The following is a 288,358-nucleotide window of genomic DNA, read 5'->3' as shown; positions in this document are numbered from 1 at the left end:
TAAGCATAGATTGATCTAGTAACAGCATCATCAGCAAAGAAGAGTTTCCTAACACAAAAACAAAACTATACTCACATCAGCACCTGTATAAACTGACCTCGTAATACAGCATTCACAAAGACTGACTCCTAGAACAGTGTCAAAAGATACATCAGAATCAGCAAGAACTTATTTCCGTCACAGCTTAAAAATATGCAAAATCACCATAGATTAACATCCAAATATAATATTAAAAGATACTTGTAAGTTTGTCAGCAAAGACTAATCTCTTGCAACAGAATTATAAAATGTTGCATATATTTCAGAAAGTGTTATGTTTGCTAATGACAGGTGTTATGAAGGCAATCCAGAAACACAGTGTGCTTAGCGATCAGAGCGCACACAGTGATCTGACAAATACCCAAAAATACAAGAACGAGCTCTGAGACGTGGAAACTCTGTAGACTGCACACCTGATCTTATCCTAAACACAACTAAAAGCGGCTGTGGATTGCGCCTAACAACTACCTAGGCAACTCGGCACAGCCTAAGAAACTAGCTAGCCTGAAGATAGAAAAATAGGCCTGACTTGCCCCAGAGAAATTCCCCAAAGGAAAAGGCAGCCCCCCACATATAATGACTGTGAGTAAGATGAAAAGACAAAACGTAGGGATGAAATAGATTCAGCAAAGTGGGGCCCGATATTCTAGGACAGAGCGAGGACAGTAAAGCGAACTTTGCAGTCTACAAAAAACCCTAAAGCAAAACCACGCAAAGGGGGCAAAAAAAACCCCACCGTGCCGAACTAACGGCACGGCGGTACACCCTTTTTGTCTCAGAGCTTCCAGCAAAACCAAAGACAAGCTGGACAGAAAAAAAGCAACAAAAAAGCAAAAAGCACTTAGCTATACAGAGCAGCAGGTCACAGGAACAATCAGGAGAAGCTCAGATCCAACACTGAAACATTGACAAGGAGCAAGGATAGCAGCATCAGGCGGAGTTAAGTAATGAAGCAGTTAACGAGCTCACCAGAACACCTGAGGGAGGAAGCTCAGAAGCTGCAGTACCACTTGTGACCACAGGAGTGAATTCAGCCACAGAATTCACAACAAGAAAGGTCATATTTATACACATTAACTAAGACGATGAAGTGCCTCCACCACTTTGAGCGCAGTAACCTTGTAATAGTGTATAATAAATTGCAGAAGTTGCTTCTCCCATGTAGTATGCACTATTTGCAGCAGCGTTTAGCGCTGTCAGGATTTTAATGCCATTTATTGCTCTGCTACTATGTTGCATTCATAGCAAATCCCTTTAGCTGAGACGCTAACAAATATTTGTTCACAGGCTGCGTGCTCCAGCAGATATGCGTGAAGCGACACACATGAGTGAACGCAGTAAATCTAAAGCTCAGGCGTCTCCATACAAACTCACTTTATGATACTGTAAATCTGTTCCTAGACGCAGTAACTCTGCAATAATCAGAACCTATTCCGATGGCCGACGAGATATGAAGTAATCACGGCGCTACATGTTCCGCTTACATGAAGACACAAAAAAGCACAGTGAGGTCAAAAATACTCTGTTGTAAAAAAAAAAATCACAGTAAGAAGCAAGTGCTTGACAAAAGATGGAAAAAAAGGGTATTTAGTTGATACGTTTTTTTGCAAAAAAATGTATACTAAGCTGCTCCATCAATCGTCAAGGTATACACATATAGAGCAGTCCTATCTAATGTATATAATCACTATCTGATGTATTTAAAACCTGATCATCTGTATAGTACCTGTATAAGCAGGGCTCAGAGAGTGTGGACATGCTGGATGGAATAGCTTAAATGCCCACAGAGGAGTGATGGACTCCCCAGTCTTGTAAAAACAAGAGAACAATTATAGAACCAGAAACACATGGGCTACTTGCACATTGAACAAGGCTGTAGGAACCTGTTCACACCACCAAAAAACTTGAAGACACAAAAAAGCATAGTGAGGTGTTATGGACCTGGTGGTTAGGAGCACCCGGCACGACCTGATAGTTAAACTCACGCAGGACAAGCTCTGGGATGTGGGAGCTCTGCTGACCGCAGGCCCTAATCCTATCACTTCACAACAACTAGAAATAGCTGTGGAGCGTTCCTGACTCTCCCTAGACGCCTCTTCACAGCCTAAGAGCTAGCTAGCCCTAAAGATAGAAAATAAAGCCTACCTTGCCTCAGAGAAATTCCCCAAAGGAAAAGGCAGCCCCCCCACATATATTGACTGTGAGTAAAGATGAAAGTCACAAACGCAGAAATGAAACAGGTTTCAGCAAAGGGAGGCCAGACTTACTAAACAGACAGAGGATAGGAAAGGTATCTTTGCGGTCAGCACAAAAAACTACAAAAGACCACGCAGAGTGTGCAAAAAGACCTCCGCACGGACTCACGGTGCGGAGGCGCCACTCTGCATCCCAGAGCTTCCAGCTAGCAAGGCAAAATCATGATAACCAGCTGGACAAGGAAACAAAGAACAAATAATAACTATCAGGAACTTAGCTTCTGCTGGAGAAGACAGGTCACCAGAAAGATCCAAGAGCGAACTGAACCAATGCAGGAACATTGACAGCTGGCATGGAGTAACGATCTAAATGGAGTTAAATAGAGCAGCCAACCAAAGGATAAACCACGTCACCTGTGCAAGGAACTTCAGAAGCAGCAGCTTCACTCACAGCCACCAGAGGGAGTCCATGGACAGAACTCGCCGAAGTACCATTCACGACCACAGGAGGGAGTTCGACAACAGAATTCACAACAGTGAGGTCAAAAATACACTGTTGTAAAAAAAATATATACATTAGATAGGACTGCTCTATAAGGGTATACCTTGATGATTGGTGGAGCAGCTTAGTATACATTTTTTTGCAAAAAAAAAACGTATCAACTAAATACCCTGTTTTTTTCCATCTTCTGACAAGCACTTGCTTATTACTGTGATTTTTTTTACAACAGAGTATTTTTTACCTCACTGTGCTTTTTTGTGTCTTCAAGTTATTTGGTGGTGTGAACAGGTTTCTACAGACTTGTTCAATGTGCAAGTAGCCCATGTGTTTCTGGTTCATGTTCCGCTTACATCTAATCGTTACACTGGCAAGATACAATACCTATATAGAATGTTATAATGGTGTCATGCTGATTTATAATGCAGGTATTTTATAATAATACATAAATATAAATCTTATATAATATAAAATCTGACATCTAAAAATCCAATGTATAATTTACATTTTTTTGTAAAAATTTTACAATTTTATTTAACCCCTTAACGACCAGGGATATCTCTGTTTTTGCTTTTTCGTTTTTTTTGCTCCCCTTCTCCCCAGAGGCATAACTTTTTTTTATTTTTCCATCAATATGGCCACGTGAGGGCTTTCATTTTTGAGGCACAAGTTTTACTTTTTATCAACACCTTCGCTTTCATCATATCGTGTACCGGAAAACGGGAAGAAAAATTGTAAGCGCGGTGAAACTGCAAAAAAAGTGCAATTCCACACTTGTTATTAGGGTTTTTTTTCCACATCATCAAATGCTAAAACTGACCTATTGCTATGATTACGCAGGTCGTTACGAGTTTGTAGATACAAAACATGTCTATGTTCTGTTTTATTTAAGTGGTGAAAAGCCAAAGTTTGTAAAAAATAAATAAATAAATTAATGGTGCCATTTTCCAAGACCTGTAGTGTCTCCATTTTTTGGCATGTGGGGTTGGGTGAAGGCTTATTTTTTGTGTGCCGAGCTGACATTTTTATTGATACCATTTTGGGATAGATACGATGTTTTGATCGCCTGTTATTGCATGTTATTGCAATGATGCAGCAACCAAAAAAGCAGATCAGAGCCCATGTTTTGCGACAGCGTGTCAAACAACGGATGTACGGACCCCGCACTCATCTGAATGGGGTCCGGCTTCAGGTACCCGAACCAAACTTTTTTCAGATGTTCGGCAGAACCTTACGGACCCGAACATCCACGGGTTCACTCATCACTATTCGGTTCACCATAGAACCAATATGCTATAAGCACTTCAGTTCCATCCAGTGATGTCAGCTAGAAGCAAAAATAGATACTGTATATACTTGCGTATAAGCCGAGATTTTCAGCCCATTTTTTTTAGGCTGAAAGTGCCCCTCTCGGCTTATACTCGAGTCATTGCCCCAGGGGGTTGGCGGAGGAGGGGGAGCGGCAGGAGTGGTGACTGTCACATCATACTCACCTCCTCCTGGCGCTGTCTCTGCAAGTCCCTGCTTCTCAGATGGTCTCCGGCGCCCGCAGCTCTTCCTGTGTTCAGCGGTCATGTGGTACTGCTCATTAAAGTAATGAATATGGATGCGTCTCCACTCCCGTAGGCGTGGATCACATATTCATTACTTTAATGAGCAGTACCATGTGACGGCTGAACACAGAAACAAGCTGCCAGCGCGAGACAGGGAAGTGCAGACCGGGCCAGGAGGGGGTGAGTATAACGGGGGAGGGTGAGCCATGCGATATTCACCTGTCCCCGTTCCACCGCCGGTCTCTGTCTTCTGCATCCTCCGGCTGTGACGTTCAGGTCAGAGGGCACGATGACGTGTTTAGTGTGCTACCTCTGCCTAAACAGTCACTGTAGAGACCGCAAGACACAGCGGCATGCAGCGGTTAACCCCTTCGCGCCATGCGCCGTACTAGTACTGCGCTGCCGGCACTGCATTAGTGCCAGCAGCAGTACTAGTACGGCGCATCGATCACCGCGGTCTCGCGCTGAGCGCCGCGGTGATCGGGTGCGGGTGTCATCTGTATATGACAGCTGACACCCCGCAGCAATGCCCACGATCGGCGCTATCGCCAATCGCGGGCATTTAACCCCTCTGATGCCGCTGTCAGTAGTGACAGCGGCATAGAGGGGGATCGCGCAGGGACGGGGGCTCCCTGCGCTCTCCCACCGGAGCAACGCAATGAGATCGCGTTGCTCCGGTGACCCGGAAGGAGTCCCCGGATCCAAGATGGCCGCCGGACTCCTTCCGGGTCATGAAGTGACCTGGCTAGCCGGCGCCTGCTGAGAGCAGGCGCCAGAAAGCCACCTAAACTGCCTGTCAGATCGTTGATCTGACAGTGTGCTATGCACAGTGTCAGATCAACGATCTGATCTAATACAGAGATGTCCCACCCTGGGACAATGTTAGAAAGTAAAAAAAAAAAAAAATAGAATGTGTAAAAAAAAATAAAAAAAAATCCCCAAATAAAAAAAAAAAAACATTTCCCAATAAATCCATTTATTTATGTAAAAAAAAAAAAAAACAATAAATGTACACATATTTGGTATCGCCGCGTCCGTAACGACCCGCTCTATAAAACTATCCCACTAGTTAACCCCTTCAGTGAACACCGCAAAAAAAAAAAAAAAAAAAACAAGGCAAAAAACAACGCTTTATTATCATACAGGCGAACAAAAAGTGGAATAACACGCGATCAAAACGACGGATATAAATAACCATGGTACCGCTGAAAACGTCATCTTGTCCTGCAAAAAAAAAGCCACCATACAGCATCATCAGCAGAAAAATAAAAAAGTTATAGCTCTCAGAATAATGCGATGCAAAAAACAATTATTTTTTTATATAAAATAGTTTTTATTGTGTAAAAGCGCCAAAACATAAAAAAAATTACATAAATGAGGTATCGCTGTAATCGTACTGACCCGAAGAATAAAACTGCTTTATCCATTTTACCACACGTGGAACGGTATAAACGCCCCCCCTAAAAGAAATTCAGGAATTGCTGGTTTTTGTTCATTCCGCCTCCCAAAAATCGGAATAAAAAGCGATCAAAAAATGTCATCTGCCTGAAAATGTTACCAATAAAAACGTCAACTCATCCCGCAAAAAACAAGATCTCACATGACTCTGTGGGCCAAAATATGGATAAATTATAGCTCTCAAAATGTGGTGATGCAAAAACTATTTTTTGCAATAAAAAGCGTCTTTTAGTGTGTGACGGCTGCCAATCATAAAAATCCGCCAAAAAAACGCTATAAAAGTAAATCAAACCCCCCTTCATCACCCCCTTAGTTAGGGAAAAATAATAAAATGTAAAAAAATGTATTTATTTCCATTTTCCCATTAGTGCTAGGGTTAGTGCTAGGGTTAGTGCTAGGGTTAGGGCTAGGGTTAGGGTTAGGGCTAGGGTTAGGGCTAGGGTTAGGGCTAGGGTTAGGGCTAGGGCTAGGGTTAGGGTTAGGGTTGGGGTTAGGGTTTCAGTTATAATTGGGGGTTTCCACTGTTTAGGCACATCAGGGGCTCTCCAAACGCGACATGGCGTCCGATCTCAATTCCAGCCAATTCTGCTTTGAAAAAGTAAAACAGGGCTCCTTCCCTTCCGAGTTCTCCTGTGTGCCCAAACAGTGGTTCCCCCCAACATATGGGGTATCAGCGTTCTCAGGACAAGTTGGACAACAACTTTTGGGGTCCAATTTGTCCTGTTACCCTTGGGAAAATAAAAACATAGGGGATAAAATATCATTTTCGTGGAAAAAAAAAATATTTTTTATTTTCACGGCTCTGCGTTATAAACTGTAGTGAAACACTTGTTGGTTCGAAGCTCTCACAACACATCTAGATAAGTTCCTTTGGGGGTCTAGTTTCCAATATGGGGTCACTTGTGGGGGGTTTCTACTGTTTAGGTACATCAGGGGCTCTGCAAATGCAACATGACGCCTGCAGACCAATCCATCTAAGTCTGCATTTCAAATGGCGCTCCTTCCCTTTCGAGCTCTACCGTGCACCCAAACAGTGGTTCCCCCCAACATATGGGGTATCAGCGTTCTCAGGACAAGTTGGACAACAACTTTTGGGGTCCAATTTGTCCTGTTACCCTTGGGAAAATAAAAACATAGGGGATAAAATATCATTTTCGTGGGAAAAAAAATATTTTTTATTTTCACGGCTCTGCGTTATAAACTGTAGTGAAGCACTTGTTGGTTCAAAGCTCTCACAACACATCAAGATAAGTTCCTTGGGGGGTCTAGTTTCCAATATGGGGTTACTTGTGGTGGGTTTCTACTGTTTAGGTACATCAGGGGCTCTGCAAATGCAACATGACACCTGCAGTCCATTCCATCTAAGTCTGCATTTCAAACGGTGCTCCTTCCCTTCCGAGCTCTGCCATGCACTCAAACGGTGGTTCCCCCCCACATGTGGGGTATCATCGTACTCAGGACAAATTGGACAATAACATTTGTGGTCCAATTTCTCCTGTTACCCTTGGGAAAAAAAAATTGCGGGCTAAAACATCATTTTGTGGAAAGAAAAAATGATTTTTTAATTTTCACAATGCTACATTCTAAACTTTAGTGAAACAATTGGGGGTTAAAAGTGCTCACCACACATCTAGATAAGTTCATTAGGGGGTCTTCTTTCCAAAATGGGGTCACTTGTGGGGGGTTTCCACTGTTAAGGCACGTCAGGGGCTCTCCAAATGCGACATGGCGTCCGATCTCAATTCCAGCCAATTTTGCATTGAAAAGTCAAATGGCACTCCTTCCCTTCCGAGCTCTGCCATGCGCTCAAACAGTGGTTTATCCCCATATATGAAGTATCGACATACTCAGGACAAATTGCACAACAACTTTTGGGGTACAATTTATCCTTTTACCCTTGGGAAAATAAAAAATTTTGGGCAAAAAGATCATTTTTTGTGAAAATTAATAAAACATTTTTTTTTACGGCTCTACATTATAAACTTCTGTGAAGCACTTGGAGGTTCAAAGTGCTCACCACACATCTAGATTAGTTCCTTAGGGGGTCTACTTTCCAAAATGGTGTCACCTGTGGGGGTTTCCACTGTTTAGGCACATCAGGGGCTCTCCAATCGTGACATGGGCTCCGATCTCAATTCCAGCAAATCTTGCATTGAAAAGTCAAATAGCGCTCCTTCCCTTCCGAGCTCTGCCATGTGCCCAAACAGTGGTTTACCCCCACATATGGGGTATCGGCGTACTCAGGACAAATTGTACAACGACTTTTGTGGTCCAATTTCTCCTGTTACCCTTGGTAAAATGAAACAAATTGGACCTGAAGTAAAAATTTTGTGAAAAAAAAGTTAAATGTTCAATTTTTTTAAACATTCAAAAAATTCCTGTGAAGCACCTGAAGGGTTAATAAACTTTTTGAATGTGGTTTTGAGTACCTTGAGGGGTGCAGTTTTTAGAATGGTGTCACTTTTGGGCATTTTCTGTCATATAGACCCCTCAAAGTCACTTCAAGTGTGAGGTGGTCCATAAAAAAATGGTTTTGCAAATTTTGTTGCAAAAATGAGAAATCGCTGGTCAACTTTTAACCCTTATAACGTCCTAACAAAAAAAAATTATGTTTCCAAAATTGTGCTGATGTAAAGCAGACATGTGGGAAATGTTGTTTATTAACTATATTATGTGATATAACTCTCTAATTTAAGGGCATAAAAACTAAGAGTTTGAAAATTGCTAAATTTTCATAATTTCCGACAAATTTTTGTTTTTTTCACAAATAAATGCAAGTCATATCGAAGAAATTTTACCACTATCATGAAGTACAATATGTCACGAGAAAACAATGTCAGAATCACCAGGATCCGTTGAAGCGTTTCAGAGTTATAACCTCATAAAGTGACAGTGGTCAGAATTGTAAAAATTGGCCCTGTCACTTAGGTGAAAACAGGCTTTGGGGTGAAGGGGTTAAACGGTGACAGGTGAATATCACAAGTGCCGGGGTTGCCTGAGTCAGCGGCGAATCCGGCACCTTGCCCCCATAGCGCACCAGTGTCCCCGCCTGCTCAGGACACCGGCACCTCTCACCCAGCGATGAGAGGTGAGTATGTCATTTTTTTTTAATCGCATCAACAGCATATGGGGCATATTATTCTATGGATCATCTTATGGGACCATTATTAACCTTTGTGCAGCATTATATGGGGCATATTTTAATATGCAGAATCTTATGGGGCCATCATTAACCTTTGTACAGCATTATATAGGGCATATTTTTTGTATGGAGCATCTTATGGGGCCAATCATGAATTTTATGGAGCAGCATATGGGGCGTATTTTGTATGGAGCATCTTATGGGGCCCATCATGAACTGTATGGAGCATTATATGGGGCTCCTGATTCAATATGGATATTCAAAAACACAACCTACTGATGTCTCAATTAATTTTACTTTTATTGGTATCTATTTTTATTTTTGAAATTTACCGGTAGCTGCTGCATTTCCCACCCTAGGCTTATACTCGAGTCATTACTAGTGTTGAGCATTCCGATACCGCAAGTATCGGGTATCGGCCGATATTTGCGGTATCGGAATTCCGATACTGAATTCCGATACTTCCCGCGTATCGGATACCGGAATCGGAAGTTCCCAGAATTCAAATTGAACGCAGCAGCCAATGAGGAATGAATGAAAGTGTGGGCACATCCTGTTTAGCATGGTGGGCATGTAAGTACTGGCAAGGCTTGGATTGGCTGCTGAAATGATGTCACTCTGCACTATAAAAAAGCGCTGCCGCCATTTTGCGCTCACTCTGCTGTGATTTCAGTTAGGGACAGGACGCTGTGTTCTAACTGAGGGCCAGTTGAGCTTGCTAATTGCTTTATTTTCCTTTCCAAAGGCTAATTTAGCAAAACGCTGTGTGTTCTTCACTGTTCACCTTGCTCTTGCCTTGCAGCGCTGTTTTAACAGCGTTCTGCAAGGTCTCTGTGTGTGTGTGTGTGTGCAGCTCACTCTGTAGTCTGTGTGCAGCCATATACCCGGTTGTATTCAGCTCAGGGGGGGTTCACACTGCCTCACACAGTTGTTCTTTTTTGCTCTTAGTGCAGCCTGCTGCACATTTTTTCTCAAATTTCCTATTAGTGTTTTTCCACCAGTCTCCAGCTCTATTGTGGAAAAACACTACATAGGATAACCTAGAGGGGGGTTTTTGGGCCTTGCAGCGCCGTTTACGGCTGTCTGCACGGTCTCCGTGTGAGCCCAGCTCGCCCTGTAGTCTGTGTGCAGCCATAGCCGGTTGGATTCAGCTCAGGGTTCGTTACTGGCTCATACCTTGAGAAAAATTTTCCTTTTTTTCAAATAGTGCAGCCTGTTTAAAATTTGAAAAAAAAAATTCCTATTAGTGTCTTTCCACTCGTATCCAGCTAAATAGTGGAAAAACACTATATAGGATAACCTAGAGGAGGGTTTTTTGGCCTTGCAGCGCCGTTTACGGCTGTCTGCACGGTCTCCGTGTGAGCCCAGCTCGCCCTGTAGTCTGTGTGCAGCCATAGCCGGTTGGATTCAGCTCAGGGTTCGTTACTGGCTCATACCTTGAGAAAAATTTTCCTTTTTTTCAAATAGTGCAGCCTGTTTAAAATTTGAAAAAAAAAAAATTCCTATTAGTGTCTTTCCACCAGTCTCCAGCTCAATTGTGGAAAAACACTACATAGGATAACCTAGAGGGTTTTTTTGGGGCCTTGCAGCGCCGTTTACGGCTGTCTGCACGGTCTCTGTGTGAGCGCAGCTCGCCCTGTAGTCTGTGTGCAGCCATAGCCGGTTGGATTCAGCTCAGGGTGCGTTACTGCCTCATACCTTGAAAAACAATTTCCTTTTTTTCAAATAGTGCAGCCAGTTTAAAATTTGAAAAAAAAAATTCCTATTAGTGTCTTTCCACTTGTATCCAGCTAAATAGTGGAAAAACACTATATAGGATAACCTAGAGGAGGGTTTTTTGGCCTTGCAGCGCCGTTTACGGCTGTCTGCACGGTCTCCGTGTGATTTAAACTAGCTCTGTAGCCCGATCTGCACCAAAAAAAAGGTTAAGTTCACCAAACACAACTTAACACTTGTGTAGGCCACATTTGAAAAATAATAAAGTTTAGTCCACAATTTACAACATTAGTGTTTCTTACACCTGTTAGGAGGAGCATTACAGGAATAAGCACACTAAGGCCTTAGTACTTTTCTGCTTATCTTTATCTGTCAACCAAGATGAAGAGGGCAGGGAGTAAGGCACGTGGGCGTGGGCGCGGAGCAGGGAGAGGAGCAGGGAGAGGACGTGGTGATTCTGTGCCTGCTGCGGGCGCCGGTGACTCGTCGTCACTCAGTTTCAGCAGGGAACAGTCCTTCATGCGCAGCTTTGTCGGAGAGCGCCGTGCACCGCTGCTGCGTGAAGACCAAATTGAAGCCGTTGTCGGGTGGATGGCAGCTAACGCCTCGGCATCGACTTCAGTTAGTGCCACATCCTCTCAGGCACAGAGCACTGGAGAGCAGCCATCTGTCTCTTCACCACCTGCCAAATTGGCCAGGCAGTCAGAGAGCCCAGGACAGGAGCCGTCTCTACTTCTGTTCTCTGAATCTCTTGGCTTGGAAACAGGGGGCCAGCCAAGCAGCATTGGAGAAATGGAAGAAGAGGCAGTGTGCAGTGATGCCCAACACCTTTTTCTCTCTGACTCTGAAGAGGCAGGTGGGCCAGTGCCTCCGGTGACCACAGCGCAGTACGCATCTGATGATGAAACTCAGGTGCCGCTTTCTCGTGCGTACTGTGCTGCTGAGACTACCCAGGAGGAGCAGTTGGTGGCAGAGGGTAGTGGAGATGATGAGGTCCTTGACCCATCGTGGCGTGAGGAACAGGAAGGTGGTGGGAGCAGCTCAGAGGAAGAGCTTCCTCTTACGGGCCAAAGAGGGAGAGGGAGGGGGAAGACTGCGGAGCCTGTAGCCTCCACTTTGGCACCCGTTAGGAGCCTGTCTCTTTCCAAAGCCAAAAAGGGCGCTCCCAAGACTTGCAGTGCCTGGTCCTTTTTTGACACAGTTGCAGATGACATTTGTTTTGTCAAATGCAAGCTGTGTCATCATAAAGTAAAAAGAGGGAAAAATGTCAGCAACCTCAATACCACAAATATGTGGAAACATGTGCGGACCAGGCACGCGGTGGAGTTACAGAAACACACTGAAGATGTAGGCCAACCAACAGCGGCAGCTACCACCTCTTCAGCTCGTGTTGCCTCTTCCTCCAGCTCACGCACAGCTGGTTTGGCTTCCTCCCAGAGACCTTGTGTAATTCCACCCACAGCACCACCTTCCCAGTCATCCTCACACTCCCAGTCTACTCTACAGCCATCGGTAGTACAGGCATGGGAGAAAAGGCGGGCATTCTCGGCCAACCACCCCCGAGCACAGGCTCTGAATGCAGGCATTGCCAAACTGTTGTCCCTGGAAATGCTCTCGTTCAGGCTGGTGGAGACTGACAGCTTCCGTGACTTGATGGCATTGGCAGTCCCACAGTACAAGGTGCCCAGCCGCTTTTACTTCAGCAGGCAGGCTGTCCCTGCCCTGCACAGGCATGTTGAGGCAAACATAAAACATGCGCTACTGAACGCCGTCAGTAGCAAGGTCCACCTCACCACCGATGCGTGGACCAGTCAGCATGGACAGGGGCGATATGTTTCCCTCACTGCCCATTGGGTTAATGTTGTTGAGCCAGGTACAGATCGTGCGAGTGGCGCAGGACGTGTCCTGCCCACTCCAAGGATTGCAGGAATCCAGTCTGTACGCATCGACTCCTCCTCTTACACCAGTTCCTCTGATTCCTCTCTGCAGGATCCGTCACAGTCCACCCCCACATGGACCCGTGAACGTTTACCTATGACCGACATGAGCACAGCCGTGGCCAAACGTCAGCAGGCCGTCTTGAAACTAGTTTCATTGGGGCATCGAAGCCACACAGCGCAGGAGCTCTGGAATGCCATAAAGCAGGAGAGCGATGTGTGGTTACTGCCAGCGAATCTCCAGCCAGGCATGGTAGTGTGTGACAATGGCCGAAATCTGGTGGCAGCTTTGGCCCTTGGCAACCTCACTCACATCCCATGTCTGGCACATGTGCTCAATTTGGTTGTGCAGAGTTTTCTGAGGGACTATCCGGATCTTGATGCCCTGCTGCACAAGGTCCGCCTAGAGTGTGCTCACTTGCGGCGTTCCAGCTTGGCCAGATCCCGCATTGCTGCTCTGCAGCGCCGATTCCGCCTTCCGGAACACCGCATCATATGTGACCTACCTACCCGGTGGAATTCCACGTTACATATGTTGGAGCGGTTGTGTGAGCAGCAGCAAGCAGTTATGGAGTACCAGCTGCATCAGGCGCAAAGAAGTCGCAGTCAGCGCCGATCAGACTTCACAACCACAGAGTGGGCCACTATGAAGGACGTCTGCCAGGTTTTGCGTCCTTTTGATTATTCCACGCGGATGGCAAGTGCAGATGATGCACTAGTCAGCATGACTGTCCCCCTTATCTGCCTGCTTCAGCAAACTTTGCAAGGGTTAAGGGATGATGTGGTGGAAGAGGTGGAGGATGAGGAGTCACCTTTTCCATCAGCTTCTGGAGAGTCAGCGCCACGTGGTTCCTCACAAAGGGGTACGCAGGGGCCAATTTGTGAGGAGGATGAGGAGGAGTCAATGGAGGAGGAAGAGCTCCGTCCAGAGGAGGGAGCGACACAATTGTCCAGTGGTCAGTGTGTACAGCGAGGGTGGGGTGATGACGAGCGGGCAGAGATCATGTCTCAAGCAGGGGACAGCGTTTCTGGGCCGGTTGGCACTCTGCAGCACATGGTGGATTTCATGCTGCAGTGCCTGAGAAACGACCGCCGCATCGACCACATTCTCAACATGCCTGATTATTGGGTGTTCACCCTCCTCGATCCTCGCTATCGGGACAACGTCCAAAACCTCATCCCTGCGTTGACCCGGGAGCGTAAATTGCGGGAGTACCACGACACACTGGTGAATTCCATCATCTTCTCCTGTCCAACTGAGAGGAGTGCTGCTAGTGCTTTACAAAGCAGCTCAGTGCGTCGAGGCAGTGGGGGAGGCTCTGCCCAAAGAGGGAGCAGAAGCAGTGCCTCTGCCCAAGGCAAGCCCAGTATGGCACAACTCTGGCACACTTTTGTGTGCCCGCCCCAAATGTCTACACCATCACCGGCGGCTCCAGTCAGCAGGAGGCAACGGTTCCGTCAGATGGTGACAGACTACATGGCTTGCCCTCTTACTGTACTCCCAGACGGCTCTTCCCCGTTCAAGTTTTGGGTCTCTAAGCTGGATACATGGCCAGAGCTAAGCCAGTATGCATTGGAGGTGCTGGCTTGCCCTGCGGCTAGTGTCTTATCGGAACGTGTCTTTAGTGCCGCAGGTGGTGTACTAACAGACCGTCGCATGCGACTATCCTCCGATAACGTTGACCGGCTTACTTTCCTGAAAATGAACCAGGCCTGGATCTCGCAGGAATTTGCCACTCCTCTGCCTGATTAAGTAATTGGGTGTCATCCAGGTCTCCTGCTGTGTTCATCTTTCTACCACCTGAACTGCTATTCCTGGGCTCCAACACCGCCAGTTGCGGCTCAGAAGTGCAGGCTGCACAGTAAAAACATACGACCCAGTGTTATTGGGTTTCAGTAACGTCAGCTGATCCCCAGCTGTGTAGCCGGCAATGTGTCCTGCGACCGCCACGCTGGCACAACAACCTAAATGTAAGGGAACCTGTCCCCCCCCCCCCCCCGTCGTTTGTTACTGAAAGAGCCATCTTGTGCAGCAGTAATGCTGCACAAGGAAAAGGTAGCTCTTTTTTTTTAGCTCTTTGCACACGCAGAACTTAACACTTATAAAATGTGTTCACTGATACCGTTATACCGTCCCGGAGCTGGGACTTTCCTTCGTAATGTGACGCAGCACAGCCGTCATTCCTACCCCCTTGGTGCCATGCGCTGCCTCCTCAGCGTTGTTTTAAGCTGTCACGGAGCCTGCGCTGTTCTGTTATCCCTTGGGCATGCCCTATTTGCGCTGCCTGTCTTCTGACATAATTTGGTGTCAGGCTGGCTGCGCCTGTGCGGCCGCGGTGCCCGAGATCCCGCCTCGCAGTGTCTTCTGATTGAGTCACACTGCGGGCCTGGGATCCATGGGCATGCGCAGTGCATATCTTCCCCTCGGGCTCTCGCTCATTTCCCTCCGCCTTCTTTAGACTGTGCGCCGTCAGCTGATCCCTAGCATGCCACGGCCGTGACACCGCACAGTCTGAAGAAGAGGGAAGGAGGGGAGTGAGAGTCGAGGTTATGCACTGTGCATGCCCATGGTTCCAAGGCCCGCAGTCGGATTACGTTAGATGAGACTGCGAGGTGGGATCTGGAGCAGCGTGGACGCACAGGCACTGACAGCCTGACACCAAATTATGTCAGAAGACAGGCAGCGCTAATTGGGCATGGCCAAGGGCTAACAGAACAGCGCAGGCTCCGTGACAGCTTAAAACAACGCTGAGGAGGCAGCGCACGGCATAAAGGGGATAGGAATGACAGCTGTGCTGTGTCCCATTACGAAGGAAATTCGCACCTCCGGAACGGTTTAACGGTATAAAGGGACACATTTTTAGTGTTTACTTCGGTGTTTGCAAGGAGCATAATTAAAAGAGCAACCTTTTCCTTTTGCATCCTTAGTGCTGCACAACATGGCTCTTTCAGCTACAAACGTCTTGGGGGGGGGGGGGTTAAAGGTTTCCTTTCAACTTTCTCCAATCAGGCTTCGGCCTACACTCTGTTCCTCTGCTCCTCCTGCTGTCCCTGGGCTCTAACACCGCCAGTTGGTGCCTGGAAGTGCTGTGTGCACAGTCAACAGTCGCTCCTCTGTTATTGGGGTTCAGTAACGTCAGCTGATCCCCAGCTGTGTGTGCGGCAATACCTCCAATCTGCTCCTCCTGCTGTCCCTGGGCTCTAACACCGCCAGTTGGTGCCTGGAAGTGCTGTGTGCACAGTCAACAGTCGCTCCTCTGTTATTGGGGTTCAGTAACGTCAGCTGATCCCCAGCTGTGTGTGCGGCAATACCTCCAATCTGCTCCTCCTGCTGTCCCTGGGCTCTAACACCGCCAGTTGGTGCCTGGAAGTGCTGTGTGCACAGTCAACAGTCGCTCCTCTGTTATTGGGGTTCAGTAACGTCAGCTGATCCCCAGCTGTGTATCCGGCAACGTGTCATGCGACCGCCACGCTGGCACAACTAAAATGTAAGGGGACCTGTCCCCCCCCCCCTAGGCGTTTGTTACTGAAAGAGCCACCATGTGCAGCACTAATACTGCACAAGGGAAAGGTCGCTCTTGAAATTATGCTCCTTGCAAACGCTGAACTACACACTCATGTAATGTGTCCCCTCACACCGTCCAACCGTCCCGGAGGTGGGACTTTCCTTTGTAATGTGACGCAGCACAGCCGTCATTGCTACCCCCTTGGCACCGTGCGCTGCCTCCTTAGCGTTGTTTGATTCCGTCATGGACCCTGCGCTGTTATGTTATCCCTTGGCCATGCACAGTTTGCGCTGCCCGTCCTCTGACATCATTTGTTGTCGTCCTGGCTGCGCCTGTGCGTACACGCTGCCCGAAATCACACCTCGCAGTGTCGTCTAATGTGATCCCACAGTGGGCCTGGTATCCATGGCCATGCGCAGTGCATATACTAGCCTCTCACTCCCCTTCTTCACGCTTCTTCAGACTAGGCGGCGTCAGCTGATCCCTAATAGCATGCCACGGCCGTGACGCCGCACAGTCTGAAGAAGCAGGAAGGAGGTGAGTGAGAGGCGATGATATGCACTGCGCATGCCCATGGATCCCTGGCCCGCAGTGGGACTACATTAGATGACACTGCAAGGTTGGATCTCGGGCAGCTTGGACGCACAGGCACTGCCAGCCTGACACCTACATGATGTCAGAAGACGGGCACCGCTAACTGTGCATGGCCAAGGGATAACATTACAGTGCGGGCTCCGTGACAGAACCAAACAACGTTGAGGAGGTGGTGCCCGGCACCAAGGGGGTTGGAATGACGGCTGTGCTGTGTCACATTACAAAGGAAAGTCCCACTTCCGGGATGGTTTGACGGTGTGAGGGGACACATTATATGAGTGTGTACTTCAGCGTTTGCAAGGAGCATAATTTTCGGAGCCACCATTTTCCATGTGCAGTATTACTGCTGTACAAGATGGCTCTTTCAGCAACAAATGCCTGGGGGGGGGGGTTAAAGGTTCCCTTTCAACTTGCTCCACTGCAGGCTTCGGCCTACACTCTGCTCCTCTTTGATTCCCTGGGTTTCAACACTGTCAGTTGCCACCTGGAAGTGTTGTCTACACAGAAAAAACACTAGGTGATGTGTCAGTGGGGTTCAGCACCGCCAGCTGTTCCCCTGCTGTGTAGTCGGCAACGTGTCCAGCACAAGCCACGCTGGCACAACAGAACAAAAGCTGCCACCAGTGCAGGCTTCGGCCTACACTCTGCTCCTCTCCTCCTCCTGCTGACCCTGGGCTCAAACACCGCTAGTTTTTGCCCGGAAGTGCTAGCTGCACAGAGAAAAACACCAGCCAATGTGTTAGTGGGGTTCAGCAACGCCAGCTGTTCCCCTGCTGTGTAGCCGGCAACGTGACCTGCAAACGCCATGCAGGCACAGGAACTGAAATTAAAAGGGAACCTGGCCCCACCCCCCCCAGGTGTTTCTATGTATAACAGCCACCTAGTACAGCAGTACTGCTGCATTTGTACAAGGTGGCTGACTTTTTCTCCTTGCCCACGTGTAACTCAACACGTACAAAATGTGTCTCATTGAGACCATTCCACTGTCCCTGAGGTGTGACTTTCCTTTGTAATGATACGCAGCACCCCCCTTGGTAGCGTTTCCCGTCTTTTGTCATCATGGTTAGCTGGCTGCGCCTGTGCATCCGCCCTGCTAGAAACAACGCCCCTCGTTGTCATATTTATTTTGTCAGCGAGGGTGTGGTTTATGGGCACGAGCAGTGCATATGTTCGCCTGTCTTAACTCATCTCCTTCCGCCTTCTTCAGACTGTGCGGCCTCCTGGCCGTGGTAGGCGATAAGGGATCAGCTGAGGCCGCCCAGTCTGGAGCAGGTGTAAGGACATGTGTAAGCGGCAAACCTATTTACTGCACAAGGCCACGAATCCCAGCCACGCAGTGTGATTTTTTGAAAACACACTGTGGGTCTGGGATTCATGTCCATCGCTAACCGCAACGGCCGACATGAAATGAGGTCAGAAGACAGGAAGCGCTCACAGCGCATGGCCAAGGGATCACAATAGCGCAGACTCCTGTACAGCAAATAACAACGCTCAGGAATCTGCGCCCAGTACCTAGCTGCAAATTTTGACACCTGTGCTGCGTCTCGTTAAAAAGACAAGTCACGCCTCCACAACTGTTTGACAGTATAATGGGCTAAATAGTGTACGTGTTTTAGTCAGCGTGTGCAAGGAGCAAAACAAATAGAGCAACCTTTTACTTGTGCAGCATTAATGCTGCACAAGGTGTGGCTCTTGTACCTTGCAACACCTGAGGGGGGGGTTAAAGGTAACCTTTGAAATTGGTTCAACTAGGCTTCGGCCTACACTCTGCTCCTCTACTCCTCCTGCTGACCCTGGGCTCAAACACCGCTAGTTTTTGCCCGGAAATGCTAGCTGCACAGAGAAAAACACCAGCCAATGTGTTAGTGGGGTTCAGCACCGCCAGCTGTTCCCCCGCTGTGTAGCCGGCATCGTGTCCAGCACAAGCCACGCTGGCACAACCGACCAAAAGCTGCCACCAGTGCAGGCTTCGGCCTACACTTTGCTCCTCTCCTCCTCCTCCTGCTGACCCTGGGCTCTAACACCGCTAGTTTTTGCCCGGACATGCAATCTGCACAGAGAAAAACACCAGTCAATGTGTCAGTGGGGTTCAGCAACGCCAGCTGTTCCCCTGCTGTGTAGCTTGCAACGTGACCTGCAAACGCCACGCAGGCACATGAACTGAAATTGAAGGGAGCCTGCCCCCCACCCACAGGTGTTTCTATGTATATCAGCCACCTTGTACAGCAGTACTGCTGCATTTGTACAAGGTGGCTGACTTTTTCTCCTTGCCCACGTGGAACTCAACACGTACAAAATGTGTCTCATTAGAGACCATTACAATGTCCCTGAGGTGTGACTTTCCTTTGTAATGACACGCAGCACCACCCTTGTTAGCGCTGCCCGTCTTTTGACATCATTGGTTAGCTGGCTGCGCCTGTGCATCTCCCCTGCTCGAAACAACGGCCCTCGGTGTCTTATTTTTTTGGACAGCGAGGGTGTGATTGATGGGCATGTGCAGTGCATATGTTTGCCTGTGTTCACTCATCTCCTTCCGCCTTCTTCAGACTGGGTGTCCTCATGGCCGCGGCAGGCGATAAGGGATCAGATGAGGCCGCCCAGTCTGAAGCAGGTGTAAGGACATGTGTGAGCGGCAAACATATTTAGTGCACCAGGGCACGAATCCCAGCACCGCAGTGTGATTTTTTAAAAACACACTGTGGGTCTGGGATTCATGTCCATCGCTAACCGCAACGGCCGACATGAAATGAGGTCAGAAGACAGGAAGCGCTCACAGCGCATGGCCAAGGGATCACAATAGCGCAGACTCCTGTACAGCAAATAACAACGCTCAGGAATCTGCGCCCAGTACCTAGGTGCAAATTTTGACACCTGTGCTGCGTCTCGTTAAAAAGACAAGTCACGCCTCCACAACTGTTTGACAGTATAATGGGCTAAATAGTGTACGTGTTTTAGTCAGCGTGTGCAAGGAGCAAAACAAATAGAGCAACCTTTTACTTGTGCAGCATTAATGCTGCACAAGGTGTGGCTCTTGTACCTTGCAACACCTGAGGGGGGGGTTAAAGGTAACCTTTGAAATTGGTTCAACTAGGCTTCGGCCTACACTCTGCTCCTCTACTCCTCCTGCTGACCCTGGGCTCAAACACCGCTAGTTTTTGCCCGGAAATGCTAGCTGCACAGAGAAAAACACCAGCCAATGTGTTAGTGGGGTTCAGCACCGCCAGCTGTTCCCCTGCTGTGTAGTCGGCAACGTGTCCAGCACAAGCCACGCTGGCACAACAGAACAAAAGCTGCCACCAGTGCAGGCTTCGGCCTACACTTTGCTCCTCTCCTCCTCCTGCTGACCCTGGGCTCAAACAACGCCAGTTTCTGCCCGGACATGCTAGCTGCACAGAGAAAAACACCAGCCAATGTGTTAGTGGGGTTCAGCACCGCCAGCTGTTCCCCCGCTGTGTAGCCGGCATCGTGTCCAGCACAAGCCACGCTGGCACAACCGACCAAAAGCTGCCACCAGTGCAGGCTTCGGCCTACACTTTGCTCCTCTCCTCCTCCTCCTGCTGACCCTGGGCTCTAACACCGCTAGTTTTTGCCCGGACATGCAATCTGCACAGAGAAAAACACCAGTCAATGTGTCAGTGGGGTTCAGCAACGCCAGCTGTTCCCCTGCTGTGTAGCTTGCAACGTGACCTGCAAACGCCACGCAGGCACATGAACTGAAATTGAAGGGAGCCTGCCCCCCACCCACAGGTGTTTCTATGTATATCAGCCACCTTGTACAGCAGTACTGCTGCATTTGTACAAGGTGGCTGACTTTTTCTCCTTGCCCACGTGGAACTCAACACGTACAAAATGTGTCTCATTAGAGACCATTACAATGTCCCTGAGGTGTGACTTTCCTTTGTAATGACACGCAGCACCACCCTTGTTAGCGCTGCCCGTCTTTTGACATCATTGGTTAGCTGGCTGCGCCTGTGCATCTCCCCTGCTCGAAACAACGGCCCTCGGTGTCTTATTTTTTTGGACAGCGAGGGTGTGATTGATGGGCATGTGCAGTGCATATGTTTGCCTGTGTTCACTCATCTCCTTCCGCCTTCTTCAGACTGGGTGTCCTCATGGCCGCGGCAGGCGATAAGGGATCAGATGAGGCCGCCCAGTCTGAAGCAGGTGTAAGGACATGTGTGAGCGGCAAACATATTTAGTGCACCAGGGCACGAATCCCAGCACCGCAGTGTGATTTTTTAAAAACACACTGTGGGTCTGGGATTCATGTCCATCGCTAACCGCAACGGCCAACATGAAATGAGGTCATAAGACAGGAAGCGCTCACAGCGCATGGCCAAAGGATCACAAGAGCGCAGACTCCTGTACAGCAACTAACAACGCTCAGGAAGCTGCGCCCATGCAAAAAGGTGTTGTTTTCGACACCTGTGCTGCTTTTCTTTAAAAAGACAAGTCACGCCTCCACTACTGATTAACAGTATAATGGGCTAAATAGTCTACGTGTTGCATTCAGCTTGTGCAAGTAGAAAAATTAATAGAGCAACCTTTTACTTGTGCAGCATTAATGCTGCAGAAGGAGTGGCTCTTGTACTTTGTAACACCTGAGGGGGGGTTAAAGGTAACCTTTGAAATTGGTTCAACTAGGCTTCGGCCTACACTCTGCTCCTCTCCTCCTCCAGCTGACCCTGGGCTCTAACAACGCTAGTTTTTGCCCAGAAATGCTAGCTGCACAGAGAAAAACACCAGCCAATGTGTTAGTGGTGTTCAGCACCGCCAGCTGTTCCCCCGCTGTGTAGCCGGCATCGTGTCCAGCACAAGCCACGCTGGCACAACAGAACAAAAGCTGCCACCAGTGCAGGCTTCGGCCTACACTTTGCTCCTCTCCTCCTCCTGCTGACCCTGGGCTAAAACAACGCCAGTTTCTGCCCGGACATGCTAGCTGCACAGAGAAAAACACCAGCCAATGTGTTAGTGGGGTTCAGCACCGCCAGCTGTTCCCCTGCTGTGTAGCTTGCAACGTTTCCTGCAAACGCCACGCAGGAACATGAACTGAAATTGAAGGGAGCCTGCCCCCCACCCCCCCAGGTGTTTCTATGTATAACAGCCACCTTGTACAGCAGTACTGCTGCATTTGTACAAGGTGGCTGACTTTTTCTCCTTGCACACGTGGAACTCAACAAGTACAAAATGTGTCTCATTACAGACCATTACAATGTCCCTGAGGTGTGACTTTCCTTTTTAATGACACGCAGCACCCCCATTGTTAGCGCTGCCCGTCTCCTGACATCATTGGTTGGCTGGCTGTGCCTGTGCGTCCCCCCTGCCCGACACAACGCCCCCCGTTGTCTCATATATTTTGACTGCGAGGGTGTGATTGATGGGCACGAGCAGTGCATATGTTCCCCTGTTTTCACTCCCCTCCTTCCGCCTTCTTCTGACTGTGCGGCCTCATGGCCGCGGCATGCGATAAGGGATCAGCTGAGGCCGCCCAGTCTGAAGCAGGTGTAAGGACATGTGTGAGCGGCGAACATATTTACTGCACAAGGCCACGAATCCCAGCACCGCAGTGTGACTTTAGGAAAAGCCACTGTGGGTCTGGGATTTATGGCCATCGTTAACCGCACCGGCCAACATGAAATGAGGTCATGAGACGGCCTGCACTAACAAGGTATTGCCAAGGGATAACACAAGAGCGCAGTTTCCTGTACTGCAAATAACAACGGTAAGGAATCAGCGCACAGCACCTAGGTGTAAATTTGTACACCTGTGCTGCGTCTCCTTAAAAAGACTAGTAGTCACGCCTCCACTACTGTTTGACAGTATAATGGGCTAAATAGTGTACGTGTTTAATTCAGCGTGTGCAAGGAGCAAAATTAAATAGAGCAACCTTTGACTTGTGCATCAATAATGCTGTTCAAGGTGTGGCTCTTGTACCTTGCAACACCTGAGGGGGGGGGTTAAAGGTAACCTTTGAAATTGGTTCAACTAGGCTTTGGCCAACACTCTGCTCCTCTACTCCTCCTGCTGACCCTGGGCTCAAACACCGCTAGTTTTTGCCCGGAAATGCTAGCTGCACAGAGAAAAACACCAGCCAATGTGTTAGTGGGGTTCAGCACCGCCAGCTGTTCCCCTGCTGTGTAGTCGGCAACGTGTCCAGCACAAGCCACGCTGGCACAACAGAACAAAAGCTGCCACCAGTGCAGGCTTCGGCCTACACTTTGCTCCTCTCCTCCTCCTGCTGACCCTGGGCTCAAACACCGCTAGTTTTTGCCCGGAAATGCTAGCTGCACAGAGAAAAACACCAGCCAATGTGTTAGTGGGGTTCAGCAACGCCAGCTGTTCCCCTGCTGTGTAGTCGGCAACGTGTCCAGCACAAGCCACGCTGGCACAAGAGAACAAAAGCTGCCACCAGTGCAGGCTTCGGCCTACACTTTGCTCCTCTCCTCCTCCTGCTGACCCTGGGCTCAAACAACGCCAGTTTCTGCCCGGACATGCTAGCTGCACAGAGAAAAACACCAGCCAATGTGTTAGTGGGGTTCAGCACCGCCAGCTGTTCCCCTGCTGTGCAGCTTGCAACGTGACCTGCAAACGCCACGCAGGCACATGAACTGAAATTGAAGGGAGCCTGGCCCCCACCCCCAGGTGTTTCTATGTATAACAGCCACCTTGTACAGCAGTACTGCTGCATTTGTACAAGGTGGCTGATGTTTTCTCCTTGCCCACGTGGAACTCAACACGTACAAAATGTGTCTCTTTGAGACCATTCCACTGTCCCTGAGGTGTGACTTTCCTTTCTAATGATACGCAGCACCCCCCTTGGTAGCGCTTCCCGTCTTCTGACATCATTGGTTGGCTACTTGCGCCTGTTCGTCCGCCCTGCCTGAATAAAATGCTCCTCGTTGTCTTAATTATTTTGACTGCGAGGGTGTGATTGATGGGCACGAGCAGTGCATATCTTCGCCTGTCTTAACTCATCTCCTTCCGCCTTCTTCAGACTGTGCAGCCTCATGGCCGCGGCATGCGAGAAGGGATCAGCAGAGGCCGCCCAGTCTGAAGCAGGTGTAAGGACGTGTGTGAGCGGCCAAAATATTTACTGCTCAAGGCCACGAATCCCAGCACCGCAGTGTGGCTTTATGAAAAGACACTGTGGGTCTGGGATTTATGGCCATCGTTAACCGCACCGGCCAACATGAAATGATGTCATAAGATGGGCAGCGCTAACAGGGCATTGCCAAGGGATAACACAAGAGCGCAGACTCCTGTACAGCAAATAACAACGCTCAGGAAGCTGCGCCAAGCACCAAGGCGTTATTTTGGACACCTGTGCTGCGTCTCATCAAAAAACCAAGTCACGCATCCACTACAGTTTGACTGTAGAATGGGGTAAATTGTGTATGTCTTTCATTCAGCGTGTGCAAGTAGACAAATTAATAGAGCAACCTTTCACTTGTGCAGCATTAATACTGCACAAGGTGTGTCTCTTGTACTTTGTAACACCTGAGGGGGGGGTTAAAGGTTTCCTTTGAAATTGGTTCAACTAGGCTTCGGCCTACACTCTGCTCCTCTCCTCCTCCTCCTGCTTCAACACGGGCTCTAACATCGCTAGTTTTTGCCCGCAAGTGCTAGCTGCACAGAGAAAAACACACGCCATTGTGTTAGTGGGGTTCAGCAACGCCAGCTGTTCCCCCAGTGTGTAGCCGGCAAAGTGTCCTGCAAACGCAACGCAGACACAAAGCTGCCTCCAGTGCAGGCTTCGGCCTACACTCATCTCCCCCTGCTTACCCTTTGCTCCAACACCGCTAGTTGGGGCTCTAGGAAGACAATCTTTAATAGGCAAGGCAACGCATCTGGGTTCCAGCACCGCCAGCTGGTTCTCGGCAGTGTTCTTGTCACAGGTACTCCCTCGTGCCAAGCCTGGTTTCAGCACCGTCAGCTGTTTCCGGGTTGTGTCAAGCTCACTGAGACACCTATGCTTGCCCCGTCGTGGTGCGGTCGAGTTAGCCAACTCCAGGGTGCCTCCAGTTTAGGAGCTTCCTATGTGGGCTGCGTGAACTGGTAGTCAAGGCTGGTTCTGTAGTGCCAGTAGGCCCAGCTCCCCCTGTAGGACTGTTGGGGTTCGGTAACTGCGGCTGCCTCGCGGCCTAGCTGTTCTCTCCTCTCCTGTGGGCCTTGGGGTCCACCACCTGGTTCCAGCACCGTCAGCTGGTTCCGGGCCGAGCCTTTGGCTTAGGTGCCTCCTCCTGGGTATCCGAGTTCCGCCAACGCCAGGCGGTCCTTGGTAGTGCTTTTAAGCGCGGGCACCTACAGCTTAGTAACCGGGTTCCAGCACCGTCAGCTGGTCCTCGGTCGTGCCATTGGCTCTTGCACACTGGGGCAACGCATCCGGGTTCCAGCACCGCCAGCTGGTTCTCGGCAGTGTTCTTGTCACAGGTACTCCCTCGTGCCAAGCCTGGTTTCAGCACCGTCAGCTGTTTCCGGGTTGTGTCAACTTCACTGAGACGCCTATGCTTGCCCCGTCGTGGTGCGGTCGAGTTAGCCAACTCCAGGGTGCCTCCAGTTTAGGAGCTTCCTATGTGGGCTGCGTGAACTGGTAGTCAAGGCTGGTTCTGTAGTGCCAGTAGGCCCAGCTCCCCCTGTAGGACTGTTGGGGTTCGGTAACTGCGGCTGCCTCGCGGCCTAGCTGTTCTCTCCTCTCCTGTGGGCCTTGGGGTCCACCACCTGGTTCCAGCACCGTCAGCTGGTTCCGGGCCGAGCCTTTGGCTTAGGTGCCTCCTCCTGGGTATCCGAGTTCCGCCAACGCCAGGCGGTCCTTGGTAGTGCTTTTAAGCGCGGGCACCTACAGCTTAGTAACCGGGTTCCAGCACCGTCAGCTGGTCCTCGGTCGTGCCATTGGCTCTTGCACACTGGGGCAACGCATCCGGGTTCCAGCACCGCCAGCTGGTTCTCGGCAGTGTTCTTGTCACAGGTACTCCCTCGTGCCAAGCCTGGTTTCAGCACCGTCAGCTGTTTCCGGGTTGTGTCAACTTCACTGAGACGCCTATGCTTGCCCCGTCGTGGTGCGGTCGAGTTAGCCAACTCCAGGGTGCCTCCAGTTTAGGAGCTTCCTATGTGGGCTGCGTGAACTGGTAGTCAAGGCTGGTTCTGTAGTGCCAGTAGGCCCAGCTCCCCCTGTAGGACTGTTGGGGTTCGGTAACTGCGGCTGCCTCGCGGCCTAGCTGTTCTCTCCTCTCCTGTGGGCCTTGGGGTCCACCACCTGGTTCCAGCACCGTCAGCTGGTTCCGGGCCGAGCCTTTGGCTTAGGTGCCTCCTCCTGGGTATCCGAGTTCCGCCAACGCCAGGCGGTCCTTGGTAGTGCTTTTAAGCGCGGGCACCTACAGCTTAGTAACCGGGTTCCAGCACCGTCAGCTGGTCCTCGGTCGTGCCATTGGCTCTTGCACACTGGGGCAACGCATCCGGATTCCAGCACCGCCAGCTGGTTCTCGGCAGTGTTCTTGTCACAGGTACTCCCTCGTGCCAAGCCTGGTTTCAGCACCGTCAGCTGTTTCCGGGTTGTGTCAACTTCACTGAGACGCCTATGCTTGCCCCGTCGTGGTGCGGTCGAGTTAGCCAACTCCAGGGTGCCTCCAGTTTAGGAGCTTCCTATGTGGGCTGCGTGAACTGGTAGTCAAGGCTGGTTCTGTAGTGCCAGTAGGCCCAGCTCCCCCTGTAGGACTGTTGGGGTTCGGTAACTGCGGCTGCCTCGCGGCCTAGCTGTTCTCTCCTCTCCTGTGGGCCTTGGGGTCCACCACCTGGTTCCAGCACCGTCAGCTGGTTCCGGGCCGAGCCTTTGGCTTAGGTGCCTCCTCCTGGGTATCCGAGTTCCGCCAACGCCAGGCGGTCCTTGGTAGTGCTTTTAAGCGCGGGCACCTACAGCTTAGTAACCGGGTTCCAGCACCGTCAGCTGGTCCTCGGTCGTGCCATTGGCTCTTGCACACTGGGGCAACGCATCCGGGTTCCAGCACCGCCAGCTGGTTCTCGGCAGTGTTCTTGTCACAGGTACTCCCTCGTGCCAAGCCTGGTTTCAGCACCGTCAGCTGTTTCCGGGTTGTGTCAACTTCACTGAGACGCCTATGCTTGCCCCGTCGTGGTGCGGTCGAGTTAGCCAACTCCAGGGTGCCTCCAGTTTAGGAGCTTCCTATGTGGGCTGCGTGAACTGGTAGTCAAGGCTGGTTCTGTAGTGCCAGTAGGCCCAGCTCCCCCTGTAGGACTGTTGGGGTTCGGTAACTGCGGCTGCCTCGCGGCCTAGCTGTTCTCTCCTCTCCTGTGGGCCTTGGGGTCCACCACCTGGTTCCAGCACCGTCAGCTGGTTCCGGGCCGAGCCTTTGGCTTAGGTGCCTCCTCCTGGGTATCCGAGTTCCGCCAACGCCAGGCGGTCCTTGGTAGTGCTTTTAAGCGCGGGCACCTACAGCTTAGTAACCGGGTTCCAGCACCGTCAGCTGGTCCTCGGTCGTGCCATTGGCTCTTGCACACTGGGGCAACGCATCCGGGTTCCAGCACCGCCAGCTGGTTCTCGGCAGTGTTCTTGTCACAGGTACTCCCTCGTGCCAAGCCTGGTTTCAGCACCGTCAGCTGTTTCCGGGTTGTGTCAACTTCACTGAGACGCCTATGCTTGCCCCGTCGTGGTGCGGTCGAGTTAGCCAACTCCAGGGTGCCTCCAGTTTAGGAGCTTCCTATGTGGGCTGCGTGAACTGGTAGTCAAGGCTGGTTCTGTAGTGCCAGTAGGCCCAGCTCCCCCTGTAGGACTGTTGGGGTTCGGTAACTGCGGCTGCCTCGCGGCCTAGCTGTTCTCTCCTCTCCTGTGGGCCTTGGGGTCCACCACCTGGTTCCAGCACCGTCAGCTGGTTCCGGGCCGAGCCTTTGGCTTAGGTGCCTCCTCCTGGGTATCCGAGTTCCGCCAACGCCAGGCGGTCCTTGGTAGTGCTTTTAAGCGCGGGCACCTACAGCTTAGTAACCGGGTTCCAGCACCGTCAGCTGGTCCTCGGTCGTGCCATTGGCTCTTGCACACTGGGGCAACGCATCCGGGTTCCAGCACCGCCAGCTGGTTCTCGGCAGTGTTCTTGTCACAGGTACTCCCTCGTGCCAAGCCTGGTTTCAGCACCGTCAGCTGTTTCCGGGTTGTGTCAACTTCACTGAGACGCCTATGCTTGCCCCGTCGTGGTGCGGTCGAGTTAGCCAACTCCAGGGTGCCTCAAGTTTAGGAGCTTCCTATGTGGGCTGCGTGAACTGGTAGTCAAGGCTGGTTCTGTAGTGCCAGTAGGCCCAGCTCCCCCTGTAGGACTGTTGGGGTTCGGTAACTGCGGCTGCCTCGCGGCCTAGCTGTTCTCTCCTCTCCTGTGGGCCTTGGGGTCCACCACCTGGTTCCAGCACCGTCAGCTGGTTCCGGGCCGAGCCTTTGGCTTACGTGCCTCCTCCTGGGTATCCGAGTTCCGCCAACGCCAGGCGGTCCTTGGTAGTGCTTTTAAGCGCGGGCACCTACAGCTTAGTAACCGGGTTCCAGCACCGTCAGCTGGTCCTCGGTCGTGCCATTGGCTCTTGCACACTGGGGCAACGCATCCGGGTTCCAGCACCGCCAGCTGGTTCTCGGCAGTGTTCTTGTCACAGGTACTCCCTCGTGCCAAGCCTGGTTTCAGCACCGTCAGCTGTTTCCGGGTTGTGTCAACTTCACTGAGACGCCTATGCTTGCCCCGTCGTGGTGCGGTCGAGTTAGCCAACTCCAGGGTGCCTCCAGTTTAGGAGCTTCCTATGTGGGCTGCGTGAACTGGTAGTCAAGGCTGGTTCTGTAGTGCCAGTAGGCCCAGCTCCCCCTGTAGGACTGTTGGGGTTCGGTAACTGCGGCTGCCTCGCGGCCTAGCTGTTCTCTCCTCTCCTGTGGGCCTTGGGGTCCACCACCTGGTTCCAGCACCGTCAGCTGGTTCCGGGCCGAGCCTTTGGCTTAGGTGCCTCCTCCTGGGTATCCGAGTTCCGCCAACGCCAGGCGGTCCTTGGTAGTGCTTTTAAGCGCGGGCACCTACAGCTTAGTAACCGGGTTCCAGCACCGTCAGCTGGTCCTCGGTCGTGCCATTGGCTCTTGCACACTGGGGCAACGCATCCGGGTTCCAGCACCGCCAGCTGGTTCTCGGCAGTGTTCTTGTCACAGGTACTCCCTCGTGCCAAGCCTGGTTTCAGCACCGTCAGCTGTTTCCGGGTTGTGTCAACTTCACTGAGACGCCTATGCTTGCCCCGTCGTGGTGCGGTCGAGTTAGCCAACTCCAGGGTGCCTCCAGTTTAGGAGCTTCCTATGTGGGCTGCGTGAACTGGTAGTCAAGGCTGGTTCTGTAGTGCCAGTAGGCCCAGCTCCCCCTGTAGGACTGTTGGGGTTCGGTAACTGCGGCTGCCTCGCGGCCTAGCTGTTCTCTCCTCTCCTGTGGGCCTTGGGGTCCACCACCTGGTTCCAGCACCGTCAGCTGGTTCCGGGCCGAGCCTTTGGCTTACGTGCCTCCTCCTGGGTATCCGAGTTCCGCCAACGCCAGGCGGTCCTTGGTAGTGCTTTTAAGCGCGGGCACCTACAGCTTAGTAACCGGGTTCCAGCACCGTCAGCTGGTCCTCGGTCGTGCCATTGGCTCTTGCACACTGGGGCAACGCATCCGGGTTCCAGCACCGCCAGCTGGTTCTCGGCAGTGTTCTTGTCACAGGTACTCCCTCGTGCCAAGCCTGGTTTCAGCACCGTCAGCTGTTTCCGGGTTGTGTCAACTTCACTGAGACGCCTATGCTTGCCCCGTCGTGGTGCGGTCGAGTTAGCCAACTCCAGGGTGCCTCCAGTTTAGGAGCTTCCTATGTGGGCTGCGTGAACTGGTAGTCAAGGCTGGTTCTGTAGTGCCAGTAGGCCCAGCTCCCCCTGTAGGACTGTTGGGGTTCGGTAACTGCGGCTGCCTCGCGGCCTAGCTGTTCTCTCCTCTCCTGTGGGCCTTGGGGTCCACCACCTGGTTCCAGCACCGTCAGCTGGTTCCGGGCCGAGCCTTTGGCTTAGGTGCCTCCTCCTGGGTATCCGAGTTCCGCCAACGCCAGGCGGTCCTTGGTAGTGCTTTTAAGCGCGGGCACCTACAGCTTAGTAACCGGGTTCCAGCACCGTCAGCTGGTCCTCGGTTGTGCCATTGGCTCTTGCACACTGGGGCAACGCATCCGGGTTCCAGCACCGCCAGCTGGTTCTCGGCAGTGTTCTTGTCACAGGTACTCCCTCGTGCCAAGCCTGGTTTCAGCACCGTCAGCTGTTTCCGGGTTGTGTCAACTTCACTGAGACGCCTATGCTTGCCCCGTCGTGGTGCGGTCGAGTTAGCCAACTCCAGGGTGCCTCCAGTTTAGGAGCTTCCTATGTGGGCTGCGTGAACTGGTAGTCAAGGCTGGTTCTGTAGTGCCAGTAGGCCCAGCTCCCCCTGTAGGACTGTTGGGGTTCGGTAACTGCGGCTGCCTCGCGGCCTAGCTGTTCTCTCCTCTCCTGTGGGCCTTGGGGTCCACCACCTGGTTCCAGCACCGTCAGCTGGTTCCGGGCCGAGCCTTTGGCTTAGGTGCCTCCTCCTGGGTATCCGAGTTCCGCCAACGCCAGGCGGTCCTTGGTAGTGCTTTTAAGCGCGGGCACCTACAGCTTAGTAACCGGGTTCCAGCACCGTCAGCTGGTCCTCGGTCGTGCCATTGGCTCTTGCACACTGGGGCAACGCATCCGGGTTCCAGCACCGCCAGCTGGTTCTCGGCAGTGTTCTTGTCACAGGTACTCCCTCGTGCCAAGCCTGGTTTCAGCACCGTCAGCTGTTTCCGGGTTGTGTCAACTTCACTGAGACGCCTATGCTTGCCCCGTCGTGGTGCGGTCGAGTTAGCCAACTCCAGGGTGCCTCAAGTTTAGGAGCTTCCTATGTGGGCTGCGTGAACTGGTAGTCAAGGCTGGTTCTGTAGTGCCAGTAGGCCCAGCTCCCCCTGTAGGACTGTTGGGGTTCGGTAACTGCGGCTGCCTCGCGGCCTAGCTGTTCTCTCCTCTCCTGTGGGCCTTGGGGTCCACCACCTGGTTCCAGCACCGTCAGCTGGTTCCGGGCCGAGCCTTTGGCTTACGTGCCTCCTCCTGGGTATCCGAGTTCCGCCAACGCCAGGCGGTCCTTGGTAGTGCTTTTAAGCGCGGGCACCTACAGCTTAGTAACCGGGTTCCAGCACCGTCAGCTGGTCCTCGGTCATGCCATTGGGTCTTGCACACTGGGGCAACGCATCCGGGTTCCAGCACCGCCAGCTGGTTCTCGGCAGTGTTCTTGTCACAGGTACTCCCTCGTGCCAAGCCTGGTTTCAGCACCGTCAGCTGTTTCCGGGTTGTGTCAACTTCACTGAGACGCCTATGCTTGCCCCGTCGTGGTGCGGTCGAGTTAGCCAACTCCAGGGTGCCTCCAGTTTAGGAGCTTCCTATGTGGGCTGCGTGAACTGGTAGTCAAGGCTGGTTCTGTAGTGCCAGTAGGCCCAGCTCCCCCTGTAGGACTGTTGGGGTTCGGTAACTGCGGCTGCCTCGCGGCCTAGCTGTTCTCTCCTCTCCTGTGGGCCTTGGGGTCCACCACCTGGTTCCAGCACCGTCAGCTGGTTCCGGGCCGAGCCTTTGGCTTAGGTGCCTCCTCCTGGGTATCCGAGTTCCGCCAACGCCAGGCGGTCCTTGGTAGTGCTTTTAAGCGCGGGCACCTACAGCTTAGTAACCGGGTTCCAGCACCGTCAGCTGGTCCTCGGTCGTGCCATTGGCTCTTGCACACTGGGGCAACGCATCCGGGTTCCAGCACCGCCAGCTGGTTCTCGGCAGTGTTCTTGTCACAGGTACTCCCTCGTGCCAAGCCTGGTTTCAGCACCGTCAGCTGTTTCCGGGTTGTGTCAACTTCACTGAGACGCCTATGCTTGCCCCGTCGTGGTGCGGTCGAGTTAGCCAACTCCAGGGTGCCTCCAGTTTAGGAGCTTCCTATGTGGGCTGCGTGAACTGGTAGTCAAGGCTGGTTCTGTAGTGCCAGTAGGCCCAGCTCCCCCTGTAGGACTGTTGGGGTTCGGTAACTGCGGCTGCCTCGCGGCCTAGCTGTTCTCTCCTCTCCTGTGGGCCTTGGGGTCCACCACCTGGTTCCAGCACCGTCAGCTGGTTCCGGGCCGAGCCTTTGGCTTACGTGCCTCCTCCTGGGTATCCGAGTTCCGCCAACGCCAGGCGGTCCTTGGTAGTGCTTTTAAGCGCGGGCACCTACAGCTTAGTAACCGGGTTCCAGCACCGTCAGCTGGTCCTCGGTCGTGCCATTGGCTCTTGCACACTGGGGCAACGCATCCGGGTTCCAGCACCGCCAGCTGGTTCTCGGCAGTGTTCTTGTCACAGGTACTCCCTCGTGCCAAGCCTGGTTTCAGCACCGTCAGCTGTTTCCGGGTTGTGTCAACTTCACTGAGACGCCTATGCTTGCCCCGTCGTGGTGCGGTCGAGTTAGCCAACTCCAGGGTGCCTCCAGTTTAGGAGCTTCCTATGTGGGCTGCGTGAACTGGTAGTCAAGGCTGGTTCTGTAGTGCCAGTAGGCCCAGCTCCCCCTGTAGGACTGTTGGGGTTCGGTAACTGCAGCTGCCTCGCGGCCTAGCTGTTGTCTCCTCTCCTGTGGGCCTTGGGGTCCACCACCTGGTTCCAGCACCGTCAGCTGGTTCCGGGCCGAGCCTTTGGCTTAGGTGCCTCCTCCTGGGTATCCGAGTTCCGCCAACGCCAGGCGGTCCTTGGTAGTGCTTTTAAGCGCGGGCACCTACAGCTTAGTAACCGGGTTCCAGCACCGTCAGCTGGTCCTCGGTTGTGCCATTGGCTCTTGCACACTGGGGCAACGCATCCGGGTTCCAGCACCGCCAGCTGGTTCTCGGCAGTGTTCTTGTCACAGGTACTCCCTCGTGCCAAGCCTGGTTTCAGCACCGTCAGCTGTTTCCGGGTTGTGTCAACTTCACTGAGACGCCTATGCTTGCCCCGTCGTGGTGCGGTCGAGTTAGCCAACTCCAGGGTGCCTCCAGTTTAGGAGCTTCCTATGTGGGCTGCGTGAACTGGTAGTCAAGGCTGGTTCTGTAGTGCCAGTAGGCCCAGCTCCCCCTGTAGGACTGTTGGGGTTCGGTAACTGCGGCTGCCTCGCGGCCTAGCTGTTCTCTCCTCTCCTGTGGGCCTTGGGGTCCACCACCTGGTTCCAGCACCGTCAGCTGGTTCCGGGCCGAGCCTTTGGCTTAGGTGCCTCCTCCTGGGTATCCGAGTTCCGCCAACGCCCGGCGGTCCTTGGTAGTGCTTTTAAGCGCGGGCACCTACAGCTTAGTAACCGGGTTCCAGCACCGTCAGCTGGTCCTCGGTCGTGCCATTGGCTCTTGCACACTGGGGCAACGCATCCGGGTTCCAGCACCGCCAGCTGGTTCTCGGCAGTGTTCTTGTCACAGGTACTCCCTCGTGCCAAGCCTGGTTTCAGCACCGTCAGCTGTTTCCGGGTTGTGTCAACTTCACTGAGACGCCTATGCTTGCCCCGTCGTGGTGCGGTCGAGTTAGCCAACTCCAGGGTGCCTCCAGTTTAGGAGCTTCCTATGTGGGCTGCGTGAACTGGTAGTCAAGGCTGGTTCTGTAGTGCCAGTAGGCCCAGCTCCCCCTGTAGGACTGTTGGGGTTCGGTAACTGCGGCTGCCTCGCGGCCTAGCTGTTCTCTCCTCTCCTGTGGGCCTTCGGGTCCACCACCTGGTTCCAGCACCGTCAGCTGGTTCTCGGCAGTGTCTTTTGCTCTTGTACCTTCTGCTCCCCATCCTGGTTCCAGTACCGTCAGCTGGTTCCGGGCAGAGCCTTTGGCTTAGGTGCCTCCTTCTGGGTATCCAAGTTCCACCAATGTCAGGTGGTCCTTGGTAGTGCTTTCAGGCACGGGTACCTCCTGCTTAGTAACCGGGTTCCAGTAACGTCAGCTGGTCCTTGGTAGTTCCATTGGCTCTTGGACATTCGGCTACCCATCCGGGTTCCAGTACCGTCAGCTGGTTCTCGGCAGTGTCTTTTGCTCTTGTACCTTCTGCTCCCCATCCTGGTTCCAGTAACGTCAGCTGGTTCCGGGCAGAGCCTTTGGCTTAGGTGCCTCCTTCTGGGTATCCGAGTTCCGCCAACGTCAGGCGGTCCTTGTTAGTGCTTTTTAGCACGGGTACCTCCTGCTTAGTAACCGGGTTCCAGTAACGTCAGCTGGTCCTCGGTAGTTCCATAGGCTCTTGAACCTTCGGGTAGCCATCCGAGTTCCAGTTCCATCAGCTGGTTCTTGGCATTTTCTCAGCCTTCTTGTACCTTCTGCTACATTTCCAAGTTGAAGACCCTAACGTCGACAACCCGGAAGACCACCCCGATGACGACGACCCGGAAGACCACCCCGATGACGACGACGACGACGGCGGAGACGACGACGGCGGAGACGACGACGGCTGAGACGACGACGGCGGAGATGACGACACTGGAGACGACGACCCTGGAGACGACAACATGGAAGACCGAGAAGCAGAAGAACAAGAGGCTGCAGAACAAAGAGCAGAAGAACATTAAGCATAAGACTTAATATCAGAGCAAAAGATATTATCTAAATTATATGCAGAAGAAGACTAAGCAGTGTATGGGGGTGAGTCCGTTCCTCCTCGTGGTGCCCCTGGATAAAGCCTGATGCTGCAGGCCAAACTGAACGCGGACAAATGTAACTTTTGTGACTGGCAGAACGGAAGGTGTAATCTTCCAACTTTTATAGATAACAACTACGGGAATGCCTGTCACAAATGAGAATATGATGAAGAAGTAGAATAGGAAGAATAATAACAGTGGAATAAAAAGAATATGTAGAATAGGAAGAATAATAATAGTTGAAGAAAATGAATATGAAGAATGTAATAAAAAAAAAAAAATAGGTAGAAGATGAAGAAGAAGATGAACAAGGTGAAGAAGTTGATGTCAAAGATGCTGATGATGATGAAGATGAAAGTGTGGGAAAAGAAAAAAGAAAAAAGAAAAAAAAGAAGGGGAAGGGCGTGGAATAGTGAAACATCAATATCTGACAAAATAAAAAAAATTTACATAGTCAATATCTTTTTCAATCCGAACGTCTTTAAAAAAAAAAAAAAACATGCTATTCTATTTGATTGGACTAATCCTCATTGCCTTTAATGTCTCCGCCACCTCCCCCATACATCCTACATTATTCTTAGTTGTTTTCCTTCATGTAGAATGAACCTACAAGGAAAGAAAGGGTTTATTTTAATTCCGATATTTTGGTCCCATTGACTTGCATTGGGATCGGGTATCGGTATCGGCGATATCCGATATTTTTTGAATATCGGCCGATCCAAACCGATACCGATACTTTCCGATATCGGAAGGTATCGCTCAACACTAGTCATTACGTTTTCCCAGTTTTTTGTGGCAAAATTAAGGATCTCGGCTTATACTCGGGTCGGCTTATACTCGAGTACATACGGGAGTTTGACTCTTTGGAACCAATTTATTTTTTTCATTGTTTTGGTGTTTTCTGTTATTTTTCATTTGCTCCTTCTTCTTATTACTTGCTCTTCTTCAAATTCTATCTAAATGTGTCTTTTTATGTTTATCATTGTGAGCGGGGTTTGGGATTTTTCAGGTATTTTTGGCTGGTTCATCATTTGTGACTTTTTAAAAAGTCGCTAAATGTTTGGAAAATTTTACTCCAAACTCTCCTGGAGTGATTTTCTGTGCATTTAAATTTTGTGCACAAATTTTGAGCCATTTTAGGGAAACAGGTGACTTGTTTTGTGTTTAAAGAGGCACAAAATAGATTGAAGAAAAAAAATAACCTGCACCTAAGACAGGTGGGTACATAGCTTTTGTTCATTTTAAACCCCTTCCCGCCTCTTAAAAGGATCCAGCAAAATAGTGGCCAGCTAGCAGCCATTTTCCTTCATTAATATGAGAACAATTTTAAAAATGGTGGATTTGCCAGAATCTGAGATTTTGGGAAATTATTTACTATTTCTATTAATAGCATTTCAACTTTTATGCAGCAATAATGGCATAGTGGGTGGCAGCCATCGCCCGTAGGCTCTCATATCAATTGAGTACATTCTCCTGCACTATAACAATGAGAGAAGGAGGGAAAGAGCAGATGCCATCAGCTGTAATCCGAAAGCAGTCGGGAACTACAGTAAGGGTGCATTAACACTGGACAATTTTTGAGAATGAAAATCTATTGGATCACCCATTTCCTGATCATTTTGAAATGTAAACAAGTCACTGATAACCCAATGAACCAGCAAAACAATCATCCATTGGGTAAAATGATTTTTTACTTTGCTCAGAAACAATGACACTCTATGTGCACAAAAGGATCTATCGACGATCATTTTGTGCTCATGGGAAGCACAGTATGACTGTCCCAAGAGGATATTAGACAATCTCCAATCTGTAAATAAGTGGCCGATCAGTGGTCTTTTAAAGCCTAAAGTTGGAAAAGGAAGCCTGCCCTAAGAATTTTGAATGTGTCAAAGTCAGCACCACAACCAGCTATATGAAGGAGTTGCACAGACTCTACAGCAAGGAAATGGTAGATAATTAGTGATGAGCGAGTGTGCTCGTTACTCGAGGGTTCCGAGCATGCTTTGGTGTTCTCTGAGTATCTTGGGCGTGCTCGTAGATTATGTTTAAGTTTTCGCAGCTGCATGATTTGCAGCTGCTAGGCAGCCTGAATACATGTGGGGATTCCCTAACATACAGGAAGTCCCTGCATATGTTCGGGTTGTCTAGCAGCCGCAAATCATGCAGCTGCAGAGACACAAACATAATCTACGAGCACGCCCAAGATACTGGGAGAACACCCGAGCATGCTCGGAAAACTCGAGTAACGAGCACACTCGCTCTTCGCTATAGATAATTTTAAGTGGATACATTTTAGAAACAATTTATAATCAATGTTGCATTTAGAAAGCAAAGAACAATAAAAAATAAAAAAAAGTGCAGAGGTGTCCAGAACCTAGGGGAAAACTTTGGATCCCTGGTTTCCAATAGCATCTGGCCCCTAATTCCCATTATTACGGACTCATGAAGGAATACCTGTCATCTTCTCATTTAAGATGCATAATTATAATTACCAACAACGTTCAATAAATATTTATGTACATAAAAAGGTAATTAATAAAAAAAAACTTCCAGCAGCACTATGTAATAATTACTCTTTCTCAGACGTTTCATCAATATAACTGATGCCTAATTATGCTGCAAATTTCCATAGTTCAATTTTTCTTTCTTTTCTTTTTTTTTCTTTTTTTTTTAATTCCCAAGTATGTGTTTAGACCCTATTAAAATAATATACTGCATAGCATAAATCTATATTTAGATTAGCAGTGCTGTGGAGCTCAACATTATATTATGAGAGAAACGTGTAACGAGAATACTTAGCATTAAAAATGTTGCACAATCAATGAAAAGATAATTAAATGGTAAAATTAAAATATTGCTTCTGGGTCACACAAAAAAGTAGAAAAAATTGTTTCTATATCTAAAAAAAATTTGAAAAAAAATATTAAAAATGACTTCTGCTCCAGCATTGATATATGAGCATGATCAACCCCCTTTCCAGGGGGTATGGCTTAAAGTTGGATCCTCCTGTTTGATGGACTGGTGTCTAAGTCCAATTCTGTTAGCGTTGGGTACCATCTGATGGTTTTTTTTGGAATTGGCACACAATTTGATCAAAATGTGCAAAAAAACCTCAATGTTATAGTAAATATAGCAGTAATGCAATTTATTAAAAAAATTGATATATTCAATGTTTACATGAGTCGTCGCGTTTGTTGTGTGCTCATTTATCTTTTCTGTTTGTTTTTCAGATTTTTTTTATATAGTTTGGATGTTCTTGTCTTGTTTTCTTTGCCTGACTCATATTGACTATGGAGACCCGTCCATGTCGAGAATGGAAATGAAAAGCAAGAGACGAGACACCCAAACACAACAAATCTTTTTCCATGGACATTGTAAAACACTCAACTGGTCCTCACCTGTCTTCTTCTGACATCATGACAAGTTACCATGACTTCACGTGGCATCATGATGTCTATTGACCCGTCACGTTAGAGGCGTCAAAAAGTAAGGACTAAAGAAAAGTCAAACCGAGAAGGAAAGAAGGAAACAGCGGTGAACTATAGAGGGAGCTGGGGTGGCCGGATACTTGAGAAGTGACAATGGTATAATATTTTATTAAAATAATGCAACGCTTTCCCAAACCTTAAATAATGACGGAAATAATTTTGCTTGATTCTGACAAATCCAAATTTTTGGTGACTTTTTGAACAAATTTAATCAACTTTGATTCGATTCAATCTTCTCTATTGCAATGGAAGCTTGACATACCAAGTATGATGGTGGCATCATGGATTCATACTAAAGTACTTGAAGCAAGAGATTTTTGAAGCAATATGATCCTGTACTGGCCTTTCCATAAGTCAAACCCGGAGGTGTCAGAGTCACTTGCCGATGAGGTTTCCATCCAGTAGAGTAGACTTGAAAACTTGCCTTAAATTGTGACCACCATCTTCTATAACATATTTGTAATTATTATTTATATAGCACCATTGATTCCATGGTGCTGTACATCTGAAAGGGTTACATGCAAAATACAGATATTGCTTACAGTAAACAAACTAACAATGGTAGACTGGTACATAGGGGAGAGGACCCTGCCCTTGCGGGCTTACATTCTACATTACTATTTGTGATGTAAATTGTCAAACAAGAAGCAGACTGTATTAATATTTACTGCACTTTATCTGAACTGTTGTTAAAGTATAAGAAAAATATTTCAATGAAACTTTTTGGAGGAAAAAAACCTCCCTCCCTGGCATCTAAAAAGCTCCGAATAGAAATCAAATAAAATATGAAACAGTAAAGAATAAAAGTGTTGCCTCCCCATCACCTAAAAAAATAACTAATAAAAAATAGAAATAGAAAAAAAAAATGAAACAGTAGACGATAAAAAGAATAATGAAACAGTAAATAATAAAGGTGTCGCCTTTCCCATTGGCTAGAAAGAATAATGAAAACTAGAAAAAAAGATGAAACGGTAAAGAACAAAAAATGAAAACGTAAAGAATAAAAAGAGAAACGAAACAGTAAAAAATAAAATTGTTGCCTTTTCGTCACCTAAAGAAAAAAATAAATAAATGAACAATATAAATAGAAAAAAAACTGTTTAAAATAAATAAAAAGGAAAAAAGGGGTACTTCCCTATTACATAAAAAAATAAAATAACATATGAAACCGTAAAGAATAAAAGTGTTGCCTTCCTGTTAATAAAAAAATAATAATGGAAAACAGAAGTATTAAAAACAGTAACAGTAAAGAATAAAAAGAAAAATGAAACAAAGAATAAAAATGTTGACTCCCCGTCACCTAAAAAAATTAGAATAAAAGTGTTGCTTCCCAGTCACCGAAAAGACAAAATAGAATATAGAAAAAAAGTGACAGTAAAGAATTGGGATGTTTGGGTTCTCCGGGTTCCACCGAACTTTAGCCCAAAGTTTGATTCGGGTACCAGTACTTGACTTGAAACCGGACCCCATAGAAGCCAATAGTAACCTGTACTTTGGTGCTGTAAAACAGATGTAAAATGGTCATAGTAAGGGCTAGGGGGCTGCAAAAGGAAGCAAAATGGGGGTAAGAACAGTACAATTGCCCTGCAAACAAAAGTGGATAGCAAATTACTTAAAATAACATAGAATAAAAAATAAATAATAATCTTCAACCAAGAGGAGTAGGTCCAAGTTGAGGTGTGGAGCAAAGCCTTGCGCGTGAAGTTTACTATACTTGTTAAATAAATAAATGAAAAAATGATATCAGGACCCACCTATTTTTTATAACCAGCCAAGGGAAAGCAGACAGCTATAAGCTCATCTTATCATGCTGGGAAGTGGCCAATATCCATGGATCTTCCCAGCCTATTAATATCAGCCCCCTGCTCTCTTCTTTTCCTTTGCTGGTTATTAAAAATGGGGGCAGATATTAAAGGGCAAGCTCCATGGATATTTGCCCTTTCCCAGCCTAATAAAACCGGTCCTCACCTGCCCAAGAAATGGCACATCCATTAAATGTTCCAATTCTAGCGCTTAGCTTTGGCTCTTCCCGATTGCGCTTGTGCAGTAGAAATCAGTGTATTTGAAAATAGACTCCACGACACTTTCTCTGGCTCATCCATTTATTAAAAAAGAATCCCTGCAGCTCCATCCTTCTATTGCAACCTATAGAGCATCATTCTAAGAACTATGTTCCATAGGTCACTCCTGGTCATGTCTCACGTGCAATGACATCAGTAACATCATCGGCCCATGAGACATGACGAGGAGTGACATATGGAGCCTCGTTCAGGTTATGTCTACAGACCAATGACGTCAGTGATGTCATCACCCTTGAGACATGACCATGAGTGACCTATGGAGCGTCATTCTCAGAACGGCGCTCCATAGGTTGCAGTAGAGAATATCGTGGGAACCACAAGGGATTAAGTCTGCGCTTCTGAGATTCTTTTTTTAATAATAATAAGTTAACCAGGGAATATGTCAGGGAGTATTTATTCAAATACATTTTTTTCCTGTGTGTTTTTTTATTTTTAAATATGGAGTTAGTAATGGGGGTGTCTGATACGTACCTCTCCATTACTAACCCGTGAGCTTGATGCCAGCTGAAATTATATAGCTGACATCAAATCCAAAAACGATTACACCAAGGCAATCGAGAAGCTAAGAATCGATGTGTCATTTCTGGGGTGGCTGAAGGCTGGTCTTATTAGGCTGAGAAAGGACCAATATCCATGCACATTCCAGCCTATTAATGTAAGCCCCTGCTGTCTGCTTTGCTTTAGCTGGTTACTAAAAATAGCGAGGACCCCACGTCATTTTTTTAGGGTCCCCATTAGTGATGAGCGAGTATACTCGTTGCTCGGGTTTTCCCTAGCATGCTCGGGTGGTCTCCAAGTTTTTGTGAGTGCTTGGAGATTTAGTTTTTGTAAATGCAGCTGCATGATTTACGGCTGCTACACAGCCTGAGTACATGTGGGGATTACCTAGCAACCAGACAACCCCCACATGTACTCAGGCTGGCTGTTTCAACAAAAACTACATCTCCAAGTGCTCACAAATACTCGGAGAACACCCGAGCATGCTCGGGAAACCCGAGCAACGAGTATACTCGCTCATCACTAGTCCCCATCATTTTTAATAACAAAAGCAAAGCAGAAAGCTGGGGGATGATATTAATAGGCTGGGAAGGTCCATGGATATTGGGCCCTTCTCAGTATAATAAGGTCAGATCACAGCTGTCTGCTTTAGCTTAGCAGATTATTAAGAAAAAGGGGGGCCCTACTATTATTTTTGTTATTTATTTCTTTTACACTGTCTCTCGCTCGAACAACGTCCTGTTCCCACTCTAGTCCGAGCAGAATGAAGGAGCCACTCGTGACATAGGTTGATATAGGCCAGGTCCCGGGTTACGCAGGTCAATCATAGCAATGCCAATACTGGGAAAGGCTCCAGAAGTGCCCACAGCCTAAAAGCTTGTTGATTGTCTGCACTGCAGCCTTTCATCAAACTTTATTCTGCAGCGAACTTAACCAGTAAAAAGGACATCCAGGAAAAGTCAAAGTACGGAGTTCAGCACTGCGGTACGAACCCTGAACTTTACAGTTTGGGTTCACTTCTCCCTAATAAAGAATAAAAAGAAATACAAAACAGTAGATAAGAAAAGTGTTGCCTCCCCTTCACCTAAAGAATGTAAAACATTTAATGAAAAATAGAAATAGAAAAAAGAATGTAACAGCAAAAAAAAATTAAAGAAAAAGTAAAGAATAAAAGTGTTGCCTTGCCATCATCTGAAAACATAGGTTAAAATATTAAACAGTAAAGAAGAAAAGTGTTACCTCTGTCAAATAAAAAAAATAGTGAAAAATGGAAATAGAAAAAAATCAAACAGTTAGGCTACGTTCACATTTGCGGCTTTGGACGCAGCGGCGTCGCCGCAAAACAACGCACGCGTCATGCTTCCCTATCTTTAACATTGGGGACGCATGTGCGTTCGTTTTCATGCGTTTCGGTGCGTTTTGCGACGCATGCGTCCTTTCGACGCACCTGGCAGTGCGTTGCAAACGCAACATGTTGCATTTTTTCTGCGTCCAAAATTTAAAAAAAACACTTGCGTCGCACTTGCGTTGTATTTGCATCGTCGAAGCTTCAAAACCTCCATTGAAGTGTATTGGCAACGCAGAAGACGCAAGTACTTGCGTTGTTGTGCGTTGTAGGACGCATGCGTTCTTTACTTTAAAAATAGAGACACTGAAAAGACCCTATATATTAAAAAAGAGTTGAACGCATGCGTCAAAAATGCATGCGTTCTACTTGCGTCTTTCGTGCGTCGTGCGTTGCGTCCACGACACTGCGTCCAAAGCCGCAAATGTGAACGTAGCCTTAATGTTAAAAAAAGAATCAATGAAATTGTTGCCTCATTGTCACCTAAAAAAATAGAAATAGACAAAACAATATAGTAAGTTTTCTCTGCCACATAAAAAAAGAAAATATAAAACAAGAAATAAACCAATAAGCAAGAAAATGTAAATGTTAATAATAAATAACACTGTAGTAAATAAAACTGAAATTTTAATAAGTGAAAAATTGTTGCTTCTGTCTAAAACAAAAAAAAGCAAATGGAAAGACAATGCAGCCACTGTGCAAAAAAATAAAATAAATACATTTTTAATGACATGACCCTCATTATGAAATGATAGCGTTTCTAATTGATTTCCATGTCTTCATATTATATTTTTTCTTGTTATAACTCTACATTTTGTTGCCGAATTAGATTTTTTGGGGAAGGATTGCTTCTTTTCAGTAATAGGATCCTATGGGCTCACACGTCTTTTAATGACAATATTTGTACTAAGTCATTAAATGGCATATTGTGTTACAGTCTGGGACAGCCAAATCACCCCGGTGAATTAAATATGCTTGCTGGTGCAATGCTGTCATAGTATTCAAATAATTACCCATATGTTCAGGAAAGTTTAAAATGCGCCTGTCATTCCCCTGCTAATTCCAGATTGGAGCGCGGCTCGTTTTTCATTTGTCGGATAGTGTCAAACTTCTGGGACTTGATGAGCTGTTTACTCTTTGTTTTCAGAAGTTTTAGATTTGCATTGCTAATGTCGAAAAGGTGGGAAATGTATTGTCTTCATAGCCGCAAAATGCTTCTCGTGTAAAGTGTCATCACCGTAGACTTGCAAGCTAATGTCTAGATTTTTACTGCTAGGAGGTAGCGTTTATCATCCAGTTTCCAAACTGTTATATTAACGCGCTATACATAGCGATAACATTTTCTTTGCCAAAATCACAAAAAAAAAAGGTGTAAAGAGGAAAGTGGTGATAAGAGGAAAGTCGATTTAAACATGTTTAAAGCTTTTTTCATAGATGGTAAATTCTCTTAAAGCAATCCAACTTTTTTATTACTCTTATAAATCGAAAATCGAAAATGGTGCAACTCTGCAAATAAGTTTTGGCAACATCGTGTGAAATGCGTTAGCCGATAGGACTTGATCTGCAACACCCACGATGCAGTTTGTTTGTCTTAGACCCTTTACTTTTAGGGATGAGCAAACCTGAACGTTAAAGTTTGGGGTCCGTACCAGACACCTAGTGTACGGTACTGAACCCTGAACATGGACTTTTTCCTGTGTGTCCGGATTCCTGTTTTGGTTCACCAGACTAATAAGGCATGTTGAAAGGCAAATCAACATGCTTTTAGACTGTGGCCACTTCTGGAGTTATCAAAGCCATGTCATGTATTGGTATGACTGTGATTGGCTGGCACATCACATGTCCCAGACTGTATAAAGGCCGGATCACGAGTGCAGCCACCATTCAGCTGGTCCGAGGGACAGATTGTGACTTCGCACTCTGCCATAAAGCAGCTGTGTCTACCCTGCAATGCATATCCGTGCGAGTACTGTGCCAAAAGCCACTGTGTGTATTTTCTGCAACCTGTTGTAATAGGCAATTCAATATCACAATGGACATAGCGGTCAGAGCACATACAGTGATCTGACAACAACCCAAAATAATAGAACGAGCTCTGAGACGTGGGAACTCTGCAGACCGCAATCCCTAATCCTCTCCAAACAACACTAGAGGCAGCCATGGATTGCGCCTAACTCTACCTATGCAACTCGGCACAGCCTGAGAAACTAGCTAGCCTGAAGATAGAAAATAAGCCTACCTTGCCTCAGAGAAATACCCCAAAGGAAAAGGCAGCCCCCCACATATAATGACTGTGAGTTAAGATGAAAAGACAAACGTAGGGATGAAATAGATTCAGCAAAGTGAGGCCCGACTTTCTTAACAGAGCGAGGATAGGAAAGATAACTTTGCGGTCAACACAAAACCCTAAAGAAAACCACGCAAAGGGGGCAAAAAGACCCTCCGTACCGAACTAACGGCACGGAGGTACACCCTTTGCGTCCCAGAGCTTCCAGCAAAACAATTAGACAAGCTGGACAGAAAAACTAGCAAACAAATAGCAAAGAAGAACTTAGCTATACAGAGCAGCAGGCCACAGGAATGATCCAGGGAAAAACAAGTCCAACACTGGAACATTGACAGGAAGCATGGATCAAAGCATTAGGTGGAGTTAAGTAGAGAAGCACCTAACGACCTCACCAGATCACCTGAGGGAGGAACCTCAGAAGCCGCAGTACCACTTTCCTCCACAAACGGAAGCTCCCAGAGAGAATCAGCCGAAGTACCACTTGTGACCACAGGAGGGAGCTCTGCCACAGAATTCACAACAGCAACCCATATCTGTGGGAGTACTGTGCCAAAAGCCACTGTGTGTATTCTCTGTAACCTATATCTGTGGAAGAACTGTGCCGTTAAGCAGCTGTATGTACTCTGCATCCCCCACCTGTGGAAGTACTGTTCCATTATGGCGCCGTTTACTCTGCAGCCCCCACATGCAGAAGTACTGTGCCTTGTGTGTACTCTGCTCCCCCATCTGTTGTGTGCTTTCTAGTAGTATGAGAAATAAATAACTAGCATCAGCCATCTCATTTCAACTTGCAGGCCAAAGAAATACATTTTCAAGACTTGTGTGTGTTTTCTAGTAATCTGGGAAATACATAATTGACATCAGCCATCTCATTGCAATTTGTAGGCCACAAAAATAAATTTTCTGAACCTGTGTGTTTTCGAGCAGTCTGGGAAATAAATAATTTGCATCAGCGGTCTTGTTGCCATTTGTATGCCAAAGAAACATATTTTCTGAACCAGTATGTGTTTTCCAGTAGTCTGGGAAATAAAAAAAAATTGGCACGAGCTGTCTCATTGCCATTTATAGGCCAAATAAATACATTTTCTGGACCAGTATGTGTTCTCTAGTAATTTTGAAATTAAACAATTGGCATCAGCCATCTTGTTTCCATTTCTACGCCAGAGAAATACATTTTCTGGACCAATGTGTGTTTTCTAGTAGTTTGGGAAATAAGTAATTGGCATTAGCAGTAAAGAATAAAAATAAAAACAAAACAGTAAAAAATAAAAGTGTTGCCTAAAGAAGAAAATTAAATGAAGAATAGCAATAGAAAAAAAAATGAAACAGTAAAGAATAAATAAAAAGGAACAAAAGTGTTGCCTCCCTGTTACATAAAAAATAGAACAACATATGAAACAGTAAAGAATAAAAGTGCTGTCTCCCAGTCAATAAAAAAATAATGAAAAGCAGAAATAGAAAAAAAATGTAGCAGTAAAGAATAAAAAGAAAATTAAACAACAAAAATACCCAAGGAAAACAAATAAATAAATGAATGAAAGATAGAAAAAAATGTAACAGTAAAGAGTAGGGATGTTTGGGTTCTCCGGGTTCTGCGGAACTTTAGCCCAAATTTTGATTCGAGTACCAGAACTTGACCCCAAAACCGGACCCCATAGAAGCCAATGGTAACGTGAGCTTTAGTGCTGTAAAATACCTGTAAAATGGTCATAGTAAGGGTTAGGGGGCTGCAAATGGAATAGGGGTAAGAACAGGACAATTGCCCTGCAAACAAATGTGGGTAGGCAAATTACCTAAAATAACAGAATGAAAAATAAAAAGATAAAAATAATCTTGAACCTGGAAGGGGAGGACCAAGTGGAGGTATGGAGCAGGTATGAAGTTTATTATACTTGTTAAATAAATTAATGAAAAAATGACTTGGGGGTCCCCCCTTTTTTTAATAACCAGCCAATGGAAAGCAGACAGCTGTGAGCTTGTCTTGTCATGCTGGAAAGTGGCCAATATTCCTACATTTTCCCAACCTATTAATATCAACACCAATCTCTCTGCTTGGCCTTTGCTGGTTATTAAAAATGGGGGACCACAAAAAAATGATGTGGGGTCCCCTAGCTGGAGTCAGATGTTAATAGGCAATGTTCATGGATATTTTGTTAGAATCTGTTTAGTTTGTGACTATCCGCCATTTTCTTGTGGTGTTCTGGCTGCTGGTCTTTTCCTCTGGTGCTGGGTTTGTCTTTAGTCAGGTGATTGTATCTCTCTTTATTAACCAGCACCTGCCTCCAAGTCCTTGCTGGACAACAGTGTTAGCCAGCTTTGGTTCTGGCTTGGTGAATTGCTTTGTCTTCTGTGTAGGTAATTTGTGCAGTACTGGGACCTCTGGTTCTGCTAGTCTTAGTTCCCATTTTCAGTTGGTTTCTGCCTTCTCTGTGTTTTCTATTAGAAGGTGAGTCAATTTTTGTACCCAGTTCTTAGATCTTTTAGGGACCCCCTTCCCCCTATCTATAGGTCTTTGCTTGAGATTATCCTAGGATCGTCGGTGGGTCTGTTCGCAAGGAATGGGTCACCCACTCCATCATATGGTATCAGCCTAGTCATAGTGCAGTGTCAGTTATCCCTTTCTACCCTAGTTCTCTGTTGCAGTTCCATACCATATTTGCTCTTTCCCAGCCTAATAAAACCAGCCCTCAGCTGCCCCAGAAATGGCACATCCATTAGATGTTCCATTTCTGGTGCTTAGCCTCAGCATTTTCCGATTGGCCTGACACAGTGGCAATCAGTGTAATAGTATTTTGGGTTGATATCAGCTGTGTAATATCAGGTGGCATCAAGCCCTGTGCTTAGTAATGGAGAGGTGTCTATCAGACACCCTCATTACTAACCCCGTATTTAGAATTATAAAGACACACGCACACAAAAAAAAGTTTATTTGAATAAAGACTCCATAACCCATTCTCTAGCGCATCCATTTATTATTAGTGTTGAGCGATACCGTCCGATACTTGAAAGTATCGGTATCGGATAGTATCGGCCGATACCAGAAAAATATCGGATATCGCTGATACCGATATCCGATACCAATACAAGTCAATGGGACATCAAGTATCGGAAGGTATTCTCATGGTTCCCAGGGTCTGAAGGAGAGGAAACTCTCCTTCAGGCCCTGGGATCCATAGGGATGTGTAAAATAAAGAATTAAAATAAAAAATATTGATATGCTCACCTCTCTGGCGGCCCCTGGACATCACGCTGCTAACCGGGAGGCTTCTTTGTTTAAAATGCGCGCCTTTATGACCTGCGAATGACGTCCCGGCTTCTGATTGGTCGCGTGCCGCCCATGTGACCGGCACACGGCCAATCAGAAGCCGCGACGTCATTCGCAGGTCCTTAATTCCTAGAATTAGGAGTTTTGTGAATGAGAATGACGTCGCGGGTTCTGATTGGTCGCGTGCCGGTCACATGGGTGGCACGCGACCAATCAGAAGCCGGGACATCATTCGCAGGTCCTAAAGGCGCGCATTTTAAACAAAGAAGCCTCCCGGTTAGCAGCGTGATGTCCAGGGGCCGCCGGAGAGGTGAGCATATCAATATTTTTTATTTTAATTCTTTATTTTACACATCCCTATTGATCCGATACCGATACCCGATATCACAAAAGTATCGGATCTCGGTATCGGAATTCCGATACCGCAAGTATCGGCCGATACCCAATACTTGCGGTATCGGAATGCTCAACACTATATTATTAAAAAAGAATCTTTGGAGCTCAAATATTCCCATGGTATGCAACGATTTTCTATTGCAACCTATGGAGCGTCATTCTGAGAACGACACTCCATAGGTCAATCCCGGTCATGTCTCATGAGCAATGACAGTCCCAGACTCTATAAAGGCTGGATCATGAATGCAGCCGCTATTCTGCTCTCATTAGTTTAGGGATAGGATGCAGCTGGACCAAGGGACAGATTGTGATAGCGCACTCTGCAAAAAAAAATGCTGTGTCTACTCTCTGCAACCCATATCTGTTGGAGAACTATGCCAAAAGTCACTATGTGCACCCAGCAATGTATATCTGTGGGAGTACTGTGCCAAAAGCCACTGTGTGTATTCTGCAACCCCGCCTGTGGGAGTACTGTGCCTTTAAGCCGCTATGTGTACTCTGTAACGCATATCTGAGGGAGTAAGGTGCTGTTAAGCAGCTGAATGTACTTTACATCTTCCTCCTGTCGGATGCCTGCTCCATGCATCTCGTTGTCATTTGTAGGAAAAAAATAATCATTTTTCTGGACCGGTGTGTGTGTTTTCTAGTAATTTTGAGATTAAATAATTGGCATCAGCCATCTTGTTGCCATTTCTAGGCCAAAGAAATACATTTTCTGGACCAGTGTGTTTTTTTCTAGTAGTCTGGGAAATAAATAATTGGCATCAGCCATTTCATTGCCATTTGCAGGCAAAATAAATAATTTTTCTGGACCGCGTGTGTTTTTCCTAGTACCATTGCAAATTAATACATTTACTCTGCCACCATCTCTTTGCTAGTAGTGTGCAGAAAAATCACTTTAAAAAATGAAAAAGGGTATCAAATAGGGGATGTGGGCGTCGTGGTGGTGGTGCTGGTGTAGCTGCTCATGGTGGTGGTGATGTTGCTGATGCAGGGAGAGGATGTGGTCATTCTGTACCTCCTACGTACCCAATTATAAAACCTTCCCCTGGTGTACACAGACGATAAGATGCATCCTTTCATAGGCCCGAGTGCCACTGCATGAAGGGTGAGGCCTTAAGATGTTGAAAAGGTGTTAGATTGGATGTCTGAGATTGACTCCAGTTCCTTCACATTATCTTACACCTGGTCCACTGCAGGAAGTGCACAGTTAGTATTTGAGGACCATTGTCATCTGGCTTCCACCTCACCCCCTTGCAAGTCAGCCAAGCAGTCTGAGCTCCAAGTCATTCAGCAGTCTCTTCTGCTTTTTGATGACTCCACTGGCTGAGTGCATTGATGCCCAACCATTTGTTACGTTGGAGAATGAGTACATAGGAGGGCTAGTGCACACGGTCAGGGGACAACCGCAGGACATGTGAGATGATGACGAAACTCAGTTTCCAACTACAGCGTCTTTCTGCAGTGTGAAGACTGCCAGTGTTCAAGAGTCAATGGAAGATAATTTTGAGAGCTGATGAGGTCGTAGACTTGCAGAGGCAATCTTATTGACATGCTTGGTTCAGAGGAAGAGGTGGTGGCCATAATATCCCAGAAGCACAGCAAAAAAGGGAGCAGGGTGCACCTTTAGCAATGTGGGAGTAATTTTTGGTGGGAAGCAACAGCTTATCGTACTCCCTCTTTAGACAGCTGTGAATGGGCATAAAATGTAGTGCAATTTTTTTTAAAAAAGGAAAATAAAGCTTGAGAAACCTTTAGAAATATCAAGACACACAGAAAAAAAAAATACTTTACTGTATTATATGAAAATAAATAAAAAGTAGTTATAATTGGTATAAACACATCCAGCCAATTGGACCATTCCTGTTGTGTGTAGCCAGGGTTTGACACTGGAATCAGAATAGCAGAGTGGTGGAGATGGCAAAGAGCCTCCAGTACCAGAACAGAGCTTCTCAAGAGAGGCCTGGATGTCTTCCTGGAGCAGAACAATATTGTATCATACAATTAGGTTCTGTAGAAGGACGTAGATCTGGGGATTTATTATGATGGAATATAGGCTGAACTGGATGGACAAATGTCTTTTTTCGGCCTTACTAACTATGTTACTATGTTACAAATTCCAGTACCAGAATGAGAGCAGAATCAGTGAGAGGACCTAGACATAATCTTAGTCCACAGTTCAGGTTCAAAATCACATCTGCAAGAAAAGATCCACCACAGAAACATCACGATCACTGAAACCTTTTTTAATTCGCCTGCAGATGAGATCAGAGGAAACCAAAGAAGAGTGGTCAAGCCAGTAAGGCCAAAAAGCTGGGGAAACTGATGACATGACTGACAGTAAAAGCAAACATTCTGTATTTTATCAGTTTTGGGCCATGGATTGTCTCTATGCATTGTTAACACAAGAAATTCTAGTAGTTACATTTTAAGAAACTCCTACCACTTGTACTCTAATTTTTCTAAAATTTGCTTATTTGTTTGTAATTGGCTTCTGTGTGGATTCAGTAAAATGGCGGCCACCATTTTTCTAAACCGTAAAGTGCCATCAAAAGGTCTAGAAAAAAATACTTATATTAACCTTAACACTGGTGGACAGAGACAGAAGACGGACCCTGTGCAAAAACTGTATATGGGCCCTTGTAACTCATCATAGTTCAAAATTCCACCTGATTTGTAAGTAGAAATGGGTCCCCTTATTTTTGGGCCTCTGTGCAGCTGCACAGGTTGCACCACTGATATCTCTGCCCTTGAACCTTAACACTCATCTCTCTGGTCCCTCTGTGCTTCACCCATCTAGTCCTCACTACATCGTTTGGTCTATACTGGGAGCATTGAAATCCATGGGCCTGTCTTTCTAGGTCAGACCATTGTGACTTTTCGTGCACTTGCATAGAACCCTGCTATGCCTCATCAAAGCTAGAAGTCCCGGCTCAATGTAAGAGGTCCGGGATTTTATCACTCGCGACATGGATCAGAAGATGCATCAAGAACCAAATAGGTGACGGTGAGGAGTTGAGAAGCAGTAGAAATGAGTGCTAAAGTGGGTACAAGGGTTTTTTATTTTTTATAATTTATGTTTATTATGCTCTGGGGCCTAACAAGGAACATTATTTTCTGCAAATTGAATTTCCTTTGAAAATCCAGGCGAATTCAAATTTTGTCTGATCCACTCATCTCTGTCGGTTAACATGATTTGTCCAGGCTGCAGTTTTAGGCAAATGCTCATTGGAAGCTAACTGAGCTTTTTCTGGTAAGTACATTAAATAAAAAGTAGAGCATTTTTTGGTTGTTTTCTGGGTGTACATTGTAGGATAGACAGTGGGTCTTGAAATGTCACATGATTTGGATTCGAAATGTCAAAAGTAATGGTTGAAGAAAAACCTTTAAAGAAAGGGGTAGTGTTGTGACAACCTAAATCCAAGAAATCCAGCATTACAGATATGACCACTTTTGAAGGATGCAGTGCTTAAAAAAATGCAAGTAATAATTTAATCAATGTTTTTATATACATCAAAACTCATCAGTAAAGACCTCATAATTGGTGAAGAGTAAGTGATTACATTAAACTCTTGATGCAGCTATAAACAATGCAATAGCCCCATGTTTCATCATAAAAATCTAAAATGTTGATTAATTAAATTAACCACAGAGCAACCCTGTATCTAATTTTTGACCAAATCATCAGAGCAAGTAATTAGTTCTGAAATCCAAACTAATTTCTCTGACAATTAGATACAGTCCACAAGAAACATCTCTGGGCAGTCTGATTCCTTCACTGGAAGCCTGATGTCGTAAGAATATCTAAGTCATTGATAACGTCCTTCTCGAGAACATTGTCCATGCCTGATGTATTGATGGGAAACCGGCATCAATCTGGAAAATTAATTATTATGCTCTTAGCCTTTTCCGAAGCCCTGGACCCTGACATTGGTTTTGCTTTTGGTTCAAATTTCAGAAGCCTTCAGGAACATCGAAGACTTATTGCAGTAGTTACAGAACCAGTGATCAAGGCCATACATAATATACATGCAGTCTAGAACCATAGAAGTAGTTGAAGGAGTTGTAACCTAATGGTATGCCATAACTGACTATTGTACCACCAGCAATTTAAAATTGGCCCCATAACCAGTAATTCACCTAGGCGGTGTTGGCTTTCAGCTGCAGCTGTACATCCGAGCTCAGGCTGGATGAAGAAATGGGGACATATACTGAAGGCCCGCTGCGTTTAAGTCTACAGTATAATTGTTAGGAAAACTCTTTTCTTGACATGCCATAAAAGATCGGAAAACTCCACGCCTCACCCTATGCGTATAATTCAAAGTTAAGAAACTAGAGAATGGCAACTACCACAAGTGTCAAGATACAGCAAACAAATTGCAAATAGAGAAGATGCTAAAATATACTTGATCTTGCACTAGGTCACAGTAGACTGATAGTATGGGTCAGTACCAGAAAAGGACTTAAAGTAGATGCCTACTACTTGGACAACTCCTTGTCATACTACACCCTGTGTCATTGTCCCGATTAAATAAAAAAGCGTATACTCACCTCCCATGCTGGCGCCGTTTCTGCAGTGTTGGCACCATTCCCGTGGTGTTAGCACTTTCTCTCTCTGTTGTTTTCACACATGAGCCCAGCACCCAATCAGCGTTGGCCTCTCTGTCCCCACTCTTTGTTGAACTGAACATGAAGAGGAAGTCAGAGATCAACTGCAGCCTGGACTTCCTGTTCATGTTCAATTCAAGAAAAGGTAGGGACAGTGACGCCAGCGGTGTTTGAGCACCGGGCTCATGTATCATAACAACTGCATGGGAGCCATGGGACTGCAAGTGCCGACACCTGAGCCCTGCGCCCAATTAGTGCTGGTGTCACTGTCCCCGCCTTCAAACGTAAAAGGAATTAACATGAAGTGAAAGCCGTGGCAGGCTGCTCACTTCCTCTTGATTACTCATTAGTCTGAAGGCGGGGACAGTGACACCACCACTAATTGCACACAGGGATCACAGGACACAGCAACCTCACGTGAGCCCTGGGAAGGCGAGTGCCAAGACTGCTGTAACGGTGCCAACATGGAAGGTGAGTATAAGTGTTTTTATTTTAATGGGAGCAAACCTTCAGAGTGAGGAGGGGTTGTCCTAGTTGTGGATAACCCCTGTAATTTGGCTCAAGTGCGGTAGCTAGTGAAGATAGTCTTTTCCTATGCATGCTACCTGGTTAATGACTTGGTGTACATTGGGGCATTAACACAAGTATAGAAAAGACATGTGACCAGTTGACATAATGTCACAGTCAATGAAGGGGATGCCTCAAGTTTGAAAGTTTCTCTATGGATAGGAGATAACTTCGGGTGTCCAATCTCTGGGCCCTTCACTAATCAAGAATTGTGAATAAAGGAGTGGTTGACCCAGTGCTCTGCCATTTATTCTTAATGGGACCACCAGAGATGGCCTGTTGTCTTTGTGGTGTTTCCTGATGAAGAAGTCAGATGACTTATAAACATGTTGAGTATAAACTGCACCATATTTATACTGTCTCCTTCAACCCTTCTTTCGGATCTTCATAAGCAGCGTAGAGGACCCATTTAATCCTTCCTAGCCTGTGGTCTTCAATAGTCCTGTAAGAATGGATGGGGCGGCATTGCACACGATCAACCACCAATTCACTTAGAGCCCTGCTTTATTTTAGATCAGTGGGGCACCAGAGACTATAAAGTCCACTATGCATTGGGGAGAAACTCCAAATTTAAGACTACCCCTTTAATGAAATGCAGGCCTGAACAAGTGACCAAACTGGGGGTCCTGGTGCAGAGATAAATGCTGTATTCCAATACATTTAAAAGTTGCATAAAATATAGTAAAAACCCCATTTTGCCACAAAAAAACAGTCAGGAATGCCCCATTATACAAATCAATGCACTTGGGGGCAGCTTTATATCACATATCTCTAATTCTTAATCAGCTCCTTTTATAGAGATTTTTCCTTTATATATATGTTTTTAAAACTTGCTCGCCATCAAATCATCCCATCTCACTTTCTTACTTGTTAAATTAAAGTATCCTATTTATTCTATTCCGAGACTAAATTGCTAATTTATTCCTTTGCACCAGATGTCAACCACAAAATAAATGTGCTCTCTTACATCGCATACAGTCACATTTAGTGGTGGAAACATAGGTTTTATTGATAGACATAAGGCGATTACGAGACTGAAGAGTAAAAAAAAATAAATAAATAAAAATCAAAAACATTCTGAGTTTTGTAGCCAATCTGCTTCAGCGCTGACTTGGTCCTGATACAGCACATAAGCCGTTATAGGAACCGCTCTTCTGACTATGCTTCTCATGGTTAACTCTCCAGATTGCTTGTCCTGTGCCTGATACACCCAATGAGGGCTACTAAAATTCCTGAGAGTAATCCCTTTGAAATCATATACATGTAATAAATATTTTTGATGAATATTCTCACTTGAGCATCCTGTAATGCTTCCTGCATTCTGAAAAATAGTCCCGGACTGCCAACACTGCCTATATTTGTTCTGACACACCACTCTTCTGTCGCAGCAGGAGAACCCTGCCCATGAGATTCCATGTTTAGCCTTACCTGGTTAGGTGGACCCTCTAAGCCTCAGGTCCAGGTGGGCATACAGATCCAGGACGTTTGTGCAGCCAGCAGGAAGGCTTGTGGAAGGCGAGAACTTGGCACACGCATGAATCTCAGAAGCAAAAGGATGGACAAAGTGGACCCGAGTAGGGATAGAAGCAAGTTGAAGAAGTTGGAGCACATCGAGCAGAATGTCTAAAATCTCAATCATAAGACAAATGTGTACACTGACATATAAAGATTTGGGTACCCCTGGTCAAAATTACTATTATTGTGAACAGTTAAGCAAGTTGAAGATGAAATGATGTCTGAGAGGCCTAAAGTTACAGATGAAACATTTCATTTTTATTTTAGGCAAGAAAATTGTACATTTTCATCTTTTACGTTTTAAAAATTCCGAAAAGGAAAATGGGTCAATGCAAAAGTTTGGACATCCTTGGAGATTTGCATGCTCAGATAACTTTGACCAAGGTTATATAGGAATAACCACTATAATACTGTCCCTATGTACAATAATATAACTACTATAATACTGCTCCTATGTACAAGAATGTAACTACTATAATACTGCCCCTATGTACAAGAATATAACTACTATAATACTGCCCCTATATACAAGAATATAACTACTATAATACTGATCCTATGTACAAGAATATAACTACTATAATACTGCTCCTATGTACAAGAATGTAACTACTATAATACTGCTCCTATGTACAAGAATGTAACTAATAATAATAATAATAATAATAATTTTTATTTATATAGCGCCAACATATTCCGCAGCGCTTTACAAATTATAGAGGGGACTTGTACATACAATAGACATTACAGCATAACAGAAATACAGTTCAAAACAGATACCAGGAGGAGTGAGGGCCCTGCTCGTAAGCTTACAAACTATGAGGAAAAGGGGAGACACGAGAGGTGGATGGTAACAATTGCTATAGTTATTCGGACCAGCCATAGTGTAAGGCTTGGGTGTTCGTGTAAAGCTGCATGAACCAGTTAATTAATTTTTTTTTTTTTTAATATAGGCCACACAGGGATCGTTAGGTTAATGCATTGAGGCGGTATGCCAGTCTGAACAAATGAGTTTTTAGGGCACGCTTAAAACTGTGGGGATTGGGGATTAATCGTATTATCCTAGGTAGTGCATTCCAAAGAATCGGCGCAGCACGTGTAAAGTCTTGGAGACGGGAGTGGGAGGTTCTGATTATTGAGGATGCTAACCTGAGGTCATCAGCGGAGCGGAGGGCACGGGTAGGGTGGTAGACTGAGACCAGAGAGGAGATGTAGGGTGGTGCTGAGCCATGGAGTGCTTTGTGGATGAGGGTAGTAGTTTTGTACTGGATTCTTGAGTGGATGGGTAACCAGTGTAATGACTGGCACAAGGTAGAGGCATCGGTGTAACGGTTGGTGAGGAATATGATCCTGGCAGCAGCATTCAGGACAGATTGGAGTGGGGAGAGTTTGGTAAGAGGGAGGCCGATTAGTAGAGAGTTACAATAGTCCAGACGAGAATGAATAAGTGAAACAGTAAGAGTTTTTGCAGAGTCGAAAGTAAGAAAAGGGCGAATTCTAGAAATGTTTTTGAGATGCAGGTAAGAAGAGCGAGCCAGTGATCGGATGTGGGGGGTGAATGAAAGGTCAGAATCAAGGATGACCCCAAGGCAGCGGGCATGTTGCTTTGGAGTAATGGTGGAACCGCAAACGGAGATGGCAATGTCAGGCAAAGGTAGGTTAGTAGAGGGAGAAAACACGAGGAGTTCAGTTTTTGACAGGTTTAGTTTCAGATAGAGGGAGGACATGATGCTAGAGACAGCGGTAAGACAATCACTGGTGTTTTCTAATAAGGCAGGCGTGAGATCAGGAGAAGAAGTGTATAGTTGGGTGTCGTCAGCATAGAGATGGTACTGGAAGCCAAATCTACTGATTGTTTGTCCAATAGGGGCAGTATACAAAGAGAAGAGGAGGGGGCCTAGGACTGATCCTTGAGGAACCCCAACAGTAAGGGGAAGGTGAGAGGAGGAGGAACCAGCGAAACATACAGTGAAGGATCGGTCAGAGAGATAGGAGGAGAACCAGGAGAGAACGGTGTCCTTGAGGCCAATGGAGCGGAGCATAGTGAGGAGGAGCTGATGATCCACAGTATCAAATGCTGCAGAGAGATCCAAGAGAATTAGCATGGAGTAGTGACCATTAGATTTAGCTGTTAGTAGGTCATTAGAGACTTTAATGAGGGCAGTTTCAGTAGAGTGTAAAGAGCGGAAACCAGATTGAAGAGGGTCGAGAAGAGAGTTATCTGAGAGATAGCGGGTAAGACGGGAGTGGACCAGGCGTTCGAGGAGTTTAGAGATGAAGGGAAGATTAGAGACAGGTCTATAATTAGCGGCACAGTTTTGGTCGAGGGATGGTTTTTTAAGTAATGGATGTATGATGGCATGCTTAAATGAGGAGGGAAAAATACCGGAAGTGAGGGAAAGGTTGAATATTTTTGTTAGGTGAGAGGTGACAGCCGGGGAAAGGAACTGGAGGAAATGTGACGGAATGGGGTCACTGGTGCAAGTGGTCGGGCGAGAAGATGCAAGGAGCCTGCTTACTTCTTCTTCTGTAACTGGTTCAAATGTAACTATGTAACTACTATAATACTGCCCCTATGTACAAGAATATAACTACTATAATACTGCCCCTATGTACAAGAATATAACTACTATAATACTGCTCCTATGTACAAGAATATAACTACTATAATACTGCTTCTATGTACAAGAATATAACTACTATAATAGTGTCCCTATGTACAAGAATATAACTACTATAATACTGCCCCCTATGTACAAGAATATAACTACTATAATACTGCTCCTATGTACAAGAATATAACTACTATAATACTGCCCCTATGTACAAGAATATAACTACTATAATACTGCCCCCTATGTACAGGAATATAGCTACTATAATACTGCCCCGATGTACAAGAATATAACTAGTATAATACTGCTCCTATGTACAAGAATATAACTACTATAATACTGCTCCTATGTACAAGAATATAACTACTATAATACTGCCCCTATGTACAAGAATATAACTACTATAATACTGCCCCCTATGTACAGGAATATAGCTACTATAATACTGCCCCGATGTACAAGAATATAACTAGTATAATACTGCTCCTATGTACAAGAATATAACTACTATAATACTGCTCCTATGTACAAGAATATAACTACTATAATACTGCCCCTATGTACAAGAATTTAACTACTATAATACTGCTCCTATGTACAAGAATATAACTACTATAATACTGCCCCTATGTACAAGAATATAACTACTATAATACTGCCCCCTATGTACAAGAATATAACTACTATAATACTGCTCCTATGTACAAGAATATAACTACTATAATACTGCTCCTATGTACAAGAATATAACTACTATAATACTGCCCCTATATACAAGAATAAAACTACTATAATACTGCTCCTATGTACAAGAATATAACTGCTATAATACTGCTCCTATGTACAAGAATATAACTACTATAATACTGCTCCTATGTACAAGAATATAACTACTATAATACTGCCCCTATATACAAGAATAAAACTACTATAATACTGCTCCTATGTACAAGAATATAACTACTATAATACTGCTCCTATTTACAAGAATATAACTACTATAATACTGCTCCTATGTACGAGAATATAACTACTATAATACTGCCCTTACATACAAGAATATAACTACTATAATACTGCTCCTATGTACAAGAATATAACTACTATAATACTGCTCCTATGTACAAGAATACAACTACTATAATACTGCTCCTATGTACAAGAATATAACTACTATAATACTGCTCCTATGTACAAGAATATAACTACTATAATACTGCCCCTATATACAAGAATAAAACTACTATAATACTGCTCCTATGTACAAGAATATAACTACTATAATACTGCTCCTATGTACAAGAATATAACTACTATAATACTGCCCCTATATACAAGAATAAAACTACTATAATACTGCTCCTATGTACAAGAATATAACTACTATAATACTGCCCCTATATACAAGAATAAAACTACTATAATACTGCTCCTATGTACAAGAATATAACTACTATAATACTGCTCCTATGTACGAGAATATAACTACTATAATACTGCCCTTACATACAAGAATATAACTACTATAATACTGCCCCCTATGTACAATAATATAACTACTATAATACTGTTCCTATGTACAAGAATATAACTACTATAATACTGCTCCTATGTACAGGAATATAACTACTATAATACTGCTCCTATGTACAAGAATATAACTACTATAATACTGCCCTTACATACAAGAATATAACTATTTTACTGGAGAATATTTCAGTAAAGTTAGTTTCTTCCTAGCTTGCTGATGTCGCTGCTGTAGATACGTTTCTCACCCATATAACAAAGAACATATTTCCACTTCTCTTTTCCTACATACACATATGTCACAATGCCTGTGAGAGTTTATAGAAGACACACTCCTTAATAACATTATGCAGAAAGCAGGGAATGTGAGCCAAGAAAGTCTTATCTCTCTGCGTGAGAAGATATCAGAGCCGCTCTCCCTGTATTGATATTCATGCAGAGTGCGACTTAGTAAAGATGTCAAGTGCTCACGTTGGATTCTTTGGATCCTGGGCTCCAATAAACTCTACCACCTTCTGTGTACATTTCCTTGAAATGACAACTTTTTCTGCAGTTTATTTATACCCTGCAGAACTCTGGAAAAATACATTTTAGTGCGTCAGAAACACAAGAGGTCATGGGGAGGAAAGTCTGAAGTTTTGCATTTTATATTTGGCAAGAAAAAAAACTGAAAGTTTATATAATTTCCGAACTTTTGTTTCTTTGTGGTTTTGATTTTCTGTAATTTAAATGTATTAATAATGGAAACCACATCATCACGAACTCGATGTCCCTGCAGCGCTACCACTGCGGCAATGCAGTACTATACTGTTATCACCGAGATCCAATAAAAAGGTGAATTCTTGGTAGCTGTTGGGGAATGATTATTGAAAGCAAACTAGGCAAAGGCCAGAAACTCCACTCACTCTTCCTGAGGAAATAAAACAGCTCAAATACTGCTCTACTGCCTGGTTCATCCTTTCTGTTTAACCAATAAGTTTTGGGATGATAACCTAAGGTAAAATAAAGCTTGATATCCCAACTGTAGCAAAACCTAGGCCAAAATTGAGCCAGAAATTGAGCCCCTCTATCAGAAATAATGCTTTTGGTCACCAAGCAATTTAACAATATGAGAAATAAAAAAAATTGCTAAGCTTTTTGCAGTTGGCAACTTCTGAAGTGGAACCAAATGAACCATTTTACTAAAATGATCCACCAACACGCACAAACACAGTATTTCCATATGAGTTAGGCAAATGAGCGACAATGTCCATGGACAATTTGGCCCAGAGTTGTGAAGGAACATCTTTGGGCAAGAGCCAATCCGCTGGTGCTTGATGAGAGGCTATATCCCTGACACAGACTCTGCATTTGTAGACATGCTCTTCAATATCCTTTTGAGCATTCTGCCACCAACGGACCTAGAAAATGATCTCCAATTGGCAGAAGAGCCCAGATGCAACACCAAGATGGAACCATGTACTTCGTTAAGAATTTCAACTTATAACGAGGGCGGCAGTTATCCTTCCGACACACTTTCCTTAGCACCTTGAATGCGCTGCTTGAGATCTTCACTGTTAGGTGTCGAGTTCCCGCCGCTGCACAGGGGGAATCTCGAACCATGTCCACTGTGGTCTCACATTCTCCTACAGCCACAGTGGAACCTGCTCAGCAGAAACGTCGATCCCAGCGTCTGGCTCAAGCTAATACAGTGCACTTGGGTACTGCTACCTTTCCAGGCTCTGCCTTTGTAGCCAGCACTGTTCATCAGCGAGCAGGCATTTCAGGGACTAAGTCCTGCTTTTCCCACACTGAGCATGCCCACAGGATGACCTACCATTGGAGGTCGGGGGTCACATGCTCAGGTCCTGTTGCGGCTCCTATTGGACCATCAGGAAGGTCCTGGAGTGCTACTGTTAAAAAAGGTCCGCATGGCCGCTCGGCCATGCGCTAGTGTAAACTTATTAACTTGTGTGTGTGTGAATGAATGCATGTCGATGGATGAAAGCTCCGAATCATTCCCATCCCTAGTGCTGTTGCCTGCTCATGAATGGTACAGCTACTTAGTGCCCGACAGTGCTATCCTGCACAATTGCACAAGTTGCTGAATTCAGTTAGCAGCGACCGCCAGAGCGACGCCGTGTGCAGATAGTGCGCTTTCCTGGCCCTGCTTAGGGTGGTTAGTGGTGTCCGCCAGAATGGCGCTGCACGCACTCCTGTGCGGTAAATATTTACTTTAGTTTCCCTGGCACTGCAGTAGTGGTGTCAAGCGCAAGAGATCTAGAGGGTCTCTTACCCTGAGTCTTGGGGCAGAGTTCTGTGTCACCTTGCTTACTCTCTCTGTGCGGTATCGTGGCCCTGTAACGCAACAGGGTTCTCTTCCTTTATACCAGGTGAAGCTAACCTGTGTGTGTACTCACATTATACCACCATATAGTCCGTCATTACCAAGCAGCAGGTGTCTTACCTGCACGGTGGACCCCGGACTGCGAACGCACCTTATATCATCTCCAATTATTATTTGGTGCATTCTTTTAGGACTGGAGGAACGCACAGAGTAAAAAGTGAGATGTTATTAGGTGCGTTCACAGTCCGGGGTCCACCGTGCAGGTGAGAACCTGCTGATAGCAAATGGCAACGCTATATGGCAGTGGAAGCGAACCCTGTTAAGTCACAGGGCCGCGGTACTGCACAAGAGAGCGCAAGCAAGGTGTCACCGAACTCAGTCCCGAGACTCAGGATTTGAGTCCGTCTAGACTACTTGCACACGACACCGCTACTGGGTGTAAGAGACAAACTGAAGTAATAGTTTTGAGTGCAAGAGTGCGAGCTGTGCCGTACTGACGGACGCCACTAACCACCCTGACTTGGGCTAAGGAAGCGCTCTAATGGCACGTGGCGCCGTACTGGCGGTCACAGTAGTAGACGCTGTTCCGTGTGTTATAACACTGAGAGTTCAGTCGGGCGCTAGATAGCAGCCATACACCATATGCGAACGGTAGGTAGGGGATTTTAAAGAACAACTTGCATTCATCAACATATACAAATGTACCCTAGCGCATGGCCATGTGGTCATGCAAACCTTTTATAGCTGCAGCATGTACAGGACCTTCCCAGAAGGACCAATGGGAGGCTGCCACAGAAGTTGAGCACCTTCAGGACCTTCCTGGAGGACCAATGGGATCTGTTGCAGTATCTGAGCATGTGACCCTAGATCTCCAATAGGAGATCTTGCCCTCGGCATGCTCAGAAGGGAAAAAGCAGGACTTAGTCCCAAAAGCATCTGCTCGCCGCTGCCCAGCACTGGCTTCAATGTCAAAAGCTGGAAAAGCAGCAGTAACCCTATGTACAGAGTCAGACTGAGCGAGACACTGGGACCGACATCTCCACTGAGCAGACTCCACTGCAGCAGGAAAAGAATGGGAGACCGCAGCGGAGATGGCCTGAGATTCCCCCTGTGCAGAGGCGGGAAATCGACCCCTAACACATTCCGCCAGTCCTAACACCAACCACCACTCCCTCACTAAGAATCTTGTCTAGATTTTTGTCCCTCAATTCTGGGACAAAGCTATAGGACAAAGCATCAGCTTTGACATTCTTAAATCCGGGGAGATAAATAATGGCAAAATCAAACCGGGCAAAAAAAGGGCATGCCTGGCATTTAAGCACTTAGCAGCGTCAATAGAGGACAGGTTCTTATGATCGATAAAGACAGTCACCTTATGCCTTTTTGCCTCCATCCAATGTCTCCAACTCTCCATTCCTCAAAAGCTCTTTTAACAGCCAGAAGCACTTGGTCACTTATATCACAAATAGACTGAGATTGAGGGAACTTCTGAGAAAAACAGCATAAGGATGTAGAAACCCACTTTTTTGTAAAAGAATAGCTCCTATTCAAATAGAAGAATCACCTACTTGGACAAACAAAGGAAGATCGACCCCAGGTTGGCTGAGAACAGAAGCCTTAGGGTATGTGTCCACCTTCAGGATGGCCGGCGGTTAAGTCGGAGCAGCAAACCCGCTCTGTGTTAAGCTCCGCCCCCTTGTGTGACGTGATGATGGCAGATGTGTTCATAGCACACATCCGGGATCATCGCACCCCACACATAGGGCCCTGTGCTATACCTTGCGGCGGCGCAGCGGCGCCGCAAGGTATACCGACATGCTGCGATCTGAAAAGACGCGCCGCATGTCCGGAGTCGCAGGGCCGCCGGGTGCGTGTTACCACGCATAGTGGAGATGGGATTTCATTAAATCCCCTCCACTATGCTGTAACATCTGGACGCTGCGTATTTGACGCTGTGTCTCTATGCAGCGTCAAACACGCAGCTTTTCCTGCACGTGGAAACATACCCTTAGGGAATGCTGTTGAGAAAGCTAAAAAGCATTTTCTCACCTTGGCTGACCTAGAAAAATCTGTTCCTTTCTTAGTCATGTTGGTTAAAGGCTTAGCTATGACCGAATAGTTCTTAATGAACTTGTGATAAAAATTTGCAAATCCAATCTCTTTGATGTTTTCAGGTTACTCAATTGAACTCAATCAAGGACTGCTTGCACTTTAACACAGTTTATCTGAAACCTTGTTGCAGAAACCAAATGTCCTAAGAACTTGATCTGCTGTACCTCAAATTGACATTTCTACAGTTTAGAAAATAAATGGTTGTGACGTAGAACTTGGAGAACCTGTCTAACATGCTCATGATGCTCCTCTTGAGTACCCGAGTAAATCAATATGTCATCCAAGTAAATTACCACAAATCTACCCACCAGAGAGCAAAAAATGTCATTTATGAAATTTTGAAAGACTGCCAGAGTATTGGTTAACCCGAATGGCATCATCAAATTTTCAAAATGACCTTCAGGCGTATAAAACGCAGTCTTCCATTCGTCACCTTGACGAAAGCATGTAAGGTTATATGCCACTCTCAATTCAAGCTTGAAAAACCATTTAGCTCAAGATAATTGGCTAAAAAGGTCAGATATAAGGGGCAAAGGGTAAGGATTGCAAAACAATTATTTTATTAATGTCTCTAATATACAGACACAGACGCAAGCCTCATCTTTTTTTACCAAAAAAACCTTACAGCGACAGGAGAAGTGGATGGTCAACCCTCAACCAGAGTCTTTGAATTTATTCTTGCCAGGCCTCCCTCTCTGGAAGAGAAAGGCTAAACAAATAAGCCTAAGGCATTTAGCTCCTGGTATGAAGTCAATAACACAATCTTATGACCTGTGAGGCAGGAGAACATCACACTGTGTGTCAGAAAAAAACACCACAAAAGTCCTGAATTAATTCTGGAAAGATGAGTCATCACTGACCCAACGAACTCGACAGACATTTCGAAAAGCACGAGTCACCCCATGACCTGATCTCCTGAGTCTCCCAATTGATTACCTGATTGTGCTTAATCAACCATGGCAGCCTAGAACTAACAGGGCAGGTTGAGAATGAAAAATAATGAATGAGATGGATTCAATCTGTAACACTCTTACTTTCATCACGTACACTCTCAATCTTCATTGCAATGTGACTATGCGAAGGAGAAGAGTTACCAACTGCCGAAATTTAAATAGCGAAATCATGATCACTTAGATTCAAGGCCGAACTTGAATCCACAAATGCATCGCTTAAAAATAAAAACAGATTTAGTCTCTAGGGATACCTGTAAGAAAAAAACAGATGCTTGTACGAGAGACAACCTCAGATTCTTGGAACCTAAAACCTTACATTACATCTCTTCTCTACTCTTCTCAAAGTTTAGAGCAGTAGTCTTCAGTAGTGTTGAGCGATACCTTCCGATATCGGAAAGTATCGGTATCGGTTTGGATCGGCCGATATTCAAAAAATATCGGATATCGCCGATACCGATACCCGATCCCAATGCAAGTCAATGGGACCAAAATATCGGAATTAAAATAAACCCTTTCTTGCCTTGTAGGTTCATTCTACATGAAGGAAAACAACTAAGAATAATGCCGGATGTATTTGGGGAGGTGGCGGAGACATTAAAGGCAATGAGGATTAGTCCAATCAAATAGAATAGCATGATTTTTTTTTTTTTAAAGACGTTCGGATTGAAAAAGATATTGACTATGCAAATTTTTTTTTATTTTGTCAGATATTGATGTTTCACTATTCCACGACCTTCCCCTTCTTTTTTTTCCTTTTCCCACACTTTCATCTTCATCATCATCAGCATCTTTGACATCAACTTCTTCACCTTATTCATCTTCTTCTTCATCTTCTACCTATTTTTTTTTTTTTATTACATTCTTCATATTCATTTTCTTCAACTATTATTATTCTTCCTATTCTACATATTCTTTTTATTCCACTGTTATTATTCTTCCTATTCTACTTCTTCATCATATTCTCATTTGTGACAGGCATTCCCGTAGTTGTTATCTATAAAAGTTGGAAGATTACACCTTCCGTTCTGCCAGTCACAAAAGTTACATTTGTCCGCGTTCAGTTTGGCCTGCAGCATCAGGCTTTATCCAGGGGCACCACGAGGAGGAACGGACTCACCCCCATACACTGCTTAGTCTTCTTCTGCATATAATTTAGATAATATCTTTTGCTCTGATATTAAGTGTTATGCTTAATGTTCTTCTGCTCTTTGTTCTGCAGCCTCTTGTTCTTCTGCTTCTCGGTCTTCCATGTCGTCGTCTCCAGGGTCGTCGTCTTCAGTGTCGTCATCTCCGCCGTCGTCGTCTCCGCCGTCGTCGTCTCCGTCGTCGTCTCCGCCGTCGTCGTCGTCGTCATCGGGGTGGTCTTCCGGGTCGTCGTCGTCGTCGTCATCGGGGTGGTCTTCCGGGTCGTCGACTTTAGGGTCTTAAACTTGGAAATGTAGCAGAAGGTACAAGAAGGCTGAGAAAATGCCAAGAACCAGCTGATGGAACTGGAACTTGGATGGCTACCCGAAGGTTCAAGAGCCTATGGAACTACCGAGGACCAGCTGATTTTAATGGAACCCGGTTACTAAGCAGGAGGTACCCGTGCTAAAAAGCACTACCAAGGACCGCATGACGTTGGCGGAACTCGGATACCCAGAAGGAGGCACCTAAGCCAAAGGCTCTGCCCGGAACCAGCTGACGTTACTGGAACCAGGATGGGGAGCAGAAGGTACAAGAGCAAAAGACACTGCCGAGAACCAGCTGACGGTACTGGAACCCGGATGGGTAGCCGAAGGTCCAAGAGCCAATGGAACTACCGAGGACCAGCTGACGTTACTGGAACCCGGTTACTAAGCAGGAGGTACCCGTGCCTAAAAGCACTACCAAGGACCACCTGACGTTGGTGGAACTTGGATACCCAGAAGGAGGCACCTAAGCCAAAGGCTCTGCCCGGAACCAGCTGACGTTACTGGAACCAGGATGGGGAGCAGAAGGTACAAGAGCAAAAGACACTGCCTAGAACCAGCTGACGGTGCTGGAACCAGGTGGTGGACCCGAAGGCCCACAGGAGAGGAGAGAACAGCTAGGCCGCGAGGCAGCCGCAGTTACCGAACCCCAACAGTCCTACAGGGGGAGCTGGGCCTACTGGCACTACAGAACCAGCCTTGACTACCAGTTCACGCAGCCCACATAGGAAGCTCCTAAACTGGAGGCACCCTGGAGTTGGCTAACTCGACCGCACCACGACGGGGCAAGCATAGGCGTCTCAGTGAAGTTGACACAACCCGGAAACAGCTGACGGTGCTGAAACCAGGCTTGGCACGAGGGAGTACCTGTGACAAGAACACTGCCGAGAACCAGCTGGCGGTGCTGGAACCCAGATGCGTTGCCCCAGTGTGCAAGAGCCAATGGCACGACCGAGGACCAGCTGATGGTGCTGGAACCCGGTTACTAAGCTGTAGGTGCCCGCACTTAAAAGCACTACCAAGGACCGCCTGGCGTTGGCGGAACTCGGATACCCAGGAGGAGGCACCTAAGCCAAAGGCTCGGCCCGGAACCAGCTGACGGTGCTGGAACCAGGTGGTGGACCCGAAGGTCCACAGGAGAGGAGAGAACAGCTAGGCCGCGAGGCAGCCACAGTTACCGAACCCCAACAGTCCTACAGGGGGAGCTGGGCCTACTGGCACTACAGAACCAGCCTTGACTACCAGTTCACGCAGCCCACATAGGAAGCTCCTAAACTGGAGGCACCCTGGAGTTGGCTAACTCGACCGCACCACGACGGGGCAAGCATAGGCGTCTCAGTGAAGTTGACACAACCCGGAAACAGCTGACGGTGCTGAAACTAGGCTTGGCACGAGGGAGTACCTGTGACAAGAACACTGCCGAGAACCAGCTGGCGGTGCTGGAACCCAGATGCGTTGCCCCAGTGTGCAAGAGCCAATGGCACGACCGAGGACCAGCTGACGGTGCTGGAACCCGGTTACTAAGCTGTAGGTGCCCGCGCTTAAAAGCACTACCAAGGACCGCCTGGCGTTGGCGGAACTCGGATACCCAGGAGGAGGCACCTAAGCCAAAGGCTCGGCCCGGAACCAGCTGACGGTGCTGGAACCAGGTGGTGGACCCGAAGGTCCACAGGAGAGGAGAGAACAGCTAGGCCGCGAGGCAGCCGCAGTTACCGAACCCCAACAGTCCTACAGGGGGAGCTGGGCCTACTGGCACTACAGAACCAGCCTTGACTACCAGTTCACGCAGCCCACATAGGAAGCTCCTAAACTGGAGGCACCCTGGAGTTGGCTAACTCGACCGCACCACGACGGGGCAAGCATAGGCGTCTCAGTGAAGTTGACACAACCCGGAAACAGCTGACGGTGCTGAAACCAGGCTTGGCACGAGGGAGTACCTGTGACAAGAACACTGCCGAGAACCAGCTGGCGGTGCTGGAACCCAGATGCGTTGCCCCAGTGTGCAAGAGCCAATGGCACGACCGAGGACCAGCTGATGGTGCTGGAACCCGGTTACTAAGCTGTAGGTGCCCGCACTTAAAAGCACTACCAAGGACCGCCTGGCGTTGGCGGAACTCGGATACCCAGGAGGAGGCACCTAAGCCAAAGGCTCGGCCCGGAACCAGCTGACGGTGCTGGAACCAGGTGGTGGACCCGAAGGTCCACAGGAGAGGAGAGAACAGCTAGGCCGCGAGGCAGCCACAGTTACCGAACCCCAACAGTCCTACAGGGGGAGCTGGGCCTACTGGCACTACAGAACCAGCCTTGACTACCAGTTCACGCAGCCCACATAGGAAGCTCCTAAACTGGAGGCACCCTGGAGTTGGCTAACTCGACCGCACCACGACGGGGCAAGCATAGGCGTCTCAGTGAAGTTGACACAACCCGGAAACAGCTGACGGTGCTGAAACTAGGCTTGGCACGAGGGAGTACCTGTGACAAGAACACTGCCGAGAACCAGCTGGCGGTGCTGGAACCCAGATGCGTTGCCCCAGTGTGCAAGAGCCAATGGCACGACCGAGGACCAGCTGACGGTGCTGGAACCCGGTTACTAAGCTGTAGGTGCCCGCGCTTAAAAGCACTACCAAGGACCGCCTGGCGTTGGCGGAACTCGGATACCCAGGAGGAGGCACCTAAGCCAAAGGCTCGGCCCGGAACCAGCTGACGGTGCTGGAACCAGGTGGTGGACCCGAAGGTCCACAGGAGAGGAGAGAACAGCTAGGCCGCGAGGCAGCCGCAGTTACCGAACCCCAACAGTCCTACAGGGGGAGCTGGGCCTACTGGCACTACAGAACCAGCCTTGACTACCAGTTCACGCAGCCCACATAGGAAGCTCCTAAACTGGAGGCACCCTGGAGTTGGCTAACTCGACCGCACCACGACGGGGCAAGCATAGGCGTCTCAGTGAAGTTGACACAACCCGGAAACAGCTGACGGTGCTGAAACCAGGCTTGGCACGAGGGAGTACCTGTGACAAGAACACTGCCGAGAACCAGCTGGCGGTGCTGGAACCCAGATGCGTTGCCCCAGTGTGCAAGAGCCAATGGCACGACCGAGGACCAGCTGACGGTGCTGGAACCCGGTTACTAAGCTGTAGGTGCCCGTGCTTAAAAGCACTACCAAGGACCGCCTGGCGTTGGCGGAACTCGGATACCCAGGAGGAGGCACCTAAGCCAAAGGCTCGGCCCGGAACCAGCTGACGGTGCTGGAACCAGGTGGTGGACCCGAAGGCCCACAGGAGAGGAGAGAACAGCTAGGCCGCGAGGCAGCCGCAGTTACCGAACCCCAACAGTCCTACAGGGGGAGCTGGGCCTACTGGCACTACAGAACCAGCCTTGACTACCAGTTCACGCAGCCCACATAGGAAGCTCCTAAACTGGAGGCACCCTGGAGTTGGCTAACTCGACCGCACCACGACGGGGCAAGCATAGGCGTCTCAGTGAAGTTGACACAACCCGGAAACAGCTGACGGTGCTGAAACCAGGCTTGGCACGAGGGAGTACCTGTGACAAGAACACTGCCGAGAACCAGCTGGCGGTGCTGGAACCCAGATGCGTTGCCTTGCCTATTAAAGATTGTCTTCCTAGAGCCCCAACTAGCGGTGTTGGAGCAAAGGGTAAGCAGGGGGAGATGAGTGTAGGCCGAAGCCTGCACTGGAGGCAGCTTTGTGTCTGCGTTGCGTTTGCAGGACACTTTGCCGGCTACACACTGGGGGAACAGCTGGCGTAGCTGAACCCCACTAACACAATGGCGTGTGTATTTCTCTGTGCAGCTAGCACTTGCGGGCAAAAACTAGCGATGTTAGAGCCCGTGTTGAAGCAGGAGGAGGAGGAGAGGAGCAGAGTGTAGGCCGAAGCCTAGTTGAACCAATTTCAAAGGAAACCTTTAACCCCCCCCTCAGGTGTTACAAAGTACAAGAGACACACCTTGTGCAGTATTAATGCTGCACAAGTGAAAGGTTGCTCTATTAATTTGTCTACTTGCACACGCTGAATGAAAGACATACACAATTTACCCCATTCTACAGTCAAACTGTAGTGGATGCGTGACTTGGTTTTTTGATGAGACGCAGCACAGGTGTCCAAATTAACGCCTTGGTGCTTGGCGCAGCTTCCCGAGCGTTGTTATTTGCTGTACAGGAGTCTGCGCTCTTGTGTTATCCCTTGGCAATGCCCTGTTAGCGCTGCCCATCTTATGACATCATTTCATGTTGGCCGTTGCGGTTAACGATGGCCATAAATCCCAGACCCACAGTGTCTTTTCATAAAGCCACACTGCGGTGCTGGGATTCGTGGCCTTGAGCTGTAAATATTTTGGCCGCTCACACACGTCCTTACACCTGCTTCAGACTGGGCGGCCTCTGCTGATCCCTTCTCGCATGCCGCAGCCATGAGGCTGCACAGTCTGAAGAAGGCGGAAGGAGATGAGTTAAGACAGGCGAAGATATGCACTGCTCGTGCCCATCAATCACACCCTCGCAGTCAAAATAATTAAGACAACGAGGAGCATTTTATTCAGGCAGGGCGGACGAACAGGCGCAAGTAGCCAACCAATGATGCCAGAAGACGGGAAGCGCTACCAAGGGGGGTGCTGCGTATCATTAGAAAGGAAAGTCACACCTCAGGGACAGTGGATTGGTCTCAAAGAGACACATTTTGTACGTGTTGAGTTCCACGTGGGCAAGGAGAAAACATCAGCCACCTTGTACAAATGCAGCAGTACTGCTGTACAAGGTGGCTGTTATACATAGAAACACCTGGGGGTGGGGGCCAGGCTCCCTTCAATTTCAGTTCATGTGCCTGCGTGGCGTTTGCAGGTCACGTTGCAAGCTACACAGCAGGGGAACAGCTGGCGTTGCTGAACCCCACTAACACATTGGCTGGTGTTTTTCTCTGTGCAGATCGCATGTCCGGGCAAAAACTGGCGGTGTTAGAGCCCAGGGTCAGCAGGAGGAGGAGAGGAGCAAAGTGTAGGCCGAAGCCTGCACTGGTGGCAGCTTTTGGTCGGTTGTGCCAGCGTGGCTTGTGCTGGACACGATGCCGGCTACACAGCGGGGGAACAGCTGGCGGTGCTGAACCCCACTAACACATTGGCTGGTGTTTTTCTCTGTGCAGCTAGCATTTCCGGGCAAAAACTAGCGTTGTTAGAGCCCAGGGTCAGCAGGAGGAGGAGAGGAGCAGAGTGTAGGCCGAAGCCTAGTTGAACCAATTTCAAAGGTTACCTTTAACCCCCCCTCAGGTGTTACAAAGTACAAGAGCCACTCCTTCTGTAGCATTAATGCTGCACAAGTAAAAGGTTGCTCTATTAATTTGTCTACTTGCACAAGCTGAATGCAACACGTACACTATTTAGCCCATTATACTGTTAAACAGTAGTGGAGGCGTGACTTGTCTTTTTAAAGAAAAGCAGCACAGGTGTCGAAAACAACACCTTTTTGCATGGGCGCAGCTTCCTGAGCGTTGTTAGTTGCTGTACAGGAGTCTGCGCTCTTGTGATCCTTTGGCCATGCGCTGTGAGCGCTTCCTGTCTTATGACCTCATTTCATGTTGGCCGTTGCGGTTAGCGGTGGACATGAATCCCAGACCCACAGTGTGTTTTTAAAAAATCACACTGCGGTGCTGGGATTCGTGCCCTGGTGCACTAAATATGTTTGCCGCTCACACATGTCCTTACACCTGCTTCAGACTGGGCGGCCTCATCTGATCCCTTATCGCATGCCGCGGCCATGAGGACACCCAGTCTGAAGAAGGCGGAAGGAGGTGACTTAAAACAGGCGAACATATGCACTGCACATGCCCATCAATAACACCCTCGCATCCAAAATATGAGACAACGAGGGGCGTTGTGTCGGGCAGGGCGGACGCACAGGCACAGGCAGCCAACCAATGATGTCAGAAGACGGGCAGCGCTAACAATGGGGGTGCTGCGTGTCATTAAAAAGGAAAGTCACACCTCAGGGACATTAGCATTGGTCTCTAATGAGACACATTTTGTACGTGTTGAGTTCCACGTGGGCAAGGAGAAAACATCAGCCACCTTGTACAAATGCAGCAGTACTGCTGTACAAGGTGGCTGTTATACATAGAAACACCTGGGGGTGGGGGGCAGGCTCCCTTCAATTTCAGTTCATGTGCCTGCGTGGCGTTTGCAGGTCACGTTGCAAGCTACACAGCAGGGGAACAGCTGGCGTTGCTGAACCCCACTGACACATTGACTGGTGTTTTTCTCTGTGCAGATTGCATGTCCGGGCAAAAACTAGCGGTGTTAGAGCCCAGGGTCAGCAGGAGGAGGAGGAGAGGAGCAAAGTGTAGGCCGAAGCCTGCACTGGTGGCAGCTTTTGGTCGGTTGTGCCAGCGTGGCTTGTGCTGGACACGATGCAAGCTACACAGCAGGGAAACAGCTGGCGTTGCTGAACCCCACTAACACATTGGCTGGTGTTTTTCTCTGTGCAGCTAGCAGTTCCGGGCAAAAACTAGCGGTGTTAGAACCCAGGGTCAGCAGGAGGAGGAGAGGAGCAGAGTGTAGGCCGAAGCCTAGTTGAACCAATTTCAAAGGTTACCTTTAACCCCCCCTCAGGTGTTACAAAGTACAAGAGCCACTCTTTCTGTAGCATTAATGCTGTACAAGTAAAAGGTTGCTCTATTAATTTGTCTACTTGCACACGCTGAATGCAACACGTACACTATTTAGCCCATTATACTGTTAAACAGTAGTGGAGGCGTGACATGTCTTTTTAAAGAAAAGCAGCACAGGTGTCGAAAACAACACCTTTTTGCATGGGCGCAGCTTCCTGAGCGTTGTTAGTTGCTGTACAGGAGTCTGCGCTCTTGTGATCCTTTGGCCATGCGCTGTGAGCGCTTCCTGTCTTATGACCTCATTTCATGTTGGCCGTTGCGGTTAGCGGTGGACATGAATCCCAGACCCACAGTGTGTTTTTAAAAAATCACACTGCGGTGCTGGGATTTGTGCCCTGGTGCACTAAATATGTTTGCCGCTCACACATGTCCTTACACCTGCTTCAGACTGGGCGGCCTCATCTGATCCCTTCTCGCATGCCGCGGCCATGAGGCTGCACAGTCTGAAGAAGGCGGAAGGAGATGAGTTAAGACAGGCGAAGATATGCACTGCTCGTGCCCATCAATCACACCCTCGCAGTCAAAATAATTAAGACAACGAGGAGCATTTTATTCAGGCAGGGCGGACGCACAGGCGCAACTAGCCAACCGATGATGTCAGAAGATGGGAAGCGCTACCAAGGGGGGTGCTGCGTATCATTAGAAAGGAAAGTCACACCTCAGGGACAGTGGAATGGTCTCAAAGAGACACATTTTGTACGTGTTGAGTTCCACGTGGGCAAGGATAAAAAGTCAGCCACCTTGTACAAATGCAGCAGTACTACTGTACAAGGTGGCTGTTATACATAGAAACACCTGGGGGAGAGGGGGCCAGGCTCCCTTCAATTTCAGTTCATGTGCCTGCGTGGCGTTTGCAGGACACGTTGCCAGCTACACAGCAGGGGAACAGCTGGCGTTGCTGAACCCCACTAACACATTGGCTGGTGTTTTTCTCTGTGCAGCTAGCAGTTCCGGGCAAAAACTAGCGGTGTTTGAGCCCAGGGTCAGCAGGAGAAGGAGAGGAGCAAAGTGTAGGCCGAAGCCTGCACTGGTGGAAGCTTTTGGTTGGTTGTGCCAGCGTGGCTTGTGCTGGACACGATGCCGACTACACAGCAGGGGAACAGCTGGCGGTGCTGAACCCCACTGACACATCACCTAGTGTTTTTTCTGTGTAGACAACACTTCCAGGTGTCAACTGACAGTGTTGAAACCCAGGGAATCAAAGAGGAGCAGAGTGTAGGCCGAAGCCTGCAGTGGAGCAAGTTGAAAGGGAACCTTTAACCCCCCCCCCCCCCCCCAGGCATTTGTTGCTGAAAGAGCCATCTTGTACAGCAGTAATACTGCACATGGAAAATGGTGGCTCCGAAAATTATGCTCCTTGCAAACGCTGAAGTACACACTCATATAATGTGTCCCCTCACACCGTCAAACCATCCCGGAAGTGGGACTTTCCTTTGTAATGTGACACAGCACAGCCGTCATTCCAACCCCCTTGGTGCCGTGCGCCACCTCCTCAACGTTGTTTGGTTCTGTCACGGAGCCCGCGCTGTAATGTTATCCCTTGGCCATGCACAGTCAGCGGTGCCCGTCTTCTGACATCATTTAGGTGTCAGGCTGGCAGTGCCTGTGCGTCAAAGCTGCCCGAGATCCAACCTTGCAGTGTCATCAAATGTAATCCCACTGCGGGCCAGGGATCCATGGGCATGCGCAGTGCATATCATCGCCTCTCACTCACCTCCTTCATGCTTCTTCAGACTGTGCGGCGTCACGGCCGTGGCATGCTATTAGGGATCAGCTGACGCCGCCTAGTCTGAAGAAGCATGAAGAAGGGGAATGAGAGGCTAGTATATGCACTGCGCATGGCCATGGATACCAGGCCCACTGTGGGATCACATTAGACGACACTGCGAGGTGGGATTTCGGGCAGCGTGGACGCACAGGCGCAGCCAGGACGACAGCAAATGATGTCAGAGGACGGGCAGCGCAAACTGTGCATGGCCAAGGGATAACATAACAGTGCAGGGTCCATGACGGAATCAAACAACGCTAAGGAGGCAGCGCACGGTGCCAAGGGGGTAGCAATGACGGCTGTGCTGCGTCACATTACAAAGGAAAGTCCCACCTCTGGGACGGTTGGACGGTGTGAGGGGACACATTACATGAGTGTGTAGTTCAGCGTTTCCAAGGAGCATAATTTCAAGAGCGACCTTTCCCTTGTGCAGTATTAGTGCTGCACATGGTGGCTCTTTCAGTAACAAACGCCTAGGGGGGGGGGACAGGTCCCCTTACATTTTAGTTGTGCCAGCGTGGCGGTCGCATGACACGTTGCCGGATACACAGCTGGGGATCAGCTGACGTTACTGAACCCCAATAACAGAGGAGCGACTGTTGACTGTGCACACAGCACTTCCAGGCACCAACTGGCGGTGTTAGAGCCCAGGGACAGCAGGAGGAGCAGATTGGAGGTATTACCGCACACACAGCTGGGGATCAGCTGACGTTACTGAACCCCAATAACAGAGGAGCGACTGTTGACTGTGCACACAGCACTTCCAGGCACCAACTGGCGGTGTTAGAGCCCAGGGACAGCAGGAGGAGCAGAGGAACAGAGTGTAGGCCGAAGCCTGATTGGAGCAAGTTGAAAGGGAACCTTTAACCCCCCCCCAAGACGTTTGTAGCTGAAAGAGCCATCTTGTGCAGCGCTAAGGATGCAAAAGGAAAAGGTTGCTCTTTTAATTATGCTCCTTGCAAACACAGAAGTAAACACTAAAAATGTGTCCCCTTATACCGTTAAACCGTCACGGAGGTGCGAATTTCCTTCGTAATGGGACACAGCACAGCTGTCATTCCTATCCCCTTGGTGCCATGTGCTGCCTCCTCAGCGTTGTTTTAAACTGTCACGGAGCCTGCGCTGTTCTGTTATCCCTTGGCCATGCCCAATTAGCGCTGCCTGTCTTCTGACATAATTTGGTGTCAGGCTGTCAGTGCCTGTGCGTCCACGCTGCTCCAGATCCCACCTCGCAGTCTCGTCTAACGTAATCCCACTGCGGGCCTTGGATCCATGGGCATGCACAGTGCATATCCTCGACTCTCACTCCCCTCCTTCCCTCTTCTTCAGACTGTGCGTTGTCACGGCCGTGGCATGCTATTAGGGATCAGCTGGCGGCGCACAGTCTAAAGAAGGCGGAGGGAAATGAGCGAGAGCCCGAGGGGAAGATATGCACTGCTCAACGTTGTTTGGTTCTGTCACGGAGCCCGCGCTGTAATGTTATCCCTTGGCCATGCACAGTCAGCGGTGCCCGTCTTCTGACATCATTTAGGTGTCAGGCTGGCAGTGCCTGTGCGTCAAAGCTGCCCGAGATCCAACCTTGCAGTGTCATCAAATGTAATCCCACTGCGGGCCAGGGATCCATGGGCATGCGCAGTGCATATCATCGCCTCTCACTCACCTCCTTCATGCTTCTTCAGACTGTGCGGCGTCACGGCCGTGGCATGCTATTAGGGATCAGCTGACGCCGCCTAGTCTGAAGAAGCATGAAGAAGGGGAATGAGAGGCTAGTATATGCACTGCGCATGGCCATGGATACCAGGCCCACTGTGGGATCACATTAGACGACACTGCGAGGTGGGATTTCGGGCAGCGTGGACGCACAGGCGCAGCCAGGACGACAACAAATGATGTCAGAGGACGGGCAGCGTAAACTGTGCATGGCCAAGGGATAACATAACAGTGCAGGGTCCATGACGGAATCAAACAACGCTAAGGAGGCAGCGCACGGTGCCAAGGGGGTAGCAATGACGGCTGTGCTGCGTCACATTACAAAGGAAAGTCCCACCTCTGGGACGGTTGGACGGTGTGAGGGGACACATTACATGAGTGTGTAGTTCAGCGTTTCCAAGGAGCATAATTTCAAGAGCGACCTTTCCCTTGTGCAGTATTAGTGCTGCACATGGTGGCTCTTTCAGTAACAAACGCCTAGGGGGGGGGGGACAGGTCCCCTTACATTTTAGTTGTGCCAGCGTGGCGGTCGCATGACACGTTGCCGGATACACAGCTGGGGATCAGCTGACGTTACTGAACCCCAATAACAGAGGAGCGACTGTTGACTGTGCACACAGCACTTCCAGGCACCAACTGGCGGTGTTAGAGCCCAGGGACAGCAGGAGGAGCAGATTGGAGGTATTACCGCACACACAGCTGGGGATCAGCTGACGTTACTGAACCCCAATAACAGAGGAGCGACTGTTGACTGTGCACACAGCACTTCCAGGCACCAACTGGCGGTGTTAGAGCCCAGGGACAGCAGGAGGAGCAGAGGAACAGAGTGTAGGCCGAAGCCTGATTGGAGCAAGTTGAAAGGGAACCTTTAACCCCCCCCCAAGACGTTTGTAGCTGAAAGAGCCATCTTGTGCAGCGCTAAGGATGCAAAAGGAAAAGGTTGCTCTTTTAATTATGCTCCTTGCAAACACAGAAGTAAACACTAAAAATGTGTCCCCTTATACCGTTAAACCGTCACGGAGGTGCAAATTTCCTTCGTAATGGGACACAGCACAGCTGTCATTCCTATCCCCTTGGTGCCATGTGCTGCCTCCTCAGCGTTGTTTTAAACTGTCACGGAGCCTGCGCTGTTCTGTTATCCCTTGGCCATGCCCAATTAGCGCTGCCTGTCTTCTGACATAATTTGGTGTCAGGCTGTCAGTGCCTGTGCGTCCACGCTGCTCCAGATCCCACCTCGCAGTCTCGTCTAACGTAATCCCACTGCGGGCCTTGGATCCATGGGCATGCACAGTGCATATCCTCGACTCTCACTCCCCTCCTTCCCTCTTCTTCAGACTGTGCGTTGTCACGGCCGTGGCATGCTATTAGGGATCAGCTGACGGCGCACAGTCTAAAGAAGGCGGAGGGAAATGAGCGAGAGCCCGAGGGGAAGATATGCACTGCGCATGCCCATGGATCCCAGGCCCGCAGTGTGACTCAATCAGAAGACACTGCGAGGCGGGATCTATGGCAGCGCGGCCGCACAGGCGCAGCCAGCCTGACACCAAATTATGTCAGAAGACAGGCAGCGCAAATAGGGCATGGCCAAGGGATAACAGAACAGCGCAGGCTCCATGACAGCTTAAAACAACGCTGAGGAGGCAGCGCATGGCACCAAGGGGGTAGGAATGACGGCTGTGCTGCGTCACATTACGAAGGAAAGTCCCAGCTCTGGGACGGTATAACGGTATCAGTGAACACATTTTATAAGTGTTAAGTTCTGCGTGTGCAAGGAGCCCAAAAAAAATAGCTACCTTTTCCTTGTGCAGCATTACTGCTGCACAAGATGGCTCTTTCAGTAACAAACGACGGGGGGGGGGGCAGGTTCCCTTACATTCAGGTTGTTGTGCCAGCGTAGCGGTCGCAGGACACATTGCCGGCTACACAGCTGGGGATCAGCTGACGTTACTGAAACCCAATAACACTGGGTCGTATGTTTTGACTGTGCAGCCTGCACTTCTGAGCCGCAACTGGCGGTGTTGGAGCCCAGGAATAGCATTTCAGGTGGTAGAAAGATGAACACAGCAGAAGACCTGGATGACACCCAATTAATTAATCAGGCAGAGGAGTGGCAAATTCCTGCGAGATCCATGCCTGGTTCATTTTCAGGAAAGTAAGCCGGTCAACGTTATCGGAGGATAGTCGCATGCGACGGTCTGTTAGTACACCACCTGCGGCACTAAAGACACATTCCGATAAGACACTAGCCGCAGGGCAAGCCAGCACCTCCAATGCATAGTGACTTAGCTCTGGCCATGTATCCAGCTTAGAGACCCAAAACTTGAACGGGGAAGAGCCGTCGGGGAGTACAGTAAGAGGGCAAGCCATGTAGTCTGTCACCATCTGACGGAACCGTTGCCTCCTGCTGACTGGAGCCGCCGGTGATGGTGTAGACATTTGGGGCGGGCACACAAAAGTGTGCCAGAGTTGTGCCATACTCGGCTTGCCTTGGGCAGAGGCACTGCTTCTGCTCCCTCTTTGGGCAGAGCCTCCCCCACTGCCTCGACGCACTGAGCTGCTTTGTAAAGCACTAGCAGCACTCCTCTCAGTTGGACAGGAGAAGATGATGGAATTCACCAGTGTGTCGTGGTACTCCCGCAATTTACGCTCCCGGGTCAACGCAGGGATGAGGTTTTGGACGTTGTCCCGGTAGCGAGGATCGAGGAGGGTGAACACCCAATAATCAGGCATGTTGAGAATGTGGTCGATGCGGCGGTCATTTCTCAGGCACTGCAGCATAAAATCCACCATGTGCTGCAGAGTGCCAACCGGCCCAGAAACGCTGTCCCCTGCTTGAGACATGATCTCTGCCCGCTCGTCATCACCCCACCCTCGCTGTACACACTGACCACTGGACAATTGTGTCGCTCCCTCCTCTGGACGGAGCTCTTCCTCGTCCATTGACTCCTCCTCATCCTCCTCACAAATTGGCCCCTGCGTACCCCTTTGTGAGGAACCACGTGGCGCTGACTCTCCAGAAGCTGATGGAAAAGGTGACTCCTCATCCTCCACCTCTTCCACCACATCATCCCTTAACCCTTGCAAAGTTTGCTGAAGCAGGCAGATAAGGGGGACAGTCATGCTGACTAGTGCATCATCTGCACTTGCCATCCGCGTGGAATAATCAAAAGGACGCAAAACCTGGCAGACGTCCTTCAGAGTGGCCCACTCTGTGGTTGTGAAGTCTGATCGGCGCTGACTGCGACTTCTTTGCGCCTGATGCAGCTGGTACTCCATAACTGCTTGCTGCTGCTCACACAACCGCTCCAACATATGTAACGTGGAATTCCACCGGGTAGGTAGGTCACATATGATGCGGTGTTCCGGAAGGCGGAATCTGCGCTGCAGAGCAGCAATGCGGGATCTGGCCAAGCTGGAACGCCGCAAGTGAGCACACTCTAGGCGGACCTTGTGCAGCAGGGCATCAAGATCCGGATAGTCCCTCAGAAAACTCTGCACAACCAAATTGAGCACATGTGCCAGACATGGGATGTGAGTGAGGTTGCCAAGGGCCAAAGCTGCCACCAGATTTCGGCCATTGTCACACACGACCATGCCTGGCTGGAGATTCGCTGGCAGTAACCACACATCGCTCTCCTGCTTGATGGCATTCCAGAGCTCCTGCGCTGTGTGGCTTCGATGCCCCAATGAAACTAGTTTCAAGATGGCCTGCTGACGTTTGGCCACGGCTGTGCTCATGTCGGTCATAGGTAAACGTTCACGGGTCCATGTGGGGGTGGACTGTGACGGATCCTGCAGAGAGGAATCAGAGGAACTGGTGTAAGAGGAGGAGTCGATGCGTACAGACTGGATTCCTGCAATCCTTGGAGTGGGCAGGACACGTCCTGCGCCACTTGCACGATCTGTACCTGGCTCAACAACATTAACCCAATGGGCAGTGAGGGAAACATATCGCCCCTGTCCATGCTGACTGGTCCACGCATCGGTGGTGAGGTGGACCTTGCTACTGACGGCGTTCAGTAGCGCATGTTTTATGTTTGCCTCAACATGCCTGTGCAGGGCAGGGACAGCCTGCCTGCTGAAGTAAAAGCGGCTGGGCACCTTGTACTGTGGGACTGCCAATGCCATCAAGTCACGGAAGCTGTCAGTCTCCACCAGCCTGAACGAGAGCATTTCCAGGGACAACAGTTTGGCAATGCCTGCATTCAGAGCCTGTGCTCGGGGGTGGTTGGCCGAGAATGCCCGCCTTTTCTCCCATGCCTGTACTACCGATGGCTGTAGAGTAGACTGGAAGTGTGAGGATGACTGGGAAGGTGGTGCTGTGGGTGGAATTACACAAGGTCTCTGGGAGGAAGCCAAACCAGCTGTGCGTGAGCTGGAGGAAGAGGCAACACGAGCTGAAGAGGTGGTAGCTGCCGCTGTTGGTTGGCCTACATCTTCAGTGTGTTTCTGTAACTCCACCGCGTGCCTGGTCCGCACATGTTTCCACATATTTGTGGTATTGAGGTTGCTGACATTTTTCCCTCTTTTTACTTTATGATGACACAGCTTGCATTTGACAAAACAAATGTCATCTGCAACTGTGTCAAAAAAGGACCAGGCACTGCAAGTCTTGGGAGCGCCCTTTTTGGCTTTGGAAAGAGACAGGCTCCTAACGGGTGCCAAAGTGGAGGCTACAGGCTCCGCAGTCTTCCCCCTCCCTCTCCCTCTTTGGCCCGTAAGAGGAAGCTCTTCCTCTGAGCTGCTCCCACCACCTTCCTGTTCCTCACGCCACGATGGGTCAAGGACCTCATCATCTCCACTACCCTCTGCCACCAACTGCTCCTCCTGGGTAGTCTCAGCAGCACAGTACGCACGAGAAAGCGGCACCTGAGTTTCATCATCAGATGCGTACTGCGCTGTGGTCACCGGAGGCACTGGCCCACCTGCCTCTTCAGAGTCAGAGAGAAAAAGGTGTTGGGCATCACTGCACACTGCCTCTTCTTCCATTTCTCCAATGCTGCTTGGCTGGCCCCCTGTTTCCAAGCCAAGAGATTCAGAGAACAGAAGTAGAGACGGCTCCTGTCCTGGGCTCTCTGACTGCCTGGCCAATTTGGCAGGTGGTGAAGAGACAGATGGCTGCTCTCCAGTGCTCTGTGCCTGAGAGGATGTGGCACTAACTGAAGTCGATGCCGAGGCGTTAGCTGCCATCCACCCGACAACGGCTTCAATTTGGTCTTCACGCAGCAGCGGTGCACGGCGCTCTCCGACAAAGCTGCGCATGAAGGACTGTTCCCTGCTGAAACTGAGTGACGACGAGTCACCGGCGCCCGCAGCAGGCACAGAATCACCACGTCCTCTCCCTGCTCCTCTCCCTGCTCCGCGCCCACGCCCACGTGCCTTACTCCCTGCCCTCTTCATCTTGGTTGACAGATAAAGATAAGCAGAAAAGTACTAAGGCCTTAGTGTGCTTATTCCTGTAATGCTCCTCCTAACAGGTGTAAGAAACACTAATGTTGTAAATTGTGGACTAAACTTTATTATTTTTTAAATGTGGCCTACACAAGTGTTAAGTTGTGTTTGGTGAACTTAACTTTTTTTTTGGTGCAGATCGGGCTACAGAGCTAGTTTAAATCACACGGAGACCGTGCAGACAGCCGTAAACGGCGCTGCAAGGCCAAAAAACCCTCCTCTCGGTTATCCTATATAGTGTTTTTCCACTATTTAGCTGGATACAAGTGGAAAGACACTAATAGGAATTTTTTTTTCAAATTTTAAACTGGCTGCACTATTTGAAGAAAAGGAAATTGTTTTTCAAGGTATGAGGCAGTAACGCACCCTGAGCTGAATCCAACCGGCTATGGCTGCACACAGACTACAGGGCGAGCTGCGCTCACACAGAGACCATGCAGACAGCCGTAAACGGCGCTGCAAGGCCCAAAAAAAACCCTTTAGGTTATCCTATGTAGTGTTTTTCCACAATTGAGCTGGAGACTGGTGGAAAGACACTAATAGGAATTTTTTTTTTTTCAAATTTTAAACAGGCTGCACTATTTCAAAAAAAGGAAAATTTTTCTCAAGGTATGAGCCAGTAACGAACCCTGAGCTGAATCCAACCGGCTATGGCTGCACACAGACTACAGGGCGAGCTGGGCTCACACGGAGACCGTGCAGACAGCCGTAAACGGCGCTGCAAGGCCAAAAAACCCTCCTCTAGGTTATCCTATATAGTGTTTTTCCACTATTTAGCTGGATACGAGTGGAAAGACACTTATAGGATTTTTTTTTTTTCAAATTTTAAACAGGCTGCACTATTTGAAAAAAAAGGAAAATTTTTCTCAAGGTATGAGCCAGTAACGAACCCTGAGCTGAATCCAACCGGCTATGGCTGCACACAGACTACAGGGCGAGCTGGGCTCACACGGAGACCGTGCAGACAGCCGTAAACGGCGCTGCAAGGCCAAAAAACCCTCCTCTAGGTTATCCTATATAGTGTTTTTCCACTATTTAGCTGGATACGAGTGGAAAGACACTAATAGGAATTTTTTTTTTCAAATTTTAAACAGGCTGCACTATTTGAAAAAAAGGAAAATTTTTCTCAAGGTATGAGCCAGTAACGAACCCTGAGCTGAATCCAACCGGCTATGGCTGCACACAGACTGCAGGGCGAGCTGGGCTCACACGGAGACCGTGCAGACAGCCGTAAACGGCGCTGCAAGGCCCTAAAACCCCCCTCTAGGTTATCCTATGTAGTGTTTTTCCACAATAGAGCTGGAGACTGGTGGAAAAACACTAATAGGAAATTTGAGAAAAAATGTGCAGCAGGCTGCACTAAGAGCAAAAAAGAACAACTGTGTGAGGCAGTGTGAACCCCCCCTGAGCTGAATACAACCGGGTATATGGCTGCACACAGACTACAGAGTTAGCTGCACACACACACACACACACAGAGACCTTGCAGAACGCTGTTAAAACAGCGCTGCAAGGCAAGAGCAAGGTGAACAGTGAAGAACACACAGCGTTTTGCTAAATTAGCCTTTGGAAAGGAAAATAAAGCAATTAGCAAGCTCAACTGGCCCTCAGTTAGAACACAGCGTCCTGTCCCTAACTGAAATCACAGCAGAGTGAGGGCAAAATGGCGGCAGCGCTTTTTTATAGTGCAGAGTGACATCATTTCAGCAGCCAATCCCAGCCTTGCCAGTACTTACATGCCCACCATGCTAAACAGGATGTGCCCACACTTTCATTCATTCCTCATTGGCTGCTGCGTTCAATTTGAATTCTGGGAACTTCCGATTCCGGTATCCGATACGCGGGAAGTATCGGAATTCGGTATCGGAATTCCGATACCGCAAATATCGGCCGATACCCGATACTTGCGGTATCGGAATGCTCAACACTAGTCTTCAGCTTTACGGCCTCCTTGAACAAAACATCTGGATTTTGGATTCAGCCACAGCGACTTTGTCAGGGTTGTCACAAATGAGGCCTAAAGCCAAGAAAAGTGCCTCAACATAAGAAAACACTGAGGAATCATCAGGCATAGAAAATGAACCAGCCTGTGGATCTGAATGGAGCAAAGGAAAAACAATCAACACTTGTTGACTCTCAAATCCCGAGGTAAGAGGACGTAGGCGAAATTATCATTTACACGAGGCAGAAAACAATAGGAAAGGAAAGTGCTAAGAAAAATGTGAGAAGCTAAGACACATTCATATAGTACAGAAGGGGAAAATAAGGACAACCAAAAACAAAAGGAACAAATATAACCTCCCATAAACTTAACACTGGAAAAAGGAAAAGGTGCTGAGAGAAAAAGCAAACAGACTCACTGCAAGAATCCACCTTGAGTTTACCAAGCAAAGGTAACCCCTTATGGTTGGAACAACTGAACACTAGTGATGAGCGAGTGTACTCGTTGCTCGGGTTTTCCCCAGCACGCTCGGGTGAGCTCCGAGTATTTGTTAGTGTTCGGAGATTTAGTTTTCATCCCTGCAGCTGGATGATCTATGGCTGCTAACCAGTCTGAGTACATGTTGGGGTTGCCTGGTTGCTAGGGAATCCCCACATGTAATCAAGCAGGCTAATAGCTGTAAATCATTCAGCTGTGGCAAGAAAAACTAAATCTCCGAACACTAACAAAATACTCGGAGATCACCCGAGCATGCTGGGGAAAACCCGAGCAACGAGTACACTCGCTCATCACAACTGAACACACATGCACCCAGATGTATAGCCAGCAAGGAAGTGCAGTAAAAGGAGAACATATAAAACCCCAAGCGGAATGTGATACCGCAAACCATAACCCGTAAAATGAGAAACACCTGGAGAAAGGAAAACAAAGACAATAGAAACCATCAGCCTTTGGACAGGGAAGAAGTAATAGCTCAGCAGGTCACTGGATCGAATCCCCAATTGAGCAAATAAATAATATAGGTCATTGTAGAGAAGGAGGTGAGCTCTTATATCACCCACAGTATAGTGAATGATGGAATCTGTGTTATTTACTTTATATAAAAGTGTTATCAGTCCTCATGAGGAGGAGGAGGAGAGCTGTGACATCACCTATTGTGAATGATGGATCCTGTGTTACCTACTGTATTTAGAGGTGTTATCAGTCATTGTACAGGAGGAGGAGGTGAGCTGTGACATCACCTATTGTGAATGATGGATCCTTTATTATGTACTGTATATAGAGATGTTATCAGTTATTGTACAGGAGAAGGAGGTGAGCTGTGACATCACCTATTGTGAATGTTAGATTATGTGAAATCTACTGTATATAGAGGTGTTATCAGTCATTGTACAGGAGGAGGAGGAGAGCTGTGACATCACCTATTGTGAATGGTGGATCCTGTGTTATCTACTGTATATAGAGGTGTCATCAGTTATTGCACAGTAGGAGGTGAGCTTTGACATCACCTATTGTGAATGGTGGATTCTTTGTTATTTACTGTATATAGAAGTATCAGTCATTGTACAGGTGGAGGAAGTGAGGTGTGACATCACCTATTGTGAATGGTGGATCCTGTGTTATCTACTGTATATAGAGATGTGATCAGTTATTGTATAGGAGGAGCAGGTGAGCTATGACGCTTCCTTCCTGGCCAGGTTTTCCAAGTAGTCTACAGCAACAGGTTCCTTGTAAAAGTCCTGCAGCAGAGGGTTGGGTGTATCAGTTTGGTTTTGCAAGTGTGCAGAGCAGGAGACTCTACACAGCTCTACCTGTGTGAAGCAACACAGAGCCAAGCGGAGCCAAAAGGCCTGGCACCCCTCAGCATAAATGGCGGTGCAGTTGCTACGGCAGCCGGTCCCAGTTACGGACTATCTTGTTTCCCTGGCTGCGATCCGAAGGATGCCTTTTGAGTTCCAGTGTAAGTCTTTTTTGGACATTAAAAGACTTTGTTTTGAACTTTCCTGGGTCACTGCCTTTCTGTCACACTGCACCAACCCCGCTGCACTACAATAGATTTTCCCTGTTGCTGCAATCGTGTTTTGATGCTGAGAAGACTGTTGACAAGCAATTTCTACAGAACAGAAAGTTTTATTCTATTATCTAGCTGAGTGGTCAGTGAGAAAAGAAATATATTTCAGGACATTTTTTTAATGGATAATAAGTAACAAGTAAAAAGAACTAGATTGTGAAAATAATAAGTGCAAGTTAATACCTTGATTTAAGCCATGGGTTGTTTTCTGAGGACACAGTTTCTTTAAGCAGACTTATCTTTTTATGATTACCACGCACAGGAAAACGTAATCTTGTGCATACTGAAAAACCAATACTGAAACACTTTTAAGACCAAATGAGTAACGGGTAAAATGGCTTTTCCAATACGCCCAGAGACCATGCATTGTTATGGTAGAAGAGCAGCCTCCTCTGCAGAGAAATGTATAGATAAGCAATGGTATGCATTGACATGGTGCACCTGCCATAAGTAGATTTAGGAGTAGGGAATCTGGATTAATACCTCTGCTTTGGGAGGGAACGTTGATCTTTGCCTAAAATAAATTAAAGCATGGCCATAACTCTGGGGAACGTTTCACCAATTGGGGAGTTCATCTACATAATATATGAATCGCATCAATGTTTATCTGCAGAAATTACTTATTCAAGGTGAAGGAAGCAGCAAAATAACTTTTTTTTGCATAGCCCACGCTGTGCCTAGGGAAGGTAATATTGGCACTTTTATACCTGTACATATAAATGAGAAGATTCAACCAAGAAGAAATCACACCACTTCCATCACCATTTAATATTCGCAGAAAGAGCCTATGGCGTGGATAGTTACATCTCTATTTCTTTCCATCCCCCATAGTAAATGTAATGTAAATGTGTCACCGGTTCCACCCCCCCATTGCTATTATTATTATCTAATATTACAGGTTTATTCCTCAGGAAATTAATCTATAAAGGAAATTGTTTATATTTGTGCCCCTGTTACTACTAGAGGGTTAATAGACCTGAGGCATGAACCTATAACTGGTTTATTCAATTCTCCAATTTGCCAATGTGGCAGTGGAAAGGAGGAGTCTTGCATAGCGTTGCTCTTTAGGGGTGGGGCCAACTTAATTTACATTTTTTTCTCACTATTAAAGGGCATTCTGGCAGTAGGATCAATCTTCCTGAGCCATCCATATGGGCACGTAGGTCATAGAAACTTGAATTAAATTACTTGAATTTTGCCATTTTAAGATGCATCGGTCTTATGATGCGGTGGTCTGGGAGCAACATGGAACAAGCTCTGAAGGAAGTGGTAACTGTACTGACCGCAGTCCCTAAGCTCAACACAACACTAGAAGTAGCCGTGGGATGCTCCTAACTCTCCCTATGCACCTCGTCACAGCCTAAGAGTTAACTACCCCTAAAGATAGAAGCAGGAAAGCTATCTTGCCTCAGAGAAAATCCCCAAAGGATAGATTAGCCCCCCACAAATAATGACTGTGAGTGGAGAGGGAAAAGACATACACAGAATGAAACCAGGATGAGCACAGGAGGCCAGTCTAGCTAAATAGATAGGACAGGATGGAATACTGTGCGGTCAGTATAAAACAATGCAAAAAATCCACGCAAAGTTTACAAAAATCTCCACACCTGACTAAAGGTGTGGAGGGTAAATCTGCTTTCCAGAGCTTCCAGCAAGACAGAATTAATTCATACTGATAAGCTGGGCAAACATAGAAAGCACAGAACGGATAAGTCCACAATCTATGGACAGAAAAGAGCAAGCAAAAACTTAGCTTTGCTGAACTGGTCAGGATAACAGGGAAATCCAAAGAGATGTGAATCCAACCAGAAACCATTTACAAGTGGCACTGGCTGAAGGAAAGAGCCAGGCCTAAATAGCAGAGCAGAAGAGACGATAAGTGGAGGCAGCGGATGACAGCTAACTCCAAGGAGCAGCCATACCACTTGAAACCACAAGAGGGAGCCCAAGAGCAGAACTCACAAAAGTGCCACTTACAACCACCGGAGGGAGCCCAAGAGCGGAATTCACAACAGTACCCCCCCTTGAGGAGGGGTCACCGAACCCTCACCAGAGCCCCCAGGCCGATCAGGACGAGCCAAATGAAAAGCACGAACCAAATCAGTGGCATGGACATCAGAAGCAACAACCCAAGAATTATCCTCCTGGCCATAACCCTTCCACTTGAGAAGATACTGAATCCTCCGCCTCGAAAAACGAGAATCCAAAATCTTCTCAACCTCATATTCCAACTCTCCCTCAACCAACACCGGGGCAGGAGGGTCAACAGAGGGAACAACGGGCACCACATATCTCTGCAACAAAGATCTATGGAAAACATTATGAACGGCAAAAGAGGCTGGAAGAGCCAAACGAAAAGACACCGGATTAATAATTTCAGAAATTTTATAAGGGCCAATAAACCGAGGTTTAAACTTAGGGGAAGAAACCTTCATAGGAACATGACGAGAAGACAACCAAACCAAATCCCCCACATGAAGACGGGGACCAACACACCGACGGCGGTTAGCAAAACGTTGAGCCCTTTCCTGAGACAACAACAAATTGTCCACCACATGAGTCCAAATCTGCTGCAGCCTGTCAACCACAGAATCCACACCAGGACAGTCAGAAGGCTCAACCTGCCCAGAAGAAAAACGAGGATGAAAACCAAAATTACAAAAGAAAGGTGAAACCAAAGTAGCCGAACTAACCCTATTATTAAGGGCAAACTCGGCCAACGGCAAAAAAGACACCCAATCATCCTGATCAGCAGACACAAAGCATCTCAAATAGGTCTCCAAGGTCTGATTAGTTCGCTCAGTTTGGCCATTAGTCTGAGGATGAAACGCCGAAGAAAAAGACAAATCAATGCCCATCCTAGCACAAAAGGCCCGCCAAAATCTAGAGACAAACTGAGAACCTCTGTCAGACACAATATTCTCCGGAATGCCATGCAAACGAACCACATGCTGAAAAAATAATGGAACCAGATCTGAGGAGGAAGGCAACTTAGGCAAAGGCACCAGATGGACCATTTTAGAGAACTGGTCACAAACAGCCCAGATAACAGACATCTTCTGGGAAAAAGGAAGATCCGAAATAAAATCCATGGAAATATGCGTCCAGGGCCTCTCAGGGACCGGCAAAGGCAAAAGCAACCCACTAGCGCGGGAACAGCAAGGCTTGGCCTGGGCGCAAGTCCCACAGGACTGCACAAAAGCAAGCACATCGCGCGACAAGGAAGGCCACCAAAAGGACCTAGCAACCAAATCTCTGGTACCAAAAATCCCAGGATGACCAGCCAACACTGAACAATGAACCTCAGAAATTACCTTACTTGTCCATCTATCAGGAACAAACAGCTTCCCCACTGGACAGCGGTCAGGCCTATCAGCCTGAAATTCCTGAAGTACCCGCCGCAAATCAGGGGAGATAGCAGAAAGAATCACCCCCTCCTTACGAATGCCAACCGGCTCAAGGACTCCAGGAGAATCAGGCGAAAAACTCCTAGAGAGGGCATCAGCCTTAACATTCTTAGATCCCGGAAGATACGAGACCACAAAATCAAAACGGGAGAAAAACAGGGACCATCGAGCCTGTCTAGGATTCAGCCGCTTGGCCGACTCAAGGTAAATCAGATTCTTATGATCGGTCAGGACCACAACGCAGTGTTTAGCTCCCTCAAGCCAATGTCGCCACTCCTCAAACGCCCACTTCATAGCCAACAACTCCTGATTGCCGACATCATAATTGCGTTCCGCAGGCGAAAACTTTCTGGAAAAAAAAGCACACGGTTTCATCAAAGAACCATCAGAATCCCTCTGAGACAAGACGGCCCCTGCCCCAATCTCAGAAGCGTCAACCTCAACCTGAAAAGGAAGAGAAACATCCGGCTGACGCAACACAGGGGCAGAAGTAAATCGGCGTTTAAGCTCCCGAAAGGCCTCAACAGCCTCAGAGGACCAATTCGTCACATCAGCGCCTTTCTTCGTTAAATCAGTAAGGGGCTTAACCACACTGGAAAAGTTGGCAATGAAACGGCGATAGAAATTAGCAAAGCCCAAAAATTTTTGAAGGCCTTTCACAGATGTGGGTTGGATCCAGTCATGAATAGCTTGAACCTTAACAGGATCCATTTCTATAGACGAGGGAGAAAAAATAAAACCCAAAAAAGAGACCTTCTGAACTCCGAATAGGCACTTAGACCCCTTCACAAACAAAGCATTATCACGAAGGATCTGGAACACCATCCTGACCTGCTTCACATGAGACTCCCAATCATCGGAAAAAATCAAAATATCATCCAAATATACGACCATGAATTTATCAAGATAATTGCGGAAAATATCATGCATGAAAGACTGGAACACAGATGGAGCATTAGAGAGCCCAAATGGCATCACAAGGTATTCAAAATGGCCTTCAGGCGTATTAAATGCAGTTTTCCATTCGTCACCCTGTTTAATACGAACAAGATTATATGCCCCTCGGAGGTCAATGTTAGTAAACCAACTAGCCCCCTTAATCTGAGCAAACAAATCAGTAAGCAAAGGCACAACATCTGCAAAGAGTTTGTATGTTCTCTCCGTGTTTGCGTGGGTTTCCTCCGGGCACTCCGGTTTCCTCCCACATGCCAAAGACATACTGATAGGAATTCTAGATTGTGAGCCCAATCGGGGACAGTGATGATAATGTGTGCAAACTGTAAAGCGCTGCGGAATATGTTAGCGCTATATAAAAATAAAGATTATTATTATTATTATTATAAGAAGACGATAATCAATACAGGGTCTCAAGGAGCCATCCTTCTTAGCAACAAAAAAGAAACCCGCCCCCAATGGTGACGAAGAGGGCCGAATATGCCCCTTCTCCAAAGACTCCTTAACATAACTCCGCATGGCGGCATGCTCTGGCACAGACAGATTGAAAAGTCGGCCCTTAGGGAACTTGCAACCAGGAATCAAATTAATAGCACAATCACAGTCCCTATGCGGAGGAAGGGAACTGGACTTAGGCTCATCAAATACATCCTGGAAATCCGTCAAAAACTCAGGGACCTCAGAAGAGGGGGAAGAGAAAATTGACATCAAAGGAACGTCACTATGTACCCCTTGACAACCCCAACTAGTCACCGACATAGTTTTCCAATCCAGCACCGGATTATGTTCCCGTAACCATGGAAAACCCAGTACAACAACATCATGCAGGTTATGCAACACCAGAAAACGGCAGTCTTCCTGATGTGCAGGAGCCATGTACATAGTCATCTGTGTCCAGTACTGAGGTGTATCCTTGGCCAATGGTGTAGCATCAATACCCCTCAAAGGAATAGGACTCTGCAAAGGCTGCAAGGAAAAACCACAGCGCCTGGCGAATTCTAAGTCCATTAAGTTCAGGGCAGCGCCTGAATCCACAAATGCCATGACAGAAAAGGACGACAATGAGCAAATCAGGGTCACAGATAAGAGAAATTTAGGCTGTATAGTACTAATGGTAACAGACCTAGCGACTCTCTTAGTACGCTTAGGGCAATCAGAGATAACATGAGCCGAATCACCACAGTAAAAACACAGCCTATTCTGACGTCTGAATTCCTGCCGTTCTGTTCTAGTCAAAATCCAATCACATTGTATAGGTTCAGGACTCTGCTCAGAGGATACTGCCATATGGTGCACAGCTTTGCGCTCGCGCAGACGCCGATCAATCTGAATGGCTAGCGACATAGATTCGCTCAAACCGGCAGGCGTAGGAAAGCCCACCATAACATCTTTAACCCCTTCATGACCCAGCCTATTTTGACCTTAAAGACCTTGCCGTTTTTTGCAATTCTGACCAGTGTCCCTTTATGAGGTAATAACTCAGGAACGCTTCAACGGATCCTAGCGGTTCTGAGATTGTTTTTTCGTGACATATTGGGCTTCATGTTAGTGGTAAATTTAGGTCAATAAATTCTACGTTTATTTGTGATAAAAACGGAAATTTGGCGAAAATTTTAAAAATTTCGCAATTTTCACATTTTGAATTTTTATTCTGTTAAACCAGAGAGATATGTGACACAAAATAGTTAATAAATAACATTTCCCACATGTTTACTTTACATCAGCACAATTTTGGAAACAAAATTTTTTTTTGTTAGGAAGTTATAAGGGTTAAAATTTGACCAGCGATTTGTCATTTTTACAACGAAATTTACAAAACCATTTTTTTTAGGGACCACCTCACATTTGAAGTTAGTTTGAGGGGTCTATATGGCTGAAAATACCCAAAAGTGACACCATTCTAAAAACTGCACCCCTCAAGGTACTCAAAACCACATTCAAGAAGTTTATTAACCCTTCAGGTGCTTCACAGCAGCAGAAGCAACATGGAAGGAAAAAATGAACATTTAACTTTTTAGTCACAAAAATTATATTTTAGCAACAATTTTTTTATTTTCCCAATGGTAAAAGGAGAAACTGAACCACGAAAGTTGTTGTCCAATTTGTCCTGAGTACGCTGATACCTCATATGTGGGGGTAAACTACTGTTTGGGCGCACGGCAGGGCTTGGAAGGGAAGGAGCGCTGTTATGGCTGGCAATCAGGCAACACAGCGTGCAGTAATCAGCGCACATACAGAGATCTGGCAATAACCAAAAACAATAGGACGAGCTCTGAGACGTGGAATCTCTGTAGACTGCAGTACCTGATCTATCCTCACACAACTATAAGCAGCAGTGGATTGCACCTATCACTACCTATGCAACTCGGCACTGCCTGAGGAGCTGACTAGCCTGAAGATAGAAATACAAGCCTGACTTACCTCAGAGAAATACCCCAAAGGAATAGGCAGCCCCCCACATATAATGACTGTTAGCAAGATGAAAAGACAAACGTAGGAATGAAATAGATTCAGCAAAGTGAGGCCCGATATTCTAGACAGAGCGAGGATAGCAAAGAGAACTATGCAGTCTACAAAAAACCCTAAAACGAAAACCACGCAAAGGGGCAAAAAGACCCACCGTGCCGAACTAACAGCACGGCGGTGCACCCCTTTGCTTCTCAGAGCTTCCAGAAAAAGTTAATAGCAAGCTGGACAGAAAAAAACAGAAAACAAACTAGAAGCACTTATCTAGCAGAGCAGCAGGCCCAAGGAAAGATGCAGTAGCTCAGATCCAACACTGGAACATTGACAAGGAGCAAGGAAGACAGACTCAGGTGGAGCTAAATAGCAAGGCAGCCAACGAGCTCACCAAAACACCTGAGGGAGGAAGCCCAGAGACTGCAATACCACTTGTGACCACAGAAGTGAACTCAGCCACAGAATTCACAACAGTACCCCCCCCTTGAGGAGGGGTCACCGAACCCTCACCAGAACCCCCAGGCCGACCAGGATGAGCCACATGAAAGGCACGAACAAGATCTGGGGCATGGACATCAGAGGCAAAAACCCAGGAATTATCTTCCTGAGCATAACCCTTCCATTTGACCAGATACTGGAGTTTCCGTCTAGAGACACGAGAATCCAAAATCTTCTCCACAATATACTCCAATTCCCCCTCCACCAAAACAGGGGCAGGAGGCTCCACAGATGGAACCATAGGTGCCACGTATCTCCTCAACAACGACCTATGGAATACATTATGTATGGAAAAGGAGTCTGGGAGGGTCAGACGAAAAGACACCGGATTGAGAATCTCAGAAATCCTATACGGACCAATAAAACGAGGTTTAAATTTAGGAGAGGAAACCTTCATAGGAATATGACGAGAAGATAACCAAACCAGATCCCCAACACGAAGTCGGGGTCCCACACGGCGTCTGCGATTAGCGAAAAGCTGAGCCTTCTCCTGGGACAAGGTCAAATTGTCCACTACCTGAGTCCAGATCTGCTGCAACCTGTCCACCACAGAATCCACACCAGGACAGTCCGAAGACTCAACCTGTCCTGAAGAGAAACGAGGATGGAACCCAGAATTGCAGAAAAATGGAGAGACCAAGGTAGCCGAGCTGGCCCGATTATTAAGGGCGAACTCAGCCAACGGCAAAAATGACACCCAATCATCCTGGTCAGCGGAAACAAAACATCTCAGATATGTTTCCAAGGTCTGATTGGTTCGTTCGGTCTGGCCATTAGTCTGAGGATGGAAGGCCGAGGAGAAAGATAGGTCAATGCCCATCCTACCACAAAAGGCTCGCCAGAACCTCGAGACAAACTGGGAACCTCTGTCAGAAACAATATTCTCAGGAATGCCATGTAAACGAACCATATGCTGGAAGAACAAAGGCACCAAATCAGAGGAGGAAGGCAATTTAACCAAGGGCACCAGATGGACCATTTTAGAAAAGCGATCACAGACCACCCAAATGACCGACATTTTTTGAGAAACGGGAAGGTCAGAAATGAAATCCATCGAAATATGTGTCCAAGGCCTCTTCGGGACCGGCAAGGGCAAAAGCAACCCACTGGCACGTGAACAGCAGGGCTTAGCCCTAGCACAAATTCCACAGGACTGCACAAAAGCACGCACATCCCGTGACAGAGATGGCCACCAGAAGGATCTAGCAACCAACTCCCTGGTACCAAAGATTCCTGGATGACCGGCCAGCACCGAACAATGAAGTTCAGAGATAACTTTACTAGTCCACCTATCAGGGACGAACAGTTTCTCGGCCGGACAACGATCAGGTTTATTAGCCTGAAATTTCTGCAACACTCTCCGCAAATCAGGGGAGATGGCAGACACAATGACTCCTTCCTTGAGGATACTCGCCGGCTCAGATAACCCCGGAGAGTCGGGCACAAAACTCCTAGACAGAGCATCCGCCTTCACATTTTTAGAGCCCGGAAGGTATGAAATCACAAAATCAAAACGAGCAAAAAATAACGACCAACGGGCCTGTCTAGGATTCAAGCGCTTGGCAGACTCAAGATAAGTAAGGTTCTTATGATCAGTCAATACCACCACGCGATGCTTAGCACCCTCAAGCCAATGACGCCACTCCTCGAATGCCCACTTCATGGCCAGCAACTCTCGGTTGCCCACATCATAATTACGCTCAGCAGCAGAAAATTTCCTGGAAAAGAAAGCACATGGTTTGAACACTGAGCAACCAGAACCTCTCTGTGACAAAACCGCCCCTGCACCAATCTCAGAAGCATCAACCTCGACCTGGAACGGAAGAGAAACATCAGGTTGACACAACACAGGGGCACAGCAAAAACGACGCTTCAACTCCTGAAAAGCTTCCACGGCAGCAGAAGACCAATTAACCAAATCAGCACCCTTCTTGGTCAAATCGGTCAATGGTCTGGCAATGCTAGAAAAATTACAGATGAAGCGACGATAAAAATTAGCAAAGCCCAGGAATTTCTGCAGACTTTTTAGAGATGTCGGCCGAGTCCAATCCTGGATGGCCTGAACCTTAACCGGATCCATCTCGATAGTAGAAGGGGAAAAGATGAACCCCAAAAATGAAACTTTCTGCACACCGAAGAGACACTTTGATCCCTTCACGAACAAGGAATTAGCACGCAGTACCTGGAAAACCATTCTGACTTGCTTCACATGAGACTCCCAATCATCTGAGAAGATCAAAATGTCATCCAAGTAAACAATCAAGAATTTATCCAGATACTCACGGAAAATGTCATGCATAAAAGACTGAAAAACAGATGGAGCATTGGCAAGTCCGAACGGCATCACCAGATACTCAAAATGACCCTCGGGCGTATTAAATGCCGTTTTCCATTCATCTCCCTGCCTGATTCTCACCAGATTATACGCACCACGAAGATCAATCTTAGTAAACCAACTAGCCCCCTTAATCCGAGCAAACAAGTCAGAAATCAATGGCAAGGGATACTGAAACTTAACAGTGATCTTATTAAGAAGGCGGTAATCAATACACGGTCTTAGCGAACCATCCTTCTTGGCTACAAAAAAGAACCCTGCTCCCAATGGTGACGACGATGGGCGAATATGTCCCTTCTCCAGGGACTCCTTCACATAACTGCGCATAGCGGTGTGTTCAGGTACGGACAAATTAAATAAACGACCCTTAGGGAATTTACTACCAGGAATCAAATCGATAGCACAATCACAATTCCTATGCGGAGGTAGGGCATCAGACTTGGACTCTTCAAATACATCCTGAAAGTCAGACAAGAACTCTGGGATGTCAGAAGGAATGGATGACGAAATAGACAAAAATGGAACATCACCATGTACTCCCTGACAACCCCAGCTGGTTACCGACATAGAGTTCCAATCCAATACTGGATTATGGGTTTGTAGCCATGGCAACCCCAACACGACCACATCATGCAAATTATGCAGTACCAGAAAGCGAATAACTTCCTGATGTGCAGGAGCCATGCACATGGTCAGCTGGGCCCAGTACTGAGGCTTATTCTTGGCCAAAGGTGTAGCATCAATTCCTCTCAACGGAATAGGACACCGCAAAGGCTCCAAGAAAAATCCACAACGTTTAGCATAATCCAAATCCATCAGATTCAGGGCAGTGCCTGAATCCACAAACGCCATGACAGAATACGATGACAAAGAGCACATTAAGGTAATGGACAAAAGGAATTTGGACTGTACAGTACCAATAACGGCAGAGCTATTGAACCGCCTAGTGCGTTTAGGACAATTAGAAATAGCATGAGTAGAATCACCACAATAGAAACACAGTCTGTTCAGACGTCTGTGTTCTTGCCGTTCTACTTTAGTCATAGTCCTGTCGCACTGCATAGGCTCAGGTTTACTCTCAGACAATACCGCCAGATGGTGCACAGATTTACGCTCGCGCAAGCAACGACCGATCTGAATGGCCAAGGACATAGACTCATTCAAACGAGCAGGCATAGGAAATCCCACCATTACATCCTTAAGACCTTCAGAGAGACCCTTTCTGAACAAAGCCGCTAGTGCAGATTCATTCCACAGAGTGAGTACTGACCACTTCCTAAATTTCTGACAATATACTTCTACATCATCCTGACCCTGGCATAAAGCCAGCAGATTTTTCTCAGCCTGATCCACTGAATTAGGCTCATCGTAAAGCAATCCCAGCGCCTGGAAAAATGCATCAACATTACTCAATGCAGAATCTCCTGGTGCAAGAGAAAACGCCCAGTCCTGTGGGTCGCCGCGCAAAAACGAAATAATAATCAAAACCTGTTGAATAGGATTACCAGAAGAATGAGGTTTCAAGGCCAAAAATAGCTTACAATTATTTCTGAAGCTCAGGAACTTAGTTCTGTCACCAAAAAACAAATCAGGAATCGGAATTCTTGGTTCTAGCATCGATTTCTGATCAATAATATCTTGAATCTTTTGTACATTTACAACGAGATTATCCATTGAGGAGCACAGAGCCTGAATATCCATGTCCACAGCTGTGTCCTGAAGCACTCTAATGTCTAGGGGAAAAAAAAGACTGAAGACAGAGCTAAGAAAAAAAAATGATGTCAGGATTTCTTTTTTCCCTCTATTGGGAATCATTGGTGTGTCTCCTTGTACTGTTATGGCTGGCAATCAGGCAACACAGCGTGCAGTAATCAGCGCACATACAGAGATCTGGCAATAACCAAAAACAATAGGACGAGCTCTGAGACGTGGAATCTCTGTAGACTGCAGTACCTGATCTATCCTCACACAACTATAAGCAGCAGTGGATTGCGCCTATCACTACCTATGCAACTCGGCACTGCCTGAGGAGCTGACTAGCCTGAAGATAGAAATACAAGCCTGACTTACCTCAGAGAAATACCCCAAAGGAATAGGCAGCCCCCCACATATAATGACTGTTAGCAAGATGAAAAGACAAACGTAGGAATGAAATAGATTCAGCAAAGTGAGGCCCGATATTCTAGACAGAGCGAGGATAGCAAAGAGAACTATGCAGTCTACAAAAAACCCTAAAACGAAAACCACGCAAAGGGGCAAAAAGACCCACCGTGCCGAACTAACAGCACGGCGGTGCACCCCTTTGCTTCTCAGAGCTTCCAGCAAAAGTTAATAGCAAGCTGGACAGAAAAAAACAGAAAACAAACTAGAAGCACTTATCTAGCAGAGCAGCAGGCCCAAGGAAAGATGCAGTAGCTCAGATCCAACACTGGAACATTGACAAGGAGCAAGGAAGACAGACTCAGGTGGAGCTAAATAGCAAGGCAGCCAACGAGCTCACCAAAACACCTGAGGGAGGAAGCCCAGAGACTGCAATACCACTTGTGACCACAGAAGTGAACTCAGCCACAGAATTCACAACAGAGCGCCATTTGACTTTTTGAATCAAAAATTGGCTCCACTCTTTAGCGGACACCATGTCACGTTTGGAGAGCACCCGTGTGCCTAAAAATTGGAGCTCCCCCACAAGTGACCCCATTTTGGAAACTAGATGCCCCAAGGAACTTATCTAGATGCATAGTGAACACTTTGAACGCCCCAGGTGCTTCACAAATTGATCCGTAAAAATGAAAAAGTACTTTTTTTCACAAAAAAATTCTTTTAGCCTCAATTTTTTCATTTTCCCATGGGCAACAGGATAAAATGGATCCTAAAATGTGTTGGGCAATTTCTCCTGAGTACACCAATACCTCACATGTGGGGGTAAACCACTGTTTGGGCACATGGTAAGGCTCGGAAGGGAAGGAGCGCCATTTGACTTTTTGAATGAAAAATTATTTCCATCGTTAGCGGACACCATGTCGCGTTTGGATAGCTCCTGTGTGCCTAAACAATGGCGCTCCCCCACAAGTGACCCCATTTTGGAAACTAGACCCCCCAAGGAACTTATTTAGATGCCTAGTGAGCACTTTAAACCCTCAGGTGCTTCCCAAATTGATCTGTAAAAATGAAAAAGTACTTTTTTTTCACAAAAAAATTCTTTTCGCCTCAATTTTTTCATTTTCACATGGGCAGTAGGATAAAATGGATCATAAAATTTGTTGGGCAATTTCTCCCGAGTACGCCGATACCTCATATGTGGGGGTAAACCACTGTTTGGGCACTCGGCAGGGCTTGGAAGGGAAGGCGCGCCATTTGACTTTTTGAATGGAAAATTAGCTCCAATTGTTAGCGGACACCATGTCGCGTTTGGAGAGCCCCTGTGTGCCTAAACATTGGAGCTCCCCCACAAGTGACCCAATTTTGGAAACTAGACCCCCCAAGGAACTTATCTAGATGCATATTGAGCACTTTAAACCCCCAGGTGCTTCACAGAAGTTTATAACGCAGAGCCATGAAAATAAAAAATAATTTTTCTTTCCTCAAAAATGATTTTTTAGCCTGGAATTTCCTATTTTGCCAAGGATAATAGGAGAAATTGGACCCCAAATATTGTTGTCCAGTTTGTCCTGAGTACGCTGATACCCCATATGTGGGGGTAAACCACTGTTTGGGCGCACGGCAGGGCTCGGAAGGGATGGCACGCCATTTGGCTTTTTAAATGGAAAATTAGCTCCAATCATTAGCGGACACCATGTCACGTTTGGAGAGCCCCTGTGTGCCTAAACATTGGAGATCCCCCAGAAATGACCCCATTTTGGAAACTAGACCCCCAAAGGAACTAATCTAGATGTGTGGTGAGGACTTTGAACCCCCAAGTGCTTCACAGAAGTTTATAACGCAGAGCCATGAAAATAAAATAAAAAAATTATTTTCTCAAAAATGATATTTTAGCCTGCAATTTTTTATTTTCCCAAGGGTAACAGGAGAAATTTGACCCTAAAAGTTGTTGTCCAGTTTCTCCTGAGTACGCTGATACCCCATATGTGGGGGTAAACCACTGTTTGGGCACATGCCGAGGCTCGGAAGTGAAGTAGTGACGTTTTGAAATGCAGACTTTGATGGAATGCTCTGTGGGCGTCACGTTGCGTTTGCAGAGCCCCTGATGTGGCTTAACAGTATAAACCCCCCACAAGTGACCCCATTTTGGAAACTAGACCCCGAAAGGAACTTATCTAGATGTGTGGTGAGCACTTTGAACCCCCAAGTGCTTCATAGAAGTTTATAATGCAGAGCCGTGAAAATAATAAATACGTTTTCTTTCCTCAAAAATAATTATTTAGCCCAGAATTTTTTAATTTTCCCAAGGGTAACAGGAGAAATTTGACCCCAATATTTGTTGTCCAGTTTCTCTGGAGTACGGTGATACCCCATATGTGGGGGTAAACCACTGTTTGGGCACACGTTGGGGCTCGGAAGTGAAGTAGTGACGTTTTGAAATGCAGACTTTGATGGAATGCTCTGCGGGCGTTACGTTGCGTTTGCAGAGCCCCTGATGTGCCTAAACAGTAGAAACCCCCCACAAGTGACCCCATTTTGGAAACTAGACCCCGAAAGGAACTTATCTAGATGTGTGGTGAGCACTTTGAACCCCCAAGTGCTTCATAGAAGTTTATAATGCAGAGCCGTGAAAATAATAAATATGTTTTCTTTCCTCAAAAATAATTATTTAGCCCAGAATTTTTTATTTTCCCAAAGGTAACAGGAGAAATTGGACCCAATAGTTGTTGTCCAGTTTCTCCTGAGTACGCTGATACCCCATGTGTGGGGGTAAACCACTGTTTGGGCACACGTCGGGGCTCAGAAGGGAAGTAGTGACTTTTGAAATGCAGACTTTGATGGAATGGTCTGCGGGCGTCACATTGCGTTTGCAGAGCCCCTGGTGTGCCTAAACAGTAGAAACCCCCCACAAGTGACCACATTTTAGAAACTAGACCCCCCAAGGAACTTATCTAGATATGTGGTGAGCACTTTGAACCCCCAAGTGCTTCACAGACGTTTACAACGCAGAGCCGTGAAAATAAAAAATCATTTTTCTTTCCTCAAAAATGATGTTTTAGCAAGCATTTTTTTAGATTCACAAGGGTAACAGGAGAAATTGGACCCCAGTAATTGTTGCGCAGTTTATCCTGAGTACACTGATACCCCATATGTGGGGGTAAACCACTGTTTGGGCACACGTCGGGGCTCAGAATTGAGGGAGCACCATTTGACTTTTTGAATACGAGATTGGCTGGAATCAATGGTGGCGCCATGTTGCGTTTGGAGACCCCTGATGTGCCTAAACAGTGGTAACCCCTCAATTCTACCTCCAACACTTACCCCCCACACCCCTAACCCTAATCCCAACTGTAGCCATAACCCTAATCACAACCTTAACCACAACCCTAATTCCAACCCTAACCCTAAGGCTATGTGCCCACGTTGCGGATTCGTGTGAGATATTTCCGCACCGTTTTTGAAAAATCCGCGGGTAAAAGGCACTGCGTTTTACCTGCGGATTTTCCGCGGATTTCCAGTGTTTTTTGTGCGGATTTCACCTGCGGATTACTATTGAGGAACAGGTGTAAAACGCCGCGGAATCCGCACAAAGAATTGACATGCTGCGGAAAATACAACGTAGCGTTTCCGCGCGGTATTTTCTGCACCATGGGCACAGCGGATTTGGTTTTTCATATGTTTACATGGTACTGTAAACCTGATGGAATACTGCTGCGAATCCGCAGCGGCCAATCCGCAGCCAAATCCGCACCGTGTGCACATAGCCTAATTCTAAAGGTATGTGCACACTGTGAAAAACGCTGCAGATCCGCAGCAGTTTCCCATGAGTTTACAGTTCAATGTAGACCTATGGGAAACAAAAATCGCTGTACACATGCTGCGGAAAAACTGCACGGAAACGCAGCGGTTTACATTCCGCAGCATGTCACTTCTTTGTGCGGATTCCGCAGCGGTTTTACAACTGCTCAAATAGAAAATCGCAATTGTAAAACCGCAGTGAAATGCGCAGAAAAAACGCGGTAAATCCGCCATAAATCCGCAGCGGAAAAATCCGCAGAGGACCAGAATACGTGTGCACATACCGAAACCCTAACCCTAGCCCTAACCCTACCCCTAACCCTAGCCCTAACCCTACCCCTAACCCTACCCCTAACCCTACCCCTAACCCTAGCCCTAACCCTACCCCTAACCCTAACCCTACCCCTAACCCTAACCCTAGCCCTAACCCTAGCCCTAACCCTACCCCTAACCCTACCCCTAACCCTACCCCTAACCCTACCCCTATTCTAACATTAGTGGAAAAAAAAAATTTCTTTATTTTTTTATTGTCCCTACCTATGGAGGTGACAAAGGGGGGGGGTCATTTATTATTTTTTTTATTTTGATCACTGAGATATAATCTATCTCAGTGATCAAAATGCACTTTGGAACGAATCTGCCAGCCGGCAGATTCGGCGGGCGCACTGCGCATGCACCCGCCATTTTGGAAGATGGCGGCGCCCAGGGAGAAGACGGACGGGACCCCGGCAGGATCGGTAAGTATGATGGGGTGGGGGGGGACCACGGGGGGGGGATCGGAGCACGGGGGGGGGGAATCGGAGCGCGGCAGGCGTGGAACGGAGCACGGGGGGCGTGGAACGGAGCACGGGGGGCTGGAACGGAGCACGGGGGGTGGAACGGAGCACGGGGGGGTGGATCGGAATGCGGGGGGGTGATTGGAGCACGGGGGGGTGATTGGAGCACGGGGGGAGCGGACAAGAGCACGGGGGGAGCGGAGCACTGGATGGAGGGGAGCCGGAGCAGTGTACCGGCCAGATCGGGGGGCTGGGGGGGCGATCGGTGGGGTGGGGTGGGGGCACATTAGTATTTCCAGCCATGGCCGATGATATTGCAGCATCGGCCATGGCTGGATTGTAATATTTCACCCGTTATAATAGGTGAAATATTACAAATCGCTCTGATTGGCAGTTTCACTTTCAACAGCCAATCAGAGCGATCGTAGCCACGAGGGGGTGAAGCCACCCCCCCTGGGCTAAACTACCACTCCCTCTGTCCCTGCAGATCGGGTGAAATGGGAGTTAACCCTTTCACCGGATCTGCAGGGACGCGATCTTTCCATGACGCCACATAGGCGTCATGGGTCGGATTGGCACCGACTTTCATGACGCCTACGTGGCGTCATGGGTCGGGAAGGGGTTAAGGGCTTCAGAAAGACCTTTTCTGAAAATAGCAGCCAGAGCCTCTTCATTCCATTTAGTGAGCACAGACCATTTTCTAAATTTCTGGCAGTATAACTCTGCCGCTTCCTGACCTTGACACAAGGCCAACAGGGTTTTTTCTGCATGATCCACAGAATTAGGTTCGTCATACAATAATCCGAGCGCTTGAAAAAATGCTTCAACATTCAATAATGCCGGATCCCCTGTTTCAAGAGAAAAAGCCCAGTCTTGAGGGTCACCACGCAGCAAGGATATGATGATTGGAAAGACTATTTAAGTGGGCACCATCATACAAAATCTATAGGTACTTGTCTGGGATCACTACCATGCATGTAGAAATTTACTACAGGAACCATTAGAGAGACAGGTACATGCATATAGTTGTAGGATCACCACAAGACAAAGAAATAATTATCAAAAAGAATTTAAATTTTATTAGACACACCATGAAAAAACAGACAATACACACTATTAAAAACACTTAAAATTTGTTCCACATAGAACAAAAAATAGATCCAAATCAATTACATATAGTATAAATCAAATAACAAATAACAACAACAACACTGCCCGGCTGTATAATATTGTAAATGCAAGGAAACACACACTCGTATTTCCTATTAATTCAAATGCACACAATTATAGACATAGATCAATTGTAGTGGACCAGAGTGGTTTATAGGGTATGCAGTAAAGCCCCCTTTCAGGGAGACAACATCTCAGATAACAATCTACTCCGTTATGGACTATCACATTGCTAAAACCAGGTGTCCTGATATATATATTACACCCTGATGTTCAAGGCAATACTTTTTGATATGGAACAGATCATAGGGCACAGGCTTGCGCACAAATGCTTCCACTTGTCCTATATATCACAGTGCATAGCCTAACTTATGAGTAGTAATACTTCACCCTATCCCGTCTCAGAGTCCACTACCGTCCTTATGGTCCTAGGTGCAATGCTATAGTCCGGGCAGGATTACTGGACCAGGGTTTGTTTTCTCGTGTGGATCAACTTGCTGCAAGAGTACAGAGTATCCAGGAATATGTTGTCCAGACTCCGGCTTTAGAGCCTAGAATTCCTACCCCTGATTTGTTTTTTGGGGACAGATCCAAGTTTTTGAACTTTAAAAATAACTGCAAATTGTTTTTTGCTTTGAAACCCCGTTCTTCTGGTGATCCCATTCAGCAAGTAAAAATCATCATATCCTTCAGGAACCATTAGAGAGACAGGTACATGCATATAGTTGTAGGATCAGTAATCCTGCCCGGACTATAGCCGGAGTCTGGACAACATAGTCCTGGATACTCTGTACTCTTGCAGCAAGTTGATCCACACGAGAAAACAAACCCTGAACATCCATGCCAAAGCATATATCCTGAACCACCCAGATATCAAGAGGAAAAAAAAGACAAACCAGAGCACAGAAAAAAAAATGGTTCAGAACTTTCTTTTGAGATGCATTTAATTCATTTTTGGCCACTTGTACTGTTATGATGCGGTGGTCTAGGAGCAACATGGAACAAGCTCTGAAGGAAGTGGTAACTGTACTGACCGCAGTCCCTAAGCTCAATACAACACTAGAAGTAGCCATGCGATGCTCCTAACTCTCCCTATGCAACTCGTCACAGCCTAAGAGTTAACTACCCCTAAAGATAGAAGCAGGAAAGCTATCTTGCCTCAGAGAAAATCCCCAAAGGATAGATTAGCCCCCCACAAATAATGACTGTGAGTGGAGAGGGAAAAGACATACACAGAATGAAACCAGGATGAGCACAGGAGGCCAGTCTAGCTAAATAGATAGGACAGGATGGAATACTGTGCGGTCAGTATTAAACACTACAAAAAATCCACGCAGAGTTTACAAAAATCTCCACACCTGACTAAAGGTGTGGAGGGTAAATCTGCTTCCCAGAGCTTCCAGCAAGACAGAATTAATTCATACTGATAAGCTGGACAAACATAGAAAGCACAGAACGGATAAGTCCACAATCTATGGACAGAAAAGAGCAAGCAAAAACTTAGCTTTGCTGAACTGGTCAGGATAACAGGGAAATCCAAAGAGATGTGAATCCAACCAGGAACCATTTACAAGTGGCACTGGCTGAAGGAAAGAGCCAGGCCTAAATAGCAGAGCAGAAGAGACGATAAGTGGAGGCAGCTGATGACAGCTAACTCCAAGGAGCAGCCATACCACTTGAAACCACAAGAGGGAGCCCAAGAGCAGAACTCACAAAAGTGCCACTTACAACCACCGGAGGGAGCCCAAGAGCGGAATTCACAACACACCGGACCATAAAATGCACCCCAAATTTTGTGGTGGAAAATAGGAAAGCATTTTTTTTTAAATAAAATAGTGCATCTTATAGTCTGTCTTAATGGTAGCTTTCCAGAGGGGTGGCTGCGATGGAGCAAGGTCATAGGAAGCAGAATCGCTGCTTCAGGAGGCCAGCAGTGGTGGCAAAAGCATGGTGATGTTGTGAGCCCTGGGCTCTCATAAGATGTCGACACCGGTGAGCGAAGTTCCATTTCCCAATGATTTCCCTGCGGTGGGCTTCCGGAAAAAAGCAGCCAGAGAACTTCCGAGAACTCAATCTGCGCATGCGTTGCCTCCAGTGTCCATTCTCCGGAAGCCCACCGCAGGGAAATCTAGGGAAAATGGGATTCTGCTCATGGAGCGCCCCCAGACACAGGGCCACAGGTTACTCAGTACCGGTCCTTTCTGTCTCAGTTCTGGGGTCGGTACGGTGGCTGGACCCGGTCCGTGACCCTGCTAAGGGTCGTCCAATAAAAGGGGTGATGATAGTTTGTCAAGTTTTCGTGACGCCACCTGTGGTATTTGGTCAGGGCGACCAACGCTGCTTGGGGTCCGCTGGGGTGATGGAATGGCAGCTAGATGGTATACCTTCCCACAGGTGAAGTATGTCCCCAGGACTTCCCAGTAAGGTGGATGGTGATGGTGTGAGGTGCAGACAATAACGAGGACACAAGATTGCAGTCTCTTTACCTCTTTACTGAAGACTTCAGGACCCACAATCCAGAGCACGATTAACAGGGCTGTCTGAGACCGGCCGGTCCGAAGGCACATCCAGAGTTCCCTTTGCAGGTGGAAATCGTTGCCTACCACTAGCGCCTGTGTGTTGTAGTGCTTCCCTGCTGAGCATTCGGGATAGTCCTCACAACTTCTATTCTCGTTCTTTCTAATTCGTTCCAGTTCTTTCTAGTTCTCCGTCCCCCAGGTATGTTATGGCTAGGATGCACCCATTTGACGGGAAGGCTCGGCGTTCTTCCGGGACCCTAGAGACGCCCCTCTCCATGCGTTGCCCCTATGTCTGCTTAGGTGATGTAAGGTAGACAGCCAACCTATAATTAACTGTCCTGCGGAGTTTGAAGTAAGGCATAGAGTCAGTTACTTCCTCGGTGTTCCGGCCACGCGCCTCAGTAGGATGTTGCCGTTCTCCGGGCACGACTCCTACTGGCTCTCCTTTGTGCTTGATCTCGTTTCTCACTGTCCACAATATCCTTCGCTTCGTGTCTCTTTCTTAGGATACCGCCGCGGGGTGTGCAGGCACGGTTCCGTAACATTCTGTTCTAGTCGCTAGGTACCTGCCAGGTTCCCACACCTGACAGGGACCCCCCTGAATCTTCTCCCTGCAACACCCCCTGCCACGGGATGTTGCCTGAATGCAACCCAGCTTCTGACTAACTTCCTATCCAACCTATTTACTAGTGGCCTAGTACATAAAACCTTTTGCTCCCCCTAGTGGCCGGAGTGTGAAGTGTAATGTGTGCTGGTGATACCTGGTCAGAAGAACTCCTTTAGTGCCATCAGACGTACCATCACTCCCCTTAGCGGCAGAACGTCATACTGCAACGACCAGGTCTCTGGGGCGCTACACTCCCCCCCGGTTAAATCCAGTACTCCTGGACTGGGAAGAAGAACAACAATACATGTTAGCAAAAGACATACAAAATTTTGGAATGCTTGAAACAAGTAAATATAACACAGCTTCCCTTTATGGGAGGTGAGGACACTTGAACGTTACAAACAAAACAAGTATAAATATTTTAAATAACACTCTATTCTACAGACTATAAATAATTCCTATTACCCAGCCGGGTATTCTACTAAGTGCAAATGCTTGAGCAATAATTTAACTTTTCCTTTAAGGGCATATAGGCTGAACCCACTAAAGGTTTACTATAAAACACTATAAAACAAACTCAACTTTTTCTTTACTTTTTCTAACTCTACAAATGCAGGGCCGCCCAGCTCCTTGTCTGGGCCTATTGTCATCTGTTCTTCTGTTAACGTACTAACCATCTTTCTATGGTTCCCAGGAGGACACTCTAACCCCTACGGGTTTTAGCAGCAGCAACGAGAAGAACAAACAGTTAGGTAACTATATATAGATCAGGTCTTCGAGGTTTTATTCCTGCTCCGGTGGTTTCCACCAGGGCCTGACCGGGCAGGCATGCATCGGGGGTCTGGGAAGACAAAAACCAAAGTCTATCTCCAGCATCATGGGAGTCCAGTGGACAATCCAAGGGACGGCAGCAGCGGCTGCCGCCGCTTCAACTAGTTCTTCCTCCAAGGATTTGGCAGCGACCAGTACGGAGGTACAGCACTGGATGTCCCGAGCCCACCAGCCGTGGTCCTTTTGGTAGCGGCAGTAGCCTACCGCCTCCCCGGCATCAGGACGGGGCCCTTACTGTCGCCACGCAGGCCAGCCCCCACCACCTCCCGGGTGATATGGACCCTTATCGTCGATCCGATCTCCTGTACAAAACCCTTTGCTCTCTGGGGTTGGTAGACGATCACAACACCCCACTTTGGCAAAGATCCGTCCAGCATTTCACCGCGAGCCTCCCACTCCACGTCTCTGGCAAATTCTGCAATCAGATGCTCCCGATAGTCTCCCCAGGGGAAGGGACCAAGATCCCACTCACGCGATCCCGAGTTGGATGATGAGGACTCCGGAACTCTGCCAGCCGTGTTGACGGTCGGGTCAAAAGACGACGGCACACCGATCCCCGGTCGGCAGGGACACCGAGCTCTCTCACAGGTGGGGGCTCCATCAGCGCCACGCCGCTCCTCGTTGGCTGCCACCAGATCTGGTGCAGGTAGCGGAGGTTCCGCAACCGGCTCCCCGGGCTCGATCGGCTCCAACAGTGGCATGTCGGTATAATCCACCCGTGACGAGGATCTAGACGGGGCCATCTTTTTCCGTAAGCCCTCTCGGCTCTCCAGCTCCACTCCATCTGAGTCATAGTTTCGTTTCTTCGGTCCCCGCCCGCCATAGAGAATTAGGAGGCGGACATCAGCCGCTGACGGACATGCCCTCAGGATACAGCAATACTTGGACTGGGCGGCCATTATCTTTCGCGCTCTTCAGCTTGCTCACGCCCACTAACCACGCCCTTCTTCTTCTCCTGCGCTCCTCGTGGTGCTACAATGGCGGCAGCTTTGGCGGGAATCTTGCGGCAGATAGCAATACACAGTCTTTGCAATAAATCACAGTTCCAAGGCACACATGACCCAATTCTTCAGGCTTAAGTACGATCCTGTTCGTGACGCCAAGTTGGAGCGTCCCCAGACACAGGGCCACAGGTTACTCAGTACCGGTCCTTTCTGTCTCAGTTCCGGGGTTGTCACGGTGGCTGGACCCGGTCCGTGACCCTGCTAAGGGTCGTCCAATAAAAGGGGTGATGATAGTTTGTCAAGGTTTTGTGACGCCACCTGTGGTATTCGGTCAGGGCGACCAACGCTGCTTGGGGTCCGCTGGGGTGATGGAATGGCAGCTAGATGGTATACCTTCCCACAGGTGAAGTATGTTCCCAGGGCTTCCCAGTAAGGTGGATGGTGATGGTGTGAGGTGCAGACAATAACGAGGACACAAGGTTGCAGTCTCTTTACCTCTTTACTGAAGACTTCAGGACCCACAATCCAGAGCATGGTTAACAGGGCTATCTGAGACCGGCCGGTCTGAAGGCACATCCAGAGTTCCCTTTGCAGGTGGAAATCGTTGCCTACCACTAGCGCCTGTGTGTTGTAGTGCTTCCCTGCTGAGCATTCGGGATAGTCCTCACAACTTCTATTCTCGTTCTTTCTAATTTGTTCCAGTTCTTTCTAGTTCTCCGTCCCCCAGGTATGTTATGGTTAGGACACACCCGTTTGACGGGAAGGCTCGGAGTTCTTCCGGGACCCTAGAGACGCCCCTCTCCACGCGTTGCCCCCTATGTCTGCTTAGGTGATGTAAGGTAGACAGCCAACCTATAATTAACTGTCCTGCGGAGTTTGAAGTAAGGCATAGAGTCAGTTACTTCCTCGGTGTTCCGGCCACCGGCTACGCGCCTCAGTAGGATGTTGCCGTTCTCCGAGCACGACTCCTACTGGCTCTCCTTTGTGCTTGATCTCGTTTCTCACTGTCCACAATATTCTTCGCTTCGTGTCTCTTTCTTAGGATACCGCCGCGGTGTGTGCAGGCGCGGTTCCGTAACGTTCTGTTCTAGTCACTCGGTACCTGCCAGGTTCCCACGCCTGACAGTGACCCCCCTGAATCTTCTCCCTGCAACACCCCCTGCCACGGGATGTTGCCTGAATCCAACCCAGTCAGCTTCTGACTAACTTTCTATCCAACCCCTAGTTTTACCAGTGTGAGGAGTGGCCTAGTAAATAAAACCTTTTGCTCCCCCTAGTGGCCGGAGTGTGAATTGCAATGTTTGCTGGTGATACCTGGTCAGAAGAACTCCTTTAGTGCCATCAGACGTACCATCACTCCCCTTAGCGGCAGAGCGTCATACTGCAACGACCAGGCCTCTGGGCGCTGCACTCATCTTTTGAGAGCCCAGGCTCCGCAGCACTGACCCACTTCTGCCACCTAACTCCTGATGCAATGTCCCTGCCTCCAGTGACACTGTTCCACCACCGCTGCCCCCGATAAGCTTACTTTGGATTATAAGAAGCACCCCCATTTTCCTCCCAGATTTGAAGGAAAAATTGCATTTTATAATTCGAAGAATATGGTATACCATGATATCTATATTAAAATTTTTCTTATATGCAAATGAGCTGAAAATATCTCAGTGCCAGATTAATATTTCTTGGGAACCATTCATAGGATTAAAGATATGAAGGTACCATTGGCTTCAACTTTTTATGATGGCACATACTGTAGATGACTTAGGAGGGTTGATCCTACTGGCAAGTAAGGAGAAGGACCTATTCCCTGTGAACGTAACACATTTACTTACATCACAGTGCGGTTTGCGCATCAGCCCTGAATTACATATCGGCTAGATGGATAACATTATATATGCCATGCTTCCTATCTATCGAAAGCTAAAATGATCATAGGAAATATGGCATTAATATCTCACGCCTGGGACCTTCAGCAGTGCAGATGACCTGGAGGTTGGAGATCTCCTAATCTTTTGGAGACTGGCTTTCCCATTGACCAGCCCCATCTGAAGTCACCAAGAGGAGGCATGTGAGAGCGACTTCTACCTGATAAAAGCAGATTTTAAATCAGTTCAGTGACAGGAGATACAGCTCCCTGCAGTTCTGTACTGTTTCCAAAGCAAAGAGCTCCCCTTCATAAGATTGGCTCCCATCCGGTGGGATCAGCAGTACTTTTCTTCTGTTATGCCCTTTTATTCTATGTGACTGTACATACCGTAATATCTTTTGTATATTTTTATAAACACTGCCAACTATTTGGATTAAATATATAAAATGTAATAAAATAGTTTGTTCCTCTTGCTCTATAAAATGCATCCCTAAAGCCTTGTGAGGTCAGGCATTACGAGTCACGGGTGTTGAATCTGCCTGTATAAATGATTGGATACAGTAGCACGTTTTCCTTGGGTTATTGCGGAGCTTGACGGTGACCATGCCAAAGTATATTTATATAAGGAGAGAGAGAAAGATTTTCCATGCGTGGGAATCGGATGTGTATACGCCATATATACTGTATATGCTATGAAGCACCCAATAACCTGCCTAGAAGCAAAAGCAGAGGTGGCCTCGTCCATCAATCGTCTGTCAATTGCATAATTGTCCTGATGATCGGAGGCAACGGAATGTAGTTCACGATAAATTGATGGCAGCGGTGGGATATCTGCGTGATCCTCCAGCTGTTCCCTGACAATAATAATTATTGTTATCACCAATGGTAAGAGTATTAGTAGTATTACTTAAGATTATCTATTTTTCTAGTTCTAGTATACATTGCATGCAAGTATAATTAATAAAACATTTTTTTAAGTTTTTGATAATGGATAAAAAAAAAATCAACTATATTTAGGGAATTTGAACTTTAGTTGCACACGCTATTCTGGCTTCTTAGGATTTGAGAGCTATTTTAAACAATGCATTGGAAAGCTTTCAAACTGGAATGATAAAGAACACACTTGAGAATACAATGATTTCTGTTAATTGCTTTTTCCTGAATTAGGACGGAGAAGGCTGAATGCCGCACTATACAATCAATATGATTTTACGACAAATAAATAATTTATAAATTTTAGCCAAATATAAAAGAAGAGCCGAAAATATTTGTTTTTGCCTTTTTATTACATTCTTGTATATTCCTGTGATCCAATTCTCAACTATCTATGTTATGAAAGTGAAATTTGAATTTAAAGAATTTGACTGCTAAAGCAAATCCCTAATTAAAGGGAAACTATCAGCAGGTTTGTGCTATTTAATCTGAAAGCAGCATAACATAGATCAAGATGGCCTGATTCTAGGGATGTGTCACTTACTAGGTCGTGAGCTAAAGTTTCAACACAAGTGTTCAGTGTTTTATCAGCAGGACTAGTTCTCATGGGCAGACAAGTCAAGCTAGTCTATGAAACTCCGCCCCCACCACTGACTGGCAGCTTGATGACAATATACAGACCAAGCTGTCAATTGTTGGTGTACGCAGCTTATATACAGCTCAATATTTGGACTAGCGCTTCATCTGCAGCAGAGAAAACAGGGATTGTATGAAATCTACACCTAGCAACCAAGTAAATGAACATCACTTGAATCCGGGTCTCTGCTCCTACATTATGCTGATCTTATATTGCAGAGCTAAAACCAGCTAACAGATTCCCTTTCAAAGTTAGAGTTTGTTGATAGCAATTTTTCCTCCTGCTGACACGCTCTCCCGAGGTCAGCTGTATTTGGTCAGGAAACTCGGTTGTAAGGCTTCATTCAAACATTCATGTTTTGAGCTCCAATTTGGACCACAGTGCACACAATGGCCTCGGATCTCCTAACCCGAAGTTGACTGCCTCATAGGCTTTGTGAATCTTTCTCAAGAGTTCAATTTTGCTGCAGTGCCTCCAGAGGGGAAACCAAGCATTACACTGAGTCTATTCAAATCATCGGAATGTTTTGATAATGCTGAACAGGACAGGACCTCCTGAGCATTTGGTGACCCTTTCCCCCTCCTGTCACACACTGATTAGTTTGATCTTTCTTAGATACTTTATAGTCAGAAAGGGAAACTTACGAATGTAAAGGTGTGGGAGACGTGTCTTCACCCCTTCTGAAAAACGTGTATTAATTTAACTCATTGACCTGGTTTATAAGTGGTTTACCTATCTTAAGGCCTGCAGTTCATTTGCTTGTGAACAGATTTAACTATTAAGGTCTAACCTGTGGTGAGAAGATTTAAATGGGCACTTAGGAACTTGGTTCGTGTTAGTGTGAGGGTTGGATAGAAGTTTCTGAAGGAGTAAAAAGTATTGCTGATTAGGAGAAGGCCACAAGTGAGAGAGTGTGTTTAGCGACAGAACATATTGAAAATAGCAAGATCTGGATCAAATTCTACCAGCAACAAGTTTATCTATGGTCAAAGTGTAGAGACTGCATGAGAATTAAGAAGATTCCTTTCCACCGACAGTGAGTACAGCTGTAGCATGCTAAAGCTGAGGGAGGCGTAAGAAGAAGTGGGTTAGCTGGTCCAGGAAGATTAGGAGTTTCTTTTCTAACCAAGAGGAGACATGAAGGTTCACCTAGAATGAAGGATAGAGATTGTGCAATCCAGAGTTAGAAGTCTTGGGAAGTATTCTGACATTCGTAAAGAATATAAATTGTGCCATCAAATGCTGAGCGCATTGTGCATAAGAAAAAGGTCTCTGCATGATACAAAATAAATGTTCTCAAAGTATTGTGCCGTTTGATACAGTTATTTTTAAGAAATTCCAGTAAAGATGTTTTTACCTTGTTACAACGGATTCTGGTCTCCCTGATTATTCGCATATTTTCAAGGAACCCATATGATATAATAATAATAATAATAATCTTTATTTTTCTATAGTGCTAACATATTCCGCAGCGCTTTACAGTTTGTGCATTATCATCACTGTCCCCTTTTGGGCTCACAATCTAAATTCCCTATCAGTATGTCTTTGGAATGTGGGAGGAAACCGGAGTGCCCGGAGGAAACCCACGCAAACACGGAGAGGACATACAAACTCTTTGCAGATGTTGTCCTGGGTGGGATTAGAACCGAGGACCCCAGCGCTGCAAAGCTGCAGTGCTAACCACTAAGCCACCGTGCTGCCCATAGACTTGTGGCCAGGGTAGGGGTACTCAGCAGCCCCCTACATCACATACACACACTCATGAATGGTCCCCATGGAGACATGCTATCCCAAAACCGCATGGACCTGGGCTCATCCCACCGAACGCCCACTCTCCTTTTACTATGGACATAATACTACTCAGACAACACAGGGTGAGGGTAAAACAGTGTGGCAATACTTTATTGAACCACAATATATGCAAATAACACACAGAATAGTCCCAGCAAAATACCCAAGATGGTGCAGAATTACAATCTCAACCTTCAGCTGCCTCGCTAGGATTAAAACCAACTGTGACTTCCAGGGCCAACTACCTCCACCTGTGGCATGCAAAGAGAGGAGGTAACAACTAGCTTAGGAAGCTAAGCTAGTACATCCATTGAGGTACAAGGTCAGGTGACCGAAGGGTAACAACCTGGCTTCTCTGAACATCTCCATGAAGCCAGATGACCGGTGGATCTCAATTCTGGCTTCCCTAAATGTATCCATGGGACTCAGGTGACTGGTGGGTCCAAATACTGACTTCCCCAAATGTACACATGGGTTCAGTGATGGTCAGTGGAGCAGATCTGTATTTTCGAGCCAGTGCCGTGGTCACCTAAGCCAGCATCCTGAACAATGTCAAATCTGTGTCCCTTGTCATGGAGCCATTATGTTTTGGCAGCTGTCTTGTAGACTGTTCCTGGCTGTGGTTTTCTAAAGAGTCTCTGGTTCTTTGGATCTCTGGATCATTGGATGGGTTGTTGAAGAGGCATATTCCCTTTTTATAGTTCATAACTGTTGTCCTTCACGCCATTATCCACAGGTCAAGACGAAGGGGTGATGAGGTTAACCCGCATTGTTTGATTATTTATAGTTTATCCTTCAATGCTTGCAAGTCAACAAACTAGCTGACCTGGGCAATGTGTAATCAATAAACATAATTGTTCAGTGACCCTGCATCCCTGTTTTGCAAAGATAGCAGTACAAAAAAACTGTAGGAGCTGATATAAGAGGTAAATAAGAACCATTCATCAATTTACTAATATCAATTCAACCTTCAAGATGACTCATCATTTCTGAGTCTTGACCAACCAAAGAAAGAAACATATCAATTCAAAAGTCTATAGTTAACAGTCTATGCCTCCTGGCTTACTGAAAATAGATGTCTGGATAATTACGATTAAATGCTGTTTCGTCCCAGTCCCTTACACAAACTGGTAAAAATATAATACATTGATAAGAGATTCTAAATTAAAAACACAAGGGTCCAATTAATTCCAGAATTTTGCCATAATTGTAATATAAAGTTGTTTGACATATAGTAACATTTGTCAAAACTCACAGGCAACTTTTGGTATCTTTAGTCTTTGGCTAGTCCTAGCCAGCTCCTCCAAGTTTTTGAAAAGTGAGCTGAGAAGGGGTATGGCTGAACAAGGCCGACACATTCATCATAATTACCGTCCTAAAAGTGCCATAAATTATGACACAAATGTATTCCAGTTCCTGACATTTCTTGCCTTGGTGTTCAGAGCTGAAAGAACAGCCAAATTAATTTAGAGGAGCATGCGTCACTGAAAGAATTACTACATGTAACAACACTTATTGTGGCTTCCTCGCTGAGCATTATTGCAATTATATGAGCTCAATACATGGCTGTATATGTGAGCAATACAAAGCTTGATAAAAAAAAATATAACACCCTCCAATCTGTTTTGCTTCACATGGTCACAATGTGGGTACTGTTTGTCATTAGTAGAATTTGGCATCATGCTAAATATGTTTCCAAGATGCAGAAATCCCAATACAGTACAAGTTTATATGTAGTAAGAAAAGCAAATAAATTCAAGTGGAATTGAGTTCTACTCGAGTTTTACAAAACTTCGTATTGGCCAAAATACATCCAAAACACAGGTTTTTGGGAACAAAATTCTACAGGGAATTATAAAAATGGCTGAACCATAAAGAATCAAAGAGCAAAAATAGAAAACTAATCATACTTACCTTATTGCTCACCTCTCCGGCCCTTTCGCTCCTCAAAGTTACCCTTCCAGTCCTCATCATATTTTCTGATCCTCGCCACCTCCTTGAAGTTCCCGGGTATCTCACACTAAGCAGGGACTTCTATCTCTCATAAAACCCAGGGAAGTTTGGCGCATTATCGCAGAATGGTATATTACAAGTCATAATATTGTCACTTTCGCGCACTTGCACAGAACCCTCCTCATCCTCATCAAAGCCAGAAATCTCAGCCAACCATGAGAGATCGTGATATTTTAGCACAAGCTGTGAGAATCAGAAGATGATGCTCCGAGGACCAGATGGGTGATGATGAGGAGCAGAGGGGAAGGTGAAGTGAGCGGTGAGTTAAGTATAACGTTTTTTTTTTTTTTTTACATGTTACAGTTATTATTTTCTGGGTTCTGTAGAAAAAAAGCATAATAAGGGGCATTAAATTCTAATTTCTGGGAGAAAAGAAAAACGAATTCAAATTTTTCCTGATGCACTCATTTCAATAACTAAGGTCATAATAATAATGTTAAAAAAATTAAAAATAAAATAATAAATTAATTATAACAATTCCGACGCTATGAAACAATGGCTTTCACGGAATAACAGAAAAGCTAACAGGAGCTAATGACTCATGGCCGCATGTCTAATAAATGCACAGTCAGGTCTTAGTGTTAGTTTTATTCGGTTAATTAGCATCGCCACCGATTGCAATTATTTTCAAGGATACACATGACAAACGCAAACAGTCAGCACCTCGGCGTCTGACACTGTCACTATGGAACAACGTCTGATTAAAGTGGTTACACCTCGTAATGAAACGCCAAATACACTTTAAATATTTAGCAAAACGAAATAGTATCAAAGCCTTTGGCACATAACGACCACAAATAAGGTAGGTTCCATAATTCCGTGTTTAGGATGTTCATCACATTTTGGGGATCATTAAGATTTTAGAAAGCTTTACATTAATTAATTGGAAACTCTACAAGGATGCCGTTGCACAATGTATTCTTCTTTCTCACCTGTTATTTTTATATACAGCAAGTGAAATAAATATTGAACACAACACCAATTTTCTAAGTAAATCTATTTCTATTTCTCATTACTCATTATTACACATAATTTATGGACATCTAGGGATTGATTTCTTTGCCTGTCTGGATTGGATGGGTTGTTCCTAGGTATGAACGAACGTGCTCGGTGATACTCGGTTATCACTCAAGCATCTGGGTGCTCAATTGTACTCGTTACTCAGCGAGCATTGGGTGGTGCGCGATGTAAAACTCTAATCCCCGCTCGCCATTTTTGTCGCTTGTTACACAGCCAATAAGCATTTGGGGATTGCCAGCACATCATTGTAATGCCATAGCCATCTTGCTTGTGGCATTACTGTGATTGGATGGCAGTGTGACATCATCAGGGGTTATAAAAGAACAGGCATAGGGAGGGACAGAGAGTCGCAGGAGCAGGGATACTGGCAGAAAACAGTCTGTAGACAGGGATTAGGGCTGTGCAGTCCCTTGGAAAATATATAGCTGCAGCTTTTTTATTTTTGTGTGTGTGAGTGAAAAAAAAATTAATATATTGTGTGATCAATTGAGTAGTACGTGCTTTGTGGTACATTTCTGTGTTATGTAACGCCCCCAAAAAAGTTGACTTTTTTTGTTGATTAAATTACTCACCCATAGAGTCCTTCTGTGGCCTGGGGTACATTTTTGTGATAACTGACACTCCAAAAAGCATCAAAAAATGTTGATGGATTACATTTATCACCCATACAGTATTTCGTGGCCTCGGGTACATTACTGTGATATCTATCACTCGAAAAAAAATCGTTAGGATAGGGAAACGCTGTGCCCTGTTAGCCTCACAGAGGAACACAGCTATCAAACAGAGCAAAACTGTGGTCATGCAGTTAGCATAGCACACAAACAAATCCTCACTGAAGATGCCGGTATTCTAGGGGCTTATTTCAGCCAAGACCTGAATCCAAACACACAAAACTCCTCACCGGAGGTGCCGGTAATCTAGGGGCTTATTTCAGCCAACCCTGACCACATGCAAACATGACCACACAGTAGCAAGGCTCAAAAAATAGGTTGATGCTAGCGCATGGCCGTGCGGCAATGCAAACCTTTTATAGCTGTAGCAGACAAGGACCTTCCTGGTGGTCCAATAGGAGCTGTTACAGGACCTAAGCATGTGACCCCAGACCTCTAATGGGAGGTCATCCCGTGGGCATGCTCAGTATGGGAAAAGCGGGACTTAGTCCCAGAAAGACCTGCTCAATGCTGAGCATTGCTGGCTACAATGACAGAGCTTAGAAGGGCAGTAGTAACCAGTCATCCAGTATCAGCCTGAGCCAGATGCTGGGACCAACGTCTCCGCTGAGCAGGCTCCTCTGCGGCTGGAGAAAAATGGGAGACCGCAGCTGACATGGTTCGAGATTCTCCCTGTGCAGCGGTGGGAATGCCACACCAAACATTATCCCTCCTCCCAGGGTCCCCCCTCCTTGGACCTTGCTACACTCGAAGGTAGCAATGAGCTGCGGAGCTCGAATGTGCTCAGCAGCCTCCCAGCACCTGTCCTCTGGGCCATAACCCCTCCAGTCCACCAAATAAAATTTTTTGCTACGTACCACCTTGCACCCCAAAATAGTGTTCACCTCGTAATCGTCCGTAGACGAACCCGAAGTCCCAGCAGATGACTCGGAAAACCGGGACATGTGTTTGGGCTTTAAAAGGGACACATGACAGGTGTCGGTGATACCTAGGCATGGAGGAAGAGCCAGACGGTAGACCACAGAGTTAACCTGTTCGAAGACCTTGAAGGGACCCAAGTAGCGAGGTGCAAACTTAGTGAACTCAACTCACAGCCTGATGTTACGGGCGCAGAGCCACACTAAGTCGCCAGGAGCAAAGATCGGAGCGGGGTGCCGATGTGCATCGGCGGAGGACCTCATTCTCTCCTTGGAAGCCCGGATGGCATCCTGAGTGCGGTCTCAAATGTCCCGTGCCTCCACAGCCCAGTCTGCCTCACTGGAATCGATGGAAAACATGGGCATAGGCAAAGGAACCCACGGATGCTGGCCGTAGTTAAGGAGGAATGGAGTCTGACCAGTGGAATCGGCTACGATGTTGTTAAGGGCAAATTCCGCCCATGGTAGCAAAAATGCCCAGTCATCCTGCCTGGCAGAAACAAAATGTCACAGATATGTGACCAGGGTCTGGTTGGCCCTCTCTACCATCCCATTTGTCTCAGGATGGTATACTGAAGAGAGATTCAACTAAATGCTGAGTAGACGACAAAGCTCTCTCCAAAACCGAGACGCAAACTGGGGCCCCCCGATCAGTGCCAATTTTGTCCGGCATACCGTGTAGGCGAAAGATATGTTTGATAAACAATGCTGCCAGAGCCCGTGCAGAAGGTAGCCGTGGAAGAGGCACCAAGTGCACCATTTTGAAAAAATGGTCGGTGATAATAACCCAGAAAATGGTGCAGCTACGAGACTTGGGTAAGCCCACCACAAAATCCATCCCGACTATCTCCCAGGGCCTGTCCGCCACCGGTAGGGAGTAAAGCAACCCAGCTGGCCGTTGTTGAGGAGACTTGTTTTTGGAGCAGGAAACAAACGCCAGAACATAATCTCCGACGTCAAGGGCCATTTGCGGCCACCAGTACGTCCTCGCCAGCAGCTCAGATGTCCTTTTGGTCCCAAAATGTCAACCCACCCTGTACGAGTGAGCCCAAGAGAGAACCTCCGGATGCAAATTTGAAGGAACAAAAGTCTTGCCCGGGGGCACAAACGGAGCAATGGTTCTCAGGCTCTCAGAAGGCACAATAAGCCGAGGCTCCTCTTCCTCCTCCTCAGATGATACAACTGAGCGAGAGAGAGCATCGGCACGAATGTTCTTCTCTCCAGATAGAAAGTGGAGAGTGAAATGGAACTGGGAGAAGAACAGGGACCATCTGGCCTGGCAAGAATTTAGCCGCTGGGCTGTTTGCAAGTAGACCAAATTTTTGTGGTCTGTGAACACTTGGAAGGGAAAGTGAGCCCCCTCCAAATGATGTCTCCATTCTGAGAAAGCCAACTTCATTGCTAGCAACTCCCTGCTCCCGATGAAATAATTCCTCTCCGCTGGTGTGAAGGTCTTGGAAAAGAAGAAGCAAGGATGCTTCCGACCTTGAACATCCTTTTGGAAGAGGACTGCTCCAGCACCAACAGATGAGGCATCCACCTCTATTATAAACGGCTTATCTACATCGGGGCAATGTAGGAGACTTAATAGAAGTGAAGGCTTTAGAGACCTCCTCAGACCACAATTTGGGATTTGTTCCCTTCTTGGTGAGTGCTACCAAGGAAGTTACCAAAGTCGAGAAATGAGGAATGAGCTGGCGGTAATAGTTAATGAACCCCATAAAGCACTTCACCTCTTTAAGAGAATGGAGTTCTTGCCAGTCTAATCACAGCTTGTAATTTTGCAGGATCCATAGCCAATCCCTGGGCGGAGATGATATAGCCCAGGAAAGGTAAGGACTCCTGCTCAAACACACATTTCTCTAACTTATTGTAGAGGGAATTCGCCCGTAAGAGGTCGAAGACTCTGCAAACATCTCTCCGGTGGGAGTCAATATCTGGAGAGTAGATGAGAATATCATCCAGATAGACTATGATCGAGGTGGAAAGCATATCCAGGAAGATATCATTAACAAAGTCTTGGAAAATGGCTGGGGCATTACAGAGCTCAAAAGGGCATCACTAGGTAGTCATAGTGCCCATCCCTGGTGTTAAAAGCCGTCTTCCATTCGTCCCCCTCACGGATGCGAATCAGGTTGTAAGCTCCCCGCAGATGTAGTTTAGTAAATACCCTTGATCCCTGAAGCTTATTAAAGAGCTCAGATATCAAGGGCAGAGGATACTTATTCTTAACGATGATGGCGTTAAGACCCCTGTAGTCTATGCATGGACGCATTTCCCCGTTCTTCTTCTGCACGAAGAAGGACCCCGCCCCAGCAGGTGACACTGACTTCCTAATGAATCATCATCCCAGACTTTCCTGGATGTACTGTGACATTGCCTCCTTCTCTGGGAGAGATAATGGATAGACTCGACCCCGGGGAAGCTCAGCACCAGGCAAGAGGTCAACAGGACAGTCATAAGGGCGGTGAGGCGGAAGGGTCTCGGCAGCCCTTTTGGAGAACACGTCCGCATAGGGCCAATATTGCTTGGGGAGTGAGGATAGATCTGCGGGTACCTCAGTAGTAGCAACCTGAACACATTCCCTCTGACATCTGCCCCCACAAGATTCACCCCATCTCCAAATTCTGCCTGTGGACCACTCAATATGAGGAGAGTGGTACCATAGCCAAGGTATCCCTAACAGGACCTCATCAATTCCTTCAGGAATGACGAGCAGAGATACAATCTCCTGATGAAATGGCGACATGGACAAAGTAAAAGGGATGGTCTGGTGTGTTATCTGTGAGGGCAGTGTTGACCCATTCACCACTCGTACTGTTACTGGTTGAGCAAGAATCACCAGGGGTATTGCGTGACGTAGGGCGAAGGCAGAAGACATAAAATTGCCCTCCGCCCCAGAATCCACGCAGAGCTCAACCGAATGAGTGGATGAGCCAATTGTAATTGTCCCCTTTAAGGACAATTTGGAGGCAAACGTCGCCTTGTCCAGTGTACCTCCACCTACTAACACTAGACGCTGACGTTTCCCCTACTGCTGGGAACATCTGGTGGCAAAATGTCCTGACTCCTGGCAAACATGACAGACCTTGAGTGCACGAGCGATCTGAGACTTAGATCCCGCTCTTGACACTCTCATGGCCTCTTGTGACTCAGGGGCACAGACCGGAGATTCCAAAGGTTTGGCGAAGGTGGGAGCCAGCTGAAACCTCTGCATACACTGGGCTCGCTCTAACCCCCGCTCGTTAAAACAGAGGTCAATAGGAGTGGACAAAGCTATTAGCTCCTCCAGTGTGGCGGGAATCTTCCTAGTGGCCAAAGCATCCTTCACATGGTCAGCCAGCCCTCTCCAACATATAGGGATGATGGCTTTATCTCCAACTCAAACTCAGATGCTAAGGTGTGAAAGTGGATGGCAAAATGGCTGACCAAGGATGTGCCCTGAGTCAATGCCAACAGTTGGAGCGCCGTATCATGGGTGACTTGAGGTCCCAAAAAGACCTGTTTCAGAGTACTCAGGAACAGCGGAGCACTCTGCGCCACATGATCGCCACGCTCCCACAACGGCGTAGCCCACTCCAATGCCCTGTCCGACAGGAGAGACAAAATGAACCCCAGCTTAGTCCGCTCTGTGGGGAAACGTGCAGCCAGGAGCTTGAGGTGTATAGAGCACTGGCTCATGAAACCCCTACAAGATTTGCTATCGCCAGAAAAAAAATTTGGCAGCGGGAGGCGAGATAGAGTCGGAATAGGGGTGGCAGTGGACAAACTGGCTTCAACTACACTAGCAGCCTGTACAGCGACTGCGGTGACATCCACGGCAGAGGTTGTGTGCTCGAGAGCCGCCAACCTACCCTCCAGCTGCTGGATGTTCCGCAGTAGACGCTGGTCGTCCGCTATTTACTAGCCAGACCCTGGCACTAGTATTATGTTAGGGTTGGCGGCACGCACCGAGTATAAATATATGTAATAATAGGTGCGTTCGCAACTTGGGGTCCACTGTGCAGGAGAGGAACCTTCTGCTAGCGATTGGTGGCGCAATATGGCAGTATTAGCAAACTCTGTTACTTCACAGAATCACTAGGATAGGGAAACACTGTGCCCTGTTAACCTCACAGAGGAACACAGCTACCAAACAGAGCAAAACTATGGTCATGAAGTCAGCATAGCACACAAACAATTCCTCTCTGGAGATACCGGTATTCTAGGGTCTTATTTCAGCCAAGACCTGAATCCAAACACACAAAACTCTTCATCGGAGGTGTCGGTATTCTAGGGGCTTATTTCAGCCAACTCTGACCACATGCAAACATGACCACACAGTAGCAAGGCTCAAAACATAGGTTGATACTAGCGTATGGCCGTGCGGCCATGCAAACCTTTTATAGCTGTAGCAGACAAGGACCTTCCTGGTGGTCCAATAGGAGCTGCTACAGGACCTAAGCATGTGACCCCAGACCTCTAATGGGAGGTCATCCCGTGGGCATGCTCAGTATGGGAAAAGCGGGACTTAGTCCCAGAAAGACCTGCTCAATGCTGAGCATTGCTGGCTACAATGACAGAGCTTAGAAGGGCAGTAGTAACCAGTCATCCAGTATCAGCCTGAGCCAGATGCTGGGACCAACGTCTCCGCTGAGCAGGCTCCTCTGCGGCTGGAGAAAAATGGGAGACCGCAGCTGACATGGTTCGAGATTCTCCCTGTGCAGCGGTGGGAATGCCACACCAAACATTATCCCTCCTCCCAGGGTCCCCCCTCCTTGGACCTTGCTACACTCGAAGGTAGCAATGAGCTGCGGAGCTCGAATGTGCTCAGCAGCCTCCCAGCACCTGTCCTCTGGGCCATAACCCCTCCAGTCCACCAAATAAAATTTTTTGCTACGTACCACCTTGCACCCCAAAATAGTGTTCACCTCGTAATCGTCCGTAGACGAACCCGAAGTCCCAGCAGATGACTCGGAAAACCGGGACATGTGTTTGGGCTTTAAAAGGGACACATGACAGGTGTCGGTGATACCTAGGCATGGAGGAAGAGCCAGACGGTAGACCACAGAGTTAACCTGTTCGAAGACCTTGAAGGGACCCAAGTAGCGAGGTGCAAACTTAGTGAACTCAACTCACAGCCTGATGTTACGGGCGCAGAGCCACACTAAGTCGCCAGGAGCAAAGATCGGAGCGGGGTGCCGATGTGCATCGGCGGAGGACCTCATTCTCTCCTTGGAAGCCCGGATGGCATCCTGAGTGCGGTCTCAAATGTCCCGTGCCTCCACAGCCCAGTCTGCCTCACTGGAATCGATGGAAAACATGGGCATAGGCAAAGGAACCCACGGATGCTGGCCGTAGTTAAGGAGGAATGGAGTCTGACCAGTGGAATCGGCTACGATGTTGTTAAGGGCAAATTCTGCCCATGGTAGCAAAAATGCCCAGTCATCCTGCCTGGCAGAAACAAAATGTCACAGATATGTGACCAGGGTCTGGTTGGCCCTCTCTACCATCCCATTTGTCTCAGGATGATATACTGAAGAGAGATTCAACTAAATGCTGAGTAGACGACAAAGCTCTCTCCAAAACCGAGACGCAAACTGGGGCCCCCCGATCAGTGCCAATTTTGTCCGGCATACCGTGTAGGCGAAAGATATGTTTGATAAACAATGCTGCCAGAGCCCGTGCAGAAGGTAGCCGTGGAAGAGGCACCAAGTGCACCATTTTGAAAAAATGGTCGGTGATAATAACCCAGAAAATGGTGCAGCTACGAGACTTGGGTAAGCCCACCACAAAATCCATCCCGACTATCTCCCAGGGCCTGTCCGCCACCGGTAGGGAGTAAAGCAACCCAGCTGGCCGTTGTTGAGGAGACTTGTTTTTGGAGCAGGAAACAAACGCCAGAACATAATCTCCGACGTCAAGGGCCATTTGCGGCCACCAGTACGTCCTCGCCAGCAGCTCAGATGTCCTTTTGGTCCCAAAATGTCAACCCACCCTGTACGAGTGAGCCCAAGAGAGAACCTCCGGATGCAAATTTGAAGGAACAAAAGTCTTGCCCGGGGGCACAAACGGAGCAATGGTTCTCAGGCTCTCAGAAGGCACAATAAGCCGAGGCTCCTCTTCCTCCTCCTCAGATGATACAACTGAGCGAGAGAGAGCATCGGCACGAATGTTCTTCTCTCCAGATAGAAAGTGGAGAGTGAAATGGAACTGGGAGAAGAACAGGGACCATCTGGCCTGGCAAGAATTTAGCCGCTGGGCTGTTTGCAAGTAGACCAAATTTTTGTGGTCTGCGAACACTTGGAAGGGAAAGTGAGCCCCCTCCAAATAATGTCTCCATTCTGAGAAAGCCAACTTCATTGCTAGCAACTCCCTGCTCCCGATGAAATAATTCCTCTCCGCTGGTGTGAAGGTCTTGGAAAAGAAGAAGCAAGGATGCTTCCGACCTTGAACATCCTTTTGGAAGAGGACTGCTCCAGCACCAACAGATGAGGCATCCACCTCTATTATAAACGGCTTATCTACATCGGGGCAATGTAGGAGACTTAATAGAAGTGAAGGCTTTAGAGACCTCCTCAGACCACAATTTGGGATTTGCTCCCTTCTTGGTGAGTGCTACCAAGGGAGTTACCAAAGTCGAGAAATGAGGAATGAGCTGGCGGTAATAGTTAATGAACCCCATAAAGCGCTTCACCGCTTTAAGAGAATGGAGTTCTTGCCAGTCTAATCACAGCTTGTAATTTTGCAGGATCCATAGCCAATCCCTGGGCGGAGATGATATAGCCCAGGAAAGGTAAGGACTCCTGCTCAAACACACATTTCTCTAACTTATTGTAGAGGGAATTCGCCCGTAAGAGGTCGAAGACTCTGCAAACATCTCTCCGGTGGGAGTCAATATCTGGAGAGTAGATGAGAATATCATCCAGATAGACTATGATCGAGGTGGAAAGCATATCCAGGAAGATATCATTAACAAAGTCTTGGAAAATGGCTGGGGCATTACAGAGCTCAAAAGGGCATCACTAGGTAGTCATAGTGCCCATCCCTGGTGTTAAAAGCCGTCTTCCATTCGTCCCCCTCACGGATGCGAATCAGGTTGTAAGCTCCCCGCAGATGTAGTTTAGTAAATACCCTTGATCCCTGAAGCTTATTAAAGAGCTCAGATATCAAGGGCAGAGGATACTTATTCTTAACGATGATGGCGTTAAGACCCCTGTAGTCTATGCATGGACGCATTTCCCCGTTCTTCTTCTGCACGAAGAAGGACCCCGCCCCAGCAGGTGACACTGACTTCCTAATGAATCATCATCCCAGACTTTCCTGGATGTACTGTGACATTGCCTCCTTCTCTGGGAGAGATAATGGATAGACTCGACCCCGGGGAGGCTCAGCACCAGGCAAGAGGTCAACAGGACAGTCATAAGGGCGGTGAGGCGGAAGGGTCTCGGCAGCCCTTTTGGAGAACACGTCCGCATAGGGCCAATATTGCTTGGGGAGTGAGGATAGATCTGCGGGTACCTCAGTAGTAGCAACCTGAACACATTCCCTCTGACATCTGCCCCCACAAGATTCACCCCATCTCCAAATTCTGCCTGTGGACCACTCAATATGAGGAGAGTGGTACCATAGCCAAGGTATCCCTAACAGGACCTCATCAATTCCTTCAGGAATGACGAGCAGAGATACAATCTCCTGATGAAATGGCGACATGGACAAAGTAAAAGGGATGGTCTGGTGTGTTATCTGTGAGGGCAGTGTTGACCCATTCACCACTCGTACTGTTACTGGTTGAGCAAGAATCACCAGGGGTATTGCGTGACGTAGGGCGAAGGCAGAAGACATAAAATTGCCCTCCGCCCCAGAATCCACGCAGAGCTCAACCGAATGAGTGGATGAGCCAATTGTAATTGTCCCCTTTAAGGACAATTTGGAGGCAAACGTCGCCTTGTCCAGTGTACCTCCACCTACTAACACTAGACGCTGACGTTTCCCCTACTGCTGGGAACATCTGGTGGCAAAATGTCCTGACTCCTGGCAAACATGACAGACCTTGAGTGCACGAGCGATCTGAGACTTAGATCCCGCTCTTGACACTCTCATGGCCTCTTGTGACTCAGGGGCACAGACCGGAGATTCCAAAGGTTTGGCGAAGGTGGGAGCCAGCTGAAACCTCTGCATACACTGGGCTCGCTCTAACCCCCGCTCGTTAAAACAGAGGTCAATAGGAGTGGACAAAGCTATTAGCTCCTCCAGTGTGGCGGGAATCTTCCTAGTGGCCAAAGCATCCTTCACATGGTCAGCCAGCCCTCTCCAACATATAGGGATGATGGCTTTATCTCCAACTCAAACTCAGATGCTAAGGTGTGAAAGTGGATGGCAAAATGGCTGACCAAGGATGTGCCCTGAGTCAATGCCAACAGTTGGAGCGCCGTATCATGGGTGACTTGAGGTCCCAAAAAGACCTGTTTCAGAGTACTCAGGAACAGCGGAGCACTCTGCGCCACATGATCGCCACGCTCCCACAACGGCGTAGCCCACTCCAATGCCCTGTCCGACAGGAGAGACAAAATGAACCCCAGCTTAGTCCGCTCTGTGGGGAAACGTGCAGCCAGGAGCTTGAGGTGTATAGAGCACTGGCTCATGAAACCCCTACAAGATTTGCTATCGCCAGAAAAAAAATTTGGCAGCGGGAGGCGAGATAGAGTCGGAATAGGGGTGGCAGTGGACAAACTGGCTTCAACTACACTAGCAGCCTGTACAGCGACTGCGGTGACATCCACGGCAGAGGTTGTGTGCTCGAGAGCCGCCAACCTACCCTCCAGCTGCTGGATGTTCCGCAGTAGACGCTGGTCGTCCGCTATTTACTAGCCAGACCCTGGCACTAGTATTATGTTAGGGTTGGCGGCACGCACCGAGTATAAATATATGTAATAATAGGTGCGTTCGCAACTTGGGGTCCACTGTGCAGGAGAGGAACCTTCTGCTAGCGATTGGTGGCGCAATATGGCAGTATTAGCAAACTCTGTTACTTCACAGAATCACTAGGATAGGGAAACACTGTGCCCTGTTAACCTCACAGAGGAACACAGCTACCAAACAGAGCAAAACTATGGTCATGAAGTCAGCATAGCACACAAACAATTCCTCTCTGGAGATGCCGGTATTCTAGGGGCTTATTTCAGCCAAGACCTGAATCCAAACACACAAAACTCTTCATCGGAGGTGTCGGTATTCTAGGGGCTTATTTCAGCCAACTCTGACCACATGCAAACATGACCACACAGTAGCAAGGCTCAAAACATAGGTTGATACTAGCGTATGGCCGTGCGGCCATGCAAACCTTTTATAGCTGTAGCAGACAAGGACCTTCCTGGTGGTCCAATAGGAGCTGCTACAGGACCTAAGCATGTGACCCCAGACCTCTAATGGGAGGTCATCCCGTGGGCATGCTCAGTATGGGAAAAGCGGGACTTAGTCCCAGAAAGACCTGCTCAATGCTGAGCATTGCTGGCTACAATGACAGAGCTTAGAAGGGCAGTAGTAACCAGTCATCCAGTATCAGCCTGAGCCAGATGCTGGGACCAACGTCTCCGCTGAGCAGGCTCCTCTGCGGCTGGAGAAAAATGGGAGACCGCAGCTGACATGGTTCGAGATTCTCCCTGTGCAGCGGTGGGAATGCCACACCAAACATTATCCCTCCTCCCAGGGTCCCCCCTCCTTGGACCTCGCTACACTCGAAGGTAGCAATGAGCTGCGGAGCTCGAATGTGCTCAGCAGCCTCCCAGCACCTGTCCTCTGGGCCATAACCCCTCCAGTCCACCAAATAAAATTTTTTGCTACGTACCACCTTGCACCCCAAAATAGTGTTCACCTCGTAATCGTCCGTAGACGAACCCGAAGTCCCAGCAGATGACTCGGAAAACCGGGACATGTGTTTGGGCTTTAAAAGGGACACATGACAGGTGTCGGTGATACCTAGGCATGGAGGAAGAGCCAGACGGTAGACCACAGAGTTAACCTGTTCGAAGACCTTGAAGGGACCCAAGTAGCGAGGTGCAAACTTAGTGAACTCAACTCACAGCCTGATGTTACGGGTGCAGAGCCACACTAAGTCGCAAGGAGCAAAGATCGGAGCGGGGTGCCGATGTGCATCGGCGGAGGACCTCATTCTCTCCTTGGAAGCCCGGATGGCATCCTGAGTGCGGTCTCAAATGTCCCGTGCCTCCACAGCCCAGTCTGCCTCACTGGAATCGATGGAAAACATGGGCATAGGCAAAGGAACCCACGGATGCTGGCCGTAGTTAAGGAGGAATGGAGTCTGACCAGTGGAATCGGCTACGATGTTGTTAAGGGCAAATTCTGCCCATGGTAGCAAAAATGCCCAGTCATCCTGCCTGGCAGAAACAAAATGTCACAGATATGTGACCAGGGTCTGGTTGGCCCTCTCTACCATCCCATTTGTCTCAGGATGATATACTGAAGAGAGATTCAACTAAATGCTGAGTAGACGACAAAGCTCTCTCCAAAACCGAGACGCAAACTGGGGCCCCCCGATCAGTGCCAATTTTGTCCGGCATACCGTGTAGGCGAAAGATATGTTTGATAAACAATGCTGCCAGAGCCCGTGCAGAAGGTAGCCGTGGAAGAGGCACCAAGTGCACCATTTTGAAAAAATGGTCGGTGATAATAACCCAGAAAATGGTGCAGCTACGAGACTTGGGTAAGCCCACCACAAAATCCATCCCGACTATCTCCCAGGGCCTGTCCGCCACCGGTAGGGAGTAAAGCAACCCAGCTGGCCGTTGTTGAGGAGACTTGTTTTTGGAGCAGGAAACAAACGCCAGAACATAATCTCCGACGTCAAGGGCCATTTGCGGCCACCAGTACGTCCTCGCCAGCAGCTCAGATGTCCTTTTGGTCCCAAAATGTCAGAGCAAAACTATGGTCATGAAGTCAGCATAGCACACAAACAATTCCTCTCTGGAGATGCCGGTATTCTAGGGGCTTATTTCAGCCAAGACCTGAATCCAAACACACAAAACTCTTCATCGGAGGTGTCGGTATTCTAGGGGCTTATTTCAGCCAACTCTGACCACATGCAAACATGACCACACAGTAGCAAGGCTCAAAACATAGGTTGATACTAGCGTATGGCCATGCGGCCATGCAAACCTTTTATAGCTGTAGCAGACAAGGACCTTCCTGGTGGTCCAATAGGAGCTGCTACAGGACCTGAGCATGTGACCCCAGACCTCCAGTGGGACATCGTCCCGTGGGCTTGTTCAGTATAGGAAAACCGGGACTTAGTCCCAGAAAGACCTGCTCGCTGCTGAACATTGCTGCTACAATGACAGAGCCTGGAAGGGCAGTAGTAACCAATCATCCATGATCAGCCTGAGCTAGACGCTGGGACCGACGTCTCTGCTGAGCAGGCTCCACTGTGGCTGTAGAAGAATGGGAGACCGCAGCAGACATGGTTTGAGATTCCCCCTGTGCAGCGGCAGGAACTCGACACCTAACAAACCCCTTTCTGTCATCTGATGTACTATCCCATCCATGTGACCTGGGACTTAATTCCCATGGACAGGATAGTATATCATACATGATCAGCCGGGGGGAGTGCGACCGATCGCGGCTGGGTGTCAGCTGATTATCACAGCTGACATCCGACACTATGTGCCAGGAGTGGTCACAGACTGCTCCCGGCACTTTAACTCCTGGAATACTGCGATCAAACATGAATGCAGCATTCTGGTGGCATAGGAAAGCATTGTGCAAGGAGGGAGCTTCCTTGAGATCCTCAGAACAATGTGATGTGATCGCGTTGTTCCGAGGGTCTCCTCCGTTCTCCTTCCTCCAGGCCCCCAGATTCAAGATGACCGTGGGGTCCCTCTGGGTCCTGCATGGAGGTGGTTTATCAGTGCCTGTCAGATCGCTGATGTGACACAGTGCTTTGCAAAGCGTCAGATCAGCGATCTGACATTATATAGTGATGTCCCAACCTGGGACAATGTAAGAAAAATTTAAATTAACATGTGTAAAAATATATATTTTTTTAAATTCCTAAATAAATAAAATAAAATAAATAAATATTTCCCCCCCAAAATACATTTCTTTATGTAAATAAAAAAACAATAAAAGTACACATATTTAGTATTGCCGCGTCCGTAACGACCCGACCTATAAAATTGTTCCAAGTTAACCCCTTCAGTGAACACCATAAAAAAAACCTAGGCAAAAAACAATGCTTTATACAACACATCTAGATAAGTTCCTTAGGGGGTCCACTTTCCAACATGGTGTCACTTGTTGGGGGTTTCCACTGTTTAGGCACATCAGGGGCTCTCCAAACGCGACATGGCGTCCTATTTAAATTCCAGTAAATTTTGCTTTGAAAAGTCAAACAACGCTCCTTCCCTTACAAGCTCTGCCATGCGCCCAAACCATGGTTTACCCTCACATATGAGGTATCAGAGTACTCAGGACAAATTGCCCAACAACTTTTGGTGTCCAATTTCTCCTGTTACCCTAGGGAAAATAAAAAATTGGGGGCGAAAAGATCATTTTTGTGAATAAATGTTTTTTTATTTTTACTGCTCTACATTATAAACTTCTGTAAAGTACTTGGGGTTTCAAAGTGCTCACCACACATCTAAATAAGTTCCTCAGGGGGTCTACTTTCGAAAATGGTGTCACTTGTGGGGATTTCCACTGTCTAGGCACATCAGGGGCTCTCCAAACGCGACATGGCGTCCTATCTCAATTCCAGCCAATTTTGCATTGGAAAGTCAAACGGCGCTCCTTCATTTCTGAGCTCTGCTATGCGCCCAAACAGTTGTCCCCCCCACATATGGGGTATCTGCATACTCAGGACAAATTGTACAACAACTTTTGGGGTCCAATTTCTCGTGTTACCCTTGATAAAATAAAACAAACTGCATCTAAAGTAAATTTTTTGTGAAAAAAAGTTAAATGTTCATTTTTTTTAAGCATTCCAAAAATTCCTGTGAAGCACCTGAAGGGTTAATAAACTTCTTGAATGTGGTTTTGAGCACCTTGAGGGATGCAGTTTTTAGAATGGTGTCACACTTGGGTATTTTCTATCATATAGACCCCTCAAAGTGACTTCAAATGTAATGGGGTCCCTAAAAAAAATGGTGTTGTAAAAATGAGAAATTGCTGGTCAACTTTTAACCCTTATTAACCCAGGTATCTAATCCTGCCAAAACCTGTTAAAAAGTGTATCAGTATTATGTTGCTCATACACACACTATTACATGTTCTAGGGTTCATTTTGGTGGTATATAACCTTTAAGAAAATTATTCAAACATTTATCGGTACCATATTGCTCATCCATACAGTATTATATGTTCTTGAGTACATTTTGGTGATTTCTAACCCTCCAAAAAATTGTTCAAAAAGTATTGGTATTATATTGCCAATCCATATAGTATTATGTATTCTTGGGTACATTTGTGTGGTATATATAAAAATACAAAAAATCATTAAGAAATTTGTCTTGACTCAGTTACTAATCCATACAGTTTTACATGCTTTCTGTTATATTTCGGTTTTAACAAAAAACTCCCCCAAAAAAGTGTTTTTTTTATTGATTCAATTACTAATTCATACAGTATTACATGCTTTCTATTACATTTTGGTGTTATCTTAAAATCCACTAAAAACCTTGAAAAAATGTTTATGGATTCAATGATTCATCCATACACTCTAACATGGTTCTTGTTACATTTCACTACTATATAGACTCTAAAAAAATTCCCAAACTTTTTATGGATTCAAGGATTCATCCATACACTGTAACGTGGTACTTGTTATATTTCGCTGGTCTATTAAACTCACAAAAACCCTTCCAAAAGTTATTAGGGAATCAACTAGTCATCCATACACTCAAACACAGTTCTTGTTACATTTTGCTCGTATATTAAACTCTAAATAAAAGCTTCCAAGACTTTTTATGGATTCAACGATTCATCCATACACTGTAACGCGATTCGTGTTACATTTCTCTGGTATATTAAACTCTAAAAAAAACTTTTAAAATGTTTAATGGATTCAATGATTCATGCATACAGTTTAATGTGCTGTGTGAAAACTATGATGGGTTAATATTTTTAAAAACCGCTTGGCCTGATACAGTTCACAAAATATTTTTGGTCAAAAAATTGAGTATTGTCACATATTAAAGCATATATGACAATATTCAATTTTTTGACCAAAAATATTTTGGCCCTGCTTTGTGTGAAATTTCGTTGATTTATGTCTAAAGCAGGATGTATCTCAGTCCCTCTTTCATCACATTTTTGGCAGTTCTTTGGCTTAATTTGGCTTCCTTTCTTTGCTTTCCTTTTTCACTAAAAATTTCAATTCTGGTTTACTTATGTCATTTTTTGAATCCTTTTTAAATTTTGCCTTATATAAAATTCATGTAAAATTCATTATACAGGAAAAAATGTTTCTTAACTTTTTTGCCTGTAAACTCCACGTTCTTGTCAATTTTTAATGTTTTATTGTCAGCACTTTTGCCATCCAGTGAATTAGGCGTCAATGTCAGTATAACTTTGCTGTTTCATTTTTAATTAAAAAAAAAAGGTGTCAGTGTCTTTATTTGAAATAACAGACTTTACTCAGGGTGTTTTTATTTACAATATGACTATAGGGTTAGAAATTGGGGCATCTTATAGACACCTCTCCATTACTAACCCCTTGGCTTGATGTCACCTGACAATACAAAGCTGACATCAACCCAAATACTATTACCCCACTTGCCAAACATACCAGGGCAAATGGGAAGAGCAAAAGCTAAGCACCAAAATTGACACATCTTATGGATGTGCCTTTTCTGGGGCGGCTGAGAGCTGGTGTTTTTAGTTTAGGAGGGGGCCAATATATATGGCCCATTCCTAGCCTAATAATATCAGCCCTCAGTTGTTTGCCTAGCCTTTGCTGGTGTTTAATTATAGGGGGCCCCCATTTTAATAACCAGTAAATGCTAAGTATATAGCTGTGAGCTGATATAAATAGCCTGGGAAGCTCTATAGGTATTACCCCCTTCCCAGGCTATAAACACCAGCCCCCAGCTGTCTGCTTTCCCTCTGCTGGTTAAGAAAATTTAGGGGACTTGTTCCAATGATTCTATCTAATCAGACAGGGGAAGAATAGGTAGAGTGGGCAAGGAGCCGTTCAAGCAGGAAAAGGCTCTGTCCTGTCCTCACCACCAAAGAGAAGTAACAGTTCTGCTGCAGAGGTGAAGATTGTGTGGGTAGCTATAAACCTGGCTGTGTATTAAAAATTAGGCATCATTTTATTGATCTATCTTTTTCATACGTGAATAGTACATGAGAAATTAAGCAACTTTGTGATATATCTTATCAAATAAATCTGATCATTCTCTACCTGAATTTATCTTTTACTCTCAACTTACCAGAAAAATCTGTAAAATCTGTATTCAATAAAGACACATTTTTCCCTTTATGGAGATAGATGGCAGTTGGTGCTTTTAAAAAATGTTGAAGGGGGAGGAGCTAGAGACACATGACAGTTAGGGTAAGTTCACACAGGACTTTTTTGCTGCGTATTTTTGCTGCTTTTTTATGCTAATTTTCAGCAGCTTTTTACAGTACCAGCAAAGCCTATGAGATTTCAGAAATCTCATGCACACACATTGGTTTTTTGTTTGATCAGTATTTTGTGCTTTGCTGCGTTTTTTTTACATAGAGCATGTCACTTCTTTCAGCATTTTTGCTGCGTTTTTTCACCCATTGACTTGAATGGGTGTTGAAAAAAACGCAGCAAAAATGCAGCAAAAACGCAGGTATCATTATTTGCTGCGTTTTTGCTGCTGAAAATCCAAGGACATTAGCCTGGAAAAAGAGAAAAAAAAACGCTCCAAAAAACGCACCAAATACGCACCAAATACACACCAAAAGATGCACCAAAAATGCACCTAAATTAGCATAAAAACGCAGCAAAAATACGCAGCAAAAATACGCAGCAAAAAAGTCCTGTGTGAACTTACCCTTACAGTTCTCTATAAAACATTATGAGCACCAACTGCCATCTCCTATCTCAGTAATGGTAAAGTCTGTACTCTTCTCTGAACACAGATTTTACTAGTGAATTGAGAATTTTGAGAGTAAAAGATAATTCCCGGAAGCGAAAGAAGCAAATTTATCTAGTAAGATATATTACAAAGTTTCTTATTTCCATGTTTATTACTGATTTGTGGGGAAAAAAGTTAAAATGTGGAATATTCTTTAACACTTTTTAAAAACTAAAGTAAGTAAGCTTTCATTAATATTGTAAAAGTTAAATAGTTTATATGTTTCACTCACAGTGGAAATGCAGGAAATAGATTCCAAGTAAAAAGGTCCCCTACCTAAATTTGTGTTAAAGCAGGAAACTGCATAAATTTGGTTTCACCAATCTGCTGCCTCCTTCTCTGCTCCAATACAGAAGCAAACTCCCTGAGGAAGCATATTGCGAAACATGTGTTGCAGTAAGTGTCAGGATGTCAGGCAGTTTTAAATTAAGGTACCGTCACGCTTTTGGTGACGTAGCAACGATCCTGCTAACGATCTCGTTATGTGTGACAGCGACCAACGATCAGGCCACTGCTGGGAGATCTAAATACCACTGATGCATATCACCACTAAACATCAAACAGGGATTAACCCTAAATGGACATCTATAACAGGGAGAACTCCACTAATGGATATGTCCTACAACGAAAAAGGAGTACATACAACCCATTTCTAATATGGTATAAAAAGTAACAAATTTTATTATAAATATATAACACAACATATATACACACACAATAAAGACAAGGTACACGCAGAGCCAATGTACAATGGACCCAGGACACTGAAAAGTAACACCGTAGGCAGGTAGACCTATAGGGGCCAAACACCTCTAAATAGGAGCCCTAAGACAATTAATATGTCATGAAAAAAATGCTTAGTGCTAAGTTCAATACTCCTCTAGGTTACGTGATATTATTAAACTTGCCCAAATGGGCATACAAGATTGCAAGATTGCAAGACCCCCCGCCCCACCTTACCCATTAATAGGTGCCAGTGTCCGTCCAAGTAGCCCCGACGCGCGTTTCGCGTTTGCTTCCTCGGGGGGCATGTTTTTGTGTGTTATCCGGCTTTCTTATAAAGGGAAGTAGCAGCTGTGAACGTTCACCGGCATTATAATTGGCGCATGCGTACCGCCAGTATGGGGACATCCGGCACATCTCCGCCGGCTCTCCTAGTGTACAGAGCGGGACGAGGAAAAATCCTCTGGACGTCACTTCCCGCTAAGTCACTTCCGGATGCCGGAAGGAGTGGCCGGCCAGTCACCGCTGTGGCGCGCATGCGTGCGTGCCGGGAACGTCATCTTACTCCAGGGCACAACTACGGGCAGTACGTATATAGTACAAAAACTAAGGACCAAAAAACAAATCCGTGCCCAGCCTAAACTCAATGAAAAAAAGTACTGATACTAGTTAGGATATGATCACTAATACAGTGATCACATCAAAAAGTGAATAGGATGTGAATATTAAGTGCCGTATATCATAAGGGGCAATGTATCCCATAATTAAACTAATGAACACTCCCAATTACTCCCGTGCTCCATACAGATAGCTATACAACCAAATCGCCTATTATAGAGATACTATACAATCCTATATGGAAACCAACAAAAAAACACAATACATGTAAAAATACACCTTATACAAGAAGTACATAAGTTAAATACAACAATACAACAACAAAAAAATAATAAACAAAAAATAAAAATAAAAAATAAAGAACCATATACTGCTGCCCACTATATCAGAAAATCTTTAACATATGTCCCATGGAAGGATGGAAAGACTTCTTATATTATAACTGTCCATGGTGGGTCGATGTTCTGCTTTCTTTCGATCTTTTTCTTCATCCAGGACAAAAGCCGCCACATACACCAGATGTCTCAGAAAGTCCCAGACACATACAGATGGTAACACGTGTAAGATAAATTCTAAAATCACATAAACACACACAAAAAGAATTAAAATCCAGAACTCAACAAATCACAAAACGGACCTGAGGTAAAACTCACAAAAAACAAATCAAAGGAAAGACGCAAAGCTAAGTTGTTCATTAAGTCCATGTGGGATCATGTTGCTATCCACCGACATTCAATCTGCGCAAGTTTTTTTCTTAGGTCACCACCTCTTATACCACTCCTAACGTGGTCAATACCGCAAATTTTAAGATCTTTTGGATTACATGCATGGTATTGTTTAAAATGACGGGGCAGCGTTCTCAGGGTTGTACAGTCATTTACGTCTTTCGCCGCCATGATGTCTCTGACATGTTCCCGGGTCCTGATCCTCAATTCCCGTGAGGTCAGACCAACATAGGACAGACCACAGCTACAGCTAGCCTTATATATCACGTGTGTTGTACTACACGATATGTAGTCCGTGATCTTGAATTCCCTTGTCCCATCAGCAGAGACAAAGGATACCGCCCTCACATGGTTCCGACAGGCCAAACAATCCCCGCATGGAAAGAATCCCCATCTCCTCTTACCTGCCCCAAAAATGGATGGAGTCTTAGCCACATAGTGACTCTTGACCAAAATATCTCTCAGATTTTTAGATCTCTTTGCTGTCATTAGCGGTTCATCAGAGAGATATTTGGCCAAAGTAGAGTCAGTTTTCAAGATCGGCCAGTGTCTCCTCAAGATATCCCTCATGGAGCTCCACTGATGATTGAATGTAGAAATGTACCTAATTTTATCTCCTTCTCTTTTCTTTGGTTTTGGTAGATGTGATAGTAGGTCATTTCTCTTCTGTTTTTTTGCCTGGGCATAGCCGCGTTTGATACTTCTATTGCTATACCCGCGTGACAGGAATCTCTCCCCAAGGTCCACAGACTGACTTTCAAAAGCTTCCTCCGTAGAGCAAATCCTCCTCATTCTTAAAAATTGCCCAATAGGGATAGCTCTGATAGTCGAGCTATTATGAGATGAGGAGGCATGGAGGAGTGCATTGACTGAGGTCTCTTTTCTAAACACATCAGTATTAATAGAGCCATCTTCCTGGACCTGCAGCATGATATCCAGGAAAGAAACTCTCTCATAGCTGTAATTATATGTAAGCCTGATGTTGAGGCCGTTGCGGTTCAAATCCTGCATGAAAAGATGTAATTGTTCCACCGAACCTTGCCATATAAATAGAATATCATCTATGTACCGATACCACCCCAGAACTTGGTGGGCGGAGTGTGCGCCCTCCTGAAAAATAGTCCTCTCCCAGTATCCAAGAAATAAATTAGCATACGAAGGCGCACACGCCGCCCCCATCGCAGTCCCACGACTCTGGAGGTAGTATCGGTCCCTAAAAGTAAAGCAATTATGTGTGAGGATGAACCGCAAAAGCCTCAACACCAGGCCCACTACATCTGGATCAATACTGCTAGATCCCAGGAAGAACGATGCCGCCTCCATACCATCCTCATGGTTAATGGAGGTATATAGTGTTTCAATATCTGCTGTAACAAGCAGCATATCCGGCTCTAAAATCAGACCATCAAGTCGCCTCAGGACGTCCGTCGTGTCCCTGACATAGGAGGGTAAGGTCTCCACCTGTGACCGTAAATAATAATCAATGTACTTACATACAGGGTCACAGAGCCCTCCTATGCCAGAGACAATCGGACGTCCTGGGGGGTTCACCGAGTCTTTGTGGACCTTGGGGAGAAGATAAAACGTAGGAACTACCGGACATTCCACCATCAAGCCATCAAATGTCTTTTTGTTGATAATTCCCTGATACAGGGACTCCTCCAAAATCTCAGTTAATTCAACGCCAAATTTTGGCAGGGGATTGTGAGGGAGTAGAGTATATGTTTCCTTATTGCGTAGTTGTTTAAATGCCTCCCTCTCGTACTTCTCTATAGGCCATACAACCACGTTCCCCCCCTTATCCGAAGGTTTAATAACCACATCATCCATTGCACGAATTTCCTGCAATGCTTTCCTCTGACCCCATGTAAGATTATCTCTCTTTTTTCCATTGCTGATCTTTTTAAGATCCGCTGCAACTAGATTGGTAAAAATTTCCACTGGGGGGCATAATGACAAAGGGGGGAACGTGGTTGATCTGGCAAAAATAGATGGGGGAGGCATACCTGTAGGGGGGTTCGCCGCTTCATTCTCCAATTCCTCCAGAATGGAGATAGTCTCCTGTTCAGTGATAGTTGTTCCCTCCGATGATGAGCGAGAATGAAGTTTCTTCAAAACTAGTTTCCGTGAGAACAGGTTCAAATCTTTTAATGCTGTAAAGTAATCGAAGTTATTACATGGGGAGAAGGAAAGACCGAGACCCAGAACCTCACATTGAGCCTCAGTAAGAGTATGATGTGATAAATTAATTACCTCTAATGTGGTGCCCTTGGGTCTCTTGTCTTTCTGGGGGGATGTGGGAATTTTCCTTTTTTTATTCCCAAATCTCGTCACCTTCTGCCACCGATCTTTACATACATCAATTCTTTCTGATCCCGTATTTCCCTTATCTGTCATGCTGGTATTCCCCTCAGCCGATGATATAGATGAGAATGATACGGATCTACCCCTTGGTATTGACCTCCTGTTACCCTGATTACTCCTCCATCTATAAACTCTGTTGTTCTGAGTATCTGATATATCACGTTGATATTTTTTCGTTTTTAGGGCCACGATTTCTTTTTCCCATTTCTGAATATCCAGATCAATCTCATTCTTAAACGAGGTATTAGTTTCAGGAGTAAGGATTTTATTGATATCTTCCTGAATAATTTCCAACTCATTATCAAGTTCACTAATGGTTTTCTCATTATTCTTAATCAGGAGGGCCATGAATCCCTTTGAGCATGTTGCTGAAACCTCCTCCCACTCGTTTTTAAAAACATCATCGTCGATATTAAATGACGGGAAAACCTGGATACGTAACCCCCTTGGGATCAGACCACAGGAAATATAACGTTCTAAAAAAGATTTGTTCCACCACAGGCGGGTTTTTTTCTGTAATAAGTCCTTAAATCTAATCGTCAGGTCCGTCAGATCCTTGGATCTGGAATCTAAAACCGTACACGAGCTACTGCTGAATACCTTGTCCAATTGTAGTAACCACGCTTTTTCACGTGTTTTAAAGTCCATGTCACCAGCGACAAAAGCTGTGAATACACAGAAAAATCCTAGATATAAATACCACTGATGCATATCACCACTAAACATCAAACAGGGATTAACCCTAAATGGACATCTATAACAGGGAGAACTCCACTAATGGATATGTCCTACAACGAAAAAGGAGTACATACAACCCATTTCTAATATGGTATAAAAAGTAACAAATTTGCTGGGAGATCGTTGGTCGTTTGGGGAATGATCGGGACCATTTTTTGGTCGCTGATCACCCGCTGTCATCGCTGGATCGGCATGTGTGACGCCGATCCAGCGATGTGTCCACTTGTAACCAGGGTAAATATCGGGTTACTAAGTGCAGGGCCGCGCTTAGTAACCCGATATTTACCCTGGTTACCATTGTAAAAGTAAAAAAAAAAAACACTACATACTTACATTCCGGTGTCTGTCACATCCCCCGGCATCCACTGTGTCAGCGCGGGCCCTGCTTTACGACCGGTGCTGACACAGTCAGTGCAGGGAAACTCTCGGCAGCAGCGCGTGTATTAGCAGCGCTCCTGCTGAAAGCAGTTTTAACCCTGTAGACGCCGACGGGGGACGTGACAGACATCAGAATGTGAGTATGTAGTGTTTTTTTACTTTTACAATGGTAACCAGGGTAAATATCGGGTTACTAAGCGCGGCCCTGCACTTAGTAACCCGATGTTTACCCTGGTTACCCGGGGACTTCGGCATCGTTGAAGACAGTTTCAACTATGCCGAAGTCGTTCCCCTGATCGTTGGTCGCTGCAGAGAGCTGTCTATGTGACAGCTCCCCAGCGACCACACAACGACTTACCAACGATCACGGCCAGGTCGTATCGCTGGTCGTGATCGTTGGTAAGTTGTTTAGTGTAAAGGTACCTTTAGGTTATAGCCTTTAAGAGTATTGTATGTTCTACAGCCACATTAATCCTTTAACAGATGGTGGAGAGCCCCTTTAGGCATGAGGCATTAAAGTATTTATGAGGATAGTGGAGTTGTACAACTAAAATTGGAAGGGATCAACTTAGCGCCAAAGAGTTTCTGTAGTCAAATGCGTTAAACTGGCATACCCAAAGACTAGAAGACCAGAAGAGCGCCTCTCTGGCCTATGGGTCTTTTATTGTATTGCAGACCAGCTCCGAATTAGGGTTGAGCCCATATACCAATTTTACACTTTTTGGGGGTAAAACTTAACTCTTTTATCTAATTTGTGACCTCTGTAAGTCGTCTAAGCGTGTAATGGATGTCTAGTGAGTGGCAGATGTAATAGATATTCCATATTGCCAAGTATCCTCAGGTCACCGTGGTTAATCTATTCTGACATGAATGTAGAAGTCATTGATATCTGCTCATATGGACCTCATCAGATTAATCACACGAGATATTTATAAGCATAAATCCCTCACCATCTGTCTTAATGTTGCCGATGAGATAATTAGATGCAATTAAACCTCATCAACGGTTAGTTCTTGTTTAAATACTTTATGCATAAAGCGAAAGGGGAGAGAAAATCCCCAAAGTGCTGGTGTTTATATTTTCAAATTAAAATGTTTGACGACTAGATGAAGCATATTAGTGTCAGTAAATAGCGGATTTCATGCTGCATCAAAAAAGTAGTTAGCTGGTAGGAATTTTGCATAATCCAAGTAAACCAATCAACTCTGGCACTAGGAGGGGGACGGAAACAGATTATGGGAAAGATCTAGAGAAAAACTGAAAACTCACAAGATTTATAAATTGTGCCGCGGCTCCTTCGTTATTTGCATAGTGCAGATATTAATCACGCAAAGTAAATAGTGCAGGCTCATTACAAGATCTTCATTGCCATCTTGAACGTTGCTACTTCTGTACCTTGATTATCCTGGCATGATAAATTCTTATCCCACCAAAAATGTGATAAGAGAGTTATCGGAACTTTTTTTTATTTTATGGGGCTAAGGAATAAGATAGTTGCTAACTAGTTACCTGTGCTGCCCTGCAATGATCTCTCCCAGCTCCCAGCTAACAGACCACTCCTGGTGGCAATTCTCCTGCTTCCTGTGATATCACTACTCTGCTCTGGGCAATATCAGCAGTGACACTCCGTCAACAGAGCAGAGCAGAAGAGAAGGAATTGCTTTTTTGACGTGATGTTACAGGAAACAAGAGAATCGCCGGCAGGAGCAGTCTAACACCTCGGAGCTGGGAGAGATCGTTGCAGGGCAGCACAGGCAGGTGCTTAGCCCCACAGAAAAAAAAAGATATAAAAACGTAGGATCCCGATCCAGCACCAAGTCAGTTGTCCTTGACCATCATACAGGAGCCCTAGGAACCTACTCCAATTGCCTGGCATTCACGACACCTCTTTTGATTAGCTGATGTGACGCAACATCACATGTGTGCTTCTCACCTCAGTGATGACATTCCATTGGGCATACAAGTAAAAAGGGAGGAGGAAGCAGTTCACAGGGCTCCTATCCATTGGCCATTGTCTACTGACATGGCTGCTGGACAAGGCTCTAGCCAATCAATTCGCTCACCTGTTTCCATTACTTTCCACCCTACATTCCTAAATGCTTCAAGGCTTCCACATCCCCATTCTATGTGGTCACCATTACCAATCTCAACCAGTCTGAGGCATTCCTTCTGAGTTCATAGACTCTCCCCCTCAGAAGAATATTTCTGTATAGATTTTTATTTGTCAATGCCTCTAGAAATTGTACCCCGAGAATATTTCCTTATGTTCTGATTCTAACTGCAGAATAAAAAAAACAAAAATTTGTTACATACTAGGTATTAATGAGCACTAAAATGCATGGATGCTTGTTACTTTAACCCAGCAATTCCTAATGCTCGGATGCTCGTTCTGAGTAATGAGTATAATGGGAGTCAATGGGAAGTCCAATAATTTTTCTGGCAGATTCTACTGTACAAGGAGGTCTAGGTGGCAGTGATAATTTTGAAATGAGTGGAAAAAGTGCTGAATGGAAGGACAAAAGCATGGGGAAGACCCCTGGAAGCAACTCTTACTCCCAGATCGCTGCTGACAACAATGGCGTCACAGTTTTACTCCACTTTAAGGCCTGGCAATAAAACATTTAAAATCGTCAAGAAATTGGAGTTTACAGGAGAAAAAATCTTAAAGGGATTGTCCGCTGCAAACCAATAAGTCTGCAGTCACTATGTGTAACTGCCGACATACGATTTCCCCCAGCGCACACACTGTGTGCTGCGAGGACTCGCCTGTTTCAGACCGGAAACAGAGGGTATGTATGCATTATACATATCCACGGCCAGTGGGCATGGCCTTAATCCATCATTTCTATTGAGACAAGGCTGCGTACCAACCAGTGACGTGGCAGGCCAGTGGGCATAGCCAACTAGATGGCGTGGCCTCGCTCAATGCCAGTGTATGGAGAGTGAGGCCACACCCTCTGGCTGGGGGTATGTATAACTCATACATACCCTCCTTTCCCCGTCTGAATCCGGCGAATCCCTGCAGCGCACAGTGCTATCTATCTGGATTCATAAGTCTGCAGTCACACAGAGTGACTGCAGACTCATCAGACAACCCCTTTAAAAAATATTCTTTCCTGTCTAATGACTTGTATATGAGGCAAAATTTAAAATGGATTTAAAAAAAATAATAATTTAAGTAAACAAAAATGTAAATCTTTATTAAAAAAAATTGGAAATGTCAGTTTAATTTACGCAGGAAACAAGTATTGCCAAAAATTTAATAGAATAGGGACTCAGATACACACTAAGTGCAAAGGCTGTCAAACATGACAAGCAGGGTCATCCATACACCATTCAAGATACCAACTGTAGTATCTCATTAAAATTTTGTGAACAAAGTGTAGTTATGCTTCTCCCACACTTTTAAAAGGTCTGCACTAAGTGCAGAGCCTGAAAAAATTACGAGCAGGGTCATCCATACACTATTGAAGGCACCAACTGTAGTATCTCATTCAAAAATTGTGATCAAAGTGTAGTTGTAGTACTCCCACACTCATATCAGCTCTGAACAGTGCAAATCCTGAAATAAGTTACAAGCAGGGACATCCATACATACTTCAATGCACCAACTGTGGTATCTAATTGAAGAATTATAAGCATAGTGTAGTTGCGGTACTCCTACACTCATAAAAACTCTATACACAGTGCAGAGCCTGCCAAAAATTACAAGCTGGGTCATCCTTGCATGCTTGAAGGCATCAAATGTAGTGTATCATTCAAATATTAAGAAAGTGTAGTTGTGGTATTCCTACACTCATAATCACTATGCACACAGTGCAAAGCCAGTAAAAAAAATTTTAGGAGGTTTATCCATATAGTCTTGAAGGCACCAACTGGAGTGCCTCATAAAAAATTAAGAAAGTGTTGTTATGCAACTTCCATACTCATAAAGCAAAAATTATGAGGAGGGTCATCTAGTCATCCATAGACCTCTGAAGGCAAAAATACCCGGTCATCAGAACATGGATGCTGGAAGGGTGTCATGAAATTGACCCAGACATTTGACAGTGTGCCCATGTCACTGATGTACCTGGTGTGTGTCTCCCTCACCTCGTGGTGAGGCATGGAAGCTTGTCCCCTGCCTATACCGTTGTCTGATGGGAATTTTTTCAACATATTTTCCACAATTACCTTCTGGTTTAATACCATTTTGGTAGACCTCTCCACCACATCAAGGAGAAATGTAAGGTTCTCCTTGTAGCGTGAGTCTAGCAGGGTAAGCAACCAGCACTCTTTTTTGGCCAAGGTGAATGTAATGCCCCAGTCACGGGAAAGGCAGTGGTACATAAAGTCGGGCATATGTGCCAAACTCTATACAGCCAACACTTCCCTGTCTCCACCATAATGACTACTCTCCATCTCTCCCTCCTATTTCCCCTCCTCCGCCCATCCACGCAGGAGAGACGGGACAAAGCTTTTGTTGATAGTAGCTTCTAATGAGCTAGCAACCATCTGCTTAGCCTTCACCTCCTTATTGTTACACAATTGGGGCTGTGCAGATGAGATGCAGCTTGTCTCACGTCTTCCTCTATCTCCACCTGGTACGCGTGCAAATCTTTAGCTTTAAATGTGAGCCGCTACTGTTTAAGTAGGCACAGAAGCGGGATCTTTGCACATCTTTATGCAGACTTCAAAGTCTTGGAGAACCACACAATTATCAGACATCTGTGTCCACTCTTCAGTTGTTATGTGCGGAGGCTGCCAAGAATACGTATGAGTGTGTTGGAGCTGGTATTCGACAATTGGCCTCTGCTGCTAACAAAACCCTGCCAGCATGTGGAGTTCCTGCATGGGGAGGTGTTGCACACCAGTCGATGTGCTGGCACTGGCGTGCAGAGTGGTGGCATCTGTAGCTGACTTTTGGAAATGGACAATGATGTGGCATACCTTGACCAGAAGCTCTGAGAAATCTGGGTAGGTTTTCAGAAACTTCTGAACCACCAAGTTTAGCAAGTAGGTCATGCATGGAACATGTGTGAGCTTGCAGGATTCACAGCCATCTTTAGGTTATGGCCACTATCACACACGACCATGCCTGATTGACCAGATCTGTTTGGTCTGTCAATCCTTTCAATAACTGTGATGGTGTGCGATTTGCCTCCTAGACAAATTACGCTTCAGCAGAGCCTGTTGCTGAGGAAATGCTGGAGAACTTCCAGCATCCAGCTGATGTAGACAATGAGCTCTGAGATAGCACATCAGAGATGGAGGAGCAGGAGGGGTTGCAGGAACTAGGGTAGGAAGTGGAGGACATCCTGATAGAAGAAGGGCCAGCAATCCTTGGTGTCTGTAGTATATGTTCTGTGCCAGGGTGGGACTCAGCCCCAGCCTCCACAATGTTCACCCAGTGTGCCGTCTAGGAAATATAGCGTTAAGTGTACAATCTCCGTTATTGTGTTGGTAAGGGCACTTGCAATGTATCCTTTTATAACCTCTGATGAGGTAATGTGGCCAGCCAATCACAGTAATGCCACTACCAAGATGACTATGGCATTACAGTGACTGCCAGGCAATCCCTGCATGCTTATTGGCTGTATAACAGGTGCCAAACTTGAGGGGCACAAATTCGAGCTTCAAATCCGAGAACCATCCAAAGCTCATTGAGTGGCAAGCATATCCAAGCATCCAGATAGTCAAGTGATAGTCGAGTGATATCCGAGTATCACCGAGCACGTTCGCTCATCCATATTACATACTAAAGGAATGTCATATCTGGGCACATTAAAAAAAAGTATCATTCAACTATATACAATTTAATTGGCTCTTTACTGGCTGATTCACATTGGCTGATGCAATTGTTTGTTCCCAAATAGCTTGCATGTAGTCGGCAGCGCATCCTATGTTCATAACAACAATGATTTAATGACGGCATAAAGCAATCATTTAGTTAATGAACTTATCTGATCATCTGTTCAGGAGCATATTTACACAGGGTGATGATCCAAATCTAATGTTCTCATGAATGATTGTTCACAATTTATCGGACTTGACATAACATCCTTTAATGTTCACATGACAAGAGCCAAAGATAAAAGATGCAACAATGATCATGTGAAATGTTTTACAATGCTCTGGATATCATATACATGCAATGAAGAAAACAATTTGCAGTATGTTTGGCATATTCTGTACTGGATGCAAATTTGGGATATTGCTTATCTGCTTTTGGAAGGAATAAAAGTTGTATTATATTTCTGACTTTTGCCACATCTGTAATAAAAAAAATTACAAATAGATTTTGTGGATTTAATATTTAAGTTACATTTTTTTCAATAGCTGAATAAGCAAATGTATATGTATGTAGTATAACCACTGCTGGTATATATTAATGTATGATATCTTTTCACTGCGGACATGTATTTATTTTACTGTGTGTTTTATTCACTGCTGAAATACAATTATTATGTGTGCAGTTTATTTAATGCATGTATACACATAAGCATACTGTTTATTCACTGGTTGTGTATAATTATTTGCAAAGTTTATTTGTTATGTATTCCTGACACATTGAATTTCTACAAATAATATTGGATTCAATAATATAGTAACATAGTAACATAGTAACATAGTTAGTAAGGCCGAAAAAAGACATTTGTCCATCCAGTTCAGCCTATATTCCATCATAATAAATCCCCAGATCTACGTCCTTCTACAGAACCTAATAATTGTATGATACAATATTGTTCTGCTGCAGGAAGACATCCAGGCCTCTCTTGAACCCCTCGACTGAGTTCGCCATCACCACCTCCTCAGGCAAGCAATTCCAGATTCTCACTGCCCTAACAGTAAAGAATCCTCTTCTATGTTGGTGGAAAAACCTTCTCTCCTCCAGACGCAAAGAATGCCCCCTTGTGCCCGTCACCTTCCTTGGTATAAACAGATCCTCAGCGAGATATTTGTATTGTCCCCTTATATACTTATACATGGTTATTAGATCGCCCCTCAGTCGTCTTTTTTCTAGACTAAATAATCCTAATTTCGCTAATCTATCTGGGTATTGTAGTTCTCCCATCCCCTTTATTAATTTTGTTGCCCTCCTTTGTACTCTCTCTAGTTCCATTATATCCTTCCTGAGCACCGGTGCCCAAAACTGTACACAGTACTCCATGTGCGGTCTAACTAGGGATTTGTACAGAGGCAGTATAATGCTCTCATCATGTGTATCCAGACCTCTTTTAATGCACCCCATGATCCTGTTTGCCTTGGCAGCTGCTGCCTGGCACTGGCTGCTCCAGGTAAGTTTATCATTAACTAGGATCCCCAAGTCCTTCTCCCTGTCAGATTTACCCAGTGGTTTCCCATTCAGTGTGTAATGGTGATATTGATTCCTTCTTCCCATGTGTATAACCTTACATTTATCATTGTTAAACCTCATCTGCCACCTTTCAGCCCAAGTTTCCAACTTATCCAGATCCATCTGTAGCAGAATACTATCTTCTCTTGTATTAACTGCTTTACATAGTTTTGTATCATCTGCAAATATCGATATTTTACTGTGTAAACCTTCTACCAGATCATAAATGAATATGTTGAAGAGAACAGGTCCCAATACTGACCCCTGCGGTACCCCACTGGTCACAGCGACCCAGTTAGAGACTATACCATTTATAACTAGTGTTGAGCATTCCGATACCGCAAGTATCGGGTATCGGAATTCCGATACTTCCCGCGTATCGGATACCGGAATCGGAAGTTCCCAGAATTCAAACTGAACGCAGCAGGCAATGAGGAATGATTGGGAGTGTGGGCACATCCTGTTTAGCATGGTGGGCATGTAAGTACTGGCAAGGCTTGGATTGGCTGCTGAAATGATGTCACTCTGCACTATAAAAAACACTGCCGCCATTTTGCGCTCACTCTGCTGTGATTTCAGTTAGGGACAGGACGCTGTGTTCTAACTGAGGGCCAGTCGAGCTAGCTAATTGCTTTATTTTCCTTTCCAAAGGCTAATTTAGCAAAACGCTGTGTGTTCTTCACTGTTCACCTTGCTCTTGCCTTGCAGCGCTGTTTTAACAGCGTTCTGCAAGGTCTCTGTGTGTGTGTGTGTGTGCAGCTCACTCTGTAGTCTGTGTGCAGCCATATACCTGGTTGTATTCAGCTCAGGGGGGATTCACACTGCCTCACACAGTTTTTTGCTCTTAGTGCAGCCTGCTGCACATTTTTTCTCAAATTTCCTATTAGTGTTTTTCCACCAGTCTCCAGCTCTATTGTGGAAAAACACTACATAGGATAACCTAGAGGGGGGTTTTTGGGCCTTGCAGCGCCGTTTACGGCTGTCTGCACGGTCTCCGTGTGAGCCCAGCTCGCCCTGTAGTCTGTGTGCAGCCATAGCCGGTTGGATTCAGCTCAGGGTGCGTTACTGGCTCATACCTTGAGAAAAATTTTACTTTTTTTCAAATAGTGCAGCCTGTTTAAAATTTGAAAAAAAAAAATTCCTATTAGTGTCTTTCCACTCGTATCCAGCTAAATAGTGGAAAAACACTATATAGGATAACCTAGAGGAGGGTTTTTTGGCCTTGCAGCGCCGTTTACGGCTGTCTGCACGGTCTCCGTGTGATTTAAACTAGCTCTGTAGCCCGATCTGCACCAAAAAAAAAGTTAAGTTCACCAAACACAACTTAACACTTGTGTAGGCCACATTTGAAAATTAATAAAGTTTAGTCCACAATTTACAACATTAGTGTTTCTTACACCTGTTAGGAGGAGCATTTCAGGAATAAGCACACTAAGGCCTTAGTACTTTTCTGCTTATCTTTATCTGTCAACCAAGATGAAGAGGGCAGGGAGTAAGGCACGTGGGCGTGGGCGCGGAGCAGGGAGAGGAGCAGGGAGAGGACGTGGTGATTCTGTGCCTGCTGCGGGCGCCGGTGACTCGTCGTCACTCAGTTTCAGCAGGGAACAGTCCTTCATGCGCAGCTTTGTCGGAGAGCGCCGTGCACCGCTGCTGCGTGAAGACCAAATTGAAGCCGTTGTTGGGTGGATGGCAGCTAACGCCTCGGCATCGACTTCAGTTAGTGCCACATCCTCTCAGGCACAGAGCACTGGAGAGCAGCCATCTGTCTCTTCACCACCTGCCAAATTGGCCAGGCAGTCAGAGAGCCCAGGACAGGAGCCGTCTCTACTTCTGTTCTCTGAATCTCTTGGCTTGGAAACAGGGGGCCAGCCAAGCACCATTGGAGAAATGGAAGAAGAGGCAGTGTGCAGTGATGCCCAACAGCTTTTTCTCTCTGACTCTGAAGAGGCAGGTGGGCCAGTGCCTCCGGTGACCACAGCGCAGTACGCATCTGATGATGAAACTCAGGTGCCGCTTTCTGATGCGTACTGTGCTGCCGAGACTACCCAGGAGGAGCAGTTGGTGGCAGAGGGTAGTGGAGATGATGAGGTCCTTGACCCATCGTGGCGTGAGGAACGGGAAGGTGGTGGGAGCAGCTCTGAGGAAGAGCTTCCCCTTACGGGCCAAAGAGGGAGAGGGAGGGGGAAGACTGCGGAGCCTGTAGCCTCCACTTTGGCACCCGTTAGGAGCCTGTCTCTTTCCAAAGCCAAAAAGGGCGCTCCCAAGACTTGCAGTGCCTGGTCCTTTTTTGACACAGTTGCAGATGACATTTGTTTTGTCAAATGCAAGCTGTGTCATCAGAAAGTAAAAAGAGGTAAAAGTGTCAGCAACCTCAATACCACAAATATGTGGAAACATGTGCGGAACAGGCACGCGGTGGAGTTACAGAAACACAGTGAAGACGTAGGCCAACCAACAGCGGCAGCTACCACCTCTTCATCTAGTGTTGCCTCTTCCTCCACTGTTGTCCAGAGACCTAGTGTAATTCCACCCACAACACCACCTTCCCAGTCATCCTCACACTCCCAGTCTACTCTACAGCCATCGGTAGTCCAGGCATGGGAGAAAAGGCGGGCATTCTCGGCCAACCACCCCCGAGCACAGGCTCTGAATGAAGGCATTGCCAAACTGTTGTCCCTGGAAATGCTCTCGTTCAGGCTGGTGGAGACTGACAGCTTCCGTGACTTGATGGCATTGGCAGTCCCACAGTACAAGGTGCCCAGCCGCTTTTACTTCAGCAGGCAGGCTGTCCCTGACCTGCACAGGCATGTTGAGGCAAACATAAAACATGCGCTACTGAACGCCGTCAGTAGCAAGGTCCACCTCACCACCGATGCGTGGACCAGTCAGCATGGACAGGGGCGATATGTTTCCCTCACTGCCCATTGGGTTAATGTTGTTGAGCCAGGTACAGATCGTGCGAGTGGCGCAGGACGTGTCCTGCCCACTCCAAGGATTGCAGGAATCCAGTCTGTACGCATCGACTCCTCCTCTTACACCAGTTCCTCTGATTCCTCTCTGCAGGATCCGTCACAGTCCACCTCCACATGGACCCGTGAACGTTTACCTATGACCGACATGAGCACAGCCGTGGCCAAACATCAGCAGGCCGTCTTGAAACTAGTTTCATTGGGGCATCGAAGCCACACAGCGCAGGAGCTCTGGAATGCCATCAAGCAGGAGAGCGATGTGTGGTTACTGCCAGCGAATCTCCAGCCAGGCATGGTAGTGTGTGACAATGGCCGAAATCTGGTGGCAGCTTTGGCCCTTGGCAACCTCACTCACATCCCATGTCTGGCACATGTGCTCAATTTGGTTGTGCAGAGTTTTCTGAGGGACTATCCGGATCTTGATGCCCTGCTGCACAAGGTCCGCCTAGAGTGTGCTCACTTGCGGCGTTCCAGCTTGTCCAGATCCCGCATTGCTGCTCTGCAGCGCCGATTCCGCCTTCCGGAACACCGCATCATATGTGACCTACCTACCCGGTGGAATTCCACGTTACATATGTTGGAGCGGTTGTGTGAGCAGCAGCAAGCAGTTATGGAGTACCAGCTGCATCAGGCGCAAAGAAGTCGCAGTCAGCGCCGATCAGACTTCACAACCACAGAGTGGGCCACTATGAAGGACGTCTGCCAGGTTTTGCGTCCTTTTGATTATTCCACGCGGATGGCAAGTGCAGATGATGCACTAGTCAGCATGACTGTCCCCCTTATCTGCCTGCTTCAGCAAACTTTGCAAGGGTTAAGGGATGATGTGGTGGAAGAGGTGGAGGATGAGGAGTCACCTTTTCCATCAGCTTCTGGAGAGTCAGCGCCACGTGGTTCCTCACAAAGGGGTACGCAGGGGCCAATTTGTGAGGAGGATGAGGAGGAGTCAATGGAGGAGGAAGAGCTCCGTCCAGAGGAGGGAGCGACACAATTGTCCAGTGGTCAGTGTGTACAGCGAGGGTGGGGTGATGACGAGCGGGCAGAGATCATGTCTCAAGCAGGGGACAGCGTTTCTGGGCCAGTTGGCACTCTGCAGCACATGGTGGATTTCATGCTGCAGTGCCTGAGAAACGACCGCCGCATCGACCACATTCTCAACATGCCTGATTATTGGGTGTTCACCCTCCTCGATCCTCGCTACCGGGACAACGTCCAAAACCTCATCCCTGCGTTGACCCGGGAGCGTAAATTGCGGGAGTACCACGACACACTGGTGAATTCCATCATCTTCTCCTGTCCAACTGAGAGGAGTGCTGCTAGTGCTTTACAAAGCAGCTCAGTGCGTCGAGGCAGTGGGGGAGGCTCTGCCCAAAGAGGGAGCAGAAGCAGTGCCTCTGCCCAAGGCAAGCCCAGTATGGCACAACTCTGGCACACTTTTGTGTGCCCGCCCCAAATGTCTACACCATCACCGGCGGCTCCAGTCAGCAGGAGGCAACGGTTCCGTCAGATGGTGACAGACTACATGGCTTGCCCTCTTACTGTACTCCCAGACGGCTCTTCCCCGTTCAAGTTTTGGGTCTCTAAGCTGGATACATGGCCAGAGCTAAGCCAGTATGCATTGGAGGTGCTGGCTTGTCCTGCGGCTAGTGTCTTATCGGAACGTGTCTTTAGTGCCGCAGGTGGTGTACTAACAGACCGTCGCATGCGACTATCCTCCGATAACGTTGACCGGCTTACTTTCCTGAAAATGAACCAGGCCTGGATCTCGCAGGAATTTGCCACTCCTCTGCCTGATTAAGTAATTGGGTGTCATCCAGGTCTCCTGCTGTGTTCATCTTTCTACCACCTGAACTGCTATTCCTGGGCTCCAACACCGCCAGTTGCGGCTCAGAAGTGCAGGCTGCACAGTAAAAACATACGACCCAGTGTTATTGGGTTTCAGTAACGTCAGCTGATCCCCAGCTGTGTAGCCGGCAATGTGTCCTGTGACCGCCACGCTGGCACAACAACCTAAATGTAAGGGAACCTGTCCCCCCCCCCCCGTCGTTTGTTACTGAAAGAGCCATCTTGTGCAGCAGTAATGCTGCACAAGGAAAAGGTAGCTCTTTTTTTTTAGCTCTTTGCACACGCAGAACTTAACACTTATAAAATGTGTTCACTGATACCGTTATACCGTCCCGGAGCTGGGACTTTCCTTCGTAATGTGACGCAGCACAGCCGTCATTCCTACCCCCTTGGTGCCATGCGCTGCCTCCTCAGCGTTGTTTTAAGCTGTCACGGAGCCTGCGCTGTTCTGTTATCCCTTGGGCATGCCCTATTTGCGCTGCCTGTCTTCTGACATAATTTGGTGTCAGGCTGGCTGCGCCTGTGCGGCCGCGCTGCCCGAGATCCCGCCTCGCAGTGTCTTCTGATTGAGTCACACTGCGGGCCTGGGATCCATGGGCATGCGCAGTGCATATCTTCCCCTCGGGCTCTCGCTCATTTCCCTCCGCCTTCTTTAGACTGTGCGCCGTCAGCTGATCCCTAGCATGCCACGGCCGTGACACCGCACAGTCTGAAGAAGAGGGAAGGAGGGGAGTGAGAGTCGAGGTTATGCACTGTGCATGCCGATGGTTCCAAGGCCCGCAGTGGGATTACGTTAGACGAGACTGCGAGGTGGGATCTGGAGCAGCGTGGACGCACAGGCACTGACAGCCTGACACCAAATTATGTCAGAAGACAGGCAGCGCTAATTGGGCATGGCCAAGGGCTAACAGAACAGCGCAGGCTCCGTGACAGCTTAAAACAACGCTGAGGAGGCAGCGCACGGCACCAAGGGGATAGGAATGACAGCTGTGCTGTGTCCCATTACAAAGGAAATTCGCACCTCCGGAACGGTTTAACGGTATAAAGGGACACATTTTTAGTGTTTACTTCGGTGTTTGCAAGGAGCATAATTAAAAGAGCAACCTTTTCCTTTTGCATCCTTAGTGCTGCACAAGATGGCTCTTTCAGCTACAAACGTCTTGGGGGGGGGGGGTTAAAGGTTTCCTTTCAACTTGCTCCAATCAGGCTTCGGCCTACACTCTGTTCCTCTGCTCCTCCTGCTGTCCCTGGGCTCTAACACCGCCAGTTGGTGCCTGAAAGTGCTGTGTGCACAGTCAACAGTCGCTCCTCTGTTATTGGGGTTCAGTAACGTCAGCTGATCCCCAGCTGTGTGTGCGGCAATACCTCCAATCTGCTCCTCCTGCTGTCCCTGGGCTCTAACACCGCCAGTTGGTGCCTGGAAGTGCTGTGTGCACAGTCAACAGTCGCTCCTCTGTTATTGGGGTTCAGTAGCGTCAGCTGATCCCCAGCTGTGTGTGCGGCAATACCTCCAATCTGCCCATCCTGCTGTCCCTGGGCTCTAACACCGCCAGTTGGTGCCTGGAAGTGCTGTGTGCACAGTCAACAGTCGCTCCTCTGTTATTGGGGTTCAGTAACGTCAGCTGATCCCCAGCTGTGTATCCGGCAACGTGTCATGCGACCGCCACGCTGGCACAACTAAAGTGTAAGGGGACCTGTCCCACCCCCCCCCCCAGGCGTTTGTTACTGAAAGAGCCACCATGTGCAGCACTAATACTGCACAAGGGAAAGGTCGCTCTTGAAATTATGCTCCTTGCAAACGCTGAACTACACACTCATGTAATGTGTCCCCTCACACCGTCCAACCGTCCCGGAGGTGGGACTTTCCTTTGTAATGTGGCGCAGCGCAGCCGTAATTGCTACCCCCTTGGCACCGTGCGCTGCCTCCTTAGCGTTGTTTGATTCCGTCATGGACCCTGCGCTGTTATGTTATCCCTTGGCCATGCACAGTTTGCGCTGCCCGTCCTCTGACATCATTTGTTGTCGTCCTGGCTGCGCCTGTGCGTCCACGCTGCCCAAAATCACACCTCGCAGTGTCGTCTAATGTGATCCCACAGTGGGCCTGGTATCCATGGCCATGCGCAGTGCATATACTAGCCTCTCACTCCCCTTCTTCACGCTTCTTCAGACTAGGCGGCGTCAGCTGATCCCTAATAGCATGCCACGGCCGTGACGCCGCACAGTCTGAAGAAGCAGGAAGGAGGTGAGTGAGAGGCGATGATATGCACTGCACATGCCCATGGATCCCTGGCCCGCAGTGGGACTACATTAGATGACACTGCAAGGTTGGATCTCGGGCAGCTTGGACACACAGGCACTGCCAGCCTGACACCTACATGATGTCAGAAGACGGGCACCGCTAACTGTGCATGGCCAACGGATAACATTACAGCGCGGGCTCCGTGACAGACCCAAACAACGTTGAGGAGGTGGCGCCCGGCACCAAGGGGGTTGGAATGACGGCTGTGCTGTGTCACATTACAAAGGAAAGTCCCACTTCCGGGATGGTTTGACGGTGTGAGGGGACACATTATATGAGTGTGTACTTCAGCGTTTGCAAGGAGCATAATTTTCGGAGCCACCATTTTCCATGTGCAGTATTACTGCTGTACAAGATGGCTCTTTCAGCAACAAATGCCTGGGGGGGGGGGTTAAAGGTTCCCTTTCAACTTGCTCCACTGCAGGCTTCGGCCTACACTCTGCTCCTCTTTGATTCCCTGGGTTTCAACACTGTCAGTTGCCACCTGGAAGTGTTGTCTACACAGAAAAAACACTAGGTGATGTGTCAGTGGGGTTCAGCACCGCCAGCTGTTCCCCTGCTGTGTAGTCGGCAACGTGTCCAGCACAAGCCACGCTGGCACAACAGAACAAAAGCTGCCACCAGTGCAGGCTTCGGCCTACACTCTGCTCCTCTCCTCCTCCTGCTGACCCTGGGCTCAAACACCGCTAGTTTTTGCCCGGAAGTGCTAGCTGCACAGAGAAAAACACCAGCCAATGTGTTAGTGGGGTTCAGCAACGCCAGCTGTTCCCCTGCTGTGTAGCCGGCAACGTGACCTGCAAATGCCACGCAGGCACATGAACTGAAATTAAAGGGAACCTGGCCCCACCCCCCCAGGTGTTTCTATGTATAACAGCCACCTAGTACAGCAGTACTGCTGCATTTGTACAAGGTGGCTGACTTTTTCTCCTTGCCCACGTGGAACTCAACACGTACAAAATGTATCTCATTGAGACCATTCCACTGTCCCTGAGGTGTGACTTTCCTTTCTAATGATACGCAGCACCCCCCTTGGTAGCGTTTCCTGTCTTTTGTCATCATGGTTAGCTGGCTGCGCCTGTGCATCCGCCCTGCTAGAAACAACGCCCCTCGTTGTCATATTTATTTTGTCAGCGAGGGTGTGGTTTATGGGCACGAGCAGTGCATATGTTCGCCTGTCTTAACTCATCTCCTTCCGCCTTCTTCAGACTGTGCGGCCTCCTGGCCGTGGTAGGCGATAAGGGATCAGCTGAGGCCGCCCAGTCTGGAGCAGGTGTAAGGACATGTGTGAGCGGCAAACCTATTTACTGCACAAGGCCACGAATCCCAGCCACGCAGTGTGATTTTTTGAAAACACACTGTGGGTCTGGGATTCATGTCCATCGCTAACCGCAACGGCCGACATGAAATGAGGTCAGAAGACAGGAAGCGCTCACAGCGCATGGCCAAGGGATCACAATAGCGCAGACTCCTGTACAGCAAATAGCAACGCTCAGGAATCTGCGCCCAGTACCTAGGTGCAAATTTTGACACCTGTGCTGCGTCTCCTTAAAAAGACAAGTCACGCCTCCACAACTGTTTGACAGTATAATGGGCTAAATAGTGTACGTGTTTTATTCAGCGTGTGCAAGGAGCAAACCAAATAGAGCAACCTTTTACTTGTGCAGCATTAATGCTGCACAAGGTGTGGCTCTTGTACCTTGCAACACCTGAGGGGGGTTAAAGGTAACCTTTGAAATTGGTTCAACTAGGCTTCGGCCTACACTCTGCTCCTCTCCTGCTGACCCTGGGCTCAAACACCGCTAGTTTTTGCCCGGAACTGCTAGCTGCACAGAGAAAAACACCAGTCAATGTGTTAGTGGGGTTCAGCACCGCCAGCTGTTCCCCTGCTGTGTAGTCGGCATCGTGTCCAGCACAAGCCACGCTGGCACAACTGACCAAAAGCTGCCACCAGTGCAGGCTTCTGCCTACACTCTGCTCCTCTCCTCCTCCTGCTGACCCTGGGCTCAAACACCGCCAGTTTCTGCCCGGAAGTGCTAGCTGCACAGAGAAAAACACCAGCCAATGTGTTAGTGGGGTTCAGCTCCGCCAGCTGTTCCCCCGCTGTGTAGCCGGCATCGTGTCCAGCACAAGCCACGCTGGCACAACTGACCAAAAGCTGCCACCAGTGCAGGCTTCGGCCTACACTTTGCTCCTCTCCTCCTCCTGCTGACCCTGGGCTCAAACAACACCAGTTTCTGCCCGGACATGCTAGCTGCACAGAGAAAAACACCAGCCAATGTGTTAGTGGGGTTCAGCACCGCCAGCTGTTCCCCTGCTCTGTAACTGGCAACGTGTCCTGCAAACGCCACGCAGGCACATGAACTGAAATTGAAGGGAGCCTGCCCCCCACCCCCCCAGGTGTTTCTATGTATAACAGCCACCTTGTACAGCAGTACTGCTGCATTTGTACAAGGTGGCTGACTTTTTCTCCTTGCACATGTGGAACTTAACAAGTACAAAATGTGTCTCATTACAGACCATTACAATGTCCCTTAGGTGTGACTTTCCTTTTTAATGACACGCAGCATCCCCATTGTTAGCGCTGCCCGTCTCCTGACATCATTGGTTGGCTGGCTGTGCCTGTGCGTCCCCCCTGCCCGACACAACGCCCCCCGTTGTCTCATATATTTTGACTGCGAGGGTGTGATTGATGGGCACGAGCAGTGCATATGTTCCCCTGTCTTCACTCCCCTCCTTCCGCCTTCTTCTGACTGTGCGGCCTCATGGCCGCGGCATGCGATAAGGGATCAGCTGAGGCCGCCCAGTCTGAAGCAGGTGTAAGGACATGTGTGAGCGGCGAACATATTTACTGCACAAGGCCACGAATCCCAGCACCGCAGTGTGACTTTAGGAAAAGCCACTGTGGGTCTGGGATTTATGGCCATCGTTAACCGCACCGGCCAACATGAAATGAGGTCATGAGACGGCCTGCACTAACAGGGTATTGCCAAGGGATAACACAAGAGCGCAGTTTCCTGTACTGCAAATAACAACGGTAAGGAATCTGCGCCCAGCACCTAGGTGTAAATTTGTACACCTGTGCTGCGTCTCCTTAAAAAGACTAGTAGTCACGCCTCCACTACTGTTTGACAGTATAATGGGCTAAATAGTGTACGTGTTTAATTCAGCGTGTGCAAGGAGCAAAATTAAATAGAGCAACCTTTGACTTGTGCATCATTAATGCTGTTCAAGGTGTGGCTCTTGTACCTTGCAACACCTGAGGGGGGGTTAAAGGTAACCTTTGAAATTGGTTCAACTAGGCTTCGGCCTACACTCTGCTCCTCTCCTCCTCCTGCTGACCCTGGGCTCAAACACCGCTAGTTTTTGCCCGGAACTGCTAGCTGCACAGAGAAAAACACCAGTCAATGGTGTCAATGGTCAGTGGGGTTCAGCAACGCCAGCTGTTCCCCTGCTGTGTAGTCGGCAACGTGTCCAGCACAAGCCACGCTGGCACAACAGAACAAAAGCTGCCACCAGTGCAGGCTTCGGCCTACACTTTGCTCCTCTCCTCCTCCTGCTGACCCTGGGCTCAAACAACGCCAGTTTCTGCCCGGACATGCTAGATGCACAGAGAAAAATACCAGCCAATGTGTTAGTGGGGTTCAGCACCGCCAGCTGTTCCCCTGCTGTGTAGTCGGCATCGTGTCCAGCACAAGCCACGCTGGCACAACTGACCAAAAGCTGCCACCAGTGCAGGCTTCGGCCTACACTTTGCTCCTCTCCTCCTCCTGCTGACCCTGGGCTCAAACAACGCCAGTTTCTGCCCGGACATGCTAGCTGCACAGAGAAAAACACCAGCCAATGTGTTAATGGGGTTCAGCACCGCCAGCTGTTCCCCTGCTGTGTAGCTGGCAACGTGTCCTGCAAACGCCACGCAGGCACATGAACTGAAATTGAAGGGAGCCTGCCCCCCACCCCCCCAGGTGTTTCTATGTATAACAGCCACCTTGTACAGCAGTACTGCTGCATTTGTACAAGGTGGCTGACTTTTTCTCCTTGCACACGTGGAACTCAACAAGTACAAAATGTGTCTCATTACAGACCATTACAATGTCCCTGAGGTGTGACTTTCCTTTTTAATGACACGCAGCACCCCCATTGTTAGCGCTGCCCGTCTCCTGACATCATTGGTTGGCTGGCTGTGCCTGTGCGTCCCCCCTGCCCGACACAACGCCCCCCGTTGTCTCATATATTTTGACTGCGAGGGTGTGATTGATGGGCACGAGCAGTGCATATGTTCCCCTGTCTTCACTCCCCTCCTTCCGCCTTCTTCTGACTGTGCGGCCTCATGGCCGCGGCATGCGATAAGGGATCAGCTGAGGCCGCCCAGTCTGAAGCAGGTGTAAGGACATGTGTGAGTGGCGAACATATTTACTGCACAAGGCCACGAATCCCAGCACCGCAGTGTGACTTTAGGAAAAGCCACTGTGGGTCTGGGATTTATGGCCATCGTTAACCGCACCGGCCAACATGAAATGAGGTCATGAGATGGCCTGCACTAACAGGGTATTGCCAAGGGATAACACAAGAGCGCAGTTTCCTGTACTGCAAATAACAACGGTAAGGAATCTGCGCCCAGCACCTAGGTGTAAATTTGTACACCTGTGCTGCGTCTCCTGAAAAAGACTAGTAGTCACGCCTCCACTACTGTTTGACAGTATAATGGGCTAAATAGTGTACGTGTTTAATTCAGCGTGTGCAAGGAGCAAAATTAAATAGAGCAACCTTTGACTTGTGCATCATTAATGCTGTTCAAGGTGTGGCTCTTGTACCTTGCAACACCTGAGGGGGGGGTTAAAGGTAACCTTTGAAATTGGTTTAACTAGGCTTCGGCCTACACTCTGCTCCTCTCCTCCTCCTGCTGACCCTGGGCTCAAGCACCGCTAGTTTTTGCCCGGAACTGCTAGCTGCACAGAGAAAAACACCAGTCAATGTGTTAGTGGGGTTCAGCAACGCCAGCTGTTCCCCTGCTGTGTAGTCGGCAACGTGTCCAGCACAAGCCACACTGGCACAACAGAACAAAAGCTGCCACCAGTGCAGGCTTCGGCCTACACTTTGCTCCTCTCCTCCTCCTGCTGACCCTGGGCTCAAACAACGCCAGTTTCTGCCCGGACATGTTAGCTGCACAGAGAAAAACACCAGCCAATGTGTTAGTGGGGTTCAGCAGCGCCAGCTGTTCCCCTGCTGTGTAGTCGGCATCGTGTCCAGCACAAGCCACGCTGGCACAACTGACCAAAAGCTGCCACCAGTGCAGGCTTCGGCCTACACTTTGCTCCTCTCCTCCTCCTGCTGACCCTGGGCTCAAACAACGCCAGTTTCTGCCCGGACATGCTAGCTGCACAGAGAAAAACACCAGCCAATGTGTTAGTGGGGTTCAGCACCGCCAGCTGTTCCCCTGCTGTGTAGCTGGCAACGTGTCCTGCAAACGCCACGCAGGCACATGAACTGAAATTGAAGGGAGCCTGCCCCTCACCCCCAGGTGTTTCTATGTATAACAGCCACCTTGTACAGCAGTACTGCTGCATTTGTACAAGGTGGCTGACTTTTTGTCCTTGCCCACGCGGAACTCAAAACGTACAAAATGTGTCTCATTGAGACCATTCCACTGTCCCTGAGGTGTGACTTTCCTTTCTAATGATACGCAGCACCCCCCTTGGTAGTGCTTCCCGTCTTCTGACATCATTGGTTGGCTTGTTGGCCTGTGCGTCCGCCCTGCCTGAAACAATGCTCCTCGTTATCTTATTTTGACTGCGAGGGTGTGATTGATGGGCACGAGCAGTGCATATCTTCACCTGTCTTAACTCATCTCCTTCCGCCTTCTTCAGACTGTGCAGCCTCATGGCCACGGCATCCGAGAAGGGATCAGCAGAGGCCGCCCAGTCTGAAGCAGGTGTAAGGACGTGTGTGAGCGGCCAAAATATTTACTGCTCAAGGCCACGAATCACAGCACCGCAGTGTGACTTTATGAAAAGGCACTGTGGGTCTAGGATTTATGGCCATCGTTAACCGCACCGGCCAACATGAAATGAGGTCATAAGACGGGCTGCACTAACAGGGTGTTGCCAAGGGATAACACAAGAGTGCAGACTACTGTACTGCAAATAACAACGCTCAGGAATCTGCGCCCAGCACCTAGGTGTAAATTTTGACACCTGTGCTGCGTCTCCTTAAAAAGACAAGTCACGCCTCCACTACTGTTTGACAGTATAATGGGCTAAATAGTGTACGTGTTTTATTCAGCGTGTGCAAGGAGCAAAATTATTAGAGCAACCTTTAACTTGTGCAGCATTAATGCTGCACAAGGTGTGGCTCTTGTACCTTGCAACACCTGAGGGGGGGTTAAAGGTTACCTTTGAAATTGGTTCTACTAGGCTTCGGCCTACACTCTGCTCCTCTCCTCCTCCTGCTGACCCTGGGCTCTAACACCGCAAGTTGGTGCCCGGAAGTGCTGGTTGCACAGAGAAAAACACCCGCAAATGTGTCAGTGGGGTTCAGCACCGCCAGCTGTTCCCCTGCTGTGTAGTCGGCAACGTGTCCAGCACAAGCCACGCTGGCACAACCGAACAAAAGCTGCCACCAGTGCAGGCTTCGACCTACACTCTGCTCCTCTCCTCCTCCTGCTGACCCTGGGCTCTAACACCGCCAGTTTTTGCCCGTAACTGCTAGCTGCACAGAGAAAAACACCCGCCAATGTGTCAGTGGGGTTCAGCACCGCCAGCTGTTCCCCTGCTGTGTAGTCGGCAACGTGTCCAGCACAAGCCACGCTGGCACAACTGAACAAAAGCTGCCACCAATGCAGGCTTCGGCATACACTCTGCTCCTCTCCTCCTCCTGCTGACCCTGGGCTCTAACACCGCTAGTTTTTGCCCGGAAGTGCTAGCTGCACAGAGAAAAACACCCGCCAATGTGTCAGTGGGGTTCAGCACCGCCAGCTGTTCCCCTGCTGTGTAGCCGGCAACGTGACCTGCAAACGCCACGCAGGCACATGAACTGAAATTAAAGGGACCCTGCCACCCACACCAAGGTGTTTCTATGTATAACAGCCACCTTGTACAGCAGTACTGCCGCATTTGTACAAGGTGGCTGACTTTTTCTCCTTGCCCACGTTGAATGTAACACGTACAAAATGTGTCTCATTACAGACCATTACAATGTCCCTGAGGTGTGACTTTCCTTTTTAATGACACGCAGCACCCCACTTGGTAGCGCTGCCCGTCCTCTGAAATCATTGGTTGGCTGGCTGCGCCTGTGCGTCCGCCCTGCCTGAAACAACGCTCCTCGTTGTCTTACTTATTTTGACTGCGAGGGTGTGATTGATGGGCACGAGCAGTGCATATCTTCGCCTGTCTTTACTCATCTCCTTCCGCCTTCTTCAGACTGTGCGGCCTCATGGCCACGACATGCGAGAAGGGATCAGCTGAGGCCGCCCAGTCTGAAGCAGGTGTAAGGACATGAGTGACAGGCGAAAAAAATTACTGCGCAAGCCCACGAATCCCAGCCCCGTAGTGTGACTTAAAGAAAAGACACTGCGGGTCTGGGTTTCATGGCCATCGCTAACCGCACCGGCCAACATGAAATGAGGTCAGAAGACAAGCAGCGCTCACAGCGCATGGCCAAGGGATAACAAGAGCGCAGACTCCTGTACAGCAAATAACAATGCTCAGGAATCTGCGCCCAGCACCTAGGTGTAAATTTTGACACCTGTGCTGCGTCTCCTTAAAAAGACAAGTCACGCCTCCACTACTGTTTGACAGTATAATGGGCTAAATAGTGTACGTGTTTTATTCAGCGTGTGCAAGGAGCAAAATTAATAGAGCAACCTTTTACTCGTGCAGCATTAATGCTGCACAAAGTGTGGCTCTTGTACCTTGCAACACCTGAGGAGGGGTTAAAGGTTTCCTTTGAAATTGGTTCAACTAGGCTTCGGCCTACACTCTGCTCCTCTCCTCCTCTTTCAGACCCTGGGCTCTAACACCGCCAGTTGGTGCCTGGAAGTGCAGGCTGCACAGAGAAAAACACCCGCCATTGTGTCAGTGGCGTTCAGCAACGCCAGCTGTTCCCCCACTGTGTAGCCGGCAAAGTGTCCTGCAAACGCAACGCAGACACAAAGCTGCCTCCACTGCAGGCTTCGGCGTACACTCTGCTCCCCCTGCTTACCCTTTGCTCCAACACCGCTAGTTGGGGCTGTAGGAACACAATCTTTAATAGGCAACGCATCCTGGTTCCAGCACCGTCAGCTGGTTTCGGGTAGTGTCAAGGTCACTGACACACCTATACGTTGTCCCGTCGTGTTGCGGTCAGGTTAGCCAACTCCATGGTGCCTCCAGTTTAGGAGCTTCCTATGTGGGCTGCGTGAATTGGTAGTCAAGGCTGGTTCTGTAGTGCCAGTAGGCCAAGCTCCCCCTGTAGGACTGTTGGGGTTCGGTAACTGCGGCTGCCTCGCGGCCTAGCTGTTCTCTCCTCTCCTGTGGACCTTCTGGTCCACCACCTGGTTCCAGCACCGTCAGCTGGTTCCGGGCCGAGCCTTCGGCTTAGGTGCTTCCTCCTGGGTATCCGAGTTCCGCCAACGCCAGGCGGTCCTTGGTAGTGCTTTTAAGTGCGGGCACCTACAGCTTAGTAACCGGGTTCCAGCACCGTCAGCTGATCCTCGGTCGTGCCATTGGCTCTTGCACACTGGGGCAACGCATCTGGGTTCCAGCACCGCCAGCTGGTTCTCGGCAGTGTTTTTGTCACAGGTACTCCCTCGTGCCAAACCTGTTTCTAGCACCGTCAGCTGTTTCCGGGTAGTGTCAAGCTCACTGAGACGCCTATGCTTGCCCCGTCGTGGTGCGGTCGGGTTAGCCAACTCCAGGGTGCCTCCAGTTTAGGAGCTTCCTATGTGGGCTGCGTGAACTGGTAGTCAAGGCTGGTTCTGTAGTGCCAGTAGGCCCAGCTCCCCCTGTAGGACTGTTGGGGTTCGGTAACTGCGGCTGCCTCGCGGCCTAGCTGTTCTCTCCTCTCCTGTGGGCCTTGGGGCCCACCACCTGGTTCCATCACCGTCAGCTGGTTCCAGGCCGAGCCTTTGGCTTAGGTGCCTCCTCCTGGGTATCCGAGTTCCGCCAACGTCAGGCGGTCCTTGGTAGTGCTTTTAAGCGCGGGCACCTACAGCTTAGTAACCGGGTTCCAGCACCGCCAGCTGGTCCTCGGTCATGCCATTGGCTCTTGCACACTGGGGCAACGCATCTGGGTTCCAGCACCGCCAGCTGGTTCTCGGCAGTGTTCTTGTCACAGGTACTCCCTCGTGCCAAGCCTGGTTTCAGCACCGTCAGCTGTTTCCGGGTTGTGTCAAGCTCATTGAGACGCCTATGCTTGCCCCGTCGTGGTGCGGTCGGGTTAGCCAACTCCAGGGTGCCTCCAGTTTAGGAGCTTCCTATGTGGGCTGCGTGAACTGGTAGTCAAGGCTGGTTCTGTAGTGCCAGTAGGCCCAGCTCCCCCTGTAGGACTGTTGGGGTTCGGTAACTGCGGCTGCCTCGCGGCCTAGCTGTTCTCTCCTCTCCTGTGGGCCTTGGGGTCCACCACCTGGTTCCAGCACCGTCAGCTGGTTCCGGGCCGAGCCTTTGGCTTAGGTGCCTCCTCCTGGGTATCCGAGTTCCGCCAACGTCAGGCGGTCCTTGGTAGTGCTTTTAAGCGCGGGCACCTACAGCTTAGTAACCGGGTTCCAGCACCGCCAGCTGGTCCTCGGTCGTGCCATTGGCTCTTGCACACTGGGGCAACGCATCTGGGTTCCAGCACCGCCAGCTGGTTCTCGGCAGTGTTCTTGACACAGGTACTCCCTCGTGCCAAGCCTGGTTTCAGCACCGCCAGCTGTTTCCGGGTTGTGTCAAGCTCACTGAGACGCCTATGCTTGCCCCGTCGTGGTGCGGTCGGGTTAGCCAACTCCAGGGTGCCTCCAGTTTAGGAGCTTCCTATATGGGCTGCGTGAACTGGCAGTCAAGGCTGGTTCTGTAGTGCCAGTAGGCCCAGCTCCCCCTGTAGGACTGTTGGGGTTCGGTAACTGCGGCTGCCTCGCGGCCTAGCTGTTCTCTCCTCTCCTGTGGACCTTGGGGTCCACCACCTGGTTCCAGCACCGTCAGCTGGTTCCGGGCCGAGCCTTTGGCTTAGGTGCCTCCTCCTGGGTATCCGAGTTCCGCCAACGTCAGGCGGTCCTTGGTAGTGCTTTTAAGCGCGGGCACCTACAGCTTAGTAACCGGGTTCCAGCACCGCCAGCTGGTCCTCGGTCGTGCCATTGGCTCTTGCACACTGGGGCAACGCATCTGGGTTCCAGCACCGCCAGCTGGTTCTCGGCAGTGTTCTTGTCACAGGTACTCCCTCGTGCCAAGCCTGGTTTCAGCACCGTCAGCTGTTTCCGGGTTGTGTCAAGCTCACTGAGACGCCTATGCTTGCCCCGTCGTGGTGCGGTCGGGTTAGCCAACTCCAGGGTGTCTCCAGTTTAGGAGCTTCCTATGTGGGCTGCGTGAACTGGTAGTCAAGGCTGGTTCTGTAGTGCCAGTAGGCCCAGCTCCCCCTGTAGGACTGTTGGGGTTCGGTAACTGCGGCTGCCTCGCGGCCTAGCTGTTCTCTCCTCTCCTGTGGACCTTGGGGTCCACCACCTGGTTCCAGCACCGTCAGCTGGTTCCGGGCCGAGCCTTTGGCTTAGGTGCCTCCTCCTGGGTATCCGAGTTCCGCCAACGTCAGGCGGCCCTTGGTAGTGCTTTTAAGCGCGGGCACCTACAGCTTAGTAACCGGGTTCCAGCACCGCCAGCTGGTCCTCGGTCGTGCCATTGGCTCTTGCACACTGGGGCAACGCATCTGGGTTCCATCACCGCTAGCTGGTTCTCGGCAGTGTTCTTGTCACAGGTACTCCCTCGTGCCAAGCCTGGTTTCAGCACCGTCAGCTGTTTCCGGGTTGTGTCAAGCTCACTGAGACGCCTATGCTTGCCCCGTCGTGGTGCGGTCGGGTTATTCAACTCCAGGGTGCCTCCAGTTTAGGAGCTTCCTATGTGGGCTGCGTGAACTGGTAGTCAAGGCTGGTTCTGTAGTGCCAGTAGGCCCAGCTCCTCCTGTAGGACTGTTGGGGTTCGGTAACTGCGGCTGCCTCGCGGCCTAGCTGTTCTCTCCTCTCCTGTGGACCTTGGGGTCCACCACCTGGTTCCAGCACCGTCAGCTGGTTCCGGGCCGAGCCTTTGGCTTAGGTGCCTCCTCCTGGGTATCCGAGTTCCGCCAACGTCAGGCGGTCCTTGGTAGTGCTTTTAAGCGCGGGCACCTACAGCTTAGTAACCGGGTTCCAGCACCGCCAGCTGGTCCTCGGTCGTGCCATTGGCTCTTGCACACTGGGGCAACGCATCTGGGTTCCAGCACCGCCAGCTGGTTCTCGGCAGTGTTCTTGTCACAGGTACTCCCTCGTGCCAAGCCTGGTTTCAGCACCGTCAGCTGTTTCCGGGTTGTGTCAAGCTCACTGAGACGCCTATGCTTGCCCCGTCGTGGTGCGGTCGGGTTAGCCAACTCCAGGGTGCCTCCAGTTTAGGAGCTTCCTATGTGGGCTGCGTGAACTGGTAGTCAAGGCTGGTTCTGTAGTGCCAGTAGGCCCAGCTCCCCCTGTAGGACTGTTGGGGTTCGGTAACTGCGGCTGCCTCGCGGCCTAGCTGTTCTCTCCTCTCCTGTGGACCTTGGGGTCCACCACCTGGTTCCAGCACCGTCAGCTGGTTCCGGGCCGAGCCTTTGGCTTAGGTGCCTCCTCCTGGGTATCCGAGTTCCGCCAACGTCAGGCGGTCCTTGGTAGTGCTTTTAAGCGCGGGCACCTACAGCTTAGTAACCGGGTTCCAGCACCGCCAGCTGGTCCTCGGTCGTGCCATTGGCTCTTGCACACTGGGGCAACGCATCTGGGTTCCAGCACCGCCAGCTGGTTCTCGGCAGTGTTCTTGTCACAGGTACTCCCTCGTGCCAAGCCTGGTTTCAGCACCGTCAGCTGTTTCCGGGTTGTGTCAAGCTCACTGAGACGCCTATGCTTGCCCCGTCGTGGTGCGGTCGGGTTAGCCAACTCCAGGGTGCCTCCAGTTTAGGAGCTTCCTATGTGGGCTGCGTGAACTGGTAGTCAAGGCTGGTTCTGTAGTGCCAGTAGGCCCAGCTCCCCCTGTAGGACTGTTGGGGTTCGGTAACTGCGGCTGCCTCGCGGCCTAGCTGTTCTCTCCTCTCCTGTGGACCTTCGGGTCCACCACCTGGTTCCAGCACCGTCAGCTGGTTCTCGGCAGTGTCTTTTGCTCTTGTACCTTCTGCTCCCCATCCTGGTTCCAGTACCGTCAGCTGGTTCCGGGCAGAGCCTTTGGCTTAGGTGCCTCCTTCTGGGTATCCAAGTTCCACCAACGTCAGGTGGTCCTTGGTAGTGCTTTCAGGCACGGGTACCTCCTGCTTAGTAACCGGGTTCCAGTAACGTCAGCTGGTCCTCGGTAGTTCCATTGGCTCTTGGACCTTCGGCTACCCATCCGGGTTCCAGTACCGTCAGCTGGTTCTCGGCAGTGTCTTTTGCTCTTGTACCTTCTGCTCCCCATCCTGGTTCCAGTAACGTCAGCTGGTTCCGGGCAGAGCCTTTGGCTTAGGTGCCTCCTTCTGGGTATCCGAGTTCCGCCAACGCCAGGCGGTCCTTGGTAGTGCTTTTTAGCACGGGTACCTCCTGCTTAGTAACCGGGTTCCAGTAATGTCAGCTGGTCCTCGGTAGTTCCATAAGCTCTTGAACCTTCGGGTAGCCATCCGAGTTCCAGTTCCATCAGCTGGTTCTTGGCATTTTCTCAGCCTTCTTGTACCTTCTGCTACATTTCCAAGTTTAAGACCCTAAAGTCGACGACCCGGAAGACCACCCCGATGACGACGACCCGGAAGACCACCCCGATGACGACGACGACGGCAGAGATGACGACGGCGGAGACGACGACGGCGGAGACGACGGCGGCGGAGATGACGACACTGAAGACGACGACCCTGGAGACGACGACATGGAAGACCGAGAAGCAGAAGAACAAGAGGCTGCAGAACAAAGAGCAGAAGAACATTAAGCATAAGACTTAATATCAGAGCAAAAGATATTATCTAAATTATACGCAGAAGAAGACTAAGCAGTGTATGGGGGTGAGTCCGTTCCTCCTCGTAGTGCCCCTGGATAAAGCCTGATGCTGCAGGCCAAACTGAACGCGGACAAATGTAACTTTTGTGACTGGCAGAACGGAAGGTGTAATCTTCCAACTTTTATAGATAACAACTACGGGAATGCCTGTCACAAATGAGAATATGATGAAGAAGTAGAATAGGAAGAATAATAACAGTGGAATAAAAAGAATATGTAGAATAGGAAGAATAATAATAGTTGAATAAAATGAATATGAAGAATGTAATAAAAAAAAAAATAGGTAGAAGATGAAGAAGAAGATGAATAAGGTGAAGAAGAAGTTGATGTCAAAGATGCTGATGATGATGAAGATGAAAGTGTGGGAAAAGTAAAAAAAAAAAAGAAAAAAAAGAAGGGGAAGGGCGTGGAATAGTGAAACATCAATATCTGACAAAATAAAAAAAAATTTACATACTCAATATCTTTTTCACTCCGAACGTCTTTAGAAAAAAAAATTCATGCTATTCTATTTGATTGGGCTAAACCTCATTGCCTTTAATGTCTCCGCCACCTCCCACAATACATCCTACATTATTCTTAGTTGTTTTCCTTGATGTAGAATGAACCTACAAGGAAAGAAAGGGTTTATTTTAATTCCGATATTTTGGTCCCATTGACTTGCATTGGGATCGGGTATCGGCGATATCCGATATTTTTTGAATATCGGCCGATCCCAACCGATACCGATACTTTCCGATATCGGAAGGTATCGCTCAACACTACTCATAGATTGTAAGCTTGCGAGCTTTGTTTTGAGGCATTTCCACTGAAGTTGGATCAGCCTGTAATTTGATTTTCCACTTTGATTTTGAGTATCGTTCCAAATCCAGGCCTCCATTGGTTAATAAATTTGATTTCCATTGATGATTTTTGTGTGATTTTGTTGTCAGCACATTCAACTTTGTACAGAACAAAGTATTCAAAGATAATATTTCATTCATTCAGATCTAGGATGTGTTGTTTGAGTGTTCCCTTTATTTTTTTGAGCAGTGTACTATATTGAAGACTATGGGGAGTGTATTATATTATATTGAAGACCATGGGGCATGTATTATACTATAAGGAGGATGCATTGTGAAAGACTTGGCGATACTAATAGATCACAGACTTAACATGAGTCAGCAGTGTGATGCAGCAGCAAGAAAGGCAAATACAATTCTGGGATGTATTAAAAGAAGCATACTGTACAGTCTAGATCACGTGAAGTCATTATTGCCCTCTACTCCTCTTTGGTCAGACCTCATCTGGAATACTGTGTCCAGTTTTGGGCACCACATTTAAAAAAACACATCAACAAACTGGAGCAAGTTCAGAGAAGAGTGATCAGAATGGTGACCGGTCTGCAAACCATGTCCTATGAGGAACGGTTACAGGATTTGGGAATTTTTTTCTTGCAAAAAAGAAGACTGAGAGGAGACTTAATGGCTGTCTACAAATATCTCAAGGGCTGTCACACTGTAAGGCTGTGTGCACACGCTGCAGATTTGGGTGCAAAATTTTCTGCACAAAATCTGCATCTCCTGGCAGAAAATGCAGCTGCGTTTTTGATGCGTTTTGATGCGTTTTTGATGCGTTTTCTGATGCATTTTTATGGAATTTTTTATGCGTTTTTTGTGCGTTTTTGTATGCGTTTCTAAAAGCTAAATAAAGATGTATTGTTGAACAAACAAAAAAAGATTTGTGATGTCATTATTGTCCAACCTCTTCTTTTACATTTGTCCAACCCACACTCCATTACACACACAGATAGACAGATAGAATAGATAGATCTATAGATAGATAGAAGAAATGAGACGGATAGATAGATCTACATATAGATAGATCTATAGATGCATACATCTATCTATTCATATATCTATCCATAGATATATCTGGATAGATATATCTATGGATAGATATATCTATTGAAAGATGTATGGATAGTGTAGGGTATGTGTCCACGGGCTGGATTACATCCGGATTAGCTGCGGATTGGATGCTGCGTACAACCGCTGCATTCAACCTGCAGTGTCCAGATGTTACAGCATAGTGGAGGGGATTTTATGAAATCCCGTCTCCACTATGTGTGCGAACACGCATCCGGCGGCCCTGCGTTTACGTTTAAACTCTGTCGCCGCAAGGTAAATCACAGGGTCCTATGGGGTGCGGAGATTCCGGATATGTGCAATGAACACATCCGTAATCACCGAGCATACAGAAAGGGGCGGCGCTTTGGGCTGAGCGAGTCTTCCGTTACCGTGCAAAGCACCGGCAATCCGGCCCATGGACACATACCCTATAGATATATGGATAGATATATCTATGTATCTATAGATATATCTATAAATATATTTATAGATAGATTATCCATATATATCTAATAGCAAGGCCGATGTTTATTAATGAACGTCTAATTTAAAAAAAAAAAAGAAAATAAATGGCGTGGGCGCCCGCGCAATTTTCTGTACCAGAGGGGGAAAGCCGATGGCCGGGGGCCAATATTTGTAGGCTGGGAAATGGGGTAATACCCATGACCCCCTCCCTGGCTATAAGTATCAGCCCGCAGCTGTCTGCGTAGCCTTTATTGGCTATTAAAATAGGGGGACCCCCCAAAAAATGACGTGGGATCCCCCTATATTTTATAGTCAGAAAAGCTATGCAGACAGCTGTGGGCTGATATTCATAGCCTAGAGAGGGGCCATGGATATTTGCCCCCCGGCTACAAATACCAGCCCCCAGCCACCCCTGAAATGGCACATCTTACAGATACACCAATTTCGGCACTTAGCCCCTCTCTTCCCACTCTCGTGTAGTGGTGAAATATGGGGTAATAAGGAGTTAATGTCACCTTGCTATTGTAAGGTGACATTAAGCCCGGTTAATAATGGAGAGGCGTCAATAAGACGCCTATCCATTATTAATCCTATAGTAGTGAAAGGGTTTAAAAAAAAATAGAGACACAGTCAGAAAAAAGTATTTTAATATTCTTAATTTAGCCATACTTATCATACTTGATTGCTTGCAAAAAATTAAAAATAATAAACCCTATACTCACTTTCCACCGTAGTCCAATTAATAACGAGTGTCCCACGACGATCTCCCCTATAGAGCAGTGACATTGGGTGATGTCACTGCTCTATAGACCTTCAGTGACACACTGACAGGAGACAATGGCTTCTGCAGTGCATCACTGAAGAGGTTACCTGAGTTCAGGGTCTCACTTTATGGCAATGCTGCGTGGGAATTTTCCCACACAGCAGTGCCACAAGTGAGACTAGGAACTATTTCTCACAGGGGCGGAGGAATATATTTGCGGAAGGATACCTTCCATCATTGTATTCCTGGAGCCCCTGGAGAGCGGTCACATCAGCTGATGTGGCTGCTCTCCACGGGAGATCGTCATGGGATACTCGTTTTATTTGGATATCTGCAGATCAGGGAGTATATTGTTTGTTTGTTATTTTAATATTTTTTACAGGTGACAATGGCTTCGGGGATCAAGGTGACAAGGTGATGGTGAGTATGTACTCTATGTTGTATGTACTGTGTGTCTATATTTATGTTGTATGTATGAACTGTATGTTTGTATGTATTGTATGTTGCATGGTGTATGGTGTATGTTGCATGGTGTATGTTGCATGGTGCATGTTGTATGTTGCATGGTGTATGTTGCATTTTGCATGTTGTATGTTGCATGATGTATGTTGCATGGTGTATGTTGCATGGTGCATGTTGTATGTTGCATGTTGTATATTGCATGTTGCATGGTGTATGTTGCATTGTGCATGTTGTATGTTGCATGGTGTATGTTGTATGTTGCATGGTGCATGTTGTATGGTACGTGTTGTATGGTGCATGTTGCATGGTGTATGGTGTTTGGTGTATGTTGTATGTTGCATGCTGTATGTTGTGTGTTGCATGTTGCATGGTGCATGTTGTATATTGTATGTTGCTTGGTGTATGTTGCATGGTGCATGATGTATGGTGTTTGTTGCATGGTGTATGTTGCATGTTGTATGTTGCATGGTGTATGTTGCATGGTGTATGTTGTATGTTGCATGGTGTATGTTGTATGGTACATGTTGAATGTACTGTACATGTGTATATGTTTTTTTGTTTGGTTGTTTTTTTTTCACATTCAACACATTAGCCGGATGATGGGACTACTACTGTCCCATCATTGACTAATGTGTCAGTCTCTGTCACTGTAGCAGGCATAGTCCGATCAGATGATGCCTGCACATACACACACCCCCAAAGACCCTCCGTACACACCCAGACAGCCCCGCACACACCAGGACAGCCCCGCACACACCAGGACAGCCCCGCACACACCCGAACAGCCCCGCACACACCCAGACAGTCCCGCGCACACCCAGACAGCCCCGCACACACCTGAACATCCCTGCACACACCCGAACAGCCCCGCGCACACTTAGACAGCCCAGCACACACCCGAACAGCCCCAAACACACCCGCACAGCACCACACACATCCACACACACCCAAACAACTGGCAGACCCCGCCCGCACACACATACACGAATGCAGTCACTGCCCACACTCTGCCCACACACTTCCCTCCTCCCGAACTGCAGCATTTCTCGGACCCACATCCGCAGCAAAACTGCAGATCTTCTTTACATCTGCGGTTTTGCTGTGGATGTGCCCAACTCAATGTAAGTCTATGGGTGCAGAAACGCTGCAGTTCCTCACAAAATAAGTGACATGCTGTGGAAAAAAAAGCTGCGTTTTGGTGCGACTTTTCCCGCAGCATGTGCACAAGAAGTCTGCGGCTCCCATAGACTTACATTGGTTGTGCACTACACTGTGGATTTGATGCAATTCCACGTGGCAAAAAACACTGCGGATCTGCAATCAAATCCGCAACGTGTGCACACAGCCTAAAGGGATGACCTTTCTTCTCATTTGCACAAGGAAAGACTAGAAGCAATGGGATGAAACTGAATGGGAGGAGACAGAGATTAGATATTAGAAAAAACTTTTTGACAGTGAGGGTGATCAATGAGTGGAACAGGCTGCCACGAGAAGTAAGTTCTCCTTCAATAGAGGTCTTCAAACAGAGGCTGGACAGACATCTGTCTGGGATGATTTAGTGAATCCTGCTTTGAGCAGGGGGTTGGACCGGATGACCAAGGAGGTCCCTTCCAACTCTACCATTCTATGATTCTATGATTCTATGCATTATGCTATATGGAGGACTATGGATAGTGTATTATACCACTGTATATGGAATACTATGAGGAGTGTGTTATGCTATATGGAGGACTATGGGAAGTGCATTACACTATATGGAGGACTGTGGGGAGTGTAGTGTATTATACTATATGGATGACTATGGGAGTGTGTTATACTATATGGAGGAATATGAGGAGTGCATTATTCTATATGGAGGACAATGGGGAGGGTAGTGTATTATACTGTATGGATGACTGTGGGGAGTGTATTAAACTATAGTGAGGACTATGGGGCACATTAACATTATACTATATGGAGGATTATGGGGTGTGGGGTGGGGTTAATTCTTTCGCAAGTCACTGTAGATAAGTAGATAGTTATATAGATATATGATAGACAGATATGAGAAATAGATAGATATATGATAGACAGATTAGATAAATGGATAATAGATGGATAATAGATAGATAGATAGATAGATAGATAGATAGATAGATAGATAGATAGATAGATAGATAATAGATAGATAGATGATTGATATATAGATGATATATAGATCATAGATAGATAAGAGATAGTTACATAGTTATTAAAGTTGAAGGAAGACTAGAAGTCCATCTAGTTCAACCCATAGCCTAACCTAACATGCCCTAACATGTTGATCCAGAGGAAGGCAAAAAAAAACCCATGTGGCAAAGAGTAAGCTCCACATTGGGGAAAAAAATTCCTTCCCGACTCCACATACGGCAATCAGACTAGTTCCCTGGATCAACGCCCTATCAAGGAATCTAGTGTATATACCCTGTAACATTATACTTTTCCAGAAATGTATCCAGTCCCCTCTTAAATTTAAGTAATGAATCATTACAACATCATATGGCAGAGCGTTCCATAGTCTCACTGCTCTTACAGTAAAGAACCCGCGTCTGTTATTATGCTTAAACCTTTTTTCCTCCAAACGCAGAGGATGCCCCCTTGTCCCTGTTTCAGGTCTATGATTAAAAAGATCATCAGAAAGGTCTTTGTACTGTCCCCTCATATATATATATATACATTAAAATAAGATCACCCCTTAGTCTTTGTTTTTCCAAACTAAATAGCCCCAAGTGTAATAACCTATCTTGGTATTGCAGACCCCGCAGTCCTCTAATAACCTTGGTCGCTCTTCTCTGCACCCGCTCTAGTTCAGCTATGTCTTTCTTATACACCGGAGACCAGAACTGTGCACAGTATTCTAAATGTGGTCGAACTAGTGACTTGTATAGAGGTAAAATTATGTTCTCCTCATGAGCATCTATGCCTCTTTTAATGCATCCCATTATTTTATTTGCCTTTATAGCAGCTGCCTGACACTGGCCACTGAATATGAGTTTGTCATCCACCCATACTCCCAGGTCTTTTTCATTGACGGTTTTGCCCAGAGTTTTAGAATTAAGCGCATAGTTATACATCTTATTACTTCTACCCAAGTGCATGACCTTACATTTATCCCCATTAAAGCTCATTTGCCATTTATCAGCCCAAGCTTCTAGTTTACATAAATCATCCTGTAATATAAAATTGTCCTCCTCTGTATTGATTACCCTGCAGAGTTTAGTGTAATCTGCAAATATTGAAATTCTACTCTGAATGCCCCTACAAGGTCATTAATAAATATATTAAAAAGAAGAGGGCCCAATACTGACCCCTGTGGTACCCCACTGCTAACCGCTACCGGCCGAGTGTGCTCCATTAATAACCACCCTTTGTTTCCTATCCCTGAGCCAGCTCTCCACCCACTTACACATATTTTCCCCTATCCCCATTATTCTCATTTTATGTATCAACCTTTTGTGTGGCACCGTATCAAAAGCTTTTGAAAAATCCATATACACTACATCCACTGGGTTCCCTTGGTCCAATCCGGAACTTACCTCTTCATAGAAACTGATCAAATTAGTCTGACATGAACGGTCCCTAGTAAACCCGTGCTGATACTGGGTCATGAGGTTATTCCTCTTCAGATACTCCAGTATAGCGTCCCTTAGAATGCCCTCCAGGATTTTACCCACAGTAGAGGTTAAGCTTACTGGCCTATAATTTCCGAGTTCAGTTTTTGTCCCCTTTTTGAATATTGGCACCACATTTGCTATACGCCAGTCCTGTGGTACAGACCCTGTTATTATGGAGTCTTTAAAGATTAAAAATAATGGTCCATCAATGACTGTACTTAATTCCTGCAGTACTCTCGGGTGTATCCCTTCCGGGCCCGGAGATTTGTCAATCTTGGTGATTTTTAGATGCCGCCGCAGTTCCTGCTGGGTTAAGCAGGTGACATTTAATTATAATTTTTATCACTAGTCATTTTGTCTGCCAAGGAATTTTCTTTTGTAAATACTGATGAAAAAAAGTCATTTAGCATATTGGCTTTTTCCTCATCCTCATCCACCATTTCACCCAGACTATTTTTAAGGGGGCCAACACTATCATTTTTTAGTTTCTTACTATTTATGTAGTTAAAGAATATTTTAGGATTATTTTTACTCTCTCTGGCAATGAGTCTCTCTGTCTCAATCTTTGCTGCCTTGATTTGCTTTTTACAGAATTTATTTAATTTTCTGTATTTATTTAATGCCTCCTCACTACCTACTTCCTTTAATTCTCTAAATGCTTTCTTTTTGTCACTTATTGCGCCCCTTACAGCTCTATTTAGCCATATTGGTTTCCTCCTATTTCTAGTATGTTTATTCCCATACGGTATATACCATGCACAGGTCCTATCCAGGATGCTAATAAACGTCTCCCATTTTCTTTGTGTATTTTTGTGTCTCAGGATATCGTCCCAGTTAATTGCACCAAGATCCTCTCTCATCCGTTGGAAATTTGCCCTCCTGAAGTTTAGTGTCCTTGTAACCCCTCTATTACACATCTTTTTAAAGGATACATGAAAACTTATTATTTTGTGATTGCTATTCCCCAAGTGACCCCCAACCCTTATATTTGATATGCGATCTGGCCTGTTGGTTAATATTAGGTCTAGCAGTGCTCCCCTTCTTGTTGGGTCCTGAACCAGTTGTGAAAGGTAATTGTCTCTCATAGTTGTCAAAAACCGATTACCTTTGCTGGAACTGCAGGTTTCTGTTCCCCAATCTATTTCAGGGTAGTTGAAGTCCCCCATAATAATGACTTCCCCTTGAGTCGCAGCTTCATCTATTTGCTTTACGAGGATATTCTCCATTGCTTCCATTATTTTTGGAGATTTATAACAAACCCCTATCAGTAATTTATTATTTTTTCCCCCTCCCCTTATCTCCACTCACAGGGATTCTACATTTTCATTAAATTCACCTACATTATCGCGCAGGATGGGTTTTAAGGATGATTTTACATATAGACACACCCCACCCCCTCGCTTATCTGTACGGTCATTTCTGAACAGGCTATAGCCCTGCAAGTTAACAGCCCAGTCATAGCTCTCATCCAGCCATGTCTCAGATATCCCCACCATGTCATAATTATGCTCCAACAACACTAGTTCTAATTCGTCCATTTTGTTGGCGAGGCTTCTGGCATTAGTATACATGCACTTTATGTTCCTCTCTGTACTTCTACTCTTTCTTAAATTATTAACTGTTCTAACCCCCCCCCCATGCCACCGTCACCCCCAACTTCCTTATTTGTGCCCATGTCTCTATCTGCACTATCTTCCTCTCCTATGAATTGAATACCCTCCCCCCAAATTCCTAGTTTAAACACTCCTCCAACCTTCTAGCCATCTAGATAAATGATAGCTAGATAATAGATAGAAGATAGATAGATAATATTGGGAAAAAATTGAACAGCACAATATTAGAACATCAGGTGCTCAGGCCTTTCCAGCAATATAGCCATTACTTGCCAGACTTCTATAGAAACAAAAAGGAAGGCAGCACTCCATTAGTGTTCTAAGTAGTGTTGAGCGATACCGTCCGATATTTGAAAGTATCGGTATCGGATGGTATCGGCCGATATCCGAAAAATATCGGCTATCGCCGATACCGATATCCGATACCAATACAAGTCAATGGCACACAAATATCGGAAGGTATCCTCTATGGTTCCCAGGGTCTGAAGGAGAGGAAACTCTCCTTCAGGCCCTGGGATCCATATTCATGTGTAAAATAAAGAATAAAAATAAAAAATATTGATATACTCACCCTCGGACGCGCCCTGGTTGTAACCGCTGCAACCGCCATGATTCCCTTCCTAAGAATGAGCGCATAAAGGACTTTCGATGACGTCGCGGCTTGTGATTGGTCGTGTGACCGCTCATGTGACCGCTCACGCGACCAATCACAAGCCACGACGTCATTGAAGGTCCTTCACGCGCTCATTCTTAGGAACAGAAGCATGGCGGTTGCAGCGGTTACAACGAGGGCGCGTCCGAGGGTGAGTATATCAATATTTTTTTTTATTATTCTTTATTTTACACATCAATCTTCATCCCGATACCGATTCCCGATATCGCAAAGATATCGGAACTCAGTATCGGAATTCCGATACCGCAAATATCGGCCGATACCCGATACTTGCGGTATCGGAATGCTCAACACTAGTTCTAAGTGATACTGGATTTTATTCAGACCCACATGGCATGGCAACGTTTCGGCTCAACTGAGCCTTTCTCAAGATAGATAATAGATAGAAATAGACAGATAATAGATAGATAGATAATAGATAAATACATGATAAATATATAATAGACTAGCTGAAGAGCCCGGCGTTGCCTGGGCATAGTAAATATCTGTGGTTAGTTATAGCACCTCACTTCTCTTATTTTCCCATCACGCCTCTCATTTTCCCAATCACATCTTTCATTTTCCCCCTCACATCTCTCATTTTCTCCCTCACACCTCTCATTTTCTCCCTCACTCCTCTCATTCCCCCCTAACACTTGTCATTTCAACCTCACATCTGTCATTTTCTGATCACTCCACTATTTTTCCTCACTCCTCTCATTTTGCACTCACACCTTTTCATTTTCACCTCACACCTCTCATTTTCACCTCATCACCTCAGTATATACATGTTTGTCATCTCCCTTATATATAGTATACATCTGTATGTCATCTCCTGTATATAGTATATACCTGTATGTCATCTCCCCTTTATATAGTATATACCTGCTGTGTGTCATCTCCCCTATATATAGTATATACCTGAATGTCATCTCCTTCTATATATAGTATATACCTGTATGTCATCTCCTCCTGTATATAGTATATACCTGTGTGTCATCTCCCCTGTATATAGTATATATCTGAGTGTCATCTCCTCCTGAATATAGTATATACCTGCATGTCATCTTCTATATATAGCATATACCTGTATGTCATCTCCTCCTGTATATAGTATATACCTGTGTGTCATCTCCCCTGTATATAGTATATATATGAGTGTCATCTCCTCCTGCATATAGTATATACCTGCATGTCATCTTCTATATATAGCATATACCTGTATGTCATCTCCTCCTGTATATAGTATATACCTGTATGTCATCTCCTCCTGTATATATATGTACCTATATGTCATCTCCTCCTCTATATAGTATATACCTGTGTGTCATCTCTTCTGTATATAGTATATATCTGTGTGTCATCTCCCCTGTATATAGTATATACCTGTGTGTCATCTCCTCCTGTATTAGACCTCGTTCACACGTTATTTGCTCAGTATTTTTACCTCAGTATTTGTAAGCTAAATTGGCAGCCTGATAAATCCCCAGCCAACAGGAAGCCCTCCCCTGGCAGTATATATTAGCTCACACATACACATAATAGACAGGTCATGTGACTGACAGCTGCCGTATTTCCTATATGGTGCAATTGTTGTAGTTTGTCTGCTTATTAATCAGATTTTTATTTTTGAAGGATAATACCAGACTTGTGTGTGTTTTAGGGCGAGTTTCGTTTGTCAAGTTGTGTGTGTTGAGTTGCGTGTGGCGACATGCATGTAGCGACTTTTGTGAGATGAGTTTTGTGTAGCAACAACATGCGTGTAGCAACTTTTTGTGTGTTGAGTTGCATGTGACAGGTTAGTGTAGCAAGTTGTGTGCAGCAAGTTTTGCGCATGGCGAGTTTTGCGCGTTGCGAGTATTATGTGTGGTGCCTTTTGAGTATGTGCAAGTTTTGTGTGAGGCAACTTTTGCATGTGTTGCAACTTTTGTGCATGTGGCAATTTTTCCGCGTGTGCAAGTTTTGCGTGTGGCGAGTTTTTCATGAGGAGAATTTTGCACTTGTGGCGAGTTTTGCAAGAGCCTAGTTTTTGCATGTGGCGAGTTCTGCGCGTGGCGAGTTTTGAGTGGCGACTTTTGTGTTTTGACTTTTATGTGGCGAGGTTGGTGTATTTGTGGTGAAATGTGTGCTGAGGGTAATATGTGTTCAAGCACGTGGTAGTGTGTGGCGCATTTTGTGTGTGTTCATATCCCCGTGTGTGGTGAGTATCCCATGTCGAGGCCCCACCTTAGCAACTGTACGGTATATACTCTTTGGCGCCATCGCTCTCATTCTTTAAGTCCCCCTTGTTCACATCTGGCAGCTGTCAATTTGCCTCCAACACTTTTCCTTTCATTTTTTCCCATTATGTAGAGAGGGGCAAAATTGTTTGGTGAATTGGAAAGCGCGGGGTTAATATTTCACCTCACAACATAGCCTATGACGCTCTCGGGGTCCAGACGTGTGACTGTGCAAAATTTTGTGGCTGTAGCTGCGACGGTGCAGATGCCAATCCCAGACATACACACACACATACACACACACACACACACACACACACACACACACACACACACACACACACACACATTCAGCTTTATATAGTAGATAATATATAGAAATAGATAGGTAGATAATAGATAGATGATAGATAGATAATAGGTAGATAGGTAGATAGATAGATAGATACATAATTGATAGATAGATGATAAATAGATAATAGATAGATGATAGATAGATAATAGATAGATAGATGATAGATAGATAGATAGATGATAGATAGATAGATAGATAGATAGATAGATAGATAGATAGATAGATAGATAGATAGATAGATAGATAGATAGATGCTGCTAATGGATCAGTAAAGCTACGGTTTTTCATTTTGATTTTTGGAGTGCTGCCTGCTTTACCTTTACAGGTTTTATTACACCTGTTTTTTTTTTGTAGTGCTGCCAAATTTTCTTGAATTATTTTAGATAGATAATAGATAGATAGATAGATAGATAGATAGATAGATAGATAGATAGATAGATAGATAGATAGATAGCGGAGTCTGAGGCCCTCACACGTTCCCAGACTGGTCAAAGTGGGATTCCGGCCCAACAAAAATATTCCACCTGGCTTTCTGTAAGCCCCTTCTCCAGGTCCATCGGAGCACCACCAACAGTGCCTATCTGGTTGAGCTGGGCAGATTTCCTCTACACCCAGCAGTTCTGAAGAGGGCATTGCTATTCCTGGCCCACCTATATAGAAGCAATCCAAGCTTCCATCACCATCGACTACTACCCAGGGACAGGTCATTTAGCCCTACTTCTCTTGGAAACCTTTCTTAAAGCCCTAATACCCAGAAACAGCGCGATTATAACCCTTATACCCTGGGACAGGTCTCTTATAGCCCTACTACCCAGGGACAGCTCTCTTACAGCACTACTACAAGGGTACAGCTCTCTAATAACCCTTCGACGCCAGGACAGGTCTCTTATAACCCTATTACCCAGGGAGAGGTCTCTTATAGCCCTTCGACCCCAGAACAGCTGTCTTATAGCCTTATTACCCAGAGACAGTTCTCTTGTAGCCCTACTACCCATGGACAGATCTATTAACCCTAATACCCGGGAACAGCTCTTTTAAAGCCCTACTACCCAGGGACAGCTCTCTTATAGTTCTAATACCTAGAGACAGCTCTCTTATAGTCCTACTACCCAGAAACAGCTCTATTATAGCCCTACTACCCAGGGACAGCTCTCTTATAGCCCTACTACCCAGGGACAGCTCTCTTATAGCCCTACTACCCAGGGACAGCTCTCTTATAGCCCTACTACCCAGGGACAGCTCTCTTATAGCCCTACTACCCAGGGACAGCTCTCTTATAGCCCTACTACCCAGGGACTGTTCTCTTATAGTCCTACTACCCAGGGACAGCGCTCTTATAGCCCTACTACGTAAGGACAAGTCTCTTTTAGCCCTACTACCCAGAGACAGCTCTCTTATAGCCCTACTACCCAGGGACAGGTCTCTTACAGCCCTACTACCCAGGGACAGATCTTTTATAGCCCTACTACCCAGTGACAGCTCTCTTATAGCCCTACTACCCAGTGACAGCTCTCTTATAGCCCTACTACCCAGGGACTGTTCTCTTATAGCCCTACTACCCAGGGACAGCTCTCTTATAGCCCTACTACCCAGGGACAGCTCTCTTATAGCCCTACTACCCAGGGACAGCTCTCTTATAGCCCTACTACCCAGGGACAGCTCTCTTATAGCCCTACTACCCAGGGACAGCTCTCTTATAGCCCTACTACCCAGGGACAGCTCTCTTACAGCACTACTACAAGGGTACAGCTCTCTAATAACCCTTCGAAGCCAGGACAGGTCTCTTATAACCCTATTACCCAGGGAGAGGTCTCTTATAGCCCTTCGACCCCAGAACAGCTGTCTTATAGCCTTATTACCCAGAGACAGTTCTCTTGTAGCCCTACTACCCATGGACAGATCTATTAACCCTACTACCCAGAAACAGCTCTATTATAGCCCTACTACCCAGGGACAGCTCTCTTATAGCCCTACTATAAGGGCTATATGTAGGCCCCTTAAAAAATAGTGAGGAAAGAATGGTTGTAGATGACGAGGAAAAAGCTAACATATTAAACACCTTCTTCTCCACGGTATTCACGGTGGAAAATGAAATGCTAGGTGAAATCCCAAGAAACAATGAAAACCCTATATTAAGGGTCACCAATCTAACCCAAGAAGAGGTGCGAAACCGGCTAAATAAGATTAAAATAGATAAATCTCCGGGTCCGGATGGCATACACCCACGAGTACTAAGAGAACTAAGTAATGTAATAGATAAACCATTATTTCTTATTTTTAGTGACTCTATAGCGACAGGGTCTGTTCCGCAGGACTGGCGCATAGCAAATGTGGTGCCAATATTCAAAAAGGGCTCTAAAAGTGAACCTGGAAATTATAGGCCAGTAAGTCTAACCTCTATTGTTGGTAAAATATTTGAAGGGTTTCTGAGGGATGTTATTCTGGATTATCTCAATGAGAATAACTGTTTAACTCCATATCAGCATGGGTTTATGAGAAATCGCTCCTGTCAAACCAATCTAATCAGTTTTTATGAAGAGGTAAGCTATAGGCTGGACCACGGTGAGTCATTGGACGTGGTATATCTCGATTTTTCCAAAGCGTTTGATACCGTGCCGCACAAGAGGTTGGTACACAAAATGAGAATGCTTGGTCTGGGGGAAAATGTGTGTAAATGGGTTAGTAACTGGCTTAGTGATAGAAAGCAGAGGGTGGTTATAAATGGTATAGTCTCTAACTGGGTCGCTGTGACCAGTGGGGTACCGCAGGGGTCAGTATTGGGACCTGTTCTCTTCAACATATTCATTAATGATCTGGTAGAAGGTTTACACAGTAAAATATCGATATTTGCAGATGATACAAAACTATGTAAAGCAGTTAATACAAGAGAAGATAGTATTCTGCTACAGATGGATCTGGATAAGTTGGAAACTTGGGCTGAAAGGTGGCAGATGAGGTTTAACAATGATAAATGTAAGGTTATACACATGGGAAGAGGGAATCAATATCACCATTACACACTGAACGGGAAACCACTGGGTAAATCTGACAGGGAGAAGGACTTGGGGATCCTAGTTAATGATAAACTTACCTGGAGCAGCCAGTGCCAGGCAGCAGCTGCCAAGGCAAACAGGATCATGGGGTGCATTAAAAGAGGTCTGGATACACATGATGAGAGCATTATACTGCCTCTGTACAAATCCCTAGTTAGACCGCACATGGAGTACTGTGTCCAGTTTTGGGCACCGGTGCTCAGGAAGGATATAATGGAACTAGAGAGAGTACAAAGGAGGGCAACAAAATTAATAAAGGGGATGGGAGAACTACAATACCCAGATAGATTAGCGAAATTAGGATTATTTAGTCTAGAAAAAAGACGACTGAGGGGCGATCTAATAACCATGTATAAGTATATAAGGGGACAATACAAATATCTCGCTGAGGATCTGTTTATACCAAGGAAGGTGACGGGCACAAGGGGGCATTCTTTGCGTCTGGAGGAGAGAAGGTTTTTCCACCAACATAGAAGAGGATTCTTTACTGTTAGGGCAGTGAGAATCTGGAATTGCTTGCCTGAGGAGGTGGTGATGGCGAACTCAGTCGAGGGGTTCAAGAGAGGCCTGGATGTCTTCCTGGAGCAGAACAATATTGTATCATACAATTATTAGGTTCTGTAGAAGGACGTAGATCTGGGTATTTATTATGATGGAATATAGGCTGAACTGGATGGACAAATGTCTTTTTTCGGCCTTACTAACTATGTTACTATGTTACTATGTTACTACCCAGGGACAGCTCTCTTATAGCCCTACTACCCAGGGACAGCTCTCTTATAGCCCTACTACCCAGGGACTGTTCTCTTATAGTCCTACTACCCAGGGACAGCGCTCTTATAGCCCTACTACGTAAGGACAAGTCTCTTTTAGCCCTACTACCCAGAGACAGCTCTCTTATAGCCTTACCCAGGGACAGGTCTCTTACAGCCCTACTACCCAGGGACAGATCTTTTATAGCCCTACTACCCAGTGACAGCTCTCTTATAGCCCTACTACCCAGGGACTGTTCTCTTATAGCCCTACTACCCAGGGACAGCTCTCTTATAGCCCTACTACCCAGGGACAGCTCTCTTATAGCCCTACTACCCAGGGACAGCTCTCTTATAGCCCTACTACCCAGGGACTGTTCTCTTATAGCCCTACTACCCAGGGACAGCTCTCTTATAGCCCTACTACCCAGGGACAGCTCTCTTATAGCCCTACTACCCAGGGACAGCTCTCTTATAGCCCTACTACCCAGGGACAGCTCTCTTATAGCCCTACTACCCAGGGACAGCTCTCTTATAGCCCTACTACCCAGTGACAGCTCTCTTATAGCCCTACTACCCAGTGACAGCTCTCTTATAGCCCTACTACCCAGGGACTGTTCTCTTATAGCCCTACTACCCAGGGACAGCTCTCTTATAGCCCTACTACCCAGGGACAGCTCTCTTATAGCCCTACTACCCAGGGACAGCTCTCTTATAGCCCTACTACCCAGGGACAGCTCTCTTATAGCCCTACTACCCAGGGACAGCTCTCTAATAGCCCTACTACCCAGGGACAGCACTCATAGCTCTACTACCCAGGGGCCGCTCTCTTATAGCCCTACTACCCAGAGACAGCTCTCTTATATTCCTACTACCCAGGGGCCACTCTGTTATAGCCCTACTACCCAGAGACAGCTCTCTTATATTCCTACTACCCAGGGGCCGCTCTCTTATAGCCCTACTACCCAGAGACAGCTCTCTTATATTCCTACTACCCAGGGACAGCTCTCTTATATTCCTACTACCCAGGGGCCACTCTCTTATAGCCCTACTACCCAGAGACAGCTCTCTTATATTCCTACTACCCAGGGGCCACTCTCTTATAGCCCTACTACCCAGAGACAGCTCTCTTATATTCCTACTACCCAGGGGCCACTCTCTTATAGCCCTACTACCCAGAGACAGCTCTCTTATATTCCTACTACCCAGGGGCCACTCTCTTATAGCCCTACTACCCAGAGACAGCTCTCTTATATTCCTACTACCCAGGGGCCACTCTCTTATAGCCCTACTACCCAGAGACAGCTCTCTTATATTCCTACTACCCAGGGACAGCTCTCTTATAGCCCTACTACCCAGAGACAGCTCTCTTATATTCCTACTACCCAGGGACAGCTCTCTTATAGCCCTACTACCCAGGGGCCGCTCTCTTATAGCCATACTACCCAGGGACAGCTCTCTTATAGCCCTACTACCCAGGGACTGGTCTCTTATAGCCCTACTACCCAGGGACAGCTCTCTTATAGCCCTACTACACAGAGACAGCTCTCTTATATTCCTACTACCCAGGGACAGCTCTCTTATAGCCCTACTACCCAGAGACAGCTCTCTTATATTCCTACTACCCAGGGGCCACTCTCTTATAGCCCTACTACCCAGAGACAGCTCTCTTATATTCCTACTACCCAGGGACAGCTCTCTTATAGCCCTACTACCCAGAGACAGCTCTCTTATATTCCTACTACCCAGGGACAGCTCTCTTATAGCCCTACTACCCAGGGGCCGCTCTCTTATAGCCCTACTACCCAGGGACAGCTCCCTTATAGCCCTACTACCCAGGGACTAGTCTCTTATTGCCCTACTACCCAGGGACAGCTCTCTTATATTCCTACTACCCAGAGACAGCTCTCTTATAGCCCTACTACCCAGAGACAGCTCTCTTATATTCCTACTACCCAGGGGCCACTCTCTTATAGCCCTACTACCCAGAGACAGCTCTCTTATATTCCTACGACCCAGGGGCCACTCTCTTATAGCCCTACTACCCAGAGACAGCTCTCTTATATTCCTACTACCCAGGGACAGCTCTCTTATAGCCCTACTACCCAGAGACAGCTCTCTTATATTCCTACTAACCAGGGGCCACTCTCTTATAGCCCTACTACCCAGAGACAGCTCTCTTATATTCCTACTACCCAGGGACAGCTCTCTTATAGCCCTACTACCCAGGGACAGCTCTCTTATAGCCCTACTACCCAGGGACAGCTCTCTTATAGCCCTACTACCCAGGGGCCGCTCTCTTATAGCCCTACTACCCAGGGACAGCTCTCTTATAGCCCTACTACCCGGGGACTGGTCTCTTATAGCCCTACTACCCAGGGACAGCTCTCTTATAGCCCTACTACACAGAGACAGCTCTCTTATATTCCTACTACCCAGGGACAGCTCTCTTATAGCCCTACTACCCAGAGACAGCTCTCTTATATTCCTACTACCCAGGGGCCACTCTGTTATAGCCCTACTACCCAGAGACAGCTCTCTTATATTCCTACTACCCAGGGACAGCTCTCTTATAGCCCTACTACCCAGAGACAGCTCTCTTATATTCCTACTACCCAGGGACAGCTCTCTTATAGCCCTACTACCCAGGGGCCGCTCTCTTATAGCCCTACTACCCAGGGACAGCTCTCTTATAGCCCTACTACCCAGAGACAGCTCTCTTATAGCCCTACTACCCAGGGACAGCTCTCTTATATTCCTACTACCCAGGGACAGCTCTCTTATATTCCTACTACCCAGGGACAGCTCTCTTATATTCCTACTACCCAGGGACAGCTCTCTTATATTCCTACTACCCAGAGACAGCTCTCTTATATTCCTACTACCCAGGGACAGCTCTCTTATAGCCCTACTTCCCAGAGACAGCTCTCTTATATTCCTACTACCCAGGGACAGCTCTCTTATAGCGCTTCTACCCAGGGGCCGCTCTCTTATAGCCCTACTACCCAGGGACAGCTCTCTTATAGCCCTACTACCCAGAGACAGCTCTCTTATAGCCCTACTACCCAGGGACAGCTCTCTTATATTCCTACTACCCAGGGACAGCTCTCTTATAGCCCTTCTACCCAGAGACAGCTCTGTTATATTCCTACTACCCAGGGACAGCTCTCTTATATTCCTACTACCCAGGGACAGCTCTCTTATAGCCCTACTACACAGAGACAGCTCTCTTATATTCCTACTACCCAGAGACAGCTCTCTTATATTCCTACTACCCAGGGGCCACTCTCTTATAGCCCTACTACCCAGGGGTCGCTCTCTTATTGCCCTTCTACCCAGGGACAGCTCTCTTATAGCCCTACTACCCAGGGACAGCTCTCTTATAGCCCTACTACCCAGGGACAGCTCTCTTATAGCCCTACTACCCAGGGACAGCTCTCTTATAGCCCTACTACCCAGGGACTGGTCTCTTATAGCCCTACTACCCAGGGACAGCTCTCTTATAGCCCTACTACCCAGGGACAGCTCTCTTATAGCCCTACTACCCAGGGACAGCTCTCTTATATTCCTACTACCCAGGGACAGCTCTCTTATAGCCCTACTACCCAGGGACAGCTCTCTTATAGCCCTACTACCCAGGGACTGGTCTCTTATAGCCCTACTACCCAGGGACAGCTCTCTTATAGCCCTACTACACAGAGACAGCTCTCTTATATTCCTACTACCCAGGGACAGCTCTCTTATAGCCCTACTACACAGAGACAGCTCTCTTATATTCCTACTACCCAGGGACAGCTCTCTTATAGCCCTACTACCCAGGGGTCGCTCTCTTATAGCTCTACTACCCAGAGACAGCTCTCTTATAGCCCTACTACCCAGGGACAGCTCTCTTATAGCCCTACTACCCAGGGACAGCTCTCTTATAGCCCTACTACCCAGGGACTGGTCTCTTATAGCCCTACTACCCAGGGACAGCTCTCTTATAGCCCTACTACCCAGGGACAGCTCTCTTATAGCCCTACTACCCAGGGACAGCTCTCTTATAGCCCTACTACCCAGGGGTCGCTCTCTTATAGCTCTACTACCCAGGGACAGCTCTCTTATAGCCCTACTACGCAGGGACAGCTCTCTTATAGCCCCTGACCAGTCTGTACAGTGCAGTCCATGGTCGTACAATGTTGCACAGATGTCTGCATGAGCCCTTACAACTACAAGTGGCCCTTTGAAGACAACCATAATTCTGGTGTAACCCGCAGTGAAAATGATTTTGATACCCCTGTACTGCCTGGCCATTATCAGTCTGTACCTCCAGCATGAGAGATTCTCTGTACTCGGCCTTTGTTGTCCCGTGTACTTCATGTCTCTTTCATTTCTGACAATCACTAATTGCACAGTAATAAGCCTTCCTTCCACCTTTGAGCAGAACCTGGTCAATGTCAAGGAAATATTAGCCTGTTCAAAGCCGAAATCCCGCACCAGCTGTCTGTACGTGGCGGATGAGATAATGAGCTGCCATTATATATCATTAGGGTGACTTTCTTGTCTAAACACTCTATTAATAAATCTGGAAGGGAATTAGAAACCCATTAGGCCACACTCATGTGCTCTAATTTTGCTGTGACATTTTTATTGTGACTGTGGGCCATACTGGGGCAGGACCTGGCGATGGCAAAAGCTGCCCTATAGTTACTGTGTAATGCACCGCCATCAGAATGAAGTTGTATTCTTACGTTCTTATACTTTGATGCTAGACTTTATCTTTGGTATCCAAACATTCAGAAGACATCACAAGAAAATATACCAAAAAGGTTTAAAACCCAAATTCCGCCATACAATGCTCAATAATATTACGGTATGACCATTAAATACTGCCATTATTTACCTAAATAGTACTGCCATATAATTTAATAATAATATCGTAATACAACATTTATCAATACTCCCCTATAGTTCACACATTACGCCGCCATATACTCCCATACGGTGTTGTCATAAAATGCACAAATAAAGAAGAACACAATGCCCAAATAATACCGCCATCATGTACAAAGTAAAAAGCATGAAGTTATTGGTGGTCAGTACAGGTTTCCAGGCTCCACTTTTAGGTTGCTCCCTAATACTGCACCTTTGCTAGGACAATCTGCTAAAATCTATAGAACAGTGCCAAATTAAATGAAAGTCATATATCATTATTATTATTATTATTTATTATTATTATAGCGTTATTTATTCCATGGCGCTTTACATGTGAGGAGGGGTATACATAATAAAAACAGGTACAGCAATCTTAACAATTCAAGTCACGACTGGTACAGGAGGAGCGAGGACCCTGTCCTCCTGCACCAGTCTTCCCTCATAATGGCTGTAGGGTGATCTTATGCAGCCAAGAATGAGTGTGGCACAAACTTTGTGAAGTCTTAGGGGGTCACTGTCTTAGCAGTCCCCATAAATAAACGTTAATGAAGTGGGTCATAGACTTCTGTAAATCAGGTTTTTCTGTACGGCCACTGGAGGTTATTTTAGACGCTAATTTCTTGTTGTTTCAGGAAACGTACATTAGCAGCAATGACTCTATCTTTTGTATTGAAGCATTTAATGAGCGTGTGCAAAGCAGGAGGTGAGCTGTGACATCACCTATTGTGAATGGTGGATCCTGTGTTATCAACTGTATATAGAGGTGTTATCAGTCATTGTTCAGGAGGAGGAGGCGAGCTGTGACATCAACTATTGTGAATGGTGGATCCTGTGTTATCTACTGTATATAGAGGTGTTATCGGTCATTGTACAGGAGGAGGAGGTGAGCTGTGACATCACCTATTGTGAATGGTGGATCCTGTGTTATCTACTGTATATAGAGGTGTTATCAGTCATTGTACAGGAGGAGGAGGCGAGCTGTGACATCAACTATTGTGAATGGTAAATCCTGTGTTATCTACTGTATATAGAGGCGTTATCAGTCATTGTACAGGAGGAGGAGGTGAGCTGTGACATCACCTATTGTGAATGGTAAATCCTGTGTTATCTACTGTATATAGAGGTGTTATCAGTGATTGTACAGGAGGAGGAGGTGAGCTGTGACATCACCTATTGTGAATGGCGGATCCTGTGTTATCTACTGTATATAGAGGTGTTATCAGTCATTGTACAGGAGGAGGAGGCGAGCTGTGACATCAACTATTGTGAATGGCGGATCCTGTGTTATCTACTGTATATAGAGGCGTTATCAGTCATTGTACAGGAGGAGGAGGTGAGCTGTGACATCACCTATTGTGAATGGTGGATCCTGTGTTATCTACTGTATATAGAGGTGTTATCAGTCATTGTACAGGAGGAGGAGGTGAGCTGTAATATCAACTATTGTGAATGGCGGATCCTGTGTTATCTACTGTATATAGAGGTGTTATCAGTCATTGTACAGGAGGAGGAGGCGAGCTGTGACATCAACTATTGTGAATGGTGGATCCTGTGTTATCTACTGTATATAGAGGTGTTATCAGTCATTGTACAGGAGGAGGAGGTGAGCTGTGACATCAACTATTGTGAATGGTGGATCCTGTGTTATCTACTGTATATAGAGGTGTTATCAGTCATTGTACAGGAGGAGGAGGCGAGCTGTGACATCAACTATTGTGAATGGTGGATCCTGTGTTATCTACTGTATATAGAGGTGTTATCAGTCATTGTACAGGAGGAGGCGGTGAGCTGTGACATCACCTATTGTGAATGGTGGATCCTGTGTTATCTACTGTATATAGAGGTGTTATCAGTCATTGTACAGGAGGAGGAGGTGAGCTGTAATATCACCTATTGTGAATGGTGGATCCTGTGTTTTCTACTGTATATAGAGGTGTTATCAGTCATTGTTCAGGAGGAAGAGGTGAGCTGTGACATCACCTATTGTGAATGGTGGATCCTGTGTTATCTACTGTATATAGAGGTGTTATCAGTAATTGTACAGGAGGAGGAGGTGAGCTGTGACATCACCTATTGTGAATGATCGATCCTGTGTTATGTACAGAATATAGAGGTGTTATCAGTCATTGTTCAGGAGGAGGAGGTGAGCTGTGATATCACCTATTGTGAATGGTGGAACCTGTGTTATCTACTGTATATAGAGGTGTTATCAGTCATTGTACAGGAGGAGGAGGAGGTGAGCTGTGACATCACCTATTGTGAATGGTGGATGCTGCGTTATCTACTATATAGAGAGGTGTTATCAGTCATTGTACAGGAGTAGGAGGAGGTGAGCTTTGACATCACCTATTGTGAATGGTGGATCCTGTGTTTTCTACTGTATATAGAGGTGTTATCAGTAATTGTACAGGAGGAGGAGGTGAGCTGTGACATCACCTATTGTGAATGGTAGATCCTGTGTTATCTACTGTATATAGAGGTGTTATCATTCATTGTACAGGAGGAGAGGTGAGCTGTGATATCATCTATTGTGAATGGTGAATCCTGTGTTATCTACTGTATATAGAGGTGCTATCAGTCATTGTACAGGAGGAGGAGGTGAGCGGTGACATCACCTATTGTGAATGGCGGATCCTGTGTTATCTACTGTATATAGAGGTGTTATCAGCCATTGTACAGGAGGAGGAGGAGGTGAGCTGTGATATCACCTATTGTGAAAGGTGGATCTTGTGTTATCTACTGTATATAGAGGTGTTATCAGTCATTGTACAAGAGGAGGAGGTGAGCTGTGACATCATCTATTGTGAATGGTAAATCCTGTGTTATCTACTGTATATAGAGGTGTTAACGGTTATTGTACAAGAGGAGGAGGCGAGCTGTGACATCACCTATTGTGAAAGGTGGATCCTGTGTTATCTACTGTATATAGAGGTGTTATCAGTCATTGTACAGGAGGAGGTGAGCTGTGATATCACCTATTGTGATTGGTGGATCCTGTGTTATCTACTGTATATAGAGGTTTTATCGGTTATTGTACAAGAGGAGGAGGCGAGCTGTGACATCACCTATTGTGAATGGTGGATCCTGTGTTATCTACTGTATATAGAGGTTTTATCGGTTATTGTACAAGAGGAGGAGGCGAGCTGTGACATCACCTATTGTGAAAGGTGGATCCTGTGTTATCTACTGTATATAGAGGTGTTGTCAGTCATTGCACAAGAGGAGGAGGTGAGCTGTGACATCATCTATTGTGAATGGTAAATCCTGTGTTATCTACTGTATATAGAGGTGTTATCAGTTTTTGTACAAGAGGAGGAGGCGAGCTGTGACATCACCTATTGTGAAAGGTGGATCCTGTGTTATCTACTGTATATAGAGGTGTTGTCAGTCATTGTACAAGAGGAGGAGGTGAGCTGTGACATCATCTATTGTGAATGGTGGATCCTGTGTTATCTACTGTATATAGAGGTGTTATCAGTAATTGTACAGGAGGAGAAGGTGAGATGTGACATCACCTATTGTGAATGGTAGATCCTGTGTTATCTACTGTATATAGAGGTGTTATCATTCATTGTACAGGAGGAGAAGGTGAGCTGTGATATCATCTATTGTGAATGGCGAATCCTGTGTTATCTACTGTATATAGAGGTGCTATCAGTCATTGTACAGGAGGAGGAGGTGAGCTGTGACATCACCTATTGTGAATGGCGGATCCTGTGTTATCTACTGTATATAGAGGTGTTATCAGCCATTGTACAGGAGGAGGAGGAGGTGAGCTGTGATATCACCTATTGTGAAAGGTGGATCCTGTGTTATCTACTGTATATAGAGGTGTTATCAGTCATTGTACAAGAGGAGGAGGTGAGCTGTGACATCATCTATTGTGAATGGTAAATCCTGTGTTATCTACTGTATATAGAGGTGTTATCGGTTATTGTACAAGAGGAGGAGGCGAGCTGTGACATCACCTATTGTGAAAGGTGGATCCTGTGTTATCTACTGTATATAGAGGTGTTGTCAGCCATTGTACAAGAGGAGGAGGTGAGCTGTGACATCATATATTGCGAATGGTGGATCGTGTGTTATCTACTGTGTATAGAGGTGTTATCAGTCATTGTACAGGATGAGGAGGAGGTGAGCTGTGACATCACCTATTGTGAAAGGTGGATCCTGTGTTATCTACTGTATATAGAGGTGTTATCAGTCATTGTACAAGAGGAGGAGGTGAGCTGTGACATCATCTATTGTGAATGGTAAATCCTGTGTTATCTACTGTATATAGAGGTGTTATCGGTTATTGTACAAGAGGAGGAGGCGAGCTGTGACATCACCTATTGTGAAAGGTGGATCCTGTGTTATCTACTGTATATAGAGGTGTTGTCAGCCATTGTACAAGAGGAGGAGGTGAGCTGTGACATCATATATTGCGAATGGTGGATCGTGTGTTATCTACTGTGTATAGAGGTGTTATCAGTCATTGTACAGGATGAGGAGGAGGTGAGCTGTGACATCACCTATTGTGAATGATGGATCCTGTGTTATGTACAGAATAATGAGGTGTTATCAGTCATTGCACAGGAGGAGGAGGTGAGATGTGACATCACCTATTGTGAATGATGGATCCTGTGTTATCTACTGTATATAGAGGTGTTATCAGTCATTGTACAGGAGGAGGAGGTGAGCTGTGACATCACCTATTGTGAATGGTGGATCCTGTGTTATCTATTGTATATAGAGGTGTTATCGGTTATTGTACAGGAGGAGGAGGTGAGCTGTGATATCACCTATTGTGAATGGTGGATCCTGTGTTATCTACTGTATATAGAGGTGTTATCAGTCATTGTACAGGAGGAGGAGGTGAGCTGTGACATCACCTATTGTGAATGGTGGATCCTGTGTTATCTATTGTATATAGAGGTGTTATCGGTTATTGTACAAGAGGAGGAGGCGAGCCCCCGGAAGAAGCTGGATTGCGAAACGCGCGTTGGGGTGAGGTGGGACACTGGGTCAGCCACAGGTAGCTATTGTTACTGTTCTCTATATTTTCATTTTATCTGGATCCACTGTGTGTATGCTTAGGCAGCTAAAGTGTGATGGAATAAGTTTATATGCAGCACTATTTTCTGCTATGTGGCACTATATGCTTTTAGCTTGTTATACTTATGTGACCCCCCATCTTCAATTTTGGTGCTTGTGCACTATGGCACGGGATATGTTGTCCATGAATAAAGCCTTATTTTAAATTTAAATTCTGGATCTCTTCAATTTATTCGGCTGACTGGTTGTCAGTCCGAAAAGTGTTTTGATGTATATAGAGGTGTTATCAGTCATTGTACTCTCTCCTCCGTCCCCACTCTCTCCTCCGTCCCCCAGCACCTCCTCCCTCCCCACTCATCTCAGCTGAAGACTTCGCCTCATTTTTCAAGCAGAAAATTGAGAACATCAGAGACAATTTTAGTAAACAACCCCCAGAACCCTTCCTCCCAACTACCCAGCCCTCCACCTCCAAAACCAACTTCTCCACCATTACAGAAGACGGACTCTCCACTCTACTCTCAAGATCGCATCTCACCACCTGTGCACTTGACCCACTCCCATCCCACTTCATCCCAAACCTCACCACAGTCTTCATCCCAACCCTAACCCATCTCTTTAACCTATCACTAACAACTGGCATTTTCCCCTCAAGCTTTAAACATGCCACAATCACACCTATCCTCAAAAAGCCCTCTCTTGACCCATCCTCTGTATCTAGCTATCGCCCTATATCACTTCTCCCCTTTGCCTCAAAACTACTGGAACAACATGTCCATATTGAACTGTCCTCCCATCTATCTTCCTGCTCCTTCTTCGACCGCTTTCAATCAGGCTTCCGGTCACACCACTCCACTGAAACTGCCCTAACTAAGGTCACCAATGACCTATTAACCGCCAAGAGCAAGCGACACTACTCTGTCCTCCTCCTCCTGGACCTGTCCTCTGCATTTGACACAGTGGACCATTCCCTGCTGCTGCAGACCCTCTCATCCCTTGGCATCACAGAATTGGCCCTATCCTGGATCTCATCATACCTAACTGACCGTACATTCAGCGTCTCCCACTCACACACCACCTCCTCACCTCGCCCCCTATCTGTCGGAGTCCCGCAAGGTTCAGTTCTAGGACCCCTGCTCTTCTCCATCTACACCTTTGGCCTGGGACAGCTCATAGAATCTCACGGCTTTCAGTATCATCTCTATGCTGACGACACACAGATCTACATCTCTGGACCAGATATCACCTCCCTACTAACCAGAATCCCTCAATGTCTGTCTGCTATTTCATCCTTCTTCTCCACTAGATTTCTAAAACTTAACATGGACAAAACAGAATTCATCATCTTTCCCCCATCTCACGCGACCCCCCCAACGAACCTATCCATTACAGTAAACGGCTGCCCACTCTCCCCAGTCCCACAAGCCCGCTGTCTTGGGGTAATCCTTGACACTGATCTCTCCTTTAAACCACATATCCAAACCCTTTCCACTTCCTGCCGCCTCCAACTCAAAAATATTTCACGGATCCGCACATTCCTAAACCAAGAATCTGCAAAAACCCTAGTCCATGCCCTCATCATCTCCCGCCTTGACTACTGTAACCTCCTGCTCTGTGGCCTCCCCTCTAACACTCTTGCACCCCTCCAATCTATTCTAAACTCTGCTGCCCGACTAATCCACCTGTCCCCCCGCTATTCCCCGGCCTCTCCCCTCTGTCAATCCCTGCACTGGCTCCCCATCACCCAGAGACTCCAGTACAAAAGCCTAACCATGACATATAAAGCCATCCACAACCTGTCTCCTCCATACATCTGTGACCTCGTCTCCCGGTACTTTCCTGCACGCAACCTCCGATCCTCACAAGATCTCCTTCTCTACTCCCCTATTATCTCCTCTTCCCACAATCGCATACAAGATTTCTCTCGTGCATCCCCCCTACTCTGGAATGCTCTACCACAACACATCAGACTCTCGCCTACCATCGAAACCTTCAAAAAGAACCTGAAGACCCACCTCTTCCGACAAGCCTACAACCTGCAGTAACCACCGATTGACCAAACCGCTGCACGGCCAGCTCTACCCTCACCTACTGTATCCTCACCCATCCCTTGTAGATTGTGAGCCCTCGCGGGCAGGGTCCTCTCTCCTCCTGTACCAGTTGTGACTTGTATTTTTCAAGATTATTGTACTTGTTTTATTATGTATACCCCTCCTCACATGTAAAGCGCCATGGAATAAATGGCGCTATAATAATAAATAATAATAATAATAATAATTGTACAGGAGGAGGAGGTGAGCTGTGATATCACCTATTGTGAATGGTGGATCCTGTGTTCTCTACTGTATATACAGTAGATGTGTTATTAGTTACTGTAATATTTTGTCTGATCACAAAAAAACCTGCTAAAAACTCTTTCTGAAAGAAGAGGATGTATGAGACTTAGACCCTCTTCACAAGTCCTGGTGTTTCCTGTGCTGGAAAAACCATTACTTGTGAAATCCATTATCTGTGTCCATGTGCCATCGCTGTGCTGTCAGCGTGACACATATGGAATGAAATGCAGCATAGAAATTAAATAGCTTTATGTATTAAAGATGTTCGAAGATGGAGATAGATAGTGATGAGGAACATGATAGATAGATAATAGATAGAAAATAGATGATAGATAGATAGATAATAGATAGATGATAGATAGATAGATAGATAGATAGATAATAGATAGAAAATAGATGATAGATAGATAATAGATAATAGATAGATGATAGATAGATAGATAGATAGATAGATAGATAGATAGATAGATAGATAGATAATAGATTGATAGATAATAGATAGATAGATAGATAGATAGATAGATAGATAGATAGATAGATAGATAGATAGATGATAGATAGATAATACGTAGATAATAGATAGATGTCAGTGTGTTTTCTAATCAGTGCTTTTTTTCTGTACTTGTATTTATTTTTTTAATTAAATTAAAAATATAGCATGGGGTCCCCCATAATTAAAAAACAGAAAAGGCTAAACAAGACAGCTGCATGCTGGTATCAATAGCCTAGGAAGGGACTATGATATTGGCCCCCTCCAAGACTAACACCATCACCCTTCATCCACCCCAGAAATGGTGAATCCATTAGGTGCACTAATTCTGGCCCTTAGCATCTGTATGTCATCACTTTGCACATGTGCAGCACGCATTTTGTCCGTGCTGCGTTAAAAAAAGGATATGTCTGCGGGTTTTTCACATAGACACCTGGTCCGTGTGAAAAACCTGACATGTGCGTAAGTCCATATTTGCAGTCTTTAACTCCTTTCCAACGTTCGGCGTAATAATATCCCCACGTCGGACTCCCCCTGTTTGGTGCGGTCTCTGGCGCTGAGCCTGCACTTTTCCGGGCACATGTCAACTGATATACAGTCATGGCCAAAAGTATTAACACCCCTGCAATTCTATCAGATAATACTCAGTTTCTTCCTGAAAATGATTGCAATCACAAATTCTTTGGTATTATTATCTTCATTTAATTTGTCTTAAATGAAAAAACACAAAAAGAATTGTCCTAAAGCCAAATTGGATGTAATTCCACACCAAACATAAAAAAGGGGGTGGACAAAAGTATTGGCACTGTTCGAAAAATCATGTGATGCTTCTCTAATTTGTGTAATTAACAGCACCTGTAACTTACCTGTGGCACCTAACAGGTGTTGGCAATAACTAAATCACACTTGCAGCCAGCTGACGTGGATTAAAGTTGACTCAACCTCTGTCCTGTGTCCTTGTGTGTACCACATTGAGCATGGAGGAAAGAAAGAAGACCAAAGAACTGTCTGAGGACTTGAGAAACCAAATTGTGAGGAAGCATGAGCAATCTCAAGGCTACAAGTCCATCTCCAAAGACCTGAATGTTCCTGTGTCTGCCGTGCGCACTGTCATCAAGAAGTGTAAAGCCCATGGTACTGTGGCTAACCTCCCTAGATATGGATGGAAAAGAAAAATTGACAAGAGATTTCAACGCAAGATTGTGTGGATGTTGGATAAAGAACCTCGACTAACATCCAAACAAGTTCAAGCTGCCCTGCAGTCCGAGGGTACAACAGTGTCAACCCGTACTATCCGTCGGCGTCTGAATGAAAAGGGACTGTATGGTAGGAGACCCAGGAAGACCCCACTTCTTACCCCGAGACATAAAAAAGCCAGGCTGGAGTTTGCCAAAACTAACCTGAAAAAGCATAAATCATTTTGGAAGAATGTTCTCTGGTCAGATGAGACAAAAGTAGAGCTTTTTGGGCAAAGGCATCAACATAGAGTTTACAGGAGAAAAAAAGAGGCATTCAAAGAAAAGAACACGGTCCCTACAGTCAAACATGGCGGAGGTTCCCTGATGTTTTGGGGTTGCTTTGCTGCCTCTAGCACTGGACTGCTTGACCGTGTGCATGGCATTATGAAGTCTGAAGACTACCAACAAATTTTGCAGCATAATGTAGGGCCCAGTGTGAGAAAGCTGGGTCTCCCTCAGAGGTCATGGGTCTTCCAGCAGGACAATGACCCAAAACACACTTCAAAAAGCACTAGAAAATGGTTTGAGAGAAAGCACTGGAGACTTCTAAGGTGGCCAGCAATGAGTCCAGACCTGAATCCCATAGAACACCTGTGGAGAGATCTAAAAATGGCAGATTGGAGAAGGCACCTTCAAATATCAGGGACCTGGAGCAGTTTGCCAAAGAAGAATGGTCTAAAATTCCAGCAGAGCATTGTAAGAAACTCATTGATGGTTACCGGAAGCTGTTGGTCGCAGTTATTTTGGCTAAAGGTTGTGCAACCAATATTAGGCTGAGGGTGCCAATACTTTTGTCTGGCCCATTTTTGGAGTTTTGTGTGAAATGATCAATGTTTTGCTTTTTGCTTCATTCTCTTTTGTGTTTTTTCATTGAAGACAAATTAAATGAAGATAATAATACCAAAGAATTTGTGATTGCAATCATTTTCAGGAAGAAACTGAGTATTATCTGATAGAATTGCAGGGGTGTTAATACTTTTGGCCATGACTGTATATACAGCTGATATATACAGCTGACATGTGCCTGCAACAGCCACGGGTGGAATTGCAGTCCACCTGTGGCTGCTAACTAGTTGAATATAACATAGTAACATAGTAACATAGTTAGTAAGGCCGAAAAAAGACGTTTGTCCATCCAGTTTAGCCTATATTCCATCATAATAAATCCCCAGCTCTACGTCCTTCTACAGAACCTAATAATTGTATGATACAATATTGTTCTGCTCCAGGAAGACATCCAGGCCTCTCTTGAACCCCTCGACTGAGTTCGCCATCACCACCTCCTCAGGCAAGCAATTCCAGATTCTCACTGCCCTAACAGTCTGCTACATAGAGATGATCTGATCATCGCCTGTATGTAGCAGAGTTGATCAGACAACTGCAGATTCTAGTCTCCCATGGAGACTATTGAAGCACGTGTATTTAAAAAATATAAAAGTTCAATCACACCCCTTTCACCAAATTCAAAATAAGCCAATGAAAAAAAAATCAAATATACACATTTTTGGTATCACCACGTTCAGAATTGCCCGATATATCAATATAAATTACCGTAATATAATTATTTTTTTCTTTTAATAAACTTTGGAATTTTTTGTCACCACTTAAATAAAAAATAACCCTCACATGTTTGGTGTCTATGAACTCGTAATAACCTGGAGAATCATAATGGCAGGTCAGTTTTAGCTTTTAGTGAATATGGAAAAAAAAAGAACTGTGGAATTGCACTCATCCAGCAAAAAACAAACCCTCATATGGCCATTTTCACCAAAAAATTAAAAAGTTAGGGCCCTGGGAAGAGAAGGGGAACAACAAACGAAAATGCAAAAACAAAATTACCTCTGGTCATAAAAAGCATATAAAAAATTACAATGTCCATTTATTTACATTCCACACACTTTGCTGGAACTGTAATCACATGCACAAAAGCTCAGCGATTATAGTTCCAAAGTGTGTGGAATGAAAATATAATGGACATTGTAATTTCTTATACGCTTTTTATTTGCGTGTTTTTCCCTGTAGATTTTAACGAAATGAGAAAATTCCACAGGTAAAAAACCCCGCATAACTGCTATTAGTGCTTTTCCACAGCAGAATCAATATATAATGCATCTAATTCACACATGACTTCATGAAAAATGTTTTTTTCAAAAAACAGAACGTTTCCAAAGCAAAGCAGTTTTATGTAAAACATGACATACGAAAAAAAAGGGCATTGTGAGGTGCGGGGAGGTGGGGGCGGAGTTCCGGCCGCGCATGCGCGGTCGGAAAAAGCCGTCCGTCGGCAGCAAAAAACGTTACATGTAACGTTTTTTGCTCCCGGCGGTCCGCCACAACACGGCGCAACCGCGTCAATACATCGAAATGCGTTGGTAATGTTACCCTATGGGACAAAAACGCATCCTGCAAACAACTTTGCAGGATGCGTTTTTTTCCCCTAAACGACGCATTGCGACGTATTAAAAAAAAACGCTAGTGTGAAAGTAGCCTAAGATGGTCTTGCATACTTTGTTTGCATATCTCCTTCACCCAAAATATGGCAAAATATACTATTATTATTTTTTTTTTTCAAAAATTAACAAAAAAAGAAGTGGCATTGTGAAGCAGCGCCTGCCTTCTGGAGCGCCAGCTGTCGGCGATTTGTATCTGTACTTCCAATGAAAATCTTATTTATTATTCTGCAGATATTCCTCTTCCTACTTGCCGTACACCTGTCGCGGGCACATGGGTGTGATCATTAGACGTCTTCCTCAGCTCGGGGACTCTTTAAATCTGTTGTCATACATTTAATTCAAATTATGCTAATTAATCTAAAAGTATCACCTCTATATTCGTCATGCTGGATACTCTTAATTACACTTTCTTTAATGCACTTTTGACTTAATGTTAGAGGAGCGGTGGAGAAGAAGACCCAGCGCCAGCTTGGCGTCCTCCCCGTAATGACTGTTTTATTGTTCGAGGAGGGAGAAATGCTTCAGGATGCAAAATATGTTATTAAATTAGGGAGTTAATCTGATTAATGGAAGAAACTAAAAGATCAATCACATTTCAGACGCTTTCACACAATATTTTGGCTCCGTCTATAAATAATGATATAGGAACCTGTCACGGGGTCCTTCTCCGATATCACACAATCAAGAGAGCTAGAGTATAGTAAACAATTCCAAGGCCTTTATTTAGACAAAAACACAAAAGGTCCATATACGATCCACCACACAAAGGATAAAATAGTCCAGAACACGAATGCAGTTCAGTAACCGGATAAATGTCCAAGGAGATGAAATATGTCCAATAATCCAGCAGACAGAGGATAAAAAATGGTCCATATGCTTCCCCTTCTCTCTGACATGCTGTGTTCACGTCATCATTCCACACAGGACTGATCTGTGTGTCCCCTACATGATATTTACAAGTCCCCCTCCTCATTCACAGGTCTGGAGGGGGAAGGTCTCAGGGGCTCATTGTTTCAACAAGCTAGGTCAATATGACATTAGCAAACAACATTATTCACTGACCCTGTGGAGATATAACAGTACAGTACTGTGGGGGCTGATATCAGATGGCAAATAACAGCAATTCATCAATTGGCAAATAACTCATCCTACAAGAGAACACCATGATAATCAGTAAAATATAAATATACACAAAAAGATACCCACATAACATATCCCACCATCACAGAACTTATTTGCCCCCTTTTCTCTTATGGCTTTTTGACTTTTACCCCATTACAACCTACATATTTTTGGCCTTGAATGGTCCCTGCACATTCAGATATCTTGGACTCATTGGATTGATAGTGTGTTGAATAGGGATGAACGGACCTGTGGTTCGTTGATTTCAGCCGAACCGTAGTCCAAAATTTCGGTTCAGGTGCCCAAACTTGACCCCGAACCCAAAATCCATAGAAGCCAATGGGGACCTGAATTTTGGTGCTGTAAAATGGGGGTAGTAAGGGGTAGGGGGCTGCAAAAGGAAGCAAAATGGGGGTAAGAGCAGGACCACAGTGCCACAGCAGTCACTGCTATTAATAACAATACATTTAAAACCAGTACCGAGAAATCAGTGTTCGTGTGTTTAATACTTGTGGCGTACATGTGCAAACCGTATCACAGCTGAAGACAGCTCACATCGTTGTCCCATGCTCATTCGCATCGATCAGCGCAAGCAGGGGACAATATTGAGAGTTGTATCCAACTGATAACAGCGAGAGTAGAAGGCAGCTGATGGGAGTATTCATTAACAGCTGCCTGCGCTATAAATAAATAATTTTAAAATAAAATTGATGTGGGTTCCCCTGTATTTTTTATAACCAGCCTGGTAAAATTGACAGCAGCAGGCCCGGCTGCAACCCTCAGCTGTCAACTTTAGCAAGGTTGGTTATCAAGAATAGAGGGGTCCCCACACTAAAATAGTTACACAGTTAGCAAGGCTGAAAAAAGACATTTGTCCATCCAGTTCAGCCTATATTCCATCCTAATAAATCCCCAGATCTACGTCCTTCTACAGAACCTAATAATTGTATGATACAATATTGTTCTGCTCCAGGAAGACATCCAGGCCTCTCTTGAACCCCTCGACTGAGTTCGCCATCACCACCTCCTCAGGCAAGCAATTCCAGATTCTCACTGCCCTAACAGTAAAGAATCCTCTTCTATGTTGGTGGAAAAACCTTCTCTCCTCCAGACGCAAAGAATGCCCCCTTGTGCCCGTCACCTTCCTTGGTATAAACAGATCCTCAGCGAGATATTTGTATTGTCCCCTTATATACTTATACATGGTTATTAGATCGCCCCTCAGTCATCTTTTTTCTAGACTAAATAATCCTATTTTTGCTGATCTCTCTGGGTATTGTAGTTCCCCCATCCCCTTTATTAATTTTGTTGCCCTCCTTTGTACTCACTCTAGTTCCATTATATCCTTCCTGAGCACCAGTGCCCAAAACTGTACACAGTACTCCATGTGCGGTTTAACCAGGGATTTATACAGAGGCAGTATAATACATAGTAACATAGTAACATAGTTAGTAAGGCCGAAAAAAGACATTTGTCCATCCAGTTCAGCCTATATTCCATCATAATAAATCCCCAGATCTACGTCCTTCTACAGAACCTAATAATTGTATGATACAATATTGTTCTGCTCCAGGAAGACATCCAGGCCTCTCTTGAACCCCTCGACTGAGTTCGCCATCACCACCTCCTCAGGCAAGCAATTCCAGATTCTCACTGCCCTAACAGTAAAGAATCCTCTTCTATGTTGGTGGAAAAACCTTCTCTCCTCCAGACGCAAAGAATGCCCCCTTGTGCCCGTCACCTTCCTTGGTATAAATAGATCCTCAGCGAGATATTTGTATTGTCCCCTTATATACTTATACATGGTTATTAGATCGCCCCTCAGTCGTCTTTTTTCTAGACTAAATAATCCTAATTTCGCTAATCTATCTGGGTATTGTAGTTCTCCCATCCCCTTTATTAATTTTGTTGCCCTCCTTTGTACTCTCTCTAGTTCCATTATATCCTTCATGAGCACCGGTGCCCAAAACTGGACACAGTACTCCATGTGCGGTCTAACTAGGGATTTGTACAGAGGCAGTATAATGCTCTCATCATGTGTATCCAGACCTCTTTTAATGCACCCCATGATCCTGTTTGCCTTGGCAGCTGCTGCCTGGAACTGGCTGCTCCAGGTAAGTTTATCATTAACTAGGATCCCCAAGTCCTTCTCCCTGTCAGATTTACCCAGTGGTTTCCCATTCAGTGTGTAATGGTGATATTGATTCCTTCTTCCCATGTGTATAACCTTACATTTATCATTGTTAAACCTCATCTGCCACCTTTCAGCCCAAGTTTCCAACTTATCCAGATCCATCTGTAGCAGAATACTATCTTCTCTTGTATTAACTGCTTTACATAGTTTTGTATCATCTGCAAATATCGATATTTTACTGTGTAAACCTTCTACCAGATCATTAATGAATATGTTGAAGAGAACAGGTCCCAATACTGACCCCTGCGGTACCCCACTGGTCACAGCGACCCAGTTAGAGACTATACCATTTATAACCACCCTCTGCTTTCTATCACTAAGCCAGTTACTAACCCATTTACACACATTTTCCCCCAGACCAAGCATTCTCATTTTGTGTACCAACCTCTTGTGCGGCACGGTATCAAACGCTTTGGAAAAATCGAGATATACCACGTCCAATGACTCACCGTGGTCCAGCCTATAGCTTACCTCTTCATAAAAACTGATTAGATTGGTTTGACAGGAGCGATTTCTCATAAACCCATGCTGATATGGAGTTAAACAGTTATTCTCATTGAGATAATCCAGAATAACATCCCTCAGAAACCCTTCAAATATTTTACCAACAATAGAGGTTAGACTTACTGGCCTATAATTTCCAGGTTCACTTTTAGAGCCCTTTTTGAATATTGGCACCACATTTGCTATGCGCCAGTCCTGCGGAACAGATCCTGTCGCTATAGAGTCCCTAAAAATAAGAAATAATGGTTTATCTATTACATTACTTAGTTCCCTTAGTACTCGTGGGTGTATGCCATCCGGACCCGGAGATTTATAATGCTCTCATCATGTGTATCCAGACCTCTTTTAATGCACCCCATGATCCTGTTTGCCTTGGTAGCCGCTGCCTGGCACTGGCTGCTCGAGGTAAGTATATTATTAACTAGGATCCCCAAGTACTTCTCCATGTCAGACAGATTTACCCAGTGGTTTCCCGTTCAGTGTGTAAAGGTGATATTGTTTCCTTCTTCCCATACATATAACCTTACATTTATCATTGTTAAGCCTCATCTGCCACCTTTCTGCCCAAGTTTCCAACTTATCCAGATCCATCTGTAGCAGAATAACACTGTTTTTTTATTACTTAAATAAATAATTTAAAAAACAAGGTGTGGGGTCCCCCTTATTTTTGACAACCAGCCAATCTAAAGCAGACAGCTGGGGGGCTAGTATTCCCAGGCTGGTAAGGGGCCATGGATATTGCTCCCCCCCAGCCTAAATATAGCATCTTGCAGTCACCCCATGAAAGGCACATCGGGTAAATGTGCCAATTCTGGTGGCAAGTGGGTTTCATATTTTTGGACTTGATGTTACTTTTGTATTGTCCGGTAACATCAAGCCCACAAATTAGTACTAGAGAGGCGCCTATAGGACACGCTTCCATTACTAATCCTATAGTTGTATTGTAAGTAAACAAGCAGCCAGAATAAAGTCCTTTATTTGAGAAATTTCTGTCGGTGAACTGTGGTGAACTCACTGAACTGAACTGCAGTGAAGTCACTGAGCTGAGCAGCGCACCGTGAGAATTTTTCTCACTGTGCTGAGGTCACCTCAGTTTGGGGGCAATTCGAGTAGTAGTCCCTTCAGCCGACGCCTGTTATGGGAAGGAAGCTGTCAACTTCGGGCAGGTGAGGAACATTGCTGTTCTTATTTTTGATTGTTTACAGGGGACAAATGCTTCTGGAGATTAGGTGTTAAAGTGAGATTAATGTGATTTTTTTAATTTTATTCTTAATTTTACACTTGAATACAACTTTCACCATTGTCTGCTGCTCGCACTGATCACTGGCAGAGCTGGGGACAATAATGAGAGCTGACATGTGACAGAGGCCTAACATAGACATATATAAGACAAAACCTACAAGAAACAAAATGATTGTTTACCCTGCTATAACTAAAGAAGTAAAAATGCAAAAGGGCATTTAAATAACATAGGATTCTTACTAAACACTGGTTTTGATTAAAAAAAGCATAAAAGCCATCCCACCATCGGCAAGGTGACCCTATTCGGGATGGTCCTACACTGTCTAATATTAAAAATCTTACCATGTGTCAGAGTTGACCTCAATGTGCATAAGGGCAGACAAAAGGAACCGGTTCCGAACTGTGGACACCAGCCATGGGAAGCTATGTAAATGTAACATCCAGCTCAAGGAAGGCTGTTTAATGGCCAATGTGAACATGCGTTTACGTGCTGCATGTATACCTTAAACCCAAGCTCATTTTTTGTGCTTTTTAATACAAATATATAAACCATATGTAGCGGTCTTGGAAGGTCTTGATAGTGGTAAAACCAGTTGCACTGCTCCAACCCATGGTTGACAAACTTTTATGGTGCCACAGTATTGCTTAACTACTAAACCTGTTATATGGGACCACATCTATCAAGACCCTCAAAACCTCCATCCATAATCAGGGGTCCCATACTTTCGATAGGTCCCAACTCCTATTACTAAGACTAAGAACCTTCCAAGACCTCCTCAATGCTAAGAGGATGCGACAAAGAAGCTCCTTAAAATGGTTTTACCTTGCTTGTAATTAATTTTATATCTATAAAACAAGGATAACTTCCCCACCAATCCCTAGAATTGCGGTCCGGAAGAGCCCCATGTGAATGTAGCGGGGGTTGATCGTGTACACCTCTGCTTCTTTCATTCTCTATGGCAGAGGTGTCAAACTGCATTCCTCGAGGGCCGCAAACAGGTCATGTTTTCAGGATTTCCTTGTATTGCACAAGGTGCTGGAATCATTCTGTGCAGGTGATTAAATTATCACCTGAGCAATACAAGGAAATCCTGAAAACATGACCTGTTTGCGGCCCTCGAGGAATGCAGTTTGACACCTCTGCTCTATGGGACCTCCGGAGATAGTTCCGTTTAGCTGGTCTTAGGTACTTCCATTAAGGATGATCCTCAAGAAATAAGTGACAACCCTTTTAAAGATTGATTTTTGGGGGATTGCAGTCAGAGATTCTGTAATTCTAAAGTTGTCGCATAGTGCGGGTGTCCATTTCCAAAGATGGTGCTTGCAATAGATGGTATCTATCAAACACTGTTGCCCATCCAGACTCATGCCGTAAGCTCAGAACAACGTGACATGTTCCTGTGTCTTCTTTAGTTAAGGTTATCTTAATGAGTTCATCCTTCACGGAGAACCCAGTGATACAAAACCCTTAGCTCTAAGGTAGCGTCTGTCTTGCGGGTAATGAACCATATGAAATGACATCTGCAAAACTTGCAAAGTCTGATCATTAATTACACCGTAGACATGACACTTCTAACCAACTGGCAACCAAATATTTCAAAAAGTCAGCGTGATTAGGAAAAGGGCAGAGAAGATGAAGTTGTGCGAAAAATGTCTGCAGACATGACAGTCCCATGGCTTCAGCCCCGGGGGTTTTGGACTCCAAATTTTTCACATTTGTTTTAGCGACAGGTATCAGTTTTAGTGAACAGTCTGCTGAGCTTCTGTCTCGGGTATTGCAAAGTAGCTCTCAGAACTAAACTAAAGATCTCACGAAGGCAATCTACGTAAGTTACCGTCACTAGGTGACAATTTTTCTTTCTTTCTGGAAGAGAGCTACTTTGCATGCTTTTTCCCATGGAGCAATACCAATAGAACTCCAAACTCATCTGGTCTTCACCATGTAAAAAGTTGCTAGTTATTGCCCTCATTTTATTCTCCATGCGCCCCTGAGTTTTCCTTTTTTTTTTTTTTTTTTTTTTAATCTGCCATATGATTACAGAGATAATTTTTATTTAATGCTTATTGTTATGGTCTTTTCCAAGGGGGCATAGCTCACAGCGTTATCTGGTAGAGGGTGGTCTTTAGGCTGCTCTTCATAATTATGAACCTGTAATCCACCAACACAGTATAATTACGTGCAACACCCATAAATCAGCCCCCCGAAGGTATTTCCAACACAGCATGAAAATATTAATCATATTGTATTGAGAAATATATACAAAATTCAGAAATACATATGATTTGCCAATAAGGACTGACAATGGTTATCCATACGCACAAATCCTCAATTACCGGTGGACGTGGCGGAATAAGGTCTGAGCTAACCACACAATGCGCATTTCGCTTCTTCCTCAGGAGGCCTATGCATAATTACTCTGTAAACTATACGCCCTTTGGAAAAGACATTAAAAGTTAGCACTAAATAAAAAGGACATATCTTTACCCGTATGGCGGATTAAAAAAAAAAATTGACCTAGTGAGATGTCCTCTTTTGGGAGAGTCAGTTTCACACCAAAGCTGCATCAAGGGTGGTTCATTCAGGCAACCAAAATCTGCTCGATACTCATGAGCGACAGGTACCCCAAATGGCTCTTAGGCTGTCTGGCTTGGATAATATTCCTCGTCATATTGCAAGACTCATTAACCCCTTAAAGGGTTTGTCCGGTCCAAATCAATAAGTCTACAGTCACTCTGTGTGACTGCAGACTTATGAATCCCGCCTGCAAGGATTCGCCAGTTTCTGAGCTGGGACCACAGGATATGCAGGCGTTATACATACTCCAGGCCAGAGCCCATCCAGTAGGCGTGGCCTCGCCCCATACACTTGTATAGAGCAAGGCCATGCCCTCTAGTCGGCCACACCCACTGTATCGCTGCTTCACCAGTCGAGGTACGGCCTCACTCAATGTCCGGGTGTCGTCTGAGCATCTTTTCAGCTTTCCCATTGACTTGTAAAGTACAGAGCATCTTCTGAGCCAAAAGCACCAGAAGAATGAACATCACTTCTTTTACCGCTTGGCACTTTTAGAAACTTGAAGTGGTTAAAAGGCGCTCAAAAGCCAGAACATGCGCGCAGCGAGTGGCTCTTACGTAGACCTGCTTATGTTTTGTACTGTGTTAATTTTTTGCGGCAGTTTTGCTCATACTCCAAAGTGGATTTCCAAATGCAATGACTTGGAAGATAGTTAATTTTTGAAGCGGACTATGGAGTGGATCAATTCCGAAAACACCTGAAAAAAGTGGGACCTAATACATGAAGACTGGCCTTGGGCACCCAGTCTTAATGATGGGTATGCAGAAGTAAGATGGGCCTAATTAATTAGTGGTGTGTGCCAAATATATAGTTACATAGTTGCGTAGGTTGAATAAAGACCTAGGTCCATCAAAGTTCAAATACTAAATGGGGAACATCTCTTAAAATGCGATGCCACCAGATGTGTACTCCAGTCAAAGGACTGGAGACTGGCTAAGACGATGGTGCAGACAACAAGGATTTGGATTCCTGGACCACGGTGTGAATTACTGGTATGATGGACTCCTCGCCAGAGACGGACTACACCTCAACAAACCTGGGAAACACACATTCGCCAGAAGACTCGCTACACTCATCAGGAGGGCGTTAAACTAGAAGAAGAGGGGACGGGAAGAAAAACATTAGACTCGAACAAAGACGACCCAGGAAAACATACTCAGAAGGGAGGTAAGAACATTTCTAAAACAATCCACAGTGAGGAGATTGGAACAAAACAAAATCCTCTAAACTGCATGCTCGCAAACGCCAGAAGCCTGACAAACAAGATGGAAGAACTAGAAGCAGAAATATCTACAGGTAACTTTGACATAGTGGGAATAACCGAGACATGGTTAGATGAAAGCTATGACTGGGCAGTTAACTTACAGGGTTACAGTCTGTTTAGAAAGGATCGTAAAAATCGGAGAGGAGGAGGGGTTTGTCTCTATGTAAAGTCTTGTCTAAAGTCCACTTTAAGGGAGGATATTAGCGAAGGGAATGAGGATGTCGAGTCCATATGGGTCGAAATTCATGGAGGGAAAAATGGTAACAAAATTCTCATTGGGGTCTGTTACAAACCCCCAAATATAACAGAAACCATGGAAAGTCTACTTCTAAAGCAGATCGATGAAGCTGCAACCCATAATGAGGTCCTGGTTATGGGGGACTTTAACTACCCGGATATTAACTGGGAAACAGAAACCTGTGAAACCCATAAAGGCAACAGGTTTCTGCTAATAACCAAGAAAAATTATCTTTCACAATTGGTGCAGAATCCAACCAGAGGAGCAGCACTTTTAGACCTAATACTATCTAATAGACCTGACAGAATAACAAATCTGCAGGTGGTTGGGCATTTAGGAAATAGCGACCACAATATTGTGCAGTTTCACCTGTCTTTCACTAGGGGGACTTGTCAGGGAGTCATGTTTGTAGTGTTCAAACATTGAACTTTAGGAAGGCAAAGTTTGAACAGCTTAGAGATGCCCTTAATCTGGTAGACTGGGACAATATCCTCAGAAATGAGAATACAGATAATAAATGGGAAATGTTTAAGAACATCCTAAATAGGCAGTGTAAGCGGTTTATACCTTGTGGGAATAAAAGGACTAGAAATAGGAAAAACCCAATGTGGCTAAACAAAGAAGTAAGACAGGCAATTAACAGTAAAAAGAAAGCATTTGCACTACTAAAGCAGGATGGCACCATTGAAGCTCTAAAAAACTATAGGTATATCTCGATTTTTCCAAAGCGTTTGATACCGTGCCGCACAAGAGGTTGGTACACAAAATGAGAATGCTTGGTCTGGGGGAAAATGTGTGTAAATGGGTTAGTAACTGGCTTAGTGATAGAAAGCAGAGGGTGGTTATAAATGGTATAGTCTCTAACTGGGTCGCTGTGACCAGTGGGGTACCGCAGGGGTCAGTATTGGGACCTGTTCTCTTCAACATATTCATTAATGATCTGGTAGAAGGTTTACACAGTAAAATATCGATATTTGCAGATGATACAAAACTATGTAAAGCAGTTAATACAAGAGAAGATAGTATTCTGCTACAGATGGATCTGGATAAGTTGGAAACTTGGGCTGAAAGGTGGCAGATGAGGTTTAACAATGATAAATGTAAGGTTATACACATGGGAAGAAGGAATCAATATCACCATTACACACTGAACGGGAAACCACTGGGTAAATCTGACAGGGAGAAGGACTTGGGGATCCTAGTTAATGATAAACTTACCTGGAGCAGCCAGTGCCAGGCAGCAGCTGCCAAGGCAAATAGGATCATGGGGTGCATTAAAAGAGGTCTGGATACACATGATGAGAGCATTATACTGCCTCTGTACAAATCCCTAGTTAGACCGCACATGGAGTACTGTGTCCAGTTTTGGGCACCGGTGCTCAGGAAGGATATAATGGAACTAGAGAGAGTACAAAGGAGGGCAACAAAATTAATAAAGGGGATGGGAGAACTACAATACCCAGATAGATTAGCGAAATTAGGATTATTTAGTCTAGAAAAAAGACGACTGAGGGGCGATCTAATAACCATGTATAAGTATATAAGGGGACAATACAAATATCTCGCTGAGGATCTGTTTATACCAAGGAAGGTGACGGGCACAAGGGGGCATTCTTTGCGTCTGGAGGAGAGAAGGTTTTTCCACCAACATAGAAGAGGATTCTTTACTGTTAGGGCAGTGAGAATCTGGAATTGCTTGCCTGAGGAGGTGGTGATGGCGAACTCAGTCGAGGGGTTCAAGAGAGGCCTGGATGTCTTCCTGGAGCAGAACAATATTGTATCATACAATTATTAGGTTCTGTAGAAGGACGTAGATATGGGTATTTATTATGATGGAATATAGGCTGAAGTGGATGGACAAATGTCTTTTTTCGGCCTTACTAACTATGTTACTATGTTACTATGTTACATTACTTGCAAAACTTACTCCATAGAATCCACCAGATACTCGGACCACTTTGGCGAAGCTGAATGAGACTGGTCAAATAACACAAGTTGCGCCAAATGTTTTTGACAAATGAAGGTGGTTTAGGCCCGAAAACTGTCATAAACATCTTCATGAGTCGGGCCCTTAGTGTGAACTTTGCCTAAGAGGTTTTCATCAGACTGACAGACTTGTTATAAGCCATCTATATTTGATCATAAAAAATGTACAGGACCTTTGTCCAGCAGCCACGTTGGCAGACATGGTAGCAGAACCGGAGCCTTTGATGCTCCTCGTACCTGCCTGCATCCTCAGCGCCTCCTTTCTAAGTAGGCCGGGGGCTATGTCAGTGTTGTGGCATGACACGTGTATGTCTACTGATCAGAAGAAGGTTCAGGGAGGAGGAGGTTTGCAGACGTGGCCAGTGAACTAATCTTTTTGCATATCTCTAAAGCCCTCCATTGTATAGCCGAGACTTCCTCTTCAGGTGACACAGATTTGTCATAAGACCTTAAAGCGTTACACACTTGTATTGAGATCCCACTAGTTCACTTTCTCTGTTCAGCTTCTAGCCAAACTTCATCAAGTCCGAGACACCAAAATATGTTCGAAAAAAAGTAGCTTTTAATATATCCCTTGAAAAACACATTAAATTGTGGCCACTTGCCGCCTTTATCAACTAAAATAGTAGAATGTCATATTTTATTGTTATACAATCATTTTGCTTAATGAACAGGCTACCTCTTCAGGCTACACAAGATTTTTTGATACGCCCTTCATGCTAAATAACATACTACCTCTTCAAACTACACAGACTTGTTTCAAGCACTTCATACTCTATAACACACTACCTCTTCGGGCTGCAAAGACTTGTTATAAGCCCTTCATACTATATAACAGACTGCCTCTTCAAACTACACAAACTTGTTACAAACATTCCATACTATATAACAGACTACCTCTTAATACTACACAGACTGATCATCAGATCTTTATGTCATATAACAGACTACCTTTCAGACTACATATACTTGTTATAAGCCTCGCCTACTGTATCCTCACCCATCCCTTGTAGATTGTGAGCCCTCGCGTGCAGGGTCCTCTCTCCTCCTGTACCAGTTATGACTTGTATTGTTTAAGATTATTGTACTTGTTTTTATTATGTATACCCCTCCTCACATGTAAAGCGCCATAGAATAAATGGCGCTATAACAATAAATAATAATAATACTATTCAATATACCACACTGCCTCTTAATACTACATAAACTTATTGTTATAAGCCCTTCATGCTATATAACAGACTACCTCTCTGGGCTACACGTACTTTTTATAAGCACTTCATACGCTATAACATACTGTTTCTTAATATCACACAGACTTGTTGTAAGCCTTTAATGCAAAATAACAGACTGCCTCTTAATACTACACAAACTTTTTACAAGCCCTTAATGCTATATAGCATGCAGCTTCTTCTAACCACACAGACTCATTATTAGCCCTTCATGCTACAGAAAAGACTGCCTCTACAGAGCAAAAATGCTTATTATATGTTTTTCATGCTGTAATGCGGGTGGGGATGGACCATACTGCACCACGGGGTCGGGCTTACCCTGGAGGGGAGTGACTAACCAACTACCTGGTTTTCCTTAGAACCTCTGATTTTGGCTGCAGGAAGTCACCAGTCACCACTCGAGGACAATCCCCAGGACTGCAACAACTGACCAGAGGGTCAGAGGTGTGAATACGCAGTACAGGAGTGCAAAGACAAAAACATGGTCAGACGGTCAGAGGTCGGGGAAGGCAGCACAGAATCAGAAGTTATAGCCAAAGTAAGGAGCAGAGAGGTCAGGCAGGACGGTAAAACTAGTCGGGTTGGTGACACGAAGCAGATTACAGGACCAAACATAAACGTGGACTACGGGGTAGGAAACAATGTCCAGGCAAAGAGTGATTGGATGAGCTGCCTTAAACAGAGCCTGCTCGCATGGGATGGGATAGGCCGAGGAACCTAATCTCTGCAGGACACAGTAGGGCTAAATTCCTGCAGAGATCGGCCATGCTCCCCTAAGGCCAAATTTAAGCAGAATGCATTTGTAGCAGTACAGAGGAGTGCAGCAACAGACAAGTCTCACCGAGCTGACCGGGCCCCAATGCCAAATCTTCAACAGGACCCAATCATGGGTCCTCAACAGTGTTGCTCTTCTCCCATGGACCAAAGACCCTCTTGGGCACCTACAGGCTCAAGGTCCTCACCTCTGGTTGTTATGCTAAACAACAGACTGCCCCTTCAGGCTACACACATTTTATACACCTTTCATTCTATACAGCAGAATGCCTTTTCAGACCACACAGACTTCATTTGATGCTACTCAGGCAATCGATAGCTAAAAGAAAGAATAAAAACTCAGTGTAACCATCCAATATGAGGATAAAACACACAAGACAAGGTTAAGGGTCGAGTACAAGAACAAGGAACATCTCGGTAAAGGCACAGCATAAAAAACAGACTTGTATGTCTTGAGTCTATGCAAATCCTTATCTCGTATTCTATTCATATCTTTACTTGTGAATCCGACATAGAGATTCCTCTTTTCTTACTTTATTCGGTGATGCAGCTCAATAAAAAAAAAAAAAAAAAGCAAACTGCACTGTAAAACTCTAAACATTTACAAGCAATAAAAAAAAAGTTTTGATGGAAAACAAAAAAGTAAAAAATAAAACCCAACAAAAAGATTTCTCGGCATTACGATCTTTCTAGCTGTCAGCGGTCTAGAGTAAAGCACATCTGTCTTTCCTCCATTAAAGTGGCATATTTCCTTCGAATTAAACTTTACATTCAAGCTCATAATCAATGGAGCATGTCAGTCTTCCTCGCTCAACAACCGGCCTTGGCAAAAAACTATCTCCGAGAGCGTAATGTAATTGCCCGTCAGTGACAGAGCGCCACAGCAGAATCTCCAATCGGCGAGTACTGGAAAACGAGCGTAAAGTCTTTTACTACTTAGCATATTGCTGTTAATTGTTGAGCTGGATGGGGTTCGGAGGTGTTTTTAATTATCTGTACACCACGTTGTGCATGCGGAGCTGCCTCTTCAACATATTTAGGAAACAGTGTGCAATGTGGAAGCCAGATGAACTCATCAAATTTCAATTGCTTTTTGAAGTGCAGATAATTAAAATCACTTCACAAAATTTCAAATGTAAATTTCAAGCAGGAAACGGTCGTTAAAAAAAAAAAACTATATGTGCATACATGAGAAATGATTTAGAGACATATCCAAGGGTGAGGGAGCAAGTTTACCAAAGCAAAATTGATGGGATTTGTGGACAGTTTTCTTGGATCGTTTCAGACTTTCGATGTAACTGGATGAGTTAGGTCAAGTTGACAAGTTGGAAATTTCCTACTAATGGTCTTCAAATAAACGTAATGCCAGATTCATTGTTGCATTTGAGCATTTTCTGTCTAGTTAGTTTGGTGTTTTTTTTTACTGTTTTGCGTCTTCTTTTAATTAGTTCTGGAGTTGAACAGATCGATCTATTCGAATTTGGCTTTCATGCATGTTTTTTGAGATTTGATTCACAAACAAATAAAAACGTCCTCACTATCATTTTCCACATTGATGAAGCATGAAACATTAGGGAGTGGGCAAACATCACATTGCGTTGCCGCACAACCTTCACACAATGCCTTGCCTTCTCACAGATTATCAGACCTTGTACAGTGGTAGTCAGTATTCCTAGTGGAGCAGTATGTATGGCAGGGTCCATTTCTCACCCCTGTAGAGTGTAAGCTCTTATGATCTGTGGGGTCCTCATTTTCTTATGTAGAGTGTCAGTTCTTATGGTCAGCAGGATCCTCTCTCTCCTGTAGAGTATAAACTCTTATGGCAAGCATGGTTCTCTCTTCCTCTTGTAGAGTGCAAGCTCTTATAGGCAGTGGGGTCCTCCCTCTCTCCAGGTGGGGGCAGGAATAAGCGCAGCTCAATGGAAGCCCCCCATGACTGCGCTTTGGACATGAAGAATTTTTAAAATTCATAGGGCAGAGGGACAGGATTGGTGGAAAGGGGGGTTTAGGGGTGGGCCATTGGGGGCAGGCTTTGTGAGCAGGGTGAATGTGCAGGAAAACCACCAGTTTGAGGCAGGAAGCCAGCGCAAGGAGACCCCCCAGCAATCGAGCTTACCGGAGTCATGGAATCCCTTGTGGAGTGCCTGCGGGATGTCACTCGGTCCAGGAGAGGAGGATGGCTGGATGAGCAGCTTTCCTCTGTTGGGGGACACAGGGACCCGAGAGTGCCAACAGGAGCAGGAGGACAAGGCTTCCGAAGAGACTTTCACCGGAGGTGGTGACGCGCAGCAGGGGATGCAGTGGCACGGCTTCCCCCCACTGTTTCCCCTCCAGCAGGAATCCTCCCAGCCAGCCAGCAGGCACAGAACAGTGACACACCTCAGGAGTGAGGGCCGCACCAGAAGTGCGGCCTGCAATGGCGGGACAGGCGGCATCGAGGGCCCGAGGCGTGGCCAGGAGGGACGAGGACTCCCGGGGTGGGCTTGCTCCAGCACCGGTGGATAGGCGGAGGCCGGGGGCGACTGACACCGCCCCTGGTGATGATCCCATGGCTGGTCCCCCTGGTGGGGCCACTATCAGGGGGCCAGCTAGAAGGAGCACCCAGCAGAGGATCCCAGTGGGCAGACAGCAGCAGGGGACCGCTCTGCAGCTGGGCCCAGGCAGCCATAGATGGCAAAGGAGGGCAGCGGGCAGTGATGTCACGCTGCCTAGCAGATCCCAGGGGCGGGCGTCAGACCGGGCTGGTGGGTCCAGAGAGCTGGCACGCTCCAGATAGAGGCTGAGGTCGGTAGTCTGACACACTGCAGGCGCTCCGGTCCCCCCTGGTGACAAGGAGGCCAGGGGCACGGGACTGGAGCAGCGAAGTGGCGCAGAAGATTCTTAGTTCGACAGTGATCAGAATGGAGACGGAGAACGTCAGGATTCGGGACATCCAGCTGGCGGGGACACAGCACCTGCGCAGCTCAGTGAGTATGACTCTTAGGGGTGGTAGCAAGGGGGTTTGGGGGTTCCAGCGGGATGGAAGTGCCGGGTCTGTGAGATGTCTTGGTCAGTGTGTCGCAAATTCTGAGTAGATTAGAGGGTGAGGCAGCGAGCAGGGCTGGGGCGTCACCGGTAGGGGCATAGCTCCCGGGGTTGGGGTTCAGATCACAGTTGGCGGGTGAGCCACTTAGGCCTGTAGTGGAAGAGCAGTTACCATCATCTGGCGTATCTGTGTCAGTTCAAACAGAAAAGGATATAGGGCATTCAGTAAAACTGGATGATAGAGCAAAGGGAGAGATGTACGTGTGCTTTGAGGGGCCCTTATGGGGTGCATTTAAAGAAGGAGGTTAAAGAGAAGATTTGGCGGGACGAATATGTGGAGATTTTTTCCCTCCTTCCCTTGGAGAAGTTTAATTTGGATAAGGGAAAGAGGGAAGACAGCAAGAAGGAGGAGGAAGAAAAGAGGAGGTGGCAGATGATTCCGCAGATGTTCGTCAATTGGTTGCAAGCGTTTGCAATTTTGGCAAGAGTAATAGGTGAAAAATCTCCTGAGAACTGTTCCAGTTTATTTTGTTATCTTGATGTGATTGGTGAGGCTCACCGTACCTATGGAGGGCAGGCCTGGCTGTGCTATGATGAGCAATTTAGGCAGAGAAAGGCGGTTAGGCCTGAGATTAGGTGGGACCAGAAAGATATTGGGCTCTGGTTGAAAGTGATGGCTCCAGTCCGGTATGGGCAGTCCTTTCATGGGAGCGGAGGTAGCGGCAGCCAGCAGGCAGACCATGGAAGCACTAGTCAGGGGAGCAAAAGACAAATGTGGAACATGTTGGCAATTCAATGAGAGCCAGTGCAAATATGGCAATACCTGCAAGTTTAAACACGTATGCTCCCACTGCAATGGAAGTTCACATGGGGCTTCCAAATGTTTCATAAAAGCCAGTGGGTAAGCCAGCAGTGAGTGCAGGTCAAAAGGGGAGATGCCGGTGAGGCTTCAAAAAGATCGCCCCCTTTCCCAGTAGGTACCCGAATCAGAAGAAGGCTGGTGTCATTTGGAATGGTTTTGCTGAAGGCTTCAGAATCCCCCCCACACACACATGGTCCCTTTTTCAGTTAAGAACTTGAGGTTGTCTGATTTGCATGTGGAGGAAGTCAGCATAAAATTGGAAAAGGAAGTGGAATTGGGTAGAATGGCAGGGTCCGTTTTTGGTTTTGCCAGTTGAAGGGATGATTGTCTCCCCATTGGGGGTGGTTCCTAGGAAGGAACCAAATAAATTTAGACTAATACAGCATTTATCGTACCCAAAGGGGTTGTCGCTTGTCGGTCAACAATGGCATTTCTCAGGAGTTGTGCTCAGTAGTATATACATCATTTGACATGGCGATGCAATAGGTTTGCAGTTACGGCATGGGAGCTTTGTTGGGGAAACCCGATATTGAATCGGCCTTCAGATTACTCCCAGTGCACCCGGATAGTATTCCCTTGATGGGATGTTTCTGGAACAGTGGCTACTATTTGGATAGGTGATGGCTGATGGGTTATGCAATTTCTTGTTCATTGTTTGAGATGTTCAGTACCTTTTTAGAATGGGTGGTTAGGGATGTTGCCGGTGTTCTGTCCGTCATTCATTATTTGGACAATTTCTTGTTTATAGGTCCACCAGATTCTAGTTTATGTAGGAATACATTGGGTGCGATGGAATGGAGGGCGGAGCGTTTTGGAGTGCCGTTGGCAAAGGAAAAGATGGAGGGCCCTAGCACTGTTTTAATCTTCCTGGGAATACTAATTGATTCGGAGAAAATGGAGTGTCGGTTGCCGGAGGATAAATTGTTGTTACTACTTCAGGAAGTGCATCGAATTAGGAGGCTGAAAAAGGTGACCTTGAAGGAGTTGCAGTTATTGCTCGGCCAGTTGAATTTTGCATGCATGATCATGCCCATGGGCCGCATTTTTTGCCGTAGGTTGTCCGGTGCGACTGCGGGGGTGCGGTTAGCGCACCATTTTATTCGGTTGAATAAGGAGCACAAGAAGGATTTGGCTGTGTGGCAGCGTTTTTTGGTAAAGTACAATGGTTGATCTTTCATACAACCACAGATAGTAAATAACGTTGATTGCAAAATTTACATGGACGCAGCGGGCAGCGCCGGCTATGGGGCCTATTGTGGAGGGCAGTGGAGCGTTGGGAGGTGGCCTGATTGATGTAATCAGAAGGGTTTCACAAGGAACCTTGTTTTGTTTTAACTGTTTCCTATTTTTGTGGCAGTTTTCATTTGGAGTGAAATGTTTGCGAACCGCTGAGTCTGGTTTTATTGCGACAATATGAGTGTGGTGTAAGTGATCAACACCCTGTCCGCTTCTTCTTCCCCGGTGATTAAGTTGTTGAGAGAACTTGTTTTGCGGTATTTGGAACTAAATGCTTGGATTTCCACTGTACATGTGCCAGGTGTGCAAAATTCTATAGCGGATGCTTTCTCTCGTTTACAGTGGGAGCGTTTCCGGGAGCTGGCACCCTACGCGGAGGCCTCAGGAGCGGTATGCCCTTCGTACTTGTGGCAGATTCTTACGGAAGAGCAGGACGGTTGATTTGAGCGTCGGTTACAAGCCAGACCTGGGCGTAATATGAAGCATCGTGACAAATTTGGCAAAGTTGGGTGCTACAGTAGGGAGAGTTAGGGTCTGAAGAAGATAAGACGTTGACAGTGTTATATTTGGTTGGCAAGGCGGTGGATATCGGATGGTCTATTTCTAAAGTTAATAAATTTATGACTGGTCTTGCTTTTGGTTTTAAGTTGGAGGGCTCGGTTGATGTGACAAAGAATTTCATGGTAAAGCAGGCTTTAAAGGGCTTCCGAAAAGGCAACCGGAGTTTAGACAGGCATAGGCCTATATCGTTTAGTGTACTCGAGCGCATATGGGGAGTCTTGGAGAGGATTTGTTGCTCTAATTTTGAAGCAGCATTGTTTATGTTAGCAATTTTTTGGGGCACTGCGCATAGGCGAATTACTGTCCCGCAGCAGGGACAGGGTGGGTGGTCTTTTAGCTCAGGATGTGGAATTTTGGGTGGGGGCATTGCTTTTTGGATTCGGCATTCAAAAACAGATCAGGCGAGTACAAGTTAAGCGTGTGGTTCTGGGTAGAGTTGTTGGGTCTCTAATGTGCCCGGAAAGTTGCTTGGAAGCATATTGGGGTTTGTGGTCGGGTCGGGAAGGCCCATTGTTGTGCCATAAGGGTGGGGCATTTTTATCTCGTTTCCAGTTTATTGCAATCCTCAACAGAGGGTTGGCGGAGTTGGGCCTTCCACAAGATAGGTACGGGTCGCATTCTTTCAGGATCGGGGCTGCTTCAGAGGCTGATAGTCTTGGCCTGGGAGAGGACACGATCAAGCGGATTGGCCGGTGGAGTTTAGGCCGCTTTATAACGTATGCGCATCACTAATTGCATTGGGCACTGTAAAGGGGCGGGTATTAACAGTTCCTGTTGTTATGTATTTCAGGTCAGGATCCATATTTAGCCTGGATTTTTGGACACTCGTTTGTGTATTGGGCAGACGTGAGGCCGGATGGTAGGCAATTAGGCTATAGCAGGGATCAAGTTGTTGTTAGGTGGTTAGGGTTTCAAAGGATGGTTTGGAGCAGGGCTGTCATATTTTTCCCAAGCCTTCCGTTTGGATAGAGCCCCAAACATTTTGGTGGTGCATTTGGGGGGGAATAATTTGGGCACCAAACCAGTGAGGGAGTGATCATGGACATTCGTTTCGACTTCCTGGGGTCGTTGACTGAATGGACAGATATTGTTCCCCGTCAAACATGGAGATCAGCCCGGTCTTTAAATGGGATTAATAGGGCTAGGGTAAAGTTGAATAGGGCCTTGGCGAATTTTGTTTCCATGAATGGGGGGATAAGTGTAAGGCACATTGAATTGGAAAATTGGGGATTGGTAATTTTTGGAGAGAGGTTCATTTAAATGAGATCGGACTTGATTTGTGGGCACATGTAATACAAGAAGGGATTGAGAGAGCCTTGGCAGTGTTGGGGCACTCACGAGCCTGAGGTGGTCAGGGCTGTTCATGGTTGGTGTGGTTCTTGGAGTTGACGCTGATTCAGCGGGGAAGGAATTGTAAGTAAAATTCCAGACAGTTAAAATTGTGTTGGTTGATCTGGTATTTGGTTACGGGCACTGGACGGGGTTTTTACCCTGGGAGCTGGTTGGTGGTTAGTCTTCCCAGAATGGGATTTATGGTGCCCTCAAGCTGGTGGTGCACAGCTGAGGGTAAAGTGGTGGTTGAAGTTCTTTTTTTGTTTTGCCAAATATTTAAGCCAGATCTTTCGGGAGCTCCAAGAACCCTCCCCTCATATTTTGCATAAAATTGCATATTAATATTTAATGTTTAACCCCTTAGCGACCGCCGATACGCCTTTTAACGGCGGCCGCTAAGGGTACTTAAACCACAGCGCCGTTAATTAACGGCGCTGTGGAAAAAGTGTATAGCGCCCCCCAGAGTCGGATTTTCTCCGGGGTCTCGGCTGCCGGGGGTAGCCGAGACCCCAGAGAACATGATTCAGGGGGGGTTTTACCCACCCCGCATTTGCGATCGCCGGTAATTAACCGTTTACCTGCGATCGCAAAAAAAAAAAAAACGCGATCTCTTTTTAATTTCTCTGTCCTCCAATGTGATCGCACATTGAAGGACAGAGAAAAGGGGTCCCAGGTAGCCCCCCAATACTCACCTATCTCCCCCGGTGCTCCTCGTGGCTCCCGGTGGGCGCCGCCATCTTCAAAATGGCGGGCGCATGCGTAGTGCGCCCGCCGGCCGGCCCCGCGAGAATCTTTGGGGTCTCGGCTGCCGGGGGTAGCCGAGACCCCAAAGAGCATGATCGGGGTCGGTTTTACCGACCCCTGTTTTGCGATCGCCGGTAATTAACTGTTTACCGGCGACCGCAAAAAAAAAAAAAAAGTAAAGTGTAATTCTCTGTCCTCTGATGTGATCGCACATCAGAGGACAGAGAAATAGGGGGATTCGGGGACCCTAGCATACTCACCTGTGTCCCTGGATCCTCCTGCTGCTCCTCCTGGCCGCCGGCAAAAGAAAATGGCGGGCGCATGTGCAGTGCGCCCGCCATCTGTCTCCATCTGCTGGCCGGCAGGAGAACAGCAGTTGGGGCTAAAATTAGGGTTAGGGCTAGGGTTAGGGCTAGGGTTAGGATTAGGGCTAGGGTTAGGGCTAGGGTTAGGGTTAGGGCTAGGGTTAGGGTTAGGGCAAGGGTGAGGGCTAGGGTTAGGGTTAGGGCTAGGGCTAGGGTTAGGGCTAAATTTAGGGTTAGTGTTGGGGCTAAATTTAGGGTTAGGCTTCTTTCACACTTACGTCGGTACGGGGCCGTCGCAATGCGTCGGCCCGACATACCGACGCACGTTGTGAAAATTGTGCACAACGTGGGCAGCGGCTGTAGTTTTTCAACGCATCCACTGCCCAATCTATGTCCTGGGGAGGAGGGGGCGGAGTTACAGCCACGCATGCGCTGTCAGAAATGGCGGATGCGACGTACAAAAAAACGTTTCATTGAACTTTTTTTGTGCCGACGGTCCGCCAAAATACAACTGATCCAGTCAATGACGGACGCGACGTGTGGCCATCCGTCACGATCCGTCGGCAATACAAGTCTATGGGCAAAAAACGCATCCTGCGGGCATATTTGCAGGATCCATTTCTTGTCCAAAACGACGGATTGCGACGGATGCCAAACGATGCAAGTGTGAAAGTAGCCTTAGGGTTAGGGTTGGGGCTAAAGTTAGGGCTAGGGTTGGGGCTAAAGTTAGGGTTAGAGTTGGGATTAGGGTTAGGGTTTGGGTTAGGGTTGGTATTAGGGTTAGGGTTGGAATTAGGGTTACGGTTGGGATTAGGGTTAGGTTTGGGATTAGGGTTAAGGTTAGGGTTGTGATTAGGGGTGTATTGGGATTAGGGTTAGGTTTGAGGTTAGGGTTGAGATTAGGATTAGGCGTGTGTTGGATTTAGGGTTTTGATTAGGTTTATGGTTAGGGTTGACATTAGGTGTTATGAACTGGTGGTTTAGAAACACAATGGACCTGGTGGTTAAGAGCACACAAAGTGACCTGATGGTTACTAATAACATAGGACGAGCTCTGAGACGTGGGAACTCTGCTGACCGCAATCCCTAATCCTATCACACCACACTAGAAGTAGCCGTGGAGTGCTCCTGACCAGACCTAGGCGCCTCGGCACAGCCTAAGAAACTAGCTAGCCCTGAAGATAGAAAAATAAGCCTACCTTGCCTCAGAGAAATTCCCCAAAGGAAAAGGCAGCCCCCCACATATAATGACTGTGAGTAAAGATGAAAATACAAACACAGAGATGAAATAGATTTTAGCAAAGTGAGGCCCGACTTACTGAATAGAGCGATGATAGGAAAGATAGCTTTGCGGTCAGCACAAAAACCTACAAACAACCACGCAGAGGGCGCAAAAGACCCTCCTCACCGACTAACGGTACGGAGGTGCTCTCTCTGCGTCCCAGAGCTTCCAGCAAGCAAGACAAACCAAAATAGCAAGCTGGACAGAAAAAATAGCAAACAAAGAAACACAAGCAGAACTTAGCTTATGCAGAGAAGACAGGCCACAAGAACGATCCAGGAGAGAGCAAGACCAATACTGGAACATTGACTGGAGGCCAGGAGCAAAGAACTAGGTGGAGTTAAATAGACCAGCACCTAACGACCTAACCTCGTCACCTGAGGAAGGAAACTCAGAAGCCGCAGCCCCACTCACATCCACCAGAGGAAGCCCATGGACAGAACCAGCCGAAGTACCACTCATGACCACAGGACGGAGCTTGACCACACAATTCACAACAGTACCTCCCCCCCCCCCGTGAGGAGAGGTCACCGAACCCTCACCAGAGCCCCCAGGCCGACCAGGATGGGCCAAATGAAAGGCACGAACCAAATCGGCAGCATGAACATCAGAGGCCAAGACCCAGGAATTATCTTCCTGACCATAACCCTTCCACTTAACCAGGCACTGGAGTTTCCGTCTCGAAATACGAGAATCCAAAATATTCTCCACCAGGAGGATCAACGGATGGATCCACAGGTGCCACGTATCTCCGCAACAATGACCTATGGAATACATTATGGATGGAAAAAGAAGCTGGAAGGGTCAAACGAAACGACACAGGATTAAGAACCTCAGAAATCCTATATGGACCAATGAAACGAGGCTTAAATTTAGGAGAGGAAACTTTCATAGGAATATAACGAGACGACAACCAAACCAAATCCCCAACACGAAGTCGGGGACCCATACAGCGCCTGCGGTTAGCGAAACGTTGAGCCTTCTCCTGGGACAATGTCAAATTGTCCACTACATGAGTCCAAATCTGCTGCAACCTATCCACCACAGTATCCACACCAGGACAGTCCGAAGACTCAACCTGCCCTGAAGAGAAACGAGGATGGAAACCAGAATTGCAGAAAAACGGCGAAACCAAAGTAGCCGAGCTGGCCCGATTATTAAGGGCGAACTCAGCCAAAGGCAAAAAGGACACCCAATCATCCTGATCAGCAGAAACAAAGCATCTCAGATATGTTTCCAAGGTCTGATTGGTTCGTTCAGTTTGGCCATTTGTCTGAGGATGGAAAGCCGAGGAAAAAGACAAATCAATGCCCATCCTAGCACAAAAGGCTCGCCAAAACCTCGAAACAAACTGGGAACCTCTGTCAGAAACGATGTTCTCCGGAATGCCATGTAAACAAACCACATGCTGGAAAAACAATGGCACCAAATCAGAGGAGGAAGGCAATTTAGACAAGGGCACCAAATGGACCATCTTAGAGAAGCGATCACAAACCACCCAAATGACCAACATCTTTTGAGAGACAGGGAGATCCGAAATAAAATCCATAGAGATATGTGTCCAGGGCCTCTTCGGGACCGGCAAGGGCAAAAGCAACCCACTGGCACGAGAACAGCAGGGCTTAGCCCGAGCACAAGTCCCACAGGACTGCACAAACGAATGCACATCCCGCGACAGAGACGGCCACCAAAAGGATCTAGCCACCAAATCTCTGGTACCAAAGATTCCAGGATGACCAGCCAACACCGAACAATGAACCTCAGAGATAACTCTACTCGTCCATTTATCAGGGACAAACAGTTTCTCCGCTGGGCAACGGTCAGGTCTATTAGCCTGAAATTTTTGCAGCACCCGCCGCAAATCAGGGGAGATATCAGACAAAATAACACCCTTTTTGAGAATACCCGCCGGCTCAGGCAAACCCGGAGAGTCGGGCACAAAACTCCTAGACAGGGCATCCGCCTTCACATTCTTAGAGCCCGGAAGGTACGAAACCACAAAGTCAAAACGGGAGAAAAACAGCGACCAACGAGCCTGTCTAGGATTCAACCGTTTGGCAGACTCGAGATAAGTCAGATTCTTGTGATCAGTCAAGAACACCACGCGATGCTTAGCTCCTTCAAGCCAATGACGCCACTCCTCGAACGCCCACTTCATGGCCAGCAACTCTTGATTGCCAACATCATAATTACGCTCAGCAGGCGAAAACTTCCTGGAAAAGAAGGCACATGGTTTCATCACCGAGCCATCAGAACTTCTTTGCGACAAAACAGCCCCTGCTCCAATCTCAGAAGCATCAACCTCGACCTGGAACGGGAGCGAAACATCTGGCTGGCACAACACAGGGGCAGAAGAAAAACGACGCTTCAACTCCTGAAAAGCTTCCACAGCAGCAGAAGACCAATTGACCACATCAGCACCCTTCTTGGTTAAATCAGTCAACGGTTTAGCAATACTAGAAAAATTATTGATAAAGCGATGATAAAAATTAGCAAAGCCCAGGAACTTTTGCAGACTCTTCAGAGATGTCGGCTGAGTCCAATCATAAATGGCCTGAACTTTAACAGGGTCCATCTCGATAGTAGAAGGGGAAAAAATGAAACCCAAAAATGAAACCTTCTGAACACCAAAGAGACACTTTGGCCCCTTCACAAACAAAGAATTCGCACGCAGGACCTGGAACACCATTCTGACCTGCTTCACATGAGACTCCCAATCATCCGAGAAGACCAAAATATCATCCAAGTATACAATCAGGAATTTATCCAGGTACTCTCGGAAGATGTCATGCATAAAGGACTGAAATACTGATGGAGCACTGGAAAGCCTGAATGGCATAACCAGGTACTCAAAATGGCCCTCGGGCGTATTAAATGCTGTTTTCCATTCATTGCCCTGTTTAATACGCACAAGATTATACGCACCACGAAGATCTATCTTGGTGAACCAACTAGCCCCCTTAATCCGAGCAAACAAATCAGACAGCAGCGGCAAGGGGTACTGAAATTTGACTGTGATTTTATTAAGAAGGCGGTAATCAATACAAGGTCTCAACGAACCATCCTTCTTGGCCACAAAAAAGAACCCCGCTCCCAATGGTGATGACGACGGCGAATATGACCCTTCTCCATGGATTCCTTTACATAACTCCGCATAGCGGCGTGCTCAGGCACAGACAAATTAAACAGTCGACCTTTAGGAAACTTACTACCAGGAATCAAATCGATAGCACAATCGCAATCCCTATGCGGAGGTAGGGCACTGGATTTGGGCTCATCAAATACATCCCGGTAATCTGACAAGAACTCTGGGACCTCAGAAGGGGTGGATGATGAAATAGACAGAAATGGAACATCACCATGTACCCCCTGACAACCCCAGCTGGACACAGACATAGATTTCCAATCCAATACTGGGTTATGGACTTGTAGCCATGGCAACCCCAACACGACCACATCATGCAGATTATGCAACACCAAAAAGCAAACTCAAAGAAAATTGCAGTCACTGAATCCAATAAAAGTATCTTTATTACACAACACTAAAAAGTCATACAAAAAGGCCAAACATATAGTGCGAATGGGGCCAGCAGATGACAAGGCAAATGCCGCAGGCAACATAAAATAGGCAGTCGCCCAAGGAGTAGTGACCCCGGCAGGACTCCGGAACCAACCAGATGGTGTAACAGAGCACATACCACTCCACAAATCAACCACACAGTGTCAGAACAGTATCAGCAGTGCTAAGATATGAGACTCCATGGTACCCAGATCGTACACATAAGTGGGGTAGAAGAAGTGTGGACGCCAAATTAATTGTGCATAATACCTGCTGGAGAGGATCCGGGCCAATGCAGGGGACACGGGACACCCCGACGCGCGTTTCGGTAAATGTACCTTCCTCAGGGGGCGCATGGTGTCAGCTGGGCAAGGACCGGGTATTTATACTGAACCGCAGTACCCACAGCGTCATGCGGCGCAGCCTCCGTCCGCCTCGGCGTCCGTCCAGCAGACCCGGAAGTGCGTAGGGCCCCACGCAAACCGGAAATGCATAGCGATTGGCCAGGGCGGCAGGAGAGAGGCGGCGCATGCGCGCTGCGTAAATCAGCATACGGCGGCCATTTGTAAACTGGGCCAAAGGACGGGCAGGATCAGAGGGGCACAAGCGACTAATACAGAAGCCTTAACTGCACGGAATTAACCCCTGGAAATAACCATACATGAGAAATAATAATAATACCATCACAAAGGGGGAAACAAAGAACAAACCACATGCTGGAAAATTACACATGTTACAAATAATGTAACCTTAGTAACCATATTAATCATATTGCCCCCATTACAAACTAGACAGTAGGGTATATATTAGATACAATATTTATAAATGACATTAGGACCACCCCAACGACAAGTAAAGCAGCTACCAGAACATGTTATGAGGAGTCCATGATGAAATACCAGGGAGATGCAAATTCATAAAGAATTTTCATGTATCCTGCTTGCAGAGCCGCACGTCCTTCTACATATTGGCAGTAAAATAGAGGCCGCCGCCGTTCAGAATACAGAGGATAACTACGGGTCCTAGATAATAGAAATAACAATTAAAATCAAAAATAAAAACAACATGATGCGAGAAGGCAAAATGAAGCACAGACATGCGACGACTACAGAAAAGGAGCATAGCTGATATTTTCGTTCAAGCCGGATGGGCATACTGTATTAAGCCGCCATATCCAGCGTGTCTCAAGTTGACCGAGGCGTTTGAATAAGTTCCCACCACGAATATTGATATTGAGAGTATCAATGCCGCGGACCCTAAGAAGCGTGCCATTACTTTGATGAAAGGTTGCAAAGTGCCTAGGGATAGTCTTAAGGAGGGATATATCAGTCTGGGTAGCGGCCGCCTCAATACCCAGGACGTGCTCCCTAATCCTCACCTTCAACTGTCTGGTGGTCATCCCGATGTAGATCAAGCCGCACGGGCAGGTGGCATAATAGATTACATACCGTGAGACGCATGTGATGCGTCTCCTGATAATGTATTCCTTAGACCCATTGGAGTTAGAAAAATTCCCACATCTATCCATGTTAGGGCACGCGACACACCGGCCACACGGAGCAGAGCCCCCCGGGGCCGGTATGTCGTCCAGAAAGGTTTTGTGGCCATGTCCCTCATAATGGCTCTTGGTTAGGAGGTCTCTCAGATTTCTCGCCCGCCTGAAAGTAAGAAGAGGTCTTGTTGGAAGAAATTTACCAATGATAGGATCGGTCTGTAGGATGGGCCAGGCTTTGGTCAGTGCCGCTCTTAATCTGTCAGCCTGGGGACTATAGGTTGTAATGAACCGAAGCTGGTTGTCACCATGCCTGTCATCCCCATCATGGGGTTTATATAGTAGATTGTTACGCCTAGAATGTTTAGCCCTGTGATAGGCTTTTTTTATATTGCGCATACTATAACCCCGTTCCCTGAAGCGGTTGGACAGTTCTGAAGCACGTTTTTCAAAATCAGAATCTGTTGAACAAATCCTCCGTAACCGGAGAAACTGGCCAACCGGTATCGAGGACACTAAATGTTGGGGATGACAGGAGGATGCATGTAGCACCAAATTGGTGGATGTAGCTTTACGGAAGATGTCAGTATGCAAGGCCCCTGACTCATCCTTACTGACCGATACATCAAGAAAACTCACGCTGGACCTATCACAGACAAATGTAAGTCTGATATTCAGGTCATTGCTGCTGAGAAGTTCGATGAACCCTCGCAGGTCGATGGCCTCACCCTGCCAGACAAAGAGGATGTCATCGATGTACCGCACCCAAAAGGGGACACGGTCCATCGATGACAACCTGTCTGACAGGAAGAGGTCCCTCTCCCACAGCCCCAGGAACAGCCCCGCATAGGCCGGTGCAAAGGCCGCACCCATGGCTGTCCCCTGGAGCTGTAGGTAGAAGGACCCCTTAAACACAAAGAAATTGTGTGAGAGGGTGAACTCCAGTAGTCTCAGCAGGAGTCCCCTCAGACCAGCAGATAAAGTGGATGACTCTAAGAAAAATTTCACTGCGGCTATACCGTCAACATGTCTAATGCTGGTATACAGGGACTCAACATCTGCTGAGACCAGTAGAGATTCACCCTCAAAATGGAGGCCATCGACCCGACGAAGCAGCTCGCCGGTATCCTTAAGATAAGATGGGAGTACCGTTACGAGGGGCTGGAGGTGGAAGTCAATCCACGAGTTGACATTTTCGAGATAGTTACCCCTTCCTGACACAATAGGACGGCCGGGTGGTGACTTCAGGTCCTTATGAATTTTGGGGAGGAGGTAGAATGTGGCTATGGTGGGATCAACTACGAGAAGGGAGGAGGCAAGTTCCTTTGTAATAATATCGTTCTCTAAGGCCTCCTTAATAATAGACGACAACTGACCAGAATAGGCACTCAATGGATTGTACGTCAGTTTTTTATAGCAGATGGAATTATTGAGTTGCCTAAACGCCTCCTTCTCATAGAGACCAACCGGCCACAGAACCACATTCCCCCCCTTATCGGCAGGTTTGATTACTACGTCAGGGAGTTTTTTAATAACCTCCAGACGTTCCCGTTCATTCTTAGAAAGATTGTCTAGCCGAGAAAATCTCGGAACATGAGACAGATCCTGAGTCACCACCCGGACAAAAAGATCAATAGAAGGACAAATCGCCAGAGGGGGAAATTTGGTGGACCGTGAACGAATAGAGGGAGGGATCTTACCCCCCTCATGGACATGTTCCACCGCCAGCTCCTCCAATATCCTCAGCGTAGCTTGTTCCGTTTCTGTAGGGAAAAGAGAATTAATCTCATTATTATAATGATAACGTCTCAGCAGCAATGACCTGGCAAATAGGTTAAGATCTTTCACAGCAGTGAATCTATCGAACTCAGGTGTGGGAGAAAAAGAGAGTCCTCTACCAAGCAGAGAGAGATCAGTTGGAGACAATACATGATGACTTAAATTAATTACCCGTTTATTGGTAATATCAGGGTCCATTTGTTGTCTGGGATTTCTCCTATATGGATGGAAAGTATGATCCCTCAATCTACTAGAACCAGAGGCAACGGAGCCCTCAGATAATCCGCCAGCAGAGGAGATAGAGGAATTGGAGGAAGCATGTATCAGGTTGGCTTTTCTCCACAAGTAGACCCTATTGTTCTGATAGTCCTTCAGGTCCCTGTTATGTTTGGACGTCTGATTCTCTTGGATCTTTTTGGCCAAGTTATCCAATGTTTTTTCTAATTCAAGATCGAATTGTTGCAGCTTTTCCTTAGGGCATACCCTACTGTCTAGTTTGTAATGGGGGCAATATGATTAATATGGTTACTAAGGTTACATTATTTGTAACATGTGTAATTTTCCAGCATGTGGTTTGTTCTTTGTTTCCCCCTTTGTGATGGTATTATTATTATTTCTCATGTATGGTTATTTCCAGGGGTTAATTCCGTGCAGTTAAGGCTTCTGTATTAGTCGCTTGTGCCCCTCTGATCCTGCCCGTCCTTTGGCCCAGTTTACAAATGGCCGCCGTATGCTGATTTACGCAGCGCGCATGCGCCGCCTCTCTCCTGCCGCCCTGGCCAATCGCTATGCATTTCCGGTTTGCGTGGGGCCCTACGCACTTCCGGGTCTGCCGGACGGACGCCGAGGCGGACGCCGAGGCGGACGGAGGCTGCGCCGCATGACGCTGTGGGTACTGCGGTTCAGTATAAATACCCGGTCCTTGCCCAGCTGACACCATGCGCCCCCTGAGGAAGGTACATTTACCGAAACGCGCGTCGGGGTGTCCCGTGTCCCCTGCATTGGCCCGGATCCTCTCCAGCAGGTATTATGCACAATTAATTTGGCGTCCACACTTCTTCTACCCCACTTATGTGTACGATCTGGGTACCATGGAGTCTCATATCTTAGCACTGCTGATACTGTTCTGACACTGTGTGGTTGATTTGTGGAGTGGTATGTGCTCTGTTACACCATCTGGTTGGTTCCGGAGTCCTGCCGGGGTCACTACTCCTTGGGCGACTGCCTATTTTATGTTGCCTGCGGCATTTGCCTTGTCATCTGCTGGCCCCATTCGCACTATATGTTTGGCCTTTTTGTATGACTTTTTAGTGTTGTGTAATAAAGATACTTTTATTGGATTCAGTGACTGCAATTTTCTTTGAGTTTTCTATATGTTTTCGGCAGTTATCCATTTAGTCCATGCTTGGTAGGTGTATGTTCATTTTCTTATTATATCTATATTGTATTACGCCTCTACACCACCAATGTTGCTAGTTAGAATACTATTGTATAACACCAAAAAGCGAATATCCTCCTGATGCGCAGGAGCCATGCACATGGTCAGTTGGGTCCAGTACTGAGGCTTTTTCTTGGCCAAAGGCGTAGCATCAATTCCTCTCAATGGAATAGGATACTGCAAGGGCTCCAAGAAAAACCCACAGTGCCTAGCAAACTCCAAGTCCATCAAATTCAGGGCAGCGCCTGAATCCACAAATGCCATGACAGAATAGGATGACAAAGAGCAGATCAAAGTAACGGACAAAAGAAATTTCGACTGTACCGTACCAATGGTGGCAGACCTAGCGAACCGCTTAGTGCGCTTAGGACAATCGGAGATAGCATGAGTGGAATCACCACAGTATAAACACAGCCCATTCCGACGTCTGTGTTCTTGCCGTTCAGCTCTGTTCAAAGTCCTATCACGTTGCATAGGCTCAGGTTTATGCTCAGATAATACCGCCAAATGGTGCAGTTTTACGCTCACGTAAGCGTCGATCGATCTGAATGGCCAAAGACATAGACTCATTCAGACCAGCAGGCATAGGAAATCCCACCATGACATCCTTAAGGGCTTCAGAGAGACCCTTTCTGAAAATTGCTGCCAGCGCACATTCATTCCATTGAGTGAGCACAGACCACTTCCTAAACTTCTGACAATATATCTCTACCTCATCCTGACCCTGACACAGAGCCAGCAAATTTTTCTCTGCCTGATCCACTGAATTAGGTTCATCATAAAGCAATCCGAGTGCCAGAAAAAACGCATCAATATCACATAGTGCAGAATCTCCTGGCGCAAGGGAAAATGCCCAGTCTTGAGGGACGCCACGTAATAAAGAAATAGTGATCTTAACTTGTTGAACTGGGTCACCAGAGGAGCGGGGTTTCAAAGTCAGAAACAGTTTACAATTATTTTTAAAATTCAGAAATTTAGCTCTATCTCCAGAAAATAAATCAGGAATAGGAATTCTAGGTTCTAACATAGATTTCTGAACCACAATGTCTTGAATATTTTGTACTCTTGCAGTGAGATGATCCACACAAGAAGACAGACCTTTAATGTCCATCACTACACCTGTGTCCTGAACCACCCAAATGTCTAGGGGAAAAGACAGACAAAACACAGTGCAGAGAAAAAAAAATGGTCTCAGAACTTCTCTTTTCCCTCTATTGAGAAGCATTAGTACTTTGGGCCTCCAGTACTGTTATGAACTGGTGGTTTAGAAACACAATGGACCTGGTGGTTAAGAGCACACAAAGTGACCTGATGGTTACTAATAACATAGGACGAGCTCTAAGACGTGGGAACTCTGCTGACCGCAATCCCTGATCCTATCACACCACCCTAGAAGTAGCCGTGGAGCGCTCCTGACCAGACCTAGGCTCCTTGGCACAGCCTTAGAAACTAGCTAGCCCTGAAGATAGAAAAATAAGCCTACCTTGCCTCAGAGAAATTCCCCAAAGGAAAAGGCAGCCCCCCACATATAATGACTATGAGTAAAGATGAAAATACAAACACAGAGATGAAATAGATTTTAGCAAAGTGAGGCCTGACTTACTGAATAGACCGAGGATAGGAAAGATAGCTTTGCGGTCAGCACAAAAACCTACAAACAACCACGCAGAGGGCGCAAAAAGACCCTCCGCACCGACTAACTGTACGGAGGTGCTCCCTCTGCGTCCCAGAGCTTCCAGCAAGCAAGACAAACCAAAATAGCAAGCTGGACAGAAATAATAGCAAACAAAGAAACACAAGCAGAACTTAGCTTATGCAGGGAAGACAGGCCACAAGAACGATCCAGGAGAGAGCAAGACCAATACTGGAACATTGACTGGAGGCCAGGAGCAAAGAACTAGGTGGAGTTAAATAGAGCAGCACCTAACGACTTAACCTCGTCACCTGAGGAAGGAAACTCAGAAGCCGCAGCCCCACTCACATCCACCAGAGGAAGCCCATGGACAGAACCAGCCGAAGTACCACTCATGACCACAGGAGGGAGCTTGACCACAGAATTCACAACAATTAGGGTTGTTTTGGGGTAAGGGTTGTGATTATGGTTAGGGTTAGTGATTAGGATTATGAATCAGGTTGAGATTAGGGTTAGGGGTGTGTTGGGGTTAGGGTTGGAGCTAGAATTGGGGGGTTTCCACTGTTTAGGTACATCAGGGGGTCTCCAAACACGACAGCCAATTTTGCGCTCAAAAAGTCAAATGGTGCTCCCTCCCTTCTGAGCTCTGCCGTGCGCCCAAACAGTGGGTTACCTCCACATATAGGGCATCAGCATACTCGGGATAAATTGGACAACAACTTCTGGGGTCCAATTTCTCTTGTTATCCTTGTGAAAATAAAAACTCGGGGGCTACAAAATCTTTTTTGTGGAAAAATATATATATATATATATTTTTTTATGACTCTGCATTCTAAACTTCTGTGAAGCACTTGGGCATTCAAAGTTCTCACGACACATCTAGATAAGTTCCTTGGGGGGTCTAGTTTCCAAAACAGGGTCACTTGTGGAGGGTTTCTACTGGTTAGGTACATCAGGGGCTCTGCAAACGCAACATAATGCCCGCAGACCATTCTATCAAAGTCTGCATTCCAAAACGGCGCTCCTTCCTTCCGAGCTCTGCCGTGCGCCCAAACAGTGGTTTACCCCCACATATGGGGTACCAGCATACTCAGGACAAATTGGACAACAACTTTTGGGGTCCAATTTCTCTTGTTACCCTTGTGAAAATAAAAACTTGGGGGCTAAAAAATCTTTTTTGTGGAAAAAAAAAATATTTTTTATTTTCACGACTCTGCATTATAAACTTCTGTGAAGCACTTGGGCATTCAAAGTTCTCACCACACATCTAGATAAGTTCCATGGGGGATCTAGTTTCCAAAATGGGGTCACTTGTGGGGGATTTCTACTGTTTAGGCACATCAGGGGCTCTCCAAACGCGACATGGCGTCCGATCTCAATTCCAGACAATTCTACATTGAAAAAGTAAAACGGCACTCCTTCTCTTCCAAGCTCTGCGGTGCGCCCAAACAGTGGTTTACCCCCACATATTGGGTATCGACGTACTCAGGAGAAATTGCACAACAACATAAGTGGTCTAGTTTCTCCTGTTACCCTTGTGAAAATAAAAATATGTGGGCAAAAAGATTATTTTTGTGTAAACAAAAGCGATTTTTGTTATTTTCACGGCTCTACGTTATAAACTTCTGTGAAGCACTTGGGGGTTCAAAGTGCTCACCACACATCTAGATAAGTTCCTTAAGGGGTCTAGTTTCCAAAATGGTGTCACTTTGGGGAGTTTCCACTGTTTAGGCACATCAGGGGCTCTCTAAACGTGACATGGCGTCCGATCTCAATTCCAGCCAATTCTGCATTGAAAAAGTCAAACGGACCTCCTTCACTTCTAAGTTCTGTGGTGCGCCCAAAAAGTGGTTTACCCCCATATATGGGGTATTGGCATATTCAGGAGAAATTGTATAACAAAATTTATGGTTACATTTCTGTTTTTACACTTGTGAAAATAAAAAAAATGGTTCTGAATTAAGATGTTTGCAAAAAAAAGTTAAATGTTCATTTTTTCCTTCCACATTGTTTCAGTTCCTGTGAAGCACGTAAAGGGTTAATAAACTTCTTGAATGTGGTTTTGAGAACCTTGAGGGGTGTAGTTTTTAGAATGGTGTCACACTTCATTATTTTCTATCATATAGACCCCTCAAAATGACTTCAAATGTGATGTGGTCCCTAAAAAAAAATGGTGTTGTAAAAATGAGAAATTGCTGGTCAACTTTTAACCCTTATAACTCCCTAACAAAAAAAAATGTTGTTTCCAAAATTGTGCTAATGTAATGTAGACATGTGGGAAATGTTATTTATTAACTATTTTTCGTGACATATCTCTCTGATTTAAGGGCATAAAAATACAAAGTTTGAAAATTGCAAAATTTTAAAAATTTTCGCCATATTTCCGTTTTTTTTCATAAATAATCGCAAGTAATATCGAAGAAATGTTACCACTAACATGAAGTACAATATGTCACGAAAAAACAATCTCAGAATCAGCGGGATCCGTTGAAGCGTTCCAGAGTTATAACCTCATAAAGTGACAGTGGTCAGAATTGCAAAAATTGGCTCGGTCATTAAGTACCAAATTGGCTCTGTCACTAAGGGGTTAAAGAAAATGTTTGTTATTGTTTGTTAATAAACTGGCCGCTGTGGCCAAAATTATCCAAAAGAATTTAATGTGTAGTGTTTTTATTTTAAAGGGGGTGGCATTTTCCCTACATGGGTTAGTGCGTAGTGGAGGTGGCAGGTAAGACAAAGCCATATTGGCCATATGCGTCATGTAGAGTGTAAGCTCTTATAGTCAGCAGGATCCTCTCTCCTGTAGAGTGTAAGCTCTTATGGTCAGCAGGATCCTCTCTCCTGTAGAGTGTAAGCTCTTATAGTCAGCAGGATCCTCTCTCCTGTAGAGTGTAAGCTCTTATGGTCAGCGGGGTTCTCTCTTCCTCTTGTAGAGTGCAAGCTCTTATAGGCAGAGGGGTCCTCTCTCTCCTGTAGAGTGTAAGCTCTTATGGTCAGTGGAGTCCTATTTCTCTCCTGTAGAGTGTAAGCTCTTATGGTCAGTGGGGTCCTCTCTCTCCTGTTGAGTGTAAGCTCTTATGGTCAGCGGGGTCCTCTCTCTCCTGTAGAGTGTAAGCTCTTATGGTCAGCATGGTTCTCTCTTCCTTTTGTAAGCTCTTTTAGGCTTATAGTCTTCTTTCTCTCCTCTCCCCAAAGCAGGGATGGGACAAAGGGTAGGCAGTGTGTACACCCCCCTAGGGAACTGCCTTCTGCCTCCTGAGAGGGATGCGGTGCCCCAAGGTCCTGGTCATTGCAGTGGTATTGCTTTCCTCTCGGGGAGAGTGATGCTACGTTTGGAGGCAAAGAAGGGTAAGTGCATCCAGGTATCACAAACATACAACACATTTCACACTCCAGACCACCAGGGGGAGCTCCTGACCCTATTTATTAGGTCACTCCCAATATATATATAACTAGTAGTCTGTAGGGAAAGTTAGAACGTTCCAAACAAGAGTCTGAGGTGGACAGAGGGTCCAAGGGGCTGTGCATGCTCTCAGAGCTGCAACTCCCCGAAAGAGACATTCAGAAGGCAGAACTGTATTGCAGCAAGCATGCAAGGAAGTCAGAGCAAAGGAGAGGATACCAGAAGGGGACCAGCCATACACAGACAGCCTCTTTCTGAGGCGCAGGAGCACGTAGCTGGAACACCGAGCGAGTAAGGACCTTTATACTTTGCTCCAGAGACAGGCAGGACAGCTAATTACAAGTTACCTATCCGCCCTACACCCAGGAGGCACGGTGACACCTACAGAGCTGGGTTATCTAAGAGACCCTATAAACATGCTCAAGTCACCAGTCATACGGTTTTTGTCCTATCCTATATGGGGGACAGAGAGAGCGAAACATCGCAAATGTGAGACTCTTATGTGAAGCCATAGGCAGTAAGGGACTACACCACTACAGCACAAAGGAAGGCTATTGATTTCCACCTGGACAAGGGGACTCTGGACTTGCCTCCAAACTGGCCGGACTCTGCCTGCCCTGTGATCTGGTGAACTGGACTGTGGATGCTGAAGTCTTCAGTAAAGGTAAAGAGACTGCAACCTTGTGTCCTCGTTCTTCACTGCACCATTCACCATACCAAACATACTGGGAAGCCCTGGGGATATACTTCACCTGTGGGAAGGTATACCATCTGGCTGCCATAACATCACCCCAGCGGACCCCTTAAAGCAGCGTCGGTCACCCTGACCGAATACCACAGGTGGCGTCACAAACATTCCCCTTTAAGACCTTTCCCTTTTACACGGATGTTCCATGGCCACAGACCGAGTCAGCCACCATGACATCCCCCTGTGAACTGAGGACCCAGTACCGAGTACCCCATGACCCCATGGGGCGCTCCAGGGACACAGTTTAAAAATTGAAAAGCTGACCCTGCTGAGTGCCTGTGGCCGCCTGGCACATTCCTGTGGCAACAGGCATTCAGCATACTGACAGTCAGGCCACTGGGACAGAGGTGAGCTTTGTCAGTTACTGACACCGTTCCCCCCTCTATCTGCCTGAACAACGGCTGATGCTCCTTCCCCACAGTCAATTGTATTCATGTCTGTCAGTAACTGATCATGGTTCTGGTGACGCATTCATGTACTGATGGTGGTCCTGTTGATGCATTTATTTAGTGATAATGGTTCTGGTGTCATATTCATGTACTATCGATGGCTCTGGTATTCTATTTATGCACTGATGATGATTTGGGTTTCTTATTTATACACTGATAATGGTTCTGGTGATGAATACATTACTATAACCATCAATACTTCATGAATACATCATCAGAGCCACTATCAGTACACGAATACATCACCAGAACAACCAACCATCAGGTTTGTTCCAAGCTGCATTTGTCGCATGACGGATATAAAAACCATCAGACCTATCCCTTTATAATGAGGTTTGTTTAGTTACCGATAGGGTATCTGCCAAATACTGGACACCTTAATTGAAACCAACCGACCCCCATTGTAGTTAAGCTATATTAGTTTCCATGACTGTCTTTGGGTCTGACTTTTAAAATATAGGATGTTAGGGATGAATATCACTATGTGTTCCTCGTATTGGGTAAATGGTTCACAAGCAATGACTGATTTCATATCTAACTTTCAAATTGAAAAAGGTAACTATTCTAGTGGATGTGGCCTTTGGAGCTTACCTATGGGCATGTGCAATAAGTGTCCTGCTACTTTAATCTCTGACCCATTCCTTTGCTTGAGGGAAGGCGAGAGCCATTTGCTTCATCTTCCTAAGGCACCAAAATTACTTGTCCCATCCCTGACCTAATATGTATTTTCCAAGCAACTGCAAGCTTTCCAGTATCAAGATTTCAGTAAATTTATTTGTCGCAAACAGGGGTGGATTATAATAGGGTAAATCTGGGCGGTAGCCCAGGGCCCAGTGGTGTGGGGGGGGCCCTGGGCTAACGCTCAGATTGCCCGCCACCATCAGGGCATTACTGCCCTGACTGGCGTATTGGCCCGGTGGGCAGAGGGGGCCTGTATCGGGCCCCGTCTCATCTGCTCACCGGGCCCCTACCGGCGCTGCGGCAGTTTCACCTATTGACATGCGGGCGCACGCCCGCACGTCAATAGTTAACAACAGCCGCCAGCCAATTGGAGGCTGGCAGCTGACGTCGGCCACAGGCGCAGCGCACACATCGCCGGCGTCTGACGTCATTGTCAGTCGCCGGCGAGCCCGCACTGCTGGAGGAAGCTCGCCGCTGGAGCGCCGGTCAGGTGAGGAGAACTCTTTTTTTTGTTTTTTGCGAACGGCAATTCGGGGGGCCTGGGGCAATATGCTTGACACACTGAGGCAGATTGCTGGGCACTCTGGGACAGATTGCTGGACACACTGGGGGCAATGCTGGAGACACTGGGGCAGATTGCTGGACACACTGGGGGCAATGCTGGAGACAGTGGGGCAGATTGCTGGACACACTGGGGGCAATGCTGGAGACACTGGGGCAGATTGCTGGACAAACTGGTGGCAATATGCTGGAGTCAGACACTGGGGCAGATTGCTGGACATACTGGGGCAGATTGCTGGACACACTGGGGGTAATATGCTGGACACACTGGGGGCAATAAACTGGAGACACTGGGACAATATGCTGGACACACTGGGGGCCATAAACTGGAGACACTGGGACAATATGCTGGATACACTGGTGGCAACATGCTGGACATTTTGGGGGGAAAATGCTGGACACACTGGGGGCAATATGCTTGACACACTGGGGCAGATTACTGGACACACTGGGGGCAATATGCTGGACATACTGGGGCAGAATGCTGGACACACTGGGGGCAATAAGCTGGAGACACTGGGGCAATATGCTGGAGACACTGGGGGCAACATGCTGGACATTTTGGGGGCAAAATGCTGGACACACTGGGGGCAGGATGCTGGACACATTGGGGGCAGGATGTTGTACACATTGGGGCAAGATGCTGGATACATTGGGAGCAGGATGCTGGACACATTGGGGGCAGAGATGCTGGACACTGAGGGCAGAGATGCTGGACACTGGGGGCAGAGATGCTGGACACTAGGGCAGAGATGCTGGACACTGGGGACAGAGATGCTGGACACTGGGGGCCGAGATGCTGGACACACTGGGGGCAGGACTGGAGACATGGGCAGAATGTAGATACGGGGCATGATTGGAGACATGGGGCAGAATGAAAGACATGGGGCAGGATTGGAGACAGATCGTGAAGGATCATGGGGCAAGATGGATACGATGGAGACTGATGGGGCAGGATGGGGAGATCATATGGGGCAGGATGGATACTCATGAAGGCAGGATGGGAGAACATATGGCTGGAGCCAGAAATGAGATACATGGGGCCAGGATGGGGGATATTATTATTACCATAGGGGCTAATTAAGGGATATTATTACTGCAGTGATGTATTTATTTTATTTTTTGAGGACACTGTTTTAAATGGGGGGCGGTCCTGTTACTTTGTAGATTGACACTATGTCGCCTCTTTTTCTTCATGTGGTGTAATGTAGAAGTTGGGAAATATTAAGTAATGTGTTCTACAAGCGGAGCTCGAGACAACTGTGTTATTTCCTGCAGAGATGAGTCCTGGCTGGATGAAGTGATGGCGGTCTTTGCTTAATGAAAAATGAAGGACTTCACCTAGAGACGTCACTGGTGAGTCAGTGTTACCTATACACTGACACTATACACTGTATACTATATACTAAACTGAAGGGTAAAGTGACTAGATCAATGGATGTTTGACAGGTTATAGTTTCACACAGCAACTATTTTTCTGGAAAAATCTGGTTCAGGTATATGATGACCCCGTCGCATGACCCTGTCACATGACCCCATCACATGACCAGGGGCCCACAGTGTCTGAACAGCCCGGGGCCCTGGCTACCCTTAATCCACCCCTGCTGGTGGTGCTTGGCTCCGGTGTCTGACATTGACAATTGCTCCACGCTGCAGCTTATAGGATGATGCATGTCATAACATTACGATGTCAGAGCGTGTATCGAGGAGGCGCGTATACAGGAAAAGCCATCAAAGGGTGAAGACCGGTGCCATAGTGAGGCGGGAACCTAAAAAGAGATAGGAAGACCGATGTGGAGCTGCAGCAGCAGGCACGGGTGATAACGCAACAAGTGTGAATTATTGTTGTGTTATTTATCCCTTCATGGCATTTTTTTATGCCTTAGAGTTAAGAGACCTTATTTCAAAATAAATGACTTTTCTTATCGAAAATCTTGGCTCTTTTGATTCGCTTTCCAATAAATTTGACGTAAAAATAATTTTCTTGTCTGATTTTGAGCACATTTGAATTGTCCGAGACTCGCTCATTTCTGCAAGCAGTGCTTCCATATAGTGCTGCACATTTAGAGTCCAAAAATAACCGCATGCATTGCCAAAATAATACTGTCATACAGTGTCCACAACATAATAACGCCATACAGTGTCAGAATAATAGCTGATGATTATGAGGTTCAACAAGTAGTGTAAATGAGTGTTCCTCACTCTTACCGTAGGTTGCTCTGTTACATAGTACTTGGTACGTCACAATAAATAATAATAATAATTTTATTTATATAGCACCAACATATTCCGCAGCGCTTTACAACTTATAGAGGGGACTTGTACAGACAATAGACATTACAGCATAACAGAAATACAGTTCAAAATAGATACCAGGAGGAATGAGGGCCCTGCTGCTCGCAAGCTACAAACTATGAGGAAAAGGGGAGACACGAGAGGTGGATGGTAACAATTGCTTTAGTTATTCGGACCGGCCATAGTGTAAGGCTCGGGTGTTCATGTAAAGCTGCATGAACCAGTTAACTGCCTAAGTATGTAGCAGTACAGACACAGAGGCTATTAACTGCATAAAGTGAATGAGAACATGATGCGAGGAACCTGATTATGTTTTTTTTTTTTTAATGGGCCACACAGGGATAGTTAGGTTAATGCATTGAGGCGGTAGGCCAGTCTGAACAAATGAGTTTTTAGGGTACGCTTACTGTGGGGATTGGGGATTAATCATATTACCGTAACCTGGGTAGTGCATTCCAAAGAATCGGCGCAGCACGTATAAAGTCTTGGAGACGGGAGTGGGAGGTTCTGATTATTGAGGATGCTAACCTGAGGTCATTAGCGGAGCGGAGGGCACGGGTAGGGTGGTAGACTGAGACCAGAGAGGAGATGTAGGGTGGTGCAGAGCCATGGAGTGCTTTCTGGGTGAGGGTAGTAATTTTATACTGGACTAGATTGTGGCCCGATTCTAACGTATCGGGTATTCTAGAATATGCATGTCCCCGTAGTATATGGACAATGATGATTCCAGAATTCGCTGCAGACTGTGCCCGTCGCTGATTGGTCGAGGCAACCTTTATGACATCATCGTCGCCATGGCAACCATTATGACATCTACGTCGATACTGTGCCCGTCGCTGATTGGTCGAGGCAACCTTTATGACATCATCGTCGCCATGGCAACCATTATGACATCATCGTCGCTGTGCCCGTCGCTGATTGGTCGAGGCAACCTTTATGACATCATCGTCGCCATGGCAACCATTATGACATCATCGTCGCTGTGCGCCTCGACCAATCAGAGACGCGGGATGTCTACGTCCTTTATGACATCATCGTCGCTGTGCCGGTCGCTGATTGGTCGAGGCCCGGCGGCCTCGACCAATCAGAGACGCGGGATTTCTACGTCGATGCTGTGCCGGTCTCTGATTGGTCGAGGCCTTGCGACCTCGACCAATCAGAGACGCGGGATTTCCAGGACAGACAGAAAGACAGACAGACAGACAGACAGAAAGACAGACAGACGGAAAAACCCTTAGACAATTATATATATAGATTCTGGAGTGGATGGGTGACCAGTGTAATGACTGGCACAAAGCAGAGGCATCGGTGTAACGGTTGGTGAGGAATATGATCCTGGCTGCAGCATTCAGGACAGATTGGAGCGGGGAGAGCTCAGTTTTTGACAGGTTCAGTTTCAGATATAGGGAGGACATAATGTTAGAGACAGCAGTAAGACAATCACTGGTGTTTACTAAAAAGGTCGGCGTGATAACAGGAGAAGAGGTGTATAATTGGGTGTCGTCAGCATAGAGATGGTACTGGAAACCAAATCTACTGATTGTTTGTTCAATAGGGGCAAGTACAGTAATTGCTGTTAAGCTGCTCACTCTGACATTCAGGATTATATGCAAATTGCCATTAGAAAAAATGAAGCAGTAGACTTTGGAAAAATTAATATTTGTCTCATTCTCAAAATTTTTGTCCATGGCTGTAATTCTCTGGATCAGCGCCCTATCAAGGAATCTAGTATATATACCCTGTAACATTATACTTTTCCAGAAAGGTATCCAATCCCCTCTTAAATATAAGTAATGAATCACTCGTTACAACATCATACGGCAGAGAGTTCCATAGTCTCACTGCTCTTACAGTAAAGAATCCGCGTCTGTTATTATGCTTAAACCTTCTTTCCTCCAAACGCAGAGGATGCCCCCTTGTCCCTGTTTCAGGTCTATGATTAAAAAGATCATCAGAAAGGTCTTTGTACTGTCCCCTCATATATTTATACATTAACATAAGATCACCCCTTAGTCTTCGTTTTTCCAAACTAAATGGCCCCAAGTGTAATAACCTATCTTGGTATTGCAGACCCCCCCAGTCCTCTAATAACCTTGGTCGCACTTCTCTGCACCCGCTCCAGTTCAGCTATGTCTTTCTTATACACCGGAGACCAGAACTGTGCACAGTATTCTAAGTGTGGTCGAACTAGTGACTTGTATAGAGGTAAAATTATGTTCTCCTCATGAGCATCTGTACCTCTTTTAATGCATCCCATTATTTTATTTGCCTTTGTAGCAGCTGCCTGACACTGGCCACTGAATATGAGTTTGTCATCCACCCATACACCCAGGTCTTTTTCATTGACGGTTTTGCCCAGAGTTTTAGAATTAAGCACATAATTATACATCTTATTACTTCTACCCAAGTGCATGACCTTACATTTATCCCCATTAAAGCTCATTTGCCATTTATCAGCCCAAGCTTCTAGTTTACATAAATCATCCTGTAATATAAAATTGTCCTCCTCTGTATTGATTACCCTGCAGAGTTTAGTGTCATCTGCAAATATTGAAATTCTACTCTGAATGCCCCCTACAAGGTCATTAATAAATATGTTAAAAAGAAGAGGGCCCAATACTGACCCCTGTGGTACCCCACTGCTAACCGCTACCCAGTCCGAGTGTGCTCCATTAATAACCACCCTTTGTTTCCTATCCCTGAGCCAGCTCTCAACCCACTTACACATATTTTCCCCTATCCCCATTATTCGCATTTTATGTATCAACCTTTTGTGTGGCATATTAACATATGTAACATATTTGAATTTATTTTTTATTATTTTTTTCCCACCATGATGAGGATGATACCGGCCTACGGTGGCCCTGTCTTATACTGGATACTGTTCAGCGCTTGTTACGGTGAATAATCCAAACTCACAAATGCAAACTATAAAAAGCTCAGCGCTGCAGGTCAACAACACACTGTAAAGCTGATTTACTATTTAATTAAAATCAGGTTCATAATGGAGAAAAAACGTGTAACTTGAACATCAGGCTTCAGTGGATTTCTCGTTTTATGGCGTTTCATAGCGGAGAAGCTGACCCGTTCATTATACTGATTTTATAAGGTGGACACGAACGACACACATATAAATTACTTCAACCTGTAAATTAACCTTTTATGGTATCCTGTATAATAAGAATTGTAGATAAGGGACGTATATTCCGCTGTACCGTAGTGAGACTTATGCAACATTAATATTTTAAGAGCATGTTTAATTTTGAAATGTTATGTCATATTTAGGGTTACAAATCAGTGCTGATCAACTTCCTAAAAAATCAATGATTGTTTTTTTTTTCTAATATGGAGTGCCAAATCCCCTGCATAAATATAGATTTAATTACAATTTTGACTGCCAGAAACTACCACTAGAGGGAGCTCAGGAGCTTACGGCATACTAGTCTCCTATTGAATGCAGTGTATTATCAGTATACAGTAAGCACATAAGCTCCCCTAGTGGTTACTACAGGAAGCCACACAGTCATGTTTTAAATTGATGTCAATGTGTAAGATTTGGATGTTATACACCTCTCCTGGTTTATAGGCCAGGCAATATGCCCTCCTTTTTCTGCCAGATGTCTATGCTCCTCACCTGACATCATGCTCCCAGGTCTTTCAGGCCTGCTTAAATGGCAGAATGCAGGAAGTTAGGACCACCCAACCACCATTGAATGCCTTCCTTAGACCTGAAAATGGAACCCAGCTCTGTTATATCACTAGGCATTCTACTATAGCACTGGTCAGTTCTGCCTTGGACACTGTGACAAATCAAGCTCTGCTACATCACTTGTTACTCTGCTATACTGCTGTCAAGTTTTGCTTTAAACTTTGTGACAAACCAAGCCCTGCTACACCACTTTACTCTACCAATAGTCAGTTGCAAATTGGACTCCGTGACAAACCAAGCTATGCTAAATCACTTGTTTCACTGCTATGCACCTGTCCAGTTTTGCTTTAGACTCTATGACAAACTGCCGCATCTCTCCCCCTGTTCAGTTTTTTTCCTTGGACTCTAGAAAAAAAAAAGGTCTGCTGCATCACTTTGCTCTGCCAATAGTTAGTTGTGAATTGGACTCTGTGGCAAACCAAGCTGTGCTAAATCACTTGTTACACTGATATGCTTCTGTCCAGTTTTGCTTTAGACTTTATGACAAACCACCGTGCTACTTTGTTGGGTACTCTGCTATACTGCTGGTCAGTTGTGCTTTGAACTCTGTGACAAACCAAGCTCTGCTGCATCACTTGGTACTCTGTACTCCCTCTGTTCAGTTTTTTTCCTTGGACTCTAGAAAAAAAAGCTGTGCTACATCACTTTGCTCTGCCAATAGCTAGTTGTGAATTGGACTCTGTGACAAACCAAGCTTTGCAACATCACTTGATACTGTGCCATAGCACTATACAGTTCTTCCTTGGACTTTTTAACAAACGCACCTCTTTTTTATTGCCAGATGCTCAGCTATTCTGCATGCCAGTTCTGCCTTGGACTTTGTGCCAAACCCAGCTCTGCTACATCACTGAGTATTCCACTATAATCCTGGTCAGCTCTGCCTTGAACTCTATGACAAAGTCAGCTCTATGTCATTGAGTCGACTCAGCGATATCATTGAAAAAAGGGTTGTCAAGGTGAAAAAGACCACTAGAGGACAGATCTGTATAAACAGATGTCTGTAAGCATTATAAATTAGTTTATTTATGATTTTTTTTTTGTAAATTACCATTTTTTTTTAAACTTTACATTTATTTCTAATGTTTTCCTCGTGACAGCCTTGTGTATATTTTACAGCATCACACAATTTATCTCTGGATTATGAAGCAGTATCTTAAACTTTATTGCATTTGGTTCTTGTCCAGGACTTCGATGTGAATGTTAAGCAGCTCCAATGAGGTCCCCTAATAACCGCGCAGGAAACGATCAGAAAGAAACCGTTCCACCAGTTATTGATTGCCGGCGAGAGATTCTCAGATTAGTCACTTAATACGTCTGTAAATCAGTTCTTACGCAGTCATTATACAGTTCTGAGCTTTTATATCCTCTTCTCCAAGGACGCAAGTAAATAAGTCCACATTTCTATTTCCTTAAAGGGATATTCCAACCTCTGAAATATATTTATTCATACAGAGTTTAGTAGAGGTAGAAAAATACAACAAGCATGTCAAGAGGAACCTACTTCAGCAATTGACGCAATTTAGTTTTCGTTTTGTGACAGTCTTTTGTTAAAAAAAAATATGTATCAGAGAAAAAAATGTTTTTTGCTTTTTTTCTGTTGTGTTTTTAATTATATGCAATTTTTCTCTCTTTTTTTATTTTTTTTTTCTTCCGGAGGGTATGTGCGCACAGTCTTTTACAGGAGGATTCCACCAGGAACCCACCTGTAAAAGCGTCACAAAAAAATGAACATAATGCACAGTAATGTTAAAGCGGCACTGCAGTGCACGCGTTCCGCCTTCTGCCATTTCTTTTAACAGTTTGGAAACCTTGAAGTGGTTAATAAAAGAAGTAACTTTCATTTGTAAACTTAAAAGTATAGAGTACTAAAGACACAGGCGGCAAAAACAACCAAAAAGTTGCCATCGAAGACAATTCAAGAAAACTACTGCCAGATTTTTCTAAATTGTTTTTGCCGTGGAAAACTCAGTGGTTCCGCCGGCATCTTAAAGACATCATGCGCACATACCCCAAAGGATACAATGAAGATGTTTTGGAGTAAACTGATATGGAAGCTTTTGGAAGTGGAAACATTGGAGAGGTTTATCAAGAGGAATTCACTTTTTGAAAAACTGCTTTTTGGGTTTTTTTCTGGTGTTTTTTTTTAAGTGTTTTTTTTTTCCATACAAAGTTTTGCAGTCTTTTGGCGTGCCAGTTGCAAATGTGGTGCAAAAATGATGCAAAGATATTTAAGATTATCGTTTTTGCTTCACTTTCTATTCCTGCTGTTCCTCTTAGTATTCCATTTTCTTTTTATATGCTGGATTTTTTTAAATCTGTTTTACGGTTTGTAGGGATTTCACTCACTCGCGTGCGACGGCTGATACTCAGAAGGCACGTTCCTTTAAAAGTTCACAGGGTTTATTGCTTCATAAACCACATGGCAGAAAATAACAGAAAACAAATAGCCTTTGGCTCAGGAAAGAAAAACAAGTGTCCAGTCCTTCAGGCTCAGTCCTGGAGCCTTAACACACTCAAGAGGGTTCCACCTCCACACATATCTGCTGTGTAAAGCATTAGCCAGTCTTATATAGAGCTAACCACACCCAGTAACCCATCACATGATTAGACATGTGGTCTGACATCACCACAGGTCCTGAAGCACATATATATATGGTTATGAGAAATAAAGAAAACACTCCTGGCTACATAACAGCAACACGCCACCTATGTGACACATACCTCCCGTCGACTACACACCCTTTAGCCATGCTATAGGTTCCACAAGTATGTTTTTTTTTCTTTAATTATACGTTTTATAGTTTTTACAAAGGGGGCGTCGTTCATATCGTAATTATGCAGAGTTGTCTAAAGACATGCCCACGAGGATCCTATGAGCCTCGTCCCATTGAAAATGACCATTAAAAAAGCCCCACATCTATGGAACCATATGGCATATTTAAAAAAAAAAGTAAAAAACCTAAATACTCAGGGGAAAAGGGTGAATAAAATAAGAGATAACCTGATCACTTTTAGTGACCGTAAAAGCTATAAAAAAAAATTGGTGTAAAGATATTGGGTATACATCAGTTAGAGGTTAATTGTTGAAGGGTCGTGGAGCTTTGAGACATCATCCTAAAATATAGAACTTACTCATATAATAAATTTAATAACGGTGTCCCTATCTCCAGATATCAGCACCTTTCAGCTGCAATCTCAGCTTCTGTTCAACACAAGAAAAGAGTTTCCTGTGTTGACAAGTGACCAATTTGGAGTGTAAAGGGATTGTCATTTTTGTGGGGTACCTGGATTGGAAAACCTGAGCAGTCCATTGTATTTTTATCAAGCAGCCAAAGCTCATGGTACATTGCCAGGGGAATATGCTAGAACTGCTCTTGGGCCCAAAAGACTCTAGTAGTAGTTGCGTTACTTCTACTTAGGCACGGTACGGTATTATTTTTGCAGTGGATGAAGATGATGGCACTGCTTAGAGAGGTATAAGTTGATTATCATATATTATACTTATTTAGCACCATCCTACAGGATATTAATATATAGGCACCATTCGTGTACTGTATATATAATATAGAGGTGGAACCACAGGGCACCAACATACATAAAGCTGGCCTGGATATAAGAATACTAGGGACAAACAAAGCAATAAAAAAAATTCTCAAATGTCTAACAAAGTCCGCCAGCAAAATGGCGGTCAATCGGGTGCCATATTGCAGAATTATGAGGGCAGGGAAGGAGTTAAAAAAATAGACTAATATACTTACCTCTCCTTGGCTCTATCCATACCTGTCCCATTGACGCATGGCCTTCCATTTATTTGCTCCCTCTCAGTCTTCTGCCCACTCTAGGGCTTCTAGAGGGTCAGTCATGCAGGGGCCTCAAACTTTCACATCAATGAAGTGCACGTCAACCCTTGCGACCATGTGACCATGTGGGGTTTGGGGAATGTTACGTGTCCCTCATGACTGATGAGGTCTAGCTAATGGTAGGGCAGAAGAAAGTACACATAGATGGTTCCAAAAGGAGAAAGAGGCCAAAGAGGAGCCGTTCGTGGCCCCAGACAAGAGCAGGACAGATATGGAGAGGAGTTAGGAGAGTTGAGTATAAGTGTTTGAATTTTTTTAACCTTGTTATGGCAGATTCAATTCTCCAAAAAATATTTTTGATGTCAATCAAATTTCTCATCACCTAACCTTGCGAATTGGGCGAATCTGCCCAAAAGACATTTCAGGAGAAATTCGCTCAGCTCTTTATTAGGGGCTGATGACTAACAAAGAAAAATTACCTGTCAATGTGAAACCATAATAAAACCATGAGGTCTTCCGAAAATTGCAGAAAATTCATAGACAGTAGAAAAATACAACCTTTGATGCTTGGAAGCCGCAAGGTGGTGCTGATGGATGGAAATGGCAAGCCCCTCCGCTTCCCCGGAAGTAAAATGACGCTCACTGCTGTAAACAACATCATTGAGCTCTTCCCAAATGAGAATTTCTCCATTGCATGGTGGTACTTTGGTTTATTGGGCTTCTGAGAGCCGGCGTTGACTATATAAACCATTTTGTCATGTATCCATAACCTTAGGGAGTGCGCAGAACAGATCGCGGATATAAATTCACCAGAATGACTTTCCTCGACGCTCTGCGGAGGCAGCTGTTCTGGCTCCAGATTTTCCGTCAGGAGACACTTCTTTCCCGGGATGATTTATCTTTGCTATCATATGTTTAAGTGTCACCACATATCTGTCATCGAGACAATGGGACGTAAAAGAGAATGGGTTTGTTGTTACGATATAAACATATAACGATCAGCCACTAAATTAAACATTTGCTTATCATTAATTTGTTTATAACCCAGGCGATAAACAGGAGGATGGGAAGATAATTACACTCATGGGAATAACACTTTAGTATAAAACATTCCCTAAAAAATGCAGATTATTAGACATTTATTAAACAAACATCACAATGTATAGGACCACATAACATGCAGCTCCATCTCCCTCCTCCCCCTCTCAGAACAATGACTTCTGAGCATCACATGCTTGTGAGTGAGAGGATGTGGCACATGCAGTTACTGATGTGGCACCACACTCGCTCACATCCCTGACAGGCTCAGAAGCCCCTTTCACTTGCACCAGTGAAACAGAACCTTATCAGTCCGGTACGACTGCCACCAGTTCCTAGTTAAAAATAAGCCTGGTCCAGTCAAGGGAATTATAATGGGCCAGAAACCAGGCCCTGTAGCATGGAAAGTTAAAGCCGAGGACACGGACGTGTGGATTTATGGATCAAGATAAAAGAGAAAAGCAGCGCAGCTAGGAACGTGGGGTACTCGGTATGGGTCCGGCGGTACTTAAAGGGGTGGTCACAGTGGCAGTGACCCAGCCATGGCCTTGGGCGTCCAGTTAAAGGGGATGTAAATGAAAGTTGAAATAAAGTATTTAACGGAAGATTCGTGACGCCACTTGTGGTGTTCAACCAGGATGGCCTATACTGCTTAAAGGGACCACTAGGGCTAATGGTAATGCAGCTTGGATGGTTCTGCTCCCCACAGGTGGGCTACCTGGTACAGTTGGTAAGGGATGGTAAACGCTAGAGTGCAGGACTGAGGGTGCAGGAAAAAATTGAAGGACACAGGGATAGCAGTTTCCTTTACATTTTACTGATGAAATGCAGGTACAGTCCAGGGTACAGGTAGCAGTTGGTGATGGGGTCTGGGCAGCTTGGAAAAAGCTTGGGTTCCACCTAACCAGGTGAGTTCGGTGGCCTTCCTTCTGTGCTTTGTACTCTGACCCTTGCTGCCTGAAGCTCTGCACAAGTTCTCTCAGTGTCTGTACTTCCAACCTGTATGACTCTTGGCTAGATGAAGAGAATGGGGCATCAGACTGCTCTGCTCACCTGTCAGGATAATGATAGAGAATAGACTTTATTTCTACGCATTTCGTGGTGATCACACCACTTCCTCAGGACAGTCTATACACATACACATACAGGGTCTTGTATTTATAGCAAAAGAAGGCACATGGAGACACCTCCTTTCAAAAAAAAAAAAAAAAACACCACACCCAGTGGGTGGGGAATCTGACTTAAACACATATTCAAACATATATGTACATCACAAAACACACGAAACAATCATAAAATATAATTGAGTATAGCACTTAAAACCGTTGCTCATACATGTAAGAATCTAAATACAAAAAAAAAACACATTAAAAAGAGTAGTTAAGCAAATGAATAACTTTTGCAAGCTGGGGGAGTGCTAGAACCTACAGTGTTAAAACATTTATTCTTTGTTAGGACCCTGCTACTGATGTTTTGAACCATTGAGGCGTGGGTGGATTTGATTGAATTGTTTTGTTTTGTTTGGTGGTAGTTTCACAAGAGTCTGTGAAATCAAAGAGATAACAGTGGAAAGAAAAAAAAAAGAAAAAAAAGAAATAAATCCCTGAGAATTATTTTTTATTTTTCTTCTTTTCCCTTCAATTGAACAAATCAGTTGTTTCGTTGAGTCCATGGGGATTTATGGTGTTCAGCTTGTGAATCCAGAAGATCTCTTTTCTGTTGAGAGTCTGGACTCGATTAGGATTATCAAGGGGGACATGGTCAATAGGGATCACCCTGAGGGATATCCTTTTGTTGTGATACATTGCATAATGCCTGGAAAGGCCATGCTGTAAAAATCCTTCTTTTATATTGTACCTGTGCGAGTTTATTCTTTTATGCAGCTGTTGCGTTGTCCTGCCCACATATAATTTCTTACATTCGCATATGATGACATAGATGACAAAACTGGATTGGCAAGTCACATGGTATTTGATTTGAAACTGAATTTCCACTGTCTGATGAAAAGGTTTTTGCATCGTGAATGATGCTGGAGCACAGGCATCTCGGGATGCCACATCTATAGGAGCCTTGTCTGGGCTTTTTTGTAGAGGGATTGAGATCCTCTTTTTTCTTTAGCCGGCTGGGGGCCAACATGTTTTTCAATGTTGGGGCCCTTCGAAACGTTATCAGGGGATTGCTGGGAAAGAAGCTTCCCCAATATGGGATCATTAAGAAGTATGCCCCAATGTTTTTTCAGAACCAGGCGAATTCTCTTGTCCTGGGCTGAAAAAGTGGTAATAAAATTGAAGCTGAACTTAGTATCAGATCCTGATTTTTTTGTTTTTATATTATTAGAGATTAAGTCTATCTGTTCTATTTTTTTGCTTTCAGAGAAGGTTCTATGGATCAATTTTTTGAGGTAACTTCTCTCAAGAAATCTATGTGATAAAACTTTTGATTGGTTAATGAAATCTATATTCATACTGCAGTTCCTCTTGATTCTTTTATATTGGTTGAGTGGAATATTGCTCAACCATTTGGTGTAGTGTCCACTTTGATAATGGACATAACTGTTCGCATCCACAGGTTTGAAGTAGGTTCTTGTATGAATTTTTATATTGTCATGAAAAAAGTGAGGTCAAGGAAGTCAACTGTGTCAGGGTTTACTACAGGGGTGAAACCCAGACCCCAGGTGTTATCTTCAATGCTCCTGAGGAATGACCCCTCATCATCGTTTGAATTATCATAAATAAAGAATAAACCATCTATGTAACGTTTGTAAATGATGATGTTGGGTGCATGTATACTGCTGTATATGAAATTTGCATAAGTTGGCGCCACCTTCGAGCCCATTGCGGTTCCAAATATCTGATGGTATAGAGTATCTTGAAAGGTAAAGAAATTATTATGGAGTATGAACTGCATGCTTTCATATAAAAAATCTTTTTGTCTAGGTGTCAAACGTGGATCAATGTCTATGAAGGTTTTAAAACACACCAGTCCCAAATCATGTGGGATGCTGGAATAGAGGGCGGATACATCCATGGAAATAAAAACAAAAGTGTTCTTCCATGGGATGTCCTTCGTAAGTTGAATTAGATGACTGGAGTCCCTCAAGTAACTGTGTAGTTGGTCTACATGTGTGTGCATCACTACATCCACATAATTTGCAAGGTAAGATGTCCGGGACCCTATCCCTGAAATTATGGGTCTCCCAGGGGGCCTTTTAGCATCCTTGTAGATTTTCGGAAGGTGATAGAAAAAAGCAATCGGGGATTGACAACTCTTAAAAAATTAAAAAATTTTCTCTGATTTATTCAGAATGCTCTGTCTATCAGCTTTTGATATCAAAGCGTTATAAGCTTTGATTATAACCATTATTTCTTATTTTTAGGGACTCTATAGCGACAGGATCTGTTCCGCAGGACTGGCGCATAGCAAATGTGGTGCCAATATTCAAAAAGGGCTCTAAAAGTGAACCTGGAAATTATAGGCCAGTAAGTCTAACCTCTATTGTTGGTAAAATATTTGAAGGGTTTCTGAGGGATGTTATTCTGGATTATCTCAATGAGAATAACTGTTTAACTCCATATCAGCATGGGTTTATGAGAAATCGCTCCTGTCAAACCAATCTAATCAGTTTTTATGAAGAGGTAAGCTATAGGTTGGACCACGGTGAGTCATTGGACGTGGTATATCTCGATTTTTCCAAAGCGTTTGATACCGTGCCGCACAAGAGGTTGGTACACAAAATGAGAATGCTTGGTCTGGGGGAAAATGTGTGTAAATGGGTTAGTAACTGGCTTAGTGATAGAAAGCAGAGGGTGGTTATAAATGGTATAGTCTCTAACTGGGTCACTGTGACCAGTGGGGTACCGCAGGGGTCAGTATTGGGACCTGTTCTCTTCAACATATTCATTAATGATCTGGTAGAAGGTTTACACAGTAAAATATCGATATTTGCAGATGATACAAAACTATGTAAAGCAGTTAATACAAGAGAAGATAGTATTCTGCTACAGATGGATCTGGATAAGTTGGAAACTTGGGCTGAAAGGTGGCAGATGAGGTTTAACAATGATAAATGTAAGGTTATACACATGGGAAGAAGGAATCAATATCACCATTACACAAAGAATGGGAAACCACTGGGTAAATCTGACAGGGAGAAGGACTTGGGGATCCTAGTTAATGATAAACTTACCTGGAGCAGCCAGTGCCAGGCAGCAGCTGCCAAGGCAAACAGGATCATGGGGTGCATTAAAAGAGGTCTGGATACACATGATGAGAGCATTATACTGCCTCTGTACAAATCCCTAGTTAGACCGCACATGGAGTACTGTGTCCAGTTTTGGGCACCGGTGCTCAGGAAGGATATAATGGAACTAGAGAGAGTACAAAGGAGGGCAACAAAATTAATAAAGGGGATGGGAGAAGTACAATACCCAGATAGATTAGCGAAATTAGGATTATTTAGTCTAGAAAAAAGACGACTGAGGGGTGATCTAATAACCATGTATAAGTATATAAGGGGACAATACAAATATCTCGCTGAGGATCTGTTTATACCAAGGAAGGTGACGGGTACAAGGGGGCATTCTTTGCGTCTGGAGGAGAGAAGGTTTTTCCACCAACATAGAAGAGGATTCTTTACTGTTAGGGCAGTGAGAATCTGGAATTGCTTGCCTGAGGAGGTGGTGATGGCGAACTCAGTCGAGGGGTTCAAGAGAGGCCTGGATGTCTTCCTGGAGCAGAACAATATTGTATCATACAATAATTAGGTTCTGTAGAAGGACGTAGATCTGGGGATTTATTATGATGGAATATAGGCTGAACTGGATGGACAAATGTCTTTTTTCGGCCTTACTAACTATGTTACTATGTTACTAAGCAATAACTGCATTATTATATTGAGTATTATCAACCTTATTGTAAGTCTTGGGGTCAGATAATAGTCTAAGGCCATGTGCACACATTCAGTATTTTTCGGGTTTTTTTGCGTTTTTTCGCTATAAAAACGTGATAAAAACGCGAAAAAAACGCTTACATATGCCACCTATTATTTACAGTGTATTCCGCATTTCTAGTGCATATGTTGCTTTTTTTCCGCGAAAAAATCGCATTGCGCAAAAAAAAGCAACATGTTCATTAAATTTGCGGAATTGCGGGGATTCCGCACACCTAGGAATGCATTGATCTGCTTACTTTCCACATGGGGCTGTGCACACCATGTGGAAGTAAGCAGATTATGTGCGGTTGGTACCCAGGGTGGAGGAGAGGAGACTCTCCTCCACGGACTGGGCACCATATAATTGGTAAAAAAAAAAAAGAATTAAAATAAAAAATAGTCATATACTCACCTTCCGATGGCCCCCGGAGTCTTCCCGCCTCTCATCGGTGCACGCTGCCGCTTCCGTTCCTATAGATGGTCTGTGTGAAGGACCTGCGATGACGTCGCCGTCTTGTGATTGGTCGCGTGACCGCTCATGTGACCGCTCACGTGACCGTGACGTCATCGAAGGTCCTGCACACACACACCATCTATAGGAACAGACGCCGCTGAGGAGATCGGCTGTCTGCGGGTGAGTATAACCATTTTTTTTATTTTATTTTATTATTTTTAAACATTCTATCTTTTACTATTGATGCCGCTTAGGCAGCATCTATAGTAAAAAGTTGGTCTTTGGCAAGTTGGTCTTTGACAAGTGTGACCAACCTGTCAGTCAGTCTTCCAAGCGATGCTACAGATCGCTTGGAAAACGTTAGCATTCTGCAAGCTAATTTCGCTTGCAAAATGCTAAGAAAACCGCAAAAAAAAAAAACGGGAAAAAAACGAAAAAAAAAAATGCGGATTTCTTGCAGAAAATTTCCATTTTTCTTCAGGAAATTTCTGCAAGAAATCCTGACGTGTGCACATACCCTGAATGCTTCTGCTAGATAATCCCCCCGGTCCTGTACTACTATTCCTCCCCCATGCGGATGACAAGGTCTGGATTGCTCGTTAGGGATTTGAATGCCTCTTTTTCTTTTGGGGTGAGATTGGATTCCCCCTTGCTATGTGTCAAAATTATTTTGTCCAGGTCGTTTGAAACAAGATCAGAGAAAGTTTTCAGATGGTGGCCCTGACTTCGGATGGGTAAAAATTAGACGTTCCTTTTAATCCTGTATGATAAATAGGATCTTCCGTTATTTTTGTGCTCTGGAGAGGGCTTTCTTTGGAGAAATGTTGCTTAAGTGTTAGTTTTCTTATAAAGGCCTGAAAGTCCATGAATAGATCTATGTCTCTATTGTTATAGGTGGGGCAAAAAGAAAGACCTTTCTGTAGGAGAGAATCCTAAATCCCCTCACCTTGCCTCTGCAGCTGCAAAACTCCAAAACCTACCAAACATGAAAACTCCTTCCTGGACGATCCTGTGGTGGCAGTCCTGGCGCCATCGGATCCAGCCGGGTCCCTGCTACACATTAAGACCAAACACATATTCTTCACAGTATGTATGATTGCTTGTAAGATTAAGGGCTCATTCACACAAAAGATTTTTCCACATATAAGAAAAATGAATTGATTATTCTGATCAGAGTTTGACAAGAGTTTTATCAGAGTGTGGGTCCGAGTGCCGTCAGTTTTTCTCGTATGTGGAGAAGTTTAAAAAAAATATATCCATCTTCTCCTTTATGACAGTTTATGAAAATTGGAAAATATTCCCATGTCATCTGAGTGCAGTCTCATTTTGTCATGGACCCATTGACTTGTATTGCCATTATTGACCAAAATCGGACATATCTCCGCTATTTTAAGTAGATCTCCGAGTCCATGAAATATCACGAACATGTGAATGGCCCCATAGACTATTGTACGAGTGCTATCTATGGATGGATAGAACGTAAATGACAATTTAGGCCTTAATGAAGAGGATAATGTCTTCAGACTTTCCAAATCTCACACTGAGGCCGGCATCACACTCAGCGTATGCAAATACGGTCCGTATATTACGGCCGTAATACGCTGAAAAGTCCCGAAAATAGTGGTCCGTAGCTCCTCCGTAGGCAGGGTGTGTCACCGTTTTTTGCGCATAGCATCCTCCGTATGTAATCCGTATGGCAGCCGTACTGCGTGTTTTTATCGTAGGCTTGCCAAACCGACATACGGCTACACAAGGGATCCATGTGTAAAAAAAAAAAAAACATATATACTGTCTATATATATATATATATATATATATATATATATATATATGTCAGTAGACACATATATGTATATATATTAACCCCTTTCTGCCATTGGACGTAATATTCAGTCCATGTGGGGTGGGCCTTAATTCCCAAGGACGGAATATTACGTCCAGCGCGATCGGCCACGCTCACGGGGGGAGCGCGGCCGATCGCGGCCGGGTGTCAGCTGCTTATTGCAGCTGACATCTGGCACTATGTGCCAGGAGCGGTCACGGACCGCCCCCGGCACATTAACCCCCGGCACACCGCGATCAAAGATGATCGCGATGTGCCGGCGGTGCAGGGAAGCATCGCGCAGGGAGGGGGCTCCCTGCGGGCTTCCCTGAGACCCCCGCAGCAACGCGATGTGATCGCGTTGCTCCGGGGGTCTCTTACCTCCTCCCTGCAGCAAGTCCCGGATCCAAGATGGCCGCGGATCCGGGTCCTGCAGGGAGGGAGGTGCCTTACCAAGTGCCTGCTCAGAGCAGGCACTTGGTAACGCTGCAGCGCTGTTTGACAGATCGGTGATCTGTCAGAGTGCTGTGCAAACTGGCAGATCACCGATCTGTATTGTCCCCCCCCTGGGACAAAGTAAAAAAGTTTAAAAAAAAATTTCCAAGTGTGTAAAAAAAAAAAAAAAAAAATCCTAAATAATGAAAAAAAAAAAAATATTATTCCCATAAATACATTTCTTTATCTAAATAAAAAAAAAAAACAATAAAAGTACACATATTTAGTATCGTCGCGTCCGTAACAACCCGACCTATAAAGCTATCCCACTAGTTAACCCCTTCAGTAAACACCGTAAGAAAAAAAAAAAAAACGAGGCAAAAAACAGCGCTTTATTATCGTACCGCCAAACAAAAAGTGGAATAGCACACGATCAAAAAGACGGATATAAATAACCATGGTACTGCTGAAAGCATCATCTTGTCCCACAAAAAACGAGCTGCCATACAGCAACATCAGCAAAAAAATAAAAAAGTTATAGTCCTCAGAATAAAGCGATGCAAAAATAATTATTTTTTCTATAAAATAGTTTTTATCGTATAAAAGCGCCAAAACATAAAAAAATGATATAAATGAGGTGTCGCTGTAATCGTACTGACCCGAAGAATAAAACTCCTTTATCAATTTTACCAAACGCGGAACGGTATAAACGCCTCCCCCAAAAGAAATTCATGAATAGCTGGTTTTTGGTCATTCTGCCTCACAAAAATCGGAATAAAAAACGATCAAAAAATGTCACGTGCCCGAAAATGTTACCAATAAAAACATCAACTCGTCCCGCAAAAAACAAGACCTCACATGACTCTGTGGACTCAAATATGGAAAAATTATAGCTCTCAAAATGTGGTAACGCAAAAAATATTTTTTGCAATAAAAAGCGTCTTTCAGTGTGTGACGGCTGCCAATCATAAAAATCCGCTAAAAAACCCGCTATAAAAGTAAATCAAACCCCCCTTCATCACCCCCTTAGTTAGGGAAAAATTAAAAAATTAAAAAAATGTATTTATTTCCATTTTCCCATTAGGGTTAGGGCTAGGGTTAGGGCTAGGGTTAGGGCTAGGGTTAGGGTTAGGGCTAAGGTTAGGGTTAGGGTTAGAGCTATGGTTAGGGTTAGGGCTAGGGTTAGGGCTAGGGTTACGGCTAGGGCTAGGGTTAGGGCTAGGGTTAGGGTTAGGGCTAGGGTTAGGGCTAGGGTTAGGGTTGGGGCTAGGGTTAGGGATAGGGTTAGGGCTAGGGTTGGGGCTAGGGTTAGGGTTAAGGCTACAGTTAGGGTTGGGGCTAAAGTTAGGGTTAGGGTTTGGATTACATTTGCGGTTGGGATTAGGATTAGGGGTGTGTCTGGGTTAGAGGTGTGGTTAGGGTTACCGTTGGGATTAGGGTTAGGGGTGTGTTTGGATTAGGGTTTCAGTTATAATTGGGGGGTTTCCACTGTTTAGACACATCAGGGGCTCTCCAAACGCGACATGGCGACCGATCTCAATTCCATCCAATTCTGCATTGAAAAAGTAAAACGGTGCTCCTTCCCTTCCGAGCTCTCCCGTGTGCCCAAACAGGAGTTTACCCCAACATATGGGGTATCAGCGTACTCAGGACAAATTGGACAAAAACTTTTGGGGTCCAATTTCTCCTGTTACCCTTGGGAAAATACAAAACTGGGGGCTAAAAAATAATTTTTGTGGGAAAAAAAGAGATTTTTTATTTTCACGGCTCTGTGTTATAAACTGTAGTGAAACACTTGGGGGCTCAAAGTTCTCAGAACACATCTAGATAAGTTCGTGGGGGGGTCTAGTTTCCAATATGGGGTCACTTGTGGGGGGTTTCTACTGTTTAGGTATATTAGGGGCTCTGCAAACGCAATGTGACGCCTGCAGACCATTCCATCTAAGTCTGCATTCCAAATTGCGCTCCTTCCCTTCCGAGCCCTCCCATGCGCCCAAACGCTGGTTCCCCCCCACATATGAGGTATCAATGCACTCAGGACAAATTGGACAACAACTTTTGGGGTCCATTTCTCCTTTTACCCTCGAGAAAATACAAAACTGGGGGCTAAAAAATAATTTTGAGGGGAAATTTTTTTTTTTATTTTCACGGCTCTGCGTTATAAACTGTAGTGAAATAGTTGGGGGCTCAAAGTTCTCACAACACATCTAGATAAGTTCCTTGGGGGGTCTAGTTTCCAATATGGGGTCACTTGTGGGGGGTTTCTACTGTTTAGGTATATTAGGGGCTCTGCAAACGCAATGTGACGCCTGCAGACCATTCCATCTAAGTCTGCATTCCAAATTGCGCTCCTTCCCTTCCGAGCCCTCCCATGCGCCCAAACGCTGGTTCCCCCCCACATATGGGGTATCAATGCACTCAGGACAAATTGGACAACAACTTTTGGGGTCCATTTCTCCTTTTACCCTCGAGAAAATACAAAACTGGGGGCTAAAAAATAATTTTGAGGGGAATTTTTTTTTTTTTTTTCACGGCTCTGCGTTATAAACTGTAGTGAAATAGTTGGGGGCTCAAAGTTCTCACAACACATCTAGATAAGTTCCTTGGGGGGTCTAGTTTCCAATATGGGGTCACTTGTGGGGGGTTTCTACTGTTTAGGTACATTAGGGGCTCTGCAAACACAATGTGACGCCTGCAGACCATTCCATCTAAGTCTGTATTCCAAATGGCGCTCCTTCCCTTCCGAGCCCTCCCATGCGCCCAAACGCTGGTTCTCCCCCACATATAGGGTATCAGCGCACTCAGGACAAATTGCACAACAACTTTTGGGGTCCAATTTTTCCTGTTACCCTCGGGAAAATACAAAACTGGGGGCTAAAAAATAATTTTTGTGGGAAAAAATTTTTGTTTTATTTTTACGGCTCTGCATTATAAACTTCTGTGAAGCTCTTATTGGGTCAAAGTGCTCACCACACATCTAGATAAGTTCCTTAGGGGGTCTACTTTTCAAAATGGTGTCACTTTTGGGGGGTTTCAATGTTTAGGCACATCAGTGGCTCTCCAAACGCAACAAGGCGTCCCATCTCAATTCCTGTCAATTTTGCATTGAAAGGTCAAACGGCGCTCCTTCCCTTCCGAGCTCTCCCATGCGCCCAAATAGTGGTTTACCCCCACATATGGGGTATCAGAGTACTCAGGACAAATTGTGCAACAACTTTTGTGGTCCAATTTCTTCTCTTACCATTGGGAAAATAAAAAATTGGGGGCAAAAATATAATTTTTGTGAAAAAAAAAGATTTTTTATTTTTATGGTTCTGCATTATAAACTTCTGTGAAGCACTTGGTGGGTGAAAGTGCTCACCACACCTCTAGATAAGTTCCTTAGGGGGTCTACTTTCCAAAATGGTGTCACTTGTGGGGGGTTTCAATGTTTAGGCACATCAGTGGCTCTCCAAACGCAACATGGCGTCCCGTCTCAATTCCAGTCAATTTTGCATTGAAAAGTCAAATGGCGCTCCTTCCCTTCCGAGCTCTGCCATGCGTCCAAACTGTGGTTAACCTCCACATATGGGGTATCAGCGTACTCAGGACAAATTGTACAACAACGCTTGGGGTCCATTTTTTCCTGTAACCCTTGGTAAAATAAAACAAATTGGAGCTGAAGTAAATTTTTTGTGAAAAAAAGTTAAATGTTAATTTTTATTTAAACATTCCAAAAATTCCTGTGAAGCACCTGAAGGGTTAATAAACTTCTTGAATGTGGTTTTGAGAACCTTGAGGGGTGTAGTTTTTAGAATGGTGTCACACTTGGGTATTTTCTATCATATAGACCCCTCAAAATGACTTCAAATGAGATGTGGTCCCTAAAATAAAATGGTGTTGTAAAAATGAGAAATTGCTGGTCAAATTTTAACCCTTATAACTCCCTAACAAAAAAAAAATTTGGTTCCAAAATTGTGCTGATGTAAAGTAGACATGTGGGAAATGTTACTTATTAAGTATTTTGTGTGACATATCTCTGTGATTTAATTGCATAAAAATTCAAAGTTGGAAAATTGCGAAATTTTCAAAATTTTTGCCAAATTTCAGTTTTTTTCACAAATAAACGCAGGTAATATCAAATAAATTTTACCACTATCATGAAGTACAATATGTCACGAGAAAACATTGTCAGAATCACCGGGATTCGTTGAAGCTTTCCAGAGTTATAACCTCATAAAGGGACAGTGGTCAGAATTGTAAAAATTGGCCTGGTCCATAACGTGCAAACCACCCTTGGGGGTAAAGGGGTTAATATTTCATCCAGCGCGATATAGCAGAAAGCTGGTAATTCAATTACCGGCTTTTGCTTTCTCCTTCCTAAACCCGACATGATATGAGACATGGTTTACATACAGTAAACCATCTCATATCACCTTTTTTTTGCATATTCCACACTACTATCAGTAGTGTGTCTATGCAAAATTTGGCCGTTCTAGCTAGTAAATTAAAGGGTTAAATGGCGGAAAAAATTGGCGCGGGCTCCCGCACAATTTTCTCCGCCAGAGTAGTAAAGCCAGTGACTGAGGACAGATATTAATAGCCTGGAGAGGGTCCATGGTTATTGCCCCCCCCCCCTGGCTAAAAACATCTGCCCCCAGCCACCCCAGAAAAGGCACATCTGGAAGATGCGCCTATTCTGGCACTTGGCCACTCTCTTCCCATTCCCGTGTAGCGGTGGGATATGGGGTAATGAAGGGTTAATGTCACCTTGCTATTGTAAGGTGACATTAAGCCAAATTAATAATGGAGAGGCGTCAATTATGACACCTATCCATTATTAATCCAATACTAGTAAAGGGTTCAAAAAAAAAAACACACACATTATTAAAAATTAATTTAATGAAAAAATCACAAAGGTTGTTGTATTAATTTATTCTACTCTCAATCCACTCACTGAAGACCATCGATCTGTAAATAAAAAAAAATAATAAACCAACAATATACATACCTTCCGAGGATCTGTCACGTCCAACGATGTAAATCCATCTGAAGGGGTTAAAGTATTTTGCAGCCACGAGCTTTGCTAATGCAACGTTGCTCATGTCTGCAAAACCCCAGAGAATGTAGGTAAAGTAGGTCATTGACCTATATTTACCTGCATTTGCGGTGAGGCGCCCTCTGCTGGCTGTTCCTAGATCGTGGGAACTTTCCTAGAAAGCTCCCTGGCTCGAGTTCATATGAGGACAACCAGCAGAGGGCGCCCTCTTATGATCTCGAGCCAGGGAGCTTTCTAGGAAAGTTCCCACGATCTAGGAACAGCCAGCAGAGGGAGCCTCACCGCAAATGCAGGTAAATATAGGTCAATGACCTACTTTACCTACATTCTCCGGGGTTTTGCAGACATGAGCAACGTTGCATTAGCAAAGCTCGTGGCTGCAAAATACTTTAACCCTTTCAGATGGTTTTACATCGTTGGACGTGACAGATCCTCGGAAGGTATGTATATTGTTGGTTTATTATTTTGTTTTTATTTACAGATCGAGGGTCTTCAGTGAGTGGATTGAGAGTAGAATAAATTAATACAACAACCTTTGTGATTTTTTCATTAAATTAATTTTTAATAATGTGTGTGTTTTTTTTTTTGAACCCTTTACTAGTATTGGATTAATAATGGATAGGTGTCATAATTGACGCCTCTCCATTATTAATTTGGCTTAATGTCACCTTACAATAGCAAGGTGGCATTAACCCTTCATTACCCCATATCCCACCGCTACACGGGAATGGGAAGAGAGTGGCCAAGTGCCAGAATAGGCGCATCTTCCAGATGTGCCTTTTCTGGGGTGGCTGCGGGCAGATGTTTTAGCCAGGGGGGGGCCAATAACCATGGACCCTCTCCAGGCTATTAATATCTGCCCTCAGTCACTGGCTTTACTACTCTGGCGGAGAAAATTGTGCGGGAGCCCACGCCAATTTTTTCCGCCATTTAACCCATTAATTTACTAGCTAGAATGGCCAAATTTTGCATAGAGACACTACTGACACTAGTAGGGTGGAATATGCAAAAAAAATGGGGATATGAGATGGTTTACTGTATGTAAACCATGTCTCATATCATGTCGGGTTTAGGAAGGAGAAAGCAAAAGCCGGTAATTGAATTACCGGCTTTCTGCTATATCGCGCTGGATGAAATATTAATATATATACATATATGTGTCTCAATGACATATATATATACCCCTATACTATGTGTACACATTTATTCTACCTATTCTACTGTAAGCTGTCAGTGTGATTTTACTGTACACCACACTGAATTACCGGCTTTTCTCTGTAACAGCGCTGCGTATTCCTCGCAAGTCACACTGCTGGTCCGTGTGTAATCCGTATTTTTGGGGCTTCCATAGACTTTCATTGACGTTTTATTTGAGCAATACGGTGACAAACGCAGCATGCTGCGATTTTCTACGGCCGTAGAAAGCCGTATAATACTGATCAGGAAAATACGGCAGATAGGAGCAGGGGCATAGAGAATAATTGTGCCGTATTTTATGCGAGTTTTACGGACGTAGTTTCTGCGCTCTTACGTCCGTAAAACTCGCTAGTGTGAGGCCGGCCTAAGAATGCAGTCAGATGGCCCTATAAATCAGAACAAGATCAGAGTGCAGTGCATGGGCTGACCAGTGGCTCTCCTGACCTCAAATGTATATGTAACCTTTATTTTGAGACAGGAAAAATATATATCTTGGTACCGTGTTAGCCAATGGATAGAAAAATATTTAAAATTGAGAGTCCTCAGTGGTTGATATCTTTAATGGCTAACTGACAAGATGGTAACAAATTGCAAGCTTTCGACACAACTCCGGTCTCTTCATCAGGCATAGACTAATAGAAATTCTGAAGAATCACATATTTATGCACAACACAGCACAGAAAAATGCCATAGATAAGACAGGTGACCTGAAGCAGAACTACCATTATAAACAGTTTGTCGATAAATATTGGAGCAGTTCATAGATAAGCAACGCGTGAAGTCTCTGGCCCGATCCTGAAGAAAGTTGATACACTGCCTCCTGACGTCGCGGTGAATCCTGGCTCTCTGAGGCGAGGTCATGGAATACGTCCGTGCTGGGAAGTCGTCTGTGGTAACGCCGGATTGGGACTCAATTCACAGGCAGAGGCGGGGATGACACTAGCCGGTTCTGGATGACTCAGCGAGTCTGACTCAGGCCGCGAGCCTGCGGCAGAAGGCGGAACGGTTCGGGAAGAATTCTCCGAGACTATGGTGAGTGGGTACGCAGTTATACGTTCCTCACAGTTGGTCTGGCCTATAAGCGTCGCTCCACGGAGAGTGAGTGAACCTTCTCCTGCTGCGCGCTCTGTCTTCCCGCCAACTGACTCGCTTTCCTGCACACCATCCCTTTTATCCCTGACACGCCCCTACAGTCAGGTGCAAAGGTCTGTCTCTTCCCCCGGCAACAATGGTGACAGCCCCAAAAGTTCCGGACCAAACACGAGGAAGGTATTACCGGCTTGGTCCATCTTCCTGCAACTACATAAAGTGACAGCGGCCAGAATTTCAAAAATTTGGCTTGGTCATTAAGTTCAAAATTGGCTCGGTCACTAAGGGGTTAAAAGCAGTGAATTTGCCCGTATGAACCCTTGCCCTCCATTTATTACATATCAATGATTGTCCAATGGCAGCTGTTTGCCAGAGGATGGGGGAGAACTAATGTTTCCAATTAGTCAAGCAATTAAAAAAAAAATGAGCGGAAATCTTTTGATTTTTACACAAAGACAACGAGTGTTGTGATTATTTTCATCAGTCCTCTCTGTTATTTTACCACCGCAGCAGCAACTGTGAAATGGAAAAAAAAAAGAAAGAAAACAAGACAAAATGTTTTTGTTTTTTTTTTGCAATTTGTAGAAAACATCTGTGGTCGACATTTGTTAATTTCAGCCGTCATGTGGGTATTTAATCTTTACAATAAAGTTTAATTAAGAACTAATTAACTTTAGGATGTGTGACAGCGAGGAGTGTTAAAGTAATGGCTCTAATGACAAGTCGCTCAAGTCCAGATACTTCACTCTTTTTTTTTTTTCTCCCAGAGCAACATGCAAATATTTTTCACAATTAGCATTTTACAGTGTGAAATATTATGACAAGACAACATTTGTGGGAAAGTTGTGGAGGAAAATGAATTTGCGGTGACATTATTAAGGCATTTAAAGTCATGTTAATTATTTGTGTCTTGCTTAAACCATTAAGACAAAAAATGTTGTTGGAAAAATTGTCAATAAAAAAAATGTAAATTTAGCTGTTTTTTTTTTTCAGATCAATGAATAAAAAGTGCAACGATTCCAATAAAAAAAAAAAACTTTTAAGGGCATTCTGCACATTTTCATTTTTTACAGCACTTCCTTAAATTAGTGCAAGTTTACTTTGCAGACAATTAAACGGTTTAAAATTGCTTAAGGAGTAGCTCTCATTTTTGTGCACCCCCAGGATAAAAAAGGCATGGGGGGGGTGGTGAAGTGGCTGTAGGGTTTGTGCACGTGGAGTGTTTTTGTTGAGATTTTGGAACAGGATCTGATACGTAATCTTCAGTTTTTTTTCAAGTTTGGGTATGTGTATACATCTTTTTCCGGAGCATTTCATCAAGTTTCCTCCTGAAAAAGTGCTGCAAAAGCTAACCACAAAATGGACATAATGTGCAGTAATGTCAAAACCACACAAAATCTAACAAAAAACAGGTTTGGGCAGCCTGGAATAGTTTAACCACTTCAGGCCATGGGTATTTTACTTTTTTTTTTTTCAAAGTTACCACTGGTTACTGAGGCTGCATTCCCAGCCAGGCCCCTGAACTGCGAGGACCTCGATGAGGTCACTGCAGTTTATTGGCCCAGCTGGGAACGCAGCCTCAGTGACCAGTGGCAACCTTGATGGCATCACCGCCGGTCACTGATGCTGCGTTCGCAGCAGCTCATTCACCAGAGGTTCTCTGGTCGCATCTTGGCACCGTGCAGGTTGAAAACTGTTTATCCCCAGACATGGATTACAGCATGGGACAGAACGATGAACAGGTGAGGGATATGGTTGTTTTTTATTTTTGTTTTATTACATGAGACCATGGCTTCAGTGGAATGGGCAATGACGTGAGTATGGTTTAATTTAGATTCATTAAAGGAGTCAGTGTCATTCTTTCAATTAGAGGACTTTATTCTGGCTGTGTGTTTAGTTACCATATAACTATAGGATTAGTAATGGATTGGTGTCTTATAGATGCCTTTCCATTACTGAGCAGTGGGCTTTATGTCAATGGACAATACAAAGGTGACATCAATCCCACAAATATGAACCCCACTTGCTAAAGCCACAGGGCAAGTGGGAAGAGTCGGGCAAAATTGAAATGTATGGCCACCAAGGTAAACGCTATGTCTGGCAACAAACCAACATATCTCATTACCCCAAGCACACCATCCCCGCATTGCAACATGATGGTGGCAGCATCATGCTGTGGGGATATTATTTGAAAGCAGGGACAGTGAAAATGGTCCAAGTCAAGGGTAACATGAATGCTGCAAAATACAGGGATATTCTTGAGCAAAACCTGTTTCAGTCTTTTAGTCTGTCAATGATTTGAAACTGGGATGGAGGTTCACTGTCCAACAAGACAATGACCCAAAGCATACTGCTAAAGCAACACTCGAGCTATTTAAGGTGAAATATGTAAATGTTTGAGTGGCCTACTCAAAGGCCAGATCTTAATCCAATTGAGAATCTGTGGTCAGACATGGAGATCGCAATTTACTGGAGGAAACCATCAAAGTTGAAGAAGCTTGAGCAGTTTTGCCTTGAGAAATCGGAAAAACTTATCCAAGGCTTCTTGGAGCTGTAATTGCTGTAAAAGGAGGCTATACAAAGAACTGACTTTAGGGGGGTGAATTGTTATGCACACTGAAGTTTTCAGTTACTTCTCAGTTATTTTGTTCTATTTGTTGTTTGCTTCACAATAAAAAGGAAAACAAATGTTCACTCGGCTGGAGATAAAACCTACAAAATTGTTCACCACATCCCCTGTAATGCTGAAGCAGTCATCTATTATGCCCGATGTCCATGCGACCACATCTATGTCGGCATGACGACAAGACCTCTAAAAATTTGTGTGCAGGAGCATGTAAGGGATATTAAAAATGCAGCGAACTGTTCTGAACCACAGCTACTGACATCAATCCCTAAACACTTTTTTGATACCCATCATTGCAATCCCAAAGGCTTTAGAGTCTGCAGGATCAATCATATCTACATGGGGATTCGAGGTGGGAATGTAAAACAAAAACTACTCCAAAAAGAAACACGATGGATTGTAACTTTAGATACACTTGCACCAAAAGGCCTCAATGAAGCCATCAGTTTCAAGTCTTTTCAATGATTCACTTAACTTTTATACTTACCCTGGGCTGGGTTTTTTTAACTTGTATTCTTTTTTGATATTAGTAACATAGTAACATAGTAACATAGTTAGTAAGGCCGAAAAAAGACATTTGTCCATCCAGTTCAGCCTATATTCCATCATAATAAATACCCAGATCTACGTCCTTCTACAGAACCTAATAATTGTATGATACAATATTGTTCTGCTCCAGGAAGACATCCAGGTCTCTCTTGAACCCCTCGACTGAGTTCGCCATCACCACCTCCTCAGGCAAGCAATTCCAGATTCTCACTGCCCTAACAGTAAAGAATCCTCTTCTATGTTGGTGGAAAAACCTTCTCTCCTCCAGACGCAAAGAATGCCCCCTTGTGCCCGTCACCTTCCTTGGTATAAACAGATCCTCAGCGAGATATTTGTATTGTCCCCTTATATACTTATACATGGTTATTAGATCGCCCCTCAGTCGTCTTTTTTCTAGACTAAATAATCCTAATTTCGCTAATCTATCTGGGTATTGTAGTTCTCCCATGCCCTTTATTAATTTTGTTGCCCTCCTTTGTACTCTCTCTAGTTCCATTATATCCTTCCTGAGCACCGGTGCCCAAAACTGGACACAGTACTCCATGTGCGGTCTAACTAGGGATTTGTACAGAGGCAGTATAATGCTCTCATCATGTGTATCCAGACCTCTTTTAATGCACCCCATGATCCTGTTTGCCTTGGCAGCTGCTGCCTGGCACTGGCTGCTCCAGGTAAGTTTATCATTAACTAGGATCCCCAAGTCCTTCTCCCTGTCAGATTTACCCAGTGGTTTCCCGTTCAGTGTGTAATGGTGATATTGATTCCCTCTTCCCATGTGTATAACCTTACATTTATCATTGTTAAACCTCATCTGCCACCTTTCAGCCCAAGTTTCCAACTTATCCAGATCCATCTGTAGCAGAATACTATCTTCTCTTGTATTAACTGCTTTACATAATTTTGTATCATCTGCAAATATCGATATTTTACTGTGTAAACCTTCTACCAGATCATTAATGAATATGTTGAAGAGAACAGGTCCCAATACTGACCCCTGCGGTACCCCACTGGTCACAGCGACCCAGTTAGAGACTATACCATTTATAACCACCCTCTGCTTTCTATCACTTAGCCAGTTACTAACCCATTTACACACATTTTCCCCCAGACCAAGCATTCTCATTTTGTGTACCAACCTCTTGTGCGGCACGGTATCAAACGCTTTGGAAAAATCGAGATATACCACGTCCAATGACTCACCGTGGTCCAGCCTATAGCTTACCTCTTCATAAAAACTGATTAGATTGGTTTGACAGGAGCGATTTCTCATAAACCCATGCTGATATGGAGTTAAACAGTTATTCTCATTGAGATAATCCAGAATAACATCCCTCAGAAACCCTTCAAATATTTTACCAACAATAGAGGTTAGACTTACTGGCCTATAATTTCCAGGTTCACTTTTAGAGCCCTTTTTGAATATTGGCACCACATTTGCTATGCGCCAGTCCTGCGGAACAGACCCTGTCGCTATAGAGTCACTAAAAATAAGAAATAATGGTTTATCTATTACATTACTTAGTTCTCTTAGTACTCGTGGGTGTATGCCATCCGGACCCGGAGATTTATCTATTTTAATCTTATTTAGCCGGTTTCGCACCTCTTCTTGGGTTAGATTGGTGACCCTTAATATAGGGTTTTCATTGTTTCTTGGGATTTCACCTAGCATTTCATTTTCCACCGTGAATACCGTGGAGAAGAAGGTGTTTAATATGTTAGCTTTTTCCTCGTCATCTACAACCATTCTTTCCTCACTATTTTTTAAGGGGCCTACATTTTCAGTTTTTATTCTTTTACTATTGATATAGTTGAAGAACAGTTTGGGATTAGTTTTACTCTCCTTAGCAATGTGCTTCTCTGTTTCCTTTTTGGCAGCTTTAATTAGTTTTTTAGATAAAGTATTTTTCTCCCTATAGTTTTTTAGAGCTTCAATGGTGCCATCCTGCTTTAGTAGTGCAAATGCTTTCTTTTTACTGTTAATTGCCTGTCTTACTTCTTTGTTTAGCCACATTGGGTTTTTCCTATTTCTAGTCCTTTTATTCCCACAAGGTATAAACCGCTTACACTGCCTATTTAGGATGTTCTTAAACATTTCCCATTTATTATCTGTATTCTCATTTCTGAGGATATTGTCCCAGTCTACCAGATTAAGGGCATCTCTAAGCTGTTCAAACTTTGCCTTCCTAAAGTTCAATGTTTTTGTGACTCCCTGACAAGTCCCCCTAGTGAAAGACAGGTGAAACTGCACAATATTGTGGTCGCTATTTCCTAAATGCCCAACCACCTGCAGATTTGTTATTCTGTCAGGTCTATTAGATAGTATTAGGTCTAAAAGTGCTGCTCCTCTGGTTGGATTCTGCACCAATTGTGAAAGATAATTTTTCTTGGTTATTAGCAGAAACCTGTTGCCTTTATGGGTTTCACAGGTTTCTGTTTCCCAGTTAATATCCGGGTAGTTAAAGTCCCCCATAACCAGGACCTCATTATGGGTTGCAGCTTCATCTATCTGCTTTAGAAGTAGACTTTCCATGCTTTCTGTTATATTTGGGGGTTTGTAACAGACCCCAATGAGAATTTTGTTACCATTTTTCCCTCCATGAATTTCAACCCATATGGACTCGACATCCTCATTCCCTTCGCTAATATCCTCCCTTAAAGTGGACTTTAGACAAGACTTTACATAGAGACAAACCCCTCCTCCTCTCCGATTTTTACGATCCTTTCTAAACAGACTGTAACCCTGTAAGTTAACTGCCCAGTCATAGCTTTCATCTAACCATGTCTCGGTTATTCCCACTATGTCAAAGTTACCTGTAGATATTTCTGCTTCTAGTTCTTCCATCTTGTTTGTCAGGCTTCTGGCGTTTGCGAGCATGCAGTTTAGAGGATTTTGTTTTGTTCCAATCTCCTCACTGTGGATTGTTTTAGAAATGTTCTTACCTCCCTTCTGAGTATGTTTTCCTGGGTCGTCTTTGTTCGAGTCTAATGTTTTTCTTCCCGTCCCCTCTTCTTCTAGTTTAACGCCCTCCTGATGAGTGTAGCGAGTCTTCTGGCGAATGTGTGTTTCCCAGCTTCGTTGAGGTGTAGTCCGTCTCTGGCGAGGAGTCCATCATACCAGTAATTCACACCGTGGTCCAGGAATCCGAATCCTTGTTGTCTGCACCATCGTCTTAGCCAGTTGTTTGCATCAAGGATCCTGTTCCATCTCCTGGTGCCATGCCCGTCTACTGGAAGGATAGAAGAAAAAACTACCTGTGCATCCAGTTCCTTTACTTTCTTCCCCAACTCTTCAAAGTCCTTGCAGATTGTCGGTAGGTCCTTCCTTGCCGTGTCATTGGTGCCAACATGTATCAGAAGAAATGGGTGGACGTCCTTGGAGCTGAAGAGCTTTGGTATCCTATCGGTCACATCCTTGATCATCACACCTGGAAGGCAGCATACTTCTCTTGCAGTTATGTCCGGTCTGCAGATGGCTGCTTCTGTGCCTCTCAGTAGTGAGTCTCCCACCACCACCACTCTTCGTTGCTTCTTGGCTGTACTTTTTGCTGTCACTTGTTGCTGTGTGCCCTTTTCTTTTTTGCTTGCTGGTATTGCTTCATTCTTAGGTGTGCCATCTTCATCCTCTACAAAGATTTGATATCGGTTCTTCAGTTGTGTGGTTGGTGATTTCTCCATGGTCTTCTTGCTTCTTTTGGTCACATGCTTCCACTCATCTGCTTTTGGAGGTTCTCTGACACTTTTTGCACCTTCTGTGACCAGTAGAGATGCTTCTGTTCTGTCTAGAAAGTCTTCATTCTCTTTGATGAGTTTCAAAGTTGCTATTCTTTCTTCCAGACCCCGCACCTTTTCTTCTAAAAGGGCCACTAGTCTACACTTCTGACAGGTGAAATTGGATTCTTCTTCTGGTCGATCTGTGAACATGTAGCACATGCTGCAGCTCACCATGTAGGTTGTCACATCTGCCATGTTGCTCCTAGATCCTGCTGACTTGCTGTGTGTTTTCCTTCTTGTGTAATCTACTCAGCCAAGCTCTCTTGCAATAATGTCCTACAGGCAAAAATTACGGCGCGCGGTTTGGTGATGCTTTCGAAGCAGCTGGTCCCGGCTGTACCCAACGATCTTCTAGCTTAGGGAGACTTCGCTTCTCCCAGAAGGCACCTGGAATATGCAAATTAGCCTCCTGAAGCTTGAATCCCTGGTTTGGTGATGCTTTCGAAGCAGCTGGTCCCGGCTGTACCCAACGATCTTCTAGCTTAGGGAGACTTCGCTTCTCCCAGAAGGCACCTGGAATATGCAAATTAGCCTCCTGAAGCTTGAATCCCTGGTTTGGTGATGCTTTCGAAGCAGCTGGTCCCGGCTGTACCCAACGATCTTCTAGCTTAGGGAGACTTCGCTTCTCCCAGAAGGCACCTGGAATATGCAAATTAGCCTCCTGAAGCTTGAATCCCTGGTTTGGTGATGCTTTCGAAGCAGCTGGTCCCGGCTGTACCCAACGATCTTCTAGCTTAGGGAGACTTCGCTTCTCCCAGAAGGCACCTGGAATATGCAAATTAGCCTCCTGAAGCTTGAATCCCTGGTTTGGTGATGCTTTCGAAGCAGCTGGTCCCGGCTGTACCCAACGATCTTCTAGCTTAGGGAGACTTCGCTTCTCCCAGAAGGCACCTGGAATATGCAAATTAGCCTCCTGAAGCTTGAATCCCTGGTTTGGTGATGCTTTCGAAGCAGCTGGTCCCGGCTGTACCCAACGATCTTCTAGCTTAGGGAGACTTCGCTTCTCCCAGAAGGCACCTGGAATATGCAAATTAGCCTCCTGAAGCTTGAATCCCTGGTTTGGTGATGCTTTCGAAGCAGCTGGTCCCGGCTGTACCCAACGATCTTCTAGCTTAGGGAGACTTCGCTTCTCCCAGAAGGCACCTGGAATATGCAAATTAGCCTCCTGAAGCTTGAATCCCTGGTTTATATTGAGTGTTTATATATACTGTATATTGATTGTATATGTTTCTATTCACATAGATGCTGTTGTGTGTCACACCCCTTATTCATTTGTCAGAGGGATCCCTCAGTGGACGTTTTGCCGGACGATATGGTCACCTCCATGGACTTCTGGATTTCCGTCATCTAACTGTTTCTTTGCCCCCATTAATCTAATTGGTTGTCTATGCAATTATATAATGATATTACTTAGGATATTATCTTCTTAAGATGTTCTTAGTGCCCTTGTGTTACTGCTTATGGTGATGTTTCGCCTGTCTCCTTCAGATTATTAAAGGGAACCTGTCACCCCCCTCAGGCGTTTGTAACTAAAAGAGCCACCTTGTGCAGCACTAATGCTGCATTCTGACAAGGTGGCTTTTTAGTTACAAACGCCTGCACACGCTGAAATAAACACTTATAAAATGTGCCTCCTCATACATATGAAAATTCAGCTGCCTCCCTATGATTTGCGTGACTATCACGTGACAATTAGCAAATCAAGCTCCTTTTCCACGTATATGCTGTGCTGATATTATGGCGCACTTTGAGGTGGGCTAAGAATGATCTTTGTGTTTGTCGATACTTTAAACACTTTTCTCCATCTTATAGCCTAGTATCACACATAGATCACAGCACTTTCTTCTTTGTTGTAGGGATACTCACCTACATGAAGCCTTCTCCGGTGCAGATGCGCCCCACGCATGCGCTGTGTTGCTTTGGCGGCGTTGCGGGCCGGGCGCATTGCCATTGGGATGGGCGGTGATGATGCAGGTCCTCCTGCCCGTGGTCCGTGGTGCGCGGCGGTCCACCCCGCCACCGTGGTGTACACATCATGATGGGACTGCGTGCCAATTCGCCGAGGGTCCCCCTCACTTCCCTATAAAATCTCCAGCCCCCTTTTACTGACCACGCCTCCTGACAAAGCCAAAGCCGTGAAACGCGCGTCGAGGCCCTCTTTATCCTGACAGCACGCCTGCACTCCTCTGCTAAGATGTCCCAAGGTATTAGTATACAGCCATGACTGGCAGAGATTGATGTTTTACTACTTTGGGTCTCTGTTATACCTCTTGTTAGCCTTTATCATAAGTACTAGTGGACTATTGGCAGGCTATTTAGCCCACTTATTGTCTCAGTATGTCCTAATTTAGCTCAGTGTTTTGCAGGTGTTATAGCAGGATAATTATGTTTATTACCAGTGTTCCTACATTACTTTATTAACATCTATGGAAACAGGTCTGTTTAGCTGCTACCATTCATCCACTGTATATTTTGTCTACGTTAATGTATATTTTTTTTAAATAAAATTTGTTATGCTTGATTAATACCCCTATCTCTGGCATGGTTAGGGGTATGTCCTCTGCTAGCCTAGAGGACTCATTTTTGTAGGTTTACTAAATGTTCACAATTGTAGGCATGTTCTTTACATGAACTGGTACAATCCCTCAAAAAACAGTGAAATTCCGGGTTGTGAGGTAACAAAACACAGAAAATGCCAAGGGGGCTGAATACTCTTGTAAGACACTGTACATAGGGACATACATAGAAATGGGATCTCAACAGCCCTACACTCATAGCCTAGTTATGTAGTCAGAATAACTGTCATTCCAGTCTAAAGGGGATTAAAATGCCACATTCTGGCCATCTGTCCGACTCCCAGCAGGCAGACTCCCTACCGATCAACAAGTTACCACCACCTATCCTGTTGACAGGTAATTACTTCTTTTCACTGGACAACCCTTGAAGACAATTGTTGGGAGCCTATTGGGCTGCCTCCATGAAAAACAGATTTTTAGTAGGTGCAAAAAAAAAGCTGCTTTCCGTCCTTGTACTCTTTAAGAGTTACATACATTTGGGAAGAGATTGGAGCAGGTGGGCTTTGTATAAAGGTGACAAAGAGGTCAGCAATGCCGATTTTTGGGGCTGTTCTTCTTTCTAACTGCCCCTACACTACTGCTATATCTATAGGAGTCAAGGGGTGATAGCAGACAGCTACTTAGTTATCTACTCATTTAGAGAGTTTTGTCGAGGTTGCCATCATATTAGAGCCCTTGTGGGTTGAAGGTGAAGCTCCCCAGCTACTTAGGAAGTTACATGGTAGTGGAGGTCCTCTTCGTGATCTTACAGTGGGATCCATGAGCTTTTCCTTATACCTGTAAGCAACGGTCCAAACTTAGTCAAGAACATCCTACTGCTTACAGCTTTCTCAGAATTTTTTTCTTCCAGCTGCCATCAAAGTGATTATTTCCTAAAGGTGAAAGTACCATCTATTACTTCTTTGACGGTCGTGTTCGCAGGCACAATCTATGGGCCGCCCAGCAGAGAAATGGATGTGCTTCAGGAAGACGTACGAGCTGAGGGCTTTTTATAGCCCGACCTTACATTTTCCTATTGCTTTAAATAGGAATCACAGGATGCACTGCTAAAATAAATCCAATCCATTACCAGCGTGGACACCATTACCAACAACGTTAGTGCTCTCCCGAGAGCCGGGAAATTGCATTTTTCTAATAACTGTAGGTAAGTGAGGGTTTTATCGGCCATTATTTCCATATTTATTTATTTTCCTATCATTATTATTATTATTGAAATCTTTCACCGCATCTTTAAGAAAAGCTGTAATAAATTATTGGTAAGCGATTCCCTTGTAATGAAATACTTACTACCTGCTGTTCGCGTTCTAATGCCACTTTCTTCAGCACAAAAAAGAAGATGGACGCCACGACCATAAAAAAATTATTAAGGTTTACGAGAAAAACTCAGAACAACGAAAGCAGAGCAATATAACCACTTTCACGGAGATTAAAAAAGGTTTATTTTCTACTTAAAGGGACACTGTCACCTGAATTTGGAGGGAACAATCTTCAGCCATGGAGGCGGGGTTTTGGGGTGTTTGATTCACCCTTTCCTTACCCGCTGGCTGCAATATTGGATTGAAGTTCATTCTCTGTCCTCTGTAGTACATGCCTGCACAAGGTGCAATCTTGCCTTGCGCAGGCGTGTACTATGGAGGACAGAGAATGAACTTCAATCCAATATTGCAGCCAGCATGCAGCCAGCGGGTAAGGAAAGGGTGAATCAAACACAAAAACCCCGCCTCCATGGCTGAAGATTGTTCCCTCCAAATTCAGGTGACAGAGTCCCTTTAAAGGGAAATTTTCAGGAGGATTTTTCATATAGAAACTACTAAGGTCCAAGTACGAGAATAAAAATTTTATCTGTCCCGTAGTAAGGCTACTTTCACACATCCGTCCCACGCCGTCAGGCATAATGCGGCGGCGGTGGGACGGATTGCTGGATCCGGCGCAATTAGTGCAAAAACTGATGCGCCAGATCAGCTTTTCTTCCGGATCTGGGATAAATATATTATGTAAAAAATAATTTAAAAAAATAAAAAAATTGTGATATTGTCACCTTCCGGCGGCCCCGGCAGCCTTCCCACTCCTCGCGATGCTCCTGCCAGCTCCCGTTCCCTATAATGCCTTGCGGCAATGATCTGTGATGACGTAGCGGTCTTGCGAGACCGCTACGTCATCCGGGTTTATTGTCGCTAGGCATCACTGGGAACGGGAGCTGGCGGGAGCATCCCGAGGAGTGGGAAGGCTGCCGGGGCCGCAGGAAGGTGAGAATATCACCATTTTTTTATTATCATTATTATTATTATTATTTTTTTTTACATTATATCTTTTTACTATTGATGCTGCATAGGCAGCATCAATAGTAAAAAGAGAGAAGGAGAGAGAACAAGAGAGAGATAGAACAGGGCATTTGCAGTTTGGAGGCCGGACTGCAGCGCCAAATATCGCCCTGTGGCGCATCCGGCGCTCATAGGCGTCCATTGTGAGAAAAGCCTGATGCTGTTAGGTTTTTCGCTGGAACAAAAAAGTTCCTCTGTACGTTTTCTATGGCCGCTGGACCGGCAAAACGGACGAAACGGAAGGCCATTAGGCGCAATCCGGCGCTAATACAAGTCTATGGGGAAAAAACAGATCTGGCGACATCATTCTCCGGATCCATTTTTTTCACAATTTGCCAGATTGCGCCCAATGGCAAAAAAGTGGATGTGTTAAAGTAGCCTAATCCGTTGTGCCAGCGCTGAGAAATCGAGCTTTGAAGCCACATGCAAATTAGCCTGAAGGGGGTGTATCTGTCTACTTCAACTTTATAAAAGTTTTAGGTTTGAAAACTTTTTTACGCATTTTTGTTCTGCCCCATTGGACATTGTCACTTTTTACAAAATTTGGATGTTAGTTTTCAAGGGGATTCCTTGGATTAGTAAATTTTACGCCCCAAGATGCTTCAACAGACTATGTTTTTGCTATCATTTTCTGGTTGTTTTTCCTTTCATAATGAATAATGAATCAAAAACAATTCCAAAACGCTCCAAAAGACGTCCAGGAATTTTCTAGGCATCTTTTCCACTTTCCATTGACTTGTATTGACTGAAGTTATACTCACTGTGTATTCTGTGTCAGGTCATTTCTTTTTATCTCTAGGCATTTTTAGAACTCTGAAGGGGTTAAAAAAACATTCAAAAATCTTGAATGTGTGATCAGCAAGTCATTGTTACATAAAAATGTGTGTGTTCATTCTTTTGAGCGTTTTCTGGTGATTTCTGTTATGGAATCCACCTAAAAAAGTTATGTACACATACTCTTACACTTCTAGGATGTGGGCACGCGGAGTCTTTTTGCTGATTTTTTAGAGCAGAAACTTCAAGTTTTTGATGAGTTTTGAGATTATGAGTGGGATTTGGAGACAGGAGCATATCGTACATAGAGGCAGACCATGCGGCCCCTATGGGGCACATGAACTGATACTGTTGAATAGAATGGTGCAGGAGGGAGCCGTTAGCTCCCTGCTGCACCATTCTGCCTGTGTGTCTGGGTCGGTATAAGATGAGTAATTTGTATTTCTTTTATTGGCAGTAATTGTGGGGGCATTATATGGAGTGTGTAGGGAGGTCCAATACTGTGTTGAGGGCTGTGCTGGCCCTTATACTAAGTGTAAGACTGCTGAGGCCATCATATTGTGTTTAGGGCTATTGTACTATGTAGGAGGCTGTAGGTGACATCATAGGGTGTGCATAGCTTCCATCTGTCCCAAATTCAGTGGGACTTTCCAGATATGAGGGGGCAGTTCCACTATCCCGGCAGGTCAGGGCTTTGTCCTGACTTCCACTCACTTGGCACGACCCACGAGGGTCGGTCCAGCGCACATCAAACACCAACAACAGGATGGAAAAAGAGAAAGGAAGGCCCTAATAGTACAGCACGAGGGATGGGGCACCTCCTAACACAGCCTGTGCCTTTTCCTAAGCTCCCCTAACGCCCTATACGGATCCTTCCTCCCACCGCCGTCACGTACCTGGTCCCTAGCTGTCACCTCACTAAACCCTGGCTAGTGCACTGCTGACAAGGACGCTAGCCTCACCACTGCAAATGGTACAAACACAGGGGATAGTGACAAGCACATGACAGACAAGGTAAATGACAAGCAACTTAGCTCCAGGCTCCACTGCCAAGCTCCACACCACAGAGGATACGGAAACAGATCCCTTAATTCCACAAAAGTAGCAGATTCAGCACTGACACCAGAGAGCTGCAACTCCAAGTCGGGTCTACATAGAAAACTCTGTCACCAACAGTCAGCTGATGAGTCAGGTGACTATTTAAAGGATTGTGGGAGTGGTCACCACCCACATCAGCTGACCAGCTAACACAGCAACTGCCAGCAAGGAAACTGACATTAACCCTTGCTGGCCCAAAAGGAAAAAACATGTTTAAATTAAAGCAGAACCAGAGCTGTCACAACTTCCACAAAATTAGTCATGACATCACTCTTCTCTCCGGCATCTTCATCAATCTATAGCACTTTCTCCTCGTGGGGGGCTGGGGCCAGGGCCGGCAACATCTTTGCACACACAATAATTAAAAAGATAATTCTCTTATTTTCTTGATATCTGGTCTTCCCAGGTAGCAAACTCACAACCTTTATCATTAATGGCAGTAGTTAAAGCTATGAGCCACAATCTGCGCTGATCAGCATGGTAGAGTTTTGTATCTTTGTAATACTGCAATACTTGAAGCTGCATTGCAGGCTGTGAACTCACAAGCAGACTATGCTGGTATATAGAGATAGATCTGTACATAGCAGTGTATTTCTATTCCCCTGTGTTCTGGAGAGAAATTAAAATACAGATTTTTTTCTTCCTATAAGGTTATTAAAAAAATATTTTTAAAAGATTATGAAAATGCTATTTTCTCTTCTTAAGATCTGGACTTCCTGGGACTTGAAACCTCAACCTTTCCCATAGCAGCAACTAAAACTATCAGCTACAACCTGCACTCATCCAAATTGGAAAGTTCTGTGTATTTGAAGCTGCACTGCAGGCTCTGATCTCACGAGTAGATTATACTGATACATAGAGATGATTTCACTGCACTCAAACAAGCAACACTCGCATTCAAATCAGCTCTCACCTCTGCTAAACAGGCCTACTTCACAACCCTTGTATCTTCCTTATCCTACAACCCCAAACAGTTGTTCAACACCTTTAACTCCCTCCTCCGCTCACCAGTGCCCCCTCCAACTTCCTTAATCTCTGCTGAGGACTTTACCATGCACTTCAAAAATAAGATAGACCAAACAAGGCAAGTCTTTGTTGTCCGATCACCACAACCCCTTTGTATGCCAGACCTATGCCCAAACCCCATAACTTCCCTCTCCAGAATCAATGAAGAGGAGCTTGCTCCTCTTCTCTCCAAATCACACCTCACCACTTGTGCACTTGACCCCATCCCATCCCATCCCACCTCCTCCCCAACCTCACCACTACACTAATGCCATCCCTAACCCATCTCTTCAATCACACCTATCCTCAAAAAGCCTTCCCTAGACCCGAGCGTTATGTCCAGCTACCTCCGCATATCTTTGCTCCCATTTGATTCTATACTACTTGAGCAGCATGTCCATGCTGAACTTTCCTCTCAACTTGCATCTAACTCTCTCTTTGACAACCTACAATCTGGCTTCCAACCCCACCATTCCACTGAGACTGCCCTGACCAAACTTACGAACGACTTACTTACAGCCAAAGCTAGCAGACAATTCTCTATACTCCTCCTTTTAGACCTGTCCTCTGCCTTCGACGCAGTTGGCCACTGCCTCCTACTACAGATCCTCTCTTCCTTTGGTGTCAAAGACCTTGCCCTATCTTGGATCTTCTCATACCTTACCAACCGCACATTTAGTGTTTCCTACTCCCATACTACCTCTTCATCTCGCCCCCTCTCTGTTGGTGTCCCTCAAGGCTCTGTCCTAGGACCTCTTATCTTCTCAATCTATACCCTTGGCCTGGGACAACTCATAAAGTCCTATGGCTTCCAGTATCATCTATATGCTGATGACACTCAGATCTACCACTCTGGCCCAGATGTCACCTCTCTGCTCTCCAGAATCCCAGAGTGTCTATCAGCCATATCCTCCTTCTTCTCCTCCTTATTCTCCTTCTTCTGTGTTGACAAAACAGAACTAATTATCTTTCTTCACCTTCCCTACCTGATCTATTTATCACAATAAATGAATTTACACTTTCCCCCATCCCGGTAATCCGCTGTCTCAGAGTAACCCTTGACTCTGCCCTGTCCTTTAAACCGAACATCCAAGCCCTCGCAACCTCCTATCACCACCACCTCAAAAATATTTCCAGAATTCGTCCTTTCCTCAACCCTTCCTCTACCAAAATGCTTGTGCATGCCCTAATCATCTCCCGCCTCAACTACTGCAACATCCTCCTTTGTGGCCTACCTTCTAACACTCTCGCACCCCTCCAGTCCGTCTTTAACTCTGCTGCCGGACTAATTAATCTCTGTCTTCGCTACACTCCTGCTTCCCCTCTTTGCAAATCCTTTCACTGGCTCCCAATTTTCCCAGCGTATCCAGTTTAAACTACGGACGGACACTGACCTACAAAGCCATCCATAACCTTTCTCCTCCATATATTTCCATACTAATCTCTCACTATCTTCCCTAACGTAATCTCCTGTCCTCCCAAGACCTCCTTCTCTCCTCCACACTTATTCGCTCCTCACCCAATCACCTCCAAGACTTCTCCCGAATATCCCCCATCCTCTGGAATTCTGTGCCCCAACACATCCGACTATCAACCACATTTGGATCCTTCAGATGGAATCTGAAACCCCATGAGATTCAAGAAAGCCTACAGCCTGCAATGACCCCGCTGCCTCCTGACCACTACTGGAGCTTCCACCTCACCAATACCGGAGCTGCTGCAACCCCCCAACCTAGTGTCTCCTTCCCCACCATCCTGTAGAATGTAAGCCCGCAAGGGCTGGGTCCCCTCATTTCTCTATCAGTCTGTTATTGCTAGTCTGTTTACTGTAATTTGTATATAACCCCTTCCCATGTACAGCAGCAGTGGTGCTATATAAATAATTAATAATAATAATAATAATATGGAGCTGTGGGGCCTCTGTGCTATATATATATTGGAACTGTGAGGCCATCATATTGTGTGGGGGGCACTTTAGGGGCATTATGATGGGGGAGGAATTATACTGTATTTGACTGTGGCGACATCATACTTTGCTGGAGGCGCTATGACGTCATCATAACGTGCGTGTCGGGCATTGTCTTCACACATATAGAACTAGGACCAAATGCTATTCAATTAGGCTGCAAAATTGATCGAATAGCCGCATGAATAAATCGCAGCAAGTCTTATTCTCTTCCATGATTCCGTTGAGGCTCGCCAATTCAAGTCTATGAATGCATAAAAAGATCGAATCCTATATAGATCAACCGTCATATAACATCCGATTTTTACAGATACATTGCAATTCTGAACCTAGAAAAAGTGCATTTATTCTTGTAAATTTTATCTGCTGATGTGTAAAAACGGATGACAATAAACTTGAAAAATCATGCGGTTTTTTTTTTCTGGATAATTTTTAGACGCCTGTGTGAATTTAGCTTCATAGTGAATAAACCCAGCCCTTTATTTGCAGTGAATATATTATTATTTCTACAGCGTAATGTTAAGTGTTTCATTTTTCAGGACTAAATAATTGTCTAAAAGTGCGATTTAAAAACAAGATACAACCAATTATTTATATGTTCCCCCCTCTCTGTATCGCTACCGATGGCGAATGTACAGGAGGTTGATATGATCTCCTCTTCTCATTATTTAATAGGTAAGGCTGTGAGTATACAATCTGTCAACTTGTCACTCGGCGTTCGGCAGCACATTATGCACAGTTTGTGCAGATTTAGTCTAAATAGCCTAAAGTAAATCTTTTCTCAGTCATTTTTTTCTGCTCCGGTGCATAGAAGAATGGATAATAATATTCACCAGATTTGTGGATACTGAAAAATGTACTTTGTTAATGTGTAATGTAGATCGTGCGCTTGAGCCCGATCACTGCATGAATTTATTTTTATGCAAAGTAAAACCTCAATTTGTACCTTTGGAATTCATTGTTAATTTTGTACGTCGCTATGACAAGCGGCGCAGCTGCGAAATATAGCGGCTAATGTGAAGCAATCAAACAGGAATAAATAGATGGATTATTCTCGATGGTAAACAATACAAAAATATCCACTCTTCCCCTAAAACATTAAAATCACCAGTTCTTTAAGCTTGCAATTTGGACACTTTTGATACCCACAATGGAAACAGCAAAATATTTCTCATTATATAGATTGTTCAAAAATTACAGAGTCTTGCTTTCTGTGCTTAACACTTTATATGCCTGGAGATTCTGCATAGCGCATGGGTTAATAGAATTCAATATTTTTGTAGAGGCATTAGTGTATTTTTTTCTTCTACATGTACCTTTACAGCCATTATAAAATTCTCCTTACCCGTAGCCACCACAAGAGGGAGCTGACTTAAATGTAAATATCTCACCTAGTATGCGGCACCTAACCAGTGACCTGAGCAAACCACAATCATGATTTGTCTTGATGAAGAAGTTGTAAAACTTTGACACAAGTTGACGAATAAACCTCTTACATTTGGATTATAGATCTCCTCATTCTTCGTCAACGGCAGCGGCACGTGATGTCTGAGTGAAGTCTGTGAAGAACAGGGGATCCAAGTGTGGCACGGACAACAGTGGCACGTGATGTCTCGAGGTAGTCTGTGACAAACAGGGATCCAACTATGGCAACGACAACAGCGGCACGTGATGTCTCGAGGTAGTCTGTGAAGAACAGGGGATCCAACTGTGGCACCGACAACAGCGGCACGTGATATCTCGAGGTAGTCTGTGAAGAACAGGGGATCCAACTGTGGCACCGACAACAGCGGCACGTGATGTCTCGAGGTAGTCTGTGACAAACAGGGATCCAACTGTGGCACCGACAACAGCGGCACGTGATGTCTCGGGGTAGTCTGTGACAAACAGGGATCCAACTGTGGCACCGACAACAGCGGCACGTGATGTCTCGAGGTAGTCTGTGAAGAACAGGGATCCAACTGTTTCACCGACAACAGCGGCACATGATGTCTCGAGGTAGTCTGTGACAAACAGGGATCCAACTGTGGCACCGACAACAGCGGCACGTGATATCTCGAGGTAGTCTGTGACAAACAGGGGATCCAACGGTGGCACCGCCAACAGTGGCACGTGTCGTATTGGTGCAGTCTTTGAGGAGACCGTTACTTTCGCGTGCCCACATGTGTCTGGCACGGTACTGAGTCTGAGTCTAACATGTGAGACCGCCGGAATGAGACATCGCTCCACGGTGTACGCTGAACCTGTGTGGCAGACACTGGCCTAGACAACCATCTTGCATGGTGTTGCACACCTGGTCCAGTCTCCGACGTCGAGTCTGAGTCTCCTCCAGTCAAGGAGGATGGCGGGGGACTGTCGGCTAATAGTCAACCAGCGGTGAACTTCTGTGAAAGGGTACTGTTGGGTCGGCCTCTATACCTGGTCCGCTCTGTCCTGTCAGCGGACACAGCACCCAACTCACCAGCCAGCTTTCCCACCTGGGCTCTGACTCTTTTTCCGCACGCAGCGCTATTTATGCCAGCCCCGTCTATTACAGTCACATGCAAGAGTCCATCCTGGAAAAATGTCTTCTCCCCTGCAATATGAGTGACAGTCCCAGCAGAAAGGAATCCCTGTACTGGTTCTTCCTCTTACACCAACACCCCATCAACTTGGGGATATAGTCTCTCATCAGGTCACTGTCTCATTATATATCACCTAAAATTTGATACCCAGGGCAATCACCTGCGTAATCCTGCCACGATACGTTATGTGTATTGAATGCCACCTAGTTGTGGCAGGAAGCATGCCAACTATTTTAGAATTGGGGTTGGTTATGTATTTGGAGCCCCCCATTGGGTCGTGGGGTACTCAGTACCGGGTCATACACGGCACTTCTTAAAGGGGAATGTCACGGCAGCAGTGACCCGATCCGAGGCCCCGGTCGTCCAATAATAAAGCGTTGTTTTTGTGGTGAATGGAAAATGAGAAATGGGAATAAAGTTTATGGGGAAAAGGGGAAATGTTCGTGATGCCACCCGTAGTGTTCGGCAATGAGATGGTGACCGACGCTGCAGTTCAGATCCTTTGGGGCAGATGATGATGCAGCAGAGTTGGTGCAGCTCTCCACGGGTAGATCTAACCCCAGGGCAGATGTAGTGTAGAGATATAAAATAGCGGTGGTAGTTATGCTGGGCAGGTGTGATAGGAATAACACAAAGGACACAGCAAGGTGCAGTTTCCATACTTTTACTCACAGTTCCTTATGGTACCCAGCTGGGTGTGCTGTGCTCTCTGGGTCTGTGGTCCAGCAAACTCCCAGGTAAATTGGGGTGCACCTTTCCAGGACTCCTTTCATATGCCTTTCTCTAACCGTCTCTCTACGCTGGCTTCCACTTCTCCTGCCCAGCGCCTTACCCACAGTGTCCCAAGCCAACAACCACAAACCTGGTCAGATGACATCCTCTAGTCCCCTGGATTCTATCCGACTGCCTTTTTGGCGAGTTATGGGTGGATGTGGCTGTGACTAGGGTTGAGCAAAACGGGGCGGCCACTTTCATGAAACCCGACCCGACCCCTGTGTGGGGTCGGCCATGAAGTCGGCGATCTTCTGAATGTGGTATCGGAATTCCGATCCCGATTTCCGATATGTTTGCAATATCGGAAATCGGTATCGGAATCCATATTTAATGTAAAATAAAGAATTAAAATAAAAAATATCGCTATACTTACCCTCTGACGCGCCCTGGTACTTCCTTCCTTCGAATCAGCGCTTCCAGGACCTTGCGTGACGTCGCGGTGACGTCGCGGCTTGTGATTGGTCGCGCGGCCGCCCATGTGACCGCTCGCACGACCAATCACAAGCCGCGACGTCACCGCGACGTCACGCAAGGTCCTGCAAGCGATGATTCTTAGGAAGGAAGGCTGCCGGAAAGAAGCAGGGCGCGTCCGAGGGTGAGAATATACTTAATAGGAATATACTCACCCTCGGACGCGCCCTGCTTCTTTCTGGCAGCCATCCTTCCTAAGAATCAGCGCTTGCAGGACCTTGCGTGACGTCGTGGCTTGTGATTGGTCACAAGCCGCGACATCACCGCGACGTCACCGCAAGGTCCTGGAAGCACTGATTCGAAGAAAGGAAGGTTCCTGGTTAGTACCAGGGCACGTCAGAGGGTAAGTATAGCGATATTTTTTATTTTAATTCTTTATTTTACACTTAAATATGGATCCCAGGGCCTGAAGGAGAGTTTCTGCTAAACTTGGAGTTTCTCACTAAGTTAGGGCCAGTCCCTTAACTGCGACCTGGTTGCTCCACATTTGGATGCAGGACCCACGGGTGGCTTCTGCAGCTCCTGTGCCCTTAGGACCCCTTCTGTCTTCCTGGGAGCTTCTCTCTTTTCAGCCTTTTTCTCTCTCTGGCTCCCTCTGATAGGAAGCTCCTTCTCAGCATGTCTGTTTCACTCCATCTCCTCCCTCCTTCTCTTAGCTTTCCCTCCTAATTAGCTCCTCCCCTACTCTACCTACCCCACCCACTCCCAACACCCAATCCTATCCAGCCTGGGATGAGGCTTTCCTCCCTAAGGGTGCACCCAGATGCTCCGACTGAACTGGTGTGTGTTGGATGTGAGTGTTGGAGTCCTGGGTAAGGCTTCCTCCTTTTCATGAGAGGGGGATACCACACCTCTGGATGGAGTGCAGTATCTCTGTGGTGACTGGACTCCAGCGGCGCCACATATTCGCCTGTTGTTGTTTTTTTGTTGTTGGTATTTTTATTTTTGTCATTGTGGACAGGTTTGGGATTTCCAAATGTTTTCATCTGATTCATTATTTGTGACTTTTTGCAAAGCTGCAAAATTTTTCCCAAATGATTTTACGGATGGCAGAAAATTTTTACCACATTTTGAAGGTTAAAGATAAAAATTAAGATGGTTTTTGGTTGTCCACAGAGTTTATGAACCGTGTTCTAAGCTCAGTATTCTATCTGTATGGGCTCCCATGGATGGGTGTCTCAGTCTGTCCTACTCTGCCTTTACTCACATTGGCATTGTTTGACACATGGTTTTAATACTAGAAACAAATTAGGATCGTCCTGATGGGTACACCTTGACGTTGGTTGGATGGCTTTTATACCCTTTTGATCCAAATAGCGTTAAATAAATACCCTATGCTATTTACATGTACTATTACTGTTTACTGATTTATTTCTGTAGGGTATATGCTCGTTTTTGTTTTTTTCCTTAGCTTTTGTCTATGAAAGGGCCACAGTGTGAATATGTTCTTATACTTTGCATGTACTCTATACCAGCCCCGTTTTTTTTGTTTTTTCCATATAACTATGTAACTGTGTTATCCTTTTTATTTTTTATTTTTTACTGTTATTTTACCTTTTTTTCCACAAATTAATAGAACATATTAAAATAAGCTACTACAGTATGTAATATATTTTATCAATTTTACCTGCTTTCTCCTCCTGGACTGATCATTTATTCTGAATTCATTGGTAAAATATGCAAAATCTGCAGTAAGGGAAGACAGGTTTTCCCATTTTTTGGATAGGAGATGACCAGTTAGTGCTTTCAGAATTCTCTGAAGGGGCGGAGCTAGTGGAACACACTCTTGAAATGATAGATACAGTTTAAATAAATACAAATGGTAAACATTCCAAGGAGGGAAAGCTTCTTCTCCCAGCGGGCAGGAACCAAAAAGGGGCGAGACCTATGACATATGACATGGGACAGGGGCGAGACCTATGACATGGGAAAGGGGCGAGACCTATGAAAGGGGCAAGACATATGACATATGAAATTTAGGACAGTCTCCTTCAAAATATCTAAAAAATTATAAATCTTCCATTCCCTCAGCATATTACCCGTGATCTGAAACACTTTTAACCCCTTACTTTAGTCAGGAGCTGCCCCCATTAATCAGTGAGGCTAGGTTCCAGCCAGAACTGTTTTGGCAGGACATGAAGCAACGACTTTGTATTAAGCAGGGTGGTTTTAATGTTATGGCAGAGGGGTGTATCTACTTCTATATTTATAAAACACTATAGTCCAGACTAAACCTCCCATCTTTATGGACTATTACTCATAAAATATTCACCAGGACTGAAAAGTCAGCTCCTTTCACAGAAAGATCCAGTGTAATTAAAAAGATACTGTCAGCCGGTTCTTTTCATGCGGCCGTTTTGCCGGTGTAATGAGCCATAGTGAAGCCATAATCCGCCAGTATAACAGTATAATTAAGCCTTTTATTGGGCGACGTACTGTAGTTGTATAATTGTGCAATTACTTTGCTAAATATATCCGATGAAAGGCTCGACCTTCTTGGCCTTTGCGAAATGAAGGAGACGTAGGGAGATCTCATTGTAGGATGCTCTTCAGAGAAATGATGTGAGACGCGCCAATCTTACGGCTCTGATACTTAACAGGATAAGGAGCCTTCAGGAAGGTTACGCAGAGAAATAGACCTTGTATTAAAGTGCCGAGTCTCAATCAGAATATCTTATCCCAATCATCTTCGACAGATCTGGAAAATGGTGAGAATCCGAGGCTTCATCACTTAGAAGACTTCATCACTTAGAAGAGCCTGAAAATCGGAGAATAAAACTGAAGGCAAATTATAAGAGGGCTTCTAAAACTTACTTAACTGCTTGATGACTATGCCATAAAATCTAGCACATTGCCCCCCACTGCATAACATCCGGTCCCTCCATTGCCCACAGTATATAACATCCGGCTTCATCGCCCCCAGTGTATAACCTTCACCCCCCACCATGCTGTCTGCCTGTAACGTTATAGAGCGGGGGGCCGAGTTTTAAGGAGAAGAGGGCAGAAAAATCATCAACATGCTGACTACATAACTATAAAGTCCAAACCTCCTCTGATTTTAACATCAGAACGAACACTGCGCCCCTGCCGGGAGCTTCATGGCATCACCAAGCAGAATGCTGAGCGTCGGATGGATTGGTGTAAAGCCACCACCAATGGACTCTGGAGGAGACGTGTTCTGTGCAGTGACCGATCACACTTCTCTATCTGCGTCTGGTGGAGGAGTCTGAGTTTGGTGATTCCAGGAGGACATTACCCCCAGACTTCCAGCTTTGAGGGAACAGTTTGGGGAAGAGGAAGACCCTTTTCTGTTCCTCATTATTGTGGACAGTGCAGAAGGTCCATACAGACATGGAGGAGAACATGAGTTGCCGCACAGAGCCCGGACCTCAGTCTCAACTAGACCCCGAGATTGTGACCCTGACCTCCGCCCAACCTCCGGGTCTGACCTTACAAATGCTCCCTTAGATAAAGGGGCTAAAATTCCCACAGATGTCTCCAAAATCTTGTAGAAGTCCTTCCTAGAAGAGCAGGAGCTGTAAAGGCTTTAATCACTTGAAGTTTTCATTTTAAGGTGGTCAAAAACAGAGTTTTCTATTGGAAACCCCATATCAAATACTTTATCTTTGGAGAGTGTTTGCATTCCAGAAGTGATCTTGAAGAGTTTTTCCCTTTTTACAACCTTTTCTTTTTTCCCAACAGAAGCGGAAATAAACGTTCAAAAGACAAAAAAATATGAAAGGCAATGATTTACGAATGAAATGAATAGGCAGAGTCTTTCAAATGTCTTTTTTGAGCGATATTTCAGCATTTTTTGGAACACATCAGCTAAACGAAAATCTCATTAAAAAACGTTGCGCTCACATAGCCTTATAACCCTACGTTAAAGGGGTTGTCCACTTTCAGGAAAGTGCGACCCAAACTCTAAATATCAAACTCAAGGGCTGCTCACCATCTCTGTGTTCAGCGCCAACTCGCCTCCGCAGCTCTGGTCACAGCGTTTTGGCAACAGTTGTTACTCACTGCTGCAGTCAATCACTGAGCACAGGAGCTGTGCCGAAGTTGACGGCATGCACCACTGAGTTCAGTGATTTACTAGAGCGATAGAATACCCGTTTGATGTGACATGACCGCTGCAGCTAAAGTAGCGACATGGAGCCGATGATGACCCCGGGACGGAGAGTACCTACTGAGTTTGATATTTGAACTACTTTGCGGGGTCCCCTGAAAGTGCAGAACCCCTTTAACCCTGCTGTTGTCTTCGGTCTGGGGAGACCCATTTTGAACTTTGGTATTTTTGGAGGTGTTCAAGATGCGGTTCTGAAACTTGTGGTTAATTGACTTAAATGAGGATGGGTCGGTCGGCCACGGGTTTCAGAGCCGCATCTTGAATATTTTAAAGAATATTGAAGTTCAAGGTCGGTCGTTTTTGACCGAAGACAACAACAGGGTTAAGATCTATGGATGCAGAATGGGAGGTCAGAAATGTTCTTGTAGGTGTAATGTGGAGGGGGCACATACTTTTTTCCATATACTGTGCATTATGTCAGGTCCTACAGGTTACTCGTGCCATTATCTTTCCCTTCAAAACATAAAAAAATATAATTCCATAAATAGGAGTAGTAATTATTTATTATAATCTGTAAACCTTTCCCTGTGAATCCTAAAAACGCAGGTTAATATTTGAGGAGGTCAAAATTCCCTTTTGGCGGAAACTTAATTAATTTGTTATTAAAATTTGTGGCTTGATGGATAAACAGATTCAAAGCAGAAAACCCACAGGAGGCCGATGAAAGAACAGGAGCCGAAGAAGCCGTCACTTTAATAAATAACACCATTGTTCGTGCATGGATGCTTCTTCCCAGAAATAATATTGTTGGCATTCACTGGTTTATAACTGGATTACGATCATTAATATCCCCGATTATCTGCGGGTATTCTAATTATCCTAACCACGTACGTCGCAGCCGCCTCTTATTCAGCAGTTCATTAACTGCAGTAGCCTCGGAGAACTGCCATGATCTATTGACTGCAGAGGAGTCCATTTAATGGCACATGCCCCCTGTA

This window comes from Ranitomeya imitator, chromosome 3 (assembly GCF_032444005.1).
Source record: "Ranitomeya imitator isolate aRanImi1 chromosome 3, aRanImi1.pri, whole genome shotgun sequence".
Taxonomy (NCBI): Eukaryota; Metazoa; Chordata; class Amphibia; order Anura; family Dendrobatidae; genus Ranitomeya; species Ranitomeya imitator.
Note: the sequence above shows the minus strand (reverse complement) of the source record.